This window comes from Bacillus rossius, chromosome 6 (assembly GCF_032445375.1).
Source record: "Bacillus rossius redtenbacheri isolate Brsri chromosome 6, Brsri_v3, whole genome shotgun sequence".
NCBI classification, from domain to species: domain Eukaryota; kingdom Metazoa; phylum Arthropoda; class Insecta; order Phasmatodea; family Bacillidae; genus Bacillus; species Bacillus rossius.
The window spans coordinates 36,842,381-37,089,979 of record NC_086334.1 but is presented as its reverse complement, the minus strand read 5'-3'; the positions used below and the strand labels follow the sequence as shown (position 1 = coordinate 37,089,979).

The following is a 247,599-nucleotide window of genomic DNA, read 5'->3' as shown; positions in this document are numbered from 1 at the left end:
TAGTCTGGGCAATGCTGAGTACTTCAGCTATTTTGCAAAATGTCAATGTAACATGAGCTGTGATCATCTCCAGTACGTGGATTTTTAAAATTATTTGACTTGGACTAAACATGATAGCAAGGTCCTTGCAGAAGGACTAACTCAACACACATCAAGGACATGGGTAAAGAATCGGCTAAAGTATATGAACGGGAACCATCCCAGCACTTATATGTGTTGAGGGAAACTGAAATCAATAATGTGACACCACAGTCTTACCACTGTAATTCGTGATTAGCTGATTACAATGCTTTGTTATACAAAATCAAAAAGTAACCAGTTGACAGTAGGCACAAAGAAATGAATGGTTCTGCAAGTTTACACTAACAGAACGTTTAGCAAGAACCTGTAAAAGTGACATCTGTTCCGATGAAGTGTACCAAATTTATAAAATTAAATAAGAAGTAAATAAAAATTGGGCAGTGGCAATATAACCATTTTTTTCAGAGAAAATATTAAGCACACATTGAAAAAATGTTAAGCGTGGAGTTCATTCTTTTAATGTTAGATTTATATTATTTTTAATGATGTTACAAGTTTATATGGTGGACTATGATATCTGACTACCCTAATGTGGATACACTTTCCCATTTGTAGTGTGACTTCAACAGTTTATGTTTATTCTTATTTTATTTTTAGCATACTTAACATTGGAATTATTTTCTGTCCCTTATTTACATATTCAAACTTACTTTCTTGTATCCAAAATGAACTTAATCTCACTTGGTACAACAACAGGCTAAATGTTTTATTGTAATGCACTTCAGCTCTCAACAGGAAATAAAAGATTCATTTTAATTCAATTCATATTGTATTTAGTCACATACAAAGTTAAAGTTTAATACAATATGTTTATTAAGCAACTGTACAAACTACATAAACACACAAACATGATTATAACAGGTCATATCAGTCCTGTATAGGGTTACCAGACGTCGGGCAAAAGGAGGACATGTCCTCCTTTTTATGTATTTTTTTGCGTCCGGCCGGATTTTCCTTAATGCTCCAAAATGTCCGGCTTTTTTTTATAAAAAGTGAGATAATTCCTGCAGTTACACTCTGAGTAAAGCGCGCGGTGCGCGCTAATGCACTGTCCGCAGTCACCCCACTAGTAAGTAGTTCTATGACAGCTTGACAGGTAGCAGCACATGCAGAAGCACGTGTTTTTAATATGCTGTACCTATATGCGTAGTTTGTTTGATTCTTTATACTGAAACTGTATTAAATGCCAAAACATTGTAAAATATCGTACTCCATTGTAATTAATTCATGGGTTTTTAAAAAAAATATATTGTCCTCCTTTTTAGTGAAATGTCCTCCTTTTGTGAGTTGAATGTCCTCCTTTTTTGTTATCAGTGTCTGGTAACCCTAGTCCTGTAGTCAATTATTATATACAGTATGCCAATTGACTACAAAGTTACGAAATGTACCAACTTTCTGTGATCAGACCTAACACACTTCAGCTGTGCATAAAAAATATGTTTTAACTATGAACCACCTTCACTCATGTTGCAACAGTTATAATCAAAAAGTTCATACAGATACTATATTACAAAATTTACAACTATAGGAACTGTACTGGTGGTAAAAATGCAATTAAATATATGTATTTGTTTAATAACTAGCATGTTCTGATACCCCTTGCAGGGAAACTGTTGTTACGTATTTTACATTCTCCTCACTGGACATGCTAAATGGATGACAGGCGGCATTCAAGCAACAGCATGGCAGGTAAAATGAAGCTGGGGAAATCTACCAGATCATATACTGTGTAATAATACCACATTTTTAGACAAGTCTCTTTTTTTCAAAATCAGTCTTACAATTATCCATAAACAACACAAACAAAAATGGTAATTCTAATAGATGCAATTTATGAAAAAAACAAGATTAAAAAAATTAAAGTTGTTTTGAAATTTTGTTCTACCTGTAGATTGATAATTATTTTTTGTAAAAATTGTAAATATTCCTAGTATATTTTTTGAATGATAACCAAAATTCCATTTGTAAAATTCTGGGTGCCTACCCAAAACAAGAAATAAACTGATTACAAGAAAGAAACTTTACAGGATGAAAGTCAATGCTAAAGCCTAAAGCTACTTCATAAAAAAATTTAAATTTCTCCACGATACATTTTTGTAACTGTTTTTTATTTAAACAACTAACTGTAATGAATTAACCAGTAACACTGGCCTTTATAATGGAATGTGTGTTTTGAAATACAGGTTCTTCCCTATTTTGTAGGCAGCCAAAATGTTAAAAATGTAATTTTGACAGCTACTTAAGCAAGAAAGTATTTTCATTTAAATATATTAAATAAATAGCTGTTAGGGGTTAACAATTCTAGACAGAAAATGTTTATCTTGACCTAGAGCATTGCCTTTCACTTTTTTTTTAGTAAACAGATACAGAGTGGGAATCAAGTCCATTCACCAAGTGTGACAGCATCACTGTCTTCCAGGCACTGCTAGTCCAAACACACCTTACACTTTCACACGCTGAATGTCTCATTTGAAAGGAAAAAAATAACTTAAAACTCCTCCATTCACCTATCAGATCTACACACAGTAAGCAGCAAAGGTGAGCAGTGTCAAGTAGTGTACACAGTACAGTGACACACACGTCTCTACGTGTCAACATTTATTCTTTAGCAGGCTCACTTAGGCACACATCAATTTATAAGAAAGGGTCTAGCCTACGGATACGTAATAGCAAATTGAATTCTGTTTTCATGTCATTAAATTAACCCACCAAAAGCTTTCAAGAAGAAAAAATTTAAGTAGGTATATTATAATAAATATGAGAACATTAAGTGAAAAATGTTTCTTTTTATAATCAGGGCAATTTTTTGAACACAATAAATTTAATTTTATGACAATTTTTTTATAATAATCTATAATGTAACAAATTATAGAAGTTACACCAACATTTATCATCTAAATCTTCAAGAATGAAGAGTGGTTAAGGAAGCAATCTAGCCTGAAGTTTTGTCTTCCTTCTTGAGAGACTCCTGTTTGATGCGGTAATCTGAAAGTGCTGCTTTGATGGCATCTTCTGCTAGCACTGCAACACCATGACAGTGTTACCTTAAGGAAGCTGGTTCAAAGGAGTAATTATACTGATTCAAGAGTGAGATTATGTCACATAAATAATTACGTTTGTTTCCAGTTTATTTTTTATTATTTCTCCTCCAATTCATTAAGGGGCCCACCTAGTCAAGGGCAAATTTATATTAGTGAGGTGGGATGGTAAGTGTGATGATCGCTGATGCTTCTAGAGCGGTATTGCCTCTTAAGCGACAGATTCTGAACTGGTGTGCAGTTTTCTTGTTGTGCATAGAGCAACTATGAAATCTGAATGATAACCAATAACATTAGATGGTGGAGAAATGAAGATAAATGTGAAATGCAATTTCCTTGAGTGTTTTAAAGAATATGAAGCCGATGTTTCATGCATAAAAATGATTTTGAAAACACACTCTTTAGCCATTTTCACTCTCCTAAAAATACAGTTTCAAAACAAAATCTGTGAGCAAAACTACTGATCCAACCTCCACGTATTTTTATATGATTTTTGTAAACACACACCACTCGGATATCTTTTAAAATCACGTAGTTTCCTCTGAAGTTCTGCACACAGTTTGTGTGCCCAGGTAGGTGGGGACCATAAGGTGAACTGTACTACATGTTGCCAATAGCAGCTGTCCATCTTTTATTCAAATATTTCCTTATGATACTCAAATTATTACCTTTTTGTGTACGTTAAACAAATTTGATGTTTCGCATATCTTGTGTAGCCCACAAGCGGTTAACTTAAGCATTTCACTATAATAAGCTTATAGTTGCAAGCCAACATGAACTCTCTCTGTCCTAAAACCAATTTCTTTCCCTAACTTGTGAAATCCTACAATTATGGTCCAAAATGTTAAGTTAAACTGATCACCAATAATTGTAGACTCCTTTAAATGTTGCTCATCTGTCGCTCATGTGTTCTACATCATTAGAGCTACATAATACAGTACAATTTATTAATTTGTCCTAGCAAATTTTTTCCCAAATGATTTCACTTCCTAATACAGCTACTCCCAAAAGAAAATAATTCAAAAGTATAAATCAATGTATCACTTTAGATTGTAGCATGTTTAGGATATGTAAATTACATGATCCATAGCCTTTTGGTACCAAGGCTCAACAGAATAAATAAAACATTAAAAAATAAATTTTGTTTGAAAAAAAAAAAGCTAGGTTAATTTAGATAATTAATACATACACTACATAATAATTGTGATGCATTGAAAAGCTTACTTAAATTAAATAATAATCACACCATAAATAAAACAAGGCTGACTTAAAATTCAGATTACCTTAGACAATGAATCAGGACTGGAGAGGAAGGAGACTGGGGAAAGGAGAAGAAAAAAACCAGATTTGGTGAGTCTGCAACAGGTCAACAAAATGTTCGATTTGCTAGGACAGCACTAAACCCTTTGAATCTTCAGTAAAACCTTGTTTATCCAGCTCTTGTTGATTTGGATCTCCAGATAATCGCAAATCAGATTTGTAGACATTTTATTTAATGCTCACATGAAAATTTTTTAACTACATTAGCAAGAACATAACCATAAGTATGCCAAATATTCACTTTTTTAGTTGGATTCAATGTACAGTTCCTGCACTGATGGTAGACTTATGTTGAATTTAAGAAAGGGAACTAGCTGACAAACATCATAGCGTACTTTAAGCGTCAGCCCGACATCGCTCCAGCTGAATTATTAATGATAAAGCATTTGCGTCACCGTGCTTCATTCAAACGTCATATGTGTTTGAAACAGAAGTGAACAAATTCTTTGTTAATAAATGATATGAAAACTTATTTTTATAATTTTTAATGTCTTGTAAACAATAAAGGGCATCATACCAGTTTTTTTTTAATCTACCGTGTTGTATCGCATAATCGTCGCACATTTTACACTAAAATGAAGTTTGAAAAGAAAAATTTTTTTTTGTTAGGTAAAGTTATTCATAAAAACAAAACCCATTAATGGAGAGTACGTTTATTTAAAAGGTGAAGTAAAAAAGAGCACGCCAAACAATTTAAATTAATAAGTCATGCAACAAAAACCTTTATTCAACTTTAAATAGAAAAAAACAAAATCTGTGATCCGAATGCGAGCCTGAACAAACGCGTAACTATTGTCATAGTACACACCACGAAAGAGTGCGGGCCATCAAATGTAGTTAACTCAACACAAGACAGAGAGCATGCAATGCATGCACTCAGCGAGATATCGATATTTGACTACATGTACGTGCTCTATACAGGAAGCAACTTAACCAAACATGAATGATTCCAACTAGCGATGGCTACATTTTTGTTAGTGGTATACCGCGGCGACGCAAACGAACCTATAAAGATTGATATGTGTAAAAATAACTTTAAAAGAAAATTTACACATCAGACATCTTATTTCCATTAATTAAATAAGTGGTAATGTCCGAATAAATATTAGATTAATACTTTAAAATACATTGTTTTATACGGAAAAAATACCCACACAGCGGGACCAAAAACATCATGCGACGTTTACATGAGAGATTTTTATCCACATTTTGACGGCCAAAAATATAGGTGCAACGATTATGCGCGTGCGACGATCATGCAATAAAAGAGGGTAAATAAACAGTCAGTCTGGTTATTTAAGGATTTTGCTTTGCATACTACCTTTATTAACAGATTATCCAGATTTTCAACTGTCTGGATAAACAATGTTTAACTGTTTGTGCTAATGATGAAATAATACAGTCTTTTATAGGTTTCTTTGTTGTAACCTGTGAAATACAGGGCTATTTTACTATAATGTGAGTCAAAACTTTATCTAATATGTACAAGATAATCAGAATCATTAGAAAAACTTTCTGAATTCATTATTATAAGTTTAGACATGCCAATTTTCATTGGGTTTTCACTAAAACTGTCATCATTAAGACTGTTAGGCAATGTATAGTAAAACCCTCTTACAAATTTCCACTTACAAAAATTTCCTGCATAATAAGTTAAAAAAAAATAGCACCTAACCTATTAATATACTCAATTTTATACATACAATAAATTTTCCCTGTTAATAAGTTCTAGGTACCTTGGAAAACTTCTGTACTGGGTTTTACTGTTCCTCATTAGCAAAGGAAGAAACTGAAATATTCTAAAGCGCAGATTTTCCGTAAAGCAATAATAAAATACCAAAAATACTTTTTTCAAACACTAGGGACGTTCTTTTATTTACTCTGAAAATAGTGTTTCTTAATGCTTACTGGTTTCAGAGAAATCACAGTTTATAACTTACATTAAAATGTGTGGGCATTGATGCAGTCTTGCCCTTTTATGTTTTCCTATGTGTGTGTGTGTGTGTGTGTGCATATTATATATATATATATATATATATATATATATATATATATATATATAAAAATTTTTGGAGAAGTTGAGTTAAATATTGAAAATGGTTCATTATATTATGTTAGTTTAGCTACATTAAAAATACTGTAATATATTGGTTTGATGGTTGCTTAGGAATAACCAATTTAAGATGTAGCTATCCTGACCTAACCAACTGTTCACATGATTTCACAGTATTATTTACGTAGTTATACTTTCCCAACCAACCATCCACATTTTTTTAAAGTACCTATTTTAAATGTGGATAACCGAACGTAATCGACCAATTTCATAATGTAACTAAAGTTCTCCAAATCATATATACACACAGTCTCACATGGGAAAGGATAAAATGGCGACGGCCTCGTTAATGCACAGGTATTGTAATGTAACCCATCATGTTAAATCTAAGATACCAGTAGGAATATAAAATGGCTGTTTTCAGGGTAAATGTAGGAACATCTCTAGTGCCCAGAAAAGTATTGTTGTAATTTTACTATAACTTCAAGGAAAGGCTGCGCTGTAAGAATATTACCAAAGAAACTCACTCGAGCAGTGCAGCTTCACGGGTGGGAGAGAGAGCTCCTTGGCAATATCCGTGTTCTTCAACTTCAATGCCTCGTCCACCTGCAAGGACACAACACACCAGTCAGCAGACTGACAAACACAACAGCACAACTACGTACAACAACGGCAATGACGTGTTCCACAACGTACCGTCTTGCCTTTCACCCACTCCGTGGCCAGGGAGCTGGACGCGATGGCCGAACCACACCCGAAGGTCTTGAACTTGGCGTCTATTATCTTGCCATCGTCGTCCACCTTGATCTGCAACTTCATCACGTCCCCACACGCGGGGGCGCCAACCAGGCCTGTCCCCACTTTTGAATCGTTCTTGTCCAGCGAGCCAACGTTGCGAGGGTTTTCGTAGTGGTCCAGCACCTGAAAGTGACAAGTTTCAACATTAACCCATTTGCATCCACTCACTTTAATGTTAGACATACCATGGAATCCATAAACCTTTTTATATATTACTATTATTAAAGTTATTTTCTATTTTCATTATATTTTTATTCTTTAAATAAAATTTTAAAAATAGTTTAAGTTTCACGATAATATACCTTTGTTATAACAATACTAGCTACTCTGAGGGGTTACTTTCATTCTAAAGGGATTTTTTTTAAGTTTTTCGGGCAGATTAGCCATTTTGCGTACCAGTACGCCTATGTTGTTATCGGCCAGAAAAACAGCTGCGTACTAGTACGCTTGTAGATGAAAATGGGTTAAATATTACTTTTAGGAAGAAAATGAATATACTATAAACTTTGCTCTATGATCAGGTCCCTCCTAATCCATTAGAACAGTGTACAGTTTGCAATTATTTTTATTTAGCTTTTATATTCAGCAGAAGTGGTTTTAATGTCACATGACCTAGCCAATATAAAGTAAATAATGTCTTGCTGTTCCAGCTCAATTTTCATCTGCTAAATGCTCTAACTTGTCCAAATCTCCTTGAAAAAGCTATCCTTTACTCACCGCTATCTTCATATATAACTGTCATCTATAAATAAATTTAACATGTAATTCATTTTCCAGCACAAGTCGTTCATCATATTCATTAACATCAAAGGGTCCTAAAACTCTACCCTGAGGAGCCCTAGAATTCCAAATCCCAAATGCAAAATTTTATTTTCCTTCACTAACCCTATGCTTCCTCTCCTGCAAAAAAAATCTCCAATAAAACCCAATTTTTAAAAAGAGCTTTTAGGGTTTTGCCTAATCAATTACTTAATAAAACATTGGTAAATATAAAGAAATCCTATCTGTGAATGTATTAACAAATAAAAGCTGGTTTTCAGTTATTTTAAATTCAAATTAATGTTTGATATGTAAGTGGGAAACTAACTCAAAGGAAAACTGATTTGATATTGATGGTGCCTTCATTTGCCATTCGCAACTGTGAAGGACATGTTACCAAAAAATCATTGTGGTACACGTTATTCCGTAAACTTTCAACATTAACCTGAAATTGTACTAACTTACCCTATATGAATAAAAATAATTTATACATAAAACAGGGGAGGAAATAGCAATTTTCTAGGGTAACAAATTTTATTTACATAAAACCTGTTATTTTTAGGTTATTTCAATTACTTTGGAAGTTCTGTAAATAAAGTGTTCAGAAACTGTTGAAGGTTAAATCACAAACATTCTAATATTTTAGAATCTAGGAGGAATTTAAAAACGCCGTTTTGCCGGATAATATAGGTATATCAGTTTCAAAAATTATATTACAAGATTTATTTCTATTTACTCGAAAAGGTCTGGAATCTGAGAAATCACAATTTCACCAAAACATTGACGTGACAGACAAAATGAAGTCTTACATTTTTGTGATACAAGACAGCGCTAGCACCACTGTTCGTTGTTTTCAACAAGCTTTCAGACACACTTCTCCCCAAAATACGCAACATTTTATATTTATAAATTTTCTTCAAACACCCTATAAAGCCGCACTGCGTACTTTACACTCGCAATGTTTTTAAAATCTACTTGTGCTATAGAGAAAAGAGTAAAAATACAGTAATAATATATAGAGTTTAATATTTGTAGAACATCCACTGATGCATTCGTAGAGTTATGGATATACTATCGAATCGGGCATTACGTAAGGGGAGTTAGTAATGGCGCCAATCGCTGCATGCTACCAAATATTTGATGTCACCCTTAAACCCAACCAGTGTTGTTAAGTAACGAATTACAAGTAATTGGATTACTAGTAACGATTACTTTTCAAGTAATTTATACTTGTAACGAATTACATTTAAAAAATGTAATTCATACTTGTAATCGGAATACATAACATTAATTATATTAATCGATACATTAAGGTAATCGATACATTAAGGTAATCGATACTTTATATTAACTTCCGCGGGCTTCCTTTTCTCTCTCTCTCTCATCCACTAGCAACTCTTTGTGAGACCGCGGGCAATCATCTGCTAGCGACTCTTCGTGGGACCGCGGGCATCCCTCTCTCCCACTACCAACCTTTCCGCAAGCGACTCTTCGTGAGACAGCGGGCATTCCTCTCCCCTGCTCCCAGACTTTCTGCTAGCGACTCCTTGTGAGACCGCGGGCACCTTCCTTGTCAGCACGTCCTCGGTCAGCCGCACTGGGCCGAACGGTCCACTCCCGCCTCAGAGTGTAAGGCTGCTCTACCCAAGAGCTGGCGCCGGGCAAACAACACGACAACCGAACGACCGAGCGACGTCCACCCCGTCTCCACACTTTCATCAGAGACGAGGCCGCGACAAGGTCAATTCCACTACTTGTATGAAGTCTTTTGGATGTTATTCAACCAAGTTTGTCCTCAAATATTATTCATTTAATTAAAGATAATAAATTTAATAATTACATGAATTATTTTTTTAATAAAACATATATGTATGTATGTTTATTAATGTAACAAAGTGTAAAAAAAATTGAATCGTAGGTCAGTTTTAAAATGGTAGCTGTGACGTCGTACCGACCATGGCCTTTAAGCCCGTGCTCCGCACTGCCAGTACCGTATCCCGTTTTCGGAGCGCGCCCCTTGCCCAGCCGAATTGAGTCAGGCGAGCGCTTCGGGCGTGACCCCAATAGACAACAAACCTTATTAACAGTCACCGCGGCCACTGGCCTTAATTAAAATGCCAGTGACTATGATCAAGTCGGATTAGGAGAAGTCCCTCTAAAACAATTCACAGTGGGACAACATGTTAGTAAATTTACAGTCGCCAACTTGATGTCACAATTTCAATAATTAAATACATTGACGCCGTCCCCGCTACCTCTGAGTATTTAGACGTGATTTTGTTCAGTTCGTGATCTCAGGGAAGGTTCGGCCTTGTGGCTAGAGGTAGGGGTCAACGCAGTAGGGCCCCCCGAGCTGTTGAGGCCACTCGGGACGCCTGAATAATAACACAAAACCTCTTCAGATAGTTGGTGAATTTAATACAGCACAGCCCAATACATGGTGCTGCCCGTTCTGGCCGTAACGGTTTGCCCGACGCGACTAGTCACACGCGCAGCTCACTTCCTCAGTGGCGGCTCACGATTCTTATGCGCGTGAGGGGCAGACTCGTATACGTGACGCGAAAGTTACAAAAGACACTCTGACATGGCACACGATATTTTGAAGCACAATACACTACACTAATACCTAGCTCTGGATAAACTGGGCTAGCAACACGTAGGCCCGTGTCTCCGGCGACTCTACGTGGTGTCTAGGTGTGTCCCAGGGACTGAATCGTTATTAAGTTGGATGGCACGTGTCGCCTGCTGGCTGCCCCGTGCGGGCCAAAACTAAGTAGCCTGTAGGCTAGGTTGGGCGTGAAGCGCCGACGTAAAAACACATACTCTCCCCACAGTACTTACGTATGACGTAAACACTCATCTCGGAGCACTGATTGAATTAAGTTAAGTACCTCATGGTAAATTTAGGCCGACCGCGGAACTGTACGAAAGGTTGAAAAGAAATTACACTATGGAAAACTACATGTCGGTGAATGCAAAGGTTGAAGGTTCCGCGTTGCGCGCAGGCTGCCGGCCTGGTTGAGCTCTCGAAGGACACTAGCGGTGTCGCCGCGCGCGACCCCCCTCCCCCGCCAGCCCTCCCGCGGAAACGTGTGAATTTCGCGGGAAACTGAACCGGCCAGGTTCGGGACAAATCGCACATTGAAACATGATTTTGCAAAGACTTAATTATTAATTAATAAAAAATAATGTTTAATAAAATCCTGTGGAAAAACATAATTATAACAATTTGTTGTAGTGCGGCGGAAGGATATGCCACACCCGGCCGGATCCTTGCGCCGGTGTAGCACTCGTTGTATGGCGTTCGCCTCGTCGCACGAACTGCACTTTGCTGCGCGCACGGGCGCGTTCGGTGCACACGCTTTTGCGAGACGTTGATGAGGCATAGCGGTCTATGCGACAGAGGAGCATTGGCGGTCGGCGTCAAATGCCCCCCCTTCTCTGAGACCGCTATGTGCATCAACGCCTCGCTTCACACGCTGAGCACTTCACTGACGTTCGCCGCACTGCGAGCCCTACACTACGCGGCTGAGTGGTGGTGTGTTGTGATGTAAACATTCTGCCCTGAATACCTCTCCCACTCAATGAATGATAAGGGGTTACGCCCTGACCCGTGTCCTTTCCCCCCCTGGGACTGGGCAGCGACGTGCGCCTCTTCTAGCTCAATATGGTGACAAGTGGGTGGGGGCGTCAGTGTGGTCGGGGTGTGGCAGGGTGGTGGAATGGATGACGTGGGCGGGGGGAATGATAGGGGTCCGGCCACGAGTGTTGGCACACCTGGATCGCCCCTTACGGGCCGCGCCCGGGTGGAGTAGCTCGACGGGGACCTGGACCACTCGTAATCCGCCAGGTAGGCCGGGGGTCGGCGGGCCCTCTGTGGTCGTGTGGTGGGGACTGTGCTGGTAGGGGTCTCCACTGTGCAGAGTGTGGTAGGTCCCCTCGTGTCCGGTTGGGTGGTCGGGCAGCTCGCCTCCACGGCGGGGACAGGAGCGAACTCTACCGGCTCGCTGTCGTCCGCGCAGTAAGTCCTGACTGGGGCCCGACGTCTGCGGGTGGGGCGCCTATCCCTACTGTCCGGCTCCTCCTCCCCCTCCTCGGGCTCGTCCACGGATACCCGGAACGTGGCGTCCGCCAGGCTGAGGTCCAGCGGCCACAGTGGCTCGACGTCCTCCTCCTCACAGACCTCCTCCCCCTCCTCGTCAGGAAACCAGACCAACGGATTCCCCACCTCCTCGGGGACGTGCGGAACTGTGGCCAGCGGCACCGGGGACCTGCTCGGGGTGTCCCGGAGGTCGGGTTGGTTGCACTCATGTGCCTGATCAGGGCTACCCACGTCTGTGTCGCCCGTGTGCATGTCCCCCCGGGTGGTGGGTTCAGGTGCTGCTCCTTCCCGCGGCGTATCTGTGGCTTCCTGGAGTGTGGGGGATGGTGAAGAGGGGGTCGTTGGGCCAACTCTGACCCCGTGCGCGACTACGCGCAGGTCGTCCCGGTGCACTTTAGCGGGCCGTCCCCTTGGCGTCCGGACCGCATAGGATGAGGGGCCCGTCCTCCACAGGACCTCCCGCGGCTCCGACCATCGAGGCGCCAACCCCGCACAAAAGTTACGCGCCCCGGACGACAAGTGGTGCTGCCTGACATATACCAGCTGACCTGGCTGGATGGGGGGTGGGGGGTGACTAGTCATGGGCGTGTGGGCCGCCAGGAATTGGGCCTGCCGTTGTCTGGCGTGCTCCCTCCCCTCCTCATGATTGGGGCGCGCCACCGTGCCCATGGCAACATCGGCCACCCTGCTTTCCCCGGGCAAAGCCAAGTTCTTCCCGTACAGAAGCTCGGCAGGGGAATGACCGGTGACAGCGTTGGTGCGGCGCCGGAGGCAATACAACAGCTTCGGCAGGTGGACGTCCCATTTGGAGTGGTCGTCCCCCAACCTCAGCCGCAGCTGCGCCTTGACCTCCTGGTTCCGCCTCTCAGTGGGGTTGGCCTGGGGATGGTAAATGGGGGTGGTGTGGTGGTCGAGACCCCAACGGCGACAGTCAGCTCTCCAGCGCCTCCCGCTGAACTGACAGCCGTTGTCCGTCAACAGCACGCGCGCGAAACCATACCGCGGGAATATCTCGTGGTCCAGCAGGGCGGCTATGGTTCCGGCGCGCACGTTGGACACCGGGAAGGCCTCGACCCACCGGGTGAAAATGTCTGTGATGACGACCAAGAACCTCCTTCCCCGGGTGGTCCGCGGGTAGGGCCCCATTATGTCCAGGGCCAGGGTGTGAAACGGGTCGCGGGGCCGTCGGGGGCGCTGCTGCTCCACCCCGTCAGACCGCCTCGTCTTCCTCTGCTGGCACTGCTGGCAGCGCCGCACCAGGTCCCGTACGTCCCGCGTCACCCCCGGCCAATGGAAGGTCTTACGGATGTCTAACTGGGTTTGGTGCGCACCTGGGTGTCCCGCCAGCTCGTGCGTGTGGTGGAAGCCCATGACCTGCTCGCGGGCACCGAGCGGCACATGAAGGCGCCAGGCGTCCATGTCCCCTGGTACCCGGGTCTCCAACACCCCGTCCACGCACCTGTGGTAGGGGTGAACCTGCTCCCCACATGACCGCACCTCGGCCTGTGTGGGGTCGTCTGTCCGCTGGGCCTGTTTCACGAATTCCACTAATCCGCTCAGGGTCTCCACAGGCAAGATGGCGGGATAATCGGGGGCCCTTGGGATGTGGAATAAAGTTGCGGGCGCCTCCCCTGGAGTGACCGGCGGCGCGACTCCCCCTGGCGGCAACAGCCCCTCCCAGTCCTGGTCATCCTGAAACGTGTTGTGTGGGTCGGGATGGCGCGACAACTCGTCGGCGAACTGGTTGTCCCGTCCAGGGACGTGCTCGACCGCGAAGTCGAAGTTCTGGAGCATCAACGCCCACCTCGTGAACTTCGACTTGCGGCCCTGGGCGGAGTCCAGCCAGCGGAGACACTGGCTGTCCGTCCGCAGCGTGAACCGGCGGCCCTCCAGGTGGTGGCGGTAGCGGCGCATAGCCCAAACGACGGCCATGCACTCCTGCTCGTTCACATGGTACCGCCGTTCGGGCTGGCCGAACTTGGCGCTGGCGTACTCCACCACCCGGCGCACGCCTTTGTCCCCCACCTGGTATAGGACGGCCCCCATCCCCTCCTGACTGGCGTCTGTCTGAAGGAACAGGGGAAGGTCAGGCTGCAGACGGGCGAGCTGGTGGCACTCGCGGAACTGCCGTTTCACCGCATCCAGGGCGGCGTCCGCTTCGCTGGTCCACTGAAACCGGAGCTTGGGTGACAGCAAGTCCGTCATCGGGGCGGTGACGCTGGCAAAATGCGGAATGAACGAGCGCAGCCAGTTGAGAAGGCCCATCAACTTCTGCAGCTGCTTGCGGGTTCGAGGGGCGGGTTTGGACTCAATAAGGTTCAGGTGCTTTGGCAGAGGGCGGCAACCCTCCGCGTCCACCATGTGCCCTAGGTACTCCAGTTCAGCCGCGCCCACGTGGCATTTCTGGGGGGCACACGTGAGGCCGTGTCTGGCCAGCCGCTCAAGGACCAGGCCGAGGTGCCGGGCGTGGTCCTCCCACGACCGTGACCAGATGATGACGTCATCCAGGTACGCGGCGGCGAACTCGCCCGCGTACCCGTCTAACACACGCACCATCATGGCCTGGAAGGTCGCGGGGGCGTCCATCAGCCCGAACGGCATGGCACAGAACTGGAAACGCCGGCCGTCAGGGGCAGTGAACGCGGTCTTCGGGCGGTCCTCTGGACGTACCGGCACCTGCCAGTACCCGGACTTGAGGTCCAGGGACGTGAAGATGCGGGCGTCGCCCAGCCCCGCCAAAGCGTCTGTTATGTTGATGAGCGGTGGTGGGGCGGGTATGGTTACTGAATTGACTGGTTTGAAATTCACACAAAAACGCATGGAGCCATCTTTCTTGTTCGCCATGACAATCTGGCAGTTGTATGGCGACTCACTGGGTTCGATGACTCCATCGCGTAACATTTCCGTGATCTGGGTCTGGATGACGTGCCTTTCAGTGGGTCCGAACCCGTATGGTTTTACGAACTGGGGTTGGTGAGGTCGGGTGGGGATGGTGTGTTCCGTGGTTGTGGTACGGCGGAGCATATCTGTGGCCGCAAACACCTGTGGCTGTTGAGACAAGACATTGTTTATGAGCTCTACATGGGCAGCGGGCACACCGTTCCTCAAGTCCGCGAGCGTGATGGGTGTCCCCTGCTCGGCGGGTGGCCGATAGCCCAGGCTGTAAACTGTGCGCCGCTCGTGGTGGCCAACGTGCAACCTCCCCTCCCTGACTTCCACAGTGGCGTCCTCCTGCGCCAGCCAAGGCAGACCTAGGATCAGCATCTCCCGTAGTCCCTCTACTACTAGTGCTGTTGTGTGACTAACATGGTCCCTGATGGAGAGGGTGATGTTCGAGCGGCCAACAATACGCGCTGTCGCCCCCTGCGTCGCTAACTGTACCTCCTCCACATCTGAGACAATGTCCCGTACGCTCGAGCATTGAGCCGACACATACGTGTGGCTGGCGGCCGTGTCGACAAGAGCATGCACCGGCTGTCCATCCATCCTGACGGGAATCCGGTTAAATGCCCCGCCCCAGGTCCCAACTGCCCTAATTGGAACGACTCACCACACTGCTCCCGGGGCGCTGCCGCTGCCGTCAGGCGGTCCGCAGGTGCTGCCGGTGTCGCCGGGGTCACCTGGTGTCCGGTACTGCTCGCCGACGACCCAGTGCAGGCCGCTGACGAGTCGGGTGCGCCGCGCCCGTCCGTCCTGACGGGGCGTGCCGGTGTGTCAGCGGACACCGCAGGTGCTGCCGGTGTCGCCGGGGCCACCTGGTGTCCGGTGCGGCTCGCCGACGACCCGGTGCAGGCCGCTGACGAGTCGGGTGCGCCGCACCCGTCCGTCCTGACGGGGCGTGCCGGTGTGTCAGCGGACACCGCAGGTGCTGCCGGTATCGCCGGGGCCACCTGGTGTCCGGTGCGGCTCGCCGACGACCCGGTGCAGGCCGCTGACGAGTCGGGTGCGCCGCGCCCGTCCGTCCTGACGGGGCGTGCCGGTGTGTCAGCGGACACCGCAGGTGCTGCCGGTGTCGCCGGGGCCACCTGGTGTCCGGTGCGGCTCGCCGACGACCCGGTGCAGGCCGCTGACGAGTCGGGTGCGCCGCGCCCGTCCGTCCTGACGGGGCGTGCCGGTGTGTCAGCGGACACCGCAGGTGCTGCCGGTGTCGCCGGGGCCACCTGGTGTCCGGTGCGGCTCGCCGACGACCCGGTGCAGGCCGCTGACGAGTCGGGTGCGCCGCACCCGTCCGTCCTGACGGGGCGTGCCGGTGTGTCAGCGGACACCGCAGGTGCTGCCGGTGTCGCCGGGGCCACCTGGTGTCCGGTGCGGCTCGCCGACGACCCGGTGCAGGCCGCTGACGAGTCGGGTGCGCCGCGCCCGTCCGTCCTGACGGGGCATGCCGGTGTGTCAGCGGACACCGCAGGTGCTGCCGGTGTCGCCGGGGCCACCTGGTGTCCGGTGCGGCTCGCCGACGACCTGGTGCAGGCCGCTGACGAGTCGGGTGCGCCGCGCCCGTCCGTCCTGACGGGGCGTGCCGGTGTGTCAGCGGACACCGCAGGTGCTGCCGGTGTCGCCGGGGCCACCTGGTGTCCGGTGCGGCTCGCCGACGACCCGGTGCAGGCCGCTGACGAGTCGGGTGCGCCGCGCCCGTCCGTCCTGACGGGGCGTGCCGGTGTGTCAGCGGACACCGCAGGTGCTGCCGGTGTCGCCGGGGCCACCTGGTGTCCGGTGCGGCTCGCCGACGACCCGGTGCAGGCCGCTGACGAGTCGGGTGCGCCGCGCCCGTCCGTCCTGACGGGGCGTGCCGGTGTGTCCGCGGACACCGCAGGTGCTGCCGGTGTCGCCGGGGCCATCTGGTGTCCGGTGCGGCTCGCCGACGACCCGGTGCAGGCCGCTGACGAGTCGAGTGCGCCGCGCCCGTCCGTCCTGACGGGGCGCGCCGGGGTGACAGTGGAGGCCGGGCTAGGGTTCCAGGGACAGTGGCCAGCCATGGCACTACCCCCTAGCGGGGGTTTCCGACGTAAGGCCGCCCGCCCCACGGGCTTGCCAGACAGCTGCCCGCGTGGGACAGACGTCGTGCCAGTGGTACCGCTCCTCACGGCAGTACTTGCAGCGCGGAGCCCCCTGGTTTGGTGCCCCGGTGTTCTCCCTGGGTGCGGTACGTCGGGACGGCTGCTCCCCCTGTTGCCTCGGCACTGGCTCCACGTACGGTACCAGAGCCCTGGAGACCTCGGGGGCCGCCAACATCGGTGGCGACGCACCTGGCCGTCGGGTGGGCGGCTCGCGGCTGCGACGGACAGCTTGCACGTCGCGCTCCACCTCGTTCGCCAACCGCACGAACGTCTCCAGTCCCTTGTCGGTGGCGGCCCTAAGGAATGGCCGCAGTTCAGGCAGCATCAGCTGGACGACTACCCCTAGCATGCTGCTGTCGTCCTCCCCTTCCGCCAGCCGTCGGTGGAGCCGCGCCTTAGACCTGATGAAGGCCTCCGCGCTCTCCCCCGCCTCCTGAGGCCGGCAGAACAGTGACTGTTGACACCGGGCCCGGGCACGGGCGTCGTTGAAACGCTCCTCCAGTCCGTTGGCGAAGTCACCCCACTCCATGCCGTATTCTCCGGCTGTGGTCCACCAGTCAAGGGCACACCCCCTCAGCTGATCGCACGCCTTCTCCGTCCACTCATCTGTAGGCACCGCGTATCGTGCCAGCCTGTCTCGGCATGTCCGCAGGAACTTTGCGGGGTCCTCGTGCTCCTGCCCTCCGAACTCCGGCAGCTTGAGGGTGCCGCCGGGGCGCGGTGCGACAGGGGCCGCCGGCGTCGCTGACGGTCTGTCCAGCGCGAGCTCGCACGCGCGGCACATGAATAGCCCATTCCGGAAGTTAAGGAACTCCCGGGCCTCGGTGCACGAGCGGTGCCTCACGGTGCCGCACTGGTGGCAGAACGCCACCTCATCGGGCCGCCGATGACATCCCCTCGCGCCGCACTGAATTGTAGACGTCGGCCCTGATTTTCTGTCGTCAAAGTCTGTTTTGTGCTTCCTATCTGTGTCGCAGGTACAGGTGGCGAAAACCCCTGCCGCGGCATGATTTATTGGCAACCCTGGCAGAAGGCATGCGTGGCATACCCCTTCCATGTCTATCTTTACCGCTCCGTCACGGCTCATGTTCGTGCTCCTGTTCGGCGCGTAGCAGCTGCGCAGCTGCGCCACCTGATCCGTGTGCGAGGCGCGCGGACTTCCGCTCCCACAGCCGTTATCTCGACTGACGCGTAACTTGATGCGCGTCTGGCGTGTAACTTGACGCGCACCTATCGCCAGGTGCCCGCTCCTTTGGCTGTCTGCGCGTCGCGTCCGTTTCCGCGCGATTCCCGACTTCCTACGCGAGCCCTTACTGGTACACTAATTTGAAGTATAAAATTTGAAAAATTTGAGAAAAAATTTGAAAAATTTGAAACAAAATTTGGAAATTAATTTTTAGAAAATTAAAGCCACACTAGTCGGGCGCCAATTTGACGCCGTCCCTGCTACCTCTGAGTATTTAGACGTGATTTTGTTCAGTTCGTGATCTCAGGGAAGGTTCGGCCTTGTGGCTAGAGGTAGGGGTCAACGCAGTAGGGCCCCCCGAGCTGTTGAGGCCACTCGGGACGCCTGAATAATAACACAAAACCTCTTCAGATAGTTGGTGAATTTAATACAGCACAGCCCAATACATGGTGCTGCCCGTTCTGGCCGTAACGGTTTGCCCGACGCGACTAGTCACACGCGCAGCTCACTTCCTCAGTGGCGGCTCACGATTCTTATGCGCGTGAGGGGCAGACTCGTATACGTGACGCGAAAGTTACAAAAGACACTCTGACATGGCACACGATATTTTGAAGCACAATACACTACACTAATACCTAGCTCTGGATAAACTGGGCTAGCAACACGTAGGCCCGTGTCTCCGGCGACTCTACGTGGTGTCTAGGTGTGTCCCAGGGACTGAATCGTTATTAAGTTGGATGGCACGTGTCGCCTGCTGGCTGCCCCGTGCGGGCCAAAACTAAGTAGCCTGTAGGCTAGGTTGGGCGTGAAGCGCCGACGTAAAAACACATACTCTCCCCACAGTACTTACGTATGACGTAAACACTCATCTCGGAGCACTGATTGAATTAAGTTAAGTACCTCATGGTAAATTTAGGCCGACCGCGGAACTGTACGAAAGGTTGAAAAGAAATTACACTATGGAAAACTACATGTCGGTGAATGCAAAGGTTGAAGGTTCCGCGTTGCGCGCAGGCTGCCGGCCTGGTTGAGCTCTCGAAGGACACTAGCGGTGACGCCGCGCGCGACCCCCCTCCCCCGCCAACCCACCCGCGGAAACGTGTGAATTTCGCGGGAAACTGAACCGGCCAGGTTCGGGACAAATCGCACATTGAAACATGATTTTGCAAAGACTTAATTATTAATTAATAAAAAATAATGTTTAATAAAATCCTGTGGAAAACATAATTATAACAATTTGTTGTAGTGCGGCGGAAGGATATGCCACACCCGGCCGGATCCTTGCGCCGGTGTAGCACTCGTTGTATGGCGTTCGCCTCGTCGCACGAACTGCACTTTGCTGCGCGCACGGGCGCGTTCGGTGCACACGCTTTTGCGAGACGTTGATGAGGCATAGCGGTCTATGCGACAGAGGAGCATTGGCGGTCGGCGTCAACATTAAAACTATTGTTAAGCCTTAAGCACCCAATTACCAGGTGCTACATTTTAATTGGGCACCTGGAACATGTTTTAACTGGTAATATAGTAAATTAAATTAATATAAGTTTTTTGACGCCGACTCACAAAGAAGAGAAAGTTTCTCTTCCTTGCGAGGCGGCCATGTCCGGCAGTCTCGAACCACTCCGCGCCGGGAACAGACGTGTGTCTGTGGGCAGCATCCAAGTTTTCTTTCTTTGATTATTTTATTCTGTACTAAATCTTTAAATTTAAACCTCTTATTAATTCATAGCTGCCCACGTTGACTCGGCGCGTATTTTACGGAACCGGGCCTATCCCGACCGTCTTCATCGTGATACCGCGCTGCAGATCGTATCACTCACGTAAGTGTTTCACCGAACTTAGGAGCCCGCTCATCGACCCCCCCTCCCCCCGTTAACTTTCGGCGCTGGCCGTCTCCAGCGAGCATCGACCCGCGTCCCGCGAGACTGCCGCGGTAACCATTAGTGTCGCGTAGTGTTTTGTTTTTTCTGTGTTAATTGTGTAACGGCTAGACGTCGCCAAGTGTTGGTGAGAGTGTTTTGTAGCGGGACTAGATTAAAGGTAATCCTCACCAACTCGTGTACACTAATTTTCCGGAGTCTCCCGTCCTCCACACGGCCGAGCGGCCTTCACAGTCAAGGGAGAGCCACCAGGGTAGATTCAAGCCGTGTACCTGGCTGGTAACGTGGGGGCAGAGTACCCACGACCCCACACCAACGGACTAGCAGCCCGCTAGCCTGGCGCCCCTTCGGACAACAAGAGCACCGCGACGCGCGTAGCGCCCGTCAGGTACCCCCCGGGCCTTTCACAGAGGTCGGGTGTAGGCAAATGGCGCCCAACGTGGGGCATAACTACAGCCGAAAATCAGACAAAGGGGACAGAAGACGGCCATTTTGGACGCGCGCAGTGGAATTTGGCGCACAGAGGAGCAGCAACAAAGGGACCACCCGGAAGCGCGCGTCACCGCCCGCGCCGACCCTCGCCAAATTTCACTTTCACCCCCACCCCTCCTCTTTGGGCCTTCAGCAAACATCCTCGCCCGCACCCCCCCTCAACTACCTTCACATCCTCGCGCTCCCCACTTTGTGCGGCTGTCCGTGCGCTCTCGGCCGCCGCTACACGCGGCTATCCGCATCCCCCCTTCGCAGTGGCCAGTCTCGGCTCTCCCTTTTGTGCGGCTGTCCGGGCGCCTCTCGGACAGCGGCCAAAATCAGCGCGCGCGCCAACCCCCCTCACCCCTCTCCATTCATCGGGAGTCTGTTTGTAAACAGAGCCACGTGCGCGCACGATGCGACTGTCAACACCGACGCGCCGCGCGACGCAATGGCAGACAGACTGAAGATGAACACCTGTCGAGTATGCTACTGGCCACAGGGCAGGAACCTGGTAACGGGGAAAGCGAAACCTCTACAGACATGTAAATGCGCACCGGATTACAACTTGCGCGAACACCACCGGTGGACCACACACTACTACCGAGCCGTACCACCCCGGCCATCACCGCCCCCCCAACCACCCACGCCAGCGACTGGAGCTCGCACCTTGGCCGCGCGACGCACGCGCTGGACATCACCGAGGCCAAGTGCGTGTGGCCCGGCCTGGAAGACCTGGCACGAGCCCTGCCGCCCCGCAGAGCGACTCTGGCCAGAGTTCGCTGGAGCCCCGCACGAGGACCCAGGGGAATTCCTGACGCAGTGCGAGGCGCGCCTGATAGGTGCCGGACGCACCAATCGGAGTGGGCAGAGCGGGTCAGCGAGCAGCTGCGAGGGACCGCTCGGAGCTGGTGGAGCATGTGGGGCCGGTTTGCCATGCCATGGGTCGAGTTCACGGACACGTTCCGACACCGGTTCGACACAGGATCGCCCCTCGTCGAGTGTTCCGCATCATTCTATTGGGCTCGGCAGAAGGACAGCGAGGCAGTGGAGGCGTTCATCGCCACTAAACTACAATTGTTTCGCCGCATCTCGCCCAGCACCCCCCTGTCCGGGGCACTGCCCATCATCACGGGCTTAGTGAGGGACGAGCTGCAGCCCTTCCTGCGTCGCTGCCACCCCGGCGGTGTAGCGGAGTACGTGCAGGAAGCACGCGAGATGGAACGCAACTTCCAGAGAGCCTGCAAGCGCGGCCCGACCACGAGCACCGGAGGGGGTGACAGCCCACCAGAAGCCCGGCGGATTACAGCACTACGGGACTCACCCTCACACCAACACCGAGGACTACGAGCCATCGAGGCGCCGCCAACTTGGAGAGCGGAGCGACCGCGGGACGCCGGAGCACGAGAGCAAGTCCCCCTGTGTCGCTTGGGATGCCCGCGTGGCGAACGTCACTGGCACAGTGAGTGCCCGCGGGGATTCCGGGCGGCGCGACCCGCCACACCGCCGCGCCAGGAGACGCACGTGGTACCACCTCCGCCACAGCACACCAGCCCGGCCCAGTCGGGAAACGGCCCCCGGGGGACCGGGATTAAAGCTCCATCCCCCCGCACAGACCATCAACCCCGCGCCTGGCGGGGTGCGCGCCCTCCCGACCTTGGGACAGCTGGGCCGCCCGCGGGACAACCTGTTCCGCATACCCGTGGAGGTGAACGGCCGGCCAGCTGCCGCGCTCGTCGACACAGGAGCGAGCGACGTGTTCGTACGCCTCGCGTTCATGCCGGCAGGCGCGTTGCGTCCGGGCAGCGGCGAGCTGCGCCTGGTTACCACCACACACACCGGGCGGATGCTGGAGCATGCTGAGATCGTGGTGAGTACGCAGGAATTGAACAGTAGTGTGTCCGCAGTAGTCGTGCAAGACTTGTGTGAGGAGGTGGTCCTAGGACTCCCCTGGTTGGTCCAGCAAGATGCGGTCTTGAAGCTAGGACCCCCCCGCCTCAACCTGGGAAGAGCCGAGAGGTACGTGGTGTACGCACTTGGACAGACGCCCCCCCCCCCGACAGGACGCCGTGCTGACCCTGGCGGACGTGCGCCACGACGTCCCCCACTCCTACCAGGCTGAGGTAAACAAGGTACTCGCCGCCCGACTTGAAGTGTTTGCCGTGGACGGAACCTTGAGGCGGACCACTGTCACCGAACACTGCATCCCCACCCTGACTGATGACCCAGTGTTCGACCCGCCTCGCGGCTACGGGTTTCGCGAGCAGCAAGTCATCTGGGAGCAGGTGGACGAGATGCTGCACGACGGAGTCATCGAGCCGTCCCACAGCCGGTACAATGCGTGCATTGTGCTGGCCAACAAGAAAGACGGGACAAGCCGATTCTGTGTGGACTTCCGGCCGTTAAATGCCGTGACCGTCAGCGCCCCGCCGCCCCAGATTAGCGTCGAGGCCGCCGTAGCCGGCTTGGGAAGGGCCCAGGTCTTCAGCACCTTGGACCTGAAGTCCGGGTACTGGCAAGTGCCCATACGACGCGGGTACCGGGAGAAGACAGCGTTCACGGTGCCAGACGGACGGAGGTTCCAGTTCAGAGCCATGCCGTTCGGCCTAAAGTGCGCCCCGTCCACCTTCCAGTGCATGATGACCCGTGTGCTGGAGGGCTACATCGGGCAGTTCGTCCTAGCATACCTGGACGAAGTCATAGTGTACTCAGATACCTGGGAGGACCACTGCCGCCACCTGGCCCTGGTGATGGAGCGGTTGGCCACAAACCACCTGACGGCCAACCCAGCCAAATGCCATCTCGGAGCCGCCGAGGTCGACTTCCTGGGCCACGTGGTCAACGCAGAGGGGAACCGCCCCCAACTAGTTCACCTCCAGCAGATCGCGATGGCAGAAGTCCCACGCACCCGGAAGCAACCGCAGCACTTCATCGGGCTGCTGAACTGGCTCCGGAACTATATTCCGAATTTTTCACAAGTCATCGCGCCTCTGACGGACTTGTTGTCGCCCCAAGTCCGCTACCACTGGGGCTCGCCCGCCCAGACGGCATTCGAGGCCGTCAAGAGCGCGTTCACCCGGTGCCACACACTGGCCCGCATCGACCCGAGGGCCCACTCGTCCTCCAGACGGACGCAAGCGCCCTGGGAACCGGAGCCGTGCTGTACCAGGTGAACGACCACGGAGAACGGCAGGTGGTGGACTACGCCAGCGCGAAGTTCGGCGCGGCGGAGAGGCGGTACAACAGCAACGAACAGGAGTTCTTGGCGGTGGTGTGGGCCGTGAAGAAATACCGTCCACACCTGGAGGGCAGGCATTTCACCCTCCGCACCGACAACCGCTGCCTCACCTGGCTCCACACCATGCAGGGGAGGAAGGGGAAGCTGATTCGCTGGTCGCTGCTCCTACAGTCGTTCAACTTTACGGTCGAGCACGTGCCAGGCGCGGAAAATCAGCTCCCCGACCTGCTCTCGCGCGAGCCAGACGGCAGACGGGAGGTGCTGGACGAGGAGGAGTGGGACGAAATCCTGCCTCCATCCCACACCAGCACGACTGCCGACGGACACCCTACCTGCACCCGCCTCACGCTCGGCGTAGAGGGGACCGAAGACCCCCCCAGTACCGAGGCCGACCTGGAGCAGCGCGTCCTAACGGCCCAGCGCCGCTCGCCGGACGCCGACCGGCGCCGCGAGACAGCGCGCGGAGGAGAGCACCCCGCCTGGCAGCTCCGGGGCGACCGGGTCATGAACAGACCGCCGGGGGAAGAGGACGAGTGGAAGACCTACGTCCCACCCGAAGCGCGCGAGGCTACACTGCGATTCTACCACGATCATGACCTCGCCAGACACCCAGGCTCGGACCAGACCCGGAGAGCCGTCTGCCGGTACTACCACTGGCTGGGGGTGAACCGGGATGTCTGGGTCTACGTCCGGGAGTGCGAGAACTGCCAGCGCCGCAAGGCCCGCAGAGGCGACGGCACGCAGCAACAGCAGCCTCGCCAGCCGTCAACACCGTTGTAGACGTTCGCACTGGACGTGATGGGGCCGTACCCCCGCTCGCCGCGGGGTAAGCGCTTCCTAGTGGTCGTGACCGACATGTTCACCCCCTGGACAGAAGCCTACCCCTGCGGCAACGCACGGGCGGCCACCATCATCGAAGTCCTGACGCGCGAGTTCCTCACTCGGTTCGGCTACCCGGAGTCCGTCTTGACGGACAACGGCAACCAGTTCCTGGGGGCCCGGTGGAGAGGGTGGTGCCAAGAGGCACACGTCATCCACCATACCACACCCTCATACCACCCCAGGGCCAATCCGACCGAGCGCAGGAATCAGGATTTGAAAACTCAACTGTGGCTGCGCCTAGGGGAGGATCACACCCAGTGGGACCGCCACGTCGCCGACGCACTGTTCTGCGCTCGGCGGCGCGTGAACGCGGCCACTGGGATGACCCCCGCCGAGATGATCCAGGGGCGTTACCTGCCGCTGCCCGGCGAGCTGGCAACACACGGCGTACCGCACCCAGGAGAGCAACCGGAGGAGCGCGACGAGCGACGAACCCAGGAGCACGACGCAGCACGCGCAATACAAGCCCGCTACAGTCAGGGAATCACGACCCAGACAGCGCGACCCCCGGCACAACTGCGGGCCGGCGATCGGGTGTACGCCCGAGTGTACCCCCTGTCAGCAGCGCCGCGCAATTACTGCGCCGGACTCGCTCCCCGCTGGGAGGGGCCCTACACCGTGACGCGGCGCCTGGGGGCGACGTCCTACATGGTGGACTTGGGCGGCCGCCGCGTGCAGAAGAACCACCGAGACCACCTGCGAGTTGCGGCGACCCCCGGGGAACCACTCCCGGCCGACCCCGAACATGGGGACACGGCAGACGGACCAGACATCCCCCTTGATGCACTCCCTCCTGGAGGACTGGAGCAACAGCGAGAGGAAGCCGAGGACACCGCTCCAGACGAACCCGAGCACATCACCGACGGGGAACTGGACGCGTACGCACCCCAAGACCCCGGCGAGGCACCCTGTCCCGCAGAAACCGCGCCACGAGGGGAGGCCCCCGAGAGCGAGCCGCCCCCGCTGCATGAGGAACCTACGGAGACTCACACCACGTCGCGCCGGCGGAGAAGGGGCCGGCCCCGCCACGCCAGGTGCCGGGTGACAGAAGACGCGGGTGACGACTCCGACGACCCCGCCGGAGCGACCCCTGACCCCGAACCCATCATATCCGACCCAGACGAGGACGAAGAGGAATCGCCCCCGAGCCCGACCAGAGGTGGTTGGGGTACGCGGCCTCCCTTGCCGACGCAACTTTCCGCGTCACCCCCTTGCCGACGCAACTTTTCGCGTCACCGTCACACAACCGCGCGAGGAGGGGGCTGGACGTCCCCGTCGGACACGACGCTGATCAGCGAGGCTGCGGGAGTTCGTCCTGACCACCACCCCGGGGCGGAGCTCACCCAGCCCGGCGCTGATACCCGAGCGGGAACGCCAGACCTACGGACGGCAAGGCCCGACGAGCCCCGCGGAGAGTAGCTCGCGAGAGCGCCCCCGACGGGAGCGCCGACCCCCGGCCCACCTGGCCGAGTACGTCCTGGGCAGTCTCGTCACGCCGCCCCACACTTCACGCGCCGCGGCGCCGCCTCCCGGCCCAGCTGCCCACGCAGCGACCGAGGCGGCGTCCGCCTGCGCCGACACTCCATGCGCCGTGGCGCCGCCTCCCGGCCCAGCTGCCCACGCAGCGACCGAGGCGGCGTCCGCCTGCGCCGACACTCTATGTGCCGCGGCGCCGCCTCCCGGCCCAGCTGCCCATGCAACGACTGAGGCGGCGTCCGCCTGCGCCAGCACCTCATGCGCCGCGGCGTCGCCTCCCGGCCCAGCTGCCCACGCAGCAACCGAGGCGGCGTCCGCCTGCGCCAGCACCTCATGCGCCGCGGCGCCACCTCCCGGCCCAGCTGCCCACGCAGCGACCGAGGCGGCGTCCGCCTGCGCCAACACGTCATGCGCCGCCGGAGCTAAGGCGCCACGCGCTATGGGACAGCGTGTCGAAGTGTGCCGGCTGAGCTAGGGGGTCGTCTTACCGCGGGAGTGGGAACACGGGGCGGAGACGGGCTTCCACTGGGGGGGGGGGGGGCATTTGACGTCGTACCGACCATGGACTTTAAGCCCTTGCTCCACACCGCCAGTACCGTTTCCCGTTTTCGGAGCGCGCCCCTTGCCCAGCCGGATTGAGTCAGGCGAGCGTCCCGGGCGTGACCCTAATAGACAACAAACCTCATTAAGTCACCGCGGCCACTGGCCTTAATTAAAATGCCCGTGACTATGATCGTGTCAGATTAGAAGAAATCCAACTATTACAGCTCACAGTGAGACAATATGTTGATAAATTTAGTCGCCAACTTGATGCCACAATTCAAATAATTAAATACTACTATAAAACAGTTGTTAAGCCTTAAGCACACAATTACCAGGTGCTACCTTTTAATTGAGCACCTGGAAAGTGTTTTTAGCTTATAATAGTGCAAATTAAGTTAATATAAGTTTTTTGACGCCGACTCACAAAGAAGAGAAAGTTTCACTTCCTTGCGAGGCGGCCATGTCCGGCAGTCTCGAACCACTCCGCGCCGGGAACAGACGTGTGTCCGTGGGCAGCATCCAAGTCTCTTTCATTGATTAATTTTTATTCTATACTAAATCTTTAAATTTAAACCTCATTAATTCATAGCTGCCCACGTCGACTCGGCGCGTATTTTACGGAACCGGGCCTATCCCGACCGTCTTCATCGTGATACCGTGCGGCAGATCGTATCACTCACGTAAGTGTTTCACCGAATTTAGGAGCCCGCTCATAGAGCCCCCCCTGCACCCGTTAATGTTCGGCGCTGGCAGTCTCCAGCGAGGGTCGACCCGCGTCCCGCGAGACTGCCGCGGTAACCATTAGTGTCGCGTAGTGTTATGTTTTTTCTGTGTTAATTGTGTAACGGCTAGACGTCGCCAAGTGTTGGTGAGAGTGTTTTGTAGCGGGACTAGATTAAAGGTAAATCTCACCAACTCGTGTATACTAATTTTCCGGAGTCTCCCGTCCTCCACACGGCCGAGCGGCCTTCACAATCAAGGGAGAACCATTCAGGGTAGATTCAAGCCGTGTACCTGGCGGGGCACGCGGGGGCAGAGTACCCACTACCTAACACCAACAGCCTAGCAGCCCGCTAGCCTGGCGCCCCTCCGGACAACAAGAGCACCGCGACGCCCGTAGCGCCCGTCAGGTATCCCCCGGGCCTTTCACATAGGTCGGGTGACGGCACATTGAAATGAAAATATTGCATATATATAAAAATACACGACACTTAAATACTGGAAATCACTATCCGAACGATGTGAACATGAGATACAAAACAAACCCTTAAAATATACATATTCTTCAACCCTAATCAGCCCACACTTGATGTACCCTACATACACTGATGTATGAGAACACATAATGAGCTCTTGAAGGCTGCAAGCATTTAGTTAAAGATGCCACATGGGATGAGCAAAAAGGGGCTCCGAAAGTCATCGAGCTAATTTTTGAAAAATGTGAAAAGGGATAGGCCCACTTATAATATACATGGTGAACTTGTACAGGCGAAATTGCAAATGTGTTTCGACAAAAATTGTAAAATGTATCGTGTCTCGCAACCAGGTGGTCAATTTTAGAATAGCAATGAAATGTCCTTCGAACAGACATAAGTAATTAATTTATGCAGTTGGTGAGTCAGCCGTGGCAGCTAACGAGAGAGCCGATGAACACGAATTTAAAAAACTTACTATATTATTGAACAAGGCGGAGTTGAAAAATGTTGAGGGGCTCTGCGGTGCATGACACTTCTAGCCCAGTTGGTATTGGTGAAGAATTGGCCAAGATGTGAATGGCCGCTTGCAGTTAGGAGCAGCTAGCAGCTTTCAAGCAAAAACATGTAGTAAACTTAACGCCGTCCCCGCTACCTCCTATGATTTTTACGTGATTTTTGTTTGGGTTCGAGATCTCAAGGAGGGTTCGGCCTTGTGGCTAGAGGTAGGGGTTAACGCAGTAGGGCCCCCCGAGCTGTTATGGCCACTCGGGACTCCTGAAGAAGAACACAAAGTTACTGGTGGATACTTGACGAATTTATTACGGCACAGCCCTATACATAGTGCTGCCCGTTCTGGCCGTAACGGTTGTCCCGAATGGAATAGTCACACGCGCAGCCCACTTCCTCAGTGGAGGCTCACGATTTTACTGCGCATGAAGGACGTACTCGATCTTGCACACGAGGCGGCGGTTACAAAATAAACTCTAACATGACAAATTATACCTTGACGAATAAAACACTTAACTACTACATATTACGTATTACACTGGGCTAATGACATGTAGGCCCGAAACTCTGGTGACTCTACGGGGCTCTTAGACGTGTCCCAGAGACTGACTCGTTAATAAGTTTGGTGGCACGTGTCGCCTACTGGCTGCCCCGTGCGGGCTGAAACTAATTAGCCGGTAAGCTAAGTTGTTGCGTGAAGCGCCGACGTAACGTCTCGTAGACTCGCCCACAGTACTTACATAATATGCTGAACACTCATCTTGGAGCACTGATTTATTTAAGTGAAATACCTCATGGTAAATTGAGGCCGACCGCATAACTGTACGTAAAAGATTAAGAAAAGATTATGACTATTGAAACTACATGTCGGTGAAAGCAAGAGTTGATGGTTCCGCGTTGCGCGAAGACTGCCGGCCTGAATCTCTCGCCGCGCGCGACCCCCCTTCCCAACACCAGCCCTCCCGCGGAAACGTGTGAATTTCGCGGGAAACTGAACCGGCCAGGTTCGGGACAAGGCGCACAGTGAAACATGATTTTGAAAGGACTGAAATATTAATTGATGGAAATAATGTCTAATAAAAACGTGTGGAAAAATATACATAATTTCATTTGTTGTAGTTCGGCGGAGGGATATGCCACACCCGGCCAGATCCTTCCACCGACGTAGCACTCGTTGCCTGGCGTTCGCCTCGTTGCACGAACTACACTTTGTTGCGCGCACAAGCGCGTTCGGTGCACACGCCTTTGCGAGACGTTGATGAGGCATAGCGGTCTATGCGACATAGAGGAGCATTGGCGGTCGGCGTCAAACTGCTGGAGGAGTTCAGGTCGTATTTTTGAGTGGAATCGTGCCAGGTTAAAATTAAATTGTCGCGCCCCTGCCTATTACCTGTGAAGGTTGAATTCGCATGTTCGAATCCTGTGTGCCGACTAATTCACTGATCTCGGGGGGGCAGAGTGGGCCATGTGGCTGATAACAGGGGAGATGTTGCAGCAACCCCTGAAATGTTGGCCACTCGGGACTTTATAATAAAGAACTGATGTTACATCGATTGATTACATGTTACCCTTTACACAGTTCTGTTCACAGTTAGCCCTTCACATTCTGGTGCTGAAGGTACGTCCCGTCACACTAACTATTGCTGTTTAATGGCAATTTGACTAGGTCTGGGCCTCGCCCTTATGGTGATGTACATAAGGCTGACCGAGTGCGGCGTTGTTATGCGTACCGCGAGAAGACATGGAGACAGTACAAGACCCTTGTCACGACGTACACAAAGAAAGGTGTAGATAACGTAGTATGCTGGGGTAGAGGGCCCCTGTAGGCAAGCATCCTGCATGGTCACTACACGACTCGCCTAACAGTATTGGGATAAGTTAAAGTAGTGAGCATTCGCACCTTTAGCCCGTAGGTGGCCCACTGCGGGCTAAGTCCAAGGTACCGCGGTTGTGCCGTGACGACTGAGGCGATCCATTCGGTGTGAACCTTCAACTATAACGTTACACTTCCAAACTTCAGAATGCGTTATGATGCGGAATGATTTATGTTAAGCGAGCCGGAAAGGGGGCCCACTGCTAAACGAAGAGAAAGAGTTTAAGAACAATTATGCTATTGTAGTTACTATCAATGATGGTACCTATCGTAATGAATGTTCAGCGGTGTGTAAACGCTGGGTGGTAGAAGACTGCCTGGCCCTAGCGATGCCACAGGGGATCGCTGTTCACGTGCGAAGTGTGCAGAAAGCAAATGATGTTTCGGGATAGTTATTTAGACTTGATCATACTAAAAAAAATATTCTTTTAATTAAAGAAACACTATATTATAAAATGTCTTACAATAATGTGGTTTATTAAATACATTTTAGTCATGGAAATGTTACATAATAACCTTGGCGAAGGAGCACATTCTATAGTCACGCGAGCGGCCCTCGATATATTGGCCACAAAGTCTTTCTATTCAATGCACTTCCTGCATTCTTCTTTCTTTTACACTTGCACTGCACACGAAAAGGGATCACAGAAAAATGGCAATGGGAAAGAACGGCCTAAGAGACCAGAGGAAGCCCCGAAGGATGTCATCAACTTACCTTTTAAATATTCCATTAATGAGGATTGCTGGTGAAACAATATATTATAATTGTCATAAGGATAATTCATAATTTAAAAGACAGCAGTGGCGAGTCACGTCATCCCGGGCCAACCCGACGCCCGAAACATCGGGAATAGAGTCGCTTGCTCACGCCACTTCATGCGCCGGCCAGCGGAATTCCCAAGGCCGCTCAGCGACAGATAACAGTGCCGAAGCACGGCGATGCGCGGGGAGCGGAATGGGGAGGGGGGTAGCGACGACCCTTGTAATCTGGCCAGGGCGCGCGTGGCATATCTTACGTCAGTGTACAGCATGTGACATGGCATGTGACGCCAGCGGCCATGCAGGGCCATGTGTTTGTTTTCAAAAGAGTGTATCTGCAATATTTACTCTTTCATTTTGTCTGATATACCACCATCTCAGTTGGTACATGAATATAGGGTATGCTTGCTTGTATCAAATGTCTACACACTTGCACTTATCAAATCTACATGTGATCGCTTGTGCTCCAGATCACACGTGGGCGATGTGTGAGGTTAGCAAGCAGAACAGTAATTAGCACTTATCTAGCTTGGGTTAAACTTGCACAGTGTGCACAATTATGCATGTGATAATTTGGTTTATAAAAAAGATTTTTAATATGAACTTGCTTATAACAAAGTTTCGAGTCATAACATTTCTAATTAAAAAAAATCAAGCAAAATGTCATTTTAAATTCCACATGTTCTATGATTTGAAGTTAACAAAAGAATTGAATTAATCTGAAAAATTGATTCTCATTACTGAAGTTGAATCAAAATAAGCAAAACATCATTATTAATACATACAGTAAATCCACGTTAAGAAAATTCGAAATGTACTTAGAAATTTAGTCTTATTATCAAGGATGTTTTATTAAAAGGGTAAAAATTATATGTATTTATAGGGTAGGTGCTAATTTTTTTAAATTTATTGTTATTATGAAGGAAATTTTCTTAAGCGGGATTTGCTTTAAAGGTTTAACTGTAAGTTTTAAAGTATTTAAACAAACAAATGAAGGGTGCAGGGGAAAATCCAACAGAGTCCAAAAAAGTTAAAATTGAGGTTATGATTGTAATGCAGTGCTGTCATGCTTTATTGTAACATTGCAAGTTGATAAAATGGAAAAAACGATGCAGTCCAAAGGTATTGCAGCTTTTATTTTTATAGTGCAGGGGAAAAACCAACAGAGTCCATCTGAAACAGGGGAATAACCAACACAGTCCTAGTTCTGACTTATGTTATTCTTGTAGGGTATTGCACTGCTGTGTGTTATATTATCTTTGGCCCAGACGGTTTTTATTGTCTTATGTTGTTTGTGTGTTTGTGTTTATTGATGCAGATTGTATTGTGTTATACCAGTTATAAAAGATTCTTACAATCAATGTTTCATGGTGAATGAAATAATTCTTCAATTTCTGTAGTAACTTGTGTGCAAACAATGATTGACGACGAATTTCAATTACTTGAAAGTGAAGTGAGTGATGAAAATGTACATGCACGTGATGAAACAACAACGAAAAAACGCAAGAAATTTGGTCGCCTCAAAGATGTTACCAAGCAGCTGCGGGCAACGACATTTGAAACTGGAGTTGACTGTCAGTGTAAACGGTTTGAATGTTTTCAGAATATTTCTTTGGCTGAACGAAATGAATTAATAAGAACATTCAACAACATTGGACATGAAGGTGGTACTAATGCACAGAACAGTTATCTCTCAGGCCTTATTTCAACACATCCTGTGGCACGGCGAAGACCAAGGAAGAATGTAGAAGATGCTAGGTTAAATGATAGTTCCTATAGCTACAAAGTTCGTGTGGTAAGGAGTGGCTGTACAGTAGAAGTACCAGTATGCTTTAAAGGGTTCCAGTCACTGTTTGGAATTAAACCCTCCCGGTTACACACAATCAAAACATCTTTGAGAACAACAGGCACGTCACCTATTGATGGACGAGGCAAACACGCTAATCGCCCTCATAAGCTCACTGAACAGACCCGTGAAGCTGTGATGCAGTTTTTTGGTAGTTTAAAGGGACGTAAAGCACACTACAGCTTGAAAGACTCTCAAAAAGTGTATCTTCCAGAGTAATTGAATGTCAAAAAACTTCTTGGGCTATTTTTGACTAAACATCTCAATATTGAGATCTCTTATGAAACATTCCGAAAAATTTTCGTGTCTGAGTTCAACATTTCTTTCGGCTATCCTCGAACCGAAACATGCTGTTGGTGTGATGAACATAAAGCCAAACTCACCGATACCGCTAGAAAAATTGCCAGTGCTACAAGTAATGAGGATCTAGTGAAGTTGCCGGAGGATCATAGGAGGCTAGAAGATGAGAGAACACTTCACCTCAAGAAAGCTGACTGGTTCTACAAAAAGAAAAGAAATGCCAAAAAGGAAGCTATGCAGTCTCCAACTGTTGAGGCCATTGCTATTGATTTCGGGGCAAATCTTCCTACGCCAAACATAACCTCAAGTGAGGTGTACTTTAGAAGACAGCTTGCGTTTTACATCTTCAATGTACATGTTTTATCAAGTGGCTCCTCAATCATGTATACCTATGACCAGACAGTGGCAAAAAAGGGGTCAGATGATGTTTGCTCAATGCTGTATCATTTTTTCTACACCTATCTGGACACTGGCATTCAAAAGCTTCATATCTTCGCAGACTCATGTGCAGGACAAAACAAAAATCATAATATCATTCAGTTCCTGCACTATGTAACTACAGAATTAAGGCGTTTTGAGATGGTTACTGTCACATACCCGGTGCGTGGCCATTCTTTCATGGAACCTGATAAAAATATGGGTTTAATCCCTAAGCATGCAAAGGCTGAAACTCCTAATGCCTGGAGAGAAGTTATCGAAGGGGCCAGAGCCAAGCCGAATCCGTTTGTTGTTGTATCATGTGGCCAACCAATGTTCAAAGCCTGGGGTGGATTTCTTTCTTCAAAATTGTACAAGAAGAAGCTTCCTTTTGCTATAAGGCCAGTAAAACAGCTAAGATTCGTTCAATCAGATCCAAAAACCGTAGATCACAGAGAAATGTACAATGGAGTGTTCTTCTCTGCACTTGTAAAGGATCAATTGAAGAAGCGGCAGAAAAAATCCACACTGTCAAATCTTCAAGAACCTGCCCAGCTCTACCTTGCACCTATTCCTCTGCCCAATGAGAAGTGTCGAGACCTGGAAATCCTGTCAAAGTTCTGTGAAGATGAGGGATCCAAGGAATACTACAGACAACTTCTTGCTATTCATCAGCACAGCCATGATAATGACATCCCTGATGAGGAAAGTGATATCTAGATGTGTGCTGATAATTTCAATATTATAATGATATCTGTGGAAAGATGCTGTCACACAATTAAATAGAAAAAGCATCTTTTTTTTTTTGCTATCAGAATTTTATATCTTATATTGTTTAATGTTAGTTGAACATAAAAAGAAACCATTGACCTCAAATAATTTAACGAAGGTATATATACTGTAGATTGTTTCTTGTTGTTTTCAGACTTAATAGTCTAATAAAACATTCAATAATAAACAATATTTCCAGAAATATATTGAGCCTATTACAAAATCCAGGGGAATAACCAACAGAGTCCAGTCACTGTTTCAGTAAATAATTAATTGTGCAATAAAATAAAAACAGAATGTTACTGTATTTTCAAGGGGAACACAACGAGGTCTAAACTAATTTTTTAAATAATTGATACAAACATGGACACTACATTATATCACTTATAACGTTTCAAACTTTCTTTTCTCTCTCCTGCACAATTTAGTTTTATGGACCCTGTTGGTTTTTCCCCTGCACCCTTCAAATATTTAACTGTATAACTGAATGCTGGGTAGGAAATTATGTACAGCCCATGATCAAGTAACTGAACATGAAAAACAAACATCATACATACAAAATAGCATGCTAATGTCAATTTATGGACTACAGTGGTTGAATTGGCCGAAAGAGGGCATAACCAAGCCGAATGACGCAAAGAATAACACGAAGGATGAAACACAGATAATGGTGACAATGGGTTGTATTGTAGTTATTAGGCTCACATATACCTACCGCGTTTACCCGCATATGGCTCGCAGATTTTATGCCAATTTTTTGTTTAATAAAATGTAGTGCTAGCCATGTGTGAAAATTTCAATTTTGGGTAAAAATAAATTAACATTGCACCTTTGTGGTGGACTTGCGCTTAAATAACTAGCCTGTGTTGGTTTTTAGTGAACATGCCACGAGTAAATATGAACTGTTTAATTGAAATATCTCAGCAGTGAGTGTAAAGCATAATGAACTGCGCCTGTTAAGCTACATCTGGCGCCTGTCCTGTGGCTACCCGGCAGACATTGGTAAGTAACGTGGCTGTCTGCCACGGGGGCTGGCACTCGGTAAGAGGGGGATTCTAAAAATAAACCAGCCAGAGAGAGTGAAAGAGGGGAAGGGAATGCATGGGTGTGTTTTTTTAGTGCGTGTGGCCACACAGCAGTGTTTGTGGTTCTCCCTCCCCCTCTCGTCATAGTGAACTGGCAATGTACACAATTATCACATCTAACAAGACAAGTTTGAACTCTGTGTGTTTTTGCACAAGATTTCCTACGCTTTCTACTGCAACATTTCATTCATGACTAAACGGCTGTAAAGGGTGTGCTTGTTTTTATTGAAGAAACTTACAAGGAAATAGCCTGCAGTCTTTTCTCTCTTGGAGAGAAGGGGAAGAGAAACACAGGTATAAAAAATAGCATTCTTTTCCTTTCTATATTTTGTTAGATAGTACTACATAGAATGAAGGGGGAGAAGGGAGTAAGGGCCATATAGAATGAACGGGGAAAGACATAGGGCATTAGCGCCGTTTCTTACACTGCAATAAGCTGAGTCACCGACCATAAAGACTGCACCTGTATTCTACTGGAGACAGTTTTATGGCGCAACTTTTATTCGAGGGCAACCCTTACCTTGAAAATGATAAGACTTTTTTGCCCAAAATTAAGGCTGTGACCGATATGAACGGTTGGCTCTTCTGCTGGTAAATACGGTGCGCAGTATAGTTAGACTTGCAAGTAAAAACGTACAACTTCCTTTACAGATTGCTTAGCATATTTAAATGATAAATAGTAACAGCCAATATGTTAAATCAACATGGAATAAAACCTTAAAAAACTCAGAAGGAAAAACAATAACTATAAAATTAACATGTAGCTCAACCATGTGAAAAAGATTGAAGCTCTACTGATGACAATCTATAAATATGTACGTAACTTATAAATACAGTTTTCTTAACTTAATCATCTAATTAATCACAGTTTCGCAGAAATGTATTAACTTCAAAACTTAAAAAAATTAAATATGATGACAGAAGAATGGTGTTTCTTCAGCAGGTGACTGCTTGTCAGAAGACTTCACACCTTATTGCAAGGAAATAAAACACTTCGTTTTCTAGAGTTGAAAGCCACATATTTATTGTTTACCTCTGACAACCACTGTGTAAAGGTACTATAATATATGAAGATAAAAAAAATGCTTCACTAAATGAAGATATACTTATATTTTATTAATGTCTTTTAAAATAAACAGTTTCAGCATATAAAAAAAATTCACAGACAATGCGTGACAAATGTAAAGCCAAAATCATAACAAAGTGCTCCAAAAATCAAAATTTGTAAAAATTTACTCTCATCCAGCAAGTCAGTGAATTGTGAATGCTACAACACAAATGGCACAACAGTCCAGCAACACTTGCTCTGGTACAGACACACACGAGGTAACGCCTCGCTAACCGCCGCAGTGGGGGCTGTTGCAGACCGACTCGAGTCTACTTGTCCTTGCGCTCCTCAAGGGCCTGCAGACGCTCCAGCAGGGGCGGGTGGGAGTGGTGCCAGCTAGAGTACAGCCAATCAAACACCGGGAAGCTCAGGTTGTCCAGGTTCAGCTTGATAAGCGCCTTGCGCAGGTACGCTGCCTTGTTTAGCTTCGCTGCGAAAGCATCTGCTTGGAACTCGAACCGGCGGCTCAGGATCGTCATCAGAAAGCTGAGGACCTGAGAGGCAAGATGAGCAAAGCTCAATCAAGACAATTACCAACGAGACCGTAGACTACTGATGAATACAGAACGCACACACAAGCTGGTCCAATAGAAAGATTATTCTTTTTTCAACATTGAACAGTTGATGTGCCAATACAACTTTCAAATTCATGTGTCATGGCAGAAGCAAATGGTACATTTCTGAGGTCAAGAAATCTCATATTACTTTGTTCTTCAGTTACAATAGATTTAGTGTTTTGACATCACATTATTAGACACTAGTGTCAAATTACTTCTTAAAATTCAATAACTTTAACAAAGTGGCTTTAGAGGTTGATGGAAACTGCAATTTTACTTTGGGCCAGGATTTGGTTGGGAACTATATTGAATTTTCGGGATTGGAATTGGAAGCAACAAATTAAAATAATGTCACTTAACTTGATATACAGGAAAAAATATTTACCAAATTATGTGTCTCATCCATTCCACAAACCATTAGTAGTCTAAATGATTACAAGTTAAAAAAAAAAAAAAAAAAAAAAAAAAACCAACAACAACAACAACAACAACAACAACAACAACAACAACAACAACAACAACAACAACAACAACAACAACACCAACACACACAGGGACAAATAATGGGATTAAAAACAAACATCCTATTCCCTACTCATTTTCCATAATATACTTTTGATCATACAAGATGACCTACTGAAAAAACTTAAAACAGCTTTGATGTTTCTGAAAGAAACAGAAAATATATGGCTTAAATATAAATGAGTTTCAGATCCATTGTTAAAAACAAAGTTTTGTGTCATTTTAATGTAACTCATTTAGCAACATTGTTCATTTTTGCTCTCGTTAAGTTCATTTTAAAAAATAAGAAAATAACCTAACAATATGGTATCGATGTTTACGTTAGTCAAAAGTAAAAATATATTTGATCACATTTCAGTACTTTATTTAGTCAAGAGTTTGAATTTTTAACAGCATTTATGAACGAGGGTTGAATTACGTTTCACAGAAGTGTGATTTTGTAATATCTTTTAGCATTGTCTGGTCAATACATGTGCAACGTTGTGTGTTGTTACGTAACGTAGATTGTGACGAAAAGTAAGCATGTAATGTTTTTATAATATAAAAATTCATTTATGGAAAAATTTTACAATTAGTACTATCCTGAGGAGAAAAATTATTTTCCCAAAGTTTGGGAATGGTCTCTTTCCCGACTTTTATCCAGAGTTTCAGAATCCCGTCCACCTCTAGTGAATAGTCGTAACCATTAAGAAATCAAAATTAACAATCCCTAGTGTCAATGTTTATTTATTATATTTATGTAAATTATAGTGCTGATGGCAAATCATAGGCCAGCGCAAAAGAAAGAGATCTGCCAATCTGAGAACCACAGGTCTGTTATCTTAGTGGGCAGGGTCAGGCTGCACTAAAGAGTTGGCCCTGTCTCAAGCAGGAAACCTCATGAGCTTGTTCTTTGTGGGTTTTGTTGTCATTTATTATCACACAAAAAAAAGTGTGCGCTTATGTACATACATTAGAAGTTATACCTACTTATTGTAGTAAAGGACTTTAATTTTGTATGCAAATATTTAATAGAAATAAAATAATTAAAGGAATGGTTGATATTAATAATATGGTTGATAAGGATTAAATTAAATCAATTAAAAAATCGAATTAATTATTTTAGTTAAGTAACTGAGATAAATTTTAATTATGAAATAAAAATATCAAATTTCATAATTATAATGAAAATAAATCATACATATGAGAACATAACCTTACTTAAATAAATACACTTGAAAAAGTTTATAATTATATGGACCAGTATTCAATATCAATCACTAAGGTATTATAAGATTAAAAGCACACACACACACAAAACAAAAACATGCACCACAGAGATATATATATATATATGGGATGGGAAAACCGATTCCCAATTTCATCGATACTACAGATTCTACTTAAATAATCGATAATCGATGATAAAAGTCGATTCCCGCATGTAGCAAAAAAAAAACCATTTCACAACATTGCAAATCTGTCAGATACAATTATTTAACGACTCTTTGAGTGGGGTTATGACTGACTAGACGCATATATAACAGTCATATTTCCACAAATAAACAATATCTAAAACTTGGGTCGATGTTATACACAAGTCAAAGTACAAAAATTATTTAAATTATCACTGCGTATTAGAAGGGGCCTGTTCTTTTCGCGATCGCGATTAAACGACGATAAACGCGAAATCACCGTAAAATACAGTTTTTACCCGAAATCGCCACAGCACAGAGTTTCTCCACGAAATTTAGTATTAAAACGCGAAATCGCAATGTTTTTACGGGAAATTTAAATACTGGGTAAAATATTTGTCTCGTCACTGGTAAACAAACACCGCAACATGGCCGTTACTGAACATTAATCATAAATGCACTAAAGCAAAAAAAAAGCTTACACATGCTCACGTTATAATGTTAAACCCAAAAATATACTGTAAAAATACGCAAAACTACGGCATTTATTTTCCTTTCCGGCATAATGTTTGGATAGATAAGACAAACAGGCAAAGTTTTAAAGTCCACGCAAATCGCTCGGGGCACTGGTGTCAGCTTGGAACAGCGACACCAAATAAATACAAAAGCAAGCAGATGATTGGGCGAACTGTGTTTGGAACAGCCTTACGTGAATGGCCATACGTCAGCCAGAGGCGCTGGCATATAGTTGGAACAGCGTCGTAGTATCAAGCAGATTATCGGGCGAACCAGGCTACTTCGTCACCCAGCCGTACGGGGCAGCACAAGCATTTTAAATCGCGCCAAAAAGCGGAAAAATGTAAACAAACATTCATTTTCGAATGGTGTGACGATGATGATTAGTTGGTCAGTGTTTTATAGATTTTGTTGGGTCGTTACCACAACGCCGATATAACAACGAATGAATTTGTGTTTCTTAAATGTAACTTAACGCCGAAATACCACAATCAAGTACAACACTTTTATTTGCTAGTTCTCTAGTTGTTGCTTAATTTTGTTACTGTTTCATTTTACAAATTTTTTAGTTAATTTGTACCCTTCTCTAAGTTAGGCAAGTTGTATGAACGAAAATAATTTATACTGCTCAAGGTAAGCTTAAAATTTTTTTTTATAATTTATTACGTATTACAAAACAAATTTTAGATTAGTTTGACCCCTTTGACATATGAGCCATTAACTTCTAATAATGTAAACATTTATATGAGTTAATATTAATAACTTAGTTGTGTACTCAAATTTGATAAATATGAATTTATGATGTATGCTACATCATATAATTATGTATTGAAAGCTGAAAAAAAAAAAAAAAAAAAAAAAAATTTTTTTGCAAATAGAATATGAATTATTTAATATTAAGTTAACTAGGTGAGTATCGAGAATCGAAGGATTTTTTAAGGAATCGATAATCGGGTATCGGAATCGAAAATTTTAGAATCGTCCCATCCCTAACATATATATTATATATTATATATATATATATATATATATATATATATATATATATATATATATATATATATATATATATATATACACACACACACAGTAAATTCTCTTTAGTACGTACCCCTCCTTTACGTACTATTCTGTATAAAGTATTAACATGTTGGTCCCTTGAAAGGCAATGATAATTCATAGGGATTATTATCATATAGCGTACAATTTTCCTTGGCGCGAATCATTATTACTCGGTAATACGTACAATTTTTATTCGTGTGAACAAAAAAAGTTTATGTAATATTTCTCTATGTAGTATTTCTACGTAGAATAATTGCATTCACTCGTTTTACTTCGCTATACGCCATATTACGTTGCTTACGTTGCTTTACAAGCGTGTTTATTGATGAACATGGCTAAAAAAAAACGATAGCGTCAGTGCAGGAAACAGCGCGCGGCTAAATTTCTTTTTAGCACGAAACATTACTCAACTTACGTATTTACGTGTTAACTGACTGCCAAATCAAATTTATCAACATCAAACGAACACACGGGGCCAAATTTTAAATATTGTTGATTGTACTATATTATGCATATTATCGTTGTTGAATAAGCAAATGATTACGGCAGCGATGACGTGTTTTATTACTCGTACCTACTGGCTACAATGCAGCCTGTGACCGAGCGTCTCGAGGTTGGCTAAGCTGCATCTTGTAACTAATCTAAACAGTGTTTTGTTCGCGACGTAACGTAACCTATACGGTAATAACGTATAAACGGAATATACCCTGAAATTGTAATTCAATTCCAGTTACACATTGAAAGAACTCGCGCTTTCTATTACATAGATTGTTAGTTTTGTTAAATGTATACTAGATAAAATGGCAAGTGAAACTTTCCGCCGCAACTAAAGATTTGTAGGTCACACTATGAGTACCGGTACTAAAAAACGTGTCGGTAACTTATGCCAGTACCCAAATTTTTGTAATTAATGTTTTCAAAGTGGAGAAAATATGGAAATATGGAAGATAGGGAAATAATTCTGTATTGTAGGGCCTATGAAATGAACATTTAAAAACATCTCTGATGCACTGTATGAATGGCTATTACTTCCACTGCAAAAAGAGGTAAGCCTACTATGTATGTATATAGTCGCTGCACGGTAAGTTCGTACTTTTGGGAAGAACTGTTGAAAAATGGAACTAAGAATATTTGGTTTACTATTGTGCAATTTGTTTGACAAATAAATAAACAAAATAGGACGACATAATTTATCAAGCTATTACGTTTCCGTACGTGTGTATGAATACTGAAATAATTTGTATTTGTTAATTTTATATGTAAGTTTTTAAACACGCGTGGCAACGATATTTATCGGTATGTTGGCTACACACTTGAAGAAATAGTTCCTCAGTATGTAATTTTGAACAGCTGAAATAACGATAAATATTGCTGAAAATGTTTCACATATGTTTACTTCCAGATCCTGGAGTAATATTGTTTAATATATACGAAAGTTAAGTTATTTTGTTTACAGATGACGTTGCAAGCTGTTGCGGATGAATCACCTACGTAACTGTGTGTCGGCCCGAGCCATGTTGAACGCTTGTTTTTGTTTGCTCAAAACGACTTCTGATTTTCCGAAAACATCCAGTGTATTTGTGTACTAATTAATTTTCTAATTTTAAAGGGTTGTCTTAATTGTAACTTGTAGTGAACTATTGCTTTTACAGTGTAACTTTGTGTTAGTTATTACGGTTTGTTAGGTTATTAAAATGAATGTAAAGAAGAAGGAGACAGCACGATATTATCGATGTGGCACGAAGAGTTACGATGTAATAAATACAGGTCAACTGGAACAGGGTGATGTCGCAGAAATGACAGCATTTCTTCTAGATCTGGGCGTCACGACCGTGAAAAAGTTAGTTACTAATTAACACGTTATGAAAGTATGTGCGTGAAAACTTTCCGTTAGTGTGGGGCGTGTTTGTAAAATAGTGTAAAAGTACCTTCCTCGCAGCTTTCTTGTTTTGAATGTCGGGCAAATTACAAACAGACACGTTCTTATATTTTCGTTTATATATTAGGTAATGTCCCACAAGCAAAACATATTAAATGTAAGGGCATGTACACAGATACTAACCTAACATAACCTATCCTCAACCAACATAATGTAACCTAACCCAACCCAAATGAGGTTTATTTACATGAAATTAGGTTTGGTAAATAGGTTAGGAAACATAATTGTCAATAATTAGAATGCATTTTAAAAAACTTGAGTAGAAATTCAACTCTACGTAGGTTGTTGTCATGACTTTTTGTTAACACCTGTAACTATAAAAAAATACAGCATTTGAATATATGCTCAGGGTAAATGTGCTAATGTATGCTTTTTAATTACAGGTGTTCTGGATAACGTGTTTAGTGATATGTAATTTCTCTGCTGTGTTTATATGTGATTCTTAAACATTAGTTTCATTACAGGATATAACATAATATTGATGGTAGTGATAATTTATTGCTGAGTTTCGATTTATTTAATACATTTATTTTATTACAGATTCTTAAGTTAAGTTTTTTATGGCAACAATTTCTTTTCTGCATTGTACATACTTAAGTGATATAGTTTTTATATGAGACAAACCACATACACATAAAAATACACACTTACAGAAATGTTTAATGTATAACTTAGAATTTGAATTTAAAATTTATTCTGCTTGATAGAAAATAATGCCTCTAATTACAAAACACATGTTGGTTAGCCATAACCTTTAACCGATACTTGACTCGGTTCGTAGCAGGGTATGTTGATTTTAATCAGCATGATTTAAATCGTGATTTTAATCATGATTTAAATCATGTGATTTTTTTTTTAAATCTCATGATTTAAATCATGTGATTTTTTTTAAAATCAGTGAATAAAATAAATTTATAATATGATAATATGAACATTAATATTTCCTATACTGTATTGTTTAAACCAAGTAATCATGCCTACTTACATAAAAATTGATTGCTGCAAAGATAGAATGAAAATTGAATAGTACTTAATTTCTTCTACAATGTATTTATGGTTATTTTGAAACACATTTAATCTAGGTGGGTGGAATGTAACTTTAAATGCCATCTCATTTTCTCTCTTCTCTCCTCTACCTCATGTGTTTGTGTTGTGTGTGTGTGTCAGTCATATCTCTTTGGCAACAGGTTTGTCTTCCAACAATGTCAAATGCTAATTTTAGAACTGTAGGAAGGAAATTTTCAGTTCTTTGGTATGTTTGGTTTGGTTCAGTCAACATTAAGAAATCGAATGGGTACAGAAAAAGCTGCAAAACTTGTATTTTTGTTTAAAATTTTTAATAAGTAATATTTTATGTAGAAGTATTACTTTGAATACTCTCGAATGTGTGCAATTCTGAGAAGAACAAAAGGAAATTGTGGTTTTGATTTAAATTACTTTATTTAGAACAATTGTACTATAAGACTATAAGCGATGACAGAAGTGACAAAGTTACATTAAAATATTATATATTTTCAATGATGTAGTTATTTTCTATAAGACATTTTTTTTTTTACTAATGTTAACTATGTTACTGTACTAAAAATTTTCATAAAGTGACATCATTAATGTTTCCTTAAAACATTATGCAATGTAAAATGTGGTTATTTCAAAGAAAGAAAATTATGCTAGTTGTCTTTACAAAATGAATTAATCTGTTATTAATTGTACTGTAGAGCAAAGTCAAGTCATGAAAACAGTCATGAAAATGTACTGTTTATTACACAGATTACAATTTTTTAAATTTTAATAAAAAAAATCTGATTTTAATCAAAAAAACCCGATTTTAATCAAAAAAATCTGATTTTTTTGATTTTTTAAAAAAAATCAGGATTTTTTCATACCCTGGTTCGTAGTGCCAGAAAAGTGTTACTAACTTGGGTAAATATGTAGTTGGGCGGTATTTGCGAAAAAAAATGTTAAAAATCCGAAAATACTTTTATTTTATGCTCTTCAACGTCCTCTTTTCATTTAAAGTGGCGGAGATAAGAAATTCCAAATACTTTAGGAGATATAGAATTTTTTAATTTTGCAATACAAGACCTGTGGAACCATTCGAGCGACGCCATTTTTGTTATTTTGCTGTGTGTTCGTGAATACGCGAATCGTCAATGCGTAATTAATAAAATGGTTGATTAGGTCAGGTCAGTTACATTATTTATACTTTCAAACTAAGCCGACATTAAAAATAATGTGAATTAATTTTAATTATTCTTTAGTTTTAAATTATTTATAATGTAACTGACCTTACATAACAAACTCGTAACAAAGGATGCACAGTAATAACTCACGTATTTTTTTTGTTACTTATTACTTGCGCAACAATATCAAAATAACAAATAAGACTTTAAAATTAGAACGTTAAAAACTCACCTAAGTTGGAGGCGGTAATTAAACACCGTTTTAAACAATAAATGAACTAAATAATCACGTATTGGTTCGTTTGAATTCTGGCCTATCACGAACAATCACGTGACATCATTATCCAATAAAAAAAGTAGATACTCGTACGTAAACAAGAAACAATGATAATCGCCACATTAATGCACTGGTATTGTGATGAAATTTAAACATTCGATATCTTCTAAAGTATTTGGAATTTCTTACCTCCGCCGCTTTTAATGAAAAGAGGAAGTTGAAGAGCATACAATAAAGGTATTTTCGGATTTTTAACATTTTTTTCGCAAATACCGCCCAACTACATATTTACCCTTATTTGTTATTTTCTATTCACAAATGACCTCTCAATGTAATGACAGTGATGTGCCTGGCACTCACGGCTTTAGGAAACTAACAGTTTACATAGCTACCTCATACTGAATAATTTCTTAAAGTTAAATTCTTCATAAATGATACTGACATAATTTTCATGCTTTCAACCATAGCACTTTGTGATATAGTAATCTCGAAGCAGCAAAATTTCTTTTGTAAAACTTAACATCAATTTTTATAGATATTATGTGAAGACACAGCACCACGCTGGGTTTAAACTCTAAACTATAAAAATTTGCTTAGATTTTTTTATATTTAATATTTGAATTATTAAACATGGTGTTATGACATTTTCTACTGACATTTAACCAATTATAAAAATTGCAGTGTAATTTTATTATCCATTAATTACATCCCTATTTGACAGTTACCCAACCAAAACATTGCCATGTGGTAGTCACATGGTTTTCCACATGGCAATGTTATTGTTGATATTTGGCGGAAGGATACATAGTCACCTTGAAAATAGATCCCAGCTTGAAGCAGGGCTTCCTAAAAGTATGAACTTATCGTGCGGCGACTATATTTAAGGTTACCTATGTATTTAAATTATATTAACTATGTTTTACTAATACTTTGCATTACTTTACTTTTTTAAGTAAGTAAATCACATCATTGATAAAAACAAGGCGTGTAAGACCACATACATACGTTTTAATTAGAAAATGGGGAAAAAAAAAAAAAAAAAAAAAAAAAAAACCCAACAAACAAACAAATGTGCTGGAAGCGACATTTTTTTTGGTTTAGGGTAACTCCTCTATAAAGTAGTATCATATTTTTGGTCCCCTAAAGTACTTTATAAAGGGAATTTACTGTGTGTGTGTATATATGTATATGTGTGTGTGTTTATATATATATATATACACACACACACACACATATATATCTCTGTGTGTGTGTGTTTTTTTTTTTATGTGTGTAGCTTGTTTTTTGTATGTAGTCCTTTTTTCATCCTGTGAAAATTTCCTTGCATAGTGCACATGCATCGTAAAAATATTCACTCTCATAATTTTTTTCAAAACACACCTAAAGAAGTATAACTTCAAAATTTTTTTTTGGACAAATACAGCAAATTTATCTTCAATATTCATGTCCAGTGACCCAAGACAGAAAAATATAGAGAAGTATCAACAATGTGGATCAGCCACCACACACAATTCCTAACTTACCGCATTATATGGAGAGAAGATAAACTGCAGGATGACTAGTAGTCCTATTATGATTGGCTGCACGTCAACAAACCCAAACGCTCTGTACAGCGCAGGGTACTTGAAAAGTCGACTGAACATTAAGAACAGTAGCAGCAGATTCAGCTGAAAGACAGCAAAATTATATCACAAAAACATCCATGGAAACATAAATTATGCAACTGAAAAGTCAAATTTTATCAAATGAGTTACCGGTATATGTAGGGACAAGATTATATGGTGAATTGCAACAAAACTGAAATAACATCTAAAAGCAGAACGATACACCATATAACACCAAATTTTAAGTTAATACCAAAATGCAATTAAAATCATGAACCTGAGCATTTTCAATAAAAACTTAACCCTAATGATGAATACGTTATCTTTTAAGTTTTAAATATTAAATTTAATGAAAGTAATTGATTTAACATGAAATTTGTACCACATTTTATTAAAAAAGCATTTTTTTTTTAAGTTTACTTCTTTGTAATCATGACTGTTATTATTAGTTACCTATTTTTACATTATACATTTTTCAAACACAAAAGTACTCAACAGATTTATTTTATTTGTTCCGAATAGTTAGGCAAGCTTATTGCAAATTATTATATTGTAAAAACGCATCATGTATAATTCAAAATGACAAAGTTTTGGAAAAAATAATATCATGGAACATTAAGTGTCATATTTGTTAAGTATTACTATTATGCTATCTTTTTTAATTAACAGATTTCATAAAAAATAAAACCAATAGTGCCAAAATCCCCTGTTTTAAAAACAAAATTGGCCTGAAAATAAACCCATAAAATCTTGTCTCTAGTTATATGACTAAATAAACACATCTTACTAATCTTATTATCTCTTTCTATAATAATATAATTCTAGTAAAAGTTCTTAGTCATTAGTCTTATCCCAACCAAATTTTCCTGATTTGAATTATGTTATGTCATGTCATCTAACAAAATCCTGTCAACTTGATGTACAATATTCTAAACAATTTAAAGATTAGGTTTAGACATTTTTAGTAAAATAAAATAACACTAGCCCATTTTTATTTATCCATAAACTATCATCCCTCAAGCAATTCCAGCCAGTTTACAAGACTACCGGGTCAGCTGTTGGACATTTCACATTACTTCAGGATAGCTCAGTTTTTTTAGTTATCTCACTTTCTTCTCTTTCTTGAATACATTTAAACAGTAAAATTCTAGCATAACTTGTCTTCCACCCATTCCAACTGACAACACAACATACATAAAAAATAATAACTTTTATACTCTAAGGGGTCTGCCAAGTCAGCGGTGTACTATTAGTGTTAGTGATGTGAGATAATACGTGTGACACTCGCTAGTGCTTCTAGCGTGGTATCTCCTCTATACGCAAGGCTCTGAAAAGGCGTGCAGTCTTCTCATCATGCATACATGGCAACTAAGAGATTTGAGCAGTAACCATAACATTATATGGCAGAGGAATGAAGATACATGTATATTGCAAGTCCCTTGAGTACGTTTAAACACTGTGCTGGCCATTTCATGTTTTTTTTTTTTAATTCTCTCCCCTAACAATATAGTTTATAAACAAAATATGGTAACAGAACTACTGTCTACTCATCCGGCCTCAAGTGTATTCTTACACGCTTTTCGTAAATAGAAACTACTCTATCTTGAGAAGTTTTCAAACTGCATGGTTTCTTGTGCAGAGATAGGCGGGGCCCTTAACAACTTCACCGTAGAGAACTCTTACTAAAAATCCAAAAGTGTTCCAGTATGCTGGAACACACTACAGAAGCGAGCAGTCACACCTGCATGATGACGAGGTTCTTGAGGATGTGGTTGAGCTGCCAGTGGCCCAGCTCATGAGCCAGTACTGCCAACACTTCCTCATTGTCGCAGCCCTTCCCCTGGTTCTCGCTAGTGCTGCCACCCTCTGGCACGTAATCCTTCAGCAGTGTGTCAAACAGCACTATGCGCTTGTTCTTGAAGAAGCCGTAGAAATATGCATTGCTATGAGTTGACCTTTTTGAGCCTGAGGGAAAAAATACATGCAAAAAGCTACCAATATCAATATACATAAGTACCAATAACTTTCACTTGTAGTTTACAATATGTAACATTATTACTATAATCTAAAAATTTTGCTTATGAAAAAAATTTATGTGATTATTGATAAATGCAGTATTTTAGGAGATAAATCACATTGTTTAACACTCCAAATTTTTTTCAAGGCTATAGATTAAAATTATGTAGATCTAAGAAGGTAAAACCTTCATTTTTTAATGGTTTCTAATTAAATGAAAATAAATTCTCTTTCATAGGAAGAACCAGTAAAGTATGTCTTAACATTTGTATTTATTTTATTTAAACTAAAATGTAGGAAAATTTAAAAAAAAAAGTAAAAGCTTAGCATATTTTTTTCTTCCTATGTATATGTACACATTCTTCGATAAAAGAAGCAAATAGCAAATGTTTTCTTGCTGCCTTCCACAGTGAGGCGACATTTTTTTTTCTAACCAGGCAGGAGAGATAATTGCCAGAACTGTCAAGAATAACATTGTCAGCAGCAATAACTATGAATGGCAACTTAAGAAGGTCGCATTCGGGGTGGGTTTCTGTGCACCATCTACCAGAAAACTTTTCATAGGAGTGTATAAATGTTTCCGAGTTCTGATTGTGGCCACATGTTCTGCATCATGACTTCACAAGTTTCCTTTTTTTAGCCAAGTTTTGAACCAAACTAATCACCTGGTGGGCACTGTGCAGCACACTGATTTACAGGCACATATTTATCCTTATCAGCATGCAACTGGGTTTGAACTACTTTACTGGTTCTCTTTCCGGTAAAACGTGTCTTGACAATAACACAGGGTTAATTAATTAAGTCCCAAAAAAGTTTTCTCTAAATTTACATTGCCAAATGTAGTATACAATAAAAAAACTAAACATTCCATTTAAATATTTATAAAAAATCCTGAAAATATCTAAAATATGTTTCCATACGAGATGAGAAAAATAATTTCATGATCCCCAAAGTTATCTAAATTTTTTAAGAGATCCTGCGCAGTGCTAGCTTTCATGCCACTGGAAGGAGTTTTACAAGATACATAGTAAAATCTAAAGACTTTTAACTTTTAAGGGTCCTTATGTAATAAAATCAAACTTAGGACTTTTAAGATAAATTAAGGTGTACAATCCCAATAATAAAAGCAGTTAAAATTTACAATGTATAATAAAATAAACTATTTCAGTCCCTTATTCAGAAAGATTGGTAGCCCATATATAAATCACTCACCACTTAAAAAGTTGACTTAGGAAATACAGTATATCACTTAAGGGCCAATTTTATCACCTGAGATTAATATTTCAAAAAAATTAAGAAACCAAAACAGTAGTACGTGGAAACTTAAATTAAGATACACATTTCACAACAGAATTATATGAGGTTTATTATTAACTAAAGAATGTTTTGATCTAATGAGCTATGCAGTTTCCCCTCCTCCTAAAACCCATGGACCTTTCCAATCCTTCGCGCCAGTCGGATGATAACAGCGAACCACAACAGAAGTCTGGCTTTGAAATGTGTGACAAAATTAAAGATCCAGCAAAGTACGAGGTTTGTAGTGCAATACGCTTTCTGAATGCGACAAAAGTCCGCCATATCAAAATTTACAGACCAATGACAGAGGAGATTGCTGTCAGAGGCATTGTGCTTCTTCATGATAATGCACGTCAGCGTGCTGCTGCGTTGACGAACAACTTGCTTCAGCAGTTTAAGTGGGAAGTGTTTAAGCATCCTCTTTATAGCCTGGACTTGGCTCCGAGTGAGTACAATATTTTCCCCAGACTGAAGATTTTTGTGGCAGGAAACCACTATGGAAGTGCCTACGAACTGAAAGAGAACATTAATGACTACTTCAACAACTTGGTGGTAACTGAGTGTGCAGAACGCGTAGAAAAGTTGGTGATACGCAATGACAAATATATAATTTGCAAGGGGACCTACGTAGAAAAGTAGCTAAGGTATTGTATGTGTTGTAAAATGAGTCTTGTTTCATTATTTTTGATAAAAATATCTAGAGAAACAAATGTTTTTTTTAAGAATGACCCTTGTATCTGGATTACAATGCACATGTAAAGAACATCAGCTCCATGTTGTAGGCCTATAAACAGAATGTCCCAATTGTAGAAAACAAAAAAAAATGTAGTCAAAATGTATTTTCAGAATTTAGTTGTCCCTCAACGCCCCACACACTCATTATAAGTGGCGACGACACGTACCCTCGACAACATACAGCTTATACAGAGGGAAGTTGATGCTCTGTGCCAATGCCTCAATCTTGGAGCGCAACTCGCCCTCCGGCAGAGGGGTGTACTTGTCGAACAAGGGCGCGATGTAGTTGGGGTAGATGGTGAGCAGGAAGAACGTGGTGAACATGGTGAACAGCCACAGCACAATGAAGAAGTAGTCTCCCCCGGCCTTCACTATGTACAGTGTGGCCAACACCAGCAGGAGCACTATCAGCTGCGACACTACAAATGCTTTCAGCTTGTCTTTGATGAAGAAGGCGGCAGTCTGCAACACACCGGCCTCTGGATGTTCAGCGCAAAACGTTTTGGTACAGGGCAATGCACATGCTCACACACGTGAGTTCAAGCAGTGCTTAAAAACACACAAAAATCCCAACCTTTTTATTTCAAAAGTGCCTACTATACTGCCTTACACACAACAGAGCTAAACTGCTTATTTACAATTGAAAGGAAACTGGCAAACTGACAAAAATTCAAAATACAAGAATTTCATTTTTTTTTTTAAATTACTCTGCATACAACTACAAAAGATATGAAGTAAAATGCATGAAATTTTAATTTTACTTGTAAATATTGAGGTTTACATTAGTGTTAACAAACACAATCGTGTCTACAAACACCTAGCAAACCAATTTCACAACTTTCTCAGAACCTTTTAAAAAAATTTTCCTTTAAGTTTTTTTTTCCTTCCACCAATGAGTGATTTTTAGATTTAGATATAACCAAAATTAAACTTGAGCAAATGAAATACCAAATTTTCTACAATTCACAGGAACTTCCAGATTTTTTCAGTTTAAAAGAAAAAAACATGTTCACAGCAACTTAAAATGAAACGAAGCTTCAAAAAACTAAATCTAAGTTAGCAAATGGCTACTGGAAATTAAAGTTTCGCGATTTCCAGCATCACTGCTGCTTATTTAGGACTTTTTAGAGACGTTCAGGACTATTGTGACATGTAAAAAACCTTGTTAATAAATATTCTATCAAACTGTACGTAAGCACCATTACTTTTATTTTGATACATATTTCACACATTTCAGCCCAATGAATGTTAAATTGATAGGCTAATTTACTAACTGGGCTTCAAAATTTTGCACACTGTAATACATTTCTCCAAACAGATAAATAGGTAACGTGTTTGCTGGCCATGGCTGAGAAGTGAAAAATTGTGACTAGCATAAAGCTAGTAGAATAACTGTTATGAATACATCCAATTCAAAAATGTTGTGACTTTACTGAAATGCTATGATGGATGTTTAATAATGGTAATCAATTTATTCTGTATTCCTACAGAATTGGAGCAGTTAAAATTAAATCATATGGCTATGAAACAGTCGACTTATAATGTCCGATCGAAATAAGCACACACAGACTACATGCACACAATATTTATAATTAAAATTTAAGTAGATAATGTGTTAATAAAGGCACCCAAAGATTGTGGAAATATATAATTACATAATGATTAAAATTGCATGAAAAATGATACTTATCACCATTTAGTAGAGAATATAAAAATTCAGCATGAATCTAAATTCTGCAGTAACAAGGACATACAATAGTTAAATAAGTTAACCAAAATAAATGAATGAAATAATCATTTTGCAGCAGTAATAACTACACTGCTATAGTTACACTGAATGGCAAGGAAGACCACTCACTGCCTGCTCCTGTTGCGAGCTAGCTCACCTGCTTGTTGAAGCCGTGCCTCTCCTCCAGCACGAAGGTGTGGTAGATGGAGAAGGGCAGGCCCAGCACCGTGTTGAAAAGGTTCATGTAGAACACAAACAACAAGGACTGCGTGAACTCCCCCGGCGAGGCCTGCCCCAGCCCCTTGAGCGTGTCGCCGCTCATGCGCCAGAAGAACGTGAAGCCGGCCAGCAAGATGAACACCTGCACACGGGGGACTGCGGCGTAGTGCACGCACACTGCATCAACTTAGCATCGCCGGGCACACGCCCAGCAGGCTCGTTGAAAATTATTTAAAGTAGCATTATTCTGACTTAACAGCTTATCTAAATTGTGATATTGAAAAGGAGGCCCGCTAAGTCAGTCTGGTTTTGTTCTCCGAACATAAGGAACACACACAGAATTTACATGCCTGTGATTATCTTTCTAACGTTTTCACACACTGGATTAGATGGCAACAAATAGTTAATTTCCTTGGCACTGTGTTTATTTATATCAATTAAATAGGTAAAAGTTCTGTTATCACATAGCCAATTTTATCCCTTTATCTTGATGGCATGATCCTGTGGTACATGACACTTTCTGTTTTAAGTTAGTGTGTCAAAAGAATCTGCACATAACAAAAACCTGTGATATAACAATGGATTATGATCTTAAGTTGAATGAAATAGAAAATTTATTTTGTATTCAACTAACGATTATAATTCCTTGTCAATGATATATAACAAGTTTTTTTTTTAAAGTCCAGGATCATTTGCTGTACTAAATTAAAACAGCCAGCATCATGTACCACACAATGAAAATATACAGGATCATGCCATCAGGATCAAAGGATAAAATTATTGGATACGTGATATGGAACTTAAACCTATTTAAAATTTTGAAAAGAAAAAAACTGTTGATTTGTTTAGTTTACTGGACTCATTCCCGGCAACGAGTACAATACTGCTGACGCACGTACCGTGGACTCGAGTATGTCAAATATCTGCTTGACGATGCTGTACGAGCTCTTGTCCAGCCCGTACAGCCGGGCCTTCTGGTACGTCTCCTCGTCCATGATGCCCCGCAGTTCGGCGGGGACGCTCACCGCCTTGCAGTACACCAGGTGCTGCAACACACAAACACGGGTCGTTCTGCTCACGCACATCAGTTTTCCTGTTTGGGCTTAAAGCTTCACAGACAGCGAGATCATCTGAGACGGTCTCACACCTGGATTGCAGTACAGAGCCAATGGCGCCCACCGTTTTCTGATCGATACCACCCGGCCTGTTAACATTAAAATACTTATTTTGTATTATTAACCATAATAAGTCTTAACAGTGTCTTTGAGACAGTATTACTGAAAGAAAAAAAATTATCAATTTTAAACTTTAATTATTATTTTCAACAGGAGAAACTATTTGTAGCAGTTATGTCACTATCAACAACTGTGCTATTGTCAAACAGAACCAAATTTTCCAAATGATATGAACAGATTTGATAATGAAAATGGTTGAAACCAAGATGGGGTCTTTCAGTTATGTTGCTTTATAGTAAGAATTGAATTTTATCATATTATGATACTGATAAAATACAACAAGAAAATGTATTTTCAAAATTGCCATTCCAAATTTTTCTATAAAATTAATTTTTTTAAAGTAAATTTAGAAAAATTTTCATTACATTAAAAAGTTAAGTAAAATTTTGTGCTCTCTGGGTGTATCTGGCAACAGAGCATGCTGAAACAAGTACAGCTTTAATAGCAAAAAATTGTGCATTGGAGAGAGAGAGAGAGAGAGAGTAAATGCCCATTAAATTGCACGCTGCAGACTAAGGATGAGACACACTATAACGCACCAAAACACAAACTGAGGATACCATAGGGAAACATCCTAGTAATTGTCTAGAGTAATTTCGGGGAATTATGGACAAATGTAATCAGACTGACCGAACCTGGATTTGAACCCGGAGCCTCTGGAGTGCTCTATATATTAGGTCAGTAAATTGTCTCAAATTCACACAGTGTCTGAGCCACTGTTAGGCTGAAACATGAGCTAGGTAAAAGTTCAGTGTGCTGGAAGATGTTAGTCTACTTGGGAATGTTGATAGAGGTACAATTTGCGAACAGGTTATTTCAGATTTACAAATGCAGTAAGTATGTAATGGTTGCTTTTCTCACAACTCTGATCTAACACTGCCACTTTGTAGATGTTTTTTTCTTTCTTTACACTAAACTCAATTTAACATGTAGTAATTAATTGATTTATGTCTATGTTGTTAAGAGTTGTTCATTAATGTTTTGATTATTTATTTACAACAATGACATGATCACCAACATCCCTTAAAGAGAGTGCTAGGGTGTGCAAGATGGATACAACGAACAACAACACAAAAACAGTAACACCACCATATAAGAATACAATAAAAACACAAAGTATAAAAACAAAAAAAGAACACAAACACAAATAAACAATCTAACAACCAATCTAAATCTACAGGAAGGATTGATTTATGAAAGATATATTTATACATCGTAATATATGAGTAGTTTCATTATATCAATAAAATATTTACTATTTTTTAGAAATAATTAAATATGGGTTACTGAAACAGAAATAAAATACATTACATTTTTTTACCAGTTGATCAAATTTATTCTAGATCTTGACTAGTCTAAAAATTATATCATTGTCTTTGTTAAGTGTTCATAAAGTAGATTTTAGACAATTATGAAATTCGGGAACTCTTATACCAATGTTATCCAGGACATACAATTAATTTTGAACCATAACAATGTTTTTTACGAAGAGTGAGTTCAGATAGTCCCGCTGGTCAGAAAAAGAAGTTAATTTAGGTGGAGGTAATTTTTTTCAGAACTGTTGTATGATGTATTACTGAATCACTTGATACACTATCATTCTCTTCAAATGAATGTTGTTCAAGGTAATATTTTTCATTATATTTACATAACGCCAGACAGCAAACAATGGTGGAAACTGCTACTAATATAGGAGTATAGGTTATGCCGAGTTGTGGTTTGCCACAAACAGGCATTCAAAGCTGGGAGAAGCAATGAGCCCTTTGCGCGGTGCCATGGATGATGCTGTTTCCCTGTCTGTGGGGGCAGAATACGCATGCTTAAAAAATGTACTCTTATTCAATGTTCACAGCTCCAAAAACAAAACGACGTTCACACACACATCTCACAATTTGGGGAAGAATGGCATAGTTGAAATAACTATATTATAATAATGCTGACTTGCAAACCTGTCAACGAGAAATAACAATGCATCAGTTTATCCGTGCCACTGTACAAGAATTGTGGTGAAATTTAGCACATTTTTAATAAAATAAAACAGATGTTACTTAATTGGGCCGGTGCCCACCTAAATCATAATATTAAATTTGGGACAGACTTTAACATTAACTAAATAAAAACTCCACTAATGGGAGGACATTGCTGAACAAGGGTGGATCGAATGGTAATCCTTCCCTGGTAAGATTTATAGTTAATACTGTACAGACCAATCATAAAGCAGTCACCAGTCTGCAATCACCACTGAAATACTGTACTCAAACCCATCAATTCTCAAATTACTTTGCATAGATGGCACTTAGAGAAGGACCAACTTTTATCTCTTAATACTAAACTGATAAAACATTTGGCCTAATAAGATTTACAGTATGGCTGGATTAAAGGTAAATATTTGTTGTTTGTACAAACAGCAAAAGTAGGTATTACTCTCATAAGGTTTGGTACACTGCGAAATGGAATAATATTAATGAATAATTCTACACTTGACAATTTTTATGTTCAAGCAAAGAAAAAGACATAGCTATGTTCCTTTTATGGCAAGGAAAGGACTCCTTGCCACAAGGGGAAGCCCAATTGCAAGCATACTTTATGATACCAGAGAAGTTTAAATAATAGTAAAAAACTATAAATAAATAATAGAAATATTGTTTTGCAAAAATATACTAAAATGAGTGGGTGTTATAGTAAAGAATGCTAAAATGCTATACAATATGTGATATAAGCCTATGTACAGTATAGGGTAATTATTGGGCGTCACTGCTTTTAAGAACGGAAAGAAAAAAATTGCTAAACATGGTTTCCACACACTACACACGTCCCTAACAATTTACTCAAAAGGAATGGTTTCGTAATTCCTACTAATTTGTGAAAAAATTAAAATTTTATAACTTACATTACAATACAGTGCTTTTACCCTGCCTCTGCCATTCATTGTTTACCCATAATTAATAGGAATATGTTTTCTATATACTAGAAACATTCCTGAATTAACCCTGAAAGAAAGGTTTCTTTATTCCTAATGGTTTGTGAAGAAATAACAGTTTACAACTTACATTACAATAATTATGTATTCATGCAATCGCCGAAATTCATTGTTTACCCATGTGGGTTTTTTAGAGCACTTTAGTCAATGTAGGTGTTGTAATAATTAAATATGTTTGAATAACGAATGCATTGCAATTGTATTCCGAAATGTTTGTTTCGTTTCATTACATTAAATTTAAAGTACGTACTATTTTCAGACGTTACAAGTCTAATGGGAGGTAAACATTTTCTATGAGGAATAAGTTTATCCCTGTATCCTGAAAACTTGATTCTGAATGGCATGATCCTGCTGGCTGGATCCTGTGATACATGATGCTTGCTGTTTTAGTTCAGTATGTCAGAATATCTTGCACATAAAAGAAATTGCAAAATAAGAAAGAATTATAATTGTAGGTTGAAAAAAAAATCCTTTTTACTTGACTTTCGATAATAATTAATTATTTTATAACAATATTTTTTTTTTTTATGTACAGGATCTTCCGACATAATGAATTAAAACAGCAAGCATCATGTACCACAGGATCAAGCCAGCAAGATTATGCCATCAGGATCTTTTGATGTGCTGAATTAAAACAGCAAGCATCATGTACTACAGGATTAAACCAACAGTTTCATTCCATAAGGATCTAGCCTTCAGGATTCAGGGATAAACTTCAATATATGAACAGAACAATTAGCGTATTTTCAATTCTACATAGTTGGCTACAGCTGTGCTAAACAAAGATATACGCAATCGCGGGTAAACAATGACTGGCGGCGGCAGTGTGAAATCACAGGTATTGTAATGTAGACTTTAAATTATTATTATTAACGAATCAGTAAGAATTAAGAAAAAATTTTTTTAGGGTAAATTTATGGACGCCTCCAGTACTTGAAAAACATATTTTCTGTTTTTATTTACTTTTTGTTCTACGAAGCCATGACATCCAATGCTGGTATAGTAATGTAAGCTATAAACTATTATTATTTACACACTATTAAGAATTAAGAAACCATCCCTTCAGGGTAAATTTAGGGAAATGTGTATTGTATGAAAACAGTGTTTACTGATTTTTTCTTTCCATTCTAAAAATCTGCAATGTCCAATTATTAATCAGTATTGTGTTCTATACTAGAATAAGTAAGGCTGTCCTAGGTATATAATATGATGCTCAAACGTTAATTTAATACAGAAATTTACTTTGTGTAAAACACGCATCGGCCATTCCATGCCAAAAAGGACCAAATTGTGTACAACTAAAACATAACATAAAATGTTTTCATAAGACTATAACTACCCAACATATCCTTAATTAACCAGAAATGTATACATTTTTCAATTATTTTTAATTTTTCATACATAACTTTTCATTTTAAAATGGGTTACCTAATAATTACCATGTATTATGATATAAACAAGTCAAGTTGGCGCTCCTTTAACATTGGCTATATATGTTTTTCTTTAACAGCTGTGTTTTGGAGGGAAAAGACCAGTTCATTTGGCTTCCATCTGTATGGTTTTTGTGGTGACCAGTTCATTTGGCTTCCATCTGTATGGTTTTTGTGGTTTAAAGTTATTTTTCAGAGGTTTCAGCTAGTGTTTTTTGAAGATGTATTTGATGGTGCCCCGTCCATAACAAAAAAGTACGAAAGTTTATTATACGCATAAAATATTAATAAAGTAATTGTTTATCATACATGACTAAATACTACAACTAGATGTCAACAGAACCTCAAAGTTTAATGTTGATTATTAATTTTCTGGACTAATAAATCACTTTTTTAAGATTTGTCCTGTCCGTAACGTTTTTAAGATTTGTTATAATATATAATAATTTTGTTGTTTTTTTGTAAATAATTGCAAATTTACCTAAACATGTGCTAATAACCAACATTCTCATGAGAATTTCTATAATAATATAAACAAATTTAGAAGCATGTAATGTACAAAAATTTTTACTTTGAGAGTTGAAGCCAAGGAACAGAATTCCATATTACCGTAAAGTGTACACTGATTCGGAGACAGATGAAGAGTGTGTTGTGCAGAAGCTTACCAAGAATAATGTTCAAGGAGGGCAGTCCCTACTAATTGAGCAAGTAGGGCAGAGTAAACATACAGTAAATATGTAGTGGTGAGCCAGGGAGGAGTAGAAGATGATGGCAGCATTGAGATTTTCTACATGGAGCAGGTTGTACACTCACTAACAAACATTTTAACTGTTGCCTAAAACTTAATTTTTTATGTCAGTATATAGTATACTTTTAACTTCTCGTTATCTAGATGCTAAATAGTAAATTAATTGGATTAAAATCACTTAATGATTTTCAGAAAATATTTAGTATTCCTCTTTGATTCAGAGGCCAAAAATAACTTTAAAATGGACAATTAATAGCATCATATATGCTGATATTATTAAATGAAATTATGTTCTGTTCATTAGGAAAATTATTTAAGCCAAAGTACTAAATTAAGAGTGTTATTGTCATTCAGACTTTTGTCCCATCCGTAACGTGTCAATTTCTCAAAAACATTTTATTGATGGTTATTAAAACTAAGTTCTGATTTCAGGAGGTTATGCATGTTTAAACTAACTACTACTATACCATGTGTTATAATAACTGGATGTAAATCACTTCATAATTCACAGAAAATATTCGGTGAAAAACTCACCTTTGCCGTCCTGTCCAAACTGTGTCCCGTCCGTAACAATACCAAAAAGATGTATAATTCAAGGATCAAAATTAATAAATGTCTCGTACATTAACAATTTGGAAGTTGTATAATACGTACTAAGGGTGACTAACTGCAGATATTGGTAAAATAGTTAAATTATATATTTGAGATGGTGTGCAACATTTTTAAGGTCTAACTGTCCCGTCCGTAACAATGGAATGACCCGCATGTAAATGTTCCCCGCCCGAAACCCACATATGCCTACGCTTGATCCTTAAAAATGTAGGAGTGGTAATGATGTTAGTTTTGCCATGTTGATGATGTAATCAATAGTATTATGGTATCGCAATGTAAGCTAGTCCTGGGAATTATAAAGTTCAAGTTCGTCAAGGTGTTCAAGTTCTAGCGAACTGTGTTGCTGACAAGGAAAAACACTTTAGAAGATAAATAAGTAGGATCTTCAATGGAAATCAGAATTATAGTAAGAATGTTTGGTAAATATGTAGGGTACGGATTAGCGTCAAATTGTTTTTTAAAAATCTGAAATAACAGTCATTATATGCTCTTTTACGTCCTCTTTTCATTTCAGCCTGCAGAGATAAGAAATTCCAAATACTTTAGGAGATATTGCCGTTCTTATTTTGCAATACAAGACCTATGTAATCATTCGACCGAAGCCATTTTATATTTTGCCGTGTGTGCGTGAATGCCTAAATAACAGAAATTTTCCATTAGGTAAGGTTAGTTACATTATAAATACTTCAAAATAAACGGAAATTAAAAATAATATCAATTAATTTTACTTGTTGTATACCTAGTTTTAAGTATTTATAATGTAACTGACCTGACCTAACAAAATGGGACAAAGGTAGATTAGGTCAGGTCAGCTACATTATAAATACCTTGAAACTGAACGGACATTAAATAATAAAATTAATTTTAATGGTTGTTTAGTTTTAAAGTATTTATAATGTAGCTGACATGACCTAACAAACCGGGACAAAGGATGAACAGTAGGAACTCACGTAACTTTCTTTTTACATGATATAGTCCAAGTGGGAGACCTAAGATGCACTTAAAGTTCTGCCATTCCCAATTACACCCGAACAATTAACCTTCAGCCAACTTCGGGATTTGTTTTATTTTTGCGCAGGAAAAATGAATTCAAATATTCAAAGTGGTCGGTTAGGTTAGCTACATTAAAACAATTTAAAACACTATGGACGGTTAGTTAGGTTAGTATAGCTACATTAAAATAAACAGAAAATATAATTATTAATAAATAAACCCGAGGTTGGCCGAAGGTGAATTGTTCGGGTGTAATCGGGAATGGCAGAACTTTATGTGCATCTTAGGTTTCCCCGTTCACGTACGTCGCAAAAAAAAAAAATCATACTTGTAAACAAGCAACAATGTGTAAACAAGCAACAATGTTAAACGCCGCATTAGTGCACAGGATGAAAATTAAAAAATTCGATATCTCCTAAGTATTTGGAATTTCTTATCTCCGCCGGGTTTAATGAATAGAGGAAGTTAAAGAGCACAGAATAAAAGTATTTTCGGAATTTTAAATTTTTTTTTAACAAATATCGCCCAAATATGAAAATTAAAAAATTAGATCTCCTAAAGTATTTGGAATTTCTTATCCCCGCAGGCTGAAATGAAAAGAGGACATAAAAGAGCATATAATGAAAGTTATTTCAGATTATTAAAATTTATTTTGACGCTAATCCGTACACTACATATTTACCGAATGTTTTTCTAGGGTTTACACGTATCCTCATCATTATCAATCAACATGGAACAATATTTTTTGAAAATATTTTAGTTGTTTCTTGAATTATATTATACAAATATTGTTTGCAGAATTTAAGGTTAAGTGTTTTAATAACTGCCGAATAAATAAAAGAGGGGCAAAGTCTGTAGCAATTAAAATAAATTTATGTAGTTTTTTGTGTGTTGTATTCTCCATCGCATATGTAAATTAATATAACTTTAAAATACTACTGAATAAATAACTATATAAATAAAATATATATATATATTTACCTGACGATATGATAAATACAGTTCCCATAAAAATTCAATCCATAAAAATGCTAAAACACCGTAAAGAACGCTATCTTCGGTCGAGATCATTTTTTTCAACCTAAAACACTAACTCAGAGTTAAAATACTATTAATTATCATAAATCTTATTTGTCTTTATTTAAAATGACTTCGCGGCTCCATTAATTACAGCACATGAAGCTAAATTACCAGGAAACACAACCTAGAATTTAAACAAAACAAAATTGCCAGTTGAGTTTTGTCTAGAGCACGGTGGTCTAGAGAGAAGACCCGTGGAAGCTAAGAGAAAATTTCGCAGAGTGTCGTTAGGTGGTGTTCAACATACCAGGTATTTATTCATTGTATCCAGAGTAACCGAGTGTTGCCTACATGGTTATAATCTGAAGGAGACACCCCGGGTGGTAACAGCAATATTTCTAATGGTAAGCTAGTGTAGCAGCCGGCATTTCGTTTGTGAAATTCCCGGTGATAAATTCATGCACTCAAAAATTTACAAAAACATTGTAATAGAATATATCTAATATTTTTTTTTCCTAGCCGAAGTGAGTGTATGTTTAATATTGAGAAGGCTTATTTACTGCAGGAACAGTACCTGCGTGTTTGTGGAAAGTGAAGTATGTGCTAGTTTGCAGATTGCAGTAGATAGGTTATTAAACTTGACGTCGTACCGACCAGAGGCCATTAAGCCCGGCCTCGACCCGCCAGTATTGGCTCCCGCTGGTGGAATGCACCCCACGCCAACTCAACCTGGGTCAAACGCGTAGTAGATACGCAAGTACTCCCAGTGTATAAATTTTGTCACGGAATTGCACCTGATGCAAACAACCAATAATAATTCACGGAGTAAGCTCCATAGATAAAGGATAGTTTAGATGGATATCTCTTTCACATTAATCATTGACAGTATACAGCGCTCCTGGTGGCTGGACCTCGTACTAAATTCAAAATGGCGGCGATGGCGGGAGATTTGAACTAAGACAAGGCGGGAAATTCAAATGTGACCTATACCACTTCGGAATGGACTATTTTTACAACTTTTGTTGGAGTTAATTATTGAAACTATAAACAGTAGGCAATATTACTGAACTGTTCTGGCAGTTACTGACTAGTGGAACAATTGTATAGGACAATTTTTAAATTTTATAAAATTCAAAATGGTAATTATTCATAACCTACTGCATATATGTCAAAACATAATTCTTTTAAAAAAGCTATAAAATAGAATTGCATATTAAATAGTTAAATTTTAATTATCAATTCACTTATTTTGACCACTGATAGGTTAGCCATAAATTGAAAATAATATATGTTACACTATCCTTAAAAAGGCTGTAAAGTACTCTAAAATCAAGCTCTGCCGAATACTTATCTTCAGCTCGGCTGGAAATATTCTAATCTTTAAGCCCGAAACTTCGAGCTACTCATCACCATTTCTTCAATTTGACCGGCATGCAGTGCAATGTTGTGTTATTAATCACCAAGTAAACAATGAAACAAATTAGAGTAAAAATAGAAATATATTCAGATTAAATAATCCTACCAAAAAAGAGGAAAATGAATGCTGATGATGTAAATATGTACATCAAGCTGGCTGCGAAACTTTTTTCCCATTATTGTTATTCTGGGACAATTGCTGTTCCTTGTATTTATTAATGATCTTCCTTATAGTCTTGGACCTGGAACTAGCCCTATCCTTTTTTGCTGATGATACTAGTATCTTATTTAAAATGAATTCTTATAATCAGTTATTGTAAAATAGATAAAGAACATTCTTACAACTTAAAAGAGTACATGGTTCGTACCCTCTTGTAAAATCAAAAATTAAGGACTTTTTAAGGACCCCATTACCACTATCAAGAGCTAGAAAACCACTTTTATATTAAAAAAATATATATTTAAGAGAAGACAAATTGATAGTTAGCAAACAATTTTTGTTGGTTAGTTCAATTTTTAAAGATAAGCCCATAGTACCCAAAATTATCTTTGGAACACATATCTAACCCAAGGATAGTGTCTATCTAAAGCCCTCTAACATTTTCTTATTTATAATTAATATGACACCAAAACACAAATTTCTGTTTAAACGTGAAATGCCAATTATGAAAAAACAATATCAAAATAATTTTACATAACAACCTAATCACATGGGCCGAAATTTGCAAATTGTAAATGTATTGTTCGTTGCCAAAAAGGAAACAAAAGAATATTAAAATACGTTTTTGGATTATTTGTAAAAAAGTATTTATTAAGTAGTTTTTAAGGATTATTAGTGACATTTAAGGATTTTTAAGGGCCCTTATGCAATTAAGGACAAAATTAAGGACTTTTTAAGGATATTAAGGAGGCGTACGAACCCTGGAGTAGTTTGCTATAAATAAATTGACTTTGAATTATGGTAAAACAAATTATTTAGAGTTTTTATTAGGAAATAATAATAAGCAGATAAATGAACACATTGCAGTAAATGATGGTAATTATGCGAATGTTAAGAATATAAGACTAACTAAATTTCTTGGCTTATCTTTAGATACAACGTTAAATAAATAAAAAAAATAGTATGCCAGCTTATTGGTGTTTGTTGCATGCCCATGATGATTTTTTTCACCTCCAATGCATGAATACAACCAAGCTGAAATGGAAAAATTAGAGTTGATTTTTTAGTGTGGTTTGGCTGAAAAGTCTCTCTGAATTGGTACCCTTATTCCTTATTCATAAATCAATATAGATTAGCACATGAGATAAATCGCTGTAATGAAACAACATTAACGTAACTTGATTCAAACATTTTAATTACGAACCATACACACCAAGTCACAGTCAAAATTGTGAATGAAATAAAAAAAATCATATTTATAATTAATAGAAACAGGTGCACACATTTGAAAAATATAACCAGTTTTCCCAGGTGTTATCAGTGTCTACAAATCAATTTACTGTTCTTCTTACAACATTTGTACAATTTTTCCCTGAACCAGCTAGAAATTCCCTGAATTTTCCTTGTTTTACATGTTGGTGTACACCCTGTGAAAAAGGTACTGTCATTCTGGGTCATGTTTTATATGACACCATTTACAATCACAGAGATAATTTAAATCCTTTACTTACAGAAATTTTCTGCATAATACATTACAGATTACCTACAACTTAAGACTACCATGACAATATTTCTCAAAACTTTTGTGTTACAAAAATATAAATGTTGAAACATTGTAAACATGTGTTTCAAACAACTTTTACATGTGAGATTGAGGTATCGTTAGAAACACACACACACACGTATATATAAATTAGTGTAATATAACATATACATGAGCACACAGAAAATTTTTTTCTGAATGCAGCAGTCTTCTTGTGACAATCAGAACTTTGCTAAAACAACTCTTCCTACACATTCTACAATATACAGCTAAAAATACTGAACATATTTAGACAAAATCATATCAATATAAAAAATAAAAATTAATGTACAAAATCTTGTTATCGGAAGGCAAGTTGGGGAACTTCTAGTACTAGTTCACCAACTAATCAGAAGTGTCTCTTGACACTTGACACTTGTGTCACTTGATACTTGTGTCACTTGACACAAGCAGACAAAGTAGCATTTTGTAAGAAGTGACATACTAAGTTAGCTAAGTAGCGTAACATCCCTACTCAAATTACTTCATTTGTGATCAGATTTCTAAATGCTTGCACACAAAAAGTGAACAGAAATAATTGCTGGCAAGTGTACCATAACAACCAGGCTAAGAAGCTATGATACAGTATTCTGATAATGTGACATAACTTACACGAATCTAACTTGTTGCTTAATACAGCCACCTGTAATAGTCTGGATTCCATGAAATGTTCATGAAATGCAATATGATAAGAGCTATCCAGGTTGTCCCAGCCACGTGCGTGACCAGAATACCCAATCAGACTGTCATCAAACACATGCAAAGAATTTGTTCTCTGAATGCAAAAAAAATCAATATTTAACAACTTTAGTTGAACTTATATTGTAAAACATGCTAACCTTGTAACTTTTCTTCCATGTTCAATAGTATTGCATTGTGACCTCATATGTTTGTTTTTAGTTGTAATTTGTGTAGTATATAATTTATGTATAAGAACCCACTGTTAAAAAAACGAATTTTGTAAAGATCATTGACAATGTACAAGGCAAAACACAAACAATCGTCTAATTCTTCTCGAAAAGCTTGAATATACCTAGGTTACTGTTGTTTCAACATAACAAATTTGAAGTCTAAACAAAAAAATTACTTCAATTTGCTTCATTGCTAGCAAATGAATAATTCAAATATTAATACCACAGCAAACTCACAAGAACTATAAAACTTAATTTAGAATAGTACAAGAAATTCCCTAAAATTAAATCTGATAGGTTGAAGCACTGCACACATGTAACACATTCAGGGTCTCATTTCATTATTTTACTGCATTTAAAGGCTGCATTAATATAAATTCCTCATTCACTTAAATATTTTACATCAGTCCCATGAGAAACAACATTAATGTAAGAATACAGCTACCGATGTCAGAAATTCTACAACCTAATAGTACATGATCAGCACCTTCAGTTAAAGGACATGTATGTACATTATATACATTTCAGTAACAAGAATTATGTAACCAATCAATGTAGAAAATATATGTGTATGTTATTTAAATACTAGCTGATCTAGCCACCCATTGCTGTGACTCAGTACTTATAATAGATTAAATTAATTTTGTAATTATCTTTCTGATACAATAATAATAATGTTTACTAATAAAGATGAAAACAGTTTCACAGTTACCAGGGCAACCTAACTGAACAACTGTTACCATGTAAGGTTATGTCTTGATATGCGAAAAATAAAAATCCCAGAACTCGATCACATCGCCACCTACGGGATACAACTGCGAATATAAATCATTCTCAATACAGTAAAACCTCTATCTATCATTTTTCAGGGGACCAGCAAAAAAATTCAGTAGATGCGGACATTCAATAGATGTGGACTTCACTCTTAGATTTTGAAAAAATTGCTTAACCTCAAAATTAGTACCCAAAATATCTCAGTTACTTGTCATTAAGGTCAGCTTCCGGCCTTGTCCGTGCAAAGACTACGTAAGGCGGCAGCACCATGTAACGGACTATGTTTTCAACAATAAAAGCCTTCTGCAATAAACCCTGAACTCTATTCTTCGTAATCAGCAACCTTTACGTGGTAATTCCACCCAGTCTATCCCTAGCCACTTGGCCGCGAACCCCCTGAGATGCATCACATGCAACATTGGAGTAGCTTATGCAAGGAGGGATAGGTCTAGGGACCACAATAGGATATAAATAATATATACATAGGATCTAAATAATAACAGAGCCTGAGTCATGCAGCTGATTACATTCCCATCTACCCACTGCTCAGCTCATTCAGGTTATCTCTACCTCATCCCGACTTAAAAATTCACTACCGGTATTTCATACCAAAGCGCAGCAGCAAACGTCCAGGGCCAGGTGGTGAAGCCCAACAGCAAACGTCCAGGGCCAGGTGGTAATGCCCAGTGGCAAATGTCCAGGGCCAGGTGGTGAAGCCCAGCAGCAAACATCCAGGGCCAGGTGGTAAAGCCCAGCAGCAAACGTCCAGGGCCAGGTGGTAAAGCCCAGCAGCAAACGTCCAGGGCTTGGTGGTAAAGGCCAGCGGCAAACGTCCAGGGGCAGGTGGTAATGCCCAGTGGCAAATGTCCAGGGCCAGGTGGTGAAGCCCAGCAGCAAACATCCAGGGCCAGGTGGTAAAGCCCAGCAGCAAACGTCCAGGGCCAGGTGGTAAAGCCCAGCAGCAAACGTCCAGGGCTTGGTGGTAAAGCCCAGCGGCAAACGTCCAGGGGCAGGTGTGGCAAAATCTACAGCAGGGTGGTGAAGCAGAATAATGGTAGTACCATGGTAGAAATATCCAATGTCAACATTTGCGTAAGATCATTTCTTGTAATACAATTTGTACTCCGAATGACAGAAGCGGTAATAATTTCCTGAATATGTTGAGTTCAATCTTTTACTTTTTCTTGAATTTCAGAAATCTCCTGTGCGCCTTTTCCTGGATAATGTCACCTTTCAGGGGTTTTTGTATACCAGACAGTATATGATTCACTCTCTTGCACCAAAAATTTATTGTTATTCTGCAAATTATATTTACAAATGCTTCCTTGAATTCTGCATTATGCTTTTCACATGATGATATTTCTTCTGGAATGTCTTTAAGTAAGATATTTTTGATGAATTTTCCAAATCCTCTATAGTGACAAATTTCTGGAAGTATTGAAAATACCTTCATGACAGACTTCTCAAAAAATTCTGAAATGATTGATGAAGGATATTGCAGTGATTGTTTCTCAGTTGAATATTCACGTGAAATTATTAATGCATGTTCTGGCATGATTTCTACAGCACAAAGACTTTTGCGGCATTTGTGACATTGGAATTTACTCTTCATTTTCTTCACAACAAATCCGGCAACATACATCACTACCGTTTTGTCATAAGGCTGTAAACCTTCCTGCAAAGCCTCTTCTTGAATTGGAATGAAATCACTCTGCATACTTGTTTCCACATCCTGCATCACAAAGCTTTTCAGTGTGTCAAGTGCACCAACACAATCATCCTCTTCACAATTAGAAGAAACTGAATGTGCAGAGTTAAAGTTGTTGATCAACAGTGACTTGAATGAATTAGCAAATGCAGTACAACTTGGGTTTACATTCCTAATTCCATGAGCTCTGATTGAACCAAAAAAGTTTTCAATTGGATCTTGGTTAAAACATTTAGTTGGTAAATGTTTCAGATTTTTGGTAGTGCATAATTTTTTCCACAATTCTATCAAACCCTCTAAGGTAGCGATGAAGTTCTTGATGGAATGAACGTTACATGGTTTGTTCTCTTTATCGTAGAACTTCATGGTCCTTAACACTCGCAAACATTTCCTCCACAGACGAAGATGATGAGACTTTTTTGTCATAGCTGTTCTATAGATCTTGCCACTTTTATTCGTCAATGAAACGCCATTCAGACTGTCAAACAGTTTGTCAAAAAAAAGCAGTAGATCTGCTGTCTGTGTTGCTTCGGGATCAACACCAGGCATTCCTGGAACAGCTGTAAATGTACAATCTGTGTAAGATTCGTGGTAACAAAAAAATGCACACACACATATAAGTACTATAACAACAATTTTTTATTTGACATCAATTCCTAAAGTTCAAATGCATACCTTAAATGTTCATCCCTCTTAATAAAATATGGATTTTGAAATGTAGTTGACAAATAACTAACCAAACTAAAGCTGTGTATAATTATTGAAAATATGTTCATTAAAAATGTAAGCACAAACAAATATTGTAAACATAAATGAATGTATTGAGCTATGTTTACAGCATAAAGTTGCTAAACTGCCCTAATTTGTGTATAAACTGACATAACTGCTTCCCCATGAATGTTTCTGTTTATTTTCATGATTTAACAACACCCTAAAATTTTCAACCCATTTAATATTAGAATAGGCAATGCTAGTGAATTCACAGCATCCATTGTACATTTACCTGCATATCAAGTCTGCATGTAAGAAATGTCCATATGTCTTAAATTTTTTCCCAGTCACTTGAAAACTGACAGATAGATGTTCCAAGGTACATATTTATTTTAAAGAAATGAAATGGAACCAAAAATAATTCCATAAGTTAAAGAATTCTATTCTAATATTATTTCCATTTTTGGCCTTGGCAAGGACCATTCATGCATATTTCCCTTTTCCCCCATGTTTACAAGGCTGACAGCCACCCCATATTGTAAATATGGAGAATATTGACCATACTCACGTCTTTCTGCAATGTATCTCATGGCAGTTGAAACTGAGTGACTGAAAACTTGAGCACATGTGCTCACTTTCATTTTTCTCAGTTTGTCCTTGTTGACATGTTGCTCTGTTAGCTTTGGGCACGCACGGAGTCGGCTGGGTCGACTTGAATCAACATTATATAGCTGCTCAACATGTTTCCAACTAGCTACTTTTTTTTATTCCGTCTTCAATGAACATCAGGCAGTATTTGAGAAGATTGTTTCGGATTCCTTTGAGCAAGTGTGGGGGGTCAAACAAAGGAATGATTTCTTCTCCATCAACAAAGAAACCTACAGAACGACATTCTTCCCCTTTTTTAATGAAGGATTCTCTTGTAGAATTCTTCAAGGAATTAATAGCAGCCATGTCAGTTGCCCCCTGATCGCAAACTGTTGCAACAACTTCTAGACCTGCTTTATGCAGTTGCCTTATCACCTCTTTTATGTTAAATACAAGTTCAGGAGTACTAACAGTCCCTTTGGAGTACATGTAAGACACTGGTTGCTTCCACTTCTTTGTGATCCCTCGGACCATGAAGACTAGCGCATGGTCTGCAAATTGGGGTTCCCTTCTGCGACCATAGTCTTCAAATCCTACAATAGTGTCAGAGGCCTCATTCCAGCGAATGCCAGGTTCTATTGCCATTTCGTCGAACATGAGAACACACATTCTCTCTGAAGGTTTCAGCTTATGGACTGAACTTTTCAACTGAGAAAAGACTGAATCATTTATGCCAGGCTGAAAAGGCAATCTTTTCAGAATGTTTAGTAATACTCTTCTTGATGGTAAATGAAACAACTTCCGCCACAATCTATAACCTCGTCTACTGTTCTTGTACAATGCAAGTGCCAAGATTTTATCCTCTAGTGTAAATCTTCTTCCTTTGGGTTTAGAACCACTGTTCTGCAACTGAGAGATTATGAATTGCCTGGCAATAGGGTTAATATTCACTTCATCAAACAGATTGGTACTTGTTAAATCTTGCATTCTCTGTAAGGACTTCTTGAAATCTAACTTTTTCTTCGAATGATACCGGGCCAATCTTTTTAGTTTCTGTGCAGTGAAATATAATGTCTTTGCCTTGGGTGTCAACTCAGCAGAAGTACGAGAACCCACTGCTTTTAATAAAGGAAAAAGGCATTTTCTTTTCTTTCTGCTGATGTCCACTGAAGGTGTGCTTCTGAAACCTATTAGGTAAAAGAATTGCGGAATTACATTTCAAACTGACATTCAGAAAATCATCCTTTATATATGTATTAAGAATAAGGGCTTGGCAACATGCCTTTTCAAATCACACACATTACATGAAAAAAATTAGTTACACTAAATAAAGGATAATGAAGGATCTGTGGCCAGTAAGTAAGGAATAGCCTAATGTTGAATAATAAAAAGGTACTTTGAGATTAACGCCACCGCAGCCGCTAAACCAGACGTTTACAATGTAAACAAGCATGCTGTGACTGACCTAACCTAACATAACCCTTCAATTTTTTTTTTAATTTTAATTTTTTACTGTTAACGGGGTTTTATTTAACATTAAACCTTCAATCTTTTTAATTTCAATTTTTGACTGTTAACAGGGTTTTGATTTAACATTAAATATTAAACATTTCAAACAGATCTATGTTCCGAGACAAAGGGTTAGGTTTGTTTTGGTCAGTCACTATATTGCTGATTTATGATGCCATTTCTGAATACTAAGAAAATGTGAATTTGGGATTTGCCAAAAACAGAACAAAACACAATTTTATATTTGCAGGACAGAAATATTTTACCGAAAAATCAGAAATGTGAACGTAAACAATAACCAACATGGCCGCCGCCGCAACTACTGTAACCAACGGCTACGGTGGCGTTAATCACAAAGTACCAATAAAAATTATAGTTCTTCAGGCTATTTGAAGCTAAAACCAATCTACAGAGAATATAACACCTAAGTCTACAATATCAACTTCAATCATACCTGTAGCAGGTTGTGTGCCGACAGTATTTTCCTCAGCTTGCTCAGGAAGCAATGAACAATCCATGCTTGAAGATGCTTGTCTTTCACAAATCTCTTCGTTGGTAACTGTAAATTTACATTGTTTTATTATGCGTGGTGAAAATACAGACACATAGGAAAATATAAACATAAAATAAAACATTCCCAATGATTTGCTCATCACTGCCCTGCTTCAACACATTGAACTATAATTAAAGGACAAAATTTGGAATGTAGCTTACTTTGAGTATGTATTTCAGTTCTAGTCAGAAATAAATACAGAAGTAGTAAAATTTGTAGTTTGATGTATCAATGCTGCAAGGTTACTTCTATTCCACTATAACGTGCCATGCTTAAGGACAGTTTTCGTTGTAGCACAATGTTAAGTGCAGTTACCATAGCTACTGTTACTTTGTTCTTAACTGTTTTTGCATACTCTACAGCCTTGTAGCATGCACTGTATGATACATTTATTTGATAGTTAAGAACATTATCTGGGGTCAAAAACAAAATTAATTCACTCACCACTGTTTCAGTACATATCCTTAACTATGTACAATATGCTATAACTGGTTATATGAATGGCAAAAACTCAGTCAAATGTTGAAAGTGAATAATTTCATCATGGTAACAATCTTGGGTAAGGTTCCCAGATTTTGGCATTTCTCTTTTGAGAAAATTGTGTGTAAAAGATTTGTAGAGGTCTTGTTTTTCCAGGAAAGTGTGAGGTATTAAAGGCCAAAGCAATGGAACTGTCAGGCATCTTTCTCAGAAGAGAAATGTCAAAACCTGGAAACTTTTCATGAGATAGACTAAAACTACCCCCCCCCCCCAACCCCTGTGTCTTTAACACAAAATGAGTAGGGAGAGACAAAAGAGAGGGAGAACCTTGCCACCGGGTGAAAGCCCAATTGCAAGTGAATCAATTATTATTATTATTATTATTATCTTAAATCATACCTGTAGCAGGTTGTGTGCCCACAGTATTTTCCTCAGCTTGCTCAGGAAGCGATGAACAATCCATGCTTGAAGATGCTTGTCTTTCACAAATCTCTTCGTTGGTAACTGTAAATTTACATGGCTTTATTATCAGTGATGAAAATACATAAAAATAAAACATAAATTGAAACCCCGTTAACAGTTAAAAATTTAAATTAAAAAAATTGAAGGGTTATGTTAGGTTAGGTCAGTCACAACATACTTGTTTAAATTGGAAACTTATGGTTTAGCGGCTCAGGTGGCGTTAATCCCAAAGTACCGATTAGCCTAACCCACCTCTTCTCAATCCCTCAACCCTACTAACCATTGTCAAAATATCCTTAACCATGTCCTTCCCCAACTTATTTCACTCCTTTATTGCTCTTGATATATAAGTACAAATAGTGAAAAGTGAAGTCCTCTTAAGATATGGTCTTAGAAATAACCTAAGCCTAGCTACTGTTTTTGACTACCTGACATTCTTAATACTATTTTAAATTCTTACCTGGCAAAAGCAGTGTTGGAATTGAATTGGCGTTAAGCCTCTTTGTTCCTGGACTGAAGCAATCATCACGAAAATGGCAATTACAAATTCGGTATACTTTGTATATATGCTCGTTGGTTATTTGGGCAAATCTTGGTGCTGCAATAACACGTTTCCAAACTTCAAACCTTTCTACATCGGAAACACGTGGAAATCTGTGGCGACTTTCAGTCCTATTTTCGCATCCCGGCACACAGCAATTCTTGGTATACATACTTGTACACGTCAAGGGAAAAGTCACTCGATAAGAAATAATTACATGATCACCAAACCAAGCAACAACCACTGTTCAAATCCATACAAATGACCACTACGTGTACGTTGAAGCTGAACACAATTCATAACGTCTGCCAAACACTAGTAAGGTTATTTTTTTCAAAAGTGTAAACAACGACACTACCGCTCAAGGTCGTGTGGCTGTACCTCGAACTATTTCTACCGTGAGCAGCTTAGCCATAAGAGATAACCAGCCGTGGTAAGCTCATCAAGCATCCCCTTAAATTAACACATGATAAGAAATGTGCATCGTAGAGCATGAGTCGGGCACAGTCTTTAATGAACGCCCTTAATTCTCATCGCAGCCTAGAGACTTAATTTAAGTAAGAAACAAGGTGCTGAAGCAATATCCAGAACAAACCCACAAACATAAACATAACCAGTGGTTTTTAAAAACTAGTCAGTGGTCTTTAAGTTGACTCATCTTTTTAAATAATATTTGTTCAATTTCTTAAACTAAAGCATTAATCAATATTTCATAATACATCTAATGTCAGCATTAATATTCAAACAAGGGTCATGTACAATTAACAAGTAAGTTTTCAATTAAAACCGAATAATGGTAATTTCTTTTTTTTTAATCGTGGTTTGGCGCCCAGCGGAACTGTTTCCCCCCCCGCGCGACAGCCCACTCCGGCATTCTAGATCAGCTCGCAGCCTGGGGTGGATGTGTTCGTGTGTTCGTTACGTGGGGAACCTTGAATTTAGTAACTCACCAATCTTCACTCTGGTAAATATAATCATGAACCAAATGCTTTGTAATGTCAATTCCCCACGCGACCCCGGGTCGGTTTTTACGGTGCAGGGCTTAACCCGGCCGTCGTAATTCCTGCCTTAAGGCCGCGGGCCATAGGGCCGCCTTAAGGTCAGTCACTTTACGGACCTGGCCCGGGGTTTCGTGTCCTGATGTTTAATTCAGTTAATTGAGGTCACTCCTGGGGAGCTCGCTTGACTCATTCCGGCTGGGCTAGGGTGCGCTCCGAAAATGGGATATGGTACTGGCGGTGCGGAGCATGGGCTTAAAGGCCATGGTCGGTACGATGTCAACCCAAACCTTTTTCTTCGTTATGTAAACTCCCCGTGCATCCCTGGTCCTTTTATGGTGTAGGGCCTAACCCAGCCGCTTAGCTATAATCTCCCCGCACGAGACATTCCGCGGGGTTGTTCACCATACGGCACGGGCCGACTCCCACTACCAATGAACTTTTGTTACACGTCGAGTGCACAGGCACCGACGACAGCTACCCGTAGAACTTTGCATCTAATTTAACTGCGGGCTGCGATTCCCACGAGTGAATCCGGACGCCGCCCAGTTAACAATTTTCGGGATTGGCCACCTCCAATCAACCTCCCCCTTAACCTCGACTGGCGTGAGGGCTTAACATAGTGACAGTGCGTCAGAGCACTCATATTAGATTAATTGTAACTTTGTAGGGTAATTTTTTGTGCGACGTGCAAGTGTAATGTAAGTGCAACTGAATGTCAAAGAAATACCTATCAAGAATGGATAAAATATATGAACACATAAACACTCAGAAAATAAGCCAAAATCAACCGATGTAAAAATTAAAATGCAAATACAACACAGGAAACTTCGTGGAAGAATTATTATGGGCTGTTGCGGGTGCATGGGTCAAGCCGCAAGGAAATGATATGTCTACAAGTGTGAAATTTTGGCTGGGCTGGAATGCTTCTTTTTATTTATTGGTGAAACCAATTGCAAGTAAAATAAAATGTAATTTTTTAATACAGTTATTAAAACTTGAGTTGCTGTTGTCTGTAAATCCATGACAGTCATAATATTAATTTTACGGGTAATCCAGGGCTTCAGCTCTATCCATGACCTAGAAATATTTGCATGAAATAAGATAAGATTTTTATTTAAAAAGCGCAACCTTATGTTAATAAAGTGTAGTTTATATATTAATGAGTACCTATATTTTTATTCTCATGTCATTTCACACTTAAGCCAACGTTATGTGTACTCGAAAACCAGGGCCATTGCGGTGTGAATTATGACGCAAACCGCGCAACTTCTATGTGAATTCTACACATCGCTCATTCAACACTTTGACTTTTGACACTTGTTACTAGTTGCTTGTTACCGCTACCGGCTGGGTGAATGACGCTGGGCGTATTTACGTTTGATTGAAGATGTTGATTTTTGGATAACATGAAACTTAGCGAATTGAATAAGCATAGTTGTGATCGGCGAATTAAGTTTTGTGATTGTAATGCTAATTTTTCTAGTCCAAAAGCTGGAGCTGTGTTTTTACTTGATCTTTTATCGTAGCGTATAACCTTATTTTAAAAATGCCAGCGCATTTGTCAGCTATGTTCCTTTCAAAGCTGGTTCTACCGCTCACGCTGGGTGTCTGTGAGTATTACATATTATTTATAGTAAATTGGATAATTTAATGTACTTTTATAAGGTGTATAGTTTCCCGTTGAAGTTGGCTCTAAAAGTAGTTAGGTAACTATTACTACACATCGACACTTAGTTGCATTTAATTCGAATTAAATAAAAAAAAATCAAATATAAATGTACACAGCACAGCCGCACAAGTGCTAACACTACACTTCCAAACCACATTGCTGTTTGGTGGATGAGTAGTAATATAATTTACTCCCACAAAGGAGATCCGGGTTTGATTCCTGGTGGGGTGAAATTGGTATTTTTCCCAAGTGGTAAATGTAGCAGACGTTGCCGTAAACTTTTAGGTTTTCTTGGGAGGAGTAGCTTTCCCTAAAAAAAGTAATTTGTACACCAAAAATTTAATTTTAGACTTCATTAGAACCACTTCATATGCTACTTTCTTGTGGGACATTGTAAGAGGTAAGATAATACTGCAGAGTTGGGACTTATTATGAAAAAAGTCTTAATATTGTTTTTTTGTGAGTATTAGAATTACTTCACACTCCTAAAAAAATTGTTTTTGATTTTCAATTGGATTCTGAAAACACTCTTTAGTAAGGACAGTGATGAAAGTCTAAGGAAGTTATGTTATAAGAATAATTTAAAATGAATATATAATTATTTATATAAATAGTTTCCATCAAAATTTACTTGTTTTAATTATTTAAACCAATATTATAATTGGTAGACTTCTGATAGTCCTGTATCCAGCAGACCAGATGCCCAGTGGCCCGGCAATAGGGAGGATTGTAATAATTTAAGCCAACTAAGTAAAAATTAAGCAAAAAAAAATTATTAGCTAAAATCCAAAAAGCTTTTACATATACGTTAAGTGATAGTAAAATATGCCTTGCACGGCCCGGGATTAGTTGGAGCCATTGGTGCGCATCGTGTATCTTCAGCAGATCTCTGCAGTCCATAAAAGGAAATTTAGTTTTGTCTTGTATTTGTGTTGAAATGTTCCACGAGATACCGCTTGATAAAACTGAATTTTTAGTAATCCAGCATCTGCAAAGTCTCGAACATGCCATGTTATTGGAAGTCAAACAAAATTTGCAACAACATATATGAATTTGGAGTATTGCATATTCATAGAAAAAATGCTGTGTACAGTTGTTATAAAATTCAGCACAGTTTAGAACATTACACAATCATTAGCACATGTAAATAATTTCAAAATGGTGACAAAAATCCTCAGCCTCAAAAGTGGTTGTCATCAACACAAAACAACGACACTAGTGAAACAAATTACTTGGAAATAAGTGTAAAATATATGGAAAAATAAACTTAATTAACTTAAAACATGTTAAAAACAATTTATACAGAAAAAAGAAAAGATTTTTACAACATTGCAATATATTAAAAATTAAAAAAAGATTGAAACCTTTTAAAAATAACTTGTAATTAGTGATTATGGAGCTGGGGTGGGACATACTACACAGAAGGAGGAACATAGAGAGATTGGTGAAGTTTTTTTAGGGTGACAAGCGGCGAGGTAGCTGTGGAATGTGGGGAAACAGGTTGAACAAAGGGGTGTATAGAGGGAGGAGGGATTATGGGTGGAAGATTCAGAGAGAGTGGAGAAGAACTGAAAGAGGAAAACAAATATTCCTGGTGAGGATGGGGAGGGAATGGAAAAAGATTGAGGGAAAGATACTAGATGTGAGAAGAGGAAAGGACCATAAGAGGCTTCAGAAATTGGGCGAGCATTGTCACCAGGCAGAAGCCAATCGCAAGTGTAACAATCAATCAATCAATCAGCAAATTTCTCCAATATTGTATTAGTTACACTTTTACACTTTGCTTTTCAGATCCAATTAACAGTCAAATAATTGTCCATATTTGTGCAGATGAAGTAGGTACTCGAAAACAAAATTGTATTAGGCAATGTAATTCTTACAATATTGCAATGCCATTTTACAAAATCATCAGGGATACGTAGAGGAACTGGGCAAATAACCTTTTATCAGAAATTATCAGCAGTTTTTAGAAATGTAAAATTTTTTTTCAACTATTTTTTTTTTATGTTATAGTAATGTTTCTGCCATGTTCATGTTTGTACATAGATGTGAAAATAAATATTCACAGCACCTTATGCACATACCAGAGTAATCCTGAAAGGACATTCATTGTGCCTTCAGAGATCATGGAATCGTTGCTGGCTACAGCTGAGCTTCCTGGTGCTGTTGAATTCATATTCCTATGCTGTTTACAAACAATAAGGATATGTCCCTTACCGATGCAGCTTTAACCAAAGAAGCCTTTAATGTCCAGCCTGCATTCAGAAATACACTAGCTGTGACAGGATAGCCTAATTCTTTAACACGACCAGATGTATCAAAAAAACATTTGTTTGGCGGCATAAAATTTCTGCATTTACATATTTTTCAAATTATAGGCAAAGTTCTGTATCACGTACCCAATTTGATCGCTGAATCCTGATGGCACGATCCTGGCCAAACAAAAAACATCACAATAAAAATAAATTATGTCAGTTCTTGTGAAATTTTTTCTTTTGTATTCTACTTGTGATCATGATACATTGTTGTATAAAAATTTTTGCTGTGTCCAGGATCATTCTACATACTAAATTAAAAAAGCAATCATCATGTATCACAGGATAAAATATACAAGAGCTTGCAATTAGGATCAGAGGATCAACTTTGATACGTATACAAAACTTTTACGTATCAGGAAATTTTCAATTTTGACACACTATAGTCCACCATTTGACAGTAACATATAAACATAAAATGTAGACAGCATTTGTCATTACATTTTCTTTAAAAGATAATGCCACAAACTCCTCAAAGCGACAAGGTTGCATGAAAGGATGATAGAAACTAGTTCTTTACAAAAGGATGCATTGGTAGTTCTGCAAGAACCATTCTAACTATGTGTTTGATTACCATGAATGGCTGACATCTCTAAGATGCACTTTTCAAGGGTTCTTTAGGCTAAAGGGTCTTTTAAGGAGATATTTGGGTAAAGCCATAATAATCATTGTGAATATTTCTTAAAATTTATTATATTTATTTATATTAATTAGTTTTGTTTAGCCTTAGATTATGGCCATAAGACTATGGAACATGTTATTTGTACATGAATCATCATAATATTTACAGTTTATATATTCAAAAGCACACTTAAATCAAATTGAGACATTAATAAACTGAAATATATGCTCACAACAAAGTAATACATGCTTTTAAGAGATAAACAAGTTTCAAAATTTTTTTTACATATACGTAGTTTAAACAGGTTTTCAAAAATGATTTGTGCATGCTAAACTATTGACTAAAAACATATATGATTTAATGTAATTACTGCGTACACATAATAGTTTTTATTTTTGGTTATTTTATGCAAAATTCTCAAGTACCTACCTATGTATTTATTTGAATTTCTCTTATTTAAAATTTTGTTAAATGTTTTGAGAATTTTCCTAACAGAACTTTTAGGCATTAGCTAAGGTTATGTTAATCTCAGGCTTCAGATTTTAGGCAGATTTCAAAGAATGACTACCTATTATAGCAGTTATTGTGGTGTGACTTCCAGAAAGTTTTTATAAAGTTTTTTTCATGGTCTGTAGACCCCAAAACCATCAACTCAAAAGTGTGTATGTATATATATTTTTATGGACACAATAACTGCTGTAATTTTGCCCAAATCACTTCCAAACTGATACATAAAATATAGTAATGGAAAATCTCGGTTGAGTTCGTTAATGGGCAAAATTCCTCCAAATAGGTAGATTGGGGAAAGTTTTTTTGAAAAACAGAAAAATTTCTATAAATCCTATAATATTATATATTGCATCAATTTTAACATTATATCTTGAATGAGTAATTAAAAAACTTTTATCTAAATACTTTTTTGATAAGACCAACCATAACTCCAAGGAGTGGAAAAACAGGGGTTGGAGAACAAATAACTCATAAATCCGTTAGTGAGCACACCGTGGAATCTAATTCAGATTGTTTTTAAATTGTATAATTTTTATCCAAAACTTTTGTCTGAAGTAATTTTTGATAAATTGAACCATTATTAAGAGGGGTTGAAAAAACCAGTGGTGGAATAAAAAATAAAATCTGTTCTTATTTATTTTAAACTTTCTAAATATTGCCTAAAACTTTTGTCTAAAGTAAATTTTTATGTAACCAATCATTATTGCAGGGTGGAAATAACAAGGGTTGAAAGACAAAAAAAAATCATAGTTCTTTTAGTTTGTATTCTATCAAATCCATCTTTCTTTATTGTAAAATTCCTTTACATTATCTAAAACCTTTGGCTTGAAAAATTTTTTACGAGAGAAACTATTACCTTAAAACAAGGGTTGAAATAAAAAAAATTCAAAATCTTATTATCAAATTTGTTTAGATTTATTTTAAACCATCTTTATATTATCTTAAGCCTTGGTCCAAAGCAAATTTTTACATGCCCACATATCAGTGCAAGGAATAAAAAATAATATTTGAAGGTCAAAAAAATTCTTTACTACCTTAGTAGGCAAAATACGAAAAATCTTTCTAAGCTTTCAATGCTGAATTAATCGTGTCGTGGATAAGTTGGGTTTCCTAGGTCGGTGACAGTGAACGCGGGCGATAATGGAAAACGGACATGAGTCAGTTGTGTAATGTTTTATCTGTAACTAAGCAGTGTTTCTAATTATCTGTCTATGTAGTCATGTATTGTTGACAACTACCTTAGTAGTTATTAAAGGACTTTATGTGAAACCACAAATCAAATTTAAAAATTTGAAATATTTTCGCTGCATGGAATATCAGAAAATGTTTTATTGATTAATTTGGCATATTGGTGACATGTAGAACATTATGCACATTAAGATCTTATGTAAATTTAGTGCTTAAAAAGTTTCAGAAAATTATAGAAGTTTCCAAGACAAAATAAGTGGCACTTCGAAATATACCTAGACTGTGCTGAAGGGGATTTTTTATTTTATTTTACCTTTAACTAATGCTTAGACATTTGACTTAAGGTAAGATGGGTAACATTTGGTGGGGTGGTTTAGAGATAAAATTAAAAAAAAAAAAAAAAAAACAAACAAAGTGTGTGTGTGTGTGTGTATATATATATATATATATATATATATATATATATATATATATATATATATTCTTTTATATTACATACTTTGATTAAATTAAAATATGCAAAATGTTGCTTGTACATATCAAAACAATACAGAAATAGTTTCTGTTCAATATTTCAATATCACTGTATATTAAACACTAAATTACTAGTATCCAATATTTTTATAATTCCAAATCTAAATTTCAATTTTTTACAAGCACATATTTTGCATTTTTTTTTAGTGAGATTTCTTTTGCACAAAGTTTTGGTTGCTGTTTTAGCACCAATTCAATAAGTTTGTTAACATGAATTAACATGACCATACCTCCAATTTGTCCCACTTGAGGTAAATTGGAGGTATTTTTATTTTGTTTAAATTAATTTTTTTTTAATTTCAAATCCATGTTAGTTTAATAGTGGTCTAATCTACCATAAATATTTTTTACAATTAAAAAAATGTAAACAGTATGAACTAGATTAAGAAAATACTATATTTTTCACAGATTTACTCCATTGCACCTATGTTAACATTTGTCTAATAAATCACAACAAAATAAAGGACAAGGGTTTCTTTTGCATATAAACAGACAAGCGGTGTAACCTCAAGCAACCTTAAAACAACATGAACATTTTTTTATCTGTAAATTTTTGTTTTGTTTCCTGATTTATTACTTGCCAGTTCATACTAGATTACACAGCCTTTTAAGTCCTTGAAATATTTTTAGTAACTTGCTTAACCCAGGCTGAACGAGAGAACTGCAGGGGAATGCATGCTAATCTGTGCTGCATGAGCAAGTTGGAGGGACCTTTGTTAACCAATGCTAAACGGGTGAATCACGGAGTACCACCGCTAAACTCCGCTTCGCCTGCAAGTCGCAGGGGACCGGCATGAACTCAACAATTTACTGGGAAGCTTTAAAAAATAAGCTTTGCATGTTTGAATTAGACACGTAATGTAAACCATCTTCAAACAAACGGTTCATGTGCTTTTGGTGGTAGTATTGGCCTAGCCCTGTCATATGGTGGATTGTGGTCGTTGGGTGGCGGCAAAAGTTAAATCCGTGTAATATGGTTCTAGTTCATGTAGAACTGACACTTAATTTTTAATTTTTTCTTTTTTTTTTTCCCAATTTTTTTTTGCATGGTTTTTGCCACAAGGAATAGATCTAAGTATATGTTATTCAAACACTCAGTGCTATAATCTTTGATAAATGTGAGATTATTTGGCACAGAATGATATAGGTAACACATGTTTTCAAACACAAGGGTTTATACTTCTTTTAGTGTTTGTGAATTTTTTTAATAATATTGTCCATTATTAAAAGGACTCAAAATAAATTAAGATTTTTTTGATGGTTCTTGCAATCAGGTGGTTACTTGAGTAATTGAATGAAAAATCATGGACACAGAAGCCATTTGGAAATTTATTACATAATTTTTTTTTGGTCAGTTAAGGCATTAAGAATAATTATACAGTAAATTTTATCCTAAATGTGATATAAGTCTGAAACTAAAAGTCATCTTTCTAAAGGTACTATTTTTATTTCAGAAAATAGCATATTGGATAAATATATATAAAAAAAATATTTTTTTAATTATTTAATTTGCATACATGTGTCTGGCTTGTTCCAGTAATTAGAGTCCCAAGTATTCATAATAAATTAAACTTTTTTTGTCATTATTCTTAATGTAGGGTGCAAAACACATTCTTATCTGGACTTGCTTAAAATCTTTATACTTACTTGTATGTACACAAAAAATTTTCCCTACAAATGAATAAATCTATGCAGAAAGGCCTTAAAAAATATTTGAATGTAATTTTAACCAATGGTCAAATTTTCATTTAAGATGTGTTTTTTATACCAACTTTGGTTAAAATATTCACTCTTGATTTCTTCCTTCGAATTTAACAGTTAGTGACTTAATCATTTTCAACATGAAAAAATTATGTATTAGTTTTTCCACCATGTATTAACTTGAACTTGACATTATTTTACCAAAACTTAATATTTTACCAAAGCTTATAATGGGGGATGATCAGGGTCGGTTTGAGGTACCTTTGAGATACCTTGTATCACTATTGAGTTAGGATTGCAAAATTAATTCGACAATATCCTTTCAGAAATTAATTTTGGGAAGGGGGGGGGGGGGGCTACTATTTCCACACCAAGGTGATCAATAAAAAATTAAATCAAGTATCAAAAGTTGGATCAAACCAGAGTTGTCATCGTGGTAGTCAGATGCTCTAACCGTTAGCCCCCATGCTACATAAATGTCTCTTAAGTGCAATGTTACGGGTAGTATATAAGTTGTGCCTTTTTTTTATTGGCTATTTATTAAAAAAAATTAGAGTTGAGTTTTCTCCGTTACAGGGTAGATTGCTATTGGGAAGTAGCTACTTTAATATCGCAAAGGGGCGTCAAAATCGGTGATCCAAAGTTAGTGCTCTCTCCTGAGACGACACCGGGCTAGAAGCACAAGAAAACGTCGACCTTGATCATTCCGCCTCACCAACTCAAATATACCCATGACTAGGCTGCCCCCTCTACAGGTGACTCGTAAATTACATTAAAATCATCTCTGAAGTAACGTGGATATCCACTTATGGTAAATATGTAGAGTAGCGGTATTTGTGAAAAAAATGCTAAAAATCCGAAAATACTCTTATTATATGCTCTTTCTCTTCCTCTTTTCAAAACAACCGGTGGATATAAGAAATTCCAAATACTTTAGGAGATATCGAATTTTTTAATTTTGCAATACAAGACCTGTGCAACCATTCGACCTGTGCCATTTTTGTTATTTTGCCGTGTGTTCATGAATGCCTAATTAATAAAATGGTCGATTAGGTCAGGTCAGTTACATTATTAATACTTTCAAACTAAGCCGACATTAAAAATAATGTGAATTAATTTTAATGGCTGTTTAGTTTTAAAATATTTATAATGTAACTGACCTGACCAAACAAACCGGGACAAAGGATGAACAGTAGGAACTAAAATGGTCGATTAGGTCAGGTCAGTTACATTATAAATACTTTCAAACTAAGCGGACATTAAAAGTAATGTGAATTCATTTAAATGGTTGTTTATTTTAAAGTATTTATAATGTAACTGACCTGACCAAACAAACCTGGACAAAGGATGAACAGTAGGAACTGACGTAATTTTTTTTACTTATTACTTGCGCAACAATATCCAAATAACGAAAATAAAACATTAAAATTTGAAACGTTAATAACTCACCTAAGTTAGAGGCGGGTACAATTCCTTTGCCATTAGTAGAAAATGATGTAGTCGTTCACCTACGTCGCGAAAAAAAAAAAATCATACTTGTAAACAAGAAACAATGGTGGCCCCATGAATGCACAGGTATTGTGATGAAAATTTAAAAATTCGATATCTCCTAAAGTATCTGGAATTTGTTATCTCCGCCGGTTGTTTTGAAAAGAGGAAGTGAAAGAGCATATAATAAAAGTATTTTCGGATTTTTAGCATTTTTTTTCCGCAAATACCGCTACTCTACATATTTACCCCACTTATGTATATAGCTACATACTTGCACTTACGAGGGTGTTTATTTTTTTAACTCTTAACGTAAAAATCGCTTCGTTCCCGCCAAACGTACCGTCAGCGCATGAATCACCTGTGCTTCAGAACACGCGCGGATGATACGAGGTTGGCCGGAAGTAGATGATGTCACTCTTACATTCGTGCCATTGCTTGCGTCACGGAACTTATACATAGTTTGCCTTACGTATTCCCTAAAACAATTAATTCGTCTTGAAAAAGGTTTGTGCAATTGTTTTTGCCTTGAATACTTGCAGTTTCGGGATTGGAACCTCTCGGTATTTTCTCTTTTAAAAATCGAGTTAGGTTGTCGATAAATTGCTTCAATCGACTTTGGATTTGTAAAATTTTGAAGGGGGAAAAAAAAGTACTATTTTGACTTTGTTTTGTTAACATGTGTGTTAATATACCTTTTAGTGATTTTGAAATCTAACATCTTAATTTGTTTAAAAGAATTGACTAATACTGTTGCAGAATTTTTTTTTACATAGGTCATTGAAGCTCTTCCAATACCTTATTCATATAACATCTTGACTAATCTTAATGTTCCACTATTTATCTCTGTCTGTAACTTTATATTGTGACTGCAGAGGCAGTCAGCGTCACACCATCGCTGTAGCGGCTTAGATCGGAAAATGATCAACAAATATCAGTGACTGATGATTAATTTTTAAACACACCAAAGTGTAGTGGCATGATTGCCACTTAGAATTATTGTCTCTCCATTGGTAATTTCTGTAATAAAACCAAATATGAATTTGTGATATTTTTGGTACCGTTCCATGAGTGTGGAGCGAGGCGCTAAGCAACTATTAAGCTGGAATCACAATGCCCCGACGGCCCCGACACGACAGGCCCGACAAGTTCAATAGCCAATGAAATACAAGCTCGCAGTGACGTCAGCCCGACAAAATACGCACCCCGACGGCCAGCAAGGAATATATTCTATTTCTAATTCCGTCGTGTCGGGGCCCGACAGAAAAGAAAACGGCAACTGAAAGGAAACAGCACAGAAATAAATTTTAAAAATATTTACCTACTTGGTAAATCTTTTTGCTGAAAAGTGAAATTTCGTTTTAAGTGTGGGTGAATTGAAAAATTTGTAGCTTGCCTTAGTCTGTTTGCATAAACATTAACAGATATCATCGTGCTTATGGTTAAAGACGTTATTTTATAATCCATATTTTAATTTTTCGTTTCTTTTTAATTCAGCGCACAGCTAACATCAGGAGTATTTTTCTGTCCCTCACTGACATATCTTTATCTTTTTTCCTTGTAACTATAATAAACTACTCTTTGTTTTACAAATCAAATTAATCTTACTTCGTATCGCAGACGACTAAATGTTTTTTTTTTGCACTTCAACTGTCAATAATAAATAAAAGAGCCTACTTTGTTTTTAGCGCTTTCTATAATGCATTTTAATTGAAGTATTTAGCTTGGCACGATTTGCCGAAGGCCAAATTGAAAATCGTCGGGTTATTTTTGTCGTGGTATTGTGACCCTACGCTTTTAAATCTGTCGTGCTGAGATGCTGCACGACAGTTTGTCGGGCCTGTCGTGTCGGGGCCGTCGGGGCATTGTGATTCCAGCTTTAGTAGGCCGCTAATTTCACAAATATTATAAAAATATTTCAAAAGTAATGATCACTGCAATGTTTCACCCCCTCCCCCTTAAAATGTGTGACATAAGGAAACTGCTCACGTTCAAATGTTCTTCGTGAGTTAAAGTTATAGCCCCTAAGGGTTTGGCCTAACTCCTTTCTCCCATCAGTTTGGGATAGCTCTAGTGGTACCTCTTAACTCCATCAGAACACGTTCCCTGCCAGCAAATGGCGAGAAACTATATATATATATATATATATATATATATATATATATATATATATATATATATATATATATATATATATATATACACGTCAATGTGTTGGTATCCGAGTCCTGGGAATGGATCCAAATATACCACAAACTCCACCCACGCCTGTGGCGTAGTGATTGAATTCGGTGGTTTTTGTTTTCCGAACAGACAATGACTGGGAAAAGCGTGAACGGAAAATAGGGTGAGAAATTTGCGGACTGTTTTCACAGCTTCCTTTGCTAGCCTAGCCACATTGAGAAGCGCAGCGAGATAAGTACTTATAGTCGGTCTCACGCTTAGATTGCAGCACAGAGTATATGGCGAACAATGTTGCCAGATATATACTACCCGGCTTTTTAACATTAAAAATATTTTGTTAACCATCGTTATTTGCATCAGGTTTTGATATTATTTTAATTTTACTATTTGTCGATTTTTCTCTGAGACATTAAATTAGTATCTATTGACAGTATTGTTACAGTTGTCGTTCTGAAAGAAAAAAAAAATCAATGCTAAACACCAATTATGATTTCACAGGAGACACGATTTGTAGTAATAGGTCACTAATATAATTTTATGATTTGCTCAAAAGAGCAAATTTTAAAAAGATTAAACTGTATGTAATTTTTTCACAAAAACAATTGAATCCAAGATAACGATTTCAATTAAAAAAATTTAGAAAAAAAAAAGAAATATCAGATAATGCTTTTGATGAAATACAAGGAAATGTATTTCCAAAATTCTCATTTCAAATTTTCCTCGAAAAACTACAATGTTTCAGATATATTAAAAAAATTCTTTGTTCCTTAAACAGTCTACATAAATCGTTTGTGCTCTATGGCGTATGTCTGGCAACAGAGCACAATGACAGCGTGAGCGCTAGTGCGTTGGCAAGGGATAGTAAATGCCCATTGCAATCTAAGGATGAGACGCGCCATAGCTGCCGGTATTGGCGGCGACTGCGCGGAATGTGACCTGGCTGGAAGCCAGTGTTGCCAGCCATAGCACACACAATTTGGGTACGCTCACCTCTACATTCGGGTTCTTTCTGTTACAAGAAGTTCTCATTTTGGGTGTCATTAAGGCACATACAAAAAAAAAAAAGCACGAAAACAAATTAGCGCGACAACTTAAAATGTTATGATTTAAACGTAATATTGCCTCTGCAAGCCAACGCCCGTGCGTAGGATTTTATGATGCGTCGTCTTTGAGTTGTTTTTGGAGGAGGTGAGATAGTGTAAAAAGCGAATACTACTAACCAGCCACATTGAAAAATGTAATTTTCAGGTTAAAGGTCGGTGTAAAATTATTGTAAATATAACCTGTAATATAAATATGGTGACGTAAATTTGTGTAGCCGTGATATATCTGATCCTGTTGTCGCCGCCCTACCGTTTACTTGATACTAGCTGCAACTTCATCCTGTGATTTTCGAGAGATCCTTAGGAATATAGCGTAGCCGAGGCTGTTTTCAAAAAGGCAGGGATGTTTATGTCAGTACGGTACAGCCAGGATAAAGACTTTTCTACTCTAATTTGTTTTCCATTCCAAGCGAATATTGTTTAATATTTTTTTTTACTATTAATATTTTTGTTTTTCATAAACAGTGGTAGGTACGTTTGCGTACCCGAGCGGATCTTCTCAGGTGTCGGGTACTGACACAGTGATTCGGGCACGTCCAGGGGCCCTATTCTTGACGCTGCTGGAAGAATTCCGCTAGCGGAATTACTTGATTCCACCAGAGATTTGCTAAACCCTATTCTTGAACACTCGCTAGCGGAATTATGTATCGGAATTACATCACAAACTACCGGAATTATTCCGCCACCTCGTGAGCTGGCGGAATCACAATTCCGGTAGAGATTTAAAAGTTGTTTGTTCTTTGAAACCATGATTTGTCCAAAATGGAATCTCTGGTATGGTTCAGAAAATTTTTTAAATCGTTTGTATGTTTGGTTAGTTTAGGTTAGCTACATTTAAATCTCGTTTAATAATGCGTGTGTTTATATACTTATATTGTATTACTTCATTTAAAACCAGAAATATCTTATTCGTCTCATTATGTTATGTGATTATTCAGATAAAAATACGCCATGTGATGCTTTCAACCTTCAAAATTCGTGTGTGCGTGGCGAGAAAACTTTTGTAACAATTTAACTAATATTTAATGTTTTAAGTATTATTACATTTTTGTTTGTGTGATTTGCAATGGCAGGTATTTAAATATTACGTTACGAAAGTTATATTTACCATCTTCCATTAAGTACCTACTTAATATTGTACCTACTTAGCATAAAAAACATTGAAATTTTTGCTGTGTATAAATTTGTGGCTTATTTGACGTTTATTGTGTGTGATAAATACAATACCGGTAACGTAGTTTCCATATTACGTAATTCGTTTTTGACACCAAATATTGCAATCGTGTGTCATGTTTTGATGGAACAAAACTATAGTGGTAGTTAGATTATGCACATGTATTCGTTAAAAGTACATCCATCCCGGAATTGAAAAGTACTCTAAAAGGAGTCCATTTATATATGAATTTCCCACAGTGATAAGTGATTGTGAAAATAAAGGTTATCCTATTTACCCTTCCCTATTTTGCAAACAGAGCCAACATTCCTACCACGCAAATAATATGATTGAAAACAACACACACCGATGAAAACCCACACAAGCCTTATTAAATAAATGATGAAAGAAGATATAGTAGAAAGATAATGTTGATAAATTCATAAGATTTTCAAGAAGCCCCTACACCAAACAATTGCAAACTTTGGTAAAAGTTCCGTTTTGCTTATCCAGATGTATCCAGATATACCTTTGATTCTAATGGTATAATCCTGTACACCTGATCCTGTGTTCTATGATGCTTATCTTTTTTATCAGTTGGAATAACTTCAGATTTCGCGCTGTCGCGCGAAATGCGTTGGCGCTACGCGCCTGCCCACTGCTAAAAAAATAAGCATCATGTACCACAGGATCAGGTGTACAGGATCACAGGTTAACTTGGATACGCAATACGGAACTTTTACCCATTTACCCCCGCACCATGAGATAATTGCTAGATGATGTTCATAAAATTTTATAATTTTGTATTGACTTGCAGTTATAAAAATCTAATGTACACATTCACAATTGTTTGCTGAATCAAGAAACACCGCATAAAATTTATTTTCACATCAAATTTTACACTAACATAAAAAGTTGCGGCAAAGTAAGCAGAAACAAACTAAGAAACGATTACTTTTAAGTGATAAGAATTGTAAATTTTAATAAAATTCTTGCCACAAACTATCAGCACGCTTTTTTGGTAAATTCAGGATTAAATTTTCCTCTGGACAAAGAATCATTTTTTTTCCATGAATGATAGCAAAATTTCCCGTTGTTCAGCCGTAACTATACAGCTCATTTCAATTTGATAAGTAGATCTTCAACCTACACCCCTACCCATAGAATAAAGAGTAGCCCCTACCCTAACGAGGATATTTGCAAAGAGTAAACATAACAAAACATTCAGTATTCATCCACTTACACGGGAAATTTACCTTTCCTCATTGTGATTGGCCTTCTACCAGTGACGTCAACAGTTAAAGCAACGTTGCCTCACTTCCGTAAAGACTTTTCGTTGACCCGACAATGTTGATTCCGGTAGCCACTACAGCAATTTCAAGAATTGGTTTTTTACTCTCTACCGGAATGAAACTCGCGGATTAATCCGGTAGCGGAATTATTCCGGTAGCGTCAAGAATCGGCCCCCAGTAGCGGATCCAGAGGGGGGGCTAAGGGGCCCAAGCCCCCTCCAAAAGCATCTGGGTCCACTATTGTTTTAGTGTTTGCATTGATAAAGCCTAGCCTCAGCTGGGTCAAGCCCCTCCCAAACCAAAATCCTGGATCCGCCACCGGGCACGTCCGGCAACACTGCTGGAAGCTGCCTCGGGCCGGGAGGCGCGCTCCCACGGAGCGGGAGGATGACGTCACGCGCCGGTGCAGCCGACCCTGACGGTGACGCCGCGCCGCGCACAAGAGCCGGCGGTGTGTGAGCCCGCGCCGCTATGGCGCTATCGGAGAGCTCGCGATCGTGTCCCTGAACTGCTGCTCCGCGACTCTCCACGTTCACGCTCGTACATGCGCTAGCTGGAGTACCCGCCGTTGCCCCGGGCTTTGGGGTCGTCCATTAATCACGTGATGTTTTTTTTTAGCAAATTTGTAACCCCCCCTCCCCCCTAGTGATTTGTGGTGAGGTTTTAGACTTACAACCCCCCCCCCCCCCAACAAATCACGTGTATTTTTTCGGTACAAAATATTTTTAAAAATTTCAGAATATTATCTTTAAATATAGGTATAATCTAATTTAATTCTGTAAAATTAAGCACAGCATGTAACTTATATTCGGCACCAAAATCACAGTCGACTGGCAAGCCGAGCCGGGCGGGGATATTGTTGCCTGGCTACGGCGAGTCAAGGTCACGCGTCGCTTTTCGGTTTAGTAGAAATCGCGTGAAAAAATAAATACACGTGATATCTCTCTACACCCCTCCTCCCCCCTTGTGATATTTCGTGATTTTTCTGAACCCCCCCCCCCCCCCTTTTGAGCCACACGTGATTAATGGACGATCCCTTTGCGCTGTGTTTAGGCTTAATTCAGTGACGTAAAGGGGCCCTCATACTGGCAAAAATTTTACTCAATATTTTGAAGGTGTCGTGTTTGTACAAAAATATTGAGAGTGTGAGGAAATATATTGCGCAAAAAAAAAAAGTGGTGTTCAATATTTTGTGGAGTGTTCAAAAGTTTTCTGAAAGTTTAGAAAAGTTTTGCGGACCCGTCAATATTTTGTAGCACGAGAATGCCGTGTGAGGGGGCTGACAAAATATTGCGCAATATTTTTGCGTAGTGTGAGGGGTCCAGACCATTCAATATTGTTGTACAAAAATGAGCTCAATAATTTTGCGCAAAATATTGAAAGAAATTTTTGCCTGTGTGAGGGCCCCTTAAAAACGAAAACGGATCCGGTACCCGCAATGTATTTACTTTCACAATCCGTCTGCCGTTTACACAATGCACGGAAACGTAACAGATGTCAGTCGATGAGATTGAACTCCCCGATATCAATTTGATTGAAAACAATAATTGGGATACTAAGACAAAGAACACTCAGGATTTACATATGAATATTATAAAAATAGTCCATTAAGTAATGGTAGAACACGTATATAGAATGTAAACAAACATGGCTATCACCGCGGCCAAATTCTCGGCTTCTGTTGGTCGCACGGAGTAACGTAAACGGAAGAGCTGAGCATCTCTTGAGAAAATCCGTACGGTTTCGTGTCCGCAAGCGTGTCAGTGTAGATATTACGTTACGTGAGATCGTCTCCTTCGCTTCCTTGTCATTGCAGAACGGGCCTTAAGGGGCTGGGGGTAGTTTTTCTCGAAACCTGATTTTCCTCTTAATTTGGTCCAAGGTCAGTTGTTCAACATCTTACAAGCTTGAATAAAACTGTGGATTTTATTTAGATAAAAACCAAAACCAAACATAATTTTTTGTGTATTTATAACCCTTTATCGCAAAACTTCAGGGCACATAATGCTTTTCGTTTGTCCGTCCGAAGCACCCGGAGAAAACCCCCATGAAAACAACAAGAGTTCTGGTGGAGGTATTACTGACAATGTTCTCACTCGCTGGACTCTGGGGTTAGCTGCTTTACAGAATGTGTGTAATGAAATTGAGAACTACTGCAGCAGTGTATCGGCTACTACTGTACAACATGTTGATGTGAGGCATTCCCGTATTGGCAGGGGATGTAGTGATGGTAATAAACCGAGTGGCTTTCCAGTCACAATCCTTTTCCAACTCTTGGCTACTTAATGTCAATATGTGATGGAGTGATTGGAGGTGAAGACGTGAACTCTCACCCGTCATAGGAGGTTGGTTTTAGAGGAATGACATGAGTTGGGAACAGAAATTTTGATAACGTACATTTCAGACATAAAAATGCAGTGTTTTTCTCTGGAAACTGTTACTAAAGAAAAAGTAGCTCTAAATCCCCTCATGATTTTTCACAAGATGATCATCTCTAAACAGTCTAATGATCTGGAAAAGAAAATACTGTGAGTATTAACTAGCTTTCTTTCCATTGTTACTTTTCTTATAAGAAGGCATTCGCAAAGGAACAGAGTCCACATTTTACTCTGCTGTCACGCCATTGCCAAATGATACAGAATGGAACGAGCAAGGTTAATGTAATAGATGGATGCTACCTCCTGCACAAAGTTCACTGGAATCGCATCGAATCTTTTTCTGCTACATCATGGTAAAAATGCTGAGGAAGTCTTCGATGGGTACCCCACTGAAGAAAATAAAAGAAGCACAAGAAGCACAGAAAGAGCTTGCCGTTTCAGGTTACAATCTTGTGCAGACGTTCTCTTTTTTGGTACAATGTTTCCGCAGATGCCAAAGTAGAACTTGTGATCGAATAAAAAAAATAAAACTTCACGCTTTCATCTCATTGCTTCAGATTGAATTTCAGTAAGCACAAATGTTAACCAAGCAGGCTTCAGAAGATGCAGATGTGTTAATTATAAAAAATGCAATTTGGTTTACTTCTAAAAATGATTGTTATTATTGATATTTTAGTTTTGGTGACGGCTTTAGCACCAGACAATGTCCCCCCCCCCCCTTTTTTTTGTTACAAATCTAGAAGGGGTAACAAGTTTGTCCTCCAAAGAATCTTTTAAATATGAAGATATTGTGGAAAACATTATTTTTATTCATGTGATAAGTGACTGTAATACAACGTTCGCTCTCCTTGGGCAAGGAAAAATGAAGTTTTGTACCACACTTGAGGGTGATGCATTCCACAATAAAAATGTTAACAATTTCAAAGATCCAGTTGCAAAAAAAAATCACAGAAGCGATTGCAACATTTCTTGTGGCCCTTTATGGGTGTGATATGAACGACTCTATTGATGAGTTGCGGTATTTTACTTTCCTAAAGCTGCTACAAACAAAATCCAATTTTCCACGACTACCTCAAACTAGGGATTCAGCTGAATGTCATGCATACAGAGCTTATCTGCAAGTTCCAAAATTGATGGGGGATGAAACGACGCTCTCAACTGGGGCTGGTCTAACTCCAGTCCCAATGAATAAAAAAACCAGCACCACAGGAATTAATGGACATGATTTCGTGCCATTGCAAAAAGGCTTGTGGCAAAAAAAAAAGCTGGATTTCGATGCTCCATTGCAAGTATTCATTGTGGATACGAGTCCTGCGGTAATGCATCAGAGGTTGACTTCAACCTGGAAGAAGAAGAGTTAGACGAGCTGCCTATTGGTCAACGTGGTGAACTATATGCATCAAAACAGTTGGGCCAAAAACAGCAAAAACTTACGGTTTTTTTAACTTAAAATTTTGTATACATCATTGGAATATAATTTCAGATATATTTAAAATTTTCATAATTTTGAAATATAGGTATTTTTAAATGCATAAAACATTTGGGGTTTTCATTACAAAAAAAATTCTCAAATTTTACATGAATCTCATGTATTACATGTAGGTACGTTCATACATGAACTAGGTGTGTGTATGTATATATATATATATATATAATATATATATATATATATATATATATATATATATATCACATACACAATATATTTAAGATTACATTCATACACACTAATTTCTACACAAGGTAATACTTGTAGTTTTCAGCTAATTGTACTAATGTGGTGTATTATTTTGTCTCGGCATCTATTGTAAATTCCAAATATTTTGTATGAATTTTGTAGAAAATTTAATACTCTACAAGATTTTTTATTGTGTATTTTGCACTCAACTGCGCAGAAAAAAGTTAGTTGAAACCTAAGATATATTTGATATTCTGCAATTTTTTGAAATTTTTGCAGATTTTCATGGCCCTGTTATCTCAGGACCTGTTCAGAATTATTCAACATGTTACCCATGAAATTTGCAGGACATTTAATGCCCTTTAAAATGAGTAATAAATGCCTTTTTTCCCCCTAAAATGTACTGAAAGCGAGTTATTGAGAGAAAACTTAAAACGTGGATTTTTTTTTTTGTAGATTTTCAAGATGACGGAAAACTTTCAATTGGGAGAAGGTCGAACACTTGTGTTTTCAAGAAGTGGTTAATCAAATTTACCCCACCTTTTGTAATCCAAAATATATCTAATGGGCGATTATTTTGACCGTAAAGTGAGCAAATATTTAATCACCAAGTAACACATGGGGGTGGTTTTCGAAATACGGATTAGTAGATCGTGACCTTCCTGTTGCTTTAAAGTTGTAGTGTGCATAATTTCATCAAGCTGAAACTGTACCTATATACATAAACAAGACCCCCCCCCCCCCCCCCCCCCACACACACACACACACACACACACACACACACACACACACACACACACACACACACACACACACACACACACACACACACACACACACACACACACACACACACACACACACACACACAGATATATATATATATATATATATATATATATATATATATATATAAACCAATCCTTGGGAGCTGATTTTCGTACAACGTCGTCCTCAGTGAATGGCCATGTAATGTAAGCAACATCACTGCCGAGGTTTGAGTGTGTAGGACATTTACTTAGAAAACGGGATGTTTTCAATTTCAACGCCCCCGCAAAATTTTAACTGAGACGAAGGATGCATCAACATTGTAACATTCGTTGTCATGGGGATTTTATTTAACGCGCCTAAACACCCTCCCCCCACCCCCAACCCATCCCTTAGGAGATAATGAAACACGTCCTATTTTTTTTTCTTTTGAAGAGTATATTCACAAAATTTCATCATTACTTAAAAAAAAAAAGTTTCTTAGATACACAGACGCAGCAACACATCACAAGCACGAAAACTACAATTCATATTTGTATGCGTTTTGTGCACATTATTAAATTATTTATTTTGAATCAAAGAGTACATTTAAACAGTTTCAGATTACACTTTATAACTCAACTCGTGATTGATTCTATGCCACTTAAATCCGTTGACAATTTTTTAACGCGAGGTTTTTGTTAACTCTTCTATGTTGTTATGATTCAACTTTAAGATGGATCTCAATTCTTGACTTTTCCAAGACGGTGATAGGGGGCTCAAGACTAACAATGAAAGACAATTCAATATAGAGACTTGATTTACTGTCACGTACTATTATAGAGTTAGCGGTCACCAAATTAGACAATAATGAGGGAGCCTCGCTACCACACCTCGGCAGGTTCCTTACCCACGCTGTGCTGGGTCGCGCTCGAGGCAGGATCTCGACGACGGACTGCGGCGGCCGAGGACCACGGCGCTCCGTGGTGCCGATGTCAGGACTCCAGCCGTCCAGTCGCCGGTGACCAGAAGAAGCCCCTTCTCGACGGTGGCTGTCGTTTTTATCCTTCTGTCCGCGTCCGTGTTGATGTTCCGTGTTGTCCCCTTTTCTCTCGCAGCGGCGGTCGGCCTTCGGCGACCCGCGTCGCTGTTTCGCTGGCGGTGTTGAAATTGCTGACACCTCGTGTTTGACTCAGGGCGAGCCTCGAAGCCGCTTGCCAGAGTGCTCAGAGCGAGTCATAACAATGTGTAATCTTATATTAAAAATAAATGTAATCACTTTGTAATTAAATAAATCTATACAGTATTAAAACTTCTTCAAACTATTTTCATGCATGCAAGAACTCCGTTGCACATAAAGTTCGCAAGTTTTTGTGAGGTATTCTCTCTCTCGCGCGCGCGCTCCTTATTCCCTCAGGATTTTAAATAATCAGGAACTATCGCACATATTTGTCCCAGGAAGTATGATACATTTGTATAAATGTACCTTTCAGGATTTTGTTTAGTTAAAAGCCGTAACCACAAGTAGATAAGTATAGCCGATCCTGGGACAGGGGAGGAGGGAGGGGGATCCAGGGATCCGCGGCAGCCATTTTGGATTACGTCACTTTCGGCGGCCATCTTGGATTTGACCTTATCCTTTGACCCCGGCGGCCATTTTGTTTTAACCACCATTTTGTTTTCTAGAACATTCAGCAATTTTGTTTTCTAGAACATTCCGACATTTCGAGTTTCGTCCGCCATCTTGAAAATCTTTATTTATTATCCGATTTAAATGAAAAAAATATATTATTTAATAAAATTTTAATTAAAAAAACCTATGCATCGAACACCCCACTCCTCTACATTACGAATACACCATCTAGCACCCGCTCCTCTGTTACAATGATATCGTCATCGAACACCCCACTCACCCCTGTTACAATTTTTCGTTACACCGCATTCTTTAAAATAAATTTATTATCAAAATAAAACATATACACCATCGCTGCCTGCCGGAGGCAGCCATCTTATTTAGTGAAGACCACCATCTTGATTTCATCTGATGGTATCACCAAGTGTAGGTTTTTAAAGTACGCCAGTGTATGTAAGGTCGAGTTTCAATTCTCTATTAACATTATTATGACCCTTATAACCAAAAAAATTCGCAAATTTTGTTAAAATAAATCACACAATCCACAAAATCCACAGTCATTTTGTTGTTGTAACCACCATTATTCTTAAAGTCTTATCATTTATAGGTTTTCACTAAAATATATTTTATCAATACTAGCGTTGTGGATGCGATAGTTTAAGTAATGAAAATTAAAAAAAACATTTATTACTCCATCTTAGTGGACCAGAAATTTTTCTGAGTCCTAACTCACAAGTAATATTCCCTTCTCATGTTTGCGTACTCGTGTTTAAAAGCTGCATGGAAGCAGATATTTTAATGTTTGTGTATAATTACATTTCACCATTCTGTAAGACATTTATAAGTATCAGTACCTCGGGGGATATAGGTTCTATATTAAAAATAATAAACAACATGTAGGTAAAATTGTATTTATTAAATTAAAAACATATTTTACACAACAAAAACGGAAACTATACAACGAAATCAGAAAAACTATAAAATAAATGGAAAAAACCAAACTGCCAAACTATTTACATCAAAAACTATGTACAGAAAAAAATTATTCGTCGCCTCCAACATATCCGTGGGGGACCGTGCGGATACCATCTTCGCAGATGAGCCGTTTGTCGTCCTCCCACGTTATGGCCAGCTTATTGCTATATTCGCTGTATAGTATATGCTGCCGGGAGCGAATTGCTCTAACACCTGCCCTCATTGTGCGGTGTTCTTGCAGGGCATCCAGGTAGTCATCGAATGTTATGTGGTTTTTGACCACACATCGCTGGATGCCCTTGGCCTTTTTCTCGCTCTTACCACCACACCTGTAGGCGTAGAGTTTGGCCCGTAGGCTTACAAACTCCTCCATCACTTCTCCCGCACACTCGTCCTTAAACTTTCCAACAACCTTTTTGTTGATGGGGGAGAAGCAATGGTGGTCGGAAGGGTAGCAGCTGGTGTCGAATTTAGACATCAGTGTAGGGTCGGCTCTGAGATCATGGTAGAAGTCCTGTGTCTGGATCTCATACACGAAACTGTCTGTATCCATATACATCAGGTGAATATTGTCATGGTAACGGGGTTTCATGGTGTTGTAATGGAAGTCATACATTAGAGTCTTTGATAGGTCGAGTACTGCTAGCCCGGCATAGATCGGCTTGTCGAAAATGATGGTCTCGTGATTAAGGTGGACTAGAGACAAATTCGGTTCGTACATTGTACGGTCCTTGAAGGAAGGACGACACACCAACTTCTTGAACCTCTTCTCAGAGCACACCAACTCCATTTTGAGCCTCCGCCTCTTGTTCTCCATTAGTTTGCCAAATGTTGAGTTCACAGCGAGCTTGAAGAACTCCTTCTCGAACTCGTTGGCTGCGGCTTTCCGCTTGTTGGTATTCAGCCGAATATAGGGCTCCAACCACGCCGACTGCTCAAACTGTAGGACTCGGTGTATCTTAGTCACTCTCAGCCCATTCGATACTGCTTGCTGTAGGTTTTTGTAGTGTACAATGTAATGCTCCTTATTTTCAAGTGTTGTCATCAGCTTTGATTGATTTGAGCCGGGCGGACACTGATTTACGGGGAGAAATGGTAGGTCTTTATGACTTTCGTAGAGCTCGTGAGGATACTCCACGTCACACTCAATAATGTAGCCTGTAGGAGAATCATCTGGGACAGACACGATATCAATGGATGTGTCTGCCCATTGGAAATGACGAATTGGAAGCGGCAGAGACATCGCCCACCCGTACAAGTTGTTTGCATCAATGTACTCCAGGAATGTAGATGGCTTGGATGCATCATATGTCTCAGGTATGTAGGAGTTATTGGCTACGCAATGCCGTTTAATGCTTTGCGCTACTCCTCCCCTAATACCTGCTTCCACAAACATATACATGTCATAATCTGTGAGAAGCTCTAGCTGCACACCTGTGGTACGAAGCATCGCATCGAAAGCGAACCCTGGACAAGAAATATAGTGAGACGGATCTAAACTATATGTCTCCAAACATATGGAACGGAAATTCTCGAATACGTCCGCCAAAATCAGAACATCTGTCTTTAGGTACAAGTCAGCGTACTCCCCCAAAGTAGCACACTGAAACTTATCCCAGACTTTCACTGCATGAGCGTACTCCATCTCTGAAATCATGGAATCAGTCAGACTATTGTAGAAATCGTCGATATGCGGAAGACTAGTATCATCTAGTCGAGCAAAAGAATCGACAAAATCATACGGGAAGACTCCCTTGCGGGTAACCAACTCCAACTCATCAGGCGCGAAAAACTCAGCAGTACTGACAAACTTGTCTGCCGGCAAGAACTCAGCGAGCGAAGCAAGACCCCGACTCATGAAACGGAACGTATAGACAAACTGAATGCTGAACTTATCATGCAACTTCTTGGTAAACGTTATCAGCTTCTCCTCTGAATTCGGGATTATGAAGATGTCTTTACTGTCGTACCCCAACTTCCTGATAATGAAGTTCTGGTCGTACGCCAGGTTGTGGAAGAACACAATCAACTTTTTTGGTCTGCGCCTGAGAAGGTTGCAGTCATTACATGCAGGCCCCAGATATTCACCGGTAAAGTGATTGTGATCACGAACTTTCTTTGCAGATCCTCCGAACTTTCCTCCACAGTAGCAACACACACTTGCTTGCAGAAAAGCAGTGTTCTGCGAATGTGTGAGCGGAGTCATAGAAACAGATGTAGAAAATATTTTTTGTACATCATGACCAATCTCCACAATGCGAAAAATGAACTTATCTTCTGCGTCACAACCTCGATACAATTCAGGCTCTGATGGAAGTGCTGAAGTGAGGTGTACAGGAATGATGGTGTTATCAGCTTTCACATAAATGCAGTAGCTGTATGCTTTATGCTTTTGATACTGCAGCGTGTATGCTTCATCAGGATTCGGGCGGCATGTATGGATTTTCTCCAGAATAGCTTCAAAGTCGCAATATACCACGATCGGCATCTTATCAGCATGGTGGAAGTTTTTGAACTGCAGAACAGGTGGCTGCCCATTTTGAACAGGGGATGGCATTTCCATTCGAACAGCAGCATGCTGTTTGCAAAGCTCACGGTGTTTTGCCAAACACTGAAGACCAGTGAGCCCACTAACCCTATCCTGATCATCATAATGCTTAAAGCATCTTTTGCAGACATGAATTCTATGCTTGTGTGCAGTGATTTGGGGCCCAACCAGGGCAGAAAATTTTTTGATGTAGGTGAAATGGGACGAATCGTCATTAACCAAGAGCAGAAGGTCGAAATGATGTTCTTTTTCTTCAGGAGCGACTCGTGCAGGTACAATATTCAGATTCTCGTCGATGCTGTAAATGTTGATGGAGACTCCAGGGTTCTGTTTTTCGAACAACGGTATTTGCCTGATTGGAGTAGGATACTCGATGTTCGTGAAGTTGAACTTCCCATCCAAGTCATGGTAGCGCTGGTTGACACGTTCAGGATGCTCACCTTCCATGTACTTCACAAGAATAGACCACTTAAAACACATGTGGTCTTCGAGGTTTTGTGGATTTATCACCGCATGTCTTGACTCGATGGTGGTAGGCAGTTCGATGTAGGAGCTGGCACGGAGTGGATCGAGCTTGTTTATGCGAAGTTGAAGTCGCTTAACGGCCGACAAAGTCCATCCTGACCCTTTTCCCATGTAATCTTCCTCCTCCTTGCAGATCTTACAGATGGACTCAGTAACTGCTTCCTCCACCTCATGAACTGCGTAGAGGGGCACATTAATGGTTTTGAATGCTCTCTTGTCTTCGCTGGCATCCACAGGTTTTTCGTAATCACACTCAAGCACGATGTTGAATTTGAGTGGACCGTTCTCCTCTATCTCCTCTACAAGTTGACTCATTATTTTTGCCTTGATGGAGTTCAGGTACGAGCAGATATCCTTGGCAGTACTTGACGTGTTTTCTGCCACGTACGTCTTCAAGTTGCCCTTGAAACCTACTTCGGCGATGATGAAACCATGGACATTGGCCAAACCCATGCCGGTCACCACCTTTGTTCGGCTGGTCGAAGGCTTGGGCGTAACTGCAGGCTTAATTGCTGCCATCCTCTGCTTCTTTGTTGGAGGTGGAGCAGGTCCCTTGCATACCTTGATGTGGGCTTTTAACTTATCTGCCCTGGCGAACTCCTTAGCACAGTTTTGGCATGAATGCACTATGCGGTTTGGGTTAAGACCGCAAGCCGACTTCTCATGTCGTCTAGCAAAATCAGCACGGACAAAGGCCTTGTAGCAGAAGCTACACCGCATGCCTGATGTCGTGGCGACAGCTCCAGTACATGATGCAAGGTGCTGCTGCATCTTGTCACTGCGAGCGACCATCTTTCCACATAGGTGGCACTGCTGGTGGTCACGATGCTGGTTCTCAGCACACTGACGCTCATGCCGGTAGCGGTTGTTGCCTGCCGTGAATGTAGCAGAGCAGAAACGGCATTTCTGAATGGTAGACGGCATCACAACAATCGGTAGACTGGCCTCAATGTACGGAACACGCAACGGTAGCTCGACGCACAGAGAACTATAACAAAAGAATTAAGAATACAATGTAGCTAGATGTTAACACGAAAAAGTTGCAAACATAACCTCAAAACTCTAGCCCTCAAGCTTACTAACCTAAACTGATAGCAATGTAACTAAATAAAAAAAGTTGCAAATATTACCTCAAAACTCTAGCCCTCAAGCTTACTAACCTAAACTACTAGCAATGTTACTAAATAAAAAAACTTGCAAACATAACCTCAAAGCTACTCCTTCATGTACAATCCTAAAAATGGTAGAATATTTAAAGTACTGATAAAAGTTAAAGCTGAAAAATATTCAAAGTTAACTAAAAATTATTGATTACATAACCTCAAAACTACTCTAATGCACACCCCAAAAATGCTAGAATATTTAAAGTACAGATAAAAGTTTAAACTGCAAAATTTCTGGTTACCTACATATAAGTGCACCGAGAAAAAACTAGCTAGCTGATAATCTACAAAAAAGCTGAGAAACATTCAATGTTAACGAAGCATGTAACATACCTCAGAAAACGATGAAGTGGAACTGTAGAACACGAAGTAGCGTTGGCGGTAGAAATCGTGGTAGCAGCGAAACTCACACACGAACTAGCTCACTCAAACTCTAAGAACACACTGAAGCTCCGACAGCTAATCCCGGCCTTTTATAGCCTCGGACCTGCTTGTTCTTGGAAAAACCATTAGGAACAGAGTATTTTTACCGAACCTACCAATAGGAATGTAGTATGTGGAGGGGAAGTACCACTGTCTTCGGAAAAACCCAGATGACTCATGCGCAGGTCGTAGCAGGCCTGTGAGGGGTGGGAGGTAGAAATGTAGGTAATAACTTAACATGACAAACCACTCTCGGACCCAGTCCTAAGTGCACCCACTAATGACATAGGTGATTAGGGATAAGGTTGCGAGGCACCGCCTGCATCATGATTTATCGCTCAGGAATGTCGTCTCGCAGTGCTGAGGGAACCCGAACAATAGACTTGACCGAGCCTGCTACGACAAGCTCGTTAACTCGCGACTTTGTGGCACCATGAGGCGCTTAGGTAGCAGTCATGGTCTGTGATAAGACTCGATAATCGTCAACAGTCCAAAAGCACTAGGGTAGGCAAGTTATGAAATAAAAGAAATCCGTATTCGTTTAATACATTTATTTAGTCAGAACACATACATATTACACAACTCCATTTTAGTTAACAAGTAAGCTATACACAAAAATTATTCCACATTAGTTATGACCAACATTCGTTTAAAATGTTTTAGCATTTCATTGCGAACAATCAGTTGAACATCCACAGTATGAAACATTTTGCTGATGTTCCAGGAACCAGCCCTTTTCGATACCATTTAAGGAGACTTTCCTTAAGCTCTCTTTTCATTGATCAAATAAAACATCCCCCCCTCTTCCCCTCCTATAAAGATGCTGCTTCACCATCATGCTAAAATTCTGTAAGACCAAAAAAAATTTACTTCCCTTAATTCTTACGCTAGAAATTTCATAAATCCTAGGATGCTGTTACTGCATCTAGAAATTAAAAAAAAAATATTATCTCATACAAGTTTTATATACATGTTAGACTTAACCATCCTACCACACACACACACACACACACATGCGCATGCATGCGTGCACTGAGATGAAATACATACTTGCCCACATAATGAACTTTTATTTACAAAGGCAACATACTAAAACACATAATATTCAAATTTAGTGCAGATTGGATGGTACCAGAAAACATACTGCAAAACGAGCGGACTCAACACTCGAGTCTTTACTAGGATTGGGCTGACGGATTGCCTCTGAAACGCCCTTGTTACCTTCAACGACTCATAATTAATACTTTTATCCATCAAAAACAAAAACAGTTTAACTAAGCAAAGATATACCCCAAACCCCTAAAAAAATTTTTATTACACAAGGCATTATTTACATGGCAGGAGACCGCACATACGAAGTGCGCAGATTCAGGTTAGAAATATTGATTAAAATAACTGCTAAAGATGCTATTTTGTTTATGAAAAAATTGCACATGAAATACAGACACTTGGTTATTTACACATACATGCATACATACATACATACATACATACATACGATACATACATACATACATACATACACATGGCTTCAGAAGGAAGTACGATATTTTGAAAACCACTGAAGACTTACATCTGTTTATGAAAAGGAGCTAAAAATTAATATTTTTTCAAAGTTAATTTTAGAGATGAAACATCATGTGCAAGTCATTGCATGCGAGAATATTTAATTACGCAATTATCTTCATTTTTCCCAAACCATAGGTCTGATGTCTGGATACCACACAAATCTCATACTTAACATATGCACTACGAGATGACTGCACGCCAGTCCAAGCCCCTGCGCTTAGAGACGAAACTGCACTAGAAACGTTAGCAAGCATTGCAATTATTTCGCTTCACTAACGCAGATTCGCCATGACTGGGTGGACTTCCTGAAACAGTAAACATAGGAAGTGAAAACACATTAAAATAATGCTTTTCAAAATAATTGTATAATATAAAACACTGCATATTTCTCGAAAATCACCACGCAACCGACAGCCCTTTCAATCACAATTCTGCGAATGCTATCACAGAATGCTAGATTTAGAAAGAAAGGATCATTTCTTCCTTCATTATGGAACTCAGTAATACATCACATGAAGAGAAACAAAAAAGGCACACACTTCGTTCTTAGACTCGTGCCGCCTCCTTGACAGAGAGAAAAGATTTTACACATAAAATAGTATATAATTCTTTTCCAGCGATGAAGCTGTACTAATATCACCTTGACAAGCTTAGATGATCTAGGGAGAGACAAAGTAAATATATTAACAAAAAAAAGTCCGCTCAAAATCATTTACAAACAAAATACTTAATATTCCTTCGATTACATATTTTTCTCAATTTAATAAATGAGAGAACACAAACATATGTTTAAATCACTATTTATAAATTTTAAACTCTCGTGTACATCAGGAAAATATATATATTATCATTCATTATTAGTTGTAATGTAAAAAATACAAAACAGTTCCTTTGTGGGATATGGAATGCTCACTCACGATCGAAAAAAGGAGTGGCTTCACTGTAACTTAAGGGGAGGGGAAAACCATCATGAAAGTTAGCGTTTCTCATATATTTGGATATATTATAGTAATCAAGCAAGTAATAACATTTGGTGGTAGGTATAATCTCCGCCTGATTAAAGTTTATTTACTAACATGAATTCACAAATTAAACGAATCTCTGAGTACATTTGCATATCTTTTATAGAAAAAATGCACAGATTTATTGTTTTATCATAAATAACCAAGAGCACACTAAAAAAAACCAACGAAATTCTCGCCAATAATAACCAACAACAGCACACAGAGAATAGAAAAAAAGATTTGTCAGCAATAACATGCAGCATGCGGAGAAAATCAGCATTTTATGGAGCAGTAATAACCATCATCACACAAAAAATAACAAAAAAATATATTGACAGTAATAACCAGCAGCACTCTGAGAAAATCAATAAAAATATAAACAGGAATACTCAACTGCAAAAAAAAATTACCAGCAAAATATTGTCAGTAATAAGATGCAGCACACGAAAAAAAAACTAACGAAATTCTTGTCGAGGAATAACCAAAAGCACGCTTAGAAAACCATCAAAATATTCACAGAAAAAAGGAAGGGCACTGAGAAAACCATCGAAATTTTTGCTAAATCACGATCAGTGAATCACGAGAAATGATATTAAAAAATAAAACTTACAAATATTCTGGCTTGTGAAAAATAGCTTTGCTTCAGCAAGGATAGAGTTCCAGTACAAGCCGGAATATTTGTAAGTTTTATTTTTTAATATCATTTCTCGTGATTCACTGATCGTGATTTAGCAAAAATTTCGATGGTTTTCTCAGTGCCCTTCCTTTTTTCTGTGAATATTTTGATGGTTTTCTAAGCGTGCTTTTGGTTATTCCTCGACAAGAATTTCGTTAGTTTTTTTTTCGTGTGCTGCATCTTATTACTGACAATATTTTGCTGGTAATTTTTTTTTGCAGTTGAGTATTCCTGTTTATATTTTTATTGATTTTCTCAGAGTGCTGCTGGTTATTACTGTCAATATATTTTTTTGTTATTTTTTGTGTGATGATGGTTATTACTGCTCCATAAAATGCTGATTTTCTCCGCATGCTGCATGTTATTGCTGACAAATCTTTTTTTCTATTCTCTGTGTGCTGTTGTTGGTTATTATTGGCGAGAATTTCGTTGGTTTTTTTTAGTGTGCTCTTGGTTATTTATGATAAAACAATAAATCTGTGCATTTTTTCTATAAAAGATATGCAAATGTACTCAGAGATTCGTTTAATTTGTGAATTCATGTTAGTAAATAAACTTTAATCAGGCGGAGATTATACCTACCACCAAATGTTATTACTTGCTTGATTACTATAATATATCCAAATATATGAGAAACGCTAACTTTCATGATGGTTTTCCCCTCCCCTTAAGTTACAGTGAAGCCACTCCTTTTTTCGATCGTGAGTGAGCATTCCATATCCCACAAAGGAACTGTTTTGTATTTTTTACATTACAACTAATAATGAATGATAATATATATATTTTCCTGATGTACACGAGAGTTTAAAATTTATAAATAGTGATTTAAACATATGTTTGTGTTCTCTCATTTATTAAATTGAGAAAAATATGTAATCGAAGGAATATTAAGTATTTTGTTTGTAAATGATTTTGAGCGGACTTTTTTTTGTTAATATATTTACTTTGTCTCTCCCTAGATCATCTAAGCTTGTCAAGGTGATATTAGTACAGCTTCATCGCTGGAAAAGAATTATATACTATTTTATGTGTAAAATCTTTTCTCTCTGTCAAGGAGGCGGCACGAGTCTAAGAACGAAGTGTGTGCCTTTTTTGTTTCTCTTCATGTGATGTATTACTGAGTTCCATAATGAAGGAAGAAATGATCCTTTCTTTCTAAATCTAGCATTCTGTGATAGCATTCGCAGAATTGTGATTGAAAGGGCTGTCGGTTGCGTGGTGATTTTCGAGAAATATGCAGTGTTTTATATTATACAATTATTTTGAAAAGCATTATTTTAATGTGTTTTCACTTCCTATGTTTACTGTTTCAGGAAGTCCACCCAGTCATGGCGAATCTGCGTTAGTGAAGCGAAATAATTGCAATGCTTGCTAACGTTTCTAGTGCAGTTTCGTCTCTAAGCGCAGGGGCTTGGACTGGCGTGCAGTCATCTCGTAGTGCATATGTTAAGTATGAGATTTGTGTGGTATCCAGACATCAGACCTATGGTTTGGGAAAAATGAAGATAATTGCGTAATTAAATATTCTCGCATGCAATGACTTGCACATGATGTTTCATCTCTAAAATTAACTTTGAAAAAATATTAATTTTTAGCTCCTTTTCATAAACAGATGTAAGTCTTCAGTGGTTTTCAAAATATCGTACTTCCTTCTGAAGCCATGTGTATGTATGTATGTATGTATGTATCGTATGTATGTATGTATGTATGTATGTATGCATGTATGTGTAAATAACCAAGTGTCTGTATTTCATGTGCAATTTTTTCATAAACAAAATAGCATCTTTAGCAGTTATTTTAATCAATATTTCTAACCTGAATCTGCGCACTTCGTATGTGCGGTCTCCTGCCATGTAAATAATGCCTTGTGTAATAAAAATTTTTTTAGGGGTTTGGGGTATATCTTTGCTTAGTTAAACTGTTTTTGTTTTTGATGGATAAAAGTATTAATTATGAGTCGTTGAAGGTAACAAGGGCGTTTCAGAGGCAATCCGTCAGCCCAATCCTAGTAAAGACTCGAGTGTTGAGTCCGCTCGTTTTGCAGTATGTTTTCTGGTACCATCCAATCTGCACTAAATTTGAATATTATGTGTTTTAGTATGTTGCCTTTGTAAATAAAAGTTCATTATGTGGGCAAGTATGTATTTCATCTCAGTGCACGCATGCATGCGCATGTGTGTGTGTGTGTGTGTGGTAGGATGGTTAAGTCTAACATGTATATAAAACTTGTATGAGATAATATTTTTTTTTTAATTTCTAGATGCAGTAACAGCATCCTAGGATTTATGAAATTTCTAGCGTAAGAATTAAGGGAAGTAAATTTTTTTTGGTCTTACAGAATTTTAGCATGATGGTGAAGCAGCATCTTTATAGGAGGGGAAGAGGGGGGGATGTTTTATTTGATCAATGAAAAGAGAGCTTAAGGAAAGTCTCCTTAAATGGTATCGAAAAGGGCTGGTTCCTGGAACATCAGCAAAATGTTTCATACTGTGGATGTTCAACTGATTGTTCGCAATGAAATGCTAAAACATTTTAAACGAATGTTGGTCATAACTAATGTGGAATAATTTTTGTGTATAGCTTACTTGTTAACTAAAATGGAGTTGTGTAATATGTATGTGTTCTGACTAAATAAATGTATTAAACGAATACGGATTTCTTTTATTTCATAACTTGCCTACCCTAGTGCTTTTGGACTGTTGACGATTATCGAGTCTTATCACAGACCATGACTGCTACCTAAGCGCCTCATGGTGCCACAAAGTCGCGAGTTAACGAGCTTGTCGTAGCAGGCTCGGTCAAGTCTATTGTTCGGGTTCCCTCAGCACTGCGAGACGACATTCCTGAGCGATAAATCATGATGCAGGCGGTGCCTCGCAACCTTATCCCTAATCACCTATGTCATTAGTGGGTGCACTTAGGACTGGGTCCGAGAGTGGTTTGTCATGTTAAGTTATTACCTACATTTCTACCTCCCACCCCTCACAGGCCTGCTACGACCTGCGCATGAGTCATCTGGGTTTTTCCGAAGACAGTGGTACTTCCCCTCCACATACTACATTCCTATTGGTAGGTTCGGTAAAAATACTCTGTTCCTAATGGTTTTTCCAAGAACAAGCAGGTCCGAGGCTATAAAAGGCCGGGATTAGCTGTCGGAGCTTCAGTGTGTTCTTAGAGTTTGAGTGAGCTAGTTCGTGTGTGAGTTTCGCTGCTACCACGATTTCTACCGCCAACGCTACTTCGTGTTCTACAGTTCCACTTCATCGTTTTCTGAGGTATGTTACATGCTTCGTTAACATTGAATGTTTCTCAGCTTTTTTGTAGATTATCAGCTAGCTAGTTTTTTCTCGGTGCACTTATATGTAGGTAACCAGAAATTTTGCAGTTTAAACTTTTATCTGTACTTTAAATATTCTAGCATTTTTGGGGTGTGCATTAGAGTAGTTTTGAGGTTATGTAATCAATAATTTTTAGTTAACTTTGAATATTTTTCAGCTTTAACTTTTATCAGTACTTTAAATATTCTACCATTTTTAGGATTGTACATGAAGGAGTAGCTTTGAGGTTATGTTTGCAAGTTTTTTTATTTAGTAACATTGCTAGTAGTTTAGGTTAGTAAGCTTGAGGGCTAGAGTTTTGAGGTAATATTTGCAACTTTTTTTATTTAGTTACATTGCTATCAGTTTAGGTTAGTAAGCTTGAGGGCTAGAGTTTTGAGGTTATGTTTGCAACTTTTTCGTGTTAACATCTAGCTACATTGTATTCTTAATTCTTTTGTTATAGTTCTCTGTGCGTCGAGCTACCGTTGCGTGTTCCGTACATTGAGGCCAGTCTACCGATTGTTGTGATGCCGTCTACCATTCAGAAATGCCGTTTCTGCTCTGCTACATTCACGGCAGGCAACAACCGCTACCGGCATGAGCGTCAGTGTGCTGAGAACCAGCATCGTGACCACCAGCAGTGCCACCTATGTGGAAAGATGGTCGCTCGCAGTGACAAGATGCAGCAGCACCTTGCATCATGTACTGGAGCTGTCGCCACGACATCAGGCATGCGGTGTAGCTTCTGCTACAAGGCCTTTGTCCGTGCTGATTTTGCTAGACGACATGAGAAGTCGGCTTGCGGTCTTAACCCAAACCGCATAGTGCATTCATGCCAAAACTGTGCTAAGGAGTTCGCCAGGGCAGATAAGTTAAAAGCCCACATCAAGGTATGCAAGGGACCTGCTCCACCTCCAACAAAGAAGCAGAGGATGGCAGCAATTAAGCCTGCAGTTACGCCCAAGCCTTCGACCAGCCGAACAAAGGTGGTGACCGGCATGGGTTTGGCCAATGTCCATGGTTTCATCATCGCCGAAGTAGGTTTCAAGGGCAACTTGAAGACGTACGTGGCAGAAAACACGTCAAGTACTGCCAAGGATATCTGCTCGTACCTGAACTCCATCAAGGCAAAAATAATGAGTCAACTTGTAGAGGAGATAGAGGAGAACGGTCCACTCAAATTCAACATCGTGCTTGAGTGTGATTACGAAAAACCTGTGGATGCCAGCGAAGACAAGAGAGCATTCAAAACCATTAATGTGCCCCTCTACGCAGTTCATGAGGTGGAGGAAGCAGTTACTGAGTCCATCTGTAAGATCTGCAAGGAGGAGGAAGATTACATGGGAAAAGGGTCAGGATGGACTTTGTCGGCCGTTAAGCGACTTCAACTTCGCATAAACAAGCTCGATCCACTCCGTGCCAGCTCCTACATCGAACTGCCTACCACCATCGAGTCAAGACATGCGGTGATAAATCCACAAAACCTCGAAGACCACATGTGTTTTAAGTGGTCTATTCTTGTGAAGTACATGGAAGGTGAGCATCCTGAACGTGTCAACCAGCGCTACCATGACTTGGATGGGAAGTTCAACTTCACGAACATCGAGTATCCTACTCCAATCAGGCAAATACCGTTGTTCGAAAAACAGAACCCTGGAGTCTCCATCAACATTTACAGCATCGACGAGAATCTGAATATTGTACCTGCACGAGTCGCTCCTGAAGAAAAAGAACATCATTTCGACCTTCTGCTCTTGGTTAATGACGATTCGTCCCATTTCACCTACATCAAAAAATTTTCTGCCCTGGTTGGGCCCCAAATCACTGCACACAAGCATAGAATTCATGTCTGCAAAAGATGCTTTAAGCATTATGATGATCAGGATAGGGTTAGTGGGCTCACTGGTCTTCAGTGTTTGGCAAAACACCGTGAGCTTTGCAAACAGCATGCTGCTGTTCGAATGGAAATGCCATCCCCTGTTCAAAATGGGCAGCCACCTGTTCTGCAGTTCAAAAACTTCCACCATGCTGATAAGATGCCGATCGTGGTATATTGCGACTTTGAAGCTATTCTGGAGAAAATCCATACATGCCGCCCGAATCCTGATGAAGCATACACGCTGCAGTATCAAAAGCATAAAGCATACAGCTACTGCATTTATGTGAAAGCTGATAACACCATCATTCCTGTACACCTCACTTCAGCACTTCCATCAGAGCCTGAATTGTATCGAGGTTGTGACGCAGAAGATAAGTTCATTTTTCGCATTGTGGAGATTGGTCATGATGTACAAAAAATATTTTCTACATCTGTTTCTATGACTCCGCTCACACATTCGCAGAACACTGCTTTTCTGCAAGCAAGTGTGTGTTGCTACTGTGGAGGAAAGTTCGGAGGATCTGCAAAGAAAGTTCGTGATCACAATCACTTTACCGGTGAATATCTGGGGCCTGCATGTAATGACTGCAACCTTCTCAGGCGCAGACCAAAAAAGTTGATTGTGTTCTTCCACAACCTGGCGTACGACCAGAACTTCATTATCAGGAAGTTGGGGTACGACAGTAAAGACATCTTCATAATCCCGAATTCAGAGGAGAAGCTGATAACGTTTACCAAGAAGTTGCATGATAAGTTCAGCATTCAGTTTGTCTATACGTTCCGTTTCATGAGTCGGGGTCTTGCTTCGCTCGCTGAGTTCTTGCCGGCAGACAAGTTTGTCAGTACTGCTGAGTTTTTCGCGCCTGATGAGTTGGAGTTGGTTACCCGCAAGGGAGTCTTCCCGTATGATTTTGTCGATTCTTTTGCTCGACTAGATGATACTAGTCTTCCGCATATCGACGATTTCTACAATAGTCTGACTGATTCCATGATTTCAGAGATGGAGTACGCTCATGCAGTGAAAGTCTGGGATAAGTTTCAGTGTGCTACTTTGGGGGAGTACGCTGACTTGTACCTAAAGACAGATGTTCTGATTTTGGCGGACGTATTCGAGAATTTCCGTTCCATATGTTTGGAGACATATAGTTTAGATCCGTCTCACTATATTTCTTGTCCAGGGTTCGCTTTCGATGCGATGCTTCGTACCACAGGTGTGCAGCTAGAGCTTCTCACAGATTATGACATGTATATGTTTGTGGAAGCAGGTATTAGGGGAGGAGTAGCGCAAAGCATTAAACGGCATTGCGTAGCCAATAACTCCTACATACCTGAGACATATGATGCATCCAAGCCATCTACATTCCTGGAGTACATTGATGCAAACAACTTGTACGGGTGGGCGATGTCTCTGCCGCTTCCAATTCGTCATTTCCAATGGGCAGACACATCCATTGATATCGTGTCTGTCCCAGATGATTCTCCTACAGGCTACATTATTGAGTGTGACGTGGAGTATCCTCACGAGCTCTACGAAAGTCATAAAGACCTACCATTTCTCCCCGTAAATCAGTGTCCGCCCGGCTCAAATCAATCAAAGCTGATGACAACACTTGAAAATAAGGAGCATTACATTGTACACTACAAAAACCTACAGCAAGCAGTATCGAATGGGCTGAGAGTGACTAAGATACACCGAGTCCTACAGTTTGAGCAGTCGGCGTGGTTGGAGCCCTATATTCGGCTGAATACCAACAAGCGGAAAGCCGCAGCCAACGAGTTCGAGAAGGAGTTCTTCAAGCTCGCTGTGAACTCAACATTTGGCAAACTAATGGAGAACAAGAGGCGGAGGCTCAAAATGGAGTTGGTGTGCTCTGAGAAGAGGTTCAAGAAGTTGGTGTGTCGTCCTTCCTTCAAGGACCGTACAATGTACGAACCGAATTTGTCTCTAGTCCACCTTAATCACGAGACCATCATTTTCGACAAGCCGATCTATGCCGGGCTAGCAGTACTCGACCTATCAAAGACTCTAATGTATGACTTCCATTACAACACCATGAAACCCCGTTACCATGACAATATTCACCTGATGTATATGGATACAGACAGTTTCGTGTATGAGATCCAGACACAGGACTTCTACCATGATCTCAGAGCCGACCCTACACTGATGTCTAAATTCGACACCAGCTGCTACCCTTCCGACCACCATTGCTTCTCCCCCATCAACAAAAAGGTTGTTGGAAAGTTTAAGGACGAGTGTGCGGGAGAAGTGATGGAGGAGTTTGTAAGCCTACGGGCCAAACTCTACGCCTACAGGTGTGGTGGTAAGAGCGAGAAAAAGGCCAAGGGCATCCAGCGATGTGTGGTCAAAAACCACATAACATTCGATGACTACCTGGATGCCCTGCAAGAACACCGCACAATGAGGGCAGGTGTTAGAGCAATTCGCTCCCGGCAGCATATACTATACAGCGAATATAGCAATAAGCTGGCCATAACGTGGGAGGACGACAAACGGCTCATCTGCGAAGATGGTATCCGCACGGTCCCCCACGGATATGTTGGAGGCGACGAATAATTTTTTTCTGTACATAGTTTTTGATGTAAATAGTTTGGCAGTTTGGTTTTTTCCATTTATTTTATAGTTTTTCTGATTTCGTTGTATAGTTTCCGTTTTTGTTGTGTAAAATATGTTTTTAATTTAATAAATACAATTTTACCTACATGTTGTTTATTATTTTTAATATAGAACCTATATCCCCCGAGGTACTGATACTTATAAATGTCTTACAGAATGGTGAAATGTAATTATACACAAACATTAAAATATCTGCTTCCATGCAGCTTTTAAACACGAGTACGCAAACATGAGAAGGGAATATTACTTGTGAGTTAGGACTCAGAAAAATTTCTGGTCCACTAAGATGGAGTAATAAATGTTTTTTTTAATTTTCATTACTTAAACTATCACATCCACAACGCTAGTATTGATAAAATATATTTTAGTGAAAACCTATAAATGATAAGACTTTAAGAATAATGGTGGTTACAACAACAAAATGACTGTGGATTTTGTGGATTGTGTGATTTATTTTAACAAAATTTGCGAATTTTTTTGGTTATAAGGGTCATAATAATGTTAATAGAGAATTGAAACTCGACCTTACATACACTGGCGTACTTTAAAAACCTACACTTGGTGATACCATCAGATGAAATCAAGATGGTGGTCTTCACTAAATAAGATGGCTGCCTCCGGCAGGCAGCGATGGTGTATATGTTTTATTTTGATAATAAATTTATTTTAAAGAATGCGGTGTAACGAAAAATTGTAACAGGGGTGAGTGGGGTGTTCGATGACGATATCATTGTAACAGAGGAGCGGGTGCTAGATGGTGTATTCGTAATGTAGAGGAGTGGGGTGTTCGATGCATAGGTTTTTTTAATTAAAATTTTATTAAATAATATATTTTTTTCATTTAAATCGGATAATAAATAAAGATTTTCAAGATGGCGGACGAAACTCGAAATGTCGGAATGTTCTAGAAAACAAAATTGCTGAATGTTCTAGAAAACAAAATGGTGGTTAAAACAAAATGGCCGCCGGGGTCAAAGGATAAGGTCAAATCCAAGATGGCCGCCGAAAGTGACGTAATCCAAAATGGCTGCCGCGGATCCCTGGATCCCCCTCCCTCCTCCCCTGTCCCAGGATCGGCTATACTTATCTACTACCACAAGTTCACATACCAGACATTTACCAAAGATAAACTCACCTAATTACATCCAACACACGAACCTTATTATATAGGACGTTCCTTCTAGACCAATGGGAAAATATTCAAGCGCTAATGGATTAGGTTGTTTTGTAATGGAAAATCGTTTCGGCGTGGTTAAACAGATTACGGAAGGTAACTTGTCGCAGGGAAGTTACTTACGCCTTGTGGTTAGGCAGATGGCTGTACGTTTAGGAGCCGCATGCTGCCTACCAACTGACAGTGGCAGCCACATAGAGAAGCGGGTTTTGCACCGTGTTCGTGAGAATCGCGGCGTCTTAAGCTGGGTGCACAATTTAAAAAGATAATAATAACAGTTGGTCGTGCGCACGAGTTTTGACAGCCATGTTTTCGAACCTACTGTTTCACAATAGCGCATAGGAAGGTCGTGTGCATGAGAGACAGGTCGTGCGCCTAGATGCATGGCGCAACAACCAACGATAGTAGACTAGGAAGACATTTTAGCGGGACTAGAGAACTGTTCATATTTAGCAATCATATTGTGGCAAGAAATCGCGAAGATATTACAATGCTCAGGTGTAATTCCGGCTTTAAAAATAAATTAATCCTATTACTTATAAGTCTCTAGCAAAAATTGTAAATAAAATAAATGTGTTATGGTTAGAATGGTTAACTAAAAAATTTATATAACTGTATGTTCAAACACTGTGCTCTCAAATTGTTGGTCAGATGTCACGGGATAATCATTTTGTAGTTAATATAGTTACTAACACTGCCAACAGATGTCTGATACATCGCGAAATTTCATTGGCTGAAATCACTAGTGAGATTTCAATTGTGAACCGACTTCGCACAGCCGTGCACACGGCCTGCTGTGCACTCGCCTTAGTCGCGAGGATACAGGCAAGTGGCCAGACCGGGAACTAGCACGTCTTCCAGAGCACGTGCACCCGTGTTACAGTGGCGGCTCCAGGAACACTTCTCGGGAGGGGCCGTCGTACCAGGAAAGGACGCATGTCGGAGATTAGCCTTGAAATGTTTACAAATTCATTTCCTCGAGTACTGAACTTGTATTTTTTTTCCATACGGATTTTTGTGGGGAAAAAAAAGTTTAACACATACGTTTAAATATTTAAGTAAACATAAATACACCTTCCAAAATAAAATTTTAGTTTGGGGAGTGGCTGCACCTACCCCAACTTGCCCCTTGTTACAATATTTGGAGTCAGGCTGGGTGCACCACCGATTTTATTTTTAGATATACATACCATAGGATACTATAGGACAACATTCCGCCCGAAGTTGAACAGTCGGAAACTTATCGAAGGGCAGGGGCAGGATGCGGGACCAGAACAGGATCCATGCCGAATGTGCGAAGAAAAGAGAGGAGAAGTTTCCGGTGAATTGCTCCTCATTGCCGCAGAATTGTTTGTGAGATGATAACTGTGACCTGCGGAGAGGATTATTTCCTGGCGAATTGTCATATTTTAGTGACAAACAGAGATACAAAAGAGTCATCATAGTAATATGTAGCTTTCAGGCTTTTATTTTATGAATCAAAAGTGCGAACAAAATCAAATAAACAGCGGGGATAAAAAAAAATGAAAGATGGATCAGAAAACAAAAAAATATATATATATTAAAAAATATATGTCGGATGAAAATTCATCCAGTGCAGTCTTGACGTTAGTTGTAAGTATATTTTTAAAGGGTTCAGTTCCTTTCGCCCATAATAAAAAAACACATAAAACTAATGCCTACGTACAGGGGCGTTGAAAGATCTTTGAAATAACGGGTTTAGAAAAAAAAATACTTACAGTTTTTTTTTGTTTTTTTTTCTTTTAAATGGAAATTAACTTAATCAAATTTTAAAGCACTAGAACAATTTTATTAGGTTGATCATTACAAAGGCTTACTCAAAACTCAGAATACGTATAGTGTGAACCAGCAAATTTGCCTGAGCTTGTCTCTGGCCGGGACCGAACCAGCGACCGCCGGCGTGGCGGGACGCCTGAAGCGGGCAGGCGGCACCTGGCACGGGCCCGTGTGGTCGCGGCGGGCCGTGTGACGTCACAAGGGCGTGCCTAGCAGGGCGTGGCGCGCCCCAAACACGCCACCCTCTTTCTCCTCTCCCACCCTCCGTGCACGCCGCGTGGCTCAGTTGCTCTTCACCGCCGCGCTGGTAGCTGTCCGGCCGGGACGTCGTCACAACACAGCGGTGTTAGTCCCTTCATTAATTATGCCGTGTGCTTATTATCCCCATGCAATAAATTATCTAACAAAACCTGTGGATTTCATTAGAATATTTAAGAAATTTCAATATGATAAATATTTTGATAACAGAACATATATTAATGAAATTGATCAAAGAACCAGGGGCGTAGCCAGGGTGGGGGGGAGGGGGTTAGGGGTTCAAACCCCCCCTTAGCACCAAATCTTTAATTAATTTCTTATTCATCACTCAAACAAATTTCATATTAAAATTAATAAAATTTTTACCATTACAATATTTAAATTTAAGTACCGAAAACTGCTAAAATAGCACTATTTTACACGTTAAAATCCAAATTTTCCCGGGCGAGGACCCCCTCACCCTCCGATTTAATACGGGGGGGGGGGGCATGCTTCTTAACACCCCCCCATACACAAAACCTGGCTATGCCACTGCAAAGAACCAGGTGTGAACCTTTAGGAGAGTCAACATGTAATATTGCTACAAAAGTAATTGAAAATATCAAAATAATTAAATAAAAAAACAAAAAAAATATTTAGATCAACATATATTACTAGATTTGGGACCTGCAGTTCTTGGCAAGGGCAGGAAGGATAAATGGCATTGCACCCTGACGCCACAGTACCTTGCTACTAAGCAGACATATTGTCTTGAGTACCACCAAATCTTACATCCAAACCCTACCTACTCCGCCTGTAAACCTCACCCTATCCACTACCATTACTCCCCTCCCCTCTTCCTCTCCTCTTTATTCCTTATTCTTGGAAGTCATCATTTACTCACAACCATACGTGTAATAAAGATATAGAGGTCACACTATTGATCCACCCAAACAGCTTGGCACTCACTAGAAGAAAGTAAAGTTCCACACCATTGACTTTATGGTCCAATGAACACATTGAAACGAAATTGTGGCAAGTAATAAATTTGGTAATTTTTGTGATATTAAAATTTAAAAAAAAATAATGATCCATGTGAAGAGTGCAGCAGTAGAGAGCTGATTTACTTTCACTTTGGCTCATGAATTACAACATATTCAGTTTATAAGCTACATTTAGCTGACTGCATGTCTGATTTGACAACATACCATTAAGTTTCTTAGGTCCTAAGAATGTTGGAACAGAAGACCTACAGAAACAAGGTCCAAATCCATAAGTGGAGCAGTAAGGGTGGTCATTGCTCTTAGAAGTTGGAAAATGTTTAACTGGAATAAATGAGCAAGTGATGTTGATATTTTAATGTAATTTTCTGCCAAAATATTATGTGTGTTTCAGAGGAGATTTTTGTGCTTTATTTTTACGGTAAAGGATGTGTCATTCTCCAGACAATTTGTGATAACTTGCACAATCGCATTGCTCATGTACACTAGTCACTAGTCAGTGTACATGTACATCACTCATCTCTTACAGATCCTCTTACATCACTCATCTCTTACAGATCCTCTTCCCCTCTGAGCCAATAAGCTGGTATCATCTTTATGCGTGAATTCATTTTTGTAATGTTTTTTTGTAAAATGTAAAGCTGTGCTTCTCTCTCCGTTTTTGGGTTCTTGTATTTTCATTTCATTAATTTGTTTTTAGAGCAAATCTTACTGGTATTTCATTTTTGAATTTTCTATATATATATTTTGTTGCAAATTTTGTCACCATATGTATGATGACCATTTTTCCTTTGACTATTTGCATCTGACAACTTATTAGATGTGATGTGGATAGTGAATACAGTTAAACTTCCACTGCCCTATTTTTGGTAAAAGTTGTTTACATAAATCTCAGAATAAGCCAAAAAAAACCCTTCCATCATGGCAGGTGTGGTAAAGCCGTATATGTTTAACCAGAATTCCAGAATTCAGCAACCAATAAATATCTGTGGTTGCAACTGTCACTTGTGGTGTAATGCTGCCGCATTAATTTAAACACTTGCATCTCTAGGAAATGTGAAGCTGTGTGGATGGTACTGACGTGTTGTGCTGTGTTGCAGGTGTGATGGTTCGGCAGAACCTCTTCTCCTTCCTCTATCTGCTGCTGCTGTTTGTGCTGCCATTCGTGAAGGTACCAACTGCCAAGACCATGGCAGGTGAGTGTAGCTGTGGCATCACCTAGCTGAGCACCTTTTAGAAGAGGTGTTGCTAGGGGGAGGATATCGAGATAGATTCCCTGCAAAATTCTATGAAATAGACACACTTCTAAAGATCTGCTAAAAAAACTTTTAACTTGTAATTTGTGTTTCACCTAAATTGTTCGTAAAAGAACACTTTTGAAACTGCTAAGTAACCATTAAGTGCTTTTGTCAATGTTTGACATTTAATGCTAAAATATAGCCCTCTCCGAAATAAAATCCTGGGTACACCCTGTTTTTAGCTCCAACTATTTGCTCGTTACTTTAGTGTATGTATGTTACAAACTTTATAACATGAACTAAGTCACAAACCTAGTATTAGTTAGCTATATTATTTAGTGATCTATAACATGTATATATGAACAAAACATGTAATTGTTATTAATCTTAGATGCTATTTGATTAGTAATTTTGACTGGTTTTTGTTTCTTAAACATTTTATTGAAGTGTCATGGGGAAAAAAAAAACTATTCACTCTTTATTTTATTATTAAATTTTCTGATGTAAATATTTTTTCTAAATTTTTTTTACTTTAGAAAGTTTCAGTTTAAAAATTTTATAATGTCTCTTAAGGTGGATTTACCATTATTTACCATTTACTAATAGTGAGAGAATATAAATACTGTACCTTATACTGTATGAGTTTATATGACTATATATATATATCAGATGTATTGCAAAATCAGATATAGTATAAAATCAGAAAGGATGACTGTCACTGTAATATTTATTTACTGATAGTCTCTGGAAAGTTAATTTTTCAGTCATTTTTTTTTGTTGAGTTTTTACTTCTGATAGATAGGTGGTGATAATGGTAAAGTAAAATATTTAGCGGCTTTCACTCATTGAGACACTGTCAACAGATAAAATAAATCAAAATATTCTTGAAATAAATATTTTTAATTAAATAGCTTACCTTGATTTGTGATTACATTGATCAGTAAAATGAAATGAAATGAGAATTCTACAAGGTGATATTCCAAATTTATGTAAGAAAAATGTTGTTAGGAATTATTTAATGCTTCCTGTGGTACATAGTAGGTATGGATTTAGATAATTTTCTGACTATGTATACTTGTTCTAAAGATTTCAATTTTTTTGGTATTATTATTGATAATTTTCAAAGACGACATGGGAACATCCCTGCCATCCGTGGCGTTGACTACATGATGTCACCTTTTACATGCGTGACCCTCTCTCTGTCGTGGTATCAGGCCAATCACCAGAGTTATTTATGCATGCTAATGGTAGCATGTTTATAGGTTGGCAGAGTAGTAGTTTAGTTAAAGAGTCGATCTGTTTACATACTTTACCTTGTTGTTGGGTGCTATTTTGAACATCTGTGGCAGGTCTGGCAACTGGTAAAAGATGGGGTTTTAGATCACATACATGTATTTGTGTTTAATTTAAAAAAAAAAAAAAGTGGTTTGGTGGTGTAGTAGGAAAAATTGCACATATTTATAAGCTGTAACGCAGCTTTGAAAAAGTGGGGTCCTAGAAGAGTCTATTTATTGTACCTAGATCCATGGCCATTATTTTTGGAAATTGATACCCCCAACGAGGTATTTCATACTTAAAAAAAAAAATCTCAAGTTAGTAAAAGAACTAAAAGTTATAGGATATCTCACTCAGCTTGCTCATTGAGGTGAATGTTTGTTGGTTTTTTTCTTTGTTTTCTCAAAGCAATAAATATAGGTATTTTTTGTATTGCCAGAAATTCAAACAGTGGAAACAAACTGTGTGTCAAACTCTGGGCGCTTGAGCTGTACTGCTGGCTGTGTTTCAGGCTGGACGGGCAGGTACCTGCTCCTTGTGGTGGTGGTCAGCGTCCTCACAACTGTCGCCCAGCTGTCCTTCCACATTGTCCTGCTGTGCATGCCGCCGTACGCCCACTTCATCAAGAACTGTGAGTGCACGACGCATCCTCACTTCACCTTCGCCAGTAGCGTAACTAGTCTTCTGTCCAGTCGGATTGTTAGTGTATTATAATTTATAATGCAGCAAAGAGTGTTATATTACTTCATTAAGAAATAAGTATTATTGTTAACACCTGTTGGGATATATATATATATGCAAATAAAAATGTGCAAATTGATATTTGCACAAATAAGTACAGTGAAATGAGTACAGTCTATAATTCAGAATTGTATGGTTCAGCACGTTTTGTAATCTGGCAACATCTGAGCCGCTTGCGTTCAGATTTATTGGGGTGGGTTCAAGCCGTTGACCTTGGCCGCCACATCACATGACTGCTCCGTTGGCATTTATGGTTCACTCAAAGTTAATCGTTTTTCTGAGTTTTCATTGCGGTACTGTGTTTCCTGTTTTCTAGTGGGTTACATTTCATATTTTCTCATTCGGTATTTCCATTAACACCATAGTGACGTTTGATAATCCGGGAAAATTTCTAATCGGGGCATGGTCATGGTCTTGACCTGGCAGGATTAAACACCTTTCTCTGTACTAACAGAAAGTGTTATTTGGGAATAACTGTGTTCATCCTTACCACGGGTGGGCAGAGGCACCCTTTATTCTCGTTTCCTCTTTGTAAGTAGCTGTACTAAACAAGCGAGCTTACTTGGAGCTGGTGCATTTGGCGACAGCCTTGGTACCCATGCAGACAGCGTGCTCAGCCAGTCTCGTGGCCATCTGTAACTTGCGTCTTGAGTGTAGAACATTTTCTTAATAGATTTGTGAGGTGATTAGAGTTTTGTTGGTTTGGTGTGTTAACGTAATACTTTTATAATCATCCATAAAAAAAATGAATAATTTATTTTACTTCATTGATGTTCCTAGGGGGAGGGGGAAAATGTTAAAAGCAGTCATCATCAATGAATTCCAGGCCTTTTGCCTTAGGGCACATAGTTTACTTTTTTGTATTAATGATGGTGTTTGTAATGAAAAGCATACTTTTTTTATTTGTATGGTGGCGGCTTCATCGCCTTCTTAGTGTGGCGAATAGGAATTGTTGTGATGGAGTAGTGGAAGGCATGTATGTACTGTGCTTGTGTGGTGGGCAGGCGAGCTGCTGGAGATGGTCCTGAGGCACGTGGGGCTGGTCCCCCTGAACGCCGTCACGCCGCTGACGGCCGTGCGCCTCGTGGGGCCCGAGCTCCTCCTCCTGGCCGTGTCCATCGCGGTGCATGCCGCCTGCGTGCGTGCCGTGCGCGAGAGGCGCCCTAGCCACGCCTCGGAGGCCAGCGTGTCCTTGGCCGTTGCCGCAACCACCCCGGCTCGCAGCCGCAACCTCAGGTTCCTAGCCTCTCTGGGTACGTTGCTTATCGGTAGAGACCTGAAAAATTCGCGGGTTCATTTCGTGTTATGCTAAAATTCAAATAATTATACCTTAGTGCTGCTTCTGTCATTGGTTCACTGTTAATCTGGAGGGGACTGAGGGTCCAGTTAGAGGACCCTCACTCATAGAAGTGTCGAATCACAGGCCGCCCAGTCGAGACGACTCGCAAGTCGGCAGCCGATGAACAGTTGGCATTTGCCCGAGTGTGCAGAGGATATTGGAGTCTATCCTGGAGGTCGTTGAACCCGCAAATTTTTCTACTTATCGGGCACAAGACGGTGCTTGCACGTGCTTGTTATTTATTTATTTATTTGATCACGTTTTATCATTAAGATCATAGGAATAATACATACTATTAAAGTCTGAGAAATTGGAAAGAAAATCGACCTGGCTTATTGCAAGGAACCATCATAGCACATGCTTAAGGTTATTTCGAGAAACCTTCGGAAAACCAACTGGGATTTGAATTCGGATCCTTCGGGATACCGGTCCAGTGTTTTACCAGCGCGCCGCCTGGCCCTGCTGACCTGTGTACATATGTGCATGTGCACAGGGAAGTACCTGGTGCTGGCCCTGCTGTGCCTCGCCGGGGCCCTCCGTCCCTCGGTGCTGGGCGGAGTGTACTTCCTGGTGTTCCTGGGAGCCATGACATGGTGGGCCTGCTACCGGCCCCTGGGGCGGCCCTTCGCCGTGGTGCTGCGAGTGGTGCTGGTGATGGTGGTGTGCCACGTGGTGGCCTTGTTCGCGGTGCAGCTGCAGTACGTCCAGGAGCAGCTGCCGGCGGGGGACTGCGACTATTGCAGGTGCTGCCACGCGGCGTTGTCGCGATGGCGTTCAGGCCTACACTTGCAACAGTACCGAGACCAATCCTTCATTCTGAATACTTAAGAGGCCACTCCAGTGTTTCAGGGGCACTACGCAACCTGCGTTAACCTCATAAGATTAAATGCTATTTTCACTTTGCTTATAACTAATTAACTAATATAGATTTAGAAATGATGCTTGCTTGATATGTAAGACAACGATGCTCTTATCAAAGCCCCTTTCTTCAAAAACGTGCATAAATTATGGTTCAAACCTAGACAATACACTTATGCATATTAGTAAAGATGAGTATAAAACCATAATTTATGCACGTTTTATAAGAAAGGGGCTTTGATAAGATCATTGTTGTCTTACATATCAAGCAAGCATCATTTCGAAATTTATATTAGTTAATTAGTTATAAGCAAAATGAAAATATCATTGAATCTTATGAGGTTAACGCAGGTTGCGTAGTGCCCCTGAAACACTGGAGTGGCCTCTTAAGGGGATTGGTGCAGGACAAAAAACAGTCATTCGTCAGAATTTGTTGGAAATGAGCTTAAGTGTTTCATAAATGCTCGTTTATTACTACTGTATGGCCAGCCAGCACGTATATAAGCTAGCGGGTGAGATTTGGCAAGTTAGTGGCGAGAGAGCTTCTGTGAGGGGAGGTTGTCGAATGTTGCAGCTCTGAGGCCTGCCATCTAGCGGGAATCTTTCGAAGGTCTTCCACAATATCGCCTTTCTCTCTTTCTCTCTCTCTCTCTCTCTCTCTCTCCAACACGGACACCCAACCAGCTCTTATCTTCGCTTCCCATCTCGCCCTATCCTTCATTCTCGGATCAGGTAGCCGCCCTTCCCCGCGTAGACTTTCATGTTACTCCAGGAAACCAAGACAACCTGTGAAAAATTTGTCCAAAGCTGAATTTTTGTACTGTGGTAGAGTTGACTATGCTTAATAACATACCGAAAGTTTACCGCTGTAGACCTTGTGCGTTATCACCGAAAATTTGCATTTAAGTCCTAGGTGACAGCAACTTGCATCAGTCCATTAAAATGCTACCCATTTATACAGTTTTTAATTTAGACTGTCCGTAAACTTACCAAAATAATCTAGAAACTTTAATACACCCATTAATGTTAGAAAAAATTTAAATTTTTAATATATATGATATAAAGCGATTAATTCACGACATATTTTTTTTTTTATCTTTGCCACCCAGATAAAAATACGATTTACACCGATTTGAAGAGCCCAATGCGAAAAAATGTCTAAATAAATGTTTTTAATTATACTTTTAGCTTTAATATAGCATATTTATAAAGAGTCTAGCATAATTAGTTGCCTCATTAAAGCTGCCCGAGCGTTGCAGTGTACTGCGGCCGTACTGATCTTTCACGGCCGGCGGGCTTTGAAACATGCTGCGTACTGCGACACTCAATAAACTTGGTATTATTTAGGGATTACTTAAAATATATTTAATGCATATGATAGGGTGTATTCATGTTACATCTTTTGAGATATACATATTATTTTTTTTATACATGAATGATTTTTGATACAATAAAATTAACAATAAACAATTTCTGCTTGGAACTTGTAAATCAAAATTCTAGAGGACCTCTGGTTTTGTATATGTGTGTTCGTATTTTGTTACAAAAATTTTATTATTAAAAATTATTTTAATACCAAAAAATATAATTATTTTTTATTTCTAATACATTATATTATTTTAGATCAGAACTGTGCAAAATTTTAATGTAGCCTATATTATAAAATATATATATATATTTAATTGTATGAAATTATTTTACTATATAACAATTGAAGAAAACGATACACCGTTAATGTGCTTATTGAGTTTTGTCACTTTTATAACATAATTCGGATGATAATATTATTTTTTTCCAGAAAATAAATAATACATAAGTTGTGTTGTAAAATGTATTGATAGAATTACATATTTAGTAATTTTTTTTCTAAGTTAATTCATTGGAGTGCTGCGCCTAGCTTACTTCGTTGAATTGCTAGTGGCAAAGAGCGGTGGTGGATGTTTTGCAAGAGTTTGACCGTATTTTATGACCCCAGCTGTGAGAGGGTGTTCGTCCCAGAAATCCTAACGGTCAAGGAAAATAGCCTTTCTCTGTAGTCACGTACGGGTCTGCTACTCGCGCAATATCGTCAGTTTATCACAACTTTCCGGGAAGTTCTATTGTTGTTATTTATAATTTAGAAATTAAAGAGTCGATCATACTAACATTTTTACCTAAGCAAATTGCATCCTGGAAGATTTTTATCTACGTTTGCAGCAAAAATCACTTGCAGTTAGGAAACTTTTATTCTTTCAGAGTAAAATTCAGTCTGGAATTACCATACATTAAAAACCTTAGTTTTCTGGAGCAAAAAACGTCCCAGCACGAGCGACTTTAACACTGCTGCACCACACACTACGCAGCTTGAAATACATCAGTGATCAGACTATTGTACCAGACACTCAAAATATACACATTTAAACCTTAAAAAAAAAAAAAACACAGACAATATTTATGAAGTGATTTTGACGTTACGCTCAACATATTTATGTAACATGTAGTCAAATTTCTATTAAAAAATATATATTTTTTTTCTTACCTTTTATGATTAAAATTACCAATTTAATAATAGGACGTTTTAACTTTGAGGTGTTTATCACAGTTACCATGTAGGGCATTATTTTATATTACTTTGGTGCCATAATGAGAACCGACTTAAAAAAGTATTAAAGTTATTAAATTTACGAAACATTTTTGTGGATCATTGTAGAAATTATCATTAAGGACTCAACTGCTCATTTATTGGTGTGATCACAAGGTTTCATCGGTAAACTTTTGACGTGTTACAAAGAAATGTTCATTCTACTACTGTACAAAAATTTTCCTTTGGGATAATTTTCCATGTATTAAAAATTTTTGTTTCTTAACAGCGAAATTCGTCTCGACCCGAACCTACTTCGACAACCTCGCAGTAGTATACACTACGCGGCTCGGATCGCTTTAGTGGTCAGACTAATTGTATGAGACACTTAAAAAATATACCAATTTAAAGATGAATAAATATGCAAGAACGATTACTTTAAGCGATTTCCACGTTGGGCTCTTTAAGTTTATGTAAGATGTATTTATATTTCCTTAAAATTGAATGAAAGTGAATTCGTTAACTTTAATGATTTAAAAGGTCTATTTTATAGAAACATGTTAAACTTTGTGCTTTTTATCACTATCCTCAGATAGGGCAATGTTTCTAGATTATTTTGGGTTCCATACTGAGGTCTACTCCATAAACTGCATTTGCAATATCCATTATTGTGGATCGTTGCAAAAAAATTTAATTTTGGACTTAACTACTCGTTTTCGGTGTGACACACAAGGTTTGCGGCAGTACTTACACTTTTCACGTGTTACTAAGAAATGTTCATTCTACTACTGTACAAATTTCGGCTTTGGGATAATTTTCTATGTATTAAAAACCTTTGTTTCTTCACAGCGAAATTCGTCCCGACCCGAGCCTACTTCTGCAACCTCGCAGTAGTATACACTACGCGGCTCGGATCGCTTTAGTGGTCAGATACATTGTACCAGGCTCTCAACAAATAAACTAATTTAAAATTTAAGAACTAAATCGTGATCGTAAATTGGCCGCCATGGTGATTTGCGAATTTATGGAGAAATAAAAGCAGTTAAAATCTTATGTAGTTTCCAAGAGACATTATTACATCACCAATCATCTTAAGTAACAGGTTTACAAAATTTCAACATATTCATTAACTAGTCAGTTTTTTTTTCAAATGTGTTAGTATTAACAATCTGGACCATATCTAGTCGGTGAGGTCTGTATTGTTACAGACTATCTGTATTCCGGTATTTGGATTTTGAAGCTACTTAATGATTCGCTTTCAATGTCTATTAAAATATGCCTAATGCTAATTGCAGGAATATTTCTACTCGATTTAAAAATTATAATTCCTGAACATTTGTAGCGGACACATTTCAATGTAACACTCACTGATTTTCGAGTTGTGTTGAGGTTTCGCATGCCACTTCGTGTACACGAGATGGCCCCTGCTCTGGTAACAATGAGTAGGGACACCTGTATTTCGCGAATACATTTCGTGTCAAGGTATTTCACAAAATACTGTAGCTTTTTATAAGAGGAAAGGCAAATTGTGAGGGTGCAGCAGTACTGTGACCACATTCTCATTGGCCTCGTCAAGAGCGGGACGACACCTCTCACCGCTCTCAGCCAATAACCACAAGAGAAAAGCTACAGTATTTTGTGAAATACCTTGACACGAAATGTATTCTCGAAATACAGGTGTCCCTAACAATGAGTCATCACAACCGGTGCCGTCTGTACGAGCGTCTTCACAAGTTATCCTGAAATATGTTCTTAAATATTAATTCAAGTGAATTCTTAAAATCCTACACACCTTATCTTAAGTGTCGTAAATGAATCGTTATATTTTGTAAATCCATATAATATAGGAGCCACCATGGCGCGAAGCGATGGACGCGATACGAATAATATTTTTTTTTACCAACCACTACATCAGTAAATATTTGTGGTTTCCATTCGCTATGAATTCAAGCATGTAACATTTGTACTGCTTCTTCAATTCGGCCACAGTTAAATGGGAGGCTCTGAATCCCTGAAAACTCCTCAACAAAATCAACGATGAATCACAGGCATTATAACAAACAGTTGTCACAAGTCAAGTAGCCAATGAGCAGGTGACATTTTTCGAGTCCGTAGAGGATTGACTATCGTACAGGTCATTGGCAACACGCCCTTACGCGCATGGTTAATACCCGCATGAGTAGAGCAGAGGTGCCCCCCCCCCAAACACTATGACTCACCCCCCCTAAACTAATTATGCCCCCCCCCCGAATTTTTTTATGCCATGTTCTAAATGATTTACTCAATTATTTTATAATATTATACTTTTTTAGTATTATATTTTATCACATTTTGCATTAATTAAAACTGATTTTCTAATAATAATTTTGGTAATATCAGGTAATATTTCCATCCTGAACCGACAGATGCCAAACTGCTTTTGTTGAGGAAAGTGCGGGGTTGCCAATTTGATTTACAAGATCCCTTTCATTTATCAAAGCACCAGAATCGTATTTTCACATTAGAAGCTATAATTATGTAAATAATATATACATTTTTCTCGTCTTTTAACCACCCCCCCCCCCCCCTGAAATTTTAATGACGCAGTCTGCGTCGTTACCCCCCCCTTGTGGGCACCCCTGAGTAGAGTGTAAAGGCGTAAGCATGATACACATCTGGTCCTCATCTAACCGCGCACACTTAGATTTAACTCAGGATAGGGTGAAAAATGTTTACTAATTTTGCAGTCCTAACAGTCACCAACGAAACGCCAGCAAAATAAATAAATAAGGCCACGAATATTGTTCGTGAATGAAGGCGAAGCTGATACTTTGGAAACGTTACCAGCATATATTAAATAATGTTTAACTATTATTTACGTAGCTTACTTCTTAAAACTGCATTCATGTAAACTGATTTTGTGTGAGACTATGTTGAGTGTTTTCTGCTACACTTATTTTTCTGAAAAAAAGTATATTGTGGCTTAATAAACTTGTTAACATTGATGCCTGTCATAAAAAAAATTCAAACGTAATCATACGGATACATGTTGAGTATAGTTTATGAATGGTTCACGCATTGCTAGAAAAAAAAAGCATGTTTACAATTTTACACATCTTTATGTTGTCGCATCGCGTCCATCGCGTTGTACATACGCAACTCTGAAAAATAAATGTATGGTAAAAAAGCTATAATAAAATAATCTCTTATCTTTCTTTATTCTTTTTTCTAAGTGCTCTAATGGCTTTCGATAGTTTTGTTCTTTTGTGTACTATGCTTGGTGGAGGTTTCTTCGGCATTTTATTCCTGAATAAATCTCACGCTTACAACAAAAAACATCTAGCTAAATCACTGTGTTAAATAATAACAGAGAATAACCATTCAATTATACGCCGAGCTAGACCAAACACGTTCTCTTATCTACTGAAAATGAGTACGTTGACCTTCATATCAGTTTCGCGCGAAATCCCGTCTCCCCTTCGTAAACAGCAGACAGCTGAGGCAGGGTGGGAACGAGAGAAAACACTGGCTGCAAACAGTTCGGGAAACTGTCGCAAGGTGTCACTACTGTCCAGCGCGCTCCATAATTTCTCGTATCCGAGCTTGCACGCTGCTCAAACTTCTACAGCTACGTTTTTACTTTAGGTCCGACTGCAATAAGCTAAAGACTAAAATAAAGTCAATCATTCAGCCGACAGATATATCGGCGTTTGAATTACAAATGAAAACGCGAATGTTATTAAATTCGCAAATGAATATCACGCAATTTCGTAGCAGCTCATTTATTAAAATTCAAATTGTAAATACGTTAAATTAATAATAATTACAGATAAAATAATGGTCACAGTCATATCTCCCGTGTCTGAAAATTTATCTGCGAAAGTTTTACCACTGAATTCTTTATAGTTTATTAATAAAGCTTGAATTTAAAAAAAATCCCGAAAATCAGCAATAACTTAATTAAAATAAAAAAATTAAAAAAATAATTTTACACCAGAATGGTTCAAATCTTCTCTAGTAGCTGAATCATTAACAAATATATTGTTTTTTTTAATACGATGCTGGTGCACCAATCCCCTTAAAGGCTTGTCTCATGCATGTTAATTGTTTTTAGTTTTTCCTTCAGTTCTTCTATTTCATGGCAGTTTGTAATATTTTAACTCTTCACTACACTAAGTGAATATCTGTTTAAATTATTTGTGGCAGAACAAACAATTATAAGGGATATATGGATTTAAAATTTAAGAAATAGCCCTTAAAAATAGTAATGACGAAAAAATTTAAATAATTAAAATTACTTGTGAGACAGAGCCTTAAGACATTCCGTGGATTTGGATAAAAAGCTGAAAAAACTGTAATTAACGGTAAGTAACAAAACCTCTCTTAATAATTTCATCTTTAACCTTCTCTTTTCAAATATTTCTTTTCTCTTTAATTTATATTAATTTATTTTTTCTTTACGTTGTCACTTTCTATCTTTGGCTTTGTATGTGCATGTTCGTGTGTGTGTGCTTGTGTGTGAATGCATGCTTGTGTGAGTGTGCATGTGTATAGGTATGTATGTGAGTGCCAGCTGATTGACGTCTCGCAGGTACTTGGGGCTGACGGTGCTCGTTACGAGGAACTGCTCCCAGCCGCAGCAGGAGTTGTTTGCGGATGCAGACTGGGACTCGTACGCCAACCCTGCCGTGCTGCTGCTGCTGTTCTACCTGCTGGCGTTGCAGTCCCGTGCCCTGCTCAAGCCTCGCGTGAGTACACCTCCCGCCCGCGCCGGTCCTCTCTTGCCTCCAGCGCTCTGCACGCTAACCAAAAGTGACTTTGTGTGCTCATTAAATTTTCTTGCATCTTGCTGTATTAGAGAATCCTGGCATCTGGCTAGAAATTATTTGTAAACTTAAGCAACGAGCAATAGTCTACTATTCATTACAGCTTTAGAGAGATAGGCTGATAATGTGATCACTGTTTTCTATGTTTGTAGAACCCTTAATAGCCTCGCACAGTTAGTCGTGCTTTGTGGTTGGACATCCACTCTGTTGCCGTAATATAACATGATATTGTTTAAAATGTTCTATCTTTCTTATATTTGCATATTATTAATCAAATGTTACAAACACTTTATGCATTATTCGATTGTGAACAGTGATCAGTTAATTTATGGTGGTTGGAACCATTCTTCTCTGCTTTTTGTGTACTAATTGTGTGTTTAGTAAAACTTGGAACTTTGTGTCTGTGGTGGTTTGTGCTGTGTTGGGCATAGCTGCAGGCAGATTGTGTTTTTTATGTCAGTAATAACATTGCCATGTTGTGAGGTGTGTGGTTCTAATGACTCTCTCATCTCCTGCACATTGCTTCTTGTCTTGTCTTGTCTTCATGTCTGCCTTTTCTGTATTTGTCTTATCCAGTGTTTACTGCAGAGGCTTGAGGTGAAATAAAAAAGTTATTGTCTTTAGGTGAAAATTCTGAGAAAATTGGAAGTATTTTAAAATGGGTGGTAATTGGTTTTAGTGTGGATTTATTTTGAATGGCTACAGATTAAAACACTGTGTAAAAATCTAGTTGGTATCACTATGTATCAGTATTAAGATTTTATTTGGATGTGGATAGGTAGAGTCCAACATTAACTTAATATTGGGTAAATGTTATTGTTTGTTTAAGTATATATAGGTATGAGGTCTGAGGTTTTGATTGACCATGCACAGGTATGTTGGAGAAGTAGTGGAAGCAATGGGCCACGCTAAAATCTGGGTGTTGTCATTCATTCTGTCCCCTTGCCTCTTCATCAGGCGGAAGATATTTCCTGTCATTGCTTTCTGTCAGGTGGTGATGAAGTTTGTAAGAGATGGATGATGAAGATGACGATTATCCCTGAGTGACTGTGTAACTGGCAGAACATTTTTTGTGCCTCATTTCAATGCTATTGGTATGTAAATGTGTTTGCAGTTTGGCTAATGTCCGTAAGCTTCATTAAATTCTGCTGAGTACCGAGTGCTTGTTTTCCTGTAATGCCCAAGTGTAGCGGTGGAATTACATGAAATAGTAAAGCTCTTCAATGCTACAGAACTGTAGGCATTTTCTTTGTTACGGCCAGAAGAAAATATTAATATTAGCTGATGCACCATCTTAAACATAACAATTATGCACAGAATGCAAAAGAAGCACTTTTGTTAGCCTCTAGAAAGTTTGACAGTTATTGGCAAAACTTGCATCTCACTTTTATTGGTTTAGCTTTACATTTCAATTTGAATCATAATTTATGATATTTATGTTGCATCTGTAATCCTCTCTCCGCATTTGTATAAAATATATTCTGTATTCACTACTATAATTGTCACTATCTCAGGTTTTAAATGCATAGTTTCCCCCACCTAATATTCTCGACCTGCTTTTGTGCAGCACCCAGTGATTGAAACATGATCTTGGCATCCTGCTGGTGGCAGCCAATGTGGAGATGCTGTTATCTGCTACTTGGAAATTCTTTAGTTATGACAGTGTATGCGGCCAATTTAGTGCACGGCCGTCACTAACTCCTCCCCCCCCACTCGTTCTGCAGGCATCGCTGTCTCCAACAAGCTTGGGTAGTTATGTCAGTTGGGGCCAAGTGGCTCGGGAACTGTGGCAGGTGCGAGCACATGGGGGCTGGGGAAAGGTGAAACACCTTGTGATCAGTAATGTGACTGGGCTGTAGGCGACATCTTTCATGCGATTGTCCATGGTTATTCAACTTTATACACTTCTCGTTTAAAATTAGAGTATTTTGACAAAACACAAAGCATACTTTGGTGTTAGCTGTATTCAATTGTAACGATAAAGGAATATTTCAGAACAGCCGATGTGTTAAGTGTTTTGGAATGACGCTTGCTTTGTGCCTGCAATGACTGGCGTGGTGGTGACCATATATGCAGACGGACTGTTGCCTTCTGCGCACCGTGCTATCATTGGCTTATGATTCGCCAGCTATACTTTCAAAATCAGCAAGTGCAAACAATAATATGTGTAGTTGTTGGTACTCCAACAGGTAATTGTTTTTTTATTTTAATTATTGTTTGTTAAGTATAAATTTTATGCAGAACGTATTCAACTCTACTAGTAATGAAACCTCAAACACGTACTGAATTAAATTTCAACATACTAAGTGACTTCTACAATGTGCAAACTGCCATCCACCATAATACATTTTGTGAAATTATATTGAAAAATAATAAATAACGCATTCAATGGTGAGCCAGAATTTTTCTACTGGGCAGCCTAGGCACGCTGTCTGTATCCATTAGGGATGTGCCCAATAAATCGGCAAGAGATAAGAATCTGCCAATTTTCACAGAATCTGGAATTTATAAGATTTGGTAATCAATGAAATTTATTCTAATTTTTGCAAATATTTGTCATAACCCATGAGTGTACATGTTTATGTGGCAAATTATCCCTCCCCAGCTGCAGGAGAAATAATTTATTTTTAAATCTCAAATTTGACCTATCAGTTCCACAAATATGCAATCAACAAAATTTGTACTGCATGTAATAATAGCCATGTAAACAGCATCACAGGGCAGTAAATACTCACTTTTGCATTTTTTTAAAGTTTGTTAAACTTTCATTTGTGAAAAAATTAGTTAAATTGGACCAATTTCTGACATATTTCTACATTAACACAATAAATTGGAATGAGAACTGGTGAATTTCCTGTTTGGCAGTTTCAATCAGAATCAGCTTTTAGTGTGAATCAACACATTCCTAGTATTAGTGTTAATTTTGACCCAAATGTCGTACTCCATAGTTAGATGAAACAGACTGGTAGAGTCGAATAGTAGACGGACCCCTTTGGGAACGAAACAGCGCATACTCGGCACTGCTCGGTTACACATCAACTGTTCTAATAACATCAACCATACTATTGATGCTGGTGCATGTATCTAAATATCTCTTCGGTGAGCACTACATGCTCAACATATTTAGAAAGGGTATATAGCACTCTTTAAGTGAAATGCCATACTCAAAAAGATATTTTTAAACCACCTCGGCTGCATCTCGCTGATGCGTATTCCCTTTCCCTTCTTACCCCTCGTGCCCCTCACTCAAGCGCCGTCACGCAAGACGTTTGGCCCGCACTGTATGGTGATGACGAGGTGACGAGGTGGACTACCCGACCAGCATGGCTTGCAGGTGGCCAGCACGGCTCGGAGGCTGCAGAAGGCAGCCAGCCGACGAGTGCCGCTCTCGCGCCAGCTGTCGCAGCGCTTGTCTCAGCGCCGTACCAGCCGCTGGCGGTCCGCCACGCGTCGCGTGCGTGTATGTAGCCGGTCCCTCCCCCTCCGGCCTGTCGCGTGCATGTGTAGCCGTAGCAAGCACCTCGTCTCCCGTGAGCTTTCTCTGTTTTACAGGCATATTTTTTTTTTTTCCACGTGAAAGAATTTCGTCATCAGTCTTTTGTGGCAGCAAACTTGCAGTGTGCATGAGTGTCTCGAGCACCCACATTGTTTTCATTTTACCTATTTTTATTTTTTTTTGAAACCTACGAGCTGTTCAACATCTCGAGGCCATTTACAGACGATCTATCGTCGATGCTCTGTTGCGAAACCATGGAATGGAATCCTCGGGGATCAAACTTGAATTTATATTTTTGCGGTGGCTGGCATTCTGTGGCAACAGAGCATTGGGTATGCTTATTTACAGTGATCTTTTGCACTCTAAAGGCACTTGCAAGGTGAAAGCATTTTTTTATTAAATTAAAACACAGTGTCTGGTAAGATTTATGGTTTTTGAATTCAGATAGTATATTCATTTACTGAATAATATTGGTGATTATGAACACCTTGAAAAAATTAAGCAGGGTTGTGATTCCTTATGCGAAATGAGTAATCATAGCATAAACTGACATTCAACCATCGTGAATATTAAGTGATGTGTTCACCCTTGAAAAATCAAGATTTCTTCGGGTTTATTTCGAAATGCACAAAATCTACTTGAGATAAAACATCAAATTTACGAACAGTGTTTTCTTGAGTTAAGAGGTGCAACTGATGAAAATAAAAACATCATCCCCTTTGATTAAGAACACAGGGTCACGATAACAAAATTACATTCTCAGTGTTCCTAATAAAGAGAGATACCAGCAAAGTTGAAAGTGGCCCAAATACGGCAGTAGTGCCAGGTATGGAATAGCACAAATGGTTGCGAACACCTTGCATTTGAAAAAGAAAATGTGTGTTATTGTGTTTTGTTTATTTACTTGTGATGCCATTTTGTTTCCAATTATATTTTTCTTTATGACGGATATGACTTAAAGCTACAATGTTGCATCACTTCGATGTGCACACTGGTTTTATTTTATTCTTTCAGGTCTGTCTGCACATGTGATAATCTTTTGTGGAAGTTTTATTATTGTGAAGGAGCACAGTTCAAAGTGTGCTCTTGTCACATGTCGCCTGTAGAATTCATGTTCTGAGCTTCATGTTTCTGTTGGTAGAATTATAACTATAGATAATACCATAGTAAGATATCCTGCATGTGCTTTGCAGAATATGAGCGGGTGTGTGTTCTGCCATGCATCGAACAATTTACATATGTTATTTTGACCTTTGTACTCATCTGTTGTAAAGGTATGTTGTATATTGTTTTTAACTTTTAACTCATGAATATAGTACAACCGTAACACAAATTTCTATTTAAAAATAAGGTGAAAATGCCATGCAAAGTTAGTTACATGAAGCTGCCATTGAATTCTGCCCAAATAATTTATATAAAAAAAAAAACCTTAAAAAATCATCTGGTCTGTGACTTTTATCATATTTGGAGCAGATGACATGTAAATTGGAAATCCTTTTTATTATAAAAATTATTCAACTGGTTGTATGTAATAAAAAAAAAAATTTTCTCAGAAAATTATCGATACTGTTTTATAATCTTAAATGTACTTTTTAATAAACTTAATTAATTTATTGCACATTATTATGCTTTTATAATCCAAATTTTTATCCAGATAGAATATGTGTGAGTATTCAGGATTACTATATCAGCTATTGGCTAACAGCTGTTTTGTGCTTGACAATATCTGATAGCTTGCAATATTCAGGCTAAATATTGTCATTTTGGTTCAATTCATTTCTTAGGTATACTCAATAGTAACTGCAATGTTGTTTTAGGTATGTACAAGTAATTTTTCATTTTTTTTTTTTTTTACTTTGACAGTAGAAAATGTAAACACTCTTGTTTTGAATTCACAAGCTGCTACTGCAGTACAATAGTTGTTATAGGTGTTTAACTTGTTGTATTTGACACTATGAAGTAAATAATTTGTGTCATTTGTTATGTATTTGAATATGATTTTTATATATATATATATATATATATATATATATATATATATATATAGTGTATTTGAATTTGATACATAATATTTATGTACATGTAATTATGTTAAATATTATATATATAGAAATTAATATATATATATATTTTTGTTTAAAATAATGGTAGCATAGTATCTAAAATTAAAAACATATTATCAAAGCAGTTCAATTCCAGTTTTTTTTTTTTTTTTTTTTTTTAAGAAAATGGAAATGGCGAAAATTGATTACATTGATGTTCGTTATAAACTTTTTAGACATAAAGAAACATCACCAGAATAATTTTTATGTTTTAACTAGTATACTGAAGTATTCTGGCTGTTATGTGATTATGATCATGATTCTTGAGTATAGGTAGTCATGCTTGGGTGCAGCTATGGGTAAAGGTGATCAAGAAAAATAGATTTCAAACATACCTTTTAAGACATTGAGCATATTACAATTTTTGCTTTTGTGTTGCAGTTACACTATAAGCTTTTGTTTCCAAGCATGTTGCTGTTGAGCCTGCGTGTGTTGTACGTTCGCTACCTGTCTTATATGTTGTGTTAGGTGTGTCTGTGTTGTGTGTTGTAGTGCTAGTACTCTCTATGCTGTACATAGCCAGCCTGGCTTGTTAACTCAGTTTTTTTCTCGTGGTTTTTTTAGGTTGGTAGTAGGGAATGGGAATCCTATAGCAACTCCGAGACTACTCATGTACGTATCACACAATTACTACTTTATTATTTTACGTAGTTTATGCCATTCATTTTGTTAGTTACAATGTGCAGAGAGAAACAATAAATGGTTGTGTACGTTGGAATCGGCACTAAGCAAGGTTGGAATTGTGGGCTTTTGCGGAACTGATTGCATCATGTACATATTACAGGAAACATTTTTTTTTTATTATTTGGGCATGGGTTTTGGAGAAGACAGTTTATCACTTCAAGTAACTGTAATTTAATAATCATACAATATATTATAAGTTGCTTTGTATTGTGTTAGAGCTACTAAAACATGCATGGATTCATTGTTTCCAGCATACATGAATGTTGAAAAGAGGATGCTGCAGTCAGACAAGAAGGAACTGACTAATAGGTGTGAAAATTATGATAATTTATTTTAAATATTTGGCTATTATTTTAAATTTTTAACAACCCACACACAAGTACACACCATCATGTTTAATAACATACATATACTCATATACATTGTCGCGTGGCACCTGGCTCTTCCAGAATGGCCTTAAGTGTCAATCCTCAGTTCCTGCCTGGATAGGAAGGTATGGGCTGACTGGCGCGAGTACTCTCTGAATGGTGGTTCCTAAGAGGGGTAGGTAAGGTTTTCCCCCACTTTGGGATGCCCTGAAAGTGGCTCCCAGCTTCCCTAGTTTTTTTTCCTAACGGCCAAGGGCCGGCCATTTATACCCCTCCTGAGGGCCGGGGCGTGACGTAGGGAGGGCTGGGTTTCCAGGAATCGCGGGCGCTTCCAGGAATTCCAGGCGGCAGTAAGGCCGTGCGCACAGCGCTGGCCTGGTGGGAGAGGAGTAGGTGGGGTGGCTGTGATCGGAGGAGGAGCGAGAGGGGAAGGGGGGAGAGTGCGCGTGTACTCGGCTGGCATGGCGAGAGAGGGGTAGGCGAGGGGTGGCGGCCACTGGGTGGAGTGTGTGCGCGCACCCAGCTGGTTGCCAGGGGCAACCTAGGACGTGCGCGGCACGTCGCGCGTCAACATAAACACATTAATGTATGGTCACATTCAAACACACTTACAATCCACATACGAGGCTTATAAATAAAGTAGTGGCAACGTAGCCCAGAAAGTCGCAGAACATCGGGTATGGGTAAACAGGATATTGGAGCAGTGAGTTGGCATTTTTGTTGATGTGTACAGTACATACAAATGTCGATCAAGTAGAAGGCGTGTTTTCTGCGTGGCATTGAAGTGGACATAGTTGTTTCTACTGCTCTAAAGCATGTTTACAAAAAAGTGATCAGCAGACATGTATTAAAATCAAGGTTGCCCATGGCAAAAATTCATTGCAAGGTTATGAAGGATTATTTGAAGCCTGTGGTGCGAATTTGTTACCTTAAAGGATGGTTGCACGATGGATCAAAGTGTTTCGTGCAGGTTGTACTGAGACTGCAGGTTTGTACCGCATAGGTCAGCCTTCCATTCCGCATCATCACGTTCACATCGTGAGTGGTCTTCTTTCCGTAGACTGTCAATGGACTGTCCAGTAAATATCTGCTGTAGTTGGGCTCAGTCGTCAAACGGTGTGGCACATACTGAAGGAAAGATGTAACATGAGGGAAATTGCATCCCTCTGGGTTTCACATTGACTCACTGATGTACAGAAATGGCACCGGTATACACTGGCTGGTAGCCACCTCGACAGATACCGCAATGATGGAGAGACATTTCTGAAGCATATTTTCGCCATTTATGAGACGTGGCCTTGAGCCTGCGAGCCTGAATTAAAGCATCAATCCAATGAATGGCATCTCCCAGGTTCGCCACGTCAGAAACCCAATCGGGTAAAGGTAATGCTGATTGTGGCATACGACTACGAGGATGTCATTCTTACGCATGCTGTGCCTCAAGGAGAAACTGTCAACGCAGTCTACTATTGTCGATTTCTACAGCACCATCTGCACCAAGCTATACGGTGCAAACTTCCACGTTTATTGCGGGACAACCTAACATATTGTGTTGCATGACAATGCTAGTCATGTTGCACAAGTTGTAAATGATCTTTAGCGATGGTGGTCTTGTGAGGTGTTGGAACACCCTCCATACACACCTGACATGTGTCCTTGTGACTACGACCTCTTTCCTAAGTTGAAAGAACCCCTTCGAGGCATCTGATTTTCTTACGTACCTTCTGTGATCCAAACAGTAGGACCCTCTGTCACTGACATCAACAAACAACACCTTGCCAGTGGCATCCTATGGCTTCCTGACATCATGCAAGAGGTACAAGACTGTGCTGGTGATTATATTGAAGAAATGAAATGTTTGTTTGCTTGTACATTCATTAAAGTTTTTTTTTCCTGGTATGTTGCCATTACTTTATTTACAACCCTCATATTTGCTCACTGCAACACATCTCATTTACAATGCTAATTTCCTACTTATTTTACATAACATCAGTAAATCACACATGTCATTCCATACATCAACCACATTACACATACATAACATATGCGGCACATAATGCAACATGAATGCTACACAAATGCAACACACGTGCAACACACATGCAACATGAAGATACACATACAACCACCACACACCACATACACCACCACACATCACCACATACCAAGTCACCCTCTTCTCACCATATAAACATTTTGTTCTTCCTTAAAATAAAAACGTATGGTGGAAACTTGTGTTGAAAATATGGAAGGAACACACAAGTTTCTAATTTATAGAAATGGATACATTTAAATGCTAAAAAAATGTTTCAGTACTCAAAATAGGTAGCCAATTAAGCAGGAAAATTTTATAAACAGGAATATTTTAATTTAAGACGGTTCTGTTGGGCTGATTGATGTATTTTCAGCCACCTAGAATGTTGTATGTGGAAGCACTGTTAATTTTTGGGTGTGGGGTGTCGACAGCACAATACTGCATGTTCTTCCTGCACTTTGCTGGTAAAGCTGCCTTAGGAGGGGATCATTGTAGTCAGTAAACAAGAGTTTTGGGGTCAGCAAACATCACTAGAACTTGATATTGTACTTTTTGAGATTTGGTGTTTGTTGGGTATTATTTGAGAGTCTGGTGGGTTGCTACTATGTGCGCAATCCATAATTCGCCAACCATATATATTAAACATTTTATTACTCCTTGTGATGCACCCTTATGTGTTTTGTTCATGAAATATTAAGGGCAACAGTACATTGTTATGTTCACAGCCTGCTTTGTTTGAGCAGCTGTAGACATGCGTGTGATAGTAAAAAGTATTTAATTGTATCATTCATATATTTTCCAAGTCAGATCCTTTGAATTGTAGTTGTTTCTGTTCACATTTTCCACTTTTTAACTTTCTGATTGGTTGAGTGCTGTGGTTTTTATAAAATGCATATTTGTCATAATCATTATGATAGTGTAAGGAATCATGAAATTTAACCAGTATCATCTTAATTCTGTGTTAGATACATCTTCAGTTTATTAAAGTGTATGTAGTTGACATTTAAAGCCAGCCTATCATTTGTTGCATCAACCTAACATATAACAGGGATGATACCTAGAAAACAAAATTTTTCCTAGCTTATGTCAGCCTGAAATATTTTTATTTCCATGCATACATGAGTTTTTAATCTATTAGGTGAAACTTAAAATTTCTGAACGTCACTATAAACATTGAAAACGGCAGCTGCAAGTACTTGACATTATAGTATTTGCTGGTTAAACCATTGTTTTAGGGATGGGAGTATGCAGACGTATTGTTCGCAGTGAAGTTTTACTAAGCAGTAAAAATTGATTGTCTGTGTATTCTTTGATTAAAAGCATGATATTTTAATACTCTTCTTGTAAGATACACATTTGGGCAGTGACTTATATATTGAATAACAAAACTTCAACTGTACTTAACTGAAAGGAAAGGTAGGTCAATGTATAAAATCACACGTTTTTGTATACTCATTTCAAAAGCAATACTTAATTATGTTTGTGATGTTAAAATATTGTACTTATAATTTGTTTCTTAATTAATTTTTATGGTAGGTCTTTAGGTTATCTTGTTGTGATTCCATCCGTTACTACCGATGAATTTCTGCTTTTGTAACTTTAGTTAAAAAATTTTCTTAGAAAATTTGGTTAATGTTTTAGTAAAGTAAACGGAAAAAACAGAGATAAGTACAATAACATTTATAAGGGATATGTAGTTTATGGCTTGTGTGCTGCAGCCAAGCCGCTAACTTCCGAAGCTCGTTTGTCACTCAGCTCATACAAATTGATTCCACAATATATTCTGTATCTTTTCATGTTGTAGAGCAAAATACTTTAGGCTCCTTTTTAACGATTGAAATTCATAATGAATTACATTTATTCATTTTTTTTAAAATTTAAAATCATGAATTTGACTTTGCATTAAGCTCTAGTATGTATGTGCTCAATACAAATTTTGGGCCTATGTGTAAATACATATCCATATTACAAACCTGTGCGATTAAAATGCTTTTTAATGTTTTGTAGCTTGAATTGAAAATATGATTTATTCTCCTTCGGTATACACACATTTTTATATTTCCATCGTTAATTGTAATACGTAGCAAGCCATTTTCAAGCATGCTAAATGCTGGTTTCTGTTTCCTTGTTGAAACAATTTTGCACAAAGGTCGTTCATCATACGGCTTATCAGTACAATTAATCTAAGCCATTGCACCTCCAAAATTACAGAACTAAAGTGATTCACGAGGCAAACAATTAGATATTAAGGTTAGACTTATTTATAAACAATTTCACTGATGTTACTTCCACAAATTACGTGGGTGTCCATTTCTTGCACAATACTATATTCTCTTCAGATGCATTTTTCCTGGTTGGATTAACATGTAAACAAAATGGATTTTGCTCTGAGTTTAGAAGTTATTAAACTTTCAAATGTAAATAAGAAAAAATCAGGAATAATCCGTATTCAGGGCTCCTCAATTCTGTACTCCTGTATTGTGGTGATGTCATACATTAGGTAAAACTATCGTGTTTTGCCTTAAGTTTATGTGTGGAAACCATGTAGTGGCACACATTTGCTATTTAATATTTAAAAATTGTTATTAAATATTTAAGTATGTGGCTTTACCACAAAAACTGCCATAGCGTTTCTCATCAGTTGTGGCAGCTATGTCCTGTATTTCTGTTGCCAAAATACAGATTGGCTTTTGTATACACATACAAGAGATTGGAACCATGTGACGTGACTGTCAGCTTGCTGAGAGCACTAAGCTTAATTGACATTCTTTGAGACGGGATGCACAGAAAGCCAAGCCTCTCTTTTTTGTGTCTGGAATCCTACCTCATTGTTTTCTCACATGTGTATGTAGATTTAAAATTTTCTTTTGAGTATTTTCTCATAACTTTTTGTATGCAATACATATTGGTTTTAAGTTTATTGTGGGTAATTTTAAGTAGGTATCAGTACTGATTGTATTGTGGTGCAGGAATGTGCCACCGCCAAGTGTCTCCTGCAGTGATTGCATAGCTTCGTGTTTGTCTTGTAAGCACGAAGCTGGGATGAGAAGACACAGTTGGGGACCTATAGAGAGAAGTTTTTTTTATCCAATCTGAAGTATTTCGTATTAAATTGTGTGTGTTTTTTTTTAGTAGTCTGTGTGAAGGAGGCCTGTCTTTTTTTTAAACTTGTGACTAATTCTACTTACCTACATATGTTGCATGCAGGCAGTGCTGTCTGTCTGACGGTAAGCATGAAGGCTTCCTACTAACTTGCAGCATGGTTAAGTATACTTGGCTAATAGAAGGTTGGGTGGTGCGCATGAGTGGTGTTAGTTCACCATGTTGCATGTTTCAAACTCACAATGTGTACTACTTTTTTTTTTTTGCTAATTATGCCATAGAAATTTGTAGAGGCCTATACAATTTAACTAAGACTCGTAAATTTTCTTAATTTCCATCAATTATTAAAAAAAAAATTAAATAATTTTGTTTTTTTTCCATAGCATTTTTAACTGTAAAATTAAATATATGTTTTTGTTACCCTCTTCTGAAATTATATATTTTTTTGTTACTGTTAAATCATTTTATTATTTTACTTCAGTTTAGTTTTTCCAACTAGTACTGTGCTATTCAAGATGGAAATTGCCTAAAGGTTTTAGTAACTAAATATGTTTTTAGGCTTCAATTAAATCATGATAATGGATGGGGTGTAAGTAATTCAGATTTTGAAAAAAGGATTTAAAAAAAAAATGTTTTATAACTGGGCAAAGCAGCTGCTACTGAACATTATGTATACAGTTGGACTGTTGGTTTAGCAATGTTCAATTTTTTTTTTTTAGTTTTGTTATAGTGAAACATTTATTTCCTCTTAAAAAAACTCTCCATGGATAGTTCTTACACTACAAAGTATAGATTTATTTATGTTTAAAATTTTCATGCATTCTCTAATTTGTCAGGTTGTTGAAATCATGCATAAAAATATGCTGCAAAACTTGAGAGTATAACTGATGAGACCCTTGGGTAGAAACAACAGTGATTGATGTGGGTTTAATCGAGTGATAGGCGTAGTCGCATGAAGACAGATGTGTGAGCAGACTGTAACAGGCGGGGGGGCGTTGCACGGTCATGCTTGTTCGCAGCTGATGGGGGCCGTGACGCCTCCCAGGAGATTCGCGGCGGAGGCCCCCCGTTCCCCAGGCAGCTTGCAGCAGGATGCCCACGGCAGCGTCACCATCAACGACGGCTATGACGACATTCAGATGAGAACTCTTGGTACAAAAGGTTTGCCCGTGTTACTCTGTGCACGTCTGCTCCTCTTCTTGCTAGGTTTTCTGTCCGTCAGCCTTTACCTCTTCTACACAAACATGTCTCTTTTTGTAGCCTTTTTCAAATGGCTGGGTGGCTTTTCTAAAAAAAAGTTAGAAAAAATTTCTGCTATTTACTTTCATTCTGTATTTATGTAATTTTTTAAACTTTTTGGCAATAATGCTATTGAGTTGTATTTTTTAATACTTCTCTATTTGGGAAAACCTATTATTCACTTACAGTGACTGAGACGCCTGAATAAGTACCTATTTCTCTGTCCTTTTCGCATCAGAAAAGTTTCGCAACAGTGTTTCACGGAAACGTTGCATTAAAATTCTGCCTTCAAATTTTACTTTCATCGCGCCCAAAGAAGTTTCACTTCAGAAATAATTAGGGTTTGATTTATTTTTTAAGTTAGTATAGTATATTCTTTAATCCGGTACTTTTTTTTCCGGCACATTCTGTAATCTGACAGGTGTGGGCTCTTACTGATGACCTTGGCCACCTGGTTGCATTACTGCACGGTAGCATTTATAGTTAACTCAAAGAGTTTATCTTTTCTGTTGGTTTTTATTTTAGCACAGTTGTTCCTTATTTTGTAATGGGACACATTTCACATTGGTACATTTTTTTTTTTCTTAACATAGAACAGCTTTAAATACCATTGTAATCTTTGTTGATTATTCTTTGGCATTCCTGTTGAAGCCAAAAAAAGCAGTTCGGTAATCTGGCGGAATTTGCTAATCCCGCACGGCAGTGGTGCTAGAACTGCCGGAAAACGTTCTTTCACTGTGTCGTGTCGTAAGTAAAAATATTGAGATGTTTATGTTGATTGCCGCTGTTCACTTGCTTATGATTCACGGCAACCTGTGCGTGTGTGCGCGGTAGACGAGGACCAGCGGCAGAGCAGCTGCGAGAAGCTGGTGGACTGCGCCGTGGCCCTGGGCCAGTGGCTGGCCCGCTCCTCCTACGTGGCCACCAGCATCACCATGATGGCCTGGAGCATCACCTACCACAGCTGGCTGACGTTCACGCTGCTGCTGTGGGCCAGTGTGCTGTGGGTGGTCCCCAACCAGCGTCGCAGCATGCTGCGCTCCTCCCCCTTCCTGGTGCTGTACGCCTGCGGCCTGCTGCTGGCCCAGTACGTCTACGGCATGGACCTGACGGAGCGGGAGCTGCCCGGGGAGCTGCCCGGGGTCAACCTGCGCCAGATCGGCCTGGTCAAGTGCCTGCGCCTGCCCGTCGCCCCGCTCGTGGCCAAGGTAGACGACACAGCGGGATTACCGGACGACACACGGCTGATTACAGAGAGCGTAGCCAGGATGAACATTTTTTTTTAAAATTCCTTTTGCAGAATTGCATGTACTCACGCTTAAAAATAGCCTGTCTTTCATGGGGTTTTATTCGAAAACATATTAACCCATTTGCATCTACAAGCGTACTAGTACGCAGCTGTTTTTCTGGCCGATAACACCATAGGCGTACTGGTACGCAAAATGGCTAATCTGCCCGAAAAACTTGAAAAAATCCCTTTAGAATGAAAATAACCCCTCAGAGTAGCTAGTATTGTTATAACAAAGATATATTATCATGAAACTTAAACTATTTTTAAAATTTTATTTAAAGAATAGAAATATAATGAAAATAGAAAATAACTTTAATAATAGTAATATATAAAAAAGTTTATGGATTCCATGATATGTCTAACATTAAAGTGAGTGGATGGAAATGGGTTAAGACAGGTAGGTTGGAAATTATTCATGATTAAAAAAAAAAAGAGATTCCAAAGTGTTTTAAAAGTTTTAAATTTCTCATAGTTGGCACATTGCCCATCCCACCAGTAAGGATTGTATTAATATGTACCTAATGTACATAGAACTCTGGTTCATATAAATTATCTTGATCTTATAAAAATTTCTGGTTCATTGACTATCAGCGATTGCCTTTTGAATTAATACAATTTTTTTTGGACATATGCCATTGCAGTACTGCACAATTTGTCATGGAAAAATCCTCAAGATTGCAAAATAAAAATGAAACCATAAATCCACCAAGAACAACCCTGAATCATGTGTTGTCAAACTTTAAACATCAGACAGTATAGAAAACTCTGTGGAAGGAATTAGTCATGAAAAAATAACAGCACTGATGAACACAGTGGGCTAACAATGACAACACAGTTTCAACAAAAACTGTAAATGCAGAAAAACAACTTTGGACATCACAGTGAATAGACAAACCCAATGACGATACTAAACAGTTATTATGTACAACACAATGATGACAGCACAGACGAACACAGCAGGCATCCATGACAAAACAGTTGCAACATGTCCGGAAATGACACCTGTTCCAGTCATCAGGGACAAATATACTGATATCGGACACTGACTGGAAAACAGTAGGGTTATTTATGTGCTTGACTCTCTTTCTGGCACAGCCAATGACAGGTAAGGGCTTCTCTGACACGCACCTAAGGGCAGATGTATTTGGCTGGTGTTTTGCTGTGAGGGTTGTTGGTTTGCAAGTGGGTTTTGTGGTTAATCAGTTTATTTTTTAAGTAAAGGTATCCATTTATTATTTTATTCAATACTTTGTTGATTTATAATATTGTTATTACTGACAGAAAATGCTGATTTCTTTAGTTTCTTTTTAATTGGGTGTACTTTCTGATGAGTGGTGTAGACTAGTCCCAGCTTATTTTGGCTTATTCTCTGTGTGTACTGTATATGGTTTCATTTTTATTTTACATTCTTGAAGTTTTTCCCATTACAAGCACTGCAAAACTACAATGTTGTACATCCAAAGAATTGTATTAAATCAAAGTTTTTCATTGCCAGAATCCTTTAAATAATGTATTGCCTTTTAATTAGGCTATATTCAGTTTTTAAACTAATACCGTATATACTCGTGTATAGCGCGCCCTTTTTTCCCCTCAAGTAAGGGAAAAAAATAAGGATGCGCGCTATACACGGAAAAAAAAAAAGGGGGTGGGGAAGGGAGGAGTGGAAGTCGTTAACTGCCAGGTGATTGTTGACGTTTCTGGCCAGCCCCCCACACATACGCACAAGCAACAAGGCCTCTCTTTCACACACACACACACACACACACACGCAACCTGGTCTCTCTCGCGCGCGCGCGCATGCACACACACACACACACACACACACACACACACACACGTGCGCGCGCAAGCTCGCACGTCTCTTGTTTATTTTTAGACCTCCCCCTCTACACAAAGCCAACGCAGCTAGTAAAATAAAAGAGAGAGAAAGAATGTTGTCGCCATTCCCCCTCCCACTTCCTTCGCTTCCTCGTCCCAGCTGCTACCGGTGAGTCATCTAATCCTCCGCGCGTCTCTGTTACTGCCTGCCTCCCTCCCTCCCTCCGCTCAAGTACCAGTTGTGACGATACAGCGCTTCATTATCTTCCGTCTACACAGCAGAGTTTAAGTATTTTCCTGACGCATCACCACACATCAATTTAAATTATCATTTGTTTCACACGTACAGGTACCACAAAATGTTAGTAAAATTTATTTATGGGGAAAAAAAATTTTTTCTTTGGAATTTGTTGCAAAAATCGTGGTGCGCGCTATACACGAGGGCGCGCTATACACGAGTAAATACGGTATATTCTATAAATGTTTTTAAAAAATTATATTAGTTAACCAATTTAGTTTTTGGACACCTAATTTTAACAGTGAAGTTTAGTTTGATTTTCCTATATTTGATAACTATTTCTATGTAAATGAATATTCATTGCATCTGGGGAAAACATTGATAATGTAGTTGCCAATAGTTAAAACCAAGATTTTATTGTTATAAAAATGTAAATTTCACATTAAAAATAGAAAATTTCATCTTTATAATGAAAAATTGAAAAAAAAACCTAGTAATATGAACATATCAAGCTCAATTATGTTGATCCACTGCTTCATAAATTCAATGTAAAACACTTGAAATGTGTACATATGAAATACTGCAAATAAAACATTCAATACGTATTCATGTGTAACATTCCATAGTTCAGGGGACAGTTATAAATAAATGAAAAAAATAAAGAAAGTAGAGCTGAACATTTGTTTGTGTAATGAAATGCAATGCAATATGGTCTATTCAGGCGATATATTCAGTATCTGATCTCGATCCCTCCATCCATCTTCAGTCTTTTCACTTCTCATATGTTGCTGTCCAGTTTCTCTAGATCGACCCCTTCCTCGTTTCTTCCGAACATCATTGCAGGAAGCTGAAGCAGTGGCATTTTGCAGTGGGGAGGATGTGTGCGTGAGGTGGTGGTTCGTGTTGCAGAGCTTGTACACGGTGATGTTCTGGCTGACGCTGCGACAGTTCATGCGCGAGCAGTTCGAGAAGCGCACTGCGTCCACCCTGCAGGACATGGCCGCCCCCCTCCACATCACCGTGGGGACCGCCAGCGCTGGTGCGTGCTCGCAGTCTCCAGTCCATCACGTCACTTCCTGGGCCCTGTTTGTACGGGATGCCACTCACAAGTCTTGTTCTTTACATCATTTGGAGCAAAATATGTCCTGTGATCGTGGATCATATTCCCAGTATTTACATAGTAATTAAAAACATTACAAAATTATGAATACAGTAATAACCCATTCAGAGATAAATACAGTAATGTATTACTAGATCATATTGTTTACATTTGAGCATCATAATTTTATGTAACAGGCTGACAAAAGATGTTAGAAACATTTTTTCAGCTTCCATTTTTCTGTACTTTTATATACCACACATGTTCTACGTAGCTGCACATTTTATATAGCAAGTAGTTACATGTTTGTGAAGTCCTTCATCCAACTCTATACGCAGTAAGTCATTCAAATTTCCAATTTGTTTAGTTACTCTGTCAATATTGGGAATAGGACTCACATTTATAAGACATAGTTTGCTCCAAATGATGTAAGGAAATAGTCCTGTGAGTAATGGTAACTCCTTTGTGAATCATCCTAGTTAACCAACATTTTGAGATGGATTTTGTCCTTCTGCATAAAAAAGAAAAATGTCTGTGCATGCTTTAAAGTTTTGTTTTATGTTTGTCCTTTTCGCTTAAGCTATTTTTGTTTTTCTAAGTATAAATGTAAATCATTGATACAGTTTAAAGTGCTAACATATTAAGTAATTTTGATATAGTGGTTTTTGGTTTTAGTAACTTGAGGTTATAAAAATCCACATGCACTTCCAGTTTTTAATAAGCTGGTTTGAAGGCATGTCTCAAGTGAATGTAACAAAGACTTTGTTTTCTCCTGATTAAAGTATGGCTTCGGCAAAAATGAAATTTTACTCAGGTACTGCATTCTCAAGACACCCATGCAAAAAGGATGTTCTATTTCAGTGTACACAAAAAAAAAAATTAAGAAAATTAATAAAAATCTTATTTGAGACCATCTTATTAATAATTGCTGGAGTCTTGCTTGAACTGTATGTATGTTTTGTAAACATTGACATTTCAAAGTTTTCGTGAAGTTTGTGCTGAAGATGCCAGTATGAATACTGTCCTCTTGCTTTTCTATTTCCCTGCTTGCTGTGTTGCGATTGCCACATAGGCCATTTTTTGCTATTGCTGCGATGTGTGTGCGGGTCTTCAGTCATTCAGCAACCCTCCTGTACCTTTGTTTATCGCTCATTTACTCACATTATTTCTTGCTGAAGTAAGACTGCTGTGTTCGCCAGCCTACATGCTTGTACAGAGCGAAAGTGGCTCAACGAATAATCTAGGGCTTGTTGTCATGTCTGCATGTCCTTGGAAGTACTTGTAATCTTAGAAGTGCTGGCTATCAGTGTTATGTGGCTGAACCAGGGCCACCAGGAAACGTTTGGAATGGGAAGGAGGAGGGGACCATAAGGATTATCTTGCCAGTCTGGTGATAACAGTGACTTAAGCATTAGGTGGTTCACATGTAGTGTACTTCTCAGTCATCGAGGCACCTGCTAGACGTCACAAGAATTTTTAATATCTCGGTTGCGTTTGTTTTGGTAAGCATGCATGGTTGGGAAGCTATTCCTTTAGAAAAAGTTTCCATTAGTAACTACTTTTGTAAATATCTTAAGTGAACTAGTTTGCCAAAAACTTAAACTTGTTTCTAAATAATGACATTATAAACTATAAAAAAGTTCACATCTCTTTTCTCGAAAAACTGGAGTGCATATTAATAGGTATGTGGTTTGTTATTGACTTACTTGAAAACAAAAAAAAAAAGTAATTTTTAATGTTTCAAAATAATGACCTTTATCGTAGTTTGAAAGCATTGAGAGGTTACAGACTGGAAGTTTGACGTAGAATATGTGACTGTGAACCCTTTCTAATACTGCCTGGCTACCAGATAGGTTACGGTGGGTCTGGGTGTAACGGTGCAGGTTACCGTGGTTGTTGCAGGTCTGCCGGAACAGCTGGACACCAGTCCCTTCATCAAGCACGTGGGGGAACTCGTACAGGGATTCCTCACCAAGTTCTGGATATGGGTGGTTGCCATCATGCTGTTTGCCATCAGCTTTGTGGGCACCAAGATGACGGTCATGCGCATCATCTATATGGCGCTGTTTCTTTTCTTCATACTTACCTTCCAGGTGTGGCTCCTAACCATGTGGAACAATGTGGAACATGAATGAATATGAGAATGAATAAACTGTGGTTTAACGTGTCGTCAAAATTGCTGTAACTGTAGACGGTGAGGGGTTATGCTAAATTACATTAGCTCGGTGGAAACGATGTAAAAGATGCATTGCGACCACAAAAGATAGCATTGTTGTGAAACTTGATTTATACCCAAGTAACAAACAAAAAGAAAGATTCATTCTTAACATTTTTTGCCCATTACTTATGTAATCCATATTTTATGTTCGTTTTGAAAAATAACTTACTTGAACACATTTGAAAGAATTCACAGATAAATGAATAAAAAATATCTGTTAAAATATGTAAATAATAATATTGCTGCCAATGCACCATCATTTGGAAACAAAATTCTGACACCACCTCATGCCCCTCACAAAGCAATGGAAATAGAAAATCTTTCTATTCGGAAGGTCTGTCACACTGCAAATTTGTTGCACTGATGTCACAGTTGTGTTGAACAGTTGGCTAGGAAATTATTTTATTCACGTTCATCTTGTAGTGCCCTTTGCGCTATTGTGATTTCAGCATGATGCTACTTGGATGGATGGAGCTGTGAAATCTCATTACAATGTACCTGAAAAAAACCCACAGTTTTGATGAATAATATTGGAAGCACTTTGTTCAGAACTGTTACTTAATGCAAATGTAGAGATCTAAAAATATATATACTTTAAAATTAAAAATCCTTTAAAGTGTGGTACTTTATAATAGGGTCCTACTATCAGTTGTTCTCTGCTGTAGTATGTTATCAATTACCATCTTTATTGTTTTCGCTGTTGATGAGACCTAAAAAAAATCGTTACATCTATAATCATACGAGGTTAATGCAATTTAGTATAATTTGGTGGTTATTGTGTAGAGGTGAAAATCTGTATGAAATTATGTTTATCATTCCAGTTTTACAGTTATAGTTATGCAAGTGCATGTGTGGTTCTTTGATTTCAAGGGGATAAAAAAGGGTTGGGGGGGGGGGGGACTGGTTCCTTGGGATTTACACCAATGATACTATTATTATTTTCCCCAATGTTATTGAATGTTAACAAGTTGCACTGAAAATAAATTTCTCTGTTTATTTATGTTTTTGATCCTATCTATTAGTCTAAAAACAATAGGAACTGACTTTTTACATACGTGTATTTTAGTTGTGTTTTTAATTACAGTGAACTCTCGATATCTCGGATGAGGTGGTCCGAGTTACCATTTGTCCTAGATACTGAAGGGAAATAAAGGGAGAGAAGACAGCCATATGTTTTAACTAACGGGACAGACAGTACTGTTAGTACACATGGCACGTGGGAAGTGGCAACACAGCAAGTTATATCAGGGCTACGGTTGGCTGTGGTATTACATTGCGCATCTTAAATACCAAAAACGTAAGGGACATGGTGATTAGATAAGCCTGTGCTATATGCTGAGTAATGAATCCATTGTTTGCCTGCTGCGGAGATTTGTGTTTACGGAATGGACTAGGGGAGGAGATGAAAGAGAGAGACGGAGAGAGGCGAGGTCAGCTGTCTGTTTCTCAACATCTCTTACGGAATGGAGGGGGCGGATGGTAAACGTGGGAGATAATGATACAAAATATGTACCGATAAAAAATACGTACCGATAAAGGTTTTTATGATCGTATGTAATGTAAATTTATAACTGAAACAGTTTTGTTTAGCAATCCCAAATTCTACGCACAAACTAGCCACAGACACGCCAGACTCTAGCCTTTCAATCAATTTTAACTTTTGCGCGATACTTAAAGAGACACATTTTTGTTTAGGTGCCATTATAATGTGCAAAGAATTAACTGAACATAAACAAAAAAGATACTGCTACGTGTCAATTTATTTTTTCCAACTACCCATTAGTTCACAAGTGCATCAATAACTGCCGTTGTTACCGGCAGCATGACGGGCTCGTGACTAATAACAATAGCCACCTCGGCACGCCGCGCACCGTTGCCACGTCTCCCAACCTGCCCACCACGCACTGTTGCCAAGTCTCTCGCACCTCGCGCCAGCAAATACCCATGTATGACGCGCACCCCACTTTTGCAGATGTCCAAGCTATCCGATGTCCGGGATATCGAAGTCCGAGATATCGAGAGTTCACTGTAGTATAATATCACCTGTCAAGGAAATAAATTAATAATTTGTGGCTTTGAGAAAATGTTAATGTTATTCTTATCATTAAAATTTTTATTGATTTCTTAGCAATTGTGATGTGCACATTAACTGATAACTTAATTGATAATTATTTATCTTTTTGAACTTTCATAGTGCATTTTACCCTATAGCTGTTAGATGTGATAGGAAATGGTTTGTGTTTCCTCATGCCAGTTTCATGTAGTCACTGTGTTGTGGATTGTTGCAGATATCTTATAGTGTATGGCGCAAGACAATGTATGCCTTCTGGCTGGTAGTCATTTTGTACTCCATGTCCATACTAGTGCTAATATACACGTACCAATTCGACAACTTCTCAGATTACTGGGCAGAGTACCTTGGTGTGCCAAAAGACATGTGAGTATGGTAGTAACTTAGCTCAGAAGTAGTCTTGTTTGGTGTGTTTGTATTCCATACAGTTAATTAGTGGTATCTATTTAATGTATAGTGTCTAAATAATATTGTTTAAGAAACTCTTTGTTAATTTTATTTGTAGTCTTTTATTTTCAGTCATTTTATTTTATTTTTCTACTGAATAACAAGCTTTACTTGAATTCCCATGGGCCTTAAACAAAATCTTAATATAGTTTTGTGAAAGTGATAGTTTTTTTTAATAACATTATTATGTTCTTATTGAGACAGAGTTTAAGTGAAACCCTATTTATAGTCGGTATTTCCTTCAGAAAATTGGCCAAGATACAGCCTGTTTCTGTGCGGAAAATGCTATGCAGGCAAACTGCTATATGGATTTGATAAATTTCTGCATATTTATTAAATAACATAACATATGTCTTATGCTGTACATTTGTGTACCAATGAAAAGTGTTTTATCTTAGCTTGCTGTTAAAAATTGAAATTAATGTTTCAACTTTTTTACGTGAGCTCTTGATAAATTTGACTATCTGCATTTGTTATGGGCTATTAATTTTGTGTATGATGTATAATAGCAGAAGAAAAATTATCAGCGTAATGAAAACATCCTTGAATACAGCTTGAGAGATTGGAACATTTTAGGAATATTCTGCTCGAGCTAGACTCAAATTAAATTCAGTGCTTGTACTTCACAAACTTTTGCTGTGGATTCCAATAATTTTCTGTGTGTAGCGTGTTCCATGTATTAAATGACCGAAAGTTTTACTTGATACGTGACTGTTTTTGTTTTCCAGCCAGGAAGATCTCGGACTGGAGCGCTACGAGACAGGTGTGCTGTTTGCCCGCCTGCTGGTGCCGGCCTTCTTTCTTGTCATCACCGTTATCCAGCTGCACTACTACCACCACGGCTTCCTGGCCATCTCCCAGCTGAGCAGCAGGTAAAGCCTGTATTACATTTGGAAGGTTTCAAACAGGCTCAGCCAAGAGCTTCCAGAAAAACTGCTAGCCAAGTCTTCACGGCAGCAGATATGAATGTTCTACGGAAGAAACTATCACACGTAGAATTGTGACTGGTGTAGGCCTACCTTGTGTGAATGGTTTTGTTATTATAGTTAATACTTTTTTTATTGTACAAGCATGGATGTCTGTCACAATTGTTTCATAATTCTGTAATTGCTTCTACAGACCACATGTTCACTGCATTTCAAATCGCTAATCAAGAAAATTTCAATCCCTCCAAAATAAATTAACGGTTTTTAACGCTAGGTCTACACTACCACTTTAATCTGATTGGATAATATTTCCACCTTCTATGAAACCTTCCACAGAAATTCAAACACAATGACAAAAACTTTCTTGCAAACGGCCAGCTCTCTGCTAATTCTTCTGCGGAACCATCCGTACCTGCTGTCATGGAAGACCTTCCAAGGAAACTAACATCGTGTGATGGGGGCTTAAGTTGATGCTAGCCCTGTTTAAAAGATTTGTGACAATTTTTACGCTGTTAAGTATACTTAATGAGCGCGTGTGAATATCCAAGTTGTCTCTTGGTCATGCAAGTCAAATCCTCATAAAGGCATGAAGGTGTGTAAAAGGTCACAAAAGTCACTAAGACATCCAGAATTCTCAGTGTAGTTTTGTTTTAAGTCATTAATGTGCTGTAGTTGATAAAATCTTTTTGAACACCTTAAGATAAAAAACTAAAAAGTTTAAACCATTTATGTGATAATTTTAATAAGAGTTCTGTTTGTATGTTTTAAAGATTACGTAAAATTGGAAAGTGAAATAGGATAGTGATAGGGATAGTTGCAAAATCAGTGACAGATAACAGTTAAGTATGATTGCATCAGTTTTTTTTTGTTAAAAAAAATTGCATGTAAAGGTCAAGCAGTCACGACTTTTTATTTTCTACAATCCTGTAAACACTCTGTTAAGATGTTATTTTCACAGCATATGTGTGCAGTCATGTAAGGATGTCTGCGCAGTTGCATTGCAGGCACCTGGCTAAGGGTTGGTTCTGTGTCTGGGCAGGAGCCTGAGTGTCGGGAGAGCGTCCCAGGGCTCAAAGTCCGAGACCACAGCGGGGAACGAAGCAGAACCGGAAGCAGGCGACATGGAGCCAGCACCACTACCATCTCTACGCACTCTCAAACGTGAGTCCAACAGTGTTCACTAATTCTTGGTTTCCCTTCGTGGGAAACATAGTCAAAGAGGCTACACACTGTACCGCCATGATGGTCAAACTACAACTACTGCTTTAACACTATAAACACTAAAACCAGCTAACAATAACTAAAAATACAGTGTACACATTTAAGGTATCTAAGCTTTATTATCAAGTCTACTCTTCCATCTTCTGATAAGTCATAAATAAAATTTGATGTAGGATACACCAAAATGCAATTATCCTTTTTTTTTTAGTAATGACAAGAAGATGTTTTTGGTTCAGATATAATTGAGATAAATGCTTTTATATTAAGCCTGTGAAAATATTAGTTTTTTTTTTTTTAGTTAAAATTGAATACAGAAATTATTTTCGAATATGAACATCAAATTCGAATAGTAAGAATTAAAATCTCACTAATTTTTTTTTTTCCATTTTGAAAGAAAATGTAAATGTTTAGTGTAGTGGCTTCTGGGAAATTAGATAGCACTAAAGTGAAAGGTGAGGTTAGGTTGTCAGCTACAATTACTATAGGTTTAATTTTGTCAAAATATTCAATTTTTGAAAGGGCAATATTAATAATTATTTTACATGGTACTCAAAATAGGATCTGCAAAAACATATTTTAATAAACAGTGCAAAGTTAATATGTAAGGCATTTGCAGTATGTGTGAAGAAACTTTAAGAGGATGGGTTTAAAAAGAATGTAGGTACAGTGAGTAGTTTTAATCTATAGTTAAATATAATGTAGGTCGGATTCCACTCCTTTTTGCAGTCCCATGGCATCCATAACCACTCCTTCCTGGTATTTGCATTGTTGACATGTATGCTTGCATGTAGTGTGACGTGTGTTTGAATGGCGGGCCACATACTCCCATGAGAGGGCGCCGTAGCTTCGTGCTCTGTCCCCTTACATAATTTTACATTAAATTGTAAACCTATATTTTTTTATCCTAAGCATTTTATGGCATGGCAGATCAACTGGGAGGGTTTTGTTTAATAAATCTTATGTTTAATTTTGCATTAAATAAAGACGCACCAGACATTCCCGAGGCGTACCCGAGTCCGGCTGTAGCTAGAATTTGTTTGAATATTAATTTTGAAATCACTATATGTTTAAATCATTCTAGTCATTAGAAATCGCGCAATAATTGTATGAGTGTTTTGTGTGTCTAGTTTTTAATAACCCTTGGCATGCAATCATAAAAACGTAGCGGTGGTGTGGTTTGGCGTGAGAGATGCCATGTGGCCCATGCAGAGCATTCGCTCGCCCCAATCCTTCGTCATCACTGGCCGAGAGCAGACACATCAGCACCCCGGGGACCTCACCGCTTGTATTCACTTATAAGTAGTTTTACGTTCGTGTTCTTAAGTCTTTAAATATTTTTACGTGTCTCCTCGGGGCTACTCTTGGCCGGCAGGCTGTTAAAATAATTATTCTTATTACTCACCGCGAGTATTCAATCATCCTTACGTAATTGTCGTGTGGCCATGTATGTGGACCACACCTCAGCATAAACTAATTTGTGCCTTTGGCTTTTTAACTGTTTAAAGGATGATTTATACAGAAGCGTGCAACTTCTTAATAAACCTAAACTTGTGATTTAAATGGTGTTTTTTTCTTCTTGTGCCCACGTGTATAACATCTACTGCATGGCGGCATATGGGACGCCTGAGAGCCCACTGCGTTTATCCTTAAAACGTGCCAGACGCAAGCCTAAAAACCTACGGCAGTGTTTTTCTGGTGGATAGTACACACTCCTAGCGCAGTGACAGCTCAGCCAATTATCTTCTCCCACGTGGCCGGAAAAAAAAATGTAACACTAAGAGGGGGAAAAAAACTTTGAAGAGAGGACCATTCTAAGCAGCTACTGTGTTCCTACACTTTAGTTAAAACAAGCCAAAACAAAATCCATGAATGTTAATATAAATTATTCAATTATGATTTATTTTCACATAGTGAAAAACGTAAACATAGTTTTAAATTGTTTTTAGACCTACATCATATTGTACTATAGATTAAAACTGCTCTCTGAACATTCTTTATAAACCCACCCTCTCTAAGTTTCTTCACACATATTCCAATTGTCTTACATTCTCACTTTGCACTGTTTATTAAAATATATTTTTAGCAGATTCTATTTTGATTACCATGAAAAATAATTATTTATATTTTCCTTTCAAAATTTGCATATTTCAACAAAGTTTTACCTGTAGTAATTGTAGCTAACTTAACCTAACCAACCTTTCTATTAGTAATATTTAACCAACTTCCCAGAAGCCACTACACTACACATTTACTTTTTCTTTCAATATGTATTTGTTATATGTGAAAAAAACTTTTGTAGTGTGATTATAATTCTTAATATTCGAATTTAATATTCATATTTGAGAATAATTTGATATTCGTAATCGTATTCGATTCAAACTAAAAAAAACTGATTTTCGCACAGGCCTAGTGAATAAATTTTTTAAAGTGAAATAGAAGGAAAGTTGATTATTTTGGTAGGGATTCCAGGTGGACTTTCTCATTCATACAGTCAGGGTATTGTGTAGAGATGCTGTAGTAATTGGACTTGTGGGACTATTTAAAAAGGAGAAACAAAGAGACCGATGTAAATACTGGTAGTGTTTCAAGTAACGAATACATGGTTGGGTGCTTTATGAGAGAAAGAGAGGGGATATATGGTGTGATCTCCTGTACACTGGAGTCGTTGGTATGTTATAATATTTCGGTGTGTGATTGTCAGATCTGTCGCGGGAGCAGCTGGCACAGATAGCAAGCGAGGTGAAGCATTACCTGGAGGAATTCCAAGAACTGTTATGGCGTTTCTTGGAGCTTCACCTTATGAAGCTTATGATGTTGTCTGTGGCGATCATGTGCATCTATGACGTAAGTAAAAGGATTCTCCACCTTGGCCTGAAACATGTGCATGTCACACAGTGATTATGCATTTCTTAGTTAGACTTCTTTTTTTAAGCACCTCTGAAACTCATTGGAGATTGTACATGTTTTTAGCAGTGCATATGCTAATGGAGGAAGAATGTTGTTTTTGTACCATTGTGTGGATATTTAGTGACCATGATTCCCGAAAGTCAGTCCTGGCCTCCAGTATAAATCGGTTATTGAGCATTAAGTCAGTTTGGATCACAACTCCCTCCACTTTAATCTTACAGTTCCAGTCACTTAAATCATTTTCACGCAACCGTGCAGTATTAAACTATACTCTTACTTCATCGTATTTTTAAGTATATTTGGTGGGGATTATTTACATTTATTCACTGGAAAAGAGTTTCCAAGATAACGGTTACTCTAAATATGGTAATATAGTAAAAAAAAAAAAAAAAAAAATCCACATCTCCCCGTTGGGTTGTTTGAATATCGAGTCATTCGAATCCGCTAATCCCATTAAGTCGTTGGTATTCTAAAATTCAAAGAAAAATATTTGAGGGGGAAAGAAATTAGAAAGTCGACTCTAGCACCTGTGTAGTTAAAGACTACATTCTCTAACAGAATCCAAACAATTTTTCTCATCTGCCACTAGCTATATTTTTGGTTTAATACCTCAAGGAACATTTTTGACACAAAAATAAATCGTTTATATCCTAAACATGTACATATGCTGCTTTTTTTATTTAAAAAAAAATATATACATATATTTAACGGGTTGAATGTATCTTCAAAACTTTAAATTCTGTTTTTATTTTTATTCCTGACTTGTGATCTAGATTCGGTTTGGAGGGATTTTTTTTAAAAGAATCATATTGAAGATTTGGAATTGAGAAAAAAAATGTATTCAATCTCTTCTATTTTGCTAGCATGCAGTATACGGTAGCAGTAGGTGGTGTGTAACTTTTAGGACTGGAGCTGTGCAGCTGTGGGGTTCACGGGATATATAATGGTCTCCGTACCTGACCAAGGTCATCATTGCAGTGACCCTGGTGAAGCGCAGGGCCGTCGAGAGGAACTTAAGAGCCCTTTGGGGATAAAGATCTAGTCAAACCTAACCTGTAACTTGTAAAGTTTCCGGTAAATTGTATTAGTAGTAGACTTGTGATTGTGATCTTAACTATCTGGGTAAACGTCTCCTACATCATTCATCATGATCAGGAAGAGTAGGGGTCCCATGACACTTCCTTGTGGTACCCCTGATGTCACATTTCCCTCTTCTGACCATTCCTTACCCAATCTCATTCGCTGGATCCCATCCCTCAAGAAGTCCCCTGTCCAATTTACCACCCTCCTGTCCTCTATCAACCCCTCCACCTTTTCCATCACCCTCCTTGCGGCACCCTGTCAAACGCCTTCTCAAAATCTATAAAAATAGCGTCTACCTGCTTTCCCTCATCCACTGCCTCCACCAAGTCCTCCAGCAGCCCCGCCATCTGCGTTTCACAGGAGTAACCCCTCCGGAAGCCATGCTGCCTCTCATCCATCCAGTCCCTTTCCTCCACCATTTCTACTATTAAAGAAAAGAAATTAAAGAAAACCCGAAACTCGACTGAACTCTCTGGGTATTTTGCTCCCCTTCTTCTTGACGGCCCTGGTCGGAGGTGCGTCGATGATGCACGGCAGTGTGTGCTGTGTGCGCAGGTGTGCGCTCTGCACTTCGTGCTGCTGGTGCTGGTGGTGGTAGCCATGTCGTTCGGCCGGAAGGTGATGGTGTGCGCCACCCGCCTCATCGCTGTTTTGGTGGCGGTGCTGCTGCTCGCCCGCATGATCTACCAGATCGACTTCTTCCAACACGCTCGGTTCGATGCCAACTGCACGGTAAATTATTGTATTGACCCGGTATGGACGGTCGGTCTGTTTGCCACTCACTTACGTCTCGAAAGTTACAGAACTGAAGGACTGGTTACGAAATTCTAGGGAAAAAAAAAACATTAGCAAGTGCTTAAAATCTGAAAAATTTATTTTATAGCAGTCTTTGCTAACTTGAATTTTTGTCAATTAGTCTCTTGTCACACATTAAGTATAAACAGCTGGAGACAGTCCACTTTTTAATTTGTAAGTTTTACCGTCTGCTTTAGTAATGTTGTTCCAAATAACAGAGCCATATTCTAGTCTGGATCTCACCAAAGCTATATAAGACTAAGTATTGAATCTACGTTAGATGCATAAAATATAACTAGAGCTAACATTCTATTAGCATTAGATTTAAGTATTTCAATATGATAATGAAAGAAAAATTTAGATTCAAGCAAGATACCTAGGTTTCTGGACACAATATGATTTTACAATACCGTAGCTTGATTATAAAGTTTGTAATCAAATACAATAGGATGATATTTTCTTGAGAAAGTTGTGTTAGTAGTTTTTCCATAGATAAGGTCATCAAGTGTAAGATTACACCATTCTAGAACAGAAGAAATGTCACGTTGAAGAAGGTTTTTCTAAATTTTTTTAGATCATCTGCAAAAAAGAAGGCTAACCCAAAATTATAATGCTTTAGTTATATCATCAATAAAGATGTTGAATAGAAGTGGGGATAGTGTACCGAACACCAGAATTTGCAACATGTAAGTCAGATTTAATACTATTGATTGAAACAAAGAAGTTCCTATCTTTCCAATAACTACCAAACCATGTGAGATATTTGCCACTCAATCCTATATTAGACAATTTTTTAGTAATGTATGGTGGTTTACTGTGTCCAATTCCTTTGCTAAATCAAAACAACCACCACCCTCTTAACCTCGAGTTATCACTTCAGAGTAAATAGGATTGATAAATGTGATTAAATTAGTGGTAATCGTTTTGCCAATTTTGAAACCATTTTGAGAATCAGAGTCTATTTTTAATATCGAAGTCAAGATCCTTAAAAAATTATTGTGTCAAAGACTGTGGCAAACCCATTTAGAGATATAAGCTTATAGTTGGTGACATTTTGTTTTGCTGTATTTCTTATGAATCAGAATTACCTTAGTGGTTTTCCATTTATCGGGTTAAATACCACTGGTTATACTGCTATTGAAAATATGTTGAAGTTTAGGAGCGATAGCCAGAGAACATCCTTTCATTATAAAATTGGGAATAACATTTTAACTAGTTGGTGTATATATTGCATTTCAAGGATTTGATTCCCCACAAAACAAGGCTCTCAGTAATGATAGAGCTATCAATTGTGTAATTAGAGGTATTGGATATTGTATTGTTGATATTGTTGGTATGTTATGTACAGGCATACATAGAACATGTTTAATCAATATTTATACATTTACCATTATATATATATATGAACATCATATCATGTAAACATCCTAATACATAGTAGAGATTTTGTCATCATTAATACCATTGTTAGCACTATCAACAGTGTTTTTCTAGTCATGTTACATTGTAGGCTATCACACACCCAAAATTAATAGGCTTCTGCAAATAATGTTTTTTTTTTATTTGAATTAAATTATAAAGCTAATATCAAATTATTCACAAATACAGAAATTTTCCAAATCAAATTTTAACATTCAGTGAATTTTTTTTTTTCATACTTTATTGGTGTACAAGAAGAATTGCTCTAAAATATAGTTAAAAAAAAAAAAAAAATAGAGAGAGAAATATATATAGAACCTTAATAGACAGGTGTAAAATAAAAGCAAACACAAAACCTGGCAATGCATTTACTTAAATCGGTAAATTTTAAATTTGAAAATTGTTTTCTTTATCTAAGTGATTATATACATAAAATTAGAGGAATATAAATAATTTAAAATTAGAACCATATATTATTTGTTGCATATAAATACAAATGCATCTATAAATTTTGCCGAAAACAAATCTAATTTTTCTCAATAAATCATATTAACTTCATAAATATTGAATTTTACTCACTAAATTATTTTGTGGATAAGTTCACTTGTATTTTTTATTGGTAAGTGAATAATTAAAAAAAAAATTTGAAGGGTTTAATCAAACATTAAACTATTCATGAGTATGGAATATTTTCCAAATACTAGCAGACCCCTAAAATTACCTTGTCTGAAATCAGGATTGTAATGTGTGTTTAAACTGCTGCGTCACCTCGCTCTGTTTTGCCTCTGGCTAGCAGGGTGTGTATGTGTCTTTGGTGTGTCCACAGAACTCCTCAGATGTGGGGCTCAATAACGCTGCCTGGCTGGGTTTCCACAAGACCATGCGTGGTGAGACTCTGGCGGAACTTATCAAGGGCTACATTGGTAAGCTAGGACCACATAAGTGTGGAGGAGTATGATTGACATTAGTGTCCCCACAATCAGCTGCTACTCATAACTAGAGCTGTGCAGATACGAATCAGTAGAAGCTGATTTTGCAGATATTTAGTTGGATCGGCATTTCTGCCAATTCACAATATGCTTGTTACTTTTTGGCTGATAGTATTGAAAAATGAAAGTGTCATAACCTAAAAATTCAACAGTACCCTTTTCACTGTTCATACTACTACATACTTTGAACTTGCATCATTTCTTAGCTATGTGTGCTAGCTGTACATACCAAACTTAAACATCCTATGTTTTAATAACATTTCTTGAATATAGTACATCATATATAAATATATCACCAGCATGGTAAAGTTAGATAAGAACAAAAACTTGCTTTATTTAGAGCATGGCTACCACTAAAAACAACAGAAAATACCAACTGCTCAAACCGCAAAGAAATGTTCGTAATATCATGATGGAGACATTTTATAATTAACTTACATTAAGTTTTTAAAATTGAACTACGTAAAAGAATAATAACCAAACAATATAGGAGTTCACATTACGTAAATTACTTTTACTGTTTCCAGTGCAAAGCGACCACATGAAACACTTCTGTATAAATGTTTGGTACCGTAAATTTTCGCCACCACACACGTTAAGATGATATTGAAATTCCCATTCTTGAATTGTAAACATGTACAAAGTCTTGCAATTGCACATTTTAAATTAATTTTTTTAAATTCGTATTATGTGAATAAATATCTTTCATAGTTACCTATTATTAAATCTTATTTTATATGATTACTTTGTAAATAATTAAACATCCCATCCACCATTAGTAAATTCATGTGACTTTGATAGGCATTAAAATCCAACAGTAATAAACATTATAGCGATTTTTGTTGTAGTAATATTAAATACCAATCTCTCTTTCCGTTCAGTACTGTGTTTTCTCGCATAATCGTCGCACATTTTATACTAAAATCAAGTTTATAAAGTAGGGGTGCGACAATTATGAGGAAAATTTTTTTTTTGTTAGGTAAAGTTATTCATAAAAACAAAACCCGTTCATGAAAAGTACGTTTATTTAAAAAAATGGTGGCGCATACAAGAGCACGCCAAGCAATTTATATTAATAATTCATGCAACAAAAACCTTTCTTCAACTTTAAATAGAAAAACAAAATCTATGACCTGAACGCAAGCCACTTCAATATGTGACGTGAACTAACGCATAAACTATTGTTGTAGTACACATTTACCACGAAAGAGTGCGGGCCATCAAATGTAGTTACCTCGGCACTCGACAGATAGCACGCTTTGCATGCTATTGGCGAGATATCGATATTCGACTACGTGTGTGCGATCTATACAGGAAGCAACATAACCAAACATTAATGATGATGCCAACTAGTGCTAGCTACAGTTTTATAAGCGTTACACAGCGGCGACGCAGATGAACAGATAAAGGTTATAACATTTAAAAAGTCTTTAAAATAAAATTTACACATCAGACAGCTTCGTATTTTCATTAATTAAATAAGTTAAATAGTTAATTTCCGAATAAATATTAGATTTATACTTTAAAATATACCGTTTTATACGGAAAAGATACCTACACAAAGCGCTTGAAATCTAATAGCAGAACCAAAAACATCATGCAACGTTTACGCTAGAAGTTTTTTTATCCAAATTTTGACACCCTAAAATATGGGTGCGACGATTTTGCGAGTGCGACAATTATGCGATAAAAGAGGGTACCGGTAAGTGTAAAATTTAAATGTGCACTAACATTTGCGTGAACTTACGAAGAATGACATTCTTAAATCAGCCATTGTGATACCTACTTCTAAGAAAACCTCTTTGCTTTTGCTTTGTTATCAATGGTTCTCGAGAAAAAGGTTCCACCTGTTGTAAAATATTAAAAAAAAAAAACTTTTTTATCATTGTATCACATTTTTATTCCCCTCATGCTCGGAGGTGGAACCCTTTCATACCCGCGGAGGCCAGGCGTGGAAGCACCCAGAAGCCACGTTTGACGTTACGTGTCCTTGACCCGATGGCGTAAACCCCAGAATTCTCCAGACCTCTTGGCCTCCAGGCCGACTTCATCCCATCCAGACTGGCCGGGCTTAATGACTGACATGGTGGTTGCGTGGAGGGGGAAGGCTGTGATGGCCAGGCGACACACACACCTTCCTTGCTGGGGGGTGGGAGGGGTTGGTGGCCTCCTGGACTCTGCGGCAGCCAGCATAACAATACTTACAAATAACCTAAATCACTCGTTAGTTATTTCTTTTTTATAAAGTCATTGGTTTTAAATCCACTGATGCTTATCGTGTGCATCTTTCTTGTATTTGTAAGAAAATAATATTGTTTTGGTGGTGTTAAAAGTTTTGCTCGGACCAAGAGAAGTGATGCTGCAGGTTTTGAGGTGTGTGTGATGTACTTGCAGGCCTGATTGTGCTGGCTACGGTGTTTTCGGTGGTGGACATCCGACAGATGTACGTGCGCCACATTAAAGGAGCCTGCCTCATGCGTCCCAATGTTCTCTTCCCTAATGTCCGCCGCAGCAACGCTGACGACAACATCAGGACATGTCTAAAGTTCCTGCTCAACTATGGCTTCTACAAGTTTGGTGTCGAGGTGAGGTCCTCTCCTCTGCTTCAGCTCTTTCTTCTTTTAAGATATTCGGCTTTGATCACACTTTTGCCTGTTGTTTCATACTGAAACTATTTTTTACCGATGATAACTAGATCCCTAATTATGCTGGCTTCTGAACAGCCACTGACTCAGTCCTGTGGGCTCACAAGTGCTTGATTTGTGGCTTCATATTTAATCATGATGTGTCCTTATGGTTTGACTTATGCTACTATTTACACGGTAAAGTAAATATTTACAAAAAGTAAACCTGCCTTCTGGCCTGTGAAAATTCTTTATGTACTGAAACTCAAATAGAAAATAACAACCTTTTATTTTGATTTTGATGCAAAGTGTTTGACGAAGCCATAACGAGCCAATAAACTCAAATGGTAGTCAACAGCCTATTTAATTTATCTCCCACTCATCCGTTTAATTCTATATCAGATTCTTTTTCAGCATTGTATTGTATGTTGTATGATTTGTATTTTCTATATTTTTATTGACTAACCACTGTTTTCATTTCCATAGTAGAACAGACATGCTTCTTCTTGCTTCGTTATACACAATTTTTTTTACCCTTTTGTTATAAGTGATCTCTAGGAATTCGAATTGTTATTGAATTTGCATGTTTTCAAACATTACTCACGCTCTTCTGTACAATTCACTTTTACAGTAACTTTATTTGTGGAAAGGGTTGCAAAATATGTATTGAAGATGGCAAGATGATGCTTGTTTTTTTACCCACGTGCGTGACAGTTTAGTTACCCTTGTCGATGTTGAGGGCAGGGTAGCTTCAGAAGTTAACCAGTGGCTAGGTGGACTCGAAGCCGGACCAGCGTTAGGAGGAAGGTGTGTTGCGTGTGTGTTGCAGGTGTGCCTGGTGATGACGGTGGTGCTTATTGCCTCGCGCATGGACGTGTACGCAGTACTGTACGGACTGTGGCTCTGTGCCCTTTGCTGCTTGCACAGGGAGACCCTGTCCGTGGTGTGGAAGCTCTTCCAGGTGTTCTTGGTTGTGGTCATCCCGCTGCAGTACGCCATGACTGTGGGGCTGCCCCCAGGATTGTGCATAGGCGAGTGCTGCGATCACTTCAATCTTCATTATCACCTTACGTCCACTATTTTTTTTTTACAATCAAAAATTATAATTTTTTTAAAATTAGTTTTAATGTATGTTCCGTAGCATGCAAAACTTTCTCGACTATCTTTGGAAAGAAAAAGAAAAATGTTTATATTTTAAGCAACATAAGTGTTTGACTTTCAGCATTTAATTGACCAAAGTGAGACCTCACATGCTCTGAACCTTTAATCTGGTTCATCTTTTGGTTCTCCTACTTTAAGGCAGCCATACATGCTTGTCAGTTCCATGAGCCTGTGTTGTTGCTTGTTTGCCATTGCTTGCTAATTTTTGAGAGATACTTTGGGCTTATGATTACTCAATACACCTGCACATCTTTGTTTAGCATTGTGTTAAAGTAGTAACTGAAGCTGTTAAGTAGTTCATTAAGAAAAGTCAAAGCAGCTCTCATTATTGTATATATTTAATTATTTTTGTGCATTCTACAAGATATTAGGAGACGGAACAAGTAGCTAGGTCATGGTCTGCGTAAACTGTGAAAGTCTTACGATAATTTCAAGTAAATATTTTGTTCACAAACACAAGAACTGTTAACGTCCTGCTTATAAAGAAATTGCACTCACCATCTACATACTTATGTAAGCATTTAATTACCTAAAGGTTAAGCACACAAAGCTGTGGTCTTACTTGTTTGATTTTATGTGATTCTGACATTAGGAAATAAAAATTTAAATGCCAATTTTTTGTAAACATTTATAGTAGTACAGCAAACCTACAGGATTTTGATTATAATTGCAAAATTAAACTTGATTAAATAAGAACTTTATTTTTCTATAAAAATTTGGGATGCATTTACTTGAAAGGTTAGGTGCAATCAATTGATTTAGCAAATAGTAATGAAAAGGTTACGTGCGTTTATATTTCATATGTAGCGTTGTTTCATAAAAGCAACTTTATGGACTTGTTGAATAATCTTGGTTAGATGAGTAATTGTGATATTCGTGAGGGACAGGCATGCTGCTGCTTGCACTGAAGCAGCTTGTTCGGGCTGATGGAGGGTTTGCATGTTACAGACTACCCGTGGGACCACTCGGACACGCTGCGGCGCCTTCAGGACTGGATGTACCTGCTGGACCCCGTCCACTCCCCACCGTCAAAGAGGCTGTTGTGTGAGTGGATTCTTGGTGTCTTCTAGCCATGTATCACCAGTCACCTGGCTCTTTCGTAAAACTATGTTCCAGTTAATGTTCAGAAAGCCTTTGGAAGTTTGCCAAGTATTTTCATCAGACAAAGGCAATACAATATGGAACTACCGTATTTACTCGCATATAGGTCGCACCCATAATTTGAGGTCTTGAATTTGGTATTTAAGATTCCCCCCATATAGGTCGCACCGGTAATTTGACGCGAACGGCCGGCGCGCCGTGCACGAAAGAGTTAACGGGTACTGTAAAACTCCGCTACTACGAGAGCTGATAATGGCGTGATAAATTGTTGTAACAACAAGTACTCGTAATAACCGAATATAGAAAATTGCCGTCAAGTTAGATTCCTGACTTCTTAAAATGTCTTAATTGTAGACTATAACTCGAAAACAGTGCTTTGTATCGAAAAAATGAACATTTTAAATCGCAAAATATTTTATAACATGAAAAGTTGCTTTTATTTCTAAACATGTAATATTTTAAGCCTAGGCGTGTAAAAGTACGAGTAATTATAGCAGGAGACAATCTAAAATGTACTAGGGAAAAACGTAAAATCACGAATGAATAAACGTAAGGGGATTGTCTGGAATATTACGTGGCTGCTGATACTGTATTTATGTCACAACTTAGCTGAAATACTGGTACGAGACATAAACTTCACAAGATAAAATAAGCGGAGTCTTGGTAACTGTTTTATATGTATTTTATAATTTCGGAAGTATTGTACAGTTGACGCATATTTTTTAACTAACCATTTATATCTGGGGATCGTAAATAATTAATTATTGGTATCAAAACATCAAGATGAACGTAAACTTGAACACGTCACGGCAGCGAGAAAACTGGTGCGTATACCAATAAACTGGTATTAGAACTGGACAAAACTGGTATATGGGAGGTGGAGCTTATATTTTTTTCCGCTAAGCTCGCATCTATTTGCTGGCTGCTGATGGAAGGTCACGAGTCTGGGCGGAGCGTTGAGTGAGTTATACTGCGCATGCGCAGCTCAGAGAACAGAGAGAGCCAGCCGGCGACTACGCCGCGCCGAAAAAACAGCTGATCGAGTACAGTGACCTTTCTCCGCGCACAGCGCGCTATTGACGGTAAATTTCCTTCAAGTTTAGGCCCTTTTTTTTAATTTTTTTACTGTGGTGCAATGCGTATGTGTAATGTAGCCTGTGTATTTGTATGTATGTGTATTTGTTCTGAGTGCTGCAGGATGCAACTGTGTTTTAATTAACTTTAACGTATTTCTTACTTTTCCCTTTATTTACACTTTCCCGCTTTTTACACTTTTTTACTTTGTCCCCATGAAAAGTGCAAATAAGGGGTTTTGCTGTAAACTTCTTTTTCACATTTTAAAGCAAAATATTGCAAAAAAAATTCCTCAAAAATTTTAAAAAATTTTTCTTCGCATATAGGTCGCACTTCATTTTTCCCCCATCAAATCTGGTAAAATTGCCGCGACCTATATGCGAGTAAATACGGTATTTGGCCCAGAATATTAGTGTGTTCAGGTGTACGATAAGTGCAGTATTTACCTGCGTATGGGTCACTGATTTTATACCCATTTTTCGTTTGATAAAATATACTGCGATCCATATGCAAATTTTCCATAACAAATATTTTTTGAAAGGATGTGTGGATGGTATTGTTATGACATTATTTATTTGTTATGTAAATTAACTAGTATTAATTTGTTACATAAATTATATAAATTAACTTTATTTGTTATATAAATTAAATGTATATTTACACAAACACCATGGTGTTTCAAGACATCTTATCTTAAAGACATGGTGTGTGAAATCGATCGTGATGCGTGCCGCAGGTGACGTCATACTACTGCTGCTGGTGTGTCGACAGTCCATAGTGTTCAGCGTCGAGAAGAGACGAGACTACCAGAACTACCCTGGCGGCAGCAACAAGGACATCAGCAAGGAGACCCATGAGCAGGACTTTGTCAACCCTGTCCCGGACTTCATGACCCACACAAGGTCCCTGTCTTCATGCTCTCTTGCCTTTTTCACAATCCTGTCTACCTGCGGTGCAGTCTTAAGTTTTCAATGACATTGGTACACAAACTTGTGCTTGACGTAGTACCATGTATTTCCAATACTGTTGTAACCCAGATGTTGTTTTGAAGAGGATGGTATTAGATGTCTTCAATGACTGGCCAGTGGTCGCTAGAGAAACCCGAAAATTGACTTGGAGCATACTTTATATTTGGGGATGTAACAGATGCCAAAATCACACTAGAAATGGGCGGAAACTTCTAACTTGGGGACTGGGGCAGCTTTTTATTGCAATTTTTTTCTTTGTCTTATTTATAAATTTGACCATTGATTTCTTAGTGGATTTTTTGTTGCAATGAACATTAGATATCTTCATTCCATACTTATACCTTTCAGATAATGCACAATAGAGTCCCGCTAATCTGGACTAGATGTCATCAACAGTCCAGATTAAACAGAATTTGTCTTAAAATGCACATTATACAAGTTTAAGATGGGTGAAACTGTATAAATCTATGTTGTTGTCTTCATAAATACAACTTTTCGTCAGCTTGATTTTAGTAATAATGCTATTGTATACGTAAATGTAAGTTTTTAACCTACGAAATTAGTAAATCATTAAATCCTGCTCTTTTTCTTTTTAAATCCTGCCCAGATCAACCAGATGTCCGGATGAGCAGGATCTGCATTAGTGAGACTTAACTGTATAACTACTATTTACAATGTAAAAATTTCCACTTTTACCAAATAAGGGTTAAGCTTGGAAATAAATTTTATTTTTAGAATATAGTAGAACCTCGTTAACACCAATCATCTGTGGCCTGGGCCGATCTGAGTTAACAAAAATCTTGGTTATCCAGGGAATCGGGGGTAAAAACTTTAGAAAAGAACATGTATGTACTTAACCAAAAATATTTTTAATTGAGTTTAAAAATTATTATTGGCACACTGTCACCTAAAAACACATAATATGTATGTATTTACACTGTACACAATTTAGGTACAAACTAGTCTAGTAAAAAAGGAAGCGAGCTTTTGCTATCGCTTACGAGCAGCGTGATCTCGCATCCGCTTCAGTATTAGCTCGTTTGACGATGTTTCGGCTTGACTCTCATAACAAACCATCAATTTATCTATGTTTGCTACTGCTTCTGTATGGATCATAACCACAGCTTGTTCATCAACACTGTCTGAATATCTCTTCATTTTCTGTAACATTGCATGATGCAATAATTTATTCCTCTGGAATCACTTTTTAACCTCGGTCACTGTCAATTTGCAACTAGCGGTCAAAGTCTTCCTTGTTAACATCGGAACAGCCATAAATATTTTTAAAATGTCTATAAAATCTTCTTCCTCGTTTGTTTTCATTTGCCTTTTTTATTTTTTTTTAGAACTCCTTGGTCCAAAGGTTGAACGAGGGAAGTTACTTTAGGGGGTAAAAACTTCACTGAAATGTCATCTTTGACCAGTTCATTGACAGACTGATGTGAAGGCGCATTGTCAATCAGCAAAACTGCTGTGTTGGGAAGGCCAAAGTACTTCTAGTATTTTTTTTACAGATGGCACAAAATTCTTTTTTGAAAATGTCACTAACCATCCAAGTACTTTTTTGTGAGCTGTAAACAACAGGCAATGAGTCTCGTTCAAATTTTCAATGCAGGGGGTTTTTTAGACTTCCTTGTTATAAGGAAAGGAATTTTGTGCTTTCCTGATGCATTACTGCAAGCCATTATTGTGTAGCGGTCTTTACTTTTTTATACCCTTTCACTGAATGTTCTAATTTTAAGGCTAGCATTTTACTCGGCAACATCCGGTAAAATAAACCAGATTCATTGGCATTGTAATCTACAGTCAGTTCTTCCTTTTTAATATAGCCTTCAAACACTTTTTTTAATTTTTCTGCTGCTTCAATATCACCTGACAAGTTTTCCTTAGTGAATGAAAGTTGACGCACTCCATGCCGTTTTTTCCGTCTGTCCAACCACCCCTGGCTAGCTGTAAAACTTAGGTCCCCATGTGGCAACTCTTGTTCAAATTCAATGCTTTCTGGTGGATGACGGGGCCAAAAATCTGCAAACGACGTTTTTTTTTTCAGAACAAAACCAGACAGACCAGAGCTTCTAGTTAGCAGTTTTTGCTTTACACCGATTATCCAAACTGTCCTTTGAAACTAAAGATGTGTTTTCTGTTCTTTTTCCAATCATATACGGTTGATGTTACTACTCCAAACTCAGCAGCAATGTTCTTTAACGTTGTCCCTTATCAATTCTTGTCAATGCTTCCAACCATTTTTCCATAGTCGCAACAATGTATTTACATTTTGTCATCATCGTGAACAATGTCCTAATGAAGCAGCATAATTATACTGTACCTCAGCAGTGACTGTAGGACACTATATGATTACAGCGCAACTGAGGAATGTTGTCTCTAGGTCAGTGCCAAGTGTGTGGTGCGTGAAGGGAAAGGAGGTTGGGTGAGTGTTATGAACTCGCCTGCTGGAAAGTGACTTCCAGTACTGTACCTACTGACAACAGCTATCTACATATCGTCTGTAAAACAAGTCTTCATTTACTAACAACATAACTTTTTTTCTTTCCAAAACCGGTCTGGGTTATCTGGATGTCCGGGTTGAAGAGGTTCTACTGTAATGGTCTGAATTCGTAGTTCGTATCTTCCCACTTCTTAACACTTTGTTGACCATCCCAACCTGAGAATCTATTAATTGAGTCAATTCGGCACTACTCTCAAGTAACAAGTGATGCATAGTGGCCTTTTATGTAGCTGTGGTTTTGTACAATGGAACTTTTCGTAGCAGCTGCACACGGCAGGACAAATCACGAAGTGTGGCTTGCGCGGTTGCAGGTCGTGGCTGGACGTGGGGAAGCGCGTGGTCCTGCAGGTGTTCCTGTGGGTCATCCTGGGCTTCATGTTCCTGGCGGGCACGAACCGGGTCAACGTCTTCTCGGTGGGCTACCTGGTGGGCACCTTCGTGTTCCTGTGGCAAGGGGAGGAGACCTACCTGCTGCCCGTGCCCCGGATCCTGCGACGCTGGAACTGCCTGCTGGGCTACAACGTGGCGGTGATGGTCGCCAAGTCGCTGCTGCAGATCGTGGGCTGCGTCTTCATCAAGGAGGCGCTGCGGCACGCCTGCTGGGCCGTGCAGCTGCTGGGCATCAGCTGCGTGCAGGAGATTGGTGACCTGCTGCCTCCCGCCCCGTCTCGTCTCACCGCCGATGCCGGTCAGTGCCATCGTCTTGATGCTCCAGTGTTGCATGTGTGATCGAAATAAGCGCTTTTTATAACATTTAAATGAATAAACAAGTGGTTCACAGTTCCATAAAAATATATATAGGTAATTTTGTCAATTTTTTAAAAATATTTTTAATCTTTGTGTAATATCTAGAAGTATAGGTGTACACACTGTGAGGGCAAGTCTTTTTTTTGTTACAGTGTTCCATTTGTGTGTTAGTGCAGAGGTGCCCTAAGTAAATCATAACATTTGCACTGTATTAATTTTTCCCCCAGCATATGAGACAAGTTCGGATTTTTAGTAATGATGATTGCAAAATAAAGATTTGAAGCTTAATTGATGTGAGTGTAAAGTAGAGATGGTCACTCTGTGTATGTGTTTAAACAATTTGTATGTTTGTGTATACATGTGCATGTGTGTGTGAGTACCACATCCACTGGCGTAATTCTAGAATGTGTCCGAGGTCAGAGAAAAGGCAGACCGATAAGCTATACCAAAGACTGCTTTTGTTTTTCTTCACACTGGCAGTAATTAAATGTAAATTAACTGTGTATTAACTTCGATACCTAAAAATTGTATCTTCTCTCCAAACATTTATGCCTTGTTAACATCACTAGTTTTTCAGACCATCTGCAGATGATGGACGGGGTTAACCAGAAGTAGAATGATGGAGAACTTAATTTCATGCCCTGGCTTGTGTTATGAAACTACTACCTCTTTGCACTGGGTGCACAAATGTAGCCTTAAATAAACCTTCATACTTAACGATTAAATTCAGGTGAGAAGTGTGTGCATGTCGGCATGCAAAGATAACATCTGTGTAGAGACCCTGAGCTGTGCCATCCCCATCGGCAACACGGGACTGGTGTGGGATGCAGTCTGCTTTGCTGGCCTGATCTTTATGCGACGTCTGTTCGGCAGCTACTACTTCCTGCACATTGTGGATGAGACCAAGGCAATGACTATTTTGGCTTCCAGGTAATTTATACTATTATGGTATTATAGCTGCTTTACATACTCTGTTTTTCTGTATATGTTACTCTGTGTTCAAAATTTGATGTATAGGTTTTTTATCCTTTTCTTAATTCACTTTGGACACATTTGTATCACAAAAACTTGTTGAGAGATAGACATATGATTGTGTATGGTGCCAGTTCACTGACATTTATGATGAGAAAGGGAGGGAGAACCGTAAACACTGCTGCATGGGCGCACGCACTCAGACACACGCAGGCATGCATACGCACCCCTCCCCTCTTTCTCACTCTCTGGCTGGGTTATTATTTTTTATTTTTTCCCCTCTCTTGATGAGCACCAGCCCGGCTGCAGACAGCCACGTCATTTACAAGTTGTGGTAGGCCAGGTAGCCAGCTGACAGGCGGCAAACTTAGCTCAACAGCATGGTTCATGATGCTTTACACGCACTGGCTCTGTTGCACGAAGAGATGTGGACTGAAATAATTAGCGGATGCAACATTTGTAAACAGCTATAGTTAGATTGAAAACGAGTCGCGATAGTAACCAACGTCCACTCACCACCATGTTGATTGTCAGACTGTCGACTGTCCTCTTCCTGTGCGCAGGTGCACCAACCTACTTCCTGGCCACTCCAGAGTGACCAACCACAATGCCCTGCAGGGCGGGAAGTTTAAAATGTTCAAAGTCTATACACTACACTAAACAGTCTCAAACTATATACACAAGTCGGAACAGGCTCAGATATTTTAATTAAAAGATTTTGTACGTACTCTTCACATATTCACAAACAAACCAACATAGGCTGGTCAAACGCAACAGTGCATGTTTATTATTATTTTTTTTTTTACACGAAATGATTAAAACTTGCACAGTAGTCGCATTACACATTGTTAAACAACAAATCTGCATGAAATGTGCGACCCACGCACGAGTGAATGCAGTAGTGAATAGTTTTGCAAGTGAGGCTGAGGTGAGGTCCGCGCTGCAGGGGCGCGGAGCTGATCGAGGAGCTGCGGCTGAAGCGCATCGTGGAGCAGCAGGAGCGCGAGAGGCAAGTGCTGGAGAAGATCAAGCAGAAGATGGAGCGCATCAAGGCCAGCCAACAGAGGCTGCAAGGTGCCAAGCCCCGCGACCCCCAACACCATTTCCGAGGTAATCTGCCCGATGCCTGCAAGGTGCCGTTTGCACTACCGTGCTGCGTCTTGTGTTTCCATTGAGTACAGCTCACGCATAAAAAAACCTTGAATTGTGTATACTATAACCATCCAAATAAAAAAAATTTGCCAATTTTATTGATTAGTTATTTGTGGTGATGCTGATGATATAATTGATAGTAATGTTTTGTTATAATAATTGATGTCATCGGTAAGTGAAATAAATTATAACTTTTTATTTATTTTGGAAGTGTTCCTCGCATAAACAATTATGTATGAATGTTATATGTACCTATGCTGAATATCTTAATCTGAACCTGGGAAAAGAATTTTTATTTGATTGTGTTACATTTATGTAGCATGTTATTCTTATTTTACATCTCCAGAGATATTTAGATTGTGGTTTATTGGAGCCTTCCTTACAATAACTAATAGCCATTGGTAAATATATTTGTATTTACATACTAAATCATTTTTGGGTACTTCAAATTTTTATCAAAACTGTCACATGTTCCAAATTTTCAAACCTATTTGTGTTTTAATATTTTAGAAGATTAAAAATTCATTAAAGCCTTTTCATTCCAGCTTACTGTCATAAATTCATCAATGTTACTTCTTGTTTGAAAATGTTGGAAATAAACATATCCCTCTTATTGAAGTGTTACCTACCAATTTGTTGATGGTTCGTTGAATCTGCTTATTTACATTTAAATTTACCACAGGATTTTATCAAGCAAAGGTTCATATTAAACAGAAAAAATTTGTTTTATCAGGGTAAGTATTGTTAATTTCACATTTTAAGGTATTTGCAAAATGTTTTGCTGTAATGGGATGAAAGTGACGGTTCAGTAGAGGTGGCATTGGGAGCGCAGTATCCTGCCAGGACATTCTGTAGACGATGCAGCATCGGGACGAGGGACTGAAGCGCGATAGAGCACAGCGGCGGTGGTAGCGAGGGCATGTTGGCAGCACCTCTGGCCGGCTCGTCGGGGGCCAGCTCCCAGGCTGGCTTCCGCACGCCCGTCGAAGGGGACACGGAGGCAGGTCCGACGCCGCGCGCTGGCTCCCTTCTCCAGGCGCCCACGCCCAGCTCCGCCCTCATGACGGTGTCTTTGGACGGCTACCTGGACCCCCGCCGCATCTCCTTCTGCTCCGAGTTGCTGCAGCGCCCGCCCTCCCCCGACGAGAGCTACCCCGTGTTCTCACCGCCCCCTTACGGCGTGGCCGTGGGGCAGGGTGCCCCCTGGCGACCCCAGGGCCCGTCCTCGCACCACACATGTACGTGTGTGCGCCGTCCATACGCTCTCGCATCCTGCACTCGTAGCTGCCTGGGTGTGCTCACGCCCCGAAACAAGCCTTCCGTCATGCGTAGCAACTTCACTCCCGTCCTTTGTGTACAGCTGAACCTTTCACCGTGTAGCGCGTTGTTTTCACTTGTGTGGGAGAGATATTCTGCCCATGACTAAGTTGGCTTTACTTCTGAAGTGATTTTGGTTTCTTATATTTGGTGTGGAAACTGAAAAACTAATCTTAGTTTAGTGACAAAGATCTTTTTTTACTAATTGTAAAGTCTGTTTAAAACTGAAATATATATATATATATATATATATATATATATATATATATTTTTTTTTTTTTTTTAATCAGTCCTTTGAAATGATATTCCTTTGATTCAGAAAATAGGTTAAAAAAGTTCAAATGTATAAATATGAATTATAATATTATTTTAATTACTTAAAGAATTTTTAATTTACAATTTGCTTTTGGTACTACCCAGACCATATTAAAGGTTAAAGCAAAAATATTTTGGCTGTTGAATTGTCTTGTGGTATCATAGTCCCTATTTATTAAAAATTTTAAAAATTACTTGCTCTAAAGAAACTGAAATAACTGTAATAAGCTTTAAAGCATATTTGTAATTGTTTTTACAAGGTTATTGTTAGTAGATTAATCATGTTTAGCATTTCATTTAGCATGAATTATAGATTAGTGGGTAGGCTTTTATACTTAAAATTAGAAAACTATTCAAACTTTAATACCAAATAAATGTTTGGCATTTGTTTAAAAGATACTCAAAAGTTATTTTTTTTTTTTTAAATCTTGCATTTATGTAGTTTTAGCAAATTTTGTTTTACTTTTTCAAGTATAATTTATTTTAATAAATGCACAGTCATTGGCAGTGATATTTCTCCCTATAAGACTATGTACAGAGTATACTATATGCATTTATTACATGTAAAAAGAAAATTCTTGAATTTTATTGTATTTATTATAATTATATGTTTATGTACCCTTTATTCATTTTTCATCGAAATTTTAATTCTATTTTATTGAGTCATCCAAATTCATTATAAACTGGATTTGGTTAATTTTATACTTCATTTTACATCAAGTCAAGACAAATTTTAAGGAGATATCTTGTTATCTCATTATTAGGCTTCCAGTTTACTACTTTTTTCATATCAAGAGTCAATACAAATTAAAAAATATATCTTGTCATCTAATTCATTAGTATCAAGGAAGGACTGCCCATTTAATTTATTTAAAAAAAATATTTGTAAGACGGTTTTAATTTCTTAAAAATCATCTGTTTAACCAGTCATTGGTCGCATTGTAAAATGTTACACCAGTGGTCGCGCATGAGCATTTTGCTCACAGACTTAATTTTACCATTAGAGTCGTGCTTAACCACTTTTAAAAGGCCAAATATTTTACTTATTGCAAATGAAACAACTTTGCTTTTTTTTAAATAATATTTAATATTATTATCACGAATTTTTAAAATTTTTTTTACAGAAATCATCATCGGAATAAACTATTTGGCTGTATACTGAAATTCCTTCGTCCGGCCTATGAATACATCAACAATAAATGCAGTAGTTTTGGAAGCAAAACAGAAAATCACACATTATTTACTAGGTACTTCATCATTTTCTAGCAAAAAAAAAAAATATTAAATCTACTGAGTTTTGAGGGCACACTAATTTATGTTATACATTTGAGACTATGACTAATAGAACACACATTATGCAATAGAGAATTTCTATTTCAATATTAACTGCTTTCATGGAAATTTACATTTTATAACACCTAACTCTATTAGGATTTTTCAACATTTTGGTCAAAATTTTGATCATTGGCGGCTGCTTGGTTTTCAGGTGGTAAACTCTACGGCAACCATGGTGGAACTTCTGTAAATACAAAGCACAGAATATATATCACTTTACTGAAAATTCTAGTAAAAAATAAAATAGATTCATAAAACTATGGAAAGACTGTAATTACATATCTTCCTCTGGAATTCCTAAGAGTTTTTCCAAAATTATAAAATCTTGTCTAACTTCTATGCAAATTCAGCTTTTCAGCATACGTATTCAAAAGTAATTTATTATTTTGATACGAAAATCAACAATTTTGTAACAAAATGATAATATTTACTATAATTGATGTTTTATGTAATTTTTTTTTTGTATTTTCAAAAAAATATTGATAATTATAACATAACTTACCTGTTCTGGAACATTCAGCGATTTGTTGAAGAGCCAAAGCCACAATGTTATTCTCCCGATTCATTTCAATAAGTAATACAACGAATCATTAGATTTAGTCTCACGAGAATATATTCCACGACTAAACACAGCACTTTGCAAACCGAACTGTCGTCACAATTGTAGCAACGCGACTGGTCGCACTGTGAGCAAACTGCTCATGCGGCGTGCATGCCTGTAAACAATATCTTATCTCAAGACCAAGTATTAGTTACATTCTGTCAGCCACCTAGTGACTTAAAAAGGAAGGTTCAAAACTCAGCTAGAAAAAAGGACACCTCCCCACAGAAATAAAAACAATAACAGTAAAACATTATTTCTGAGGGTGAGCAAAATGCTCATAGCGCGACCAATGACGAGTTAAACAAGTGAAAGAAATTGACAATTTCTTTTGTTAAAAAAATCCATTCTCCAGGTAATTTCAATGGAATGTGAATCAACAATTTTTTCAAACATCAGTTTTACATATGCTACCTACTTTTTTGTGTATAATTGTGTTGCATTGTTAATGTATGGTGGAAACTATTTGCTGTATTTAAAAATTAATATAATTTAATTAATTTGTATAAAATATTTTTTTTGTTTGCTTTTGTAACTTTTTATATTTTTATATTATATTTCAGGCCCGCCCAGAAAAAGCAAGTAGGTAGTTACTCCTTCCTCCCGGACGACGTAAAAATCTAAAAAATATTTGTTTAGTGTGTATATTTACGAACTTAATCTTATTGCGGAAGGCAATGGGAAATCAACACAGAATCGTCATGCCATGAAAATCCCAGCTGCACTGTGGCTTCCACCACCGCTGCATTACCTAGGGTCAGTTTTAGACATGAGTACTATCAAGGAATCATCAACAGAATAGATTTCATTAATGCAACATCATGGACAAATCGGGTCCTAAAAAAACTTTCAGGTGAACAAGTTATGTGACTGTCCATACAAATTCTTTATAGAAGACTTGAGGTGGTCCTATAAATAATATAAGTACATAATATACTGGCCATGCCTTTGTTTTGGTGGTTTATAGCTTACAACAAAGAGGGCTCATCTGCAATACAGGTACTTAGAAATTTAGACTTATTAACAGGGAAATTTTATTGAAAGGGTAAAATTGTATGTATTTATAGGTCCAGTGTTAAGTAGGATTTTCTTAAAAGGTTTTTACTGTAATTGGCTCTGGGCTGCGATAAATTTCTGGGCGAACCTGTCAAGTTGTGCAGTAGTTTGGTAGGTATTGTATTGTATTGTATTGTATTGTAAATATATGTACATATACATGTGCTGTATGAGTTATGTTTGGTTTGCATATAACAGTCTTAAGTAAGTATAAGACAGTTATGCATATGATTTGTACTTCACAATACTTTTTTTTTTTTTTTTTAGTTAAAAGTTTGGTCTTTGTGCCCTTTAGAATTGGATGGTGTTCCATACAAGCGTCATAAGCGCCGCATCTATACGAAGGGTAATGTGAAGTTATCATCAGTATTGCTTTTCTGATGTTGGGGCTTTGTGCAACTAACCAAGCCATGTACAGGACTGATTAATAGTTTTGTGCCTGGGTTTGTGGTGAAGGAAGTTAGGTTGTGAATCGAAGGGATTGAGGCATACAAGATCATTATTTGTTCTATTTCAGAAAAATAGTACATTAGTTTTGTAATGTCCCGGTCTCTTTGACAAGAGACTGCAATGCAAAACCCAGTTGGGAGGGTGCTGAAAAAAATTCAATTGCAGAAAAATCCAGTACTATTTGAAAGATTCCATAATGTCAAAAATTGTTCCAGATGGAATGGAATTCTTTTGTGATTTTGTCTAGAAAAAATTGGTAAATAAATTCTTGAATAAAATAAAATTAAATTAAAGGACCTTACTTGGCTTACAAAAAATACTGTGGCCTTGAATAAATCTCGTGGAAAACATCTGGTCACACATTTTTCGGTGGATAATGCACAGTGAAGTAGGACCGGATGCAGGCCCACACTCACACTCCTAGTAGTGACAGCTCAGGCAATTATCTTGTCACATGGTCCAAAAAAAAATGTAACTCTAAGAGGGGGAAAAAACTTTGCTTCTCTTACCAAGTACACACACACTGTACAGAAAAAGAGATGAACATTTTTAGTAGCTACTGTGTTCTTACAATTTAGTTAAAAACAAGCCAAAAAATATAATCAGTAAATGTTAATATAAATGATGATTTATTTTCACATAGTGAAAAATTCAAACAAATTTGAAATTTTTTTAGACCTACATCATATTTAACTATAGATTAAAACTGCTCACTGAACTTTCTTTTTAAACCCACCCTCTCTATGTTTCTTCACACATATTGCAGTTGCCTTACATATTCACTTTGAACTGTTATTTAAAAATATATATATATTTTACAGATCCTATTTTGATTACTATGAAAAATAATTATTTATATTTTTCTTTCAAAATTTGATTATTTCAACAAAATTTTACTCATAATAATTGTACTGTACTTAATTTAAACACTCTTTCACTTTAGTATTATTTATCTAATTTCCCACAAGCCACTACACTACACTTTTACTTTTTCTTTCATTATATATTTGTTATGATATGTGAAAAAAAAATTTTCAGTGGGATTCTAAATCTTACTGTTGAAATACATTATTTGTATTCGAGAATAATTTAATATTTGTATTTGATTTGAACTAAAAAGCTGATAATCGCACAGGCCTGGTTGTTTGGTATCAATATCAGTAACCCACTTACCTGTTCTACTCTCGAAATAGTGGCATGTCCGAGGTTAAGGTTGTCAATTTTGTCATTTCTTACTGTGTGTATGATTGTTATAATATTGACTTATGATTTGAAAATCACTAACAAGCTATTTTCAATGTTTTTGTCAACAGCTTATTACTAAATATTGGGTTGCCTTGTGTTCTGTCTTGTGTGTTAATGCTTATATCAAAATTCCTTACTTTTAATGTGATTTTATTGAGGAGTTTGCTAAAATTTATTTCATTATATAAGTTTTGTGTACGTCCTGGAGTTAAATTGGGAAGGAATTGGTTATATGGGTTTTCTTAGTTTTTTGTTAATTATTTCATTGAATGGCAACAGCAAAAAAAAAATTTGTTACCAGTGTTGCAATAGTTCACACCTGCCATTTGGGAATGTTGGCAGGGTCTTGGCTACAATATGAAGTTGAACATTGATGATAGTATGGAGATGAATTGTGAATGTACCTACTTGATATCCAGCAAATACATTGCCTGGGATTATTTATACTTATGCTGAAAATTATTTTATTATTGTAGTGACTTAAAGTTGAAACATTTGTTTAGTTTTCTTCATGATCATTCTTAAAACATGAATTTTAGTTCCAGTTCACTATAAAGAATTTGGTTAGAGATAGTTTTGGCAAAGCAATAGTTTTTGTGATAAAAAGTCATAGAAATGTCAAGAAAAGGTAAGTTTTTTTTTTATATCTGCTATCCAGAATATTTCCTGTACAGTATCCCACCAAGAAATGTTACACCTGATTTATCTAAAATGCGGTGTAATCTTAGACAGAGACACCTTGCAGGAAAGTGTGTGTATTGTTTCTTTTATTTTAAACTATTGTACATGATTGTCTGTTTGGTTTCATCGTGTGTGGTTTGAGTAATATTTTTACAGTAAGTTTTTGGTATTGGTTCTTTGAATCCTTGTACAGTTTTTGTCTTTGTACATTTTTTTGTCTTTGTACAGTAACAATATTGCATTTTGACTTTATGATCTGCTTCATAATGGTTGGGAGTACATGCATGTAAAAATATTGGGCTTTATGCAGTGTGGTGTTTGATGTGGGTAAAGTAATATATATATATATATATATATATATATATATATATATATATATATATATATATATATATATATATATATATATATATATAAAACTACTTTGTAATGGTAATAAACTAATAAGGTAAAAAAAAAACTTAAATAATGTTGAATGGAATATGAGTATTATGCATTTTGATCAATTAATGTGAGAATCACCAAATAGAGATAAAGCGATTGTAAAAGATTTTTCTCTTTACTATTTGTTGACTAGGAGATAAGAGTAAAAGAGAGTCAGTAAATCTTAAAGTTGTATAATGTGTGAGATTTAGTTTTAAGTTCATTATGGTGTGGTTGAGATGACATTGCTTAAACTAACATATGTTTGCATTGCGACTAGAGTTCATGTGGTCACATAATGTTACTAATGCTTGTTTTCTTGTAGAAGTATTTGGTGTATGGCAGTTGTACATAAAAGATTTTTTTGTAGTGTTAATCCTTTAAAAGTTAAAATAGAGAAAAATATGGAATTACGTATCCACAATAGGCATCTTTAATATTCATTAGCAGCTTCAGGTTGAAAACCCGTTAGCAATCTGAGATAGTCATACACAAATTTCCAGTAGCCCACAACTAAGAATCATTGTGAATGGTGCATTTACAGGAGTTTTTTTCCATTAGAACTTCAATTTGTGTTTACTCTTATTTGGTTTACAACTCTAATAATTTGTCGGAATGTAGTCTTTGATGTTGCTGCATGAAGTATAATGATGAGTTAAATGAGCCTTCAGTTGTGAAGCAGGGTGGAAGGCACATGTGAAGGTTAAAGTTTTGTACCACTTGAAGATCATTTTCACGATGACAATTGGATATCAAGGTTTGAAGTGGAGGCCCTTAGAAATTAAGTTAGAAGTGTATTTATGTCCTTGTTTTTCATAGAATTGGGCTAGTGAAGAAAAAAAATTTCTTTCAATTCAGCAGTAAAAGATTACATTATAGAAAAAAATGTATTAGGTTCTTGTTGAAACCTCTATCTATAATTTACTATAAATTAGAATTTTCAGCAATAATTTACTGAAAGTTTTTTGCTTTCAACAGAATTAAAATTTCGAGGTGAAAAAATTTCTTTTTAGTTGCATAAATAAGAAAGAAATTGAACATTAATGTTTTATCTGTACATAAACCTTAAACAGCTAATGGGTTGCGATTCTCGTGGCCCCAAACATTGCTGTTCATTTACTGCAACACCAACAACATAACTTCTCACACTTCCGGCCTCCCACCCATTGCGATGGCTGCTGACTTAGATATTTTGCACCACAATGTCGTACATTACAATTAAAATATATTATTTTAAAAAATCTTGGCTAGTGTAAGAAAGAATTAATTAAAAAATTGGATGAGTCCTAAAATGTGTGAACAATATGTGTGTAACTGTACTGCATCAACATCAGAAGTGTTGTGTTACAGCCATTCGCTCTGGAGACTACTACATGTTTGAGGAGTTGGATAATGTTGACTTGGAAGACTATAAAGAGCTGAATGCCGAAGAGCAGGATGACAGCAAGAGAGTATCTCTTGGCAAGGTAAGCAAGTCTGTACTGATGGTTTTCTTTCAGATACAGAGTTAAAGAGATTCTCTTATTGTGTTTATGCCAAATGCAGAATCTGATTTATACATCTCTCTTCCTTTTCAAACAAGGCTGTCACCTATCATCCGTAATTTACTTGTGTTTGGCTACCATCGCAATGTTCGAAGAACCACGTACACCTGCAACACGAACAATGTATAAAACTCCACAGTGTTTGATGAATGATAACTAGATTTAGGTTACTCAGTTAGGTCGTGGGGCCACTTTTCTTCGCGACTGATACTACCAACATGTTAAAAGCAAATGGTCTCGTATCTTGAAAAATTTCCTGTGCATAGTACTGAAATAGTCAGTGTTGTCTGTGGACAAGCAGCATGAGAAGCTAGCAGCATGTACAGCACATGTCACGATGATAAGATTTAGCGTGAAATCATTTTTATGTTTTTAAGCGTTTGGTAAGAAGTTAGGTAGTGTTTATATGTGCATGTATGTGTATATGCTGTGTTGTTAACATCTCAGTGTAACAATACTCACTTCACGATGGCCTTTTTTTTATGATTCTTTCTGGCAAGTTTGTTTCGAGGTATCATTGTTTATTGTTAGCGTTTATACATGTACGGTTTGTTTTGCTAGCCAGTTTCTAACATTGAAACAGAAACACACTCCATAGACTAACAACTCTATGTTTCTAACAGTATAGAGCTTGGCCTTGTACAATGCATGCCTACAGTTCACTAGGTTTGTTAGATTGGTATTTAGGTGTATTATGGAAGGAAACTGAATGTAGATGCTACGCAGAGCTCCCAAGAACACTCACCTGAGTGTGAACCAGCTGTAGCTCTCAAGTGCCACGAGTGGTGTAGCTTAAGGAGTGTGGTGATGTGTTGGCAGTTCCTGTCCACTGCCATGAAGACGGACATGGAGAAAGCAGCGGACCTGGCCCTCTCGCAGCAGCCGTCAAGTGGCGACGAAGTAGTGGCTCCTTTCCCCTCTACCTCCACTGCGCCTCCCTCCTCCATCCACAGCGATGTCGTAAGTACCACCGCATCGCTTGTCATTCTTGCCGTGATTATGGGCATGTCCATGGTAGGGCCACCGTTCATGTTCAGTATTTAAGTACAGTGGAAGGTCTTATATCCTGCCTTTTTTCGGGATCACTGGAATTTAGATTGTGTAGGATTAGCGAATGTCAATATAGTTAAAAACGAAAATATGAAATGTAAAATGTGAATTGCAACCTGCTAGAAAACAGGAAACATTACACTGAAATGAAAACGGGCAGTAATAATAAACTGTGAGTGAACTAAAAATACCAGCACCACAGTAATATTACCTAGCGGCCAAGGTAAAACTGCCAGAATCTACGCAAAAAATATCAGATTGCGATTGGCTCTATGTGCTCGACTAAAAAATTTACGGTACCATAGAATTTTGGGTTGAAGACCATTCACCGTAATGTGTCTCAACAGAAGGTGAAACGCTAGAGGGGTGTTTTTGGTTACAGGTGGACATGTCAGCGGCCGGCAGCAAACTGAGCTCCCAGCTAGAGCCGGGCCCCAGCTCTAGGAGAGATGCATCGCCATCCTCTAGTGTTGGCTCGCAACACCACCTCGACTCTGACCAGCCTACCAAACAGACAGGTGATAGTCTTGTTTTGTGTTTCCCATCTCTTAAATGGCTTCATTGCCACAGTTTCAATAATACATAATTATTTTGTTTTTTTTACTCCATTTTAGTTTTTGAGGACTTTGATAGGGTGGTATTAAAAAGTGGTAACTGTTACATGTTACAAATAATTTAAATTTAAAGTGTTAAAAATTTTTACAGTTTACAGACAAAATGAGTAACATTGGTAAAACTTTTTATGCTAATATTTTTTTTTTAAAACGTTGTAAATTTTTAGAAGTGTTTGATTAGTTATATAAATGATATTTAATTGTTTTATTTCAAATACTTATTGAACTTATACATTATACAATCTTCCTGAACTCTTGAGATGTGTGATCCCTCAACTTCTGTCTTAATTTTATATTCAATCTATTTCTTCACAACTGTGCTACTTAGATATGATTGCTGTATTATTTGTATCTCCCTACAACATTGCATATTTGAGGCTTATTCAGTTATTTTTTGTTAAAAGAAACCCTGTTGTACTAATACTAATAGCTCAGGTAAAACAAAAGCATGTTGTCTATTATAGTGCATGAGACATAATGGGACTGTTGCAGCAGAGAGTGTCTGGAGCAGGATATGGACGTACGTGAAGTTTGTATGGGCGTTGTTGGAGAGTGCAATGGTGTCAATGACAACCTACCTCAACAGGAAGTCCAAGGACTACCGCTACATCAAGATGATGTTGACGGTGGAGAAAAAGATCCTCAAGGTCGGTACTAAAAAATATGGATATAGTAGATTGTGCTACCTTCTTAGTCTCAACCAATGTTTTGCCCTTGTATGCTACTGTTCCCTGAATCTTGCTAACTTGGAGCAATCAATATGGTTTACCTTATTTTAATAGTAAAATTGGCATACAATAAGTAGAGGGGATGGAAAGTTTCAAAATATTTATCAAAGTATAAAAGAGACATTTCTTTGTCTTTATCTTTGAAAAATGTACCTACAAACTTAAAAGATGTGGATCATTTTTGTGAAGACTTGAATTCGGTTGCAAAATTAAAGATTACAATGATTATTAACTGTTACCATTCACTGTGATGGTTATTCTTGAGAAAGTATGTTTTAGGTGGAAAGCTTTAATTGGGTGCCTGGTAGTGTATTTTGTATCCTTGACAAGGCTTCTCAAGGCAGTCAAAAATTGTACATTTATTCCATACTTTGTTACACATCTCTCTAGCTAACTAATCTATGCATGCAAAACAGAAACTAATTTTTGTGTGTACTTTGCTGGTAGTGTTATTGCTTACACGTTACACTGTGAAACTTGTTTTTCCAGGCTAGCCCGGATTTCAGGAAGGAAACAGCTACTAGCTCCGCTATGTGGGAACCTTTGCGCTCAGTGATTCAGTCAATGAAATCCAAGTGAGTAGCCTTTAAAAACCATAGTAACTCGTCCCTATCCATAACACATCGTGCTCATGTGATGAGGGTTCAAGCCCAACACCCTGGTATACCTTATATAACTAGCACCGGATTGGTACTCAAGTGTTCTGGAGTCCATTCTAATCTTGGTGGTTCCTATTGCCTTCCTTAAGGTTATGTGCGTAACTGTGAAATCTTACCAAATCAAGAAACCAGTGCCCAACACTCTAGGACAGGGTTTCCCAACCAGTGGTATGCATACCACTAGTGGTACATGGTAATGTTGCAGGTGGTATGCGATCAAATGCTGTCAAGTTAGTTCCATTTACTCTGATATCGAAAGTTTGACAATGGACAAACAGCAACAAGTTTCCCACTAAAAATAGCTTCTTTTTTTTATGAATCTTAATTTTTTTTGGACTCAGTTTGGAATTTTTTTTTAAATTTGGTTTAATTTGAATTAATGTCTAAAAATTTTTTTCCAGAGTTATGTGTTATAAATAAAACTGTTATTTTTCAATAGACATTTTATTTTTTCCTAAATTTAAAAAATAACCATAGGTTATATATTAATATCTAAAACTAAAAGATTTAAGTAGGCCGAGTGCCTAGTGGTACATCAACGTTTCTAAAAATGTCAAGTGGTACGCAGTTGCTAAAACATTGGGAATCCCTGCTCTAGGACAGTTCTTATTTGTTTAGTTATTTTTTTCATGTATGTTTCTATGTGTGTGTTGTAGGTATGTTTCTGAGGATATAGGACAAGCTATTGAATCCCAAGACCACTTCAAGAAGTTGGATGCCAGGTATCTTATTACTATGATTTTCCTAGTATGATTTTCTTAGAGTAATTATTTCCTCTTACCTTTGCAACATTATAAATCATGTTATAATTTTGGATTGATATTAACACCTCTCTTAGATGTTTAAAAATAAAGATTTCAGCAGAATGTGGTTGAAAGCAAAGCACAAAGGTGGTCAGACCAGTGAACAGTGATTAAATAAATTTAATTTTTTCACATTGAATTGTTCTGGGTCAAATCCCACTAAGCAACCTTCAATCCAATGCTTAGGCACACAATAAAGTTTTCAAGCAGGCACAGTTTCCTTTATGCTGTAATAGAGACGGAGTCGTTAGGAATGTTTAGAAAACAGAAGATATCAAATTTAACTGACTTGTAACCACCCTGATAAGTTACAAAAGAATTAAGATAATTTTTATAACAGGAGCAATACAATTTTTTTTATTATGTATAACATTTTATGCGTTCACAATCAGGTACATGTGTGGTAAGTTTACAAGATAAACTATTTAACGTCGCAATTACCACGTGATCAAACAGGGCCACAAAACTATATCCTAGATTAAATTTAATTTTTAACCAAAAATGTCATTGTACAGTAAAATAAGCACCAAGAAAAGACTGTGCCGAATCAGTGCTACTTTAGGCACAAATTTTTTGTATTTTCTTAGTTTTACAAAATTTTAAATTTTTTTATAACTTTAATTTTCCTCTTTCGCTCGCTGCTTTCGCCTCATCCAAACTTGTTCGGTCGAGTGTACCGGCAGGTTAGCTTGTTGAGCAGTATAGTGTTCTCACCGCCGTTTCCCACCAAATTTGCTGGGTCTAGCCGACTACAGGGCTACCATCAGCAACGGTATCCTCTGGCCGTCGCGTTTCGTCACGAGTTTAGTGCTACGCGTGACGAAAGTAGCCGCCCTAAGCTTCCCATGGTCGCCTCCACCCCTTCTCGGAGGTGTGCTGAAGTTTGCGATGTCTAACACGTTTTGGTGTCCTTTTTTCAAGCTCCGCCGCACGTCCCAACGTCTGGCCAGCGAACTCTCCCAGGGCAGGTCATTCACCGGACATACCCCCCACCCCGTCCTGGTCCACAGCGGTCATCGGTCAGCCGCGGCAATGACCAACTTCAAGGCCAAAATCCCCCCCCCCCTTGCAAAATGGCGGCCACCAAGTGCCGCGATGGTTTCTGCGATACTCCGATCCGCATGCCCACACCATCTATCGGCGAAAGGACGAACCAGCTGAGAGCGAGAGCGCACTACTGACCATCCTATCCCCACCAGGAGAAACAGTCGACCTCACACTCAGTCGATAGGTCGCAGGAGCCCTTTTTTTTTTTCTTTCGGAGCCCTTCGGAGCACTTCGGGTTTCCCGATCCCCTCCCCAGAGGAACAGACGACCAGGCTTAATTTTAAGTTAGCATCCCGGCGCCATTTCAGGGATTTTTAGGGCAGCTCTCATCCAGCGTGCATCTTCGCAACAGGTCGCAGTAACGACCAGCAGCTATCGTGATCCGCTTTCGGCAATAATGTAGTTGCTTTCTGAGCCAGGCCATGTCGCCTAGATTTTTTTTAGTTTTTCTTCGTAGCTGCCCGAATAGTTAAGTTTAACTTTAGTTTTTTGGTTTTCGTCATAATTATTTCTTCTATGGCTACCGCGAGCTCCCGCGCCGCGCGTCCCCGGATCACCCCCAGGGACAGCCACTATCTACTTCACCCTGCCAGCTAAGGTAAGCTGCACTTCGTCCCACACAAACCTGTTAGGTTGCCTTTTTTTTTGGGCTTAACTTCGCCCGGCATAAACTGCCTGCTAACCAAGCTAATCCATGTGGATTATTGGTTATAGGCAGGGTTCCAGAATCCCAGAGGGTTCCAGAATCCCAGAGTACTCAAGAATTCCAGAGTGCTTCAAGGACCCCAGACCAGTTCAAGATGGCGGCCCAGTTCCGGCGCCAGATTTTGCACCTCAAAATGTAACTCGTGAGCCTCTATAACGGAGTCTCCCTCCATCTTTCGGCACCCCTCAAAAAGAAGTGAAGAACAGTATTATAACTCTGCCAGTTTTAGGACGTTTTCCTCATTATTATAAAATATTGTATTTTAAACACATATATTTGTTTTATGAGCCTGCAAGCTCAATGTTCCTAAACAGTTGAACTTAGTATAGCATGATATGGTGATCCCCCCCCCCCCGCCCCCCCCCCTTTTTTTCTATTTTATTCGTTAGTGTACTCAATGTAATGTATCAAAAATAAGAATCTAACATTGTTACCAGTTTTGTCTGTAATGCCGTAAGATATTTTCAAATGTAAGAAACTGGCAATGAAAAGATACTAAACTACTAATCAACAGTAAAAGCCTCTAATGAAACCAAACCATACGATTGTTTTCATTTGCTGCTACTTGAAACCACAATCCACGTAACCTTTCCTACTGTCAGGGAGGTTAATTTTAAATTGTGTTTGTAAGTGGGCTGTGCCCCTCTGGCAAGTCCTTTTAGATAATTAGCCTGACGCTACCACCGGACATTTATTAGGGTTTTTTCCTGAGCACAGCACCACGATTACACGACAGTTATTTAAAACATAAAAATTTAAATGGTGGCAGCTGAAAATAATTTAGAATAAACTTAAATAAAATCAGTTTACGTTTCATTACGAGACAGAGCCACCATCTCTCGCCAAATCAAGTTGCAAAAGTTCTAACTTACATGCCATGTCTCCACGTCGCACGTACACGAAGTCATGATGACATGTAGGATACGATGGAGAAGGAGGGGGGGGGGGGGGGGGAGAGGTGACGACCATGCCGCTGCATCTTGAAGCAAAGGCAGTGAATTTATTTCAACATGTTTAAAGGAAAGCATTATTTTGTAGAATACTACAATTTTGTTTACATATTAATAAGGTTTTAATGAAGTTGCGAGACTATGTGCAAACTATTATTTCTGTATACTAAAATCAGTAACTATAAAATTAATTATTATATATTTATTGACGACGTTACAACATGTAATAAATCGATGAACGCCGGCTGCACGCACAAAAAAGTGTCCCGTAAGCACATTGTCCCACTATGATGTGTCCCGTTACGCTCATTGTACGCTTGCGTCGCATCTCTCTTCCACTCGATTGGAACAACCATCGATTTGACTTTTCAATCATGTTTTCGTCGTTTGAATTATTAATATTATGTAATTTAACGATCGTCCACCGATTTTCAGCACAATCGGTACAGTTATTTAAAAGTAATGTTGAATTTTCAAATACGTTTTTGAACGAACAATGGTGTTTTACAGTTACACATAATAATTCAAATTACATCCGGGATCTTTTGAACAATGTTTTAAAAAATATTGTAACACATTATAAATAAGTTTGGTGTATTTGGGATACATATTTGTTAAAAAATTGTATTATAAAAACGAAATAATATTATTCCCCTACGGTGCTTCAATCTACGGTGAAGGACGCGAACCGAACGAATTGCGCTATCTATCAGCTTCCACTGCAACCAGGCACTCGTTAATACATATTTTCCAGGCACTCGTTAATACATATTTTCCTTTGTTTATCATGAGGGGCATTATTATTTATGAATTATAAATAAAATTTCGTGCCCGGGGCCACAATTGCATATCATTTTGAGCACTGGAAGACATAAAAACGTAAAATATTCTCGACAAATTTTAATCTCGGCCCCAGCGCATCACGAGCGTCTGGGTTGGAGATTAAAGCCGAAATTCTTTCTTAAACTTACTAATACTTATTTTATTAACTGCAAGGGCATTTTTATTAAATTCTACGTTTAATTTCACGACTAACAAACTTCGTCGTAAAATGTGTAATTGCGAAAAAGCATAAAACATTCTCGACGATCTTGAAGTTAAATAGCAAACATGTATAAAAGTTATAGTTAAAATAATCTCTTCGTTAAAGTAATAAACATATTTGAATTAATGAGTGCAAATAAAAGTAAATTTATCAATTAAATTGTAGATTTCATTTCACTCCTTTGTAGCCATACAAAATAGTGATATTTCAATAAAAATGATTCAATTTTATTCATAAAAGTATGCAATCATTTCATCAATGTTTTGTTATGACATTGTCACGTTAAACTATCGTCCGTAAACCGACTTTACAGACAACCAATTTTTTATATTTAACCATTGGTCTCTTTCTCACACTCATTTCAGATGCTGCATATGAATATGAATATAGTTACAACTTTTTTAGCGCACTGAATATTAAATGTAACTTATGTTACTTAAATTATTTCAGAGAATACAGTAAAACCCTAATTACAAGGTTACAATATTATAGAAAATTAAAGTAATGCTGAAATATAAAATCAAAATGATGAAAAAGCAGAAAATAGCTGTTGATTGTTTGTCAATGTAAAAATATAATTTTTAATCAGTTGAGTATGTTAAAAGTTTGATTTTTTTTTTCTATTGTGTTTTGAAAACAAGTTTGGTAGAAAAGAGACAGAACTATAATTTAGTCAATGGACACACAGAAAAATTCAGAAGTGTCTGCACTGTCATTTTAAATTGTTTATATTATTTATTGAAATTATTTAAAATTTATTTTCGCATTAGTTACCTTAGATTTTTACTAAGGTTGTTGGAAGCCGTTTTAATTCTAATTGTTTAGTTTCTTTATTCGTAGTCACTTGAATGGTTTATCCTATTAACCAAAAAGTTTTTAAAGATTATTTGTTTTATAAATTCTATCAAATCTTTTATATTTTATATTCTTGACCATTCTCTATTTTTAAATTCTTTTATGTATATATATATATATACTCATTGACACTATTACTACAACTTATATATTTTTTAATATGTAGCCATTTTAACATTTTATTTCACAGGGCATATACTAGTTACTTTCTAGGTAACTAGTTACTCGACAAGTTACACTGTACAAGTTATTGTTTAGGTTATATTGCGGATAGGTGATAACATGGAGTTTGCAAAATGTAATTTTACACTGTGTGGTGAGGCTTGCTAAGAACTTAACCGACTGTAGTAAAACTAGGTCTAAGTCTATCGTAGATGTGATGCCACTCAGCAGAAGAAATATTAAACCCTGAGATCTCACGTAAAAGTAAAGCCGAGGTCAGCATAAAGCCACACTACGTTCGCGATGTTCTCTATGTTTGTGATGTTTGCCATGTTCACATTGTTCGCTATGTTTGCTGCACCAAATGGTAAGACAAGATAGTCTAGTTCGCAATGACGGGAAGACACATGATAATATTCTGCTGGCTCTCACAGTATGTAAATGTAAAAATAAATGGGTTCATGAAGTTACTCTAAAAAGAAAAAAATCTGAAGAATTTCATCATTTGATGAAGCAGTTACTTGTGAGGACGAAAACCAATTTACGGATCATTTCAGAATAAATACAACTCTGTTTGATAGCATTCCCTTTGAAATGAAATTCCCAGCTTTGTCCTGCATATCCAGCCTTCTTATTCTTCCATTAATTTATTCCATATTGTGAGTGTATTTGTGTGTAATTGTGTGCCTACCATTAAAGGATTTGTCCTGTTAGTTGGCATGTTACAATTATAAATAAATAAATAAAATAAATAAATAAATAAATATGGATATTTTCATAATCTTTTAATGAAATTTTCCATTGACATGACTATCTAAAGCTCAATTCTTAGAGAAACAAAATTCATGAAAAGAAAACCAGGAAGTACATCCCAGTTCCGAGCGAAAACGGATTATTTTTTTGTTTATCATGAGCGACGTTTATAAAAATATTTGAGAACCAAACAGATTGCGATGTCGCCAGGATCGCCAACACAGCAAACATAGTGAACACAGCTTTGTGTGGCCATTCACACTTGCGATGCAGCTGGCTATATTTTACAAACATCGTGCAAATGGCGAGCATAGCACCCTGTGTGGCCGAAGCTTAAGAGAGCATTGCTGTCTGAGCTCATGGGCTTGAAATTACTGGAAGGGTCGGCATGCCACTTTCTTGTGAAGCTGTGAGAAACAGAACGTTACTTATGCTGCTCGTTGTCCTTAGCTGCCAGCCGGAGATAGCTGCTCCCGAGATACGAGTAATGGCCCCAAGTCTAGAACGTGGACTTGACCAGGAGAGGTAACTCTCCCCGTCTTTGTTGTTTGCATTCCCACCATGTACATAGTTTCTTTCTTACTTGCTTCTGCGCATAATTTCACAGCACTGCACATCGGTAACATTTATTTATTGCTTTTTGCATTTTTGAGTAAACTTGCTATGATGAATTGTGCGCGAAACTCTGCAGTTTGTGTCCCTTAAGAAACTGGCCAGTTATAAGTGCACAGATATTTGTTAGGTGTAAATTATATATTTTATGTTTGAAGGTTTCCAAACTCTTTACGTATCAATTGTGAGACTTGTAAAGTTCTTGACTATTAATTATGTGTAACCAAGATAAGTTTTCAAATGTATTATTTTGATTATGTTATAAAAAGCTAATCTGAGTGTAGGTCATTTCTTTATTTCCAACTAATCTTTTTTTATATTAAGACTCAGTTTCACATGTGTTGATTTTTTTCATTCTTTCATTACCTTTTTTCAAGGGCTATTTCTAAAATTTGAACTCGATACCTCCCTTAAATTTTTTTTCTGCCCTTGAATATTTTCTTCAGATATTATTGTTGTATAATATTGTGCGTGTGAAAAGGCACACAAGTGGTGATAGTTACGAACACTTGTGCACCTTTCTGCACCCATGATATTACACTAAGTGAATATCCGTTTGAAAATGTTGGTGACATAACAACAATGCAAGGAATGCATCGAGTTAAAATTTTAGAACTAGCCCTTAAAAAAGGAATGACGAGAACGAAAAAATTTACATGGCGTGTGAGATCAAGCCTTAATGTGTGAATCAATGGATACATTTCATATGCCAGTCAAATCTGGCATATCTATTGTGTCATCAATCATCAAAACAGTATTCAGTGTAAAATGAAGGTTGTGAATAGTAAATTACATTATAAAATTTTTAGTTTATTTATGGGCTTTGGACATTTACACATAGTCTCTGAGCTGTGGACTTACATTACATATCATTAACAATTAGAACAATAAATTGTGGTAACTCGTTCCTAACCACTAAATCTTACTGGTAGTAGGTTAATACCATTACTTTGGGTGTTCAGAACATTAGGGAAAACTTGGAATTGTCAGGGAATTTCGAATTTCTGGAAAATTCAGGGATTACATAGTCAGGGAAATATATATTGTGTAATGAAATTCATAAGAAATGGTTAAACAAAGACACATTCTATAACGTGTATCCTTTAACTGTGTCCTGCATATTGTGTTTGTGTTCAGTATTTTTTGTTTTGCTGGTGTACTAAGTATTTTTTGAACAGTTTTTATTTTTTATTTTTTAAGTAGGTATGTAAGTAAAATAAAAGGAATCAAGTGTGACAAAAAAATTTTCATGTTTGAAATGTTACCTCTTATGTCAAGTTTGGATGACATTTTGATTTGATTATTATGTGTATATATTTTATATTTGAAGTAACTATATAATAAATTTAATGTCATACCTAAGCTAGCTAAATTATGTGTTTGTATGTTATAAATTGTTTTGTTGCATGTGTTACTTAAATTTTAACCACATGGATATTTTTAGTGAAATATTTTAATTAACTAGATAAGCTTTGTAAATTTAGTTATTTTGAGTGGCTTCAACTTTCACATGCTATATTTTGGCATTGCAGATAATAGTATATTGCTTCTACTTGTTATTTCAGTGTTTGGCTTTTATTTCTCTTCTGTATATAATTTCAGAAAATATTAGTAGCTATTAAAATGCTTCAAAATATTAATGGAACCATACTTCATGGAAAGTACTTTAATTTAAAATATTTATTTTCAGAGACATGTGAGATGTTTTATATTTAGTTATATAAGTAATTGTCTGGCACCTTGCTTTTCTGAGAACATGCTAATTGCTTGCATACCAATCTGCCTCGACTGTACATGCACGCCTCGCAATGCTGGATGGCATTTGTGACAGCAGGAAATGAGTGATGAATTAGACAGATTTGCTGTTGGTAAAGGAAGCCATGTAGCAGCAGGGTGTCAGTTTAGATCTCTGTGTTTGGGTGTTGTGTAGTTGTTGTGGTTTAATTGGCAGCCACTGCAGTCTCCAGCAGTTATCGGTAAAGTGTTCTAAAACCACTGAGTTTTCGAGTGGCATTTATTAGGACATTAATCCCGAGCAGTCTCAAGAATGTCATCCTATGATGTGCATGTGTGTGTATGAAACTAGTACAATGTTGCCAGGAATGCATGTAACATCTTATCTATTAGGAAATTAAATCTTCTCTCAAAGTTTGCAATCTTTATGTTCATTTTATACGGACTATGCTCTTCTCTTTTTTTTTAAATCCGACTAAATTGCAGGTTAGTCCCACTATAAAATGAACCTGACTGAAAGGAATAATATTGTCACATTCTGACTCCCTTGATGATCCTGTACATTAAGGGGCCTCCCTAGTAAAAATGTTTAGCGCGGTGGGCCACTGGCCACGTGCTACTGCCAGTGGTTGGGCGGGGCAATATACCTGAGACTGTCGCCTGCGCCGTGGTGGAGGGGGGCGAGGGCGTTTCAGCGAGGGGGGGCGGAATAATGGGAGGGTTGTCATTGTGTGGAGTCCATTTGCTACTTATACCTGCGTTATCTGCGAACAAGATCGTGGCAAGAAAGGTGACTGTTTTTCCCTTTCGCTACATTCAACCAAAAGATAATGTTCTCATATTGCCTTGCTTGCTTCCTGACAGTGTTTATTAACTTGAAACATTAAATTAGTGTTGCGATCCAGTCCATATCCATGAAATGCAAACAATCGTCAATTCTGTTTAAAACATGTATTTTTATTTTAATTAACGTTCTACATAATTAAGATATTTACATACATTACAAAAAATGCTGTCACCAACAATCGATGTGTTAGCTTGTGTTTTCAGGGGGGGAAAAATGCAAAAATTATATCATTAAAAAAATTTCCAACATTATACTTTCGAACTGACATTTGTGTGATGAATGGTTTTGCACGAACAGTTATGCTTTCATTCATAAAAGTATTCCGCACCGCAACGAGAAATCACGTCCTACTAATAATTGAGTAATAAAACTGGGAATAAAATGATGAAAATAATATTAATTATTTTTAATCTTAGACACAAATCAACTTTTTAAATCGCAATAACGAAAAATAAATTTTTAACTTACTTCCTGAATAAAAAGTGCATGTCAAACTTACTTTTAAATTCTGTAAAGAAAAAAAATGTCAGGAACAAACAAGTGTTCCCACCAACGACACATCGTCAACTTTGTATTCTAGGGTTCACGTCGTATTTAGTTACACTAAATATTACTGCATATTATTATTTTCTGGCTCTTATTACACGTTTAGCATTTTATTTTATTTTTGCATATTTTTTTAATGACTTTAACGTTGCATAATATGATGAATAAGTATACACGAATGAACTGGAATCACGTTTCGAGTTACATACAGACTGTTCACTACGAGCAGTGTAAATTTCTTAGCTGTTGCAACAGCGGCCTACAGGTGGATTCAGACTGCAGGCTTAGTCAGTCACGCTGAATCCACCTGAGTTCAGATTTTATCGAAGACAAGTGCGGGTGGTATGGAAGAACTCAGTGTGCACTGACTGTTGTGCTCAAGGTGTCAGTGAAATGTATAGCTGGAATCACGGGCGAAAATTTGTAGGATTCCCATGAGGCCCACGGGATAACGTGAAGATTTTGCAAATGCAAGCGGGGCCCCCTCAGACGGACTTTTTTATTTCAGGGAGGTTCGGGCCATTCTGAGATTCTCCCCTCCTCCCGGAATCTACGCATGCAGCTGGAATTAATTTTTAGCCAAGTACGTCATTTGGTGCTGTATTTAGGCTGTCAAAGAAGATACGAAATATGGCTGCTTTGATAATTGACGATAACTCCTTTTTATTGTGGAATAGTACTTACCCATCTACAAATAAATCCCTAAATATACCACCACTACTGTTGGGGATTTTTTATACAAACTATCAAAATAATTTTGGTTTCGTCACTGTCACTAGCTATTATTGTATCATACGAAAACATGTATGTTTTGTGTATTAATTTACGGTATTCATCTCTGTCAAAAAAATATATTTTTCGATAATAGAGTGTAAGCAAGGTAGAATACAATGGCTAATTTTAAAATAAAAATGGAATAAAGTATTTTTTGCTTGCAGTAGTTCAAATTTTTGAATTAATTTAGTTGTTTGTTTAAAAAACCCTTCTAAAATCAAAGAAACTACCTACTTCCTTAATAGATAAATAGTGCTTTAAGATCACACGCTTTCATAAATATTTAAACGCCAACATTTAAAATGTAGATTTCACATAATGATAAAATCTTATCTATTTTCATGGTCACGCCTAATGGAAATAATACACAACAATTCGTCATATATGTTTTTTATGCTTTTAATAACTACTCTACACATGAGCAAATTTCAATATACATAAAACTGAGGAACTCTGCATTACATTTTTAATCTGTGTACGACACTAACAGAAATTGAAGCATAAAACAACATTTTAATTTTTTAATTAATAAGTATTTCATCAACGTGAGCTTTGCTTTCATCTCAATGAAGCCACTCTACATAGAGGAAGTGCACATGTATTCAGTCTTAACATTAGACCCTCCGGATCACAGAGTAAACGAATGAATGGAATTCATAACATTACGCAGGGTTTTATGACATATTTTCCCTTCTACTCAATCGCAACATCTCACTTAGCGCGTAAAATGGTTTCAGTAAACATAACATAAAAAATATTCCCCCCATGTACAGTAGAGGAAACTAAAATGTTTGGAACACTGTAAACTAATTGTATTGTCATTTCTGTAGTCGCTCGAAGTGGCAAACTATGTATCTTTGTTCAATAAAACGAAATATTAAAACAAACAAACAATAACATTACGTTCAGACAATTCGTTACGTGAAGTGAATGTAATAAAATACACAAGACGGTTACACACACCATTACCAAAACACAATCCCATAAAAATCAAAATATTACATGTCGACTTAAAATTATTATTATTCACCATGATAATTTCTTGCGGGTAGCCAGTAACAAAGGGACACAATTTTTATTCATTTAATTAACTTTGACAAAACTTGTAAAACCTGGCATGAGCAAAGTAAGCTGATTCACAATTTTATTTTGCGTCAAAATATTAAACATCAACTAGTAATGAATTAAGAGTATGCTTCGCTTGGTAGAACACCGAATATAGTCATCTCCAGGTATTAAACTGAATTTTGAAAGAGGGACTCAAGTTTCTGAAGAAGTTGTTAACTTTCCTGATGATCCATCGACAGTTCGTAAACGGTCTCATCGTCGGGATGTCGAGCTTGGGACCTTTTTCCTCACCATAGTCCCGTGATCTGTTCTACCATTCGCACAGCTATCCCAACCTATACAAATAGCCGAGTGATACTACTCCCGTTGCTTCTATCATGGAGCTCGCCCGCAGTCGTACTTCCCTATCCAGCCTGCGTAATACACGCGTCCTACCTGCTAGCCGCCAAGAACGCGTCCATTTGTGAAAAAGCCTCACCCGCCAACAATACTAACTCATTAATTATAATATGCAAAACATAAAAACATTACATATGCGATAAAACAAAATTTGCTGCTGTCATAAGCCGAAGAAAAAGAATCAATTTGAAATATAACATAGACAGATAAATCTAAAATGGAGTTATCGATAGTAATGTTTTAATAAACAGAATAATATATGTCGTATTACACTAAATACGTGTTCTTACTGACAACCGAATTTAAAAATAAATTAAATTACTTTTTTTTCTTTTTAAACCATAACCGCATAGAAGAAACAATACTTTTGATACAATTTTTTGCATAACTATACGACAGGACTAAAAGTACATTGTACGTAATAAGTATTTGCTTATAGGAATTAATGCTGCAGAATATACGAATAGATTCAAATGCATAGAATTTAATATATTGTCAAATTTATTTGGAAATATGAATGTAACAAAAGATTGAATTTGAAATGAATTATCTGTTTTTAACTACAAATATAATTTTATCATATCTCACTTTCATTCAAACTTAAGAGTGTCATTTTCAACAACAAAATAGCCACAACTACACTTAAAAATATTTTAACTTGATACTTATATTGTATAACTTTTGATGAAATTAAATGTTAAGAGGTTCATTTAAGTTTGTAAGGAAACATAAATACAACGTTCAAAATAAATAACAAAAATTTTGTGTAGTTAGGAGCTCCGCGTCATGCAAATAAAGGAAAGTTAAACTTTTCAGTATACGGCTGCAATAATTATAGAGAAAAATGTTATTTATTCTTTACTTTTAATTCCCATTTGGAGAAAATAAATCGAAAAGTACTATACCGAAAGTATAAAGTTGAAGTTCAATATCGCTTGTCAAGTAAGTTCAAGAACAAAATTAAAAAAAAGAAAATTTGTTTTCTTGAATCTACTTTTTTCAGAAAAGTATACATACATACAATATTATTATATTATAAAAATAAAATTTTTTAGTCCTTAAGTATAAATTACTGAAATATTTTTTAGTTAATTAATTTTTTCATGCGAAGAAATATTTAATTGTTAAAATCACGAGAACATAATTTATTATATTTATGTATTCCAAAAGCTTATGTTAAAGATCGACTATATGCTATTCAATTTGCCCAAAAATTTTACTGAAATAGGAGAGCATTACAAAAACACAATTTAACTAATGTAGGTATTATAACAATAAGTTATGTTCATAAACTATATTAATGGGAAACAAATATTTATCATTTAATTATATGCAACTATTTTCCTTTGAGGTAAAAATTGAGGTATATTTAATGTAATAAGTAAATCCTCTCATAAAATTTACTGAAACTAATATTCTTCATTGTCCGTCACATTATGATTCCAAACAGTTTAAATCAACTGAAACATGAAATAAAATAGTAAGGTTAACCATGAGGTGTGGAAGAAATTAGAGATTACTTTGTAAAATGTTTTAAAAATTTCTCATGAAATATTGTGATTATTATGTTCGTACATAATGTAAAAAAAAATTCAATACATGAAATTCAACACATACTTTGTATTGCAAGTTATTAAACATATATTTTAAAAACACATGTGCGTATCTAAGTCGAATTGTTATGTAATACATGATGAACATTACCGATACAACTTCCCTTACAAATAACTTTCACCCAAAGATAAGGCCGCGGACAAATTAGGTATACACACTGGTCGCACGAGGAGCTGAAATAAGTAATATAAGAAAGCCGGCCGGAGTAATTCTTTTCAAGCCAAAGCTAAAAGTAATGGATGTTGTTTGTCTAAAGCAGGCAGTGAAATGACATACAAGTTTACAGAATAGCCATATAAGATCTTTGACGCTTCTTATCCCGTCAGTGGACTGTACGCGAAGAACCAACTGCATCATGGCCCGCCGCCAGTTTTATACTTACGTATGAATACACTTGTAAACGTTGGTTTGTATACTTATGTATGTTGCCGACATCGATAGGTATTCTTTGGCAGCTCGATGTGGATTCATTCGAACACGTTTGCGCTAAACACGACATATTTTTACATGAGAGTGACATCCCGCACTGAAAAAAGTTGCAGGTCTGTAACGCAACAGTGATACAAATATTACATATAGTTCGAACATTTTCTGGAGCACGACATTCACTTTGGGTAATGCTAAGCTACTTGATAGGTACCCTTTACCCGCTTTAAAAGTGATAACTAAAAAAAGTGTACATGAAAGCAGACTCAGCCATATGTTTATTGCTGTTGTATTTGTCATAAACCTACCCTATGTTCAATACGGCCTGTAAGTAGAACCATGTTTTTTTTTTACTTGTGTACAAGCTGTGGTTGTAAAGCGAATTTATATTCTTAGTTAACTAACGTCTATCATAACATATTTGGAATAAGGCTACCTTAATTTTTTTTCTAGATTGCTATATTGTTATATATATAAGTATTACTTAAACGGAAATATCTGGTAATAAAAATAAATGAAAAAAAGCATGAAAGGTTAAGGATTATTTTTTTTCAACAACAAATAATTTATGGTTTAACTGCTTTGTGTACTATATAAAAACAGAACAAGCTTTCAAAATTTCAAAATTTCTTTGATTATCCGTTATAGTTATGTTTGGTTTTAACTCATAAATATTTAAGTTGATTGCCAACGTCACGAATGTACAATAATTTATTTCACACCGCTCCGGGTTGCAGGTAAAGTAACAGGCGTGCAATTTGATCAGAAACGCGTTCTACTTATTCAGGCCCTTTAATTGGGCGTGACGGACCATGTGCCAAATATGTAACAATTATAAGTAGGTGAAGTATAAAAAAAATAAAGAACTTGAATGCAAAATAATGCATATAACAAAAATAATTTGCAAGGTTCTTTCGTGGATGTTGTAATGTGTGGGCAATATTTACTTAATTTTGGTTTTTGGATAAATTAATTGTGGTTTAAATTTTTTTAATAATTTTGTATAATTGCTGTAAAAAATTTATTTCCTGCCCTTATTAATTAATTGAGCTGTATAAATAAGTTTATCTGAAAATTTACGTCATCTTTATTAAACATTGCCACTAATTATACTTTTTAACTTCAAAATGGTTTTTGAATTTTGTAATTAATAACGTACCATCCATAACTACATATGTGAGCGATCGGTCACTGACCTCATCTTCAATCCTCCTCGTGATTCCTGCGCCAGGAGGAACATTTACATAATTCTGACTAGCTTATTTAATATAGAACTTCCCTAGTTTTTATTTTTTTATATATCATCCCATGAACATTTTTAAAACAGTGCAGGCAATCAGATATCTATCTAACCATAAAGCATAGCAAAATGACATTTAGTTTTCAAAATACGATTTTTCTTTTAATTTAAAATACATTTTATATAAAACCTACATTTTTAAGTATCAAAACTTTTGTAAATAGTTAACCATTTGGTTAATACCAGTATAAAATTTTTCCCCGGCATTGTAAGATGTGTAAAATTATTTTGGAAAACTAAAATAATTTTAAAAAATATTGGGTGGTATAATAATTGTTTCTTGAATTTTTATTAAAAATAAAAGGAAAAACAATGAAGTGTATTTTCATGTTAAAAATTAAATATAAATTTTGTCGAATTAGCTAGCGAGACTGTAAAGCCACCAATAAATAGTTTGTAGGACAACTTTCAATGTGTTGATTGATTAGTTTCAATACTTTATTTCGTAATACATGATCTAGTATGGTAAGCTTTAGGATATTTGTAGTTTAAACAAAAGCAATGTTTTAGAGATACACGAATATAGTCACAGAGTAAGTCGAGCACATGGTACTGTGGCGAGGCACACTAAAAGCAATTCTGAGAATTTCTTTCGGTCACGGGATTATCTTTTACCGGTGCCGGTTGTGGGTTGTCTCCCTCTCACGCACGCACGCACGCACACACAGGTAGCCTGCCTCCCCTCCGGCCACGTGTTCCTCCACCCGGCTACCTGAGCTGTGTGGCCTGCGAGCTGGCTTCGCCGAGCGGCAGCACGAGACGGTGGAAAACTTTCAGGATTTGCGGAAATTGTGGAAAAGATATCTCGGAATTCAAAGCGATGACTATATGTTTTAAATACATGAATTTCTTCAGAAAAAAATTATCTTTTTTTCTAGACTTGTACTTTTTTTCTGTCATTCTCCTAAGCAGTATAAAATGGCCCCAAAGTTGGACAAGTTGGTGATTTTTTATTTCATATTTTGATAGAAAAAAACAAAAATGTAAAAGTATACAGACAATTCGTGTATTATCTTCTCGTGGGTGAAAAATTTTCAGATTCGTAGTGTCGATTAATAAAGTCCCATCATTATTTTAAAAACATAGTGTTCCGCTAACTTCTGATGCTACTAGGGAGGCCCCTTAAATACCTATGTTGGAAGCACTTGAAACCTTACACACCACTGCCCAGTGTCCGTGCATGTCACAGTGAAAGCACTTTAACACTCCGTGCAGGACACCAGGAATGATCATGCTGCCCCTTGCCACAAAACCAGCAGAGTTCTCCCTTATGCAGAGCTGATGTATTTGTTGGCTTTGTGGAGCCCGAGAACTTGCCCACAGCCACGGACTGCTCTATTGGAGCACTGGTTGCCTTATCCCGGCTGCGAGATGGTCCCCAGTGAGTTCTGTTGAGTTCCAGACACTCTGAACCCCCTTGTTGCAAACGTCGTGATTGCTGACACTGCATTTCCGCTTGTCTGGCTGTCAGCACTGCTTCCTCCAACGGTAGAGAAAGTTTCAACTGTAATTGTTCTCAATTGTCTTATCTTTAATCTCCACTAAAATTTTCTGTAGAATACGCTCATTTTTAACACACCATATTCACGAGTCTGCCAAAATGTGAAGTCAAGTTATGAATGTATCCACTGTTTCAGACCCTTGCACATGTGAAGTAACTTGGAATCTTTCAAATATATTTTTCATCGGCTGAAAATGATTCTCAAATTTGCTTAAAGCCTCCTCTTAGCTGATAAGGCTAAGGCAAAAAATGATTCCACAATTATTCTGCTTCCTCATCTAAGACATAAAGAAGAATATCAATCTTCTCCCTATTTGTCTGCTCAGTGAAACCAGAAACTGACTTGTACCAAGAAAATTTGCTGTTTCCACTGCTTCACCAATAATGGAGGAGTAAAATAGAAGGCTGCCGGATGCTTGAGTGTGTCTCATGGCCGACCGTGCAGATCCGTATTCCTGGCAGTTTGCCCTGTTTTACTGTACTGCAGTTTCTTATTTTACACTGTTAGAAATCCTGCGTCTGACACCATGTTGTGTTACTAATAACTCCCCTTTATCGTTTTCCCCAGCTTGTCGCAATTACAAGATCACACACTGCTTAGCAGGACCTGCAATCGCTGCACTACAAACGTCTCTTGAACACTTTTTGATACTAATAATAAAACTGTTCACAATAAAAATTGGATGAAGTGATTGAAAAAAAAAAGCTATTGGAAATGGCTACTAAAATTATTTAACACACAAAAATATAGTTTTTAGAATTTTTGTCTGTTTGTCATTTTATTTGTTTGTCCTGGCATCATTAAAAAATTACTGAATGGATTTGATGAAATATTTTTTTACTAGTAGGTCTTTGGTTAGTTTAGACACTAGTATATATATATAATTAAAGTAGTACATCCCTAAGGGGTTGCAAATAGGTTAAATATGGTTTTAACATTAAACAATCGTATATACTAATGAAATCAAACTTAATTTAAGATATTGGCAGTGATAAACCTTAAACTTAAGTTATAACAGATATTTATATTATTAAAAAAAATTGATTAGGTATATCGAATCATTACAGTTGGCAAGAAAAATTAAAACTCAATATAAATGGAAGTTTATTTTAAATAGTGTGAATTTCATACCTGTGGTAGTAAAAACTGGATCATTTTGGTTTTATTTTGTTTAAGGATATTGCCATATTTTTTTACTATATCTGTAGTTCTGAGTTTGCACTTTGGCATCCCTGTGGGAAAAGAGGTGAGGAGTTAAAATTTTGGTAAATTTTTTTGATTAATACTAATCTTAACTACTAATCAAATAATAAATATGATAAAATAATTTGATACCGGTATTCTATTTAAATTTCAATTAAAAATGTGATTGTTTCAAAAATCTTAACATAGTGTAGGTATCTATAATAAGGTAAAAATTTTAAACATTTCTAAGCATAGCTGTAACCAAAATAAATGAAATTGTAAGTATAAAGTGAAATAGGCACATGTATCACAATTTTCTAACCTGGCTGCTTCATGAAATGAAAAGGAGGTAGACCAAGAGAGATTTCATGAAGGTAAAATATATTTTTGAGAACACTAAAATGGGTGAAATACAGTCAGTATATTTAATATAAATTACAAATTAAACGGACTTACACATTACTAATTTAAATTATATCAATCATTAATGATTTTGTTATCAATCAAAGGCTATACCTATGCACCTGATGATTTATTTTTTAGATAAATCTTTTGTAATTAAACACGTACTTTTCTTACATTGGTAAAATATCAGCAATTACTAAAAAAATTACAAACAAAGCTGTGGGTTATTAGCAAGTACTATAAATATAAATCCTTAAATGTTTTTTTATTTTTTTTTTTAAATATTAAGTGGTTTTGCAAAAACAAACTTTTTAATTTTTTAATTGTGCCGATTGGTTCGTTGCAGCACAGGAATGACTGTTAATATTTATTAGGCGTAAACTTTTTCGCCTTTGTATGACTGACTTATGCATAAATTTGATTACTGATGGGATGCCTGACAGTTGTCAGCACCGGGGTAAAGAAGCAGGAGTACCCAGAGAAAACTTACCGGTCCATGGATATGCCTGCTGTCTTTCCCTTTTGTGAAAAATCAGAGTTTAACCCGTCTGGGTATTGAACCCAAAATGCCTTGGTGGCAGGCGAGTGACCCGACCAGTGGTCAGTGGGCACCAGTGCAAGCTGGCGTGGGCGGAGTGTGACGCGGGGGGGTGTGTTCCTGCAGTGCGAGTGGCTCGGGCGCGGAGCTGAGCGAGGCCACTCATTCCCCCCTGGTGCAGCTCTGCGTGGCTCTCTACTACTCCCTCATGTCCCACTCGGAGCTCGTCTGCTACTTCATGGTGTTCCTGCACCACATCAAGTCTGCCACCGTGCTGTCCTTGCCCTTGCCACTCATGGTGTTCCTGTGGGGCACGCTCACCGTACCGCGCCCCACCAAGACCTTCTGGATCGTCCTCATCGCCTACACGGAGGTCCGTGTTCGCACCGCACGCCTCCCCCTGGTTGCAGTGACTCTTTGTTCCCACGTTTATATTCTCTATATGCTTGAATTTTCAGTGACCTACTGATAACTTCGAAACCAATTTTCTTATTTATTGCTTTCATTTCTTAAACCGTTTGACATACAGGGAGCACATGACCTGTTATGCACTCAGTATGATGTTACACATAATGCACATACCATGATGTGCCTCAATTGTGTCTGAGTAGATACCATACCTCAAAAGTTGAAATTAATAAAGAAATAATTAAGGCTACAGTACCCACATCAATATGTAAACAAAATTATGTCCTATTAGAATTTTATTGTACTGAATATGTTACATATGTGTGAGTAGCAAGTTGTTATGAATAAAAGTTCCATGATTTTGTGACATGTATGTCTTGTTAAAATTATTTTTTTTAATAAAATTAGGTCATTCCTTAATAAGTACATCTATATATTTAAAATGTTATACCAAAAATGTTTTCATAATATACATAACTTATATTTTTTAATTGACTTAATTTGTGCAAATATTTATGAGATGAACTTGGCAGAGGTCCCAGTTTAAAAATTTCCACACAGATAGAGTATACACCACTCTCTTACTTAGAATGTCTTTAAATTGTGTGATTTAAGTTAGCACAATTTAAATTTTACTGCCCCAGTCTTTAATAGCACGTCTGTAAATTTCAACTAGCACGAAATCGCAACAGGCAAAAAAAAAAAAAGTCGGGCATGAACACTACAAAGACTTCTTCAACTTGGTAAACAACAGTTGTGCCGTGGCATATAGTCAGCTATACGAGGGGGGAAGAGATGCGCACACAGGTCTGACTACTCTGTTGGCTGTTGTGCGAACATCAGCTATGGCATCGTGTTCAAGTATTTGAGACAAAACGAGAAGTATTACGGCATTCAGGATGTCATGAAGGCCACACTTTGTTGGTTGTGCTTTTGTTTTAAGCTAGTCAACTGTGTGCACAATCGTACGAAATGACTATCAAACATTTATATCCGTCTGATGCTATTGGTTTAACTAGCAGGAATATATTTGTCACTAGATACCGGAACAGAAATGAACAGGTATTCACATGGAATAGGTTGTTAAATTAATGGTGCAATGAAAAAAAAGTCACGAGCCTGACAGGATTGGTGTAAACCAAGCATTGATACACGAATAAGCACTTTAAGTTTTAAAAAATTAAATGTAAATATCTGGACAGTAATGTCCGTTTCAATGCCAGTAAAAGATGGTTTGGGAAGTTCGTGGAAAGGTACGCAATGTGAGTTGGTCATGTCCGGCGGACAAGTCAACCAACCGACGATAAGTACATAACCACTTATCTCCTGTTACATGGTATCATATGTCATACAAAGTATTCAATGGCTTATAAAGATAAATTTTGTGATATGTTTATTGTTGAGTGTTATTCTATGCATTTACATTGCGTAAAGAATATTTCCCTGCATATTTTGGAATACATTAAGTAAATTAGCCTTGCAATTTATGGAGACATGCTTCCGAATTCACAATTTAAAATAAATAACATTTTTAGGAGTGCGTTAGTCGTGCTAAGTGAGGGATTGGTGTAACTGAAAAGTATTTTATGACTTTACATCATACATAGGGCCTTTTGTATTTTCTAGTTGGCTCTAGCCAACATACTATTAATCCATTGTCATTTGATACTAGTTTTCTTGTTGCAGTTTTGAAATTAATAAATTTCTTTTGGTTTATTATTATTATTATTATTATTATTATTATTATTATTATTATTATTATTATTATAACTGTTTATCAAATCTAAATGTATTCCTTAATTTTCTGCGCTCATTGAAACTGGGATTTGTAATTTAGGGCTTTAACTGTAATTTTTTATTTGTTTTATCAGTACCAGATGCATCACTGGTGCTGATGAAAATTTTGAAAATGTTTACAGTGCGTGGTGATAGTCAAGTGCCTGTTTCAATTTGAGCTGATTCCCTGGAATCAACAACCGATCCTAGACAACATGCCCTTTTCTCCAGCCCGCATCATTGGCATTGAACGCAAGCCTAACTATGCTACGTATGACCTGGCATTGCTGCTGATTATATTCTTCCACAAGTGAGTATGACTCATAGTAAGTTGTTGCTATACCCACAGAAATTTAGTCAAAATAATTCGTTAAAATGTTGAGACACTGACTAATATATGTTGCCCATGATTGAAACATCACCTTAAGATAGAAAATAGTTTATATATTGATTTGATGTTTCAAAGTTTTCACTAGACACAATAGTTTAAAAGAGGCAAGGGAAATGAAACAATTATATTGTCAAGGCAGTAAATATAAAATCTGTTAGTGTCTTTCAGTGGCCTGTATTCCCGGAGGAACTAAATGAAACATTCGTTCACTGGGAAACTGAACCATGGGATCATTATATGAATGATTGAATAAACTTTGCATTCTCTTGTGCGCACCACATTATTTCCGTAATTCTGAAGCATCCGTGTTGTGCTTATTTTTCATTGTTCAAGGCATGGTCACCAAAACATAATTTGCCAACTTGGCAAACTAAAATTCCTAACAAAATCATTATTCAATATTTTGTGCATGTGTGGTCATGAAAAATACACGAAAAGGTCAAGGAAAATTTACTAATTGTTACTCAGGGTGTCAGCAAGTGTGGAAAGTCACGGAAATTAAAGAAACTGTAGGACAGGTCACGGAAGTCAAGAAAAAGTCCCAAAATAAACAATAAAAGTGCTGGAACTTAACAATTCTTGTATTTCCAGCTAACTTGTGTGTTTTTTTTTTTTTAATGTGTCCGCAAAGGATTTTTTGTATTCTAAGTTGTAAATTTGGCACATTCTTGTGAACAAGATTACTTGTTTTATGTATTACATTTGCTGTTGTCTGATTTTGTTTATTAAAAATAAAAATTGCCTTGTTTTGTTAAAAAAAAAAATAATGCTATAATTGGTTTTACAGTATTAAAAGACACCTTTTTGAATCAGCAAGCCAGTAGATGCGTGTGCTAACGCGGCCGGCGCTGTCCCCAGGGTGATGCTCAAGTCGATGGGGCTGTGGAAGTCGCGCTACGAGGACCCTGTGCCCTTCGCACAGCCGCGGCAGACCTTCCTGCTGGAGGAGGATGAGGTGGGGGCGGGCGACCAGCCGGTAGTGAGGACACGGGCGGGGCGGCGGCTCAGCGCCATCAGGAGTGAAGAGGAGCTGGACGCGGACGCAGACAGCCGGCAGCTGGTGCTGGTCTGCACGGAGCCCCAGCCGGGACCCCCGCCGTGCCCTCTGGCGTAAGTGCCACCCACCCACCCACCCACCCACCCACCCGCAACAATGTCATAAAAAAATTCTACTCTGTGATTTGTGTTCTCGAGGGGGGGGGGGGCCTGGTCGACGAGGTCTTTAAGAAGTTCCTCGAGGTACTTAAATGTTTAGACTTATTAGCAGGAAAAACTTACCTGTACGTGGTGGGAATTCCTGTCCAGCCATCCTCATATCTGTTTTTTCCATGGTTTCCTGAATGCTAGTTTGGTTATTATGTCACAGGCTAAGGCCAAATCTGCTCCAATTTTCAATTTTCTTGAACTGTGAAGTTGAGAGTATCTGTCTCTAATGACCTCACTGTCGACAAGAAGTTAAACCCAATTATATTTATTACTTTAGAAGTTGGTTTCAACGATACACTTATGTAAACACTTCTGCAAAAATAATTTGTATGTTTCTGTGAATAAATAATGCACTGCCTCTGATACACAGTTAAAAATCAGATAGATAACAACAGTAATAAAAAACTAGAATATCTTTTCTTTGTGTCTTAGAGAACTGTAATGTTTGAATAGGTGGCCACTAAGAGATTATATTTTGGAAATTACTATAGGATACAATTTGAGGTAATGAACACAATTGTATTTATTTGTTTTCCGTGGTTGTTCATTCATTTATTTGTTCTTTACAAAGAAACTCTTTTAAGCTGTTTGCATATGTAATAGGCTTCGAAATCGGGCAATTTATCAATAAAATTACTCACAATTAAACCCTTTTTATAAGTTTTCCTAGCTCCATAAGCCTAAAATTTTAATTTAGTTCGTACATTTTTATTTCTTAAGTTTCACATGATACACAAAAAAATTTCATTGGGTTTACGTCACCATAAAAAAAATGTTTGATTGAATGTTTCTTTACTAAGTAAAAGGAGATCTTAAACAGAAATGTCAATCTTAAATATGAACACAATATAGTCTAGAATATTGAGGATAGATCATTAGGTAAATGATTTGTGGCTTTTCCTCTTTCTCGGGCAGTGTGCACCACGAGTGCTTGTGTTGCAGCACGGGCCGGTATCTGGGCTCCGTCAGGAAGTTCTTCGAGAACCTGCTGGCTCCGACCGCACGGGTCACGGCGGACGTTTACACTTACATGTTCCTCTGCGACTTCTTCAACTTCCTGGTCATTATCTTCGGCTTCTCTGCGTTTGGTGTGAGTACTGGACCAGGCTGCTGGAGAAGGGACTCACGATAAGTGTAGACCGATTCTTCATCTTCTGCACACGGATCCATCGCTGGCGGTGCAATTATTCAATAAGACTGTCATAATTAGCTGATTTATGTAATTACATGTGCATTTGTTCACAAATGGTACTCCAACACACGTGTACTTCTGTTAAAGTGATTTTTAAGATAAAGGTGCATAAAGTTGTATTTGATGCTTTTTATACTTTTATTTGTTTGCCATATAGTATCAGACACACAAAGCTTTGAAACTGTGGCATACAAAGTGCTATTAGGTTTCATAATCTCGAAAACTGGCCACCTGCGCTCACCACAAAACATGTTTTTTTGACAATTCTCTAGCAGGGTTGATACAAGTCTAGAAAACATTGAAAACTAATTCTCTAAGTGAAAAAACACTGCCCTTCATGGATGTCAATAAAATAATTTCAATTCTTAAGAGGAATTAATACTAGAATATGAATGAAAAATTATATTATAGATGACTGAACAATTTTATCAACCATTTTGACTTACAACACCTGAACATTTTGTAATTTGGTATTCACATTTGTTTGAAACAGCAACTGATAAATTTATAAAATCACTAGAAATTCTCTTTATGTGTCAGGGAAACCTATAAAAGTCTGAGAATTTTGACCTTGATATTCTGTAGCAACTAAGCCCCTATTAATTGCAATAACATGTTAATGCTAGAGCACAAATGAATTACAGTGAAAGTGCTTTAATCCAGTATGTTTTGAACCACAAATAGGCCAGTTTAGGCATTTGCCTGTATTATTCAATGCCAATATAGATTGAATGTGAATTAAAAAAAAAAAAAAAAAACATTAATTTGTTCATTACAATTTAATTAAAAATTTGATTTGCTCTGTGGCAATATAGAATACACATGAACATTACTATTTTTAATTGTTTCAGATATCTTGATGCACAGTGGTGTAACTTGGCAGTCAAGTTAAACAAACACATTAATCCACCCAAAAAAATATAAGTATGAGTGGCTTGATCAGAGCCGGATGATAGAATATGTCAAACTGTAGAATGCCATATTAAAGAACTCCAACTATGTAAGGCAGCTGATACATGCAGTGTTTATGATTTGACGGCATTCAGTAGAAAAGAAAACACAACTGTATGTTTTGTGTGAAAATCATATTGTAAACCAAGGCAACTGATATACACAACTCAGCTGAAATTTTTTTTTACATTTCACATAAATTATTACTCGGGTAAATATTTATTTAGATATTGAGAGTTGGTTCCTTTTTGCTTATTGTCTTGCGGTAAGTCTGCGAGTATCTTGGAATGACGGAGAGAAACCGCATACGAGCATCAGGGGGCCATGTGCATTGCAGACACAGCAGGGAGACGGGGGCGTGGCAGCCTACCTCGAGGAGAACAAGGTTCCCGTGCCGTTCCTTCTCATGCTGATCCTGCAGTTTGCGCTCATCATCATCGACCGGGCGCTCTACCTGCGCAAGTTCATCCTCGGAAAGATAGCCTTCCAGTTCCTCCTGGTCGTTGGCATCCACATCTGGATGTTCTTCGTGCTGCCGGCCGTCACTGAGAGGTAGATGTGGATCTGCACTCTAGCTCCTTGATTGCACTACAGTTTAGATGTTGTTGTATTTTAGGGATGAGCGGATTCACTTAAAAGCTGATAACAATTCAAACTCTTGATCCATAAATTCTCTTCAGTTTGATTCAAATTCCTGTTTATTGCTTTAACACCTAAATATAGCTCAAAACTGGTAAATGTGTATTAATTTTTTTTTAAAGAAGTATCAAATAAGTATAAATAAGATTTAAAGCTAAAGAAATGATTCAGTAGTACCTAATCAAGTTAAATTCAGCAGATTAGTTAAATTCAGCAGATTTTGATCTCTTCCCGATTCAGTAGTTAAATCCACAGTATATAGAGATAATTAATTACCAATGAAAAAGTTTGTAGTTCTACTGTGTATATAAATATGACATGCACCTACCAAAAAATTTGCTGCTTACTTAATTTTGTCAATCATTGATAAATTTATAATATCATCATAAGCATAGCTGTTAGAACTACTGTTTACTTGTTTATAGTGGTCATATATGACAACATGTCTTAGGTCTCTCGCTAAGTATAAGTCAGGCTTTGCTATATAATTGAACTTCTCTAATTTATGAGTTCTTCTGGTAAAATTTACGTTTATGTTTCAAGTAATTTAGACACAGAAACTAACATTTTGATAATCAGAAATATATTTTTAATGTGGACAAAAATCTTAACTTACCGTATTTACCCGAGGATACTGCAACTCTGAATATGATGCGATCCCACTTATTGATTGAGAGTCTAGGGAAAAGAATTTTCGGACAGAAGATTACATTTATTATGGAGAGGAAATCACAGTTAAAAAACAAAGCTCTTAATTTAAAAAAAAATTAAATATGTAATAAAATTTAAATAGTTAAACCTACCTAGGCCAATATAAATTTGAGTATGCACAACACTAAACAGTAGTATTTACATTACACTTATTTTACTTAGATATATTAACAGAGTTTCTTATAATGCTGGTAAGAATAATCATTCACTGTCAGTGTCTGCACTATGTACTGCTGCTGCTACTGCTGACACTGCCTTTATCTTCATCTTGTCAGCACAGATCATCTTCAGTGCTATTCATGGCATTTGAAATGCAACCCTTCTTAAAGCCGCGGACAATGGATTCTGAAGTTATCCTTTGCCAGGCTGTAAAAATCCATGTTTCTAGCTGAAGAACTGATGGTTTCTTAATTTTCCCAGTCAGTGTCGAGGAATAGTCACCCATAAGCAGCCAATCACTATACTTTTGCCAAAGGTGGTGCTTAAATGGCTTGCTTACGACAACATCGAGAACTTGTAGCTGGCTTGTCATTCCAGCTGGTATAACAACTAAGTCTGTGTTAAAATTATTTATCGTAGTTTTAACCTCAATCGTCAGACTTCCCCAAAACGCATCAAGGACCATCAGAAGTGCACCCAGGCTTTGATTCCAATCATAAACATTATTGCATTAAATCACTCGTCATCCAGCCTTTATCTTGACAACGAATGATTACGTCCGGTGGAAACGCTTCTTTGGGAAGTGTTTTCCTTTTTAGTTGATGAATGGTGGCAGTTTCCTGCTGTCTGCCAAAACAGATAACCTCACCCTGACTCGCAGCTTCTCATTTCCAGTTGTGCATATGATGACAGTCTTACCAACGCCTTTTGTTTCTATGGTACTTTTCACAAACGAAAACCACAACGACACATCATTCTTACGCACCAACTAGTACTTTCCTTGAAGCTAGACCGCAGAATGTTCAATTCACAAGCAATATCTTGGGCTTTTAATTTTATTACGTCTGGTGAAATTGTAATTCCGTCTCCTCACTTCTCTTTTATGAAATTTACCATGCTGATTCCAATATCAGAGAACCGTCACATTTTTAGGCCCTCTAAATGCTTTCCTTGATCCATTTGCATTCTTGAGACGAAGCCAATCCACTCTCCAATTACACTCGTTACTTTCAGTAACGTCCTATTTATGAGCAGCTTGGCAGTTGTTGGTTCGAATTGTGTCATTTGCCACTATAATCTTAAAGTTAGCATCATAACTTTGTCTCAGTCCCTTTGACATTTAAAATAGTGAACTTCCATGCCTCTCTACAGTATCCATTTATAAAAAAATTTCACTTAACCTATAATGCAAAACAAAGCACAAATGACAATCACTTCTAATATTGACCCAAGAACTGACTAGTAAGTCTGTTACTTCACGTTTTGGCTGCATTGCTGGTGCCGGACGTGACCTTGATACAGTTGTCTCACCATGCCGCACTGTTACAAAACATTCTTCCAGCAGCAAAGATGTAGGTTTGCCATTATACTGCGACCCTCACTTTCATTTTCAGCAGTTTTGATAAAAATCATTGCATTATATTCAGGTAAATACGGTACTTTTTAGTGAAATATTGATTTAGTCCATAGAAAAAGTTAACACAATACCTAAATTGGTGTATTTACAGCTAAACCTAGTTAATTCAAGAAACGTGTACAACGTAAGATACAAAAGCTGGTCATTTATTAAGAAAACAGATTTTTTCCACAGTGCGTTAAACAATCAAACCTTTATTAACATCAAGCATTAAAAAATTTTCTAAACAATTTTCTTGTTGCATTTAAATTGCTAATTAAACTCAGCGTTATTCTGGCCTTATACCAGGATTCATGGTTAAGCTGCACAAGGCAATGTAGCATATAGCTAATCAACATGTTATTGTTTCCAGACAGTTTAATGCCTCACTGCCTCCGCAGATGTGGTACATGGTGAAATGCTTCTACCTACTGCTGTCTGCGTATCAGATCCGCTGTGGTTACCCCACTCGGATCCTGGGTAATGTTATCTGCAAAGGTTACAACATGCTGAACCTCGTCATGTTCAAAGTGTGAGTGTGGGTTGTTTTCCTCTTAGGGCCGGTTTCACCAAAGTAGTTTAAGCAAATTAATCTCGATTAGTTTCAATATAAACTCGTTTAGTCGATTGTGCGTTTCACCACATGCGTAATCTCGATTTTCCAGAGTAAAGTGAGATTTTATATTAACTGGCCAAGTTCTTCCAGTTTGCACAGCTAATCTCGCTTAACGTATGTAAACAAATGGCTCGAGCAGCTTACAATGTTATATTTTAAGAAGATTCGGATGGAGATGATTTTATTCTTTTGCGTCGACCTCGTACAATTCGCGAAAGGAGTAATTATTTTGAAAACTATGATGAAGTGGACTTCAGAACCCATTTCCGTCTGTCGAAACAGTCTGCACATAGACTGATCTAACAAAACTGACTTCTCATGTGGCGAAAGATTTCGACTTAGTTGTAGCTTTTCTTTAATTACAGCTGAAACTGCACCATTGCCAATCATGTTTATATGCGATATGACAATTTCCACGATATTACTAATTTTTCAAAAAAATAAAAAGTTTTTTTTTTAGGTTAATGCGGCCACCATAAATTACGCTCGGCCAAAAGCTGCATCTACAAGAGGGAAAAAAATACATATTCGGGTATCTCCGACAGATATTCGGGTATATTAGCTAGGTAATGGGTGTTTTTATGTGGAAGGCATTTATAAATTGAGTTTTAGAAATCTCGATTAATTTAAACTTGTGTAACGATGGTGAAACACACGTCGGAATTAAACTTACGATTATACTTAATCTAGTTTTGTAAATCTCGTTTTGTAACAAAATTAAACCTGCTTGGTGAAACCGGCCCTTAGAAGTGTTCAATCTTAATCTTTTCACGAGAGTGACACATTACTACGTCAGAGCTTGGCGCTTGTTACATCAAAGCTTAGCAAAAATATTCTATTGCAAAATATGCTCAAATATTTTTTTCACATTTGATTCACAAAAAAAAAGTGATCCAGTTTTGGCATGGTCATAACTGCAGAGTTCCCAGAATATTTGCAGGGCTTATTATGTGGTGCCTGCCACATTACCATGTTGGTTCGAAAATAAGGTAATTTCAATGTTGCCTTATTTGTGTATTCACCAGCTCTAAACTAGGTATATTCTTTAACCCCATTGTAACATTGAGTAACAGCTTATATTTTAATATTCTTCAAATACTAGTTAATGACATGAATTACCTATATGAATGATTACTTACTATAGCATTTTGCACTCATTTGCTAGTATAATTAAAAATAATTCACTACCCAGAAAAAATAATAATTTTGTATCTACACAGCATCATAAAATTGATCTTAAATAATTTTACTTTAGTCATAGAATTTTGAGTTTGGTTTTTAATATTTTTTTTTGCAGTAAAAGCTCATGGGCATGTCCTTCATTAGTCCATGCCTATTCAAACAGGAGAAGACTTGTTTGAAATGTGAACTCGTGTGGCAGGTACCTCTTGGTGCCGTTCCTGTTCGAGCTGCGCACGCTCATGGACTGGATGTGGACCGACACTTCCATGACGCTGTTCGACTGGCTCAAGCTGGAGGACATCTTCAACAACATCTTCCAGCACAAGTGCTCGCGTCGCATGGAGGACGAGTACCCGCAGCCGCGGGGCCAGAGGAAGAACCCGACCTCCAAGTACCTGATGGGCGGGGGCTTCCTGCTGGCCATCATCGCCATCATCTGGTTCCCGCTGGTGCTGTTCGCCCTGGGCAGCACCGTGGGGCAGGCCAACCTGCCCTACGACGTCACAGTGTCGGTCCGCATCGGCCCCTACCAGCCCGTTTACCACATGTCCGCCCAGAACAACTCCATATACAGGTGAGGCCTCCTCACGGGTCGTTCCTGTCGACACGGTAGACACAACCCGTCTTGCACCAGTGGCAACTGACAACATATTACGACAAAAAATGTTCCTATTGATGCCTTCTCAACTATAAAAAACTAATGGAGAAAACTAAAGTTGTTAGATTAGCTGGTATGTGTCATATTCTTACAAGCGTGCACACACCCACATTGTTTGTTCAAAGAAAATTATACTCCTTTTAGTTTCATCAGAATGTTTCTGTAACCTCTTGTAACTTCACTAGCAAGTTGTTAATAGTCCTCAAAAAAATAAGAGTGACTATTTTTTTTGTCTTCTATATTTTTTTAGGTCTGTATGTACTATTGTTATGTGTACACTGATAATGTCTGATGGTCTGATTGAGTTGGGAATGTAATTTTTTGTTAGAATGGATAGTCGACATAATGAAAAGTGTTAAATACCCAAATTCTCTGACAATATGCTGCTCGCATATTTCTGACAGATTGGGCGCGGACAACTGGACACAGGTGCTGAATGCCTACCAGAAGGACAAGGTGGCCCAGACGTTCCTGTCGGGGTATGATGACGAGGATGTGGGAGTGGTGTCCCTGGGGGGCAACTCCACCGCTATCTGGGGGGCCTCGCCCCCGGACATGCAGCGCTTGCTCGAGGAAGTGGAGTCACGTAAGTCGAGTGATGATCTGAGTACATCGTGGCGAGCTCAAGTCGGCTTGTGCCCTGCAGTCTCATGTAGCTGACTGCACATGAAGTGTACTTAATCTGCAGCTCTTGAGTTAAAAGACATAAGAGTTCACCTACCTTCTCTGTGTCATGCTATACTCTCTCTCCCTCTCTCTCTCCCTCTCGTGAAAAAGTGAAAAAAATAATGTACCCTCTCCTTTTTCCCTTGGTCAGAGATATGTATTAAGGGGTGGCCAAGCTTATGTCACCTGCTGTATGAGTTCACTGCAGACTTTATGAATGCCTTTTTAGAACAATTTTTTTAGGACTTTATGGGTTCAGACAACATGCATTAACATGGCTTATGAGAGTAAACATGACTATCTTTGAATAACCAGCAAAGTTATTGCTTAGATTTTCTTTTCCTCACTGTAAGTGGATCTAAATATCTATGTAGTGCAACATGGTTCTATTAATTCTTAGATACAGTTATGTTTGCTGAACCTTTATTTTTGTATGTATGTATATATATATTATATATATTTATGTATATAGATACACACACACACACACACAAACACAGTAATGAATGTTTAAGCATATCAGCTAAATTATGTTTACTGTTTATTGGAATATGTACATGTGAAACTATTGTTTTTTTTAATAACTACTAGAAATGGTTTTAACAGTAAGAAGGTTTCATTTCAGTAGAGTAAGCACATTGCCGTTAAATTATATTTGACAGTGATAAAGACTTAATTTTAAAAAAATAAATTACTATCTTAAACTTTTTTTTCTGAAAGTTTTTAGTTTCTTATTTAATGAAATTAAGCATGCATCAATAAACCTATAAATTTTCTTGAATGCTTTACATGATTGTATAAAAACAAAAAACAAAAAATGGAATGAAAAATATAGGAGTTGAATAGCTACAAGCATCTTACACTCTTAGTTTTGTAACCAGTTGTTATAAATGTCATTTTGGTAATTAAGAATGAAGATGGAGCATGAGGAGCAGGTGGTTCAGCAGAGACTGCGACCCGTGCGCAGGCAACTCGCTGGTGTTCAAGCTGGACTGGCGGGTGTCCCGCCAGAGCAACACCCAGGAGTACTCCGGCATCGCCAAGGCGACCCGCGAGTGGGTGATGGGGGCGGACGACCCTCAGCGCACGGCCCTCGCGGAGATGCTCAGCGGGAAGAACAGCTCGCGATCCGTCACCGTCCGCACCATCCTGCCCAAGTTCCTCAAGGTCACCAACCGCAACACCGCAGAGCCCGTTCCGCAGCTGCTGGCGTCCAGCACGAAGGGTACGTCACGAACGCCGGTTCTCGTGCCTGCGTGCCTTATTACTGTGTTTCGCGTGACGCCTTACGTACCAGTTACTTTCCAAGTGCCTTACGCTCAACAATTTATCAAAATGTCTACCTAATGGCTTTGGTGTGTTGGTGCACAGACACTTGGCTTTGACTAAAGGGAGGAGAGGGAGTCTTCTTTACCCCGCCTTTGTATGAGAATTGAGAATGGCCCCTGCCGGTGCCGGTTACTTGCAAGCTTCTGGTTTGTAGAGTTGCTGCAGGTGGGTCTGAAGACAGCTGCGGAGTACCCAGTGGGTACTCTTTTCCTGGAAATGATAAAGCGAATATGTTCGGTATATCGAATTTACTGACTACGTTTAGGCACGAGGTGACAAATCTCCCCTCTCTCACTGGATCAGAACTGCCTCACTTTCTCTACACTGCAACCTGTAACTAGGCAGGTCCTGACTGACTTTGCCAACTAATCGTAGCTACCACACAACTCTCTCGGACTTGGGGTCGGACACTCGGGTCACGACTTGCGGTGCTCCTGTCACCCGACACGACTATAACACAGACTTGAAGCTGGCGAGAGCGATTAGCGCGGTGAACGAGGCTCGGCTGCCGGTGGTGTCTCTTGGGCACCGACTGACTCGTCAGGCCAAGGGCCAGCCTTATAAAACTTACCCCTCCTGAGGGTCGGAAAGGGAGGAATCCCGGGAATTGCCGGCAGCTTCCAGGTACCCCAGCCGGCAGTAGTGCCGTGCGTACCGGGCTGTCCAGGTGGGAGAGGGGGTAGGAGGGGGTAGCGGCCGGTCAGGGAGGCTCGGACAGCTTCGCTGGTGCTTGGCATGGTCGCGCTGGCAACGGGCGACGCGACTGCGGCCAGGCGATGCTGGCTATGTCGGCCATCTGCGGCAGCCCCCACACGTGTTTAGAAAGTGAGGGGCAGACGGCTTTGGCTCAACTTACTGTTAAAAGTTACACAGCAGCATATTTTCGTAGGAAGGGGTAATCTTGATCATGCACTTAAATAACCACTGGGTCTGAAATGAGGCATGAACCAGCTTCTAATCCTAGTCATTTTACCATGTTTCTAAACGTAACATGTTACTTCTAACATACCTTTTTGTGGAAGAAGACGATGATATTTTGTCCTCAGCAATGTTGGCCCGTTTTCACAAAAGAATGACGACGAAGCTAGTGTTATGTACAGGCAATGTGCTGATGAAAGTTTCTTCTCTACGCTCAAAAACAGGCATTTGCTGATAGATGACAATAAGTTTAGGGAATTCTTCCGTCTAGGTGTGCCACAGTTTAACTACGTCTTGGGTTTAGTGAAAGATGACTTGAAGAGAAACTCGACCAATTGTATCCCATACCTGATAACATCAGACGAAAAACTGGCTTTGGCACTCAGGTATGTAATTAATGTATCAAGAGTAAAATTACAATCAATAAATTATAGTAACATTTTTTTTTTCAAAGTAAGGATGGAAAAAAAATATGAAAATGTATTAAAATTAATTGAGTAAAGGGTATAATTTACATAATTGTGTTTCAACAATTACTCTGTTAATGCTTTAAAAATTATGGTGCCATTTTGACAATAAACAGTAATGACAAAACAAGAATACACACGTCCACTTGTTGGCACGACCACGACCAGACTGCTCCCAGGAGCAGCGCTGTCACGGTCGCATTTGCATTTTTGCTGGTCACGCACTCTGGTCCGCGGGTTGCAGATGCTTCAAAGAAATATGGAACATTTAGAGCTGCTGTATCCAGTACAGTCACCTAGTCGCAGTCGCGTCAAAGGTATCCGACCTTAAGAGTGAGCGACTGGTCGGAGGCGGAAGGAGGAAATGACAAAATCGTGGAGGAGCCACGGAGGCCACGAAATAGACTTGCAAACAGTTCCAGAATCTTTTCATAGAGGGCACTGTCGTAGCTGGGTAGCTGCTGTCAATCAAGCAGGATTAGCTGCCGTCACTGTGTCTAGCTAGAGCGGTTGGGGCAGGGTTGGGCCGTTATGAAGAGCAAAACAGGAAAGGTTGGGGAGGGGGGAGCGAACTCGTCCTGCGACGTAGCTGGGCTGTGTAAGGCGCAAGGAGTGTGTTGTCCGCTATTTCTGATCTGTCAAACTTAACTCGCCATAAATCAAAAACCATTTAGTCAAACGACGCAAATTTGTCAGTATAATTGTGAACTGTTTTGCCAACAATAATATCCGTTAATCTTCTTAATGTAAATAATTTCATTTAAATATATATAATAAACCTACGAGGCCTTAAAAAAGCTAACCGTGACTTGATGTATCTGATTTTTCATTGCGAAGTGTTTTAAATAAAGAAAAGAGAATTTTTTCTGCGTGCATAATATTGCTAAATTTATAGAAATAAAAATTTTATAAGTTTCAACATCTGTTTTAAAATGCTGTAATTTAAAACAAAAATATTGCTGAACACATTTTATAGTTAGGTCTTTTGTTGCAGCCGATTTGGATAGAATTTCAAAGAAAATATACATGTTATAAGGCACGTCATCTGCAAAACGAAGAAGCAAATTTTGTTATTTGGTTTCAATTTGTATAATATTAATATATGTCTTCCAGGTAATGTAAAACACCTAACAACAGTTGAATCGTTAAGTGCAGAATGTAAGTTAGCCACTTTATGCATTAACTTTTTCAAAGTGAATTTACTAATTTTCCAATTACATTTGTTTTTATTGTGTTTATCATTATGCATTAGGAAACATCTATTTAAAAAAAAGTCAAAAGATATATTTCGAAGATAATATATTAAAAGTTTGTATTGATATTAGATACCTTTTGAAACATATTAATTTGGAATTGGTAACTTGTTGACACTGGATGATTAATTAGTGTTACTATCTCGTGTGCATCTGTAAATAGATATAAGCCTACAGGCGTACGTAGATTTCAAAGTGAAAGTGATTTGAAGATTTTTACAAACTCCTGGAACATTTTAAAAACTTAATGTACATAACATCCTATTATAGATATTTTACCCAATATTAAAAAATGTCCGACTAAACATTTTCTTGCATTCCAGACAGCGAAACTATTTTTAATGTTTTTTCACAACTCAATACATTCAGCATTTAATGTCTAAACAAATTTAATATTGTACCTACTAAGTAGTTATGTAATTGTTTTCAACCTTCAAACACTACTTTTCATCCTTGCCACTAATACGTGGTCGTACACAAATATCCTTTGGACAAAGGTTTAAGGTAATATTAAAAAAAGGTAATAAAAATAACATTCGATTAAATTGATACTTATTAAGGTTAGGTATTGTTTTTTATAATCCCAACTTCGGTTTTTATTGTTCTTTTTATCAACAATTATTTCAGCTTAACGTTTTAGGAAAAGTTTCTAAAGTTTTATAAAAATATTTGTTAAAAAAGTAATAACATTTTTATATTTCTATCGTTTTTATTCCCACCCCACGCAGTAATGGTTTGTAACATAAAATTTACTTAGAAAAATATTTGCAACACTAAAAATGTAAACAAAAACAAAAATTAATTCCATAGAGTACATGATAAAGAGCTTTTAATTATTCTCATATTCCATACCAAAGTTTTCAAAACCCCTTGCAGCAATGGTTTGTATTATCAAGAATGTTCTTAGACAAAATGTTTTCGATGAATATTATAAGATTTAAGCACAGTTTGAACGGATTTTATGGTATGCCTAAGAAGGGAACTGTAATTTATTTTAATTATACCACTCTTTTTTCAGTCCCTTGCAGCAATTTTTGTGTAATCAAAATTTTTTGTACACATAAGTTTAAGATTAGAATTATTAAATTAATACAAAAATCGTACGGATCCAAAGTTGTGCCCTTGCTATTATTTTTTTTCCTTCTCCAACTCTTGTTTTTTTAACCCCTTGCAATATTGGCTCGTCTCGTAAAAAATAATTTTAGAACAAAATTATAAGTTTTACAAAAAATTTGAACTGATTTGATAGTGTTTCTTCTAAGGGAGTAATGGTTTTTTATAACTAACCCATATTTATATAACCCCTTTAAAACAGTTCGTCTAATCAAAAAATATTTTAGACTAAATTTTTAGATCAAAATTAAAAGATTAACAAAACATTTGAACGGATTTGGTAGTGTTTCTACTAAGGGCGCTTTATGAATTATTTTTAATAATTCGCCCTTATTTTTTGACCCCTATCAGAAAACGTTTCTCTAATCCAAAAATGTTTTAGACAAATGTTTGAGATAAAAATTATAACAATAATACAAAAATTCATAGATCCGAAGTTGTGCCTACATTGGGAGCTATGATTTTTTTTATTGTCCTCAAACCCTTGTTTTATCAACCCCCTGCAGTTATGGTTGGTCGTATAAAAAATAGCTAAGACCAAAATTCAAATTTTAATACGTTCAAACGAATATGATATTTCTCATATTATGGGAGTTATAGCGATTTTTCGGGTTTTAGGAAAACCTTCCCCAATTCTACCACTTTGGTCAGATATTGTCTATTAACGAACTTGATCGAAAATTTCCACTGTCAGAACTTATTTATCAGTTTAGAAGTGATTGGTAAAAAATTGCGGCAGTTATCGTGTCCACAAATTGTATTTGAGGTCTATGGACCATGAAACGAAAAACTATATAAAAATTTCCCATAATTCACACCGTGGGTTCGGCTACAAAAGGTAGCATTTACTTGAAATTTACCTAATAACAATCAGTGTAAATCGTGTCAGTAGTAATAAATATGCTGTGAATAAAAATTTCGTGAAAAGTTGCGTATAGAATTAGGATTAAAAGTAATGGGTACTACATAAAATATAAAAATACATTCTAAAGGTAAAATTGTTTATTCGTTTAGCTCTGCAAATTATGTGTAAACAGTTTTGGGGGAGCATTGTTTAAATCCTATTTTAAATAATAATATTACTCAAAATAAATTATTAAATTTTTACGTTTGTTTCGTTTTCCATGAAATCTTAAAACATCGACAAATGTGCATTTGAAAAAAGAAGGGGAGGGAAGTATTTTCAGTATATAGTTGTAAGTTTGTATTGTAAAAGTAAATACGCAAGAAAGACATTTTAACTGAATCTGTTTGTAAACACCAAACTGAATTTTCCTTATGTGTGGTTGGCCTGAAATTGGCGAAGAAACATGTTAAGCAAAGATGTAACTCGTTGGATCACATATTGTAGAACCAAATGTATTGTTATCATTAGTTTTGCATGGATTTATCACAAAATTACATAAATTAAATATGATATATTTGTTAAGTAACATAACAAGTATGCTGACAATATTTAAATGTTCTCGTCGTATTGTTTTAAATGTAAAATTACCATGTTAGGTTTAGCCATTGTTTTCATTTAAAATCGTAATTTTTCAGAGTACACCATCGTGCCAGTTATCAATTGTAATATATTGACATAGTTTGACATAGTCTGTAGTCTTGTTGTAAACGAAATACGTTAAACAAAGTTTCTGGGCATAAAATTTCATAAACTGAGTTCAATTTCTGTGTTATAATAAGGACATGATAAAGAAAGATAAAAAAACGCAAAGGTCTCATTGCGACCTCAGCTTATCATCCTTAATTAAAGTAGTAAAGTAACATACCAAAATTCGGTGTGTAAATAAATGCATTTTTGTTGTCAATTCCATTTGATTTTTTCTAGTGTTTTAGTTGCAGAGCAAATCGAAAACAAAAGATCATCATTTCAACAGTCAGTCTGCTAGTTAAAATCTCCCAATTGTAAATATACGTGGTAAATTATGATATTGTATTAACACAAATAATACAAATAATTTGTAACAAAACGTATAATTAATGATGTGGTAGTTAAATTGCGTGAATGAGCCTATGGTGAACCTAGCATCCAACCAAAACGTGGTCAGTACACACTTCGAACTTTCTTGTACGAAAATGTGTACCTTTAAATATTTCGAATGCATATTTGGAAGTTGTGTTTGAACCAGTTGGAGTTTATTCGCTCAATATTAATTGTTTAGGCATAAGGGAAAATAATGAAGGCAAAAATGGAAATATAGTTGTTAAGAGGACCACGTCATTATTTTAGCGACATGATGCAAAACAGGCAATATTTCTTCGAAAGGCGATCCGAGATTTTTTGCATTCTGACGTTGCCGGGGATCTCCCGTTTCCCCCGCCCTTCTCATTCCGTCGCTTCTGCATCCTTCAGGGCATGCAGATGACAACGGGCGCCCAGTTACAAGTCTGCCCTCGGGGTATGAGACTCGTGTACCCTACTCATAAAATTTTTATTTATTCATCCACTTAGACATCATTATTTTCAAATTACTTTGTTACTTTTGCTGTTTACATCGTTTCACCTTTAATCGTCCCTGTGGCAAGTTATATCATATATTTGCGAATATAAAATAGGTACTACGTTTAGTTTTTAAAATTACTTTTACGAGATGTAAAGAAGTAGGCCTACACTCGTTCATGGGATAGACTATATACCATTTGAAGCCAAAAGCTTGTAACGGCATGAGTTTAGGTGTGTGTGTTTGTATGTATGTATATATATATATAATTACGAACATTCCCTTGATATTGTAATGCAAAGGTGTAGAACTAACATAAATAAACCAAATAAATACTACCACTTACGCAAGTTATTAAACAATGAATTCAACTCTAATTTTTATGAGTGCTGTTGGTAACGTTCCAACGATCACAATATGTGATAACCTGTGATCACGTTAACAGTGTCTCTTCTCTTACACACATTTATATATTGTCTTCGCAAACCCAAAGTCTTTCAGAAATGATAAAAACTTTACGTCCATTATAGAACGCACAGTGCGGCATATTAACGAGGAGTGATAACGGACAAAATCTAATCTGCCATGTTCCTGGCAGCGTAGTGGCTCTAGATTGTTACTTATTCAACTATATGCCCTCACCACTGACCTACACGGTATACCTTCCCACTCTTTGTACCATGGCTGTTACCCTGATGATGGAGATTACAATTTATGGCGAAAGAGTAGCAAGATTAACAACATTAACACTGCTTTAATACATTACGTAAACAGCATTGTAATAATATAACTTTATCATGTCACAAAAATTAAAAAAAATATAAGAACTAGTGGAACACTAGCTTTTTTGAACTGAAATAAAATTGGTAAATAAGCATTTTAAGAACTTTTGTCTTTAACTTCCGTTACGTAATTCTCCATGATGCTTTCAAATGCTTGTTTCAGAAAAGTTTTAATTTACAATACAGTACTGTGCAGATTTAAATTCAGTCAGACATCTCGGTCTGTTTTAATTTGCACACTACCGTTATCATATTAATGAACGGCCAGACAGAACTATGAAAGCATCCGTTGCAGTCAGTGCTGCAAGTGATTGGTCCAGTAGACTGTGAGTTCTGCATATGTATTTAAATCTAATTTTGTCAACTTATTGAAGGGAGGTGAATTATTTTATTGTGACAGTGAATAAGTGCAATGTTGCAAGTATAAGTTCAAGGCAAGGAAATGGTAAACACTGCCAGGGCCGCTGAGAGAATTTGTGGGCCCCTGGACAGCTGGGATAGTAGGCCCCCTTCCTTTTTTTTCCATACCACTACTACGTACTACTTATACCATAAATATATATGGTATCATAAAATTGCATCCTTCATTTGAACATACATAACGATTTCCTAGTTACGCAAAAAAAGAGAGCATTTGCATGTATTATCTCAGTGCACTTTTACATTGTTGATCCCATCAATATACAAATAATATTTAATTTTGATGTATATTCTGCTAAAAAAATCTTAAATGGTAATCAGAAATTGCATTATAATATGAGTGTTTAAAATACGTAAGTATAATAATTTATTCTAAATATAAATATTATTAAAATAATTTAAGTAATAATAAATTTTATTATTTCGAAAATATGAAACACATTGAACCACGTTCATTACATTGAAAAATTTGTAATACATATTGATAATTTATACAAATTAATTTAATACCCTTAGTTCGATGTAAAATCATAAATGACGTGCATTTTAAATAACAATTATATATATTTTACATCCTACTAAAACACAATTCAAATGTCATATACTATATAAAAATGTCTAAATTTAATAACACTGCAAAATGTTTTACGACAGAACAGTCATTACTTCATATCGAAACACTACATTCAGAATAATCATACACTGTAGTATATTATTTAAAATTATAAACATATAATGCATTTAAAAGGATTATGCTACTCAATAATATTGATTTACAAACAATTAAATAGTTCAGAAGTAATCACAACAAATCTGTTTTCCGTGCCTTTTTCAAAGCAAAATCGTTAATTACATCGTCATAGTTCAATGACCGAGCGAGATCAGACTCTAAGGCAAGCAAGGTGAGCCCACTAATATTTTCCTGAGACATGGATGAGCGATGTACATTTTTTATTTCCTTCATTTTGCTGAAGGACCTTTCGCTTCGGCAAATGTCACGGGAATTGTGCAGAACACTCGAACAGCGATACACACGTTTGGAAATAAACTATCCAATTTTAATCTCCATAGTGTGTTTAAAAGCTAGATTTGTTTCAACTGGTTTGGACCAATATTTGAAACATTAATTGATTTGAGATGTTTCATTTCATTAGATATCTCCATGAAACCCCCTCCAGCCAGGGCCCATCACCGCATTCTTTACTTCAGAAGGGCGAGTCTAAATGGCATTGACCCCAAGAGGAGGGGGTGTACTGGACCAAGCAAACCTATTGTGCTCGTACCTGGAGTTCCCATTTTGGTGTGAACTGAATGTTACACAGGAACACATAAAACACACACACACACACACACACACACCTACACACACATTTATATACACATATACACATATAGTACAAGATGTTTTAATAGCAGGGGAAAAATGTTTTTCCAGCCATTTATTTTCCACTTTCCAGCCGGGCGTCCGGGCCCCTGGGCATTTGCCCCTTTTGCCCCCCCCCCCCCCCCTCTCGGCGGCCCTGAACACTGCATCAAAACACAATCACAATAACACGAAATGGTTAATCGGGACACGACTAAGCTTCGAGGCAGCTTGGTACGCTGTTGATAATATGTAACATTGATAATATTTACTCAGTCACTGAACTGTTTATTAGTGCTACATTCGTTTAGTCACAAACTATTTATTGGTTGCCGCAAAAAAAAAAATCTGTTCCCACGAAATGTATTTTCCTCAATATAATAACGGTAATGCAAAGGGGCCGATTTATAATTATGCTGCTTTTCAAAAATGTTCTGTGGTTATATCATTTCTTGAAAACTCATGCCAGTTTTGCGCATCTGGCGAGACAGCTACAGGAATACGAAATTGTATGATCGATGCTATATGGCTTATTATAACAAAGCGTGGGCGAACCGAGCATTCAGACTAATACTATGGACAACACAACGACGACAGCACTAACAAATACAGAAGTTTTTCAATGACAGTAGTTACGACGTTTCGGGAACTGACATCTGTTCCCGCCATCAGGCACAAACAAACTGTTTGTGCCTGATGTTATTGAAAAACTTCTGTGTTCGTTAGTGCTGTCGTCGTTGTGTTGTTCACAGAATTTTTTATTTTCATCGTTGTCTTTATGTGTTTGCTGCGTTGTCCAGCTTTTCTGTCTGCTTGCATCCAATCTGTCTCACTGTATGTCCACCGTGTTCGTCTGTGTTTAATACATTTTTTTAATAAGTTCCTTTCACGGAATTCTTGTGCTCTCTAGTTTGTTTGAGGTTAAATATTTGGTCTGTGATGTTTTCGTTGTATTGTCCATATTTATTTTTATTTTCCTTGCTGGTTCAGACTGTGTTCGAATACATCTGACTCGGTCTTGTTTTTCTTTTAAATTATTTTTTTTCTGTTGTTAATATTTTATTTATTTATTTGGTTTTCGGAGGTTTTTAGATGACTAACAGTTCAAAACATAAATGGCGTTGTCCAAAATAATTAACTAAATCGTGGTTGTTATAGTAGTATTACAACCAGGCACTATAAGACACTCACATCCGCGCTTATTGTATATTGTAATTTTTATGCTATTGTAAAGCAAACTTTTTTGTTTTGTACATTTTATGCTAATTCTGTTAAATATTTTCGTTTTGGTGCTTACTGTTCATTTGTTCTGGGGTATGTTTAGTTAGCAGTGTATAGATTAATATAGAGAAAAATGTTTTGTGGTTCGAATCTTCATGGAGACGCGGTTTCTTTAAAGTTAACTAGGGTCTATTTTCTTTAAAATTCCACAAACGTATTTTTAGTAAATAACCAGATATATAAAAAAGTTTTAATTGTAATTTTTGTAATTTAAATTGTTGTAGTGTTATTTGAAAGCAGTGTACTTCGCCAGTGTTCAGGCCATATGCACTTATTTCAGATGAAAACCAAGATAAAAAATTTTTCCAAATAAATGACAAACTGTCGTTGAAATTAATAGTGTAGTTAGGATGATTATATAAAACAATAGAGACTTCAGTAACACGTGCATTACAACTATGCCATAATAACAACTTCCGTGACATCACGTGTGTGATATTAATTTTACGAAAATACAGCAGTACTCATTCAGAAATGTTAATAAATTTAACTAAAATACAAGTTGTATACTAAAATAGTTGCAGCAAAGTCTTAGCATCGTTAACGAAGTGCCTATTTAGTTACGAGCAGTTTTCTGGGCAAGGGAGTTTAAGTATATACCTACTTATTTATGAAACAGCTATGCAAGTAATGATTAGGCCCGTTTGACCGTGACACGCAAACGTATACGTATCACGAAAAGGGAAACGTAAGACCCTTTAAGTTCTTTCTACATTCACACGTAAGTGTACACATATTCGCATCCGCAAGCGTAAGAGAGATGGAGAAATGGGCAATGCCGAACTCTTGTGCATGCGTTCTTCCATGCAGCTAATAGCAATGCACTATTTTATCACTACGTATACCATGTACATGTCCATTTTATTCTTGTTTTTGAATATTATGGTCCGCGGTGGTCGATGGGTCAGACCCCTCGCCTCCCACCAAAGCGATCTGGGTTCGATCCCAGCGGGGCAGAAGCCCGGAATTTCGCACGTAGGAATCGTTCCGATTTCGTGGTTGGCGGGGTTTCTCGGGGATCTCCCGTTTCCACCGCCCCACTCATTCAAGCGCTTCGCCATTGCAGGGCTTCATTGCTTTCATCCCTTAGGGCACGCAGATGTCTACAGGCGCCCAATAACAAGTCTGCACTCGGAGTACGATACCCTACCCTTAGGTACCTTCCCCATACGATATTTATGTATTTGCTAGTTATTTCCGCTTTATTATTTAAGACGTAATTTTTTCTGTCTGGAATATCAAAAAAGTCTAGTTTGGTGTACACCTCTCTTTCGGGAATACCAGTTTTGAACGGCGATAAAAGGCTGGGTAATGATAATGGCTCAAGTGAAAAAAAAAATGTCAATAAACAAACAGAAGCATATTTGCGGCACACTTTTAACGAATGGAAATATTTAGTTTTAGAGCTAGATTAAGCGCGAAATTCCAACAAGTAATGCCTTCGGCATGTCGGTTAGTCTACATACATCGTGACTTTAAAACCGGTGGATGTAGAAATGATTTTATGAAATCTAGGTTGTTTACCTTGTTTGTTATGTGCTAATTCACACAATTTTATGTTTTTATACAGTATGATGTATAAAACTTATTTATTTAAAACCAAAAGTGACATTTCAGTACATTGATAAATTTACCGTGAAATACAGACAAGCTAATTGTTTCAGTTTTATCAAAACGAAGCCGAATGTGTTGTGTATAAATACATTCCGAGATGTAAAAATTACAGTAAGTGATTAATCATACATTACCGTACGTGTGGTACGATATTTGACATATACATATTTAAGTGCCCAGACGCGCGAGAGTAACAAGCACCTAATCAGTTACGTGAATATGAGATGCAGTGATATGCAATACAACGAGTCACCAAATCTATTCGCGAAATTCAGACGTCTCTAATTATAAGCCGTTTGACTAGTTAAATGCATCAAACAGAAGTCATCATGCACAATTCAACGTAAACTAAACATAAAAACCGATGCATGTTTAAAATTTCACGTTTGATCTTGATTACAATGATGTTGCTGACGTCAGTATTTTTTACGCTTATTGGCGCAAGTTTTGTTATGTTTCTGTGAAATCCGTACTCTGTAGAACGAGCTGACGGAGTACCGTAAATGGATGTCTTGCGTTTACGAGATGCGTTTCCGTTTGATTACGTTTCCGTGTCATTACATAACGGGCTTTAATGATAACAAGGTTTACTGTCACTGGCCATGAAGGCGTACTGAGAGTAGGGAGGCAGACGTGTGAGATAAACAAAATTGTAAGTGAACAGGGAAAAATAAGGTAACGTTAATAAAAATTAATTATAAATAATTCAATATGATTACTTATTATCTCTTTGAACATAGAAGCTGTTGATGCAAGTTTCTTTCAGCTGGCACAAGGAACTTGAACGACAGCACTGATACACTCTGCACTTCCATGGTTCAGTGGTCAGAAAGAGGCAGGTAACAAGGCACTGCCCCCTTTCCTGATCTTGAAGAGAGATAAGCGGCTTAGCGCGGTCTCGCCAGACCCCACTACAAACAGGTAGTACCTGGTTCAGGGAAGTTCCCGCTGCTCAATCCTTAGCAGCACTGTTCAGGGCTCTTCAGCGCGTATTATTTTTAAACGGCTGCGTGTAAAATTCGAAAAACGCGAAATTGGACTTTTAACTAACCTTCGATTAGAGTTTCCAGGCAGTCCACAGACATATGTTAGGTATCAAACGATGCAGTATTCTTTCTACTGTATAATAGTTTAACTTACATTTTGATTCGTCGAATACGAACTTATGTGGAAATAGTTTCACAGACATCTGCACTCGCTACGTGTGAAAAATTGGTAATATTAACTGATCTTCGTCTGGCTTTCCCAGATATAGCTCTGACGTATTTTAGTCTTAACAAATATCCATGGTGCTTTGTCTCTATAAGGGTTTCATCCCATCTCTCTACAATATGTTTGTAACGTGTAAGAGGCGATTTCATAAAAGACTGCACTTCTGCATTATGCAGATATTTATAATTTAATTATTTTATGATAGAATTTATGCACCTATTAACACGAAATTTTATTTTAGTAAACAAGAAGGTTACATGCATATATAGTCAACGCATCAGACACGAGACTTTTTAAAATTCTGTATAAAACTGCTTTAAATTATTAAAACTTAATTTTTAATATCTCAATTAAAATGTTATGAAAAATTTCGAAAATACGTACAGACAACAACAGTAGCTAAATAAAACTTTTGACAAAATTTCATTCCAATCTGCAGAAAAAATTTTTACTATCGCTCACTCTTAACCGAGAAGGTATTAGCATTGCGAAATCAGTACGTAGCAAGTTGTTGTGTGGGGACAGCCGCAAGAGCGGCAGGAGGGTGGAGTGGTGGTGGTACCGTCGGTGCTGGCTGTTCGCAGACGACGAGGAGGTGGCGTACCGTAACCTGTCCATCCACATGTACAAGGACAGCGGCAGCCTGGAGTTCTGGTGGGAGCTGAAGGAGGACGGCTGTGCCAGCCCGCAGCCGGAGGTGCTGCGCAGACTGCCCTTCTTCAACAAGGACTGCGAGCACCTCATCTTGTACACCTTCAATGAGAAGGCCTTCCCCAAGAGCCTCAGCTTCATCTCCGGTGGAGGGTGAGTCTTCCCGCCGCCGCAGCAGTGGTGATCTCACTCCACCTTAAACTCCAACTAGAACTAAAAAGTAACCTGGGGAGATAACAAAAATTACCAATATAACGCCATATCTTTTTTTAACTTTTTTTAGTACTCCTGTACTTAATTAATTTTTATCTTTAAATTTTAATACTCTAAAAATGAGATGAAACCATGGTTTTTATAATGACTTTTAAGCTGTCAGAAACATTTTGAAGTTGGAAGGTATTCCATATCACCAAAAACCAAAAACCATCCGGTAATCCGCATCCCCCCACCCACCCCAAAAATGATTGAAGCTTGGTTGGCCACCGGTACCCAGAACCTTTGAGCTGCCCTTGCCTCACGTAGGGATGTGCAAGTCTCTGAATATTCAAAATTGAAACAATTATTTACACTTTAATTTATAATAAAAAGCAATCATAGGTTTATTGGTTTTATTTTTTTTGTTCTTATATTTAAAATTTATTACTATGTGTGATAAGATTATTCAGTGAGGGAAATCTCATAAATCCACATACATACCAGTATTATTATTAAAAATTATTGGATTACATACCACAAATTTTTAATCTTGTTATTTTACTTTGATACTTAATCACTTTAGAAGCAAGTAAACATATGTTTTAGGCTAGGTAGCCTATGAGTATACCAGAGCACTTGAAGATTAAAGATGATTGAAACACGTTCAAATCTTAATAAAAAAAAAAAACTCCAAGAAATATTCTTCCAGCCTGCCCAGTTTTTTTACAGCTTTCAAGGTACAGTGGAATCTCGATATCTCGGACTTCGATATCCCGGACATCGGATAACTCGGACATCTGCAAAAGTGGGGTGCGCATCATACGTGGGTATTTGCTGGCGCGAGGTGCGAGAGACTTGGCAACAGTGCGTGGTGGGCAGATTGGGAGACGTGGCAACGGTGCACGGCGCGCCGAGGTGGCTATTGTTATTAGTCACGAGCCCGTCACGCCGGCAGTAACAACGGCAGTTATTGATGCACTTGTGAACTAATGGGTAGTTGGAAAAAATAAATTGACACGTAGCAGTATCTGTTTATGTTCAGTTAATTCTAAACGATGTAAAATCAGAACATGGTACAGTGATAATTAATGTTTATTTTCATAGTAATAAATTTACATTACATAAGCTCATAAAAACATTTATCGGTACTTTTTATCTATTCATATTTTGTATCATTATCTCCCACTGTTTCCATTGGCCCCCTCCATTCCATAAGAGACATTGAGAAACAGACAGCTGACCTCGCCTCCCTCCGTCTCTCTCTTTCATCTCCTCCCCTAGACCATTTCGTAAACAACACGAGTCTCCGCAGCAGGCAAACAATGGATTCATTATTCAGCATATAGCACAGGCTTATCTTATCACCATGTCCCTTACATTTTTTGTATTTAAGATGCGCAATGTAATACCACAGCCAACCATAGCCCTGATATAACTTGCTGTGTTGCCACTTCCCGCATGCCATGTGTACTAACAGTACAGTCTGTCCCGTTAGTTAAAATATATGGCTGTCTTCTCTCCCTTTATTTCCCTTCGGTATCTTGGACAAATGGTAACTCGGACCACCTCTTACCCCTTTTAGTCCGAGATATCGAGAGTTCACTGTATAACATTGTCATGAAAATTTTATGAAGGAACCCATTTAAATATTACCAATTTAAGATGCACCGTTATTCTTGGTAATGCTGTTTTAAAAAGCACATAATAATTTGATTTCTAATATAGAGCTAAAACTAAAATAAAAAAATTAAAAACTGAATTCGCAAAAAAATATTTACCTTCCTACCTACCAAGACCTTAATAAATATTAACAGCCCACTTCCAAATGACTTGTCCTGTACATTGATTTAAAAAGTGCCATCTTTAAAACAATTTACATCCTTAATAATTGTATAACCTACTTATTGACCTGGCAATTGCAAAATCCTTAACATATGATTATTTTGTAGGAATAGGAAGGTGGGGGATGCAAAATACAAAAAACATAATTTGAAATGACATACATATTTTAAAAGTACTCAATTAGGAACTTTATTTTACAATTAGAGAAGTGAAATGTAGTTTTATTGTTATTCATGAACTTAAGTGCATGTAAATTCAGTAAGGATTCAGCCATGGCCTAAGGTGCGGAATCATCCCACCATTTCCTTGGAGTGATTTTGGGAGACCATGAAAATACAAAAGTACGTACAATAGCTTAGCTGGAATTTGAACCCAGGTATTACTGAATGACAGTCCAATGTTTAACCACCATGCTTTGCTACCTTGATCTGTCAATTATAGTTTACTTTTCACTTTTATGTTTTTTTTTTATTATTAATTTATTGGGCACAGGTTGAACTATTACTATAGTTTTAATACTTCAATTTTTTTTTAATTGTCTGCTGAGAAATGTTCATACTTTATAAACATCATTGTTTCTTTCCCTTGTCAATATGTATTATATTCACATCAGTAATCAGGGTTGCTACATGTATAAGAACCAGATAAAACCGCGGAATTAAAATGATCAGGGAATACCGGGAAAAATCAGGGAAATCACCAAATATTTCTTGAATTTATTATTGCGACAGCAAAATTAAACTGAAAATACTGCTTCCTCTGACTTTTAGACACATCAAAAAATATTTCAATTTTAAGTATTAAGAAATTCCATTGATTTTAATTTTCGTGAACTCCAGTGCTTTTTACTGTAAACATAAAGGGGAAAACTTATTTCTTTATGTTTACATACAAATTTGATAGCCTAGTTTTAGGTACATCGTCAGAAATTATTTACAAACTTGTGTATCTGTGTAAAATGGCATTAATATTGCTAAGGTGACACATTTGAAAGCAACACCAAATGGGCCAAATTTTGAAGTGATTTTTTTTATTCTGTCTCTTTTAATGTCTGAACTTTTGTTACTAGTCACAAATATAATTTTTGTACTTAATTGTTTTTCTGAAACATCTGCAATCTTTTATTCTTTTAATGAATTTTTAACCAAATGCATTTGTTAGATGTCTGAGAGGGTTTCTTTGTGCATTTATTTGTGTGTTGTTAAGAGTTTTTTTTTAATACTTGTGTTTCCATCCCAGCATTATAGCTTTGTACTCTACGTTTGTGATTGTGGCATTCAAAGTGCTACGAGACATAGTTTCCGGCTCCTCATTTAAGATAATGTTTGAAGATTTGCCCAATGTGGACCGCATCCTTCAGGTAAATGCAGTGTGTCTCATGCAGTTCTCTTGTCTGATTGGTCATCAGAATCATCGGCCTGTACACCACAATGGTTTTTATCGCAAGTAATTTCATACGCGGATTCTCCACTAAAATGTGCTACACCATCATGTTTGACGACTTGCCGAACGTGGACCGTATTCTGCAGGTACTCACCCCACAGCTTGTGGTCACGACTGGAGATGTGTGATGCAGGCCTGGCTTGCATCCTAATTAGAGAGCAAATTCGTCTCAGTGTAGCATGGTTCGTGTACACCCAACCTGAACATTGATTTGCTTTAAACGGTTTTTACATTAGAACTGTAAATGAAAGAACTCCCTACTTATATTTGCTGAAAAGTAGTTTATTAATTTAGTATTAGAACATGGAAGTTTTCGGCAGATTCTGCAAAAAATTTTGAAAATCTGTAGTTTGAAGAAGTTTTTTTATATGTAATTTCTATTTGTTACGTTTAATTAATGTTTTTTGCAGTTTTATTTTATAATCATGGAACCAAACTGTCAGTATCATGTAGTTAGCTATAGAGGACTACAATAACTGCAAGATAGAACAGGCTGAGGGCAAGCTGTTTATGAGCGGTAGTACTTGTAAAAGAATTGTTGTTGGGTGGAGGATTTGTTGGTGAAGGGGTTTGTGACACATTTTTCAAGTAGCTAAAAGGAGTCTTTTGTTGAGACGTAATGGAAATGTAACAAGGCGCACAAATATTATAGGTGAATGTGACGACATTGAATAAATACACAGAAAATTACATATTTTGAGCATATTGCAGCTTTTGTTAAAATTGGAAGTGCGTAAATAGTGACATGTATTAGCCATAAATTATTATTTCTAACTAAAAAGGTTATCACTTTAGAGTTAACCGTATTCGCCATTTGTGATGCATGTTTAGGCATTGATTATAGTTTTTCCAGCTCTTGCTCACAGCGTTCGGTGTGTGCAAAACATTGGTTCTGCTCACATGTCTCTAGTTGTGTCCAATACCATTTAAGATCCAGCTGTTTAATTTCTCTTAAGAACGTTAATCTTCAGTGCTACATTATTTTTATTTTGCTCTTTCCTTGTCAAAGCTTTGTACCAATTGGACGAAACTGCCTCTGTAATGCTGCACCGTTGTACAAAGGTACCACAATTATATTTGAACATTTTTGTAAATAGTAAATATCTATTTAATTTCTTCATACTCAAGTAAATCATGGTGTAAATATTTCTAGAACAAATTAGATTTTTTTTTACAAATTGTTGTGGTGTACATTGCTGTTATGGTGTTCCTTATTTTACAGCAGTGGTGTTTATTTTATTACTGCAGAGTTTTGCATTTCATGTGTGTTTGTGTAGTATGTTTAATTTTGGTATTCTGACTTCTCAAGGTAATCTTACTGACTAAGGTGTATAGTTGATTTAGTTCATTGCATCCTTAATTTTAAGTTATCATTCAAATATTTATTTAGATTTCGTACATATATTAGCCAATGTAATTTTTTTTTACTTAGTGTTAATTTGTCTTGTTTACAAATACTTAGCTTCTTTCTTTCAAATTGTGGCTTATTTAGAGTGAATACTTTTTATGTGTGATACTTAAATTTAATATCTGTAAAAATGTATATAAAATTATTGAAAAGTCATGCAAAATACACATGTACCTTAAATGTGATAGTACATAAAATGTTAAATTTAATGCAGATAGCAGATAAACTGTTGTAACAAATGTCATCTCTATGACTACCCCAATACATTGGAGATCGAGATGACTTCTTTCTCAACCGTAAAAGCTAGAGACACAGTTTTCACAGGCTTCCATTTTTTTTTTTTTTTTTTCATAAGATTAATATTGAGCACAGCTGTTTAAACAAGTCTTCACAGATTGGTAATCGCACAAATTGTTAGTAGTTTGTGTGTAATGGAAGCCACATGTCCTCAGTGTGGCGTGTAGGCCTACCATAATTCAACTTGAGTGTGTGAGATGCTCCTTGGTTGTGATGTTGGAGTGTGTCTGTGGCTGTGGTCGCTGAGGCACCGTGCTTATTTAGGGAGGCTCTGGGGCCAGGTTTACTTTGGTTGCCCTGTTTACTGTGATCTTCAAAGTCCCAAGTCACTTCACCTGAATGTATGTGACGTACAGAAGTCGCGAGCCCAGTTTAAATTTTCTGGCCGGTTTAGTTGAAGAATTGTTGTAGTAGGAAGCTCCTTCACAGCGATGGCTTCAATCTCTGGGTATCGACAGTGTACGCCCCTAGCTATCTTTGGCCGTACTAGGTTAACCAGTCCAGTAGGGCCACCACCCTTCTCTCCTCCCACCATCCGCTGGTTCAAATATCCCAGCAGCACTTAACTGTACTGTTAGGTGACAAATTGTAGCTTTTCGTATCACTGCCTTGAGGACGATGAAGCTCCCAAGAATATGGTACCTCTTTAGAAGCCAGCCACAGGGATCATTGAATGGAGGGATTTTGTACTTGATTATGTCATAGTTAGCTCATAAATACTTTACATCAGTCCTAAAGTTAGTTTTCGGTTAAGAATATGGGTTGAATATTTAAATTTTAAATATTCAATCTCTGTTTCATATTCATTGATGATTTTACAATGTCAAACATTCTAAAGAGTTAGAAATGTGCGTACAAAGGTTCTTCGAATGAGAGAAACAGTTCAGGAGGCACATGATGTTTTGTTTTTCAGTGAAATATAAGATCTGTAAGTTTCGCATTAGTTTTTGTTAGACGCCATATAAAAAAATGGACCCAAGTATGTGATGCAAGTCCTAAACTATATTTTAAAAAAAATACTTCAATGCTTATAAAATAATTTGATTTGATTTCAGTGATAACATAGTTATTATTTCTTTATTTTGACTAAAAACAAGTAAAAACCAAACCACTTTAAGTGTGTAAGCTCTAATTAATTTTCCATGTTAAATCTAATAAAAGCCAAATTTTCCTTGACTTTTTTCCACTTTGTTTATCTCACACAAGGTGTATTTCAAGTGTTTCAACAAACATTTTGATGGCTCAATATACCTACTTATTAATTTACAATATTCAGCTGTCAATGTCTGAATGTTTGCTATCAAAAAATTCAACTTATGAGGGTACGTTTATTTACCAAACAGAGAGCCCATAGGCGTGCGCAGGACTTCAGTATTGGTGGTGCCAGATTACACAACAGCCCTGTCATTCACGGACCCCGAGCCTAAAGCGGGGGGTCCGGGGGTCCTCCCCCGGATAAATTTGGATTTGAAAGCGCAAAATGGTGCTATTTAAGGTGTTTCCGAACAAAAACATTAAATACACAGATGTAAAAATTTTAACATTTTTTATGACAAATTATGGCTTTGAACGTTATAATCACCAGGAAAACTACACTATTTACAGTTTTAAGCTTTGTTGAGCCATAAAGTAAATTGCACAAATTGTTTGCACGGAATTCATGCTGGTGGCTTTGAAAAACCGTACTTACATGTTTTCTGAAGACGCCAAATAAATGCTAGAAAATACATTCTCAAATGTTTTTGCAACATACCTTAAATATGTAAAATATTAAAATAATAAAAATACACAAATAAGAGTGGGCAAAAGTTTTAACTTTTGGAATACAACAAAAATGTTTTGTCGGCGACTGCATATAAGTCATTGAGTAAGCCTATCCTTTTAACTAACTAAACTCTCTCTCTTTTTAAATAAACCCTGGCGGACGGCGGCTATTATTCCGTGCGCCTGCCGAGTGGAGTGAACAGTGGACACCGAGCGCGCATTCTATGTAATTCGAGGAGAACTAGGAGAAGTATTTACATTTCAGAAGTTTCGTAGCCGCGGCCCGCGTGTACAACACAAGTAATTGCACCTGGATTGTTTCCGTGTGTATAGTTGGTTCGATTGATAATTGATATACTGATAGTGTTATGAGCACACTCGACACGATTGGAAAACATATATATATATTTTTTTTTTGGGAAATAATATGGATTTTTGTAAGTATGTATTATTTCTGCTTGTAAAAAACAAAATAACGTTAACCCTAATGGTGGTACCAAGGCACGCCTATGAGAGAGCCTACTTTTGTAAGTGGATCTGTAAGGGAAAAAAAATTTCTAACTTATTCTTATACAAAAATATTTAAAAAAATGTTGTGGAAAAAGTTAGTCCACACAATCTCACTATTAAATTGGTTTTATAAAATGTAAATAAAATGGTTTAAAATGCATTTAATATTACCTTTATCATGACAATCATTGCTATTAAGTTATTCTTCAATATTACTACATATCTAATTAAAAAAAATGAAGTTTAATGTTTCTGGTAATATAATCATAATCTAATCCTGAATTTTAGCGATCGATTATTCTTCTGCGTCTTTATGTGACTTTTTTTTACATATTTCTCAAATGCTGAAACAAATGTTTTTTGACAAGTCAGTGATTTGTAAACCTCTGTGTGTGTGAGTCGTTTGCTTAAGTTCAACAATTAAATATTTTTACAAATATTCATGTTTTATCAAAAATATTACCTAATACATTAGAACCCTGTTATAATGTTTTTCAAGGAGACATAGGGGAAAAAAACCATAAGCAGGAAATATCAATTTTGCTCTTGTCAGTGTTTGAACTCTTTACCAGTTGACTCATGAAGCTATATAAACAAATGTAAATTTAAAATCACAGATGGAAATACTCAATGCCCAAAATTACTTAACCAAGCCAACAATTTTTCAACTTCAAAGTGCTTTAAAGACAAACTGCAACATTTCTGTAAAACAATTCACAATTCGTGACAATGATGATGAAATAAATTGTCCAGTATTCTAAAATTGTTGTTAATAAAGTTTATATTCAAGTTTATTGCCAAAACATGTTGCAATGCAACTTTGTACAATGTGATCAAAAATTAACTTGGGAAATTGTACGTGAGATAAATAGAATTGATTTTAAGAATAATGTTTTAATTTTTTATATGTCTCGAATGGATTTGAAGAAGTGGAAACGACAAGCTTTTGGAACTTCCAGCTAGTTCATTAACACATTATGTAATGTGTGTGTATTATTTTCATACCAACCAATTCAAGAAAGAACTGCTCTTTTTAGTATCGTAAATAATTAAATTGTCCGATTTATTCCAAAATATGTCATACTTCTTTCAGATACACAAAAATAGCAGCATTTTTAAGTATTAGTAATAATAACTAATTAGCCTACCACACTCCAAATACTAAGGAAAAACATACTCAAGGCCGCGCTTCTTAACAAAGTGTTAATGCCTAAATGCAAATGGAGCCAACTATGATTTATAAGAAAGAATCTAAAAAAAAATTATCTGCATGTGACTTCTTTACTAGATGGTATTATGCACTTTTTAGATCGTTAAGATTGTGTCACTCATTATGGATAGAAGTAATCATTTACATACCTACAAAATATATACGTCATGGTAGTTTTACATAGTAATATTTATAATGAATTTATTCATTAGAATTTATTTTCTCCTTTTTTTATCTGACTTAGTATATAGGTTTTTTTTTTTTTGTATGTATATTTGTGTAGTTTTGTGAGTGTTCAGTTTTCAATGGTGTAATCGAGCCACAAAACCTTAGGCTACCTATCAACTGTTCGTCTCCAATATGTTTGATAATGAAATTTTATAAGTAATGAATGATTGTCGAAATAGAGCTTTAATATTCTTTCATCAAGTTGAGACAAATATCTTAAGATACGTTTGATAACCTGACACAATACAAAATTTTGTTATTTTACTTAATAGTTCATATATTTATTTTAAAATTATGAGGCATCACAGAGCAAGGAAGATTATTGTAGCATGTTGTTATTTTGATGCATTTTTAATGTTTCAAGCAAAAGTAACTTTAAATAACATGAATATCTATTTCATGATGAAATGAAGTGGCTCTAGTCTTAACAGTGCTGGAAAAAAGCAAATTTTTTTACAAACTACCTTCAAGCAACCATATTTTATGTTCGTAACCAATTCATTACCTCTTTTATGTACCGTTGTGTTCTATGCTATTATTATGATATGTAGAAATAAAAGTGGGTTTTTTTAAAGTTATATTTTTTTAGGCTTATTATGAAAAAATTAAGAGAATGAGTTTTTACAATGTGCCCGCAACATGCAAAAAAAAATTAACAGGATAAAAAAAAAGGCTACATACAAAAAAAAGTTACATATGTGCTTAAAATCATATCCTTTAATGAGTGAAATGAATACTGGTCCATATCATTAAAATAATTTATTTATTGTGAATATTAGTATAGAAATTGTGTTTACAAACTTTTTCAAGTGAGGTTAGGTTATACTTTTTTAGAAGTGTTATGAAAAAAAATGGTGAGAATGAGTTTTTACAATCCATGCACAGCATGCAAAAAAAAGTATAACTTCTAACACGCATGCATAAGTGTACTTGTGCTTCTTATTTAATAATTTTTTTAAATTTTATTTGAAGCTTTATGGGTATTAAAGCCATTCAACTTTTCTAATATACATGGGGAAGTTAGTGAATTTTTTGGTTTCATTGTAACCCTTCAACTTTGTTGCAAGGAGTTGGAAGGAAACGTTTTTGAGAGTGTGACTGGAGTCTGTATGATTGCCCCAACACTGTAGAATTCATAGATGGCTGATGTGATTTATTATAGTCGTATGGTAGGTTGTTGGCTGTTTTAGTTCTATTATGTTCTTGTAGATATTTGTTGTTTGTAGTTTCTGTCATGGTAGTATTTGTAGCTATTGTGACATTGTAATGGATGATGTGTTTACCTTCATGTGTGGTAAATTTTGGCAAAATTATTTTATAAATATGTAGTGATATGACTGAAATAATGAAATAACACAGAACACAGTAGAACATCAAAATTAGTTTTATGACTAAAAACATATAATTAGGTATGTTAGCTTTTTCTTGATAAATTTAGTAAGATTAGTGTATTTATAGGCTCATTATTTTTTATAATGCTCATGGAAAGAAAGAAAAAGATTAAGTAAATAACATTGTGGAAGTGTGTAAAATAATTATGAAAACAGTTGCCTTTAAACATGCATTGTTTATTGATTTTTTAAAAGAGTGTATCTTATTTTCTAATAATAATAATGGAACTAAAAATAGTAAAAAAAAAAAAATTAAAAGTTCTGTGTATGTTCTAAAAAAAATTAAAACAAAGCATTATTTTTCTTACCGCAATTATGATATAGTTGTTTAATTTGTATCAGTAAAAATAAGATGCTTTAAATTTATGAAAGTAAATTGATGAAAAGATGAAACCGTGAGCTGCTGGCTGTAGAAGTAAAGCAGTGCAGGGGCATGGGGGGGGAGAGTGCTCACGTGCTGTGCTGTGCTGTGCAGCTGTGCCTGGACATCTACCTGGTGCGGGAGGCTGGGGAGTTTGCCCTGGAGGAGGACCTGTTCGCCAAGCTGGTGTTCCTGTACCGCTCCCCGGAGACGCTCATCAAGTGGACCCGCCCGCCGGAGGAGGTGTCCGCAGACGAGGAGGAGGCCTTGCAGTAACGCCCGCCCCCTGCCCTCCGCCACTCCTTCGGTACTGCTCGTTCGCTAGGGGTGTGCCGATCGCTGTGTTCATCACCCTACACCGTGTACCCAATAACTAAGTAAAAAGATGGAGTACCTGAAAAAAAATGTTTTGTGAAATCGGAGCACCAAGAATTTAAAAATGAGATCATTGTTCGGAAAAAAAAATGGCACCCTTACTGTACCATTACTAGCATGGAACGAAAGCTAAAATGGTTATTTGTGTTACATGATTTTATTACGAACATTTAATGGGACACCATTGATTTTGGTTGACGTATTTTGCAGATAGTCGTATTATTAGCCTACTCAAAATATTGCACATTCGAATTGGTACACACCTGTTTACGTACTTTAATACAATGATTATTATATTTTGTGAATTGTTTTTTATTACCATTGATATTTTGTATGAAATGTTGATGTAAAGTATATTTATTAGTGTTGGTGTCTACGGTATGTGTTATTGTCAGTGGAAACAGTTGGCAGTGTTCTGCTTGAAGTAAATTGTAGTTGGCATCTGTAATTCAGATATCTTGTAGTAGTGTTGTTTCTATTTGAAGCTGCTGCTCTACTACAAATGTAGTAATGACCAGACCTTGTAAAATACCGTGTTTTATCACATGAGCGTTGCACATTTTACACTAAAATTTGGTTTGAAAAGTAAGGTTGCAACTTTTTAGCAAATAAACATTAATATGACAGTAAAAATATTATAAATCTGATTCTAACAACATAGCTTAAAATAAATTAGCATACACCCAAACATGTTTCATGTTTCACTTTTTTCCGAGCTGGAAGAGAAACTGCTTTGGCCACTAATTGGTATCTTTATTTTTCTATTGCAATTTCACAATCTTTCATCTGTGTGATTCCTTTAGTCAGTAGCTCTAGTAAAAAAATTTAAGCACGTTGACATCAGTATCTGAAATTTATCTGTGTTTAGGGCTACAAAAAGTTTTTATTCATTGATATTCCTTTGCTCACATTTTCACTTATGCCAGTCTCACACTGATTTTTTTATTTACCGCAAACATACTGCCCGCTGCCCAGTTGCCATGCTGTTCAGTAAAAAAAAAATTTGTTATCAAAATCAACATTGCTTTCATATCACATGAATTAAAGGTTGTGGCAACAGTGCAAACTGAGTAAACGAACGTTTTGTGTTGCCTGTTCCAGAAACATATGAAACTTCTCAGTGCTTACAACAGACTTTGTAAATGTACAGTGATTTTCAGGGAGCATGAACACTGTGTGACGTTAATGAGATTATTTATTTATACCTTTTTTGGCATTCGAAAATAATGGTGCAACCATTTAGTGAGAGCGACATGTGCGATAAAATACGGTACATATTCCTACGGTGTATAGCTTGCAGAAGCAGTTACAAACACTTGTTTTATAGTTATTTCATCGCTTAGCACATGCAGTGTACCTCATGTAGAATGTAGTGTCTGTCATGTTACAAACAACTAATGTTTCCAGTCATCTTCTGTGGTAACAGTGATGCCAGATTGTTATCAACATCACATTAGTGCCTGTAGGTCTGTTTACTTCGTGGAAGACGTGTGCTGTTTCCTCATTGAGCCTGAATTGCAGTGATATTTTTTATAGTGTAGTCAGTACACTGTGAATATCTTTCACAAACTTTAAACAGCTTTGCTTTGCTATTTGCGGGGATACAACACAGTGACTGACTGGTAAACAGTACACTAAGGAGTGCTTCTGATCACATTGATACCAGCGTTTGGCAGCAATCGCGTCACGGTGTCATTCCGCATGTACTTGCTTGTAAGGAACATTCGTAATTCATGATATTTTTGTTTACATTTTAGGCACTGTTTTAAGTTTTTTTTTTGCTGGTATGAAGCACTTGAATAGTTTGTGTGATTATGAATGCAGATTTTTTAAACTTTTTTTGCACATATTATATTTTTTAAAGTTTAGTCTTGTGTATTGTAAAACAGTGTGCCTTACTGGATTTGCTGGACCATTTTCTGTATTCTAGGGCCTATTAGCTACCTAACAACAGGAGAAAAAGGTTTTTTAGTTCGTTTTTTTTGTAACCACATGAAAACAGCAAGCAATTTCTAATTGCTGAGTTGCATTGTGTGAAACAATTTTGTTTGTTGGAAATACAGTAGCTATGTTTTAAGCTACTTGAAATAGTGTGATAGTATTGGGATTACGTATACTTTCATTGGGTGCCAACTTCAAAAATTCTGAACTGTAAGAATTTGTTTTGTTTATACTTGAATGAGAGTTGCATTGAGTGTATCTTAACTATTTTTGTGCCGGAATATGTATTTTTTTTTTTAACTCGTGAGTCCTGTCTTCCCACTTCTTTATGAATCCATTAGCCCATTTGCTGTATGCAATGCATAATGCAAGCTGTATTTGTAAACTGGTAGCACTGTTTGCTAGCCAACAGTGAATAAAAATTTTAATTAGAATAAATTTTAGTAAATAGTACAGTCTTTTACACAATAATATTTTGCTACTGGTCTTTATTTTTGCCTTTAATTTAGTATGTATAACAGTTGCACCAATAATTTTGTTAAAAATTGGTAACCAACATTTATGTTTTTTACAATGTAATTTTAAATATTGTATGCTATGTTCATAAATTTAAGGTATTGTTTCATTTTTTTTATTAATTTTAACTAATATTCAAATGCTATGACGGACCAAACAGATGTAGGTGCGAATATACCACAGAAGAACATAAATAAATTCTAAGTAACTATGTTGCATAATTGTTTCTCAATAAAACTAAAATTTATATAGACCATAATTTTAGACAATGTTAAGAAAAGATTAAAATCGTTTTTTAAGGAAATTATTTTTTTCTCTTATGTTTATAATCATAATCCACACTCTCCCTCCTTCCCTTGCCCCTCAAACAAACAAGATTTTTTTTCCCCCCCAGCATCTAAAAAGTTAACCGGACCAATTTAGTGTTTCCACACCATCAGTGTTTTGTGAATACAGTTTTAATTGTAAGATTTTGCTGTTGTAAGTTGTATTGGAATTTTAAGTGTTCCTTTTAACCAGTAGTGGCCGAACTAATTAATAAATTACTTATTTTAAAATATTTTTTACGAGTTTACTGTAGCCAAATCTTTGATAGTTATTATTGAATAATGTTTAAATCAAACATGTGCTAAGGTACACTAGGCAAATAATGATAGTAAAAGCAGTAACAGTTATTTATTTTGTAATAAATTAATTATTTTTCATTCTGAAAAAAAAAATTAATTCACTAAATATTTTTTGTTTACAATTATTGTTAAAAAATTGCAAACTTTGGTACTTTACTCTTACATTGATGCTTTTTTTTTATTTCTTAAACATTTATATATTAAAATTTTTCTGCTGCATTTATTTTTAGAATCTTTTTAATAAATGAAATACTATTATTCTGTAGTAATATTAAAAAAATGGTATGTAACAAATTGATTGGAGTACTTATGATGTACACTATTTTAAATTTTATATGAACTTTTTAATAAATACCAAAACTCTTGCAGCACACTACAGAGGCTTCTCGGTACCCTAACATGCCACATTACGTTACAGGTTACAGTGGTTACGTCATGTTTATTTTATATTTGTTTTCTGTGAAAACTGGTATTGGTGCAACTGATATTTATAATTTGGTATGTATTTTATATTTTTGTGGTACCTAGTCATTTATGTTTTGTAATAGAAGAGAACTGGTTTTTTTGTTTAATATTACTGACTCCAATCCAAGGCTGTACCTTGTGAACATTAGTTTTATTCAGTTTAATTGTTCTCGTCTAGTTCATTTTCGTCGTGTTTAGTGCTGATATGCTGTTTTTTTTAAAACCATTTTCTCATTTCATAATATGCTTAAGTAATTTTTTTTAGTTTGACTATTTATTTTAATTGAATGACTATTGGTAATAGGTATTTGTAAAAAAAAAAAACTTTTATAATAAATTTTTTGTGTGTAAATACTATAAATACTGAAATATATTTACATTCAATGTGTTTTTGAAGTTTTACAATGTTATGACCCATGACTTGATAGACTCAATACAGGTAATGTGAAGAGGTTGCTCAGTGTCTGCATCTGTGCTGTTTGCTGCATCCGTGCTGTTTGCTGCATCCTGCAAGAATATAATCTCGCTTTCCCATGTAAGCTGTCGCGCGTGTGCTAGTACATCTATTATTCCCTTTGTGTACAAAAATGCTCTCTTACTGATGTGCCTTTCTGTAGCCTATAACATGAAGCAGGTTTCACATGTTGCGTGTACTACCTCGTGTACCATGTTGTATGCTTGTTAAATGTGTTAATTAAACTTTACTGTTAAATTATTTCAGTTGTTCGTTATCTGACAGGTATGTAAAAATATCTATACAGCTGGTATCTTAAGGATTTTACCTTCCATCTTAGATATTTTTGAAAGTTTATCACAGCTTGCAGTAAATACTGTACATTCACGAAAATAATGGGGCTCTGAATATAATGCAACCCCAAACTTTTTGATTATAAGTTAATAAAAAATTCTTTATGGGGTAAACAGCACAATAAAAACACACAGAA

The 247,599-nt window shown here is 38.1% G+C and overlaps 4 protein-coding genes across 18 annotated transcripts; 2 read left to right on the top strand and 2 right to left on the bottom strand.

Moving 5' to 3' along the window:
• Window positions 1-831: 831 nt before the first annotated feature.
• LOC134533041 (iron-sulfur cluster assembly scaffold protein IscU) lies at window positions 832-9,129 on the bottom strand. The gene is made up of 4 exons (XM_063370209.1): window positions 8,859-9,129; window positions 7,189-7,413; window positions 7,020-7,098; window positions 832-3,102 (listed from the first exon to the last, which is right to left on the bottom strand). Exons 1-4 carry the CDS (start codon window positions 8,943-8,945, stop codon window positions 3,014-3,016), a joined length of 480 nt encoding a protein of 159 aa, XP_063226279.1. The 5' UTR covers window positions 8,946-9,129; the 3' UTR covers window positions 832-3,013.
• A 16,381-nt stretch (window positions 9,130-25,510) lies between these two features.
• On the top strand, window positions 25,511-26,281 carry LOC134533425 (fibrous sheath CABYR-binding protein-like). Its single transcript, XM_063370947.1, has 2 exons — window positions 25,511-26,030; window positions 26,121-26,281. The coding sequence occupies exons 1-2, from the start codon at window positions 25,511-25,513 to the stop codon at window positions 26,279-26,281; spliced, it is 681 nt and encodes a 226-aa protein (XP_063227017.1).
• Window positions 26,282-36,730: 10,449 nt separating this feature from the next.
• On the bottom strand, window positions 36,731-62,582 carry LOC134533038 (CAAX prenyl protease 1 homolog). 2 transcript variants are annotated; one of them, XM_063370205.1, is made up of 7 exons: window positions 62,382-62,582; window positions 53,689-53,835; window positions 52,728-52,931; window positions 51,009-51,303; window positions 48,536-48,759; window positions 46,714-46,857; window positions 36,731-37,237 (listed from the first exon to the last, which is right to left on the bottom strand). In XM_063370205.1, the coding sequence occupies exons 1-7, from the start codon at window positions 62,469-62,471 to the stop codon at window positions 37,013-37,015; spliced, it is 1,329 nt and encodes a 442-aa protein (XP_063226275.1). In that variant the 5' UTR covers window positions 62,472-62,582; the 3' UTR covers window positions 36,731-37,012. The 2 variants fall into 2 exon arrangements, with proteins under 2 accessions (XP_063226275.1, XP_063226274.1); XM_063370204.1 differs by lacking the exon at window positions 62,382-62,582 and adding an exon at window positions 61,769-62,134.
• Window positions 62,583-75,525: 12,943 nt separating this feature from the next.
• On the top strand, window positions 75,526-247,370 carry LOC134533037 (piezo-type mechanosensitive ion channel component-like). 14 transcript variants are annotated; one of them, XM_063370192.1, is made up of 45 exons: window positions 75,526-75,813; window positions 118,428-118,523; window positions 120,352-120,471; window positions 121,586-121,834; window positions 122,414-122,663; window positions 129,909-130,065; window positions 133,478-133,603; window positions 136,306-136,353; window positions 142,950-143,082; window positions 144,004-144,377; window positions 147,426-147,555; window positions 149,518-149,708; window positions 152,122-152,270; window positions 153,080-153,223; window positions 154,317-154,438; window positions 157,200-157,342; window positions 159,044-159,220; window positions 161,529-161,625; window positions 164,086-164,276; window positions 165,145-165,346; window positions 166,425-166,520; window positions 168,388-168,553; window positions 171,437-171,813; window positions 172,649-172,802; window positions 173,791-173,954; window positions 174,926-175,234; window positions 182,770-182,885; window positions 183,783-183,923; window positions 184,396-184,531; window positions 185,120-185,274; window positions 185,845-185,930; window positions 186,671-186,736; window positions 192,786-192,860; window positions 205,412-205,658; window positions 207,613-207,779; window positions 208,719-208,970; window positions 210,009-210,156; window positions 211,547-211,761; window positions 214,488-214,646; window positions 216,112-216,486; window positions 216,975-217,156; window positions 218,204-218,461; window positions 232,017-232,236; window positions 235,360-235,480; window positions 242,847-247,370. In XM_063370192.1, exons 1-45 carry the CDS (start codon window positions 75,750-75,752, stop codon window positions 243,006-243,008), a joined length of 7,710 nt encoding a protein of 2,569 aa, XP_063226262.1. In that variant the 5' UTR covers window positions 75,526-75,749; the 3' UTR covers window positions 243,009-247,370. The 14 variants fall into 14 exon arrangements, with proteins under 14 accessions (XP_063226262.1, XP_063226268.1, XP_063226261.1 ...); XM_063370198.1 differs by lacking the exon at window positions 174,926-175,234 and adding an exon at window positions 178,916-178,966 and having other exon boundaries at window positions 142,950-143,091; XM_063370191.1 differs by having other exon boundaries at window positions 142,950-143,091; window positions 185,123-185,274.
• Window positions 247,371-247,599: the final 229 nt, after the last annotated feature.

Bases quoted from the DNA above. Each gene is read 5' to 3' on its own strand.
- LOC134533041 (XM_063370209.1), bottom strand. From the start codon at position 8,945: ATGTTGCGTATTTTGGGGAGAAGTGTGTCTGAAAGCTTGTTGAAAACA. The intron at 7,414-8,858 runs GTAAGACTTCAT...TGTCACTTTCAG, and splicing joins CTGTCTTGTATCACAAAAAT to GTGCTGGACCACTACGAAAA. The intron at 3,103-7,019 runs GTGAGTTTCTTT...ATGGTGTTGCAG, and splicing joins CGTGAAGCTGCACTGCTCGA to TGCTAGCAGAAGATGCCATC.
- LOC134533425 (XM_063370947.1), top strand. From the start codon at position 25,511: ATGGTGGACTTGGGCGGCCGCCGCGTGCAGAAGAACCACCGAGACCAC. The intron at 26,031-26,120 runs GTACGCGGCCTC...CCGCGCGAGGAG, and splicing joins CCCGACCAGAGGTGGTTGGG to GGGGCTGGACGTCCCCGTCG.
- LOC134533038 (XM_063370205.1), bottom strand. From the start codon at position 62,471: ATGGCCTCTGGTCGGTACGACGTCAAGTTTAATAACCTATCTACTGCA. The intron at 53,836-62,381 runs GTACTGTTCCTG...TGTGTGTTGCAG, and splicing joins CACTTTCCACAAACACGCAG to CACCTGGTGTACTGCAAGGC. The intron at 46,858-48,535 runs GTGTGACTGCTC...GCTGTCTTTCAG, and splicing joins AGAACCTCGTCATCATGCAG to CTGAATCTGCTGCTACTGTT.
- LOC134533037 (XM_063370190.1), top strand. From the start codon at position 75,750: ATGCCAGCGCATTTGTCAGCTATGTTCCTTTCAAAGCTGGTTCTACCG. The intron at 182,886-183,782 runs GTAAGCAAGTCT...ATGTGTTGGCAG, and splicing joins AGAGAGTATCTCTTGGCAAG to TTCCTGTCCACTGCCATGAA. The intron at 186,737-192,785 runs GTATCTTATTAC...CGTTGTCCTTAG, and splicing joins TTCAAGAAGTTGGATGCCAG to CTGCCAGCCGGAGATAGCTG.